Genomic DNA, 262490 nt, shown 5'->3' with positions numbered 1-262490 from the left:
CGTCCTGCCCCCCACCCAGGCATAAAGAGCCGCCCAAGGAACTGGAGTCGTTGTCGTCCGACGAGGAGAACGAAGACGGCGACTTCACGGTGTACGAATGCCCCGGCCTGGCCCCCGTAAGTGCTGGGGCCGGGGGTGTGGGGGGCCACTTACTGCCTCCTGGGCCGCTCCCCCGTGCACCCCGAGCCTGACACTGGCCTTCACAGACCGGAGAAATGGAGGTCCGGAACCCGCTGTTCGATCAGTCGTCGCTGGCCGTGCCCCTGCCGCAGTGACCCGAAGGCCGCCGCCCACCGGCTCCCGGACCGCTCGGCCCACGGGTGGGGAGGGGCAGGGCTTGGAGTTTCCCCCTACAGAGACCGTGTGGAAGGTGGGCGTGCTTGTGGCTGGGCCAGGGCACCAGGGCGGGAACCCCTCATTGAGCAGACTCAGCCCCCGCCTGCCAGGGACCACGTTCCCCTTGCACCTGCCCTCTGGAGTGGGAACCGCAAATGAGGGGATGGGGCGAACCCCCTAAAGACCAGGCGCGGATGAGGCACCCTGGAGACAAAACCATTAAAATACATTTCAAACCCACCATCTTGGCGTGTGCTGGAGACCGGCCTCCGTCCCACCATCTGGGGCTGCGGGGGATGGGGGCGCAGTGGGGACCTGGGGCTCCTCCCACGCTCCGAGGGTGGGGGAGGGGCATCTCTGCCCCCTGCTGGGGAAGAGAGGCTTTATTTTTCCACCAACACGGAGGACCACCCTTATCCGGTTTCCCCCGTGGGCCTCACCCCTACTGAAATTTCTCTCTCAGGTTGGGGAGGGAGGGGTGAAATGTGGGGCCAGGCGGGTCTGGAGTTGGTACCACCCCCTAAAAGAGCCCGTTCCGTGTATGCTAAAAAGGGCAGGGGAGCGGGGGAAGTGGGCGCCCACGCACACCTGGCAGTGGGCACCCGAATGCCATTCTGCAGTTGCCCACCTGGGCCAGAAGGCGGGGAAGAAGCAGGCGCTGAGTGTGGGTTTGTTACAGGGACCACAGAGACACCTGGGCCCCTGCAGCACGTGGGCACGGCAGGCAGAGGGACCTGAGGGCCGCGGGCTGCACGCAGACCAGGGTGGAGCAGGTGAGGGGGGGAGAGGTGGCCGGGGCCCTGAGTGTCAGGAACTGGGTCTTGGCCCACACCAGCCACCCACCCGGGAGCAAGGATGCCGGTGGAGGGGAGAGTGGCCTTCAGGTGAAGGTTCAGAGCGGGGGTGAGGGGGACCGCGCTGTGTCATCAGAGGTGTGGAGGGGTTTCAGGGAACAGGAGGGCCTACTGCAGACGCGGACAGGGTGCAGGGATTGGACCCGTCTGCCCCACTGAGGCTGGGGGCCGGGGGGAGAGGGTTGGGCTCAAGAGAGGAATCTGAATTTCTTTTTTAATGTTTACTCGTGTATTTTGAGAGAGAGAGAGAGAGAGAGCGAGAGCGAGCGGAGGAAGGGCAGAGAAGGAGAGAGAGAATCCCCAGCAGGCTCCGTGCTGTCAGCTCAGAGCCAAACGTGGGGCCCAACTCACGAACCGTGAGGTCCTGACCTGAGTCAAAGTCACGTTGAGCCACCCAGGCACCCTGAGAATTCTGAACTTCAGGGGCGACCCTGAGAGAGGGAGACGGCCGGGTTCCTGAGGAGAGACCGGTGGGCTGGGCTGGGGGAAATGAGGTTGCCCCTGCTCGGAGCACGCGGCCTGTCCTAAAAACGTCTGTCTCTGGGGCTAGTGCCCACAAGGCTGGGAAGTCCTTTCCCCCCACCCTGGCTCCTGGGCTGTGGCCTTGGGCTGGCCCGCAGCTGGGAGCCTCAGTTTTCCTTCTGTGCACTGGTGTGGGAGATGGAAGGAGGCAGGTGCGGGGAGCTGGGAACCTGTGTGGGTGAGGGCAGGGTGACGATCGCATGTTCACTGTTGCTTACTCTGCGCCTTCAGGGGAGATAGCCACGGAGGGAAAGGCGTGGAGGGTCCCAGCCTCTCTCAGGAAGGCCCAGGCGGTCTGCATTGCTGGCTGGCTCCTACATACTGAGGGCCAGGAGGTTCCCCTTGAGCTCTGGGGTCAGGCCCGGTGTCGGGACCCTTGCCTTTCCCGCTTCCTGTGGCCTGACCTGGGCAGGAGTGGCCACCAGGGCTTTGCTAGCTTCTGTCCCCAGCGTCCTTGCTGCCTGCTCCCCAGGGCCTCAGACAGGAGGGTCCTTCTTCCTGGGCAGCTGCAGTGAGACAGGAACCGGTATGTCTGGGCCAGGGAAGCAAGGGCAGGGGCTGGGGTCCTCCAGGCAGTTGGGTCTCCCTTGGCATAGGCCCGAAGCAGCTCAGCAGCCCGCTCCCTACCTGGTTCAGGCCTTCCACTGGCCTCAGGCGACCTCAGGCAGGGCCAGTCCCTGCTTTTGCCTAGACTCCAGCCACCCTTTTTCCCCACAGGCCCAGGATACAGTGGGCTGCCCTGGGGTGGGGGCTCAGGGCCCAGGAAAGCTCTGTCTCCACAGGGACTTTGGAGACCCCGATCCTGGGCGAGGGGCCCATTACCTTCCTCCATACCACCTGTAGCCTCGTATCCCCGCCACTGTGCCTGTTGCCGTCCCAGGGCCCCTGACCACGAACAACCTTCTTGGCACAAGAGGCTGATCCCATCTCTGCCCTCTGGCCCGACCCTGTGCAGAGCCCTCCTGCTTTAGCTCTTTACCAACCTTCCCCAGCTTGACATTCTCCTTGAGCGTAGGTGACGAAAGGTGACGTTCTCACAGCCCAGCAGAGACTCCGAGGTGACACCCATCTGTTGGGGGATACCCCCACCTCTGCCAGACCCTTACCCTGCAAGAGTGTAAGATCACATTTGGCACAGGACGTGGGGTGGTCCCTTAGCCAAGACCCTATGAAGTGGGCACTTGCTATGTGCAGACCCCAGGAGGCGACGCCTTCCTCCTGCAGTTCAGACACACTTCCCTGTCCCCCTGGGTGGCTGGCTGGGCTGGTTCCGGATCCCAGTCCCCCAGCTGCACCCCCACCCCGGGTTTCGTGCAGAACAGAAAGAGACGAGGCAAACGCAGTGCATGGGCATCTGGCGCTGGTCTTGGATGAGGAAGTGAACGTGCTCCCGGCCTGTGTGCCCTGTGGCTGGTCCACGTGGCCTCTGCAGCTCGAGATCAGAGTTGTCTCCCGCGGCAACTGGCTCCCGGCACAGCCCTCGTGCTGCACCCCCAGCCTGGGGGCTCCTTGGCTACCTGCCACTCTCTGCACCCGCCTTCCAAAGGCTGCCCTGAACCCCCAGCATCATCTTGCCTTTGACAATGAAGTGTGTGCTGCCCTTGCTCCCTCCCCTGCGGGAGCAGGTGGCTTTGGAGCACGGCCACCAGGGGGCCTTCTGGGCACAGGCATGGACTCTGCCCTGCTCGGGATAACCCTTGGCCGGCAGGCAGCTAGGCTGTGGCCCCCCCCCCTTCCCTGAGGCAGCCCCCCAGGCTGGAGCTAACGCTGGTCCAGCCCTCCACCGCCCTAGGTGCTGCTGCCCGGCCGCTGTCTGCAAGGGGGAGGTGGCCAGTGGCCCGCCCTCCGTCTGGGGCAGGGCCCCCCACCCCCATCTGTGGTTCCTTCAGTGGGTGCCCACAAGGAGGCCGGCCCCGAAGCAGCCCCGAGGGCTCAGCCGGGGGAGCCACGGTACGCTCCTGCTCCCAAGATGCTCACGGGCTGCAGAGATGGAGTTGGGTGCCCGCCTGCGTCCCAGAGAGTCACAGGGCCTGGGGTGAGGCGGCAGGATGAGGCCCCCGCTTTCCCTTTGACTCACGCTTTCTCACCTTCTTGACTTTCCCCTGAGAGCGTCTCATTCTGACCTGTTTCTAGGCCAAACCTCAGGGCCCCATTTCCCAGCCAGCAGGTTTTCATGACAGGGGGCCGCCAACCCGAGCTGGCAGGTGTGTGACTGGGGAGCAGTGGACCTGCGGCGGAGGGCAGGGAGGGTCCTTTCAATCCACCCAGAAAGGCAGCGGGCCGTGGGTGTGGGTGAGGCCTGCGGTGAGCGCCTTGGCCAGCCTGGCCGTGCAAACAGGAAGGGCACGGGTGCCAGCAGCCAGAAGCCAGGTCCTAGCTGGCTGCTGTGGGATCGGCCCCTGCCCACCTGTCCCCCTGCCCACCTGCTGGGTGCCTGCCGCAAGGAGAGGTGGGCTGAGGCCGGGGTGTGGCTGCTCTGTGGTACCCCCGTCAGTGAAGAGATGCCAGGGTGGGGCCAAAGGCTCAGCGCCACCCGGGGCATCCCCCTAAACGTCGGCGGGGGGGGGGGGGGGGGCTCCGGGCAGGCCCTGGTGACCACCGGCGGGGAGTCAGGCCTGGCTGCGGCACCCACGCCACGGGCTGCCAGATGGTCGCCGCCAGACCCCATAGCCTCCCTCCCCTCCTTCCACGTTGCGCAAAGCCCCGCTGCAGCTCGGAGGTTATGCAGCGGCAGGGGAGCCCCACGGGTGCCACGCTGCCCCCTCTCCTGCACCGCCTCTGTCTCCTCCGTGGATCTCACGCCAGCTCCCGGCTCCACCCTGACAGCAGTCTGGTCCTCACTGGGGGGGGCGGGGGCTGGGAGAGGCCAGCAGCTTCAGGTGCCACAAAGTGAAAAAGGATGGGGACAGCGGGCTCTGCAAGGTCCCCAGAATGGGGTGGGGCAGCAGACCCAGCCAACAGTTCCTGTTTGGCCTTCCTTCCACCACAGCCATCCCGCAGACTCAAGAGCGGGACCGGCCTGAGGCCTCCAGAAGCTGAGCGCGAGGGCCAGTCCTTGCCCTGGCACGTCGGGGACCACGGGAGGGTCCAGCCAGGGTGAAGGAGGCAGACGGGCGCTGGCTGAGCTGAGCACGGGGAGGGGGCCAGAGCTCAGGGGAGGCCGGCCTCGCTGGTTTGCCGTGTCTCCCGCTCAGAGGAACTGGAGAAGAAGGGGAAGGAACTTGACCTCCAGGCCCGGGCCCCCAGAGCTGGCCGGAGGGCAGCGGTGGGGGTGGAGAGGGCCTCTGGACTTCTGCCTTCCTTTTCCTGGAGCAGGCGCCGGCCCCCTACCTGCCAGCGTCAGGGACACAGCGACTCCTTCCCTTTCCACCCTGGAAAGCCCCCTCCCTGTCCCCACCCCCATCCTGGGCTGTGGGGCCCGGAGGAAGAGGCCTGGAGCCCCCAAGGGCAGGCCCCTGCCCATACTCCAGGCTGGCCGGGACCCTGGGACTTCCGTGGACCTGTGTCCTTGGGTGAGGAAAGAAGGCACGTGGCCCTGCAGCCCACCCTGGGGCCAGGCCCAGGCTGGCGCCTGCCCTTTCTAGGCACGTGCTGTGGCCTGGTGTGGATGGAAAGGGCACGTGCTGTGGCCTGGTGTGGACGCTCCCGGGACCCCAGGGCAGTCCCCCTCCCTGGGAACCTGGGTTCTGTGGCGAGGCAGGCGTGCTAGAGGCGGCAGGGGTGAGGAGGGGCGGGGCAGCGCCGTGAGAAGCTGTGGCCGAAGGCTCAGGCTCCTGGCAGGGCGCTGAGCACAGCAGGTCTTTGTGGGGGTCTGGGAGTGGCAGAGCGGGCAGGCGTTGGCAGGGGAAGTGGGTGATGCTACCGCAGGAGGGGCCTCCCAGGGAAGTGCGCCCTGCTTTCCGGGCCTGGGTGGTGGGCAGTGACTGGGTCCTTGCCAGCGGGGCGCTCTTCTGGGAAGGGGGCCCCCCCAGCGGCCCAGGACGGCCCCTCCCCCGCTGGCCCCAGGCCCCTTCAGCAGGGGAGCGGGGCCTGGTGTGGGCTCTGGATGGCGCCCCTCCTAGAACCACCTAGCCCCCCTCCCCCACAGCCAGAGGCTCGGAGGAGAAAGCCAGCGGGCGGGCGGGCAGGCGGGTGAACCAGGATGGTGGCTGTTGCCAAAGGTCACCCCCAGGGCGGGGGCCGGGGCGGAGCGGGAGCAGGAAGATACCCTGGTTTCTGTCATCTTGGGCAGATGAAAGGAGATCGCTTCCAGGTGGGGCCGGGTGCGGGGGCGCAGCTGTGATTTCAGGGCGCCTCTGCCTAGCGGCTGCTGTGATTTGAGATCCTCGGGTGGCTGCAAGCGGGTGCTGTGGATGAGCCATGCTGGTGAGTGCGTGGTCCCCCGGGAGACCTGGGCCGGGAGGAAGGGGCCCGCGGGGCGCCCCGGGAAGACAGCCGCTCTCCCCCCGCGTGTCCCCTGTAGGATGCGGCCCCGCTCAGAGGCGTCGGGCATCTGGGGATGCTGGCCGGAGCCGCCCTGCTCTCCACCCTGTGGCTCCTGTGGCAGCTCGGGTGGGCCCCCGCGAGGGTCCCCGCGGCGCCGCCCACGCTCACCGTCCTCGTCTGGCACTGGCCCTTCGCCGACCAGCCCCCGGAGCTGTCCAGCGACACCTGCGTCCCTTACGGGGTGGCCCGCTGCCGCCTGAGCACCAACCGCAGCCTGCTGGCCAGCGCGGACGTCGTGGTGTTTCACCACCGCGAGCTGCAGAGCCGGCGGGCCCGCCTGCCCCTGGCCGAGCGGCCGCGGGGGCAGCCCTGGGTGTGGGCCTCCATGGAGTCGCCCAGCCACACCCGCGGCCTCGGGCGCCTGGGCGGCATCTTCAACTGGGTGCTTAGCTACCGGCGGGACTCGGACATCTTCGTGCCCTACGGCCAGCTGGAGCCTCACGCGGGGCCCGCCCCGCCGCTGCCGGCCAAGAGCGGGACGGCAGCCTGGGTGGTCAGCAACCTCCAGGAGCGGCAGCGGCGCGTGCAGCTGTACCGGCAGCTGGCGCCCCATCTGCGGGTGGACGTGTTCGGCCGCGCCAGCGGGCGGCCGCTCTGTGCCAGCTGCCTGCTGCCCACCGTGGCCCCGTACCTCTTCTACCTGGCTTTCGAGAACTCGCAGCACCGAGACTACATCACCGAGAAGTTCTGGCGCAACGCTCTGGCCGCCGGCACCGTCCCCGTGGTGCTGGGGCCCCCGAGGGCCACCTACGAGGCCTTCGCGCCCGCCGACGCCTTCGTGCACGTGGACGACTTCGGCACGGCCCGAGAGCTGGCCTCGTTCCTGGTGGGCATGAACGAGAGCCGCTATCGGCGCTACTTTGCCTGGCGGGACCGGCTCCGCGTGCGGCTGTTTGGGGACTGGCGAGAGCGCTTCTGTGCCATCTGCACCCACTACCCCCGCCTGCCGCGAGACCGGGTCTACCGGGACCTCAAGGGCTGGTTCCAGGCCTGAGCCCTGGCCGCAGGAGGAGGCAGAGGGGGGCGGCCGGGCGCTGGCGGTGTGGGTGGAAGGCTGGATGTTGAAATCAAACCACCGGGCATCCGGCCCTGATGCGCAGCCGTGAGGGTAACATGGAGGCTGGGGTCAGAGGCTAGAAAGCAGGGGTGTGGGAGGAGGGGGACGATCTGGGCAAGCTGGGCAAGTCTGGAGGAGGCTGGTGAGCACTGGGGTGAGCGTTTGGCGGGGAAGGTTGAGAGCAGGGAGTTAGTGGGGGGGTGTGTTGCTAATTGATCACAGACACAGGCTCCCACGACCTCTGAGGACCTCCCTCCCCACCTTGGTGACATGCCGGGCGAATCGAGGCTGTGCCAGACACGGCGGCGGGGAGGGGGAGAAGGCCAGAGGCAGGGCGCTGGGCCTGGGGGGCATGCCCTCCTGCAGTCTGTGGGGGGAAAGACCGTGCCCCCCCCCCGACCTCCTCTGTAATGGACTGCTGGCCCGGGTCCTGCGGGCACATCACCCTCGCCCTCCACGGTGCCGGAGCCCCGGTGTGCAGACCTGTGCCAGGCCTGGGGACACCACACAAGCACACCAGTTCGCTGGCCTCTCCCACCCGCGGCCCACTCTAGGGAGGGCAGCCGCCAGTAAAGGCACAACGAGAATGGCATGTGCTGACTCTTTGTCTCTCTGCCCCCACCCCCCGCCGTTTCACCCCTGCCACACAGGCCTCCTTGTCCTGAAGGAATCGGGCCGCTCCTCCTCAAGGCCTCTGAGCTCCCTGTGCTTGAGAGACCCTCCCCCACACCGCTCTGCCCGCGCCTCCCAGCTTCCCTTAGCCACTGCCAGATGAACAGCATGGGATTGGAGCGCCTTCCCTGACCGAGGCGGGTGGAGGGTAGGGGTGCCGAAATCTGACACCTGGCTCCGGGGGGGGGGGGGGGTGTCAGAGATATCCCATCTTAAAGACCCTGGGATTTCATTTTCAGGCTGCAGAGGCGTCTGGGGTGTGGCAGGGCTTGGTCTGTGACACCGGGTTCTCTCTGACAGGTGGTTGGTGGCCGCAAGGGCAGAGGTGGGTACTGACAATGGGGCAGTCAGGGCAGCCCCCGTGGCAGGCTGCGTGTGGGGGAAAGGAGCGGAGAAGCTGGTGGTGCTGACGGGGCCTCCAACAGGCTGAGCCCCTGGGGCAGGGGACAGGATTCGCCCCTGCCCCAGGTGGGGTTGGATGGCATGTGGAGGCAGGAAGCTGCCCTCCCCCTGGCAGTGGCTTGTGGGAAAGGCCTGCCAGTGACTTCCTGCCCTGACCTAGCAGGGAAAAGGAAGCGTCCTCAGGATGTACGGTGGGGTGGGTGGGGGACCGTGCCCCCCACCCCCCCACCCCCCCCCCCCCACCCACCCCCCCCACTGTAAAGAAGGAGCTGGGAAGGGGCAGGTAGCTGTGGTTCCCCCCAAAGCCTGCCATTCAGCTTAGGGTGCACCCTCTATGCGAACCACAGACATGGCCATCTCTCCGCCTGCGCCTCCCGTTGGCAAGTGGGGAGACTGAGGCTGGGGAGGAGCCACCCGAGCCACCCACAGAGGTTCCCTGCCCCCTGCTGGCCTCTGCTGGCCTCCATGGGAAGCGGCAGCCTCACCCCACCAGGCATCAAACTGCCTCTGCGGAAATCACTCCGTTCCAAATTCCGTGTGTGGAGGCCTGGCTCGCTCTGCTCTCCCAAACAGAGCCCCTTACAGTGGGGGCAGCCTCCGTCTCCTCAAGCACCCTGCCCGCCCCAACTGCCGGGAGCCAGAGAGCTGCAGCACCACACCCCCGGCCCAGCCAGGCCCATCCTGACACTTGGTCAGCAAGTGGCTCCTTCACAAGGGACCAAGGGACGAAGTTCTTCCAGCGGTGGGACAGCGCACCTGCAGCGCTTCTCACAAGAGCCGCCCCCCCCCTCCCCCCGCCTTAAGAGGCGCGGGTCGGGAAGCACCTGGTGGGGCCCAGAACGTTGCTTCTGGACGACCTGAAGGCAGACGTTGCCCGCCCTGCACAGGTGGGATCTCCAGCCAGTGCTAAGCTTTCCCCTCCCCACGTGCGGGTGGCCACACCCTTCCAGCCTGGCAGTGACCCTGGGGACCGAGACCTGGCTCTGACATCCAGGTGAAATCCCTGCCTGCAGCACTTGAACGCGGGCGGGTGGAGGTGGTGACACGGTGGGAGCCGAGCTTCCCCTAGCATCCCTTCAGGGCGCCCTGGGGGCCAGTGACCGCCTTGGGGCGCCTCTGCGGGAGCGCGAAGATCCCAACGGGGGCTGCTGTGCGCGGGCCCGATGCCCCCGGGAGAAAAGCGCCCCGGAGGAGCGGGATGAGTCGGTTTAGACGGCGGCTCTGGGGCACGTCACTTCAACGCCTGGCGAGATGGGGGCGACCAAGGAGGCCGCCCGCGGCGGGGCAGAGCTCCAGGAACCCGCGCGGATCGCGGCGGCGGGCGCAGCGCAGCGCGGCGCCTTTAAGCGGGGGCGGTGCGGGCGGGGGGCGGAGCCAGCGCGGAGCCGGTCCCGGACGCCCGAGGCCCCGCCCCGCGCGGGCGATGCCGAGCGGCGCGGCGGGCGGCGGGGCCGGCGGGGCGCGCAGAGGAGCGGGCCGCGGCGCGAAGGCGGCCGGAGCGCGGCCCCGCCATGGGCTTCCTGCACCAGCTGCAGCTGCTGCTCTGGAAGAACGTGACGCTGAAGCGCCGGAGCCCGGTGAGCGACCCCGCGCGCCTCCCGGCCTGCCCCGAGCGAGAGGGCGCGCGCACCGGGGCCGGCGGCGCGCTTGCCGCGCGCACGTGCGGCCGGGCGCGCGCAGACCCCGGGCGGGCTCTGGGGGCGGCGGGCCCGAGACCCCTTCTCGCCGGACCCCGCCCGCCCTGGCCGGCTCCGGCCTCCGGCCTCCGGCCTCTGGGGAGGGGGCTCGGCCGTGCCCAGCCCGCGGCCCGCGCCCGCTGACATTCGCGGTGCTCGGCTGAGTCACGGGATGGGCGCCCTGCGCGGCGCGCTCTTGGGGTCTAGCTGCGCGAGTAGGGGGGCGAGCGGTCCCAGGACCCTGGGGTCGCGGGAGGCCCTGGTTCCCGGGACAGAGGACAGGCATGGGGGGACTCTGTGCAGCCCAGAGGCTCCTTGGCCTCTGGGCCCAGCCCCCCTGGAGTCCCTGCAGGGACCCTGCCCCTTCCCTCCCTGCACCACCCCTCTGCCCTTGGGCAGACACCTCTCTTCCTCCCCCTCCTCCTCCCTTTCACCCTCCTCCTCCTCCTCCTCCTCCTCCTCTTCCTCCTCCTCTTTTTCACCCTTCCCGAAAGTCCCTTAGCCTGTGCTCCTGCCTTCTCACCAATGGGAATGTCCTTGCTGTGGCAGCATCGGCCAGCCTGCAGCCCTGCACCCTTTTGTCCTTTGGGGCAGTCCTCCCTGAGGCCGATCCGCCTTCTGGTCTCCCCAGCCCCAGCTTCCTTTGGGAGCCGGATCCTGCTATTTGGAGATGTGACCTCCAAGCACCCCAGCTGTCCGCCCGTGCCTGGGGCGGCCAGGGGCCTGAGGGTACAGGACACAGCAGCTGTCAGGGGCAGAGGCCCTGGTGAGGAGCCAGCCTGGGGCAGAATGGGTACCATCACGCCCGCCCTCACCGCTCTTGCCCCGGGAAGGGCAGGGCCATCTCCTGTTGTCCTGCCCAGCCGACAGCAGCACATGCACCAGAGAGGCCTGGGCAGCTCCGGTTTCTGAATGGGCCCTGGGGATTTTCCACAGTGAGGCCCAGAGCAGGCTGGGGTCCAGAGTGGGGCCCCGAGGAGGAGGCATCATCCCCTTGCCCACCTGGGGCCCAAGAGGCTCCTCTCCCACCTGACTCTGAGCCCAGTGGGGCTGATGAGCCTCTGCATGGGTGCCTCCTTGAGAAGGGCTCTGGAGTGCATAATCAGAAGCCCAGGGCTGCAGGCAGGGCGGGGTGGCCATCATCACCATGGCTGGCAGGAGTGCCCTGGGCACCTGAGCCTGGCAGGGAGCCGGGGTTGAGTACACTCCCTGCCCACGTGCCTGGGGCTGGCTGGCACCGGGTCCCATGGGTCGGGCCTGCAGCCTCTGGTGCACCTTCCCCTGCTTCCGATTTGGGGTTACTGGGGGCACCAGGGCAGGGCTCAGGGGAGGAAGGGAGACTGGGATGTGGGCATTAGCATTATCCCCAGGGTTCTCAGCAGGAAGGGCCCCCAGGGGCTGGGAACAGAGCCTAGAATGATGGTCCCTGCATCCACTGGAGACCTCAAGGCTCAGGGAAGGGAGCAGCGGCTTGTGGGGCACCTGGCAAGCAGGTGGGAGGTGCCTTCTGCCAGATACCCGGGAGTGGCCCCCATCTGCTAGGTTGGGCTTCCCTAGAGTCTTCCTGTACCCTGCCCAGCTGCACCACCAGGGACTGGTTGGGCCACATGGAGGTCCTCGGCCTGGGGCCACAGCAAATCAGAAATTCCTCCTCCAGGGCGGCTAAGGCCTTGCTGGGCTCGCACCGCGGGGCCGGGGCAGGGTCTGGCCAAGTGCCTGGCCCACTCCCCCTGGCCCCCCACTTTCCTGGGGAGGTCTTGGGCTTTGGAGTTGGACCTGCGGGCTTGGCCAGCAGAGGTTCTGCTCTGCGTTCTATGCGCTTCTCTGGGGGAGGGCTTGGTTCGGAGGGAAGGGACGAAGGCCCTCTGTGCCCTGCTCTTTCACTCTTCACATCTCTGTGCCTTGGTTTCTCCATCTGAGTGTCGCCTATCCCCTCCTAGCTGGGACGGGTCTGCCCTGCTGTAGGGACGGCTGTGGCCTCACCCCTGGGGTCAGGGTCAGGCCGCTCCGTTCAGGTCTCCTCTGTTCTCCCCTTGACACAGCAGGAGGTGGCTCAGGCCCAGAGTGGGCACCCAGGCCCCGGCAACACCATGGGGGCACTGGGCTAGTCTCAAGGGACTGGGGTTTAACCACCTTGCCGGCCGCGGGTGGGGTGCCCAGGTGGGGCTCCCAGGTGGGGCCTAACCTGCACTGCCTGCCTGTAACCAGATGCCCCTCTGGCCGCCCGCCCGCCCGCCCGCCCGCCAAGCAGGCCTCCCTCCTCCCAGCAGCTCCTGCGCGGCTGTTGCTATAGCAATGAGGAGGTAGCCGCGGCCTGTTGCTGCAGTTACGTGGTGGAGGTGCCCGGTGGCAGGGCGGGTGTGGGTGGGGCTGGCACCGCGGCCGCGACCCCGCGCGCCTGCGTCGCCGCTCGCATGCAGCCACCCTCACTCTGTGCCCGTCCCCAGCCCCGTGGCTGCCCGTGGTGCCTCTCCAGCTAGCCCTGGGAGGGGGTGGAGGCTGGCACGGGCTGGGGCGAGTGTGGGGTGCGGACACACAGTGGGGTGTTCCAGGCCACAGAGCACGATTGTCAGAGTGCGGTAAACAGGAGCAGCTGGTCCACCCCAGGGGACCGGGAGCCCGGGCCCTGGGCCAGGCGGAACGCCACCGGGGTGGGGGGCGAGGAGGAAGGAAACCTGCAGCCTCTGAGAAGAGCGAGTGGGGTGGAGGTCGGGGTGTGTCTTTGGGCTGAGCAGGGGGCTGCCCCTCAGGGCAGCTGGCCTGAGGTCCCGTCTCTCCACCTTCCCTCCCTGAGCCGGGAGAGGTGGGGGTGGTCACGGGAGGCCTGGGTCCCTGGGGCTGCTGGCATTTGTCTCCCACACAGAGCAGTTACATCAGGGCTCACCTTGGCGCCCAGGCGGGGGTGGCCGGGGCAGTCCCAGGAATACTGAACAGGGGTGCTGGGGAGGGCAGGCAGGGCTGCTGAGCGCCCCCCACTGCCGTGAACCACGTTGGGGGGGGGGAGGGGAAGGGGCCAGGGCGGAAGAAGGTACCTGTGCCTCAGGGACTCAGGGCTGTCAGACCTCTGACCAGGTTTCTCTGGAGGCTCAGGACCCGGGGCTAGAACCATGCCTCCTCCTGTCCAGGCTTTGGGGTGTGATGACGGCTGTCACAGCCAGGAGGACTCACCCTGGGGGACTGTGGGAGCTGAGATGGGGCCCACGACCACCTCCAAGATCCTAGCCTGGGGAAGGGGAAGCTGAGCTGGGCAGATGCACGGGTCAGAGTAGACCACGAGCTGGCTGTTTTGTCTCTCCTGGCAAGTCAGTGTGGCAAACAGGACCCGGGCCAGGGGGCGGGAGACCTGGTTGGCTTGGGCCAGACACCACTCACAGTTGCGCCCTTCGAGAAGGCCCTTGAAGGAAGGGGGCGGGGCTGCAGACTATGTTGGCCCCCACGGGCCTGTGTTGACCTTTTGTGGCCTCTGTGGGAAAATGTGGGGCCCAGGCTGGCTCTGCCTACCCGGAAGACATCTGTCTGGGGAGCGGGGGGGGGGGGGGGGGGGGGGGCTCAGGCCTGTCCCGTCCAGCCCCCGGCAGGTGGCGTGGGAGGCCAGGCTGCCGGACAGGTACCTAACTCAACCCGCCCTTTCCAGTGGGTCTTGGCCTTTGAGATCTTCATCCCTCTGGTTCTCTTTTTCATCCTGCTGGGGCTTCGGCAGAAGAAACCGACCATCTCCGTGAAGGAAGGTGAGTGTCCTTGCGGGGGGGTGCCCAGGGCACAGCTGGGGGGTCAGGGTGGGGCAGGCGGTCCTCACCGCATTACACATGCCTGTCCTGTGTGCACGCGGCCACATACGTGTCCCAGCTGCCACGCTCCCCCGCGCGGTCCCTGGCCGTGCCTCCTGGCTGGGCTAGGGGCCCGGGCCGGCCGCGGCGGCCATCCCTCACGGTTCTCCTCTGTTCTGTTTTACCCGTCCCCCGCATGGTCTCTTGTCCTCCTCCTGGGCCTGCATGCAGTCTGTAAGTGAGGCCTTCCTGGTGCAGCCTAAGCGTGCCCCGACCCCGCTTGCATTAACAGCCTTTCCAGGCCTGGCTGCGTCCTGCAAAAACCCCTCTCCGCTGTCAGGGACAGCTGGAGCACTGGGGGACGGTGGGCGGTGGGTGCTGAGTGTGCCTGGGCCACGGTGGCTCCCTTCTGGGGGTTTCCATCTCTCTGTGGGGTCGCCCAGGCCTGGGGCCAGGTCACCTGGCTGCTCCCCCAGCAGACCCCTGTGGGTTCCTGCGTTCTCTCTGCTAACCAGCTGGCCAGAGAGGTCAGAGGTCACTTCCCGGTGGGGGGGCCCCCACGTGCTCCCCTGGGCTGTGGCACCCGTGCCACACCTGAATTCTTGGGGAAGGCGTCAGGGCATTTTGGCCTTGGCTGGCTAAGGGAAGAAGGACACCCTGGGAGTTGGGGGCAGGGATGGCGAGATACCCTTTGACCTCTGACCTGCTGGGGTCCTTTGCACCAGAGCTCTTGGCCCTCTGCCCCCTGTCTGCTGCCTGAAGCTGCGTTTCCTCCCTGACTTTCTCTAAACTTCTTTATTCGGCTTCATCTCCCTTCCCTTTCTTGACTCCGTCCCCGTCTCCTGTCCCTCTGTCTCCACCCCTCGGGTCCTCTCACCTGCCCTGACCGCCAACCCCCCCCAGCTTTCTACACGGCAGCGCCGCTCACCTCTGCGGGCATCCTGCCCGTCATGCAGTCCCTGTGCCCGGATGGCCAGCGGGACGAGTTTGGCTTCCTGCAGTATGCCAACTCCACGTGAGTGCCCCCCACCCCGCCGTCCGGGAGCCCACCCCCCTGCGGAGGCCAGTGGGTGACCTCGGATGGTGGTGCAGGGTCACTCAGCTTCTGGAGCGCCTCAACCGCGTGGTGGAGGAGGGCAACCTGTTCGACCCGGCGCGGCCCAGCCTGGGCTCGGAGCTCGAGGCCCTGCGCCAGCACCTGGAGACCCTCCGCTCGGGCCCGGACGCCTGGGAGAGCCTCCCGGACAGACCCGCAGGTGCGCACCGGGCCCTGGGCGGGCTGGGCCGTGCCTGTGCGGCGGGGCGGGGGTGGAGGCTGTTGAGACCTGAGCTCTGGTGTCAGCTGGGTTCAAACCCCGGCTCGGTCACTTCTGACCGTGGGCTCGCGGCTGGGCCTCCGTCTGAACCGTCACTCCGAGTTCCCGGGGCAGACGTGCTCGGGTGGTCCCGGCCGAGCTGACCGCCACAGTGGCCGAGCCTGGTGCGGGGAGCTTGGCGCTGAACCTGTTCTGGGTGCCTAGACCCTGGGCCCAGCTGACCCTCAGCGCCATCCTTCTGCCTGTCCAGTGCCCTCCTTCTCTCTGGGCTCGGTGGCCAGGGACCCACGGGAGCTCTGGCGTTTCCTGATGCAGAATCTGTCGCTGCCTAACAGCACGGCCCAGGCCCTCCTGGCTGCCCGGGTGGACCTGCCTGAGGTGAGGTGGGGCAGGCGGCCTCTGTGAGCGCGTGTCTACTCCTGGGCAGCTGCCAGCCCTGGGCACTGCGTTCCACCCTCCTCCCCTGCTTGTAGGAATGGAGGGCACGCGGGGGGGGGGGGGGATGCAGGGCTCTGAGGCAGCCCCGGGGCCAGGCTCTGGCACCTCCTGGCCTGAGCCATGCCCCCTTTACACCCCAGGTCTATCACCTGCTGTTTGGCCCTTCGCCTGCCCTAGATGTGGGGTCAGGACTCCCCAGGGGTCAGGAGCCCTGGAACAACCCCCTATTCCGGATGGAGGTGAGAGGGCCTCTTAGTGGGATGGGGGTGTGCTGCCTGCTTCTGCCAGAGCGGGTGAAAAAATGGGCCCCCTTGATAATTCCGAGCTTCTCCTGGGAAGTGAGGGAGGTCTCTGGGAGTCTGGCTGGCATGGAGAGGGGGAAGGCGGGACAGTGATGTGTGTCCATCCCTCCTACCCCCCCCCCCCCCCACCCCGTCACAGAACCTGGGCTGTCTCAGACTTGACACAGTGGGTGGCGCAGGGGGCGACCCGAGGCCTTCTTGGCTTAGGGCCTTGGTTTCCTCTGGGCTGAGGCTCCCGCCCAGCGGTTCCCCTGTGCCTCGCCCCCAGGAGATGCTGCTGACGCCTGCCCTCCTGGAGGAACTCACGTGTACTCGGGGATCCGGGGAGCTGGGCCGGATCCTCACCGTGTCCCAGGGTCAGCAGAGGGCGCTGCAGGGCTACCGGGATGCCGTCTGCAATGGGCAGGCTGCAGCCCGCGCCCAGCGCTTTTCTGGGCTGGCTGCTGAGCTCCATAACCAGCTGGATGTGGCCAGGATCGCACAGCAGGTGAGTCCTGCCTGCCAGCTGCCCCACAGGTCCACCGTGCTGGGGCTTCTCGGTGTCCTAGGGACTCCCGGGCCCAAGGCTGTCAGTGGGGCGTGCCCACGGGTGGGTGTCCCGCGCTCCCCCAGTGACAGCCATGCCTCGTGTCCCCTGCCTCACCCCGTGGCCTCACCCCAGTGTGCTTCCTAGCCCCTTGCCAATGCTCACCTTCTCTCGGGATGCCGACCCTCCCGCATCCTCTCATCCCAGCCTGTGCCCTCCCTGACCCACCTCCAGATCGGCCCCCAGCCCCTGCTCCTCCTAGGCCTGCATTTCCCCACATTCTCATTTCTCCTCAGCTGGGCCTGGACACCCCCAACAACGGCTCGGCTCCCCAGCAGCAGCCACCACCCCCACAGCGGCTGCAGGCGCTGCTGGAGGACCTGCTGGACGCCCAGAAAGTTCTGCAGGATGTGGACGTCCTCTCAGCTCTGGCCCTGCTGCTGCCCCAGGGTGCCTGCGCCCGTCGCGCTCCGGGGTCCCCAGCCAGCGGCCCCGGCAGGATGGCCAACGGCACGGGGCCGGCGGCGGTGGGCACAGGCTCCAACTCCACAGCGGAGGAGGGAGCTCCGTCCGCTGCGGCTCCTGCCTCCTCCGACGCGCTGCAGGGCCAGTGCTCTGCCTTCGTGCAGCTCTGGGCCGGCCTGCAGCCCATCCTGTGCGGCAACAACCGGTAGGTGGGCGGCAGGGAGACAGGGGTGGGGGTCTGATCCCAGGCCTGGCTCTGACCCCCGCCCATCTTGACACCGGGGCACCCGGCTCTGTATCCCGGCCCCCATGCCCCACCCCTTCCGATGCACCGCTTCCACGCTGAGGTCCCGCCCCGTTAGTTCTTGAGGCCCCACCTCCACCCACCCACCCCCCATCCAGACCCCCGGGCTCCGCCCCTCACGCCCCACCCCCACCCTAGCACCATCGAGCCCGAGGCACTGCGGCGGGGCAACATGAGCTCCCTGGGCTTCACCAGCAAGGAGCAGCGGAACTTGGGCCTCCTCGTGCACCTTATGACCAGCAATCCCAAGATCTTGTACGCGCCAGCGGGCTCCGAGGCCGACCGCGTCATTCTCAAGGTTGGCAAGTCTGGCGCGCCGTGTGCTTGAGCTGCACGTGTCCCTGGGGCAGGAGCTGAAGGAGCTGCGCACCGGGTTCTGCAGGCCGGGGGACCCTGTGCCGAGTGGGGTTGCTAGAATCGGCATGGGAGGGGCGCAGCTGGCACTTGAGCACGGGCTCGGCTCTGCGGGGGGAGGGCGAGAGCCCACAGGGGGCGTTTAGGGTGCAGAGGCCCTTGGGGGCCAGGCATGGCCAGGGCCCGCAGTGCTGGTTTGGACAGGGGAGAGGCTGCATGTGAGGGTCTCTGCAGCGTCCAGTGGGTGACGATTGGGTGGGGTAGCTAGGCGGTATGGGACCAGCTGAGGGCAAGGTGTCGGTGGCCAATCCGGGGGGGAGTCCTGTCTGGGAGAAGTAGAAGCTAGGGCTGGAAATGGCCCCGGAAAGGGGGGAGCCTCTGGAGGGGTCTTTAGGGTGACCGGGGGCAGGGAGGCAAGGGCCAGGTGTCAGGACCCTGGAAGGGACATGTGGAGAAGGGCCCGACAGAGGAGGCAGGAAGGCACGGCTGGCGACGTAGGGGAACCCCGAAGCCATGTTGCCCCAGGAGCCAGAGCAGAGCCTGTTTTGTGGGGTCACTGCGGAAAGGTTGGGGAGGGGAGGGTTTCGAGCTTCTAGGTGGCAGTCTGGCCAGAGCATCACTGGTTTTGGGGAGGACTGGCCTAGGGGGAGACGAAGGAGTGGGGTCCCCCCTTGCTGGCTGGGGTCCGCCCTGAGCCCCATGACCCGTGCCCTCACCCTCTGCAGGCCAACGAGACCTTTGCCCTTGTAGGCAACGTGACTCACTACGCCCAAGTGTGGCTCAACATCTCTGCCGAGATCCGCAGCTTCCTGGAGGAGGGCAGGCTGCAGCAACACCTCCACTGGCTGCAGCAGGTGCAGGGGTGCTGGGCGGGGGTGGGCTGCAGAAGGTGGGGTGGGGTGGGCGGAGCCCCCTGTGTCAGCCCCGCCCCCCTGAGCCAGGCTTCCACCCCCAGTATGTGGCGGACTTGCGGCTGCACCCCGAGGCATTGAACCTGTCGCTGGAGGAGCTCCCGCCTGCCCTGCGCCAGGACAATTTTTCGCTGCCCAACGGCTCCGCGCTCCTGCAGCAGCTGGACACCATTGACAACGCGGCCTGCGGCTGGATCCAGTTCATGTCCAAGGTGGGGTGCGTGGCCCCTCGGGCTCCGCGGGGGCCGGGGGCCGGCTCCAACAATGCCCCTCCCCTCAGGTGAGTGTGGACATCTTCAAGGGTTTTCCCGACGAGGAGAGCATCGTCAACTATACTCTCAACCAGGCCTACCAGGACAATGTCACCGTGTTCGCCAGTGAGCTGGTCCCCCTTGGGCGGGTCCCTAACTCCTGTTCTTCTGCCTCCCCCCCGCCTCCAGCCCTAGCCTCGCGTCTCTCCATCACAGCCCTCCTGTCCGCTTTACCTGCCCCTGTGCCCCTTTTCCTTCTTCGGCCTTGCCCCACCTTGGTCCCCCTCCTCCCTAGCCCTGCCCTACGACTCCCCTATCTTTTCCCAGCCCCGCCCCTCACCCCCTAGCACTGCCCCAGACCCTGTACCCTGCTTCGCGCCCCGCCCCCATCCCAGCCCTGCCCCTGCAACAGGTACCTTCCCGGCTCCCCGGCCCCGCCTTTTCCCTGGACCTGCCCCCCTCATGCCCCAGTGGTGCTCTGGCTAGACAGTCCCCTTCGTGTCCCCGCCCCTTCCTCCCTTCACACCTTCACCCTGCAGCCAGCCTGGGCTCTGCCCCTCCACCTGCCCCTCGTCCTGTCTCCAGGCGTGATCTTCCAGACCCGCAAGGACGGCTCCCTGCCACCCCACGTGCACTACAAGATCCGCCAAAACTCCAGCTTCACTGAGAAAACCAACGAGATCCGCCGGGCCTACTGGCGGCCGGGGCCCAACACAGGCGGCCGCTTCTACTTTCTGTACGGCTTCGTCTGGATCCAGGGTGAGGGCCGCTCCTGGGGCAGCCGGGGTAGGGCCCGGCCACCCCCCCCTGCCGTGGCTGACCTCTCCCACCTGCAGACATGATGGAGCGTGCCATCATCAACACCTTCGTGGGGCACGACGTGGTGGAGCCTGGCAACTATGTGCAGATGTTCCCCTACCCCTGCTACACGCGAGACGAGTGAGTGTGTGTTGGGGGGGCCGGGGCCTGGGGCTCAGGCTGAGCCCCTCCCCTCACGCCCCGGCCCCGACCCCCCCCCCCCCCCAGCTTCCTGTTTGTCATCGAGCACATGATGCCGCTCTGCATGGTGATCTCCTGGGTCTACTCAGTGGCCATGACCATCCAGCACATCGTAGCAGAGAAGGAGCACCGGCTGAAGGAGGTGGGGGGTGGGGGGGATGGAAGGGGGAGGGGGGGGTGGGAGGGGGGGAGGGGGGAGGGGGCAAGGATAGAGGCAGGGGGACCAGTGAAGGTGGAGGGGAGACTGTGGGCACCTCTCCTTCCCTGGGCCTGGCTGGTAGGGGCAGAGACCCGTCATTCCTTCGTGGCCCCCCATCCCAAGGCCTCCTGCCTGCATCCCCCCCCCCCCCCCCCCCCGGCCACCTGCCCACAGGTGATGAAGACAATGGGCCTGAACAACGCCGTGCACTGGGTGGCCTGGTTCATCACGGGCTTTGTGCAGCTCTCCATCTCTGTGACGGCCCTCACGGCCATCCTCAAGTACGGCCAGGTTCTCATGCACAGTCACGTGCTTATCATCTGGCTCTTCCTGGCGGTCTACGCTGTGGCCACCATCATGTTTTGGTGAGCACCGTGGGGCTGGCAGGGGGCTGGCAGGGAGCCTTGCTGGGCCCTGGCAGAGTGCCTCTTGCATTCACCCAGAAAACGCAGAAACAGCCCTTCTGGAGCTCCTCTGTACCCCGGGAGGTGGCGCCAGGAGGGCTTTGGGCTGTGCCCTAAGGGTCGGGTGTGGCTGATGGCCGTGGCCCCACCCACCCTAGCTTCCTGGTGTCTGTGCTGTACTCCAAGGCCAAGCTGGCCTCGGCCTGCGGTGGCATCATCTACTTCCTGAGCTATGTGCCCTACATGTACGTGGCGATCCGCGAGGAGGTGGCCCACGATAAGATTACCGCCTTTGAGAAGTGCATCGCGGTGAGGATCGGGGATGGTTGGGGGTGGGGCGGGGTCCGTCCTCCCTCCCCCGCTGACACCACTGTGCCCTCAGTCCCTGATGTCCACAACAGCCTTCGGCCTGGGCTCCAAGTACTTTGCCCTGTACGAGGTGGCAGGTGTGGGCATCCAGTGGCACACGTTCAGTCAGTCGCCTGTGGAAGGTGATGACTTCAACCTGCTCCTGGCCGTCACCATGTTGATGGTGGACGCGGCCGTCTACGGGGTGCTCACGTGGTACATCGAGGCGGTGCACCCAGGTACCAGCTGACCCTTTGCAGGGGGAAAGGAGAGGGTGTGTGGCTCCCTAGGGGGTGCACATGGCCTGGGGTGGACCTGACACCAGGCCCTGGGTCAGCCTGCCTTCTGCACCACCCCCCCCCCCCCAACCCCTAGGCATGTACGGGCTACCCCGGCCCTGGTACTTCCCACTGCAGAAGTCCTACTGGCTCGGCAGCGGGCGCACAGAGGCGTGGGAGTGGAGCTGGCCATGGGCTCGCGCCCCCCGGCTCAGCGTCATGGAGGAGGACCAGGCCTGTGCCATGGAGAGCCGGCGCTTGGGTGAGGCGGGCACCCAGGGGGCGGCTGGGGCAGTCACTGGGGTTGGGGGACCCCGGGGCGTCCTCAGCTGACCCGCGGCCCTCGTGCAGAGGAGACGCGGGGCATGGAGGAGGAGCCCACCCACCTGCCGCTGGTGGTCTGTGTGGACAAGCTCACCAAGGTCTACAAGAACGATAAGAAGCTGGCCTTAAACAGGTTGAGCCTGAACCTCTACGAGAACCAGGTGGTGTCCTTCCTGGGACACAACGGGGCTGGCAAGACAACGACCATGTGAGTGTCAGTGCAGGGGGTGGGTCCTCACCAGGTGGGCAGCAGGGTGGGGCTCCCGGCAGGAGGTGGGGGTCGTGACCCTGCCCACCCGCCCAGGTCCATCCTCACGGGCTTGTTCCCGCCGACCTCGGGTTCGGCCACCATCTACGGGCACGACATCCGCACGGAGATGGACGAGATCCGCAAGAACCTGGGCATGTGTCCGCAGCACAACGTGCTCTTTGACCGGCTCACGGTGGAGGAGCATCTCTGGTTCTACTCGAGGCTCAAGAGCAGGGCCCAGGAGGAGATCCGCAAGGAGATGGACAAGTGGGTGGGGTGGGGGCGGGGCTCCGGGGCGGCCCCGGCGCGGTGGCGGGAGCCCGCGTGCGCCCCTACATGCGCGTGCGCCCCTACATGCGCCGCCCTGCCCGCAGGATGATCGAAGACCTGGAGCTGTCCAACAAGCGGCACTCGCTGGTGCAGACGCTGTCGGGCGGCATGAAGCGCAAGCTCTCCGTGGCCATCGCCTTCGTGGGCGGCTCCCGCGCCATCATCCTGGACGAGCCCACCGCCGGCGTGGACCCCTACGCGCGCCGAGCCATCTGGGACCTCATCCTGAAGTACAAGCCGGGTGAGCCGAGCGTGGGGTGGGTACAGGCGGCCCCGGCCGGCCCCACCCAGCCCAGCGCCCTGAGCCTGGTCCCTCACCCCCCTCCAGGCCGCACCATCCTGCTCTCCACCCACCACATGGACGAGGCCGACCTGCTGGGGGACCGCATAGCCATCATCTCCCATGGGAAACTCAAGTGCTGCGGCTCCCCGCTCTTCCTCAAGGGCGCCTATGGGGACGGTTACCGCCTTACTCTGGTCAAGCGGCCTGCTGAGCCTGGGGACCCCCAAGGTCTGTGCTGAGACTGCCTGAGCCGGCCTGGGGTCCCCCTCTCCCAGGACCCCCTTTCCAAGACCAGTGAGCTCGAGGGGCGGGCCCTCAAGGCTTACCTTAGTGAGCCTGGGGTGCCCGGTCCCTCTCCTGGGTCCTCCTCTTGACCTGGCTGGGCTCCCCCGTAGAGGATCCCCCTCCCCCAGCCCCCCACCCCCCTGGTGAAGCTCTTCTCCATTCCCCACCCCTCCTAGAGCCAGGGCTGACGTCCAGCCCCCCAGGCCGCACCCAGCTGAGCAGCTGCTCAGAGCCCCAGGTCTCCCAGTTCATCCGCAAGCACGTGGCCTCCTGCCTGCTAGTCTCCGACACGAGCACCGAGCTCTCCTACATCCTGCCTAGCGAGGCCGCCAAGAAGGGGGCTTTTGAGCGCCTCTTCCAGGTATGGGGTGGAGTGAGTTCCAGGGCGGGGCGCGGAGGGGGCGGGGTCGTGGTGGTGGTGGTGGAGTGGGCTCCAGGGCGGGGCGCGGAAGGGGCGGTCCCTGCCGCATCGCATCGGGTCACGCTGGGCCCTTTCCCAGCATCTGGAGCGCAGTCTGGACACTCTGCACTTGAGTAGCTTCGGGCTGATGGACACGACGCTGGAGGAGGTGTTCCTCAAGGTGTCAGAGGAGGACCAGTCTCTGGAGAACAGTGAGGCAGGTGGGAGCCCCACGCCACCCCACCTGGCCTTGGACCCGCAGCTGTCTGCCCACTCTAGCCTGGTCTCTGGGGACCGAGGATTCTGGGTGGGAATAAGGTGCCAGGGCTCCCTGCCAGGCTGGCTCTGGGGCTGAGGAGCCTGGGTAGGTGGGTGGCCATGGGAATTGGGGCGCCCCAGGGTGAGGTGGGGTGAGGGTCTTGGTGGGTGAGCATGGGGACTGGGGGTGGCACGCTGGTCTGAGTCCCCCTTGTCCCCTCCCTGGCCCCTGTGCTGTGGCAGATGTGAAGGAGTCCAGGAAGGATGTGCTCCCAGTGGCGGAGGGCCCGTCGGGGGAGGTGCACGTCGGCGATCTGGCCCGGAGCACAGAGCTGGCCCAGTCACAGGTGTCACTGCAGTCCGTGTCCTCGGTAGGCTCTACCCGTGGAGACGAGGGGGCCACCTACGCAGACGTCTATGGCGACTACCGACCCCTCTTCGACAACGCGCAGGACCCCGACAACGTCAGCCTGCAAGGTGGGGGGTGCGGCTGGCTGGGGCCGGCAGGGTCCCTGGGGGGTGGTGTCGGGCCGCCTGCTCAGCCCCCCTCCCTGTGCAGAAGCTGAGGCGGAGGCCCTCTCGAGGGTCGGCCAGGGCAGCCGCAAGCTGGAGGGCTGGTGGCTGAAGGTGCGCCAGTTCCACGGACTCTTGGTGAAGCGTTTCCACTGTGCTCGCCGCAACTCCAAGGCCCTGTCTTCCCAGATCCTGCTCCCCGCCTTCTTCGTCTGCGTGGCCATGACTGTGGCCCTCTCCGTCCCTGAGATTGGTATGGCCGTTGGGTCAGGCAGCGTGCTGGGGGGACCAGAGCCCCACTGCAGTGGGGCTGTGGCTCTTCCCCCCTCCTGGACTGCCCGCTCTGGGCCTGGCGGGCACACTTGCGGGCTTTTTGGGGACTGGGGCCTCCTCAGGGCCAGGCCCCCAAGCTCCAGCCCTGTGGGTATTGGGAAGAGGGGACTGAGGCCCGGGGGCCGCCAGCAGGCAGTCAGAACCTGCTCAGGTTTCCTCGTGCATCCTGCCAGGTGACCTGCCCCCTCTGGTCCTGTCACCCTCCCAGTACCACAACTACACCCAGCCCCGTGGCAACTTCATCCCCTATGCCAACGAGGAGCGCCAGGAGGACCGGTGAGGCCATCTGCTGGGCAGCTGTGGTGGCCAGGGCCCGGGTGAGGGAGGGGAAGGTGGGCGGGCACTCATCCCCCTCCCCCCCTGCCCAGGCTAGGCTCACACCGCGGTTCCCACAGATTGCGACTGTCGCCGGATGCCAGCCCCCAGCAGCTTGTGAGCACGTTCCGGCTGCCGTCGGGCGTGGGCGCCACCTGTGTGCTGAAGTCTCCGGCCAATGGCTCGCTGGGGCCCACGCTGAATCTGACCAGTGGCGAGTCACGGCTGCTGGCCGCCAGGTTCTTCGACAGCATGTGCCTGGAGTCCTTCACGCAGGGGCTGCCGCTGTCCAACTTTGTGCCGCCCCCACCCTCACCTGCTCCGTCCGACTCCCCTGTGTCCCCAGAGGAGGATCCCCTGCAGGCCTGGAACGCTTCCCTGCCACCCACCTCTGGGCCAGGTATGGGCCCGCCAGGCTGCCGGGGGGCGTGGGACGGCACGGACCTAAGCTGACTGCCGGCTGTACCCGCAGACAACTGGACGTCAGCACCCTCCCTACCGCGCCTGGTGCGGGAGCCTATCCGCTGTACCTGCTCTGCGCAGGGCACCGGCTTCTCCTGCCCGGGGGGTGTGGGTGGGCGCCCGCCCCAGATGCGGGTGGTCACAGGAGACATCCTGACCGACATCACTGGCCACAACGTCTCCGAGTACCTGCTCTTCACCTCTGACCGCTTCCGGCTGCACCGGTGAGTCAGGTGGGGGTTCGTGCCAACTGTGGGCGAGGGGGCAGACCACCCACTGCACGCCTGGCCTCACGCCGCTCGACCTGCCCGCCCAGGTATGGGGCCATCACCTTTGGCAACGTCCAGAAGTCCATCCCAGCCTCGTTTGGTGCCCGGGCCCCAGTCATGGTGCGGAAGATTGCGGTGCGCAGGGCAGCCCAGGTGAGCGGCACAGCCCCGGGCCCTGCAGCGTCCAGCTGTGGCCGGCATGCTGCAGGGACCCACGGTGCTCTAAGGGTGTTTCTGCGTCCCTCCCAGGTTTTCTACAACAACAAGGGTTATCACAGCATGCCCACCTACCTCAACAGCCTCAATAACGCTATTCTGCGTGCCAACCTGCCCAGGAGCAAGGGCAACCCGGCAGCCTATGGTGAGCCTGGGTGGGCTGGGCTGGGCTGGGGGCCGGGCAGGGTGGGCATGGAGCAGGTCCCTGAGGCTGCCCTCCCCTGTCTGCAGGCATCACCGTCACCAACCACCCCATGAACAAGACAAGTGCCAGCCTCTCCCTGGATTACCTGTATGTATGCAGGCGGGTGGGGGGGGACGAGGTGCGGGTGCTGGGCAGGGCTGATGGCTGCCTTGCCCCCAGGCTGCAGGGCACAGATGTGGTCATCGCCATCTTCATCATCGTGGCCATGTCCTTCGTGCCAGCGAGCTTCGTGGTCTTCCTGGTGGCTGAGAAGTCTACCAAAGCCAAGCACCTACAGTTTGTCAGTGGCTGCAACCCCGTCATCTACTGGCTGGCCAACTACGTGTGGGACATGGTGTGCTCCTCCTGCATGGCTGAGGGGGGGTTCCCTCTACCCCTAGACCCCTGCCGTCCCCTCCCCCTGTCTCCTGCCAGGCCCACTGGTTCTGGCCCCAGCACCCCCCCAGCCCCACTCCTGGACCCCTCACCCCTGCTCCTGGGCCCTCACCTGCCACTCTTGCTCTGGTAGCTTAACTACCTGGTCCCAGCCACCTGCTGCGTCATCATCCTGTTCGTGTTCGACTTACCGGCCTACACGTCACCCACCAACTTCCCCGCCGTGCTCTCTCTCTTCCTGCTCTATGGGTAAGGGGGAGTGGGCCGGGAGGAGGGCCTGGGGTGGGGGCGGGCTCCCCGTGACCGCCTCCTGCCCGCCTGCCCGCAGGTGGTCTATCACCCCCATCATGTACCCGGCCTCCTTCTGGTTCGAGGTGCCCAGCTCCGCCTACGTGTTTCTCATCGTCATCAACCTCTTCATTGGCATCACGGCCACCGTGGCTACTTTCCTGCTGCAGCTCTTTGAGCATGACAAGGTGGGGCAGCGGGGTGGCCGGGCGTGGTGGGCAGCGGGGCCGAGGCTGTGCCCGTGACCCCCCGTCACCCTCCAGGACTTGAAGGTTGTCAACAGTTACCTGAAAAGCTGCTTTCTCATCTTCCCCAACTACAACCTGGGCCACGGGCTCATGGAAATGGCGTATAACGAATACATCAACGAGTACTACGCCAAGATCGGTGAGCGGGGTGGGTGGGCGTGCGGAGGGGGGTCCGGCCTGGCCCAGAGATTGAGGGTTCAGGCGTGAAGGACACGGCTGCCGGGGGCGCAGGCACGGGCCCTGAGCCGGCTGCCCCACAGGCCAGTTTGACAAGATGAAGTCTCCGTTCGAGTGGGACATCGTCACCAGGGGGCTGGTGGCCATGACGGTCGAAGGCTTCGTGGGCTTCTTCCTCACCATCATGTGCCAGTACAACTTCCTGCGGCAGCCACAGTGAGTGGGGGAGTGCAGGGAGATGTGGGGGCCAGTGGCCGGCCGGGCACTGCCCGTCTCCCTGCCGTGGCCACAGAAAGTTGGGGAGCACTGGGTGATGACTCCGCCACCCTGTCCCCACAGGCGAATGCCAGTGTCTACCAAACCTGTGGAGGATGATGTGGACGTGGCCAGCGAGCGGCAGCGAGTGCTGCGGGGGGACGCTGACAATGACATGGTCAAGATTGAGAACCTGACCAAGGTGGGCCCTGGGCTTGTGAGATAGAGGCCAGGTTGGGCGGGGCCCAGGTGGGAGGCGGGGCCCAGGTGGGAGGCGGGGCCCAGGTGGGGTGTGTTTCCGAGCAGGGGCGGGGCCGGGGGGGGGGGGGGGGCGTCGCGGAGGGTGTACCAGGGCCCAGGTGGAGCCTGTTTCCAGACAGGGGCGGGGCCCAGGTGTTCGGGCGGGGCCAGGTAGGGGCTTGTTTCCAGGCAGGGCGGAGCTCAGTGAGGGTGTGTGTTTCCAGACAGGGGTGGGGCCCAGGTGGGTCGTATTTGCAGGCAGGGGCGGGGCCCAGACAGGGGGCGGAGCCCATGTGGGGGCCATGTTTCCAGACAGGGGCAGGGCCCTGGTGGGGCATGTTTGCAGGCAGGGCGGGGCCCAGGCGTGTAGGCGGGCCCAGGCAGGGGGCGGGGCCCAGGTGGGGGGCGTGTTTACAGGCAGGGGCGGGCCCAGGCAGAGGGCGGGGCCCAGGTGGGGGGGGCGTGTTTGCAGACAGGGGCGGAGCCCAGGGGGAGGTGTGGTTCAGGGGCCGGCCCGCCCGACTGGCAGCCCCGATGGGTGGGCTGACCCTTCCCTTCTTCCCTTCCACCAGGTGTACAAGTCCCGGAAGATAGGCCGCATCCTGGCTGTGGATCGCCTGTGCCTCGGCGTGCGTCCTGGCGAGTGCTTTGGCCTCCTGGGCGTGAACGGCGCGGGCAAGACCAGCACCTTCAAGATGCTGACGGGTGACGAGAGCACGACAGGGGGCGAGGCCTTTGTCAACGGGCACAGGTGCGGGCGGGCGGGCGCCTGGGCGGGTGGGGTGACTGCGGCCGCCGGTGCTGATGGCACTGTGTCCCCAGTGTGCTCAAGGAGCTGCTCCAGGTACAGCAGAGTCTGGGGTACTGCCCGCAATTCGACGCCCTGTTCGACGAGCTCACAGCCCGGGAGCACCTGCAGCTGTACACGCGGCTCCGTGGCATTCCCTGGAAGGACGAGGCCCGGGTGAGGGTCGCCCAAGGGGGGCGGGGCGTGGCGGGCAAGAGGGGCAGGCCCTGACGCCAGTCCTCGCCCCCAGGTGGTGAAGTGGGCCCTGGAGAAGCTGGAGCTGAGCAAGTACGCCGACAAGCCGGCCGGCACCTACAGCGGGGGCAACAAACGCAAGCTGTCCACGGCCATTGCGCTCATCGGGTACCCGGCCTTCATCTTCCTGGTGAGCCGGGGCGGGAGGCGGCCGGCGGGGCCAGGCGGGGTGGACGGGCCGCAGCCGCTGAGCCTGGCGCCGCCCGCCCCCAGGATGAGCCCACCACCGGCATGGACCCGAAGGCCCGGCGCTTCCTCTGGAACCTCATCCTCGACCTCATCAAGACGGGGCGCTCGGTGGTGCTGACGTCGCACAGGTGCGCCCCCACCCCGGCGCGCGCGCCCCGCCCCCGCCCCGCGCGCCCCGCCCCAGCCCCGCGCGCCCCGCCCCAGCCCCTGCGTCTTCGCCCCGCAGCATGGAGGAGTGCGAAGCGCTGTGCACGCGGCTCGCCATCATGGTGAACGGGCGCCTGCGCTGTCTGGGCAGCATCCAGCACCTGAAGAACCGGTGAGCGGAGCCGAGGGTGCCGGCGGCAGGGGGGGGGGGGCGGGGGGGGGGACGGGGGGCTCGGGGCTCGGGGCCACAGGCCTGTCCCGCAGGTTCGGAGACGGATACATGATCACCGTGAGGACGAAGAGCAGCCAGAACGTGAAGGACGTGGTGCGGTTCTTCAACCGCAACTTCCCCGAGGCAGTGCTCAAGGTGGGGCGGGGCCCCAGGGGGGTGGGGCGGGGCCCCAGGGGGTGGGGCGGGGCCCCAGGGGGTGGGGCGGGGCCCCAGGGGGTGGGGCGGGGCCCCAGGGGGTGGGGCGGGGCCCCAGGGGGTGGGGCGGGGCCCCAGGGGGTGGGGCCGGGCGGTGAGCCCAGCCGCCTCTGACCTCCCTGCGTCCCCAGGAGCGTCACCACACGAAGGTGCAGTACCAGTTGCAGTCGGAGCACATCTCCCTGGCTCAGGTGTTCAGCAAGATGGAGCAGGTGGCGGGCGTGCTGGGCATCGAGGACTACTCGGTCAGCCAGACCACCCTGGACAACGTGAGTGCCCCAGCTCGGCGCATCGGGCCAGCCTGGGCTGCACCCCGCTCACCCACCCACGCACCCCGCCCGCCAGGTATTTGTGAACTTCGCCAAGAAGCAGAGCGACAACCTGGAGCAGCAGGAGACAGAGCCCCCCTCGGCTCTGCGGTCTCCCCTGGGCCGCCTGCTCAGCCTGTTCCGGGCCCGGCCCGCCCCCACCGAGCTGCGGGCACTCGTGGCTGACGAGCCCGAGGACCTGGACACAGAGGACGAGGGCCTCATCAGCTTCGAGGAGGAGCGGGTGAGCCCGGCCTGTAGGGTCAGGGCAGCCAGGCTGGCCAGAGGGCTCAGGCTCTGCATAAGGAGAGGGCTTGGAGAGGAGTGGCCCCGGGGACTCCTGCCGCCCTGAGGGATCCGTCGGATGCTCAGGACTAGGGTGGACACAGGAGGCTCCGGGCACAGGTGGAAACGGACTGGTTGTAGACCCCGAGACACGTTGGAAACCTTGAGGGGTTCCAGACACGGGCAGAGCAGACGTGGGGTAGGGGGGAGCAGAGCCTGGGGACACAGGAGCCACCAGACTCGGCCACTGAGGGAGAACTCACGGGAGACAGAGGTGGGGGATCCATTCCCAGGCCCGCGGGTGCGTGGGGTAGCGGACGCCTCCCCCAGCGCGGCTCACCTGCCGTCTACCTACCAGGCCCAGCTGTCCTTCAACACGGACACACTCTGCTGACCGTCAGGCGCTGGCTCAAGGACACGCAGTGGGAACAGAAGTCAGGCGGTGGCCGAGGCCCCACCCTGTGCCCCCCAGTGCCCGCCACGAGGCCCTGGAGTGGGGGCCCCCTCCAGCCCCTCACCTGTCCTCAGCACTGCCTGAGGCCACTGCGCTGCCCTCCCCTGATTGTGCCAAAGGTTGGCCTGGCCCTGGGCCGCACACACCCTCACCCTGCTCTGCCTTAAAGCCTTGGGGTCTGGCCGGCCCCTAGCCTCTGCCCCCGTCCAGCTCTGCCCACCACCCCCCAGGGCCACCAGGTGCCACCAGACCCTGTTGGCCGGGCCTGGCTCCTGAACGGGCCAGGGACACCCGAGACTGATGGGCCGGCCTGGGGCTGAGGATGGGGACTAGGTGAGGTCCCGCCCCCGGCCCTTATTTATTTTGCTGTAGGAAGAGGCCCCCTCATCCTGCTCTCATTTGGGGAGGCCCCCACCCGAGGGAAGCCATGGGCACGGGCCAGGGAGGGGCTGCCTCAAGGGGGTGGGCCGGGCAGCAGGAACGGAGAAGCTGCCCCGCTGGCCAGACGAGCAGCCGGATCCCCTCCCCACCCCTGCCCCCTGCCATTGCTCTCTCCCGCCCAGCTTGGCCCCCTGCACACCCACCTGCCCGGGAGCCAGACCTGTACATAGCGCACAGATGTTTGTTTTAAATAAATGAACAAAAAACCAGCGCCAGCCTGCGTGTGTGGAGTGGGGCGTTGGGGTGAAGATGGGCCCGGTTGATGCTGGTATGGCCCCTGCCCCACAGGTGCATCTGCAGCGTCCCGGAGCGGTGGGCCCAGCGTGAGGGGAAGGTGGCTGGGTTAGCCTGGGGGTGGGGGTGGGGGTGGGGGTGGAGGGCCCTCATCCCTGTAAATAGCTGTTGCTACAGATGGGGAGACTGAGGCGGGGGCTGTCCATCACCCCCCTCCCCTGCCCCGTCTACATAGCCCAGACTGCCTGCCGGGAGGCAGGTCCTGAATGGGCTGCTCTGAGCCACGGTTGCCCGCCCTTCGGGCCTGTGCTCCCTGAGGCCTAGACCCTGGGCCCCGTGCCCACTCAGGGCCCATGGGCAGTGTGCGCTGGGCTGTGTCCCTCTCACCCAGGATGTGGGAGGGCTCTCAGGAGGAGGTGGTCTCTGGGCTGAGACCGGCGTCCCGGTGGAGCGTGTGCAAAGGTTGGGGGCAGTGTGGCACTCCCAGGGACTGCAGGGCTCGGTGGCAGTGGAGCCTGGAGACAGTGGGGCCACAAGGAAGGATCCCAGAGCCCGCACCGCTCAAGCTTGGCCGTGGGCAGTCTCCCATCGGAGACCCCTTCTAGGGGGCTGGAAGGGACACAGAAGCTTCCGCGGGAGGACGGAGGGCCATGGGAACAGCTTGTCTCCCAAAACTTTTTACCCCAGGGGGTGGCTGCAAAATGTCAGGTTTCTAACGAGTTCATCTTTTCTGCATTTATTAGCTGGCATTTTGCTTAAAGATTTCCACTTTTAGAAACATATCACTGTGGATTCACGGCTTTTTTAAAAATCACCATGTTACCGTCATTGCTATCCTCTAAATTTTTTCGAGTTCACTTATTTTGAAAGACAGAGTCACACAGGAGAGGGACAGAAGGAGAGAGAGAGGGAGAGAGAGACTCCCAAGCAGGCTCCATGCTGTGAGCACAGAGCCCGACAACGGAGCTCGAACGTCATGACTAGAGCCAAACTCAAGAGTCGGACACTCAACCGACTGAGCCACCCAGGTGCCCCGCTAATATTTTCAATGTACATAGTATTTACTGTCTTAGCCACTTATAAGTGTACGATTCTATTGCCATCTTTCTTATGCTCAAACTGCCCCAGATGTGGCCGGTGGGAACCCCTTCGTGGTGGCTTCTGTGTCCTTTTGACTTGCCCTGGACATTTTTTGGAGCACTTCTTTTCTGTTACAATTTCCAGGCCTGCTCGTTACCTCCCTGACCCATGTCTGGATTCAGCAATTTTCCAAGGAGCCCCGCTTCTTTGGGGGGAAATGGGTTTTGGAACCCCCATCTGGACTCTGGCTGTGCCCCCTGCTCCTTGGCTCTCTCAGGGGGCAGAGCTCCTGCTCAGATCCCAGTGCCCCCCAGTCCTCCCCCCACCCCATAGTGCCCCCAACAAGTCTGTTAAAATGTCACCAGGAAGGGCCCACAGACAGGGCTCAGGAGAGAAATGTTTCTAATGTGTCACGTCCTGGGACTGTGGGCCGAGAACCGTCCCCAGGAAGGATGTGAAAAGATGAGGACAGCAGGCCCCCGGGCCCCTCCAGGGGCTGCTCTGTGGATGTGGCCGGGGCACTGTCAGGGAGGTTTATTCAACGCCCAGTAGGTCATGGGTCAGTTAGGGCTGGTGACCGTGAGCTTCTGGTCTCATTTATTTAAAAACATTTACTAGGAAATCGTGGTAGAAAATTCAAAAGTCGGAGGACGTCCTCGTGGCTTTTTCCGAAAGCTCAGGGCACAGACTCGCAGTGACTGCTATGTAGTGCTTTTCAGTTTGCGGGGCTTCTCTCGCTGGTCTTTGCTAGAGCCGTGAATCACCGCTGGAAGCCACAGAGATCTACCCCCCCACGGTCTGGAGGCCGGAAGTCCAAGATCACTGTGCGGGCAGGGCTGGCTCCTTCTGCGGCTGTGGGCGAGGGTCTGGCCCCAGCTCCCCGGAGCCGCGCCCCAGCTGCCGGTGGTTTTCCGGCAAGGCTCCGTGTTCCTCGGCTTGGAGAAGCACGGCCCTGCCCTCTGCCTCCACCTTCGTTCGTGTGGCGCCCCGTCCATGGGGGTCTGTGTCCAAATCTCCCCCGTGCACAAGGACAGTCGTATTGCGGTAGGACCCCCCCCCCCCCCCCGATGACCTTTACTTTGATCTCTGCAAAAAGTCTGTCTCCTAGTCAGGTCACATTCTGAGGTGCTGGGGGCTAGGACTGCCACCGTGACCCGGGGCCAGTTCAGCCATAAAACCACCAAACCTCCGGGCCCCCCCTCTGTCCTCTCCTGTGAGCAAACCAGGACTCTCCCACGGAAAGGGGGCTTGCATCAGGGGGACGGCCGGGATCTGTCTACACGTCCCTCGTGTGTACCAGGACACCTGTGGGCTGATGCCCCGTTTTGCCGGCCGACAGGGCATCCGGAGCGACGCCGAGAACGTGGTTACCGCGTTTCTGCTCACCGCAGCCGCGGATGTGTGCTTCTTCACAGCAGCGTGAAGTTTCACGCCTCCCCCCACTTCCCGCTGGGGTGCGTGCGTTTCCTTGTTTCTGCACCGCCGGGTCCTTCGTCCAGCTCACCGTTTGTCCTACGGACGTGTGAGGGTATTTTCACAGGCGCGGAAATCCGCACGGGACATCTGGCGAACGGGTGCAGGTGTGGGGGGCCTTTGTGCGGCATCGAGGCAGGAAGTGAGCAGGCCCAGCCCTGCCCCCACCCCCACCACGCGGAGGAGCAGCTGAAACACCGGTGCTCGGACTGGAAGCCCAGCCCCGGCGGGGAGCCAGGGCCCAGCCCCAGTGTCAGGCCCGCACCCGGGCTGCGTCCGGGGGTCCTGGACGGCGTGGGGTCCCAGAAGGGGCCGGCCGGCTGGAGGCCCTGGGGAAGGAGGCCATGGGGGCGCCGGCCACCCTGACGGGGGCGGTGCAGGTCGGGGGGGGGGGGGGTGCTGTATGCACAACGTCCCCTAGTGTTTTTGTTCCAGCCAAGGGCGGGGCGGGCGGCAGCACAGGTCAGGAGGTTGCGGCTTCCCACCCTTCTCCTGGTGCTTCTTTTTAAAGGTTGAGAAGGAAAGAAGCCTGCGTGAAACCGATTGCGAAGCGCAGGGGTGCGGGGTTGGCAGAGAAGAGCTACCTGAGCAGGCGGGCAGCGGTTCTGGAATGTGGGCGGGCCTGGGGGTGGGGCTCTGCCAGACGGAGCACAGTGGTGTCCAGGGCGTCCCTTCCAAGGAGGAGGCTTAATGCTCTGGTAACGCCCTGGTAGGCAGCTAGGGAAACTGAGGCTGGGGCCAGGCTGTTCATTTCTCCTCCCCACCCCCCGGCTTTCTGGGCTGGGGACCCCCGGCAGATAACGGGGTGTGCACTGCAGGGCTGGGGGGTCGGTGGCAGGTCCCGATCTAGAGCTGCCTTCTCCCCGGGCTGGCACCCTTCTCTCCCCGCCTCCACATCCACCATTGTCCGCCCCCATCCCACACCCACCCTGGGGTGCTCAGGTCCCCAGCCCCGCCAGCCCCGAGCACGCAGTGCCCCCACAGTCACACCCTCATGCTTGGACACGGTGCCCCGACAGCCCCGACAGCCTCGTCCACCTGCGTAGGTGGCTTGTCAGGGCGGGCCCTGGGCCCGGGAGGGCGGGGCACCCCGGGAGCCTTAAAGGGCTCTCCAGATCCCCACCCTGCCTCGGCCACCACAGCTCCTCGCCATGGCAGAGACGGCTAAGCTCCAGCTGTTTGTTAAGGTGCCGCTGGGCTGGGAGGGAGGTCTGGGGAGGAGTGTGCTGTGCGGGGCTCCGGGGCTCTCTAGGGCGGGCGGTGGGTCTCCAAGGCAGCATCTGTGTCCTTTCCTCTGGTGGGCTCGGGCAGCCCTGCAGAGGCTGAGCAAAGAGGGAGCAGGACCGGGGAAGGGCCCAGTGAGCTGTCCCCAAGGGCGTGGGGTGCTGACTCCCAGCCCTGGCTCCTGGACCCAGCCCAGCCCTCCTGGGGGAAAAGCCCCTCGGTGGGGACGCGACAAGCAGGCAGCTGGAGGCCAAGGCCTACGTGGAGCTTGAGGTCAGTGAGGCAGGTGGGGGCTGGGCCAGGCAGCCCCGTGGGCGGTCACATCGCTGCCCAGATCTGGGGTCCCTGTGCAGGGCTGCGAGGCCCTGGCCTCCTCCCCACCGTGGGAGGTGGGACAATGAGTGTGCTGGCACCCAGTGTCCAGTCCGGCAGGGTGAATCACTCAGAAAACAGCTCACTCGGCCCACCCCACCCTGTGACCCGCCTGTGGGGCCTGGAGACCAGCAGCCTGGCCTCTGCCCAGGCTCTGAGGATAAGGGTCAAGGGGCCAGGCTCCAGAGCTAGGGTCCCAGCCCCACGTCCCTGTGCCCCTCCCCAGCTCCCAGGGACCACGCCAAGGGCTCTCACGTGTCGAGGTCATACCCAACCAAGCTGGAGCCCGGGATCATTCCAGGCTCTTGGCCCTGGGAGGCAGGGTCCCCTTTGGTGGGATTCTTAGGTCTGCTCTCTTCCCTGGCACCCTCTACTCCATGCGCCCCAGGCAAGCGAGGATGGTGAGAGCGTGGGACACTGCCCTTCCTGTCAGCGGCTCTTCATGGTCCTGCTCCTCAAGGGCGTGCCCTTCACCCTCACCACCGTGGACATCCGCAGGTGAGCCCCTTGCCCCCACGGGACCGCTGCCTGGTCCCTGGCCCTTCTGACCAGCAGCCTCCCCACCTGCCTCATGCCCACAGGTCCCCGGATGTGCTTAAGGACTTCGCTCCCGGCTCGCAGCTGCCCATCCTTCTCCACGATGGCGACACCAAAACAGATACACTGCAGATCGAGGAGTTTCTGGAGGAGACGCTGGGGCCCCCCGAGTGAGGGCCCGGCCTGGAGGGGCGATGATGGGGCGCCCAGGGAGGGTGCTCCCAGGACAGAGCCCGGGAAGGCTGCTGAGGGTCCCCGCAGGGAAGAGGGCCCGGCTCAAGGGTCTGACCACAGATCCCCTGCTTCCCCGCAGATTCCCCAGCCTGGCGCCCCGCTACCGGGAGTCCGCCACGGCGGGCAACGACGTCTTTCACAGGTTCTCCGCGTTCATCAAGAACCCAGTGCCCACGCAGGACGACGGTGAGGAGGGTCAGGAGCGCGGCGAGGGTGGGGGGAGCTGGCCCAGGCCGGGCCTCACCGCGCCCCCCCACCCCCCACCCCAGCCCTGTACCAGCTGCTGCTGCGCGCCCTCACCAGGCTGGACAGCTACCTGCGCGCGCCGCTGGAGCACGAGCTGGTGCGGGAACCGCAGCTTGGCGAGTCGCGCCGCCGCTTCCTGGACGGCGACCAGCTCACGCTGGCTGACTGCAGGCTGCTGCCCAAGTTGCACATCGTGGACGTGAGTGCCGGGCCGGGGCGCGGAGCGCGGGGGGCGCCCCCCACAAGGCCCTGACGGCGCCACGCCCCTCGCCCACAGACGGTGTGCGCGCACTTCCGCGGGGCGCCCATACCCGCCGAGCTGCGCGGCGTCCGCCGCTACCTGGACAGCGCGCTGCAGGTGAAGGAGTTCAAGTACACGTGTCCACACAGCGCGGAGATCCTAGCGGCTTACCGGACGGCGGTGCGCCCCCGCTAGCCGCCGCCCCCTCTACCGCCACCCCCTGCCCCCTCTTCTACAGCCCCATAAACGCATCTCCGCCCCAGCAAGCATGCCCTGACACCCGAGGGACCAGAAGGCCCTTGACTTCTGCCACCCCCAGAACCCCCACCATGGAACACTCCGTCCCCACGACAGCCTGGAATGATGGGCAGAGAACCCAGTGGGTGGCTCTGCTCCACTCACCCTGTCGGGGGTGGGGTGGGGACTAGATCGGGCTCCCAAACCAGTCAGGCCAGGGTGGGGCTGCAGGATGGCCAAGGAGGGTGGGAACCAGAGCCCAGACTGGGCACCTAGAGGCTCCAGGTCGGTGGGTGGGGCCGGCCCACATTCCTCAGCCCAGCCCCAGGCGGCAGGCCACCACCCTCCAGCTTCCACATGACCTACAGTGTCCTCGGTGTGGGACACTGGTGGCTGTGCCTGTTGGGTGAGGTCTGGAAGAGTGAAGTGTGTGGAGTGGAGGGGCCGGCAACAGAGGTCCAACCTTGAGGAGCCCTGACCTGCCTTGCAGCCCCTCTCCGCTCCGTCGAGAACCGGGCAGGGGCAGCTGGGTGAGCCTGTAGAGAGTGGTGCTCCCCCCACCCCCACCCCCCAGGCGGTGCGGAAGCTGGCCCATCTGCTTACACACTGCGGCCCGAGCCAGATCACAGGCCCGGGGAGACCCCTGATCCCTCTCCCCCGGCCAGACCCCAGGAGCCAGAGCATGGCCGTTTCCTCCACCTGAGGAAGCCATTTATTTAATGGGGAAGGGGTCCGAGGAGCAGGTTTGTTCCCCTCTGGCAGCAGGACGGGCTGTGGGGTCTCAGGGGCTGTCCCCACCGCATGAGCAGACTCCCGGCAGGGTCACACTTGGTGCTGCGCCTTCAGGGGCTGTCAAAGTCTACACCACTGGCTGGTTTCTTACTGGGAGAGAAGAGGAAGAGACAGTATGGTTTTACGGAGGGAGGGGCAGGGGTCCAGGGCTGGGCCAGGGGCACAGGAGGGAGGGGCAGGGGGTGAGTACCTCTTGAAGCCAGGGTTGATGAGGGACTCTCCTGGACACCGCCTCCTGACCCCAAGTCCAGGGCCACCTCTCTGAGGGTCCGGGTCTGAGGGCAACAGGACGGGACGGGGCTTCCTGAGTCGGGAGAATTCCAGAGCCACAGCCCCCTCTCCGTGCACATGCTGTCTCTGGGGCCTGACTCTTGTTCTGGGGAAGGGGAGTCACAGAGGGAGGAGGAGCACAGCCCCCACCGAAGTCCCAGGTGACAGGCCTTACCTGGTAAGAAGAACTGAGGCCCTGCCAGACAAGGGCTCTTTTTGGGGCTGGTGGCTGTCACCTGCAGGCCTGGGGAAGAAAGCCAGGAATGGAGGCACGAGCAGGGGGACCCTAGTGAAGATTCGGGGTACCTGCTCCCCACCCCACCTGCCAGCTGCCTCTTCAAGTTGCACACTTGCTCTGCCAGACCCAGTGTCAGTGCCTGCAACCTGGAGGCTGCCTCTGGGCCCGGCACCTTGGAGAGCTCAAAATCCAGGGCCCAGGGCCCCCCGGAAAGGGTTAGGGATGCTCCATCCTCCCGCAGGGCGAAAGTCACAGCTTGCTGCTCACAGGCTGCCCTAGGAAAGGAGGTGTGCTGAGTGCGGTGTCCAGACCCCCAGTTCCACACCCACCCTTCCTTCCCCGCTCAGCGACTCACCTGAACCGGGGGGTGATCTCCTCAGCCGCACTCAGGCCCAAACGGGCTTTCTGCAGGGCACAGGGGCTGGTCACCAGCTGCCCAAGACTCTGGAACCACCCCAAAGCTGCCTGACGGAGGGCCCCCCATGACCCCGGGCCAATCTTAGGGCTACAGTTACAAAGCTGGGGGAAGGGTGTCCAGACCCCCCCAACCCACCCCTACCGCGGGATCCCAGACCGCCCCCTGCGATCCCAGAGGTGGTCCGCACTGCAGGTACGGAGTGCCGGGGGCTTCCAGGCCTGCCCGGGAGCCCCGATACCCACGAGGGCCTCCAGGCTGTCCGCCGTGAAGCAGGTGCTCCAGAGTTCCGCGGCGTCCGTCACACTGTGGGGGGAGGGGCTGTCAGGCGGAACGGCCCGCAGAACTGTCGGTGCCCCCAGCGCCCCGCGCTCCTCGCCAGCCACTTACTAGAGGTTGAAGCCGCCGCGGCCTCCGTCCTCGCTTCCCTCCCCCTCGCAATAGCACACGAAGCGCGGGGGCCCGGGCCCCGGCGGCAGCGTGCAGAGAGGCGGCGACAGAGGCGGCGGCGGCACCATAGCACCGCGGCCGCGGCAGGGACACCACCCGGGAGGCTGCGGGCCCCAGGGCGCCTGCGCGGGAGGACGGCTCCGGAGCCGGGGGCGGGGCTTACGGCCCAGGTCCCGCCCCGAAGACCCAGGCCCTTCGCGCCGGCGGCGGGGCCTGGGGGCGGGCTGGAGGGGCGGGGCTCGGTCTCCGGCGGGCGGGGTCCCCCGGGCGGGCCTGTTCCGGGTGCGGTTCCCGCGTCCGCGCGGAGGTTCCCTCCCCCGCCGCTTCGCCCCCTGCTGGTCCCAGCGGCCTCGTCCTGCCTTCCGCACCTGCCGTCGCCCTTCCCGAGATACTGTCTCACGTGGTCTTTAGACGCGCAAACTTTCCTAACGCCGAACCGCAGCAGGTCGGAATACGACCGTGAATAAAGTGTGGCGGCCAGCGCACGAGGCTCCCGGCACTCATCCATCCATCATCCCCTCCTTTGTGCCTCCCGTTGTCCTAGCCTTGAGCACTTTGCTTCACAGACAAGGTCTCTGGTCGCCTGGAGCTTGTGAGATCTAATGGATTGGACAGATAATAAACGAAACATGAAACTCTCGGGTAGTCCACGTGCGGTCGGAGCTGTGACCCCGGGGAATCGAGGGATGATGGTGACGCGCCAGAATGGGGGATCCCAGGCAGAGGAGCAGCCACTGCAGACGCCAGAGGAAGGCACAGAACGATTCTGCTCAAGGCCTCGCCAGAGGGTCAGGGTGACCACAGGGCAGTCGTGGGGAGGGCTGAGGCCGCGCTGCTGATGTTATCCTGCCCCTCCCCGCCCCCACCCTGTGCCTCCTACGGCCCAGCCTGACCCTCCCTTATGGTCCCCTGGGTGACAGCCTCGGTGACCCTCCCTTACCATCCCCTTGGTCCCCTCAGACTCACATGCTTCCTTTGGGGCTTCGGTGAAGTGCCAGCTTCTCAGTCTTCCTCAGTCACCTGACAAAAAGTGTCACAGCCTGCCCACGACCTCCAGTCCTCTCTCCTGTTTTGTGTACTTGCTTTCCAGCCCTGTCACTAGATAAAGTACCTCTGGCCACTTACTGTGCAGCAGACTGTGAGACGGCCCCAACCGGGCCGGCCTCCTGTGTCTCTGCCCCATCGTGGTCCGGTCGAGTAACTTGCCCCTGGCCAGGAGACTGGAGCGATGGGCTGCCCATTCTTTCTCCTTGACTCGCTCACCACCACACGTGGCACAGGACCAAGGCTTGGCAACAACTAGTGAAGGGCTGGCATGCAGACCCCCTCCTGGCCGAACCTTCTGGGGAGAACGCAGCCCTGGCCTGTGGCTTGACCACGGCCTTGTGGGAACTCTTGTGCCAGAGGCCCTAGATCACCCAGGACCAGATTCCTGACCCTCAGAAATGGGGGGTAATACATGCTTCTTGTTTCCAGCCAGGGAATTGGGGGGTAATCTGTTATCAGCAGGAGGGAACTAATGCATTTTTCATCCTGTTTACGGTGGTTCCCCCAGAGGTCCGAGGAGGGGGAGGACTTCACTTCACGTCTGTTTCACTAGCCTCGTCTTCAGGGCTTAAACACGGCATTCAGTAGGTATTGTGAATGAGAGAATGCAGGGTGGGGGGCTGCTGGAGGGCTTAAGCAGGGGCGGAGTGGGGAGGGGCACAACTGATTTATTTATAGAAGGCCCACATTGAGTGCCAGGAGGAGAAACAGCTGAGGGCTGCACGGTGCAGGGAGAGCAGCAGAGGGCTGCTGAGAATCCCTCAGGGCAGAGCTGACTGAGGCTGGAGGGGGGGAGAGGGGTTGCTCAGAGTGGAGGTGGACAGGGGTGAGGTGAGGGGGTAGAGCTCACAGGTGCCCCTGTCCGTGGGTGATGTGGGCACGCCCTTCCCCAAGGTCGCTGGGCTGAAGCAGGTTTGGAGAGAGCCTGGGGGCCACTCCTTTGCTGTAGGAACTCCGCGACATGTCTGTGTCTGAAGGGGATGCTGAAGTGTACTGTGTACCCAAGACTCCGGAGGAGGGTCAGGTGTGGCAATGGGAGTGTGGGGCCACCAGCCCCCAGGACCCCCTTAAACATTCCTTCCTCTGGGCACAGTGCCGGGGGCCTGGGGGGATGTTTCCAGGGAGAATGCGGCACACTCAACGGAGTCCCCCAAAGTTACTGGCAACGGTCAATGGCAGCTTGTGTGGAAGAGGGTTTTTTGCCAATGTGGTTACGGATCTTGAGATGGGGAGATTTTCCTGGATTATCCAAATGCTGTCATAGATGTCCTTAGAGAGAGGCGGAAAGAGATTTCACTAAGAGGAGACTAAAGCCTCTGGAGGGAACGCGGCCCTGACAACACGGTGATTTCCGCCCAGGGGCACAGATTTTGGACTTTGGGCCTCCAGAACTGTGAGGTGGTAAATGTTACGTTTTAAGCCACCAAGTTTGTGATAATTGGCTACAGCGGCCACAGGAAACCAATACAAGACCTGAGCCGAGGAGTTCAAAACATAGTAAGAAAACCGAAAGATCTGTTTTCATTTTAGACACAAGGGTCTAGAAAATGTAACTTACCAGCCCATCTTCCTGCAGGGAGCAATCTTCTCTAATGTGGGTGCGGGTACGTGTGGATATCTGGGCGCCAGGGCATGCAGGGCTGAAGCCTGAGAGCTGGGAGAGGAGCGTTCCTGGCCGGGGCAGCTGTGCTCTGAGGCAGGCGTGGGGCCAGCATGTTCAGGGTGGTCAGAAGCAAAGATGGGAGGGGATGGGGTCAGAGCTGGGTGGATCGGGAGGGCCTTCTTCTTTTTCAAGTTAAAAAAATTTTTTTTAACTTTTATTTATTTTGAGAGAGAGAGAGAGAGTGAGCAGGGGAGAGACAGAGAGGGAGACAGAATCCCAAGCAGGTTCCGTGCTGCCAGCACAGAACCTGATGCAGGACTCTAACTCAGGGACCATGAGATCATGACCTGAGCTGAAATCAAAAGGCGGATGCCCAACCGTCTGAGCCACCCAGGCGCCCCAGGGAGGGCCTTCTTGGCCAGCTAAGGACTTTGGCTTTTCCTGTTGGGGCGATGAGACCCCCTGGGGGCGGTTGGGAGCCCAGCAGGGAACGAGCTGATCCAGCGGACGAATTCCGTGGCTTCGGGGCGGGGAACTGGCTGAGGACTGCCCCCGTGTGGTCTGAGCGGGTGGTGCAGGACGACATGAGCCCCTAGTTGGTGCAGGGGGCACAGCCCTTCTGGGTTCCTGAGGGGTCCTATGGGGCTGCCCCACCCCAGAAGAGGGCCGCCCTCCCTGGAAAAGGTGTCCATAAGGCCACGGGGGGGGGCAATCTGCATCTCCCCACTCGGGCCCTTCCCAGGGGACCTGGGGGGGGGGGGGTGGGGAACAGCGGGGCAGGGCAGGACCACCGGAGCCTGGTGGCCAGGCTTCCTGCACCGCTTGCCAGGGGAGCGCATCCCCACGTCTCCACCTTAAACCCTTGTTGCTGCCGTGACAACCTTCGTCCTTCTTCTCTGGGTCCATATGGAAGGCGAGTGACAACAGATAAATCAACCCCTCCATCCGCTAACTTATCACCTGGAGCTCAGACAGTATCTCTCAGCAGATGCCTCCCTAGGTGGGCAGACAGCACCTTGCCTGTCAAGAGGGTGGGACGGTGAGCTCACAGGTCACACGTGTGGGAGGGGGCTGGCTCTCTGGGCCTTCCCACACACTCTTCCCCATCCCCAGGGCTCGACTTCCAGACTGGTGTTGTGCTGGGGGCGGGGGGTTGGGGGGGGGGGGAAAGACCATGTCCACAGGTGGGCCAGAGGCTGGCATGTGGGTTGGGGCAGCCAAGGTGCCCAGGTGTTGGGTGCAGGTGTGGAGGGGCTGTCTGGGGCCCCCAGAGGGTGACCTCCTAGCCCAGAAGGGCCCCAATCAAGGCAGCAAATTGGGCAGGACAGGGCTGTGTTCTTAATTAAAAATGTCCGGCCAGGGGCACCTGGGTGGCTCGGGTGGTTAAGCGTCAGACTCTTGGTTTCGATTCAGGTCACGATCTCACAAAACGTGAGATTGGGGCCGAGATGGGCTCTGCGCTGACAGTGTGGAGCCTGTTTGGGACTCTCTCTCTCTGTCTCTCTCTCCCTCCCTCTCTCTGCCCCTCCCCCACTTGCACTCTCTCTCAAAATAAAAAACTGAAGAAAAAAAAAGAGCAGCGATATTATCCTACCCAGACACAATGGCAGGACAGAGTTTTGCGCATACCCTGCTTTCCTCCGGCTCTGGGTCAGGGGAAGTGCGGGACGGAGCGGCCCAGATACCTGCTCTGTGCTGTGGAAGGAAGGGTCCCAAAGGCCCAGGAGGTCCCCTGTGTCCGCGGGAGCTCTGGGTGGCCGCCCCGGGGCTGGGCTGCTGAGGCCGGTGCCCTGGTGCGTGGGGAGGGGGAGCGGGTGGCAGGAAGGCCCCTGCGATGCCCTGGTCAGTCTGGATGAGCTTGCCTCCCTTGGAGCAGAGCCTCGGCTCCTTCCAGGCCAAGCGCCTGCCCAGCCCTGCAGAGCTCTGCTCGGCCTAGCGAGGGGTTCCACCCTGTGCCCGGAAACCACCGTGGAGGGTCAAGAAATGCAGAGCCATGGGCTTTAGGAGAGTATTTATTGTGCGGGGGATGGGTGGCGGACAGAAACGGTGTGCTCCTGGGGGAAGGCCCTGTACAGCATGGCCCCCAACGGGCACTCCCGGGAGGACTCTTTCCTGCAAACAAGGGGGCAGGTGTAGTGGGGTGAGCGCCGTCTTCTCGCCCCCTCCTGCCCTCCCTGGGCCCAGCCCCAGGGCCCCTCTGTCCCTGCCCACTGCTGTCTGCTGTCCCACCTTGATTCTATGGTACCCACCCCCCTGCCACCTGCTCCCGGCAGGAGGGCCCCCACAGTTCAGCCTTCTGGCTAAGAGGGGTCTCCATGGGTGTCAGGGCACCGGGCGCCGCATGCTGTGGGGACTGGCGTCCAGGCCGGCCCGAGCACTCACCTAGGAGAAGGCGCCAGCACACTGGTCTGTGGGAGAGAGTGGGGTCTGAGGAACCAGCCAGAGGCCCCTTCCCCAGGGGGGGAGGCCCCCAACCGCCCCCGAGGAGCCAAGCCTCCCTGCCTGCAATCCCCTTCGGAGAGGCCACTGGCCAGGGCACTGGCCCGCCCTCTTCTGGCCCAGATAGGTCTGGTGCTTGTCCCAGGGGGGAGTGGTGCTCCCAGTCTGAGTCTCCTGCAGCCCTGAGCTGGCTCGGGGACAGCACTCACCGGACTGGGGCAGCAGGGCGCCCTGGCTGGGGTTTAGGCCCACTTGGGGTGCCAGCTGCTGCATTTTCTGGGCACCTTCAGGAAACAGCTCCGGGGCGCGGGCTGAGGGCAGGGAGGGTTGGTGAGCAGAAGAGGGCAGGGTTGGGAGGAGGAGGGTGGTGGAAGGCGGGGTGGGGTGGGGTGGGAGGCAAGGGGAGGAGGCACGGGGGTGGGGGGAGGGGTCCGGACCCCTCTACCACAGACACGGGGGTCCCCAGGAGATCCAGGGACACAGCGGTCCTGCCTGCCATGGACCTGGAACTTGCTGGAATGTGTGCGTGGGCGGCAGTGCAGACGGACCTTGGGCACACGGCTCCCAGAGGAGCGGCCTGCGCCTGGTGACCGGTGGGGGGACGGGGGTGCTGGGAGCCCCTCCCCCCAGGACGCCCACCATAGAGCTGCAGCCAGACGCTCCTGACGCCTGCCTTCTGGGTCTCCACGTAGAGCACGGCGAAGTGCTTGTAGTCGGTGCTCACCACCCGGATGTCAGTCTGCGCCATGGCTGAGGGGGAAGGGCCCGCTGAGCTGCCTCGGCCCGGGGCCGCCCCCTGCCTCCCTCAGGAGCCCCCCGCCCCTGCCCAGCCTCACCCGCGTCGCTGAACTGCCCGTCAGCAGCCCCCTTCGTGAAGGTCGTGAGCATCTCCTGGCACCCGCCGTCGGGCCTGGGGAGGAGGAACCACGGCGTCCCCAAGGCCACCGCTTGGGGACTCTGACCACGTGGGGTGGGCCGGGGCCCAGGCCACCCCAGCACCCCTGTGCCCCCTCCCAGCGCTGCTTAGAGGTGAGGCAGCCCTCTAGGAGACACGGGGCAGGCGTGAAGTACTTGGGGGAGCCCTACAGCCAGGACACGTGGGGTCTCCCCTTCAGACACACACACGCCCCGGGGACGATGCTCCTCCACGGCTGAGGCGTCTGCTGCGGCAGCCTGACCCCACCTGGGGCCTGGGACTAGCTCGCTAGTGTGCCAGGGACACCTGTGTTCTCAGTGGCTCACACTGGCCAGGTCTAAGGCCCAGTCCGAGGTGGGGTTTGTGGGGTCACTTACGTAGGGTACCCGAACTTGAGGGCCAGGTCACCGTTGTCCAAGGGGGTCACCAAGACCACGGGCATCTTTGTGTCGTCCTTGGAGTTCAGGAAGTCCTGGTCGTCTGAGGCCACCCCGACCACGTACCAGGTGCCCTGGAACTGCAGGGAGGGTGCGGGGAGAGCTGGGGCCCTGCGTCCTTATCAACCCTCACCCAGGTGGGGGGCGGGCAGCTGTGACTCCTCCCGGTTCCAGGCTCTGGGGAGCCGTGGTGGCCACAGGCCACAGAGCAGGCCTGCTGTCCTCCCCAGCCCAGTCTGTGCCCAGCTGATGGGGCAGGTGGAGGGGGCTGTCTCCCCCGTCCCCCTGACTTGAGCTGAGCCGGGACCGGAGGATCCCCAGGGGCTCCCCTGGCCCTCCAGCCTCCCTGCGGGTCATGCACCCCCCGAATGGAGAAGCAGAGCAGGTAATTCGCGAGGAGGAGGGGCTGCCGGGGCCCACCTGGCTGGCATCGAAGTTGGCCTGGATGGGGACCTGGCCCTGGCCTAGGGACAGCCTGAGCAGGACAAAGACGGAGCCGATGAGCAGTGCCTGTGGCATCTTGGAGGACGGTTCTCAGCAGGGGACCTGGGGTGGCCTCTCCTGTCCGGCATTTATGACCCCCAAGTGCGCTGGCGTGGCTGTCTGCTGGCCTGGGACCAAGCCCACTGAGCTAGGCTCGGATGGGGTTGTGCCCAGCTGCCCCGCCCATGCCCGGCGGCGTTTCCTGCTGGGGAGGCAGCAGGTACTTGGATGCAGGGGGAGAAGTTCTGGCAGGCTTTCCGCGGTGTCTGCCCCCAGCTCTCTGCTCACACATACCCCCCCGCCCAGTCCCCTCCTCCGGGAAGGCTGCCAAGAAGCTCCCCGTCCCGTCTGAGCCTCACAGCCCTCGGTGCCTCTGTAGGGCCAGGCTGAGGTTTGCCCGTGGGGGGGCGGTGCAGGGGATCCTGCCAGGAGGGCTCCGGACAGGGCCTGAGGGGTGGCAGATGGCAGGAGGTGGGGGCAGGAGGCCGGGCAGGGAGACCGTGCTCCGGGGCCCAGCGCCGGCTGTGGCGCCCGGGGTCTGGCGAACGGGCAGGGCTGTGTACTCTCGACGCCCAGGCCGGAGAACGGGGGACTGGAGGCACTACAGTAGCCAGAGAGGACGTGAGGTTGTCCGGTGGTCAGCCCACTCTCCGGGGCAGCCCAGGGTGGGGGGCATGGACGCCGAAGCCACCTTCCTCTCTGTCCTCTGGTAACACTGGTCCGTACCCCGTGTTCTAATCCCATACCTTCAAAAGCCCATCGGGTACAGAGCTCCCCTGGGCCTCAGGCCTCTCCGGGCTCGGGGTGAGGGGGCCAAGGGCACCTGCCTGGGGAGTAGGCGATGAGGGGGCACCACCCAGAAGCGGCCAGCAGGAGGGGCCATGGTGCAGTCAGAGCCCGGCCTGCGCTGGGTGGGGGACGTGAGGGCACCTCTCCGTAGCGGTCCTGACTCCAGGCCCTCCCACCGGGACCGAACACCAGTGCGCCCTTGCCCAGGGTCCGAGATTTTACAGACAGGAAGGGGAGACTGAGGCCCAAAGTGAGGGGGGTGCGTGCGGTCAAGTCCCCAGGGAGCTGGCCGGAGCCAGGCCCAGGGCCCAGAGCGGCGAGGACTGCAGGAAACACAGGCAACAGCTGGATTGTTGACTTGCTTCTGGAGTTTATTCTCAGAGCCAGGATAAAGTCTGAGGGGGCAGAGGTGGTGGCAGGGAGGAGCCAGGACTGGGGGCTTGGGGATCCCGGAGGAGAGAGCAGAGCAGGGCGCGATGGCCAGGTCCTGGGGGCTGGGGTCGCCTGGCAGAGAGAGCGGCACCCGTGGGTGGGGCGGGCAACACCAGCTCTCCCACCCCCAGGGTCCCCAGGTTCCTCTTTACTCCCGGGAATCTCGCGGAATCCCCGGGGGGAAGCCCCTCCGCCTCGGGCAGCCCCCGGGACCACCCTGCGGTGGTGGGGTGGGTGATGGCAGGTATGAAGCCAGCCCACAGCCCACCACACTCACCTATCTGTGCTCCTCCATGCACCTGTCTGCCAAGAAAGAACCCGGGGCCGTGGTCAGCACCCCAGGCCGGGGCCACTTCCCCACCTGGCCCCCTCCCCGCAGCCCTGGAGAGGAGCCCCCCCAAAACGGCTGAGTCCGTCACACTTCAGCACTCTCTCCCCTCCTCCAAACAAAGAGGGGGTCGTGCCCCCAGCTGGGCCCAGAGCAGGCTGCCTGCCTCAGGGGGGCCGTGGGCGCTCCGCCCAGTGCGGCTGCCCCCCCTGCCCCCCCCCCCCCGCCATGTTCCCATAGCACCACTGCCCTTCACAGGCATCCCAGCCCACTGGTTCTGTTTCTGGGGCCCGTTTCCCACCAGGCTAGGGACCCCTGTGTCCTGAGGGCCGCCCAGGGGCCTAGAACACCGTAGCTGCTTGGTGAAACTGGGCCGGCGGGTGGGGGGGGGGGTGCTGTTCCTGGAGAAGGAGTATCTTCCTGTGCTGCGCCCAGGGCTGCAGGCCAAGGTCACAGGGTGAGGACAGACTGCCCCCACTCTGGAGGCCACAGTGTGCCGGTCCGTGGGCGGTCTGACCGGATGCACTCCACCCCTCAGCCTCCCTTGAATCAGGAGACTTGCCTGCCTCAAATCTGACCTTAATCCTCTTCCCATGAGATTAGCAGCCCCCCTCACCGGTCTTGGGCAGGAAGACAATGGCATCCTCTGTGAAGCCCCGGGTCTTGGCAAAGGTGCTGAATTTCTCCTTTACCTCAGCCCTTGGGGTCTGGGTGCGGCCTGGGGCAGGAAGGAGAAGCCACTGGCCTCAGTCGGGGAAGGTCTCTGCGGCCCCCACCCCTGCAGTTTAGGGACCCGGCCCTTGAGACCCCCATCTGTGGTCGGGTGGGCCTCCGGCCAGAGCGCGGGTCGCTGGCGTGGGGTACGTACTGTAGAGAGTGGCCATGTGGAAGTCCTGGCCCGGGCTTTTTGTGCCCGCCGTGTACAAAAGCGCGTACTCCTCATAGTCCGTCGCCACCACCCACACGTCGTGGGTGCTGCCCCAGTCTGGGAATCCAGGAGAGAATCCCAGTCAGGGACCCTGTCCCCCAGCCTCTGGCCCGCTTCTGCCCGGGCTGGCTGTGGGAGGGAGCCAGGGATGATCCCCTCCCCCACCGGGACAGGCAGCCAGCCCCCAGCCTCCTGTCCGCACAGCCCCTGAACCCTGCGGGGGTCCAGTGCATTCAAACCACAAGTCCTGGGGGGTCAGCAGACAGAAAATTAGGGGCTCATGGCGCAGCCACAAACCTCTGGGCTAGAACGGGTCAGAACTGGGGAGAGACTTCCCAGTGGGAAGGCCTCCCCAAGGAAGGGGGTAGATGGTGGGGTGGGAAATGAAGAGGCCCCTGGCCCTGGTTCTGCAGAACTGTGGAGAGGTGTGAGGGGGGCTGGGGGGCTACCCCAGTGTGCTCTGTCTGGCCAGCAGAGCAGAGGCCGGCAGCAAAGATCTGGGGGAAATTCCATCCTGGGGGCGGGCAGGGAGGGGCCTGGAGGTCGGCTCCAAAGAGGATCCAGTGTCCTAGAGAGAGGGTTCCTGGTCCCCCACCCGGGAGCCTGGGGTCGACCGGGCCAGGCCTTGGGCTAGCTGACCCCGACGAAGGGGCCACCAGCCCACTCCGTGTACTGCTGGGGCAGGAGGGCTGCCCAGAGCCACCGCCTGCAGGTTGCCCAGGGCTGGACCCAGGGGTCCCCAGCAGGGGGGCTCCACTCACGGGGACTCGTGTAGCTGTAGCAGCCTGGGGTTTCCGCCGGCCGCAGCAGCAGGGTCCGGGTCTCACACTGGTCTTTCCTGTGGGCAGGTCACCGAAGGGGTCAGGGGTCAGGCCGGGGGCTGTCCCTAGATCGTGACCGTGGGGCGGAGAGCTCTCGGCCCCCCGAAGCGCGCGCCGCCCCGCCCACCTGAGGAAGGTGGTGGTGAGGTTGAGGCCTCCTTCCGCGCTGGGGGCCACCACTGATATGCACATGGACAGCGCGTTCTTCTTCTCCCGGAACCAGCTCGAGTTGGAGGCGAGGCCCGAGGTGAACCAGCGCCCCAGGAACTGCGGCGAACGGACCCCGCCCGGGTCGGCCAGGACCCTCCTGGACCGACCTGGGTGGGGGCGCCCCTGCCCCTCCCCTCCGGTCTCCAGCCGGGCCCCGCCCCCGGAGGCCCGTCACGCCCCCCGCCGTCCCCTCCGCTCGGCCGGGCTCCGTCGGTCGCGGGAGCGGGCGGCAGAGGGCGCCCCGGCCGTCCCTGGAGGGGTTGGGCGGCCGCGACGCCGGGGGAAGGGGCGCGGGGCGGGGCGCGTGGGCGGGAGGACCGACTGAGCGCGCCCGGGTTCCCGTGGCCCTCCCCGCGTGCCGTCCCCGTCGGCGCGCTCGCGCACGATGTGTCCTGAGACCCGGGTGTGGGACGTGTGCCTGCTTTCCTCCGGGCGTCGTGAGCTTAGAGGGGTGGCCGTGTTTGGACGGCGCACGCCCGCGCTCGGCCCGCGTGTCCGCAGGTGCCGTGTGCGCGCTCACGGACACAGGTCGGCCTCCGTGGCTCAGTTCTCTTGGTCGGCGAATTGCTTTAGGCCCAGGGAGGCGGGTGGTTCTCCCGCTCGGCCTCCTCCTTCGCTCAGCTCCCCTCTTCCCGGGAAGACATCTCGGCCCCCTGCAGAGCGCCCCCCTCCCCTCGCAGCGCCCTGTGCCGCCTTGGGGACTGGGCAGGGGAGCCTCTCACCTTGTCCTGTTGGAAGTTGGGCTGCAGGGAGACCTGGGCCTGGGCCCGCGTCTGCAGGACTCCCAGGACTCCCAGCAGGACCAGCCCCATCCACAGCGTGTGCAGAGCGGCCATTGTCCTGGAGCTGAATAGCCACCCGGGCGGTGGTGCCAGCAGTGCGGGTGGAGCGAGGGAGCCGGCAGGAGGAGCAGAGGCCACTGGAGAGACCCCTATTTATGGGCCTGGCTTGGCCTCCACCCAGGGCCCAGGGACAGCCCACTGCAGGCTCGTGATGCTTGGGGAGGACAGAGCCGGGAGCCCAGCTGCAGGCTTGCCCCCCACACGGCTGCTTATGTAAGAGGCTCTGACCCGGACCCGCCTGGGCCCTGCCACCTGGGGCTGGGTTGGGGGCGGGGGTTGGGGGGGGTTGCAGGCAGAGGCTCCTGCAAACTTCGTCCTCCCTCCAGTCCCCGCAGCCTGGATGGGGGTGGGGGCACGTGCCCCGGGGCCTCCGGCCACTTCTGGGCCCGGGACCCCCTCTCACAAGCCCTACCGTCATTCTGTCTCCAGGTCCAGGGACCCTGGGAGGGGACACTGTTCATACGGTATGAGTTTGGTCCTGGAAGGCCTGGCGGGCTGGGTGGTGACAGGAAACTTGGGCCCAGGTAAAGGAACCCAGTCTGCCCCTCAGTGCGGCCGGAGGGCCAGGTGTGCGGGGCACGGCTTCCCCACGGTCAGCTGTCGGGGCTCTGGCCTGTGGTCCCCTGGGTACCCTTCTCAGCCTGGGCCCCCCTTCGTGCGGGGCCCGCCCACCGGTGTGGCCCAGCAGCACCACGTGAGACTCGGCGCAGTCCCTACCTAGGGCACCCACCGAGACCAGGGCTGCTCACGGCCACGTGTCTCCCCGCCAGCACAGGACTCAGGGACACCCCCACCTTACAGAGAGGACTGCTTCCAGAACTCACACGTGTCGCCTTGCCTCTGCTCCAGCCCAAGGTCACCCCAGGCCAGCGGGGTCTCAGCTCAGGGCCGAGTGGGGTCGACAGCGCTGACCAGCTATGAGTGGGTTGGGTGTGAGTGTTCTGAGGGAGGCGGGGAGCCTGGGCTCTGACCCTGGGAGAGAAGACGAACCAGGGCAGAGTTCCCGTGTGGGTGCAGACACAGAGGGGCTATAGGTGTGGCCTGTGGAGGACAGGAGCCCGTCATCTCCGGGCACAGGCCCAGCCCATTCAGGCCAGGGATGTGAGATTGGCGTGTGCCGCCCTTTGTCCCCCCTCCCCCGTGACCCAGGAGTGCGGGAGCACAGGCTGGGGCTTATTTAGGGGGTACTGTGGAGCTACATCATCACGGCAGCTGGGGGAGCAGCTGGGTGGGCAGAGGCCAATGTGAGGGGGTGAGGTGGCCAGAGACAGGAGATGCCCAAGAGGGTGACTGGCAGTGGTGCAGGGGAGGGGGTGGGGGTGCAGGGGAGGAGGGGGGTGGTGCCAGGGAGGGGGGCAGCAGTGCAGGGGAGGGGGTGGGGGTGCAGGGGAGGAGGGGGGATGTGCCAGGGAGGGGGGCAGCAGTGCAGGGGAGGGGGCAGAGGCAGGCCTGAGACTCCCACCCTTCCACCCTGGCCTCCTGTACCTCGGGAGGGCACAGTCCTTTGCCACAGTCCTGAAGGCTGTGGGATGACAGTCCATCAGAACAGGCAGCCGTTGGGGGGCTGACCCCACAGGACCCTGCACTGGCCCAGGAATAGATCTTGGAGTTCCTTTCAGGCTGGGACGGGGGCAGGAAGAGGAAGGTGGCAGGAAGGCCTGGGGGACACCAGTTGCACCCCGTGTGGGCACCAGGTCTCCTGTCCGTTCGTCGGCCGACAGCCCTTTGGCCTTAGAGAGACCCGCGGCTCTCTGAGTGGCTGGGCTAGAGGTCCCTTTCCAGGCCAGGCCACCCCTGGACAGGAGCACCTCTGTCAGTGGTGAGCACACGCCCCACGGCAAGGCGGCAAGGTGACCCAGGACGCCGGACGAAGGGCGTGGAGGGAGAGGTGATCTAGGGCAGCAGGACCCCGGACATGTGGGCCTCAACAGCTGTCATCTGGGCCAACCTGCCAGGAGGGGCGCTTGCAGCTGGATCCCCAGGGGGGTGTCCCACGGATCCTGGTGGTGGGACAAGGTCCTCCTGAGGACAGAGTGGCTCCTGGAGGCCCCGGGTGTCTGGCCCCCAGACCCAGTGCCAGGGACTGAGTCCCTCTTCCTCCATTTCCCTGGTGGGGGGCAGAAGGCCAGGCAGCCCCCACGCCCCTTCTCCCCCAGTGGCCGTTACCGGTGGGGACGACGTGCTTGTGGGTGAGGACAGAGGCCCAGAGGAGCAGGAACTGCCCCTTGGTCCCCCTGTGGCCCAGGTGGCTTTCTGTGAACATTGTGGAGGACAGGGCCTGACCTCGGTGGGGGGGGCCCTGGGTCCGGGCAGGGCTGGCTGCTCTCATCTCGGGTCCCTGCGTGGTGGGGTGCAGACTTCTAGAAGGGTGTCCGGTGCCCTGCTTGCCAGAAACCTGGAAGGGCACGGCAGAGAACCGGCTGTCTGGGCCCACCCCCCGTGGCGTCGGAGCCCCTCCAGGGGGAAGGGGACCCTGCCCTGCCAGCACAGGCCGCCACCCAGGGAGGCACATGTGTGTGTGTGGTGGGCCGTGTGCGCCCCTTCGGGAGGCCCCGCTGCCCGTGCTGCTCCGGCGGGCGGCATGCTGAGCTCACGCTCTGGGACCCAGAGGGGGGTGACCACCCAGGCAAGATGGGGGCCGGGGCTGCAGCCGGAGGGGCCACGAGCCTCATGCCCCCAGCCCAGCCCGTGGTCAGAGGAGACCCTCCCCTCTCCGGGGGCCTTCCCTGCATAGCCCTCCCCCGGGTGCTGCCTCCGTCTCCTGGGCGACACGCTGAGGCTCCAGTCTCCTCTGCCAGTGGCTCCCCCAGCTCCTGGAATGACCCTCGAGCCCCTTCCCACTGTCCCTGGCCCCCAGAGCAGAGCTCCCGACACCTGCCTTCTCCACTCCCGCCCCCCAAGTGCTCCGGTAACAGGGCTGCCCAGCGGCCAGAGCCGGACACCCTGGGCTGGCCAGTGGGGGGTCCGTAGCCCCTTCCCCAAGTCCTCATCTGCCCCTCCCAGCACCTCCCACCCGTAGTGAGCACCCCGACGCACACTGGTCTCCCAGCCTGCACCCTGCCGTCACGTTCCTGCTGCGGCCCTGAGGACCCCGCCAATGTGGACCAGGGTGACCCTGGTTCGGCAGGGACGGGGTGATGCTGGCTGGCGGCTGGCGGCTCTGAGCCTCAGTTTCCCTATCTGTGCAGAGGGAGTGGGGATGCTCCCACCTCACAGGACTCATGGGAGTTAGGGGGTATGGCTCTCCCAGCTCTTGAGACAGATCTGCTCCCGGGAACCTCTCTGTGGCAAATGGGGAGCTTCTGTCCACCTGTGGGCAGAGCTGGGCTGAGGCCGGGGCCCTGGGCCCTCCCCCCTGCTCCGGGCCCTCTCCCCAATCCTTCTGGAAGGGGACCCTGAGCAGATGTGGGGGAGGAGGGGTGCCTGGGGCACGATTCTGGGGCTCAGTAGGTAGGTGGCCCGCAGCCACTGGGTCCGGCAGGTAGGGGAAGAGGCACCCTGAGAGCTCAGTCACCTTTGCCTGATCCAGGTAGGGTCCTGCTGAGCTGAGCTGCTTGTAAGATGTCGGGCCCCCTTCTCCCCCACCCCCTCGGATGGTGCATGATGGAGGCCTGGGGAGGCGGGCGGGGGCGTCCAGGAGCCCCCCCTCGGTCCCTCCATGCCTCTGCCTCTGCGGTCACGGGACTGCCCCCGCACCCTCTGCTCTGAGCTGCGCCCTGTGTGGCCAGCTGCCCCGGGCTGGGCGGTCTCTGCCCTCCGGGGGCCCCTGCTCAGCTGATGTGGGGACGGGGGATGGGGTGCGAACGTGCTGGATGCTGGGGCCGGTGAGGCCCCTCCTGGCACCCACTGAAAGCAGGCATGCCCGGCCTGGCAAACCAGGCGTCGCTTTGTGGCTCGCAGAGGGCCGGGCGGGGTGGCTGACGGTGCATGTTCCTGACCCGCCAGGGCAGGGTCCCCCTCTGAGCCTGCGGGACAGACGGAGGTGTCTCTGGAGCCCCATGCCAAGACCTGGCGGGGGAGAGATGCCCGGAGGCTGACCTGGGAGCCCCCCCGCCCCCGACCTCAGGTCAGGCCCTCGGCAGCACGCAGACAGCTCTGGACGCAGGGACTTCTGGGGCCCCGTGGCCAGAGACCCAGCCGGGCGCTGCTGAGCTGCCCAGCAGAGACCTGGGGCCCAGGCGGAGGCGGAGGACGGCCATCTGCCTGTGGAGCCGCTCTGGAAGGCAGGGATGCCAGGAGTGGGCCTCATCCTTGAGAGGTCATCGAAGCCACTCCCCTGCCTCTGGCCCACCAGGTCAGACACAAACCCGGGGCCCAGGCCCAGCCTTGAGCTCATCCTCCGGGGCGGTGGGCAGTGTCCCCCACAGATGGTTGGCTCTCCAGGCCCAAGTCTGTCCCGGCGCTGGTGGCTTCTCACTGACCTGCAGCTGACAGTGTCCTCTGGCCTCCGATAGGGACCTTGTGGACCCTCCCACCTTCTACTTGGCAATCAGCCGCCCCCCCCACCCCCACCGACCCCAGCTTGTGGGAAGGGGCCTTGAAGGAACCCTGAGTGGGTGGGCAGAGGCGGCCCCTCTAGACCCCACCCTACCCCCTCAGGCCCTGCCCCCTGCCCTCTGGAGGTGCCTCTCAGCCTGGGGGGCGGGGGGGTTACCCGACCCCAAGATTCTCCTCTCATGGAAGGTGTTGAGGAGACTGGCTGGTGGATCCCCAAGGATCTTAAATAGGGAAGACACCCTGAGTCACAAGAAGCTGCTAGACAGAATATTCTGGAAAATCCCCAAAGGCCTTCCCCCTTTCCCCGCCCCCTCCCCAGGATCTTGGATCAGCCCTATCTCCAGGGCCATATTGGGAAAGACGGCCATTGCCAGGTGCCAGCACCGGCCAGACCTGGAGCAGAGAGTGGGGGGCGGCAAGGTTATGCACCTGCTGGGGCACTGGGACCCACGGAGGGAGTGGGGTGCTGGGTCTGCCGCGTGGCACGAGGGCACGTGCCGCGGGGGCGGCCAGCTCAGACCTCCAAGTACAAGGAACGTTCTGTACCCCTCCCCCGCCCCAGCTCCTAGACTGGCCCAGCCTTCAGGGCCCCGGGAAAGAAGGCCGCCAGGGACAGAGACAGGATGGGCGCAGGGGGACCGGTGGGGTGTGTCTTGCCCGGTCTGGGCAGAAATGCAGAGAAGGCCTTGTGCGGGAACACCCTGAGTCCAGGGGCCTCCTTAGATCCAAGGGCGGCTCTCCAGTGGAGGAACCTGGGTGAGGCTGACCCCTCCTGGTAACCTGAGGCCACTTCGGGCCAGGAGGAACCCAGGGCTGGCAGAGGGAGAGAAGCCTGCCCCCTTCAGTGCTCCTGTAAGCCCACGGCCTTCCATAGCCGTGACAGTCAGCGTCAGGGTGACCCGGACAGATGGCCTCCAGCATCCAACCAGGCAGTGGGTGTGGGGGGTCAAAGCATACCCCCTCACTTGTTTGAGGGCTGGGTGAGAGGTCTTCGGGCTCCTGTGCCCCATGCGCCCTGGGGGCATCGGCAGATGGGCCCTCCCGGGTCACCACCAGCTAGCCCAGGTATCCCTCTCCTCGAAGACCCCAAAGCCAGAGGACAGTTTTGTGCGGAGGCTGGCTCATCCAGGGCTCCCGTGGAGTCTCCCGATTCTGGAAGTTTCCTTGCCTCTATGGCCTGGCCACATCAGGCTGGCCCAGGCGTCTCCGGGACCTCCTGGCCCCAGCAGAGGAAAGCAAGTCTCCCGCTGTGGCCCAGGCCCCTGGTCCTTGGTCGTGGGCCTGACCATGCCCCCGACGTGGGGCTCTCCTGCCTTTCCCTGGGGACTCGGGGTGACTTCAAGGGGATGGGACCACAGCTCTGAGCAGGTCCAGCCCCAGGGTGGGCACCTAGCAGGGCTGCGGGAAGGGTGCTCTGGGCCCTGTGGGCCTGGGCACGTCCTGGCGCCCCAGGAAGCCCTCTGGGGTCCTCGCTCCCCAGGCCCTTGGCTGGCCTCCGATACGTGCCATCAGAGATGGCCCGTGCGTGAGGGCGGCTCTGTGGGTCCTGAGAGCCCAGGACGGTGCCCGGTCCTCAGGCCGAAGGCACCCAAGGGTTAAGTGAGGACGGGGTTGGAGAGGGCATCTCACTGCGGCCTGGGTCGAGAACCTGGGTGCTCTGGGAGCCACCCACAGCCTGGCCTGCAGCCCTCACCCACCCCACGGGTCATCTGGCGGTCATGCCGGCTCCTCCTGGCACCAAGTGTTTATCTCTGATGGGGGAGGAGTACGGGGACAGATGTGGCCTCAGGGGATGGAGCACAGCAAGGCCTTGATGGGCACTGGGAACCGTCTCTCTGGAGGGAAAGGAACCATCCAGTCCGGCAGCCACTGGTCCTGGAACCTGGAAGTCACCCTCTGTCCACTGTCTTCCGCGGCCGCCCTCCCTAGGGGATGACCCTCCCCGACCTCCCACGCACCTGCCCCTCCGAGTGTGCGCCCCGGCCTCTGGCTAGTCCCCGCTGGAGGTCTGGGCCCTGCAGACCCCTGCCCTGTCTGGGGGCTGGCTGGGCTCCCACACGGGGCTGAGGGGGGCGTAGGACTGTGAGCAGCAGTCACGGAGGGCATCCTGGAAGAGATGGCAGCGGGTCCGGGAGACCCAGGTAGGGCCTGCTCCGTAGTAAAGAGACGGGACACTGGGGGGCCGCCCAGGGTTAGAGAGGGACAGTCGGTGGCTCTGGAGGTGTGGGCCGGGGGTCACGGAGCCGCATCTAGAAGAACCAGAGTCTTCTGGGGCTGCAGAGACGGGGAGCTGCAGGGTAACCCCAGAAGAGCCGGGGTCACAGGGCCACAGGGTCAGAGGTCAAGGGAGGTCACGGAAGCCACGGCCTGGAGTGGGGGCTTCCGGACTGGAAGGAAACGGGCCGTGCCCACTCCGGGACAGAGGCTCGTCCTCTCCTGTGTCCGAACGCTGGTCACAGAGCCCAGCTGTCCCAGAGCCATCGGGACAGTTGTGCCTGGGACTTTGCCCAGCCATGGGGGAGGGGCTCTCGGCCCCAGAAGAGGGGTCGGGATGGGTTGGGAGGTGAGCAAGACTAGGGGCCACACTGCCCAGGCTCGCCCCAGGACCTCCCGCCCGCTTGGGTTTGCGTGGCCGACGCTGGGGCCGGGGCCTTTGTCCGGTTCGGCCACAGCTGGCTCCTCGGCCCCGACGTCCCCTGGGCATCAGGCAGGGATGTGTTTGTTGGGGCCACTGACTGGTGGGGCTTCTGGCCGGGAGGATTCGGGAGGAGGCAGCGTGGGTGCCCCGAGTGTGGGGGGCAGCCGTCCTGCCCCGGCCCGGCCAGACCCAGGGGAGTTTGCCAGCTGGGGAGCAGGTGGGCCAGCGGGTCTCTCCCTTGACTGGGCACGGGATGAATCGCCGCATGCTGGCTCGTCGGCAGGGTCTGCAAGGTGGCAGCCTCACGGGCCCCCCCAGGCCAGGGCACGGGCGCCCTGTGAGGGGCTGCCCTCGCTCTGAACACCCAGAGTCCGGCCTGTGCAAAGCCCTGGAACTGCAGCCGGACTTGGGAAGGGACCGGGTAGGCGGGGCCCCGGGGAGGGTCTGCCCCAGACTCCCAGAAGGCCCCCGGGGCTGAGGTGGGGGGACGGCAGTGTTTCTGCAGCTGCGGGGTGGGCTCTCTGACGGGGGCCAGCCACGGCCCCTCACCCAGGCAGCCCCCCACCCCCGGCCTCTGACTCTCCCTGGCATCGTCAGTGCTGCTGGGGAGGGGGCTCCTGGGCACGGGCTCCCCAGGCAGGGCGGGAGGGGCTCTGACCATTCCTAGCCTGTGCTTTAGGCCTGGTGGGCGGCACCCACGGGAAGGCAAGCGGGAAGCCATGACGTCCCTCTAGCACTTACGAACTGAACGCAGAGTGCGGCTTCGGGGTCGCGGCCTCCTGTGGGGGCCGCGGCAGCACTGTCGGGGGCTGGCGTCTCTCTGAGCCTCGGTGGAGGAGAGCCTCATCTCTGCCAAGACAGGGCTGCAGGGCTGTGGGGGGCTGTCCTTCCTTCCCTTCTCCCAGGCTCAGAACCCGGGCCGGTCTCCATCCTCTACCGAGGTGGGGGGCAGTGTGTCCCTGCCTCACCGTGTCCCTCCCCGTCCCCGGACATAAACAGGTGTGCCAGGGGTCAGGCCTCTGAGCATCTGCAAAACCAGCGCCCGAGGGCAGGGGAAAAGGCCGCGTCCCCCCCTACCCATTCCTGTGCCCACACTGCCCGCGCCCTGTCCCGGCCCCTCTCCACCCCTCCCTCCAGCTCAGCCACAGCCCTGAGTGGGCATGAACTTGGCCATCTGCAGGTGGTTCCGGGGTGGGGCAGCTCCCTGCACTTGGAGCAGCACCCCCCCCCCCCGCCCCGCTCAGCCTGGGGGGGGGGGCGAGGCCGGGACAGCGGGGCCCAGGGAGACGTGGATGCCATTCACCAGGTGCCATGGACCTGGGGAGCCTCTTGGGAAGCGAGGCCTAAAGCAGGCCCCAGAGATGCAGGGGAAGGGGTGTGCATGGAGGAGAGAGACCAGGCCGGCTGTGCCTGATCTGCCCCCGCCCCAGCCCCCGCCCCAAGAGTGGAGTCTGCTTCCAGGGACAGCCCCAGGCCTCCCACCAGCTTCTTGGGCCACCAGTCACAGGAGCAGCCTGTGCCCCTCACCCGGGGCCCTCTCCGGTTGGGATGGAGCCAGGGGACCCCGCCGAAGTGCACGGATGCTCCCGGGACATCTGCTGTCCAGGGTCCCGGAGTGCCAGCAACTGACAGCGTGGAAAAAACCCAACCTCCAGTTAATCCGCACAAGCCCAAGAAATAAAATAACTTCCTTCAAAACAAAATAGCTTTCTGCCAGAGCATTCCTGCCTGATGCAGGCCACGCATCCCGTGGAGAGAGCTTTCAGAAGAAACACAAAAGAGACGGTGTGTTTCAGAACAGGCGTGATCGAGCCTACACCTGCGTGTGTGTGTGCCTGTGTGTGCACCCCGTCCGAGTGTGTGCATGCATACAGCAGAGGTCGTGTTTCTGTGTCCCCCCCCGCCCCACAACCTAAAACCTTAGGCTCCTCACCAGAATAGGGAGGTGGACGGTCAGGCCCCCTTAGGGTCCTCGGGTCACGGTGCCCAGGCCCGTGGCCCGTCCGTCCCCAGGCTGGTTGCACAGCCACCGAAACCAACGCCTTCCCTCCCCAAGCCCCACCTCTCGAGCCCACCCCCGTTTCCAGTCTGCCAGGAGGACATCAGAGGTGGTCTCCCGACGGCCACACAGGGAGGAGCCTCTGGGTGAACCCCTCGTCTCCCAGTAGACCACGGGTAGCGGGTGACTCCGGACACGCTGACGTCTGGCCCTGGGGCAGGGCAAACGGAGCTTTAGCCACGGGCACCCTGGCTCTGAAAGCCTCCTGTGAGCCCGGCAGCGAAGCAGGAAGGGGTGAGGTCACTCTGGGGAGTTGGGGCAGGGGAGGCCCAGCCTGCAAGATCCCTGGTGAGGCTCTTCACACCCCCAGGGTCTGTGCCTTCCCCCAGCTCCCAAGGACCAGTCACCTCACATGCAGGTGGACCGGGGAGCCTGGCCTGCCTGCATGGAGTTACCCCTCCATGCCGGGGCCTCACCCCTTCGGCCCCTCTGTCTGGCCCCGATCAGGGCCTTGGGGGGGGCGCAGCTCAGAGCTGTAGGCCTCGCCCAGCCCCCGTTCCTGGGAACTTGCCCCTTCCCAAGCACCCCACACACAAGCCTCACCCCCTCTCTCTACCCAGCAGAGGGGTCTCAGGACACCCCGGGCAGCTTTCTCTGTCCTCCCCACACCCCAGGATGACCAAAGGGACTCCTCCCCAAGACCCCTTCCCCACCGTCCTCCTGCCACGTGTGGAGTGGGTGGCCCCTGGCCACATGCATGGTCCTCAGTTTGGGGCATCGTCCTCCATAGGGTCCCTGTGTGCTGTGTTTGTGTGTGTGTGTGCGTGTGCACGCGTGTGTGCATGTGCATGGCAGTGGGGAGGCATGAGGTGACTCAGGAAATTGGCCACCAGGCCCAAGTTACCCACCATGTGGGGGTGGCTGGGAAAAGATGCTTCTCCAGGGCCCAGAGTGGGCATGGGGCCTCGGGGCTTAGACAGACGGGTACAGGGCAGGGCTCCGGGGCAGGATAAAGATACCTGTCCCGGCCATCACAGGGTCCGGAGTGGGGGTCAGCCGCACGATGGGGCCAGGAACCCTAGCAGGTCCCACAGCCACCCCGGCCTGGGCCAGTACTCCGGGACGAGCCCCGCCTGGTCTTCCCTCCACGCGGCCCCCATCCCTGAGGCATCCGAGGATGTCCTGTCCCTGTTACCCGGCTCCCAGGTCCTCTCCTCAGTGATGCCCCTCCACCCTTGCCCTGCAGCTGGGTCTCTGCTCCCGGCCCCCCTCCACTCCCACGTCCCCAGCGTGTAAGGTTGTTTCCTGAGGGAGGCATATGAAGGTCTCCCTCAGCAACAGCAGATTTGTCTCTCTCCTTGTGGTCCTGTTTTTTGCTTTAGCTATTCTGAGGCCATATTATTAGTCGCATACAAATTTAAACTTCTTAATGGTTCTTCATGGATTGATTCTACCATCGTTATGAAATAACCTAGCATTTCTGTACCCTCATGTCTTAAATGTTTCTCTTCTAAAACAACATATGATAGATGCTTTTAAAAATCCTCCGATCAGCCCTTTCTCTTAAGAAGCGTATTCAGTTAACTTTACTTAATGTAACTATATATTGGGGTTTCAATGCACCATCTTATTTTGTGCTTTTTATTTTTCCCACCTGCTCTCGCCTCCTTGACACTGTGGATTATTTTTCATCCATTCATCATTTCCTTTCTATCAATGTAGGGTAGTGTGTGTGTGTGTGTGTGTGTGTGTAAGCACATGTATATTTTCTTCGTGGTTATGGCCAACATTATGGCATCCAGCTTTACCTTGACAAAGTCACCTCTCCCTCCTTCCAAACAATGCCATTTTCGTCATGTTTTGGAATTCATACACTTAATCTCCAAAACATTATTGCTGCTGTGTTACGTGGCCAAGATTGATTTTCAAATTCTCCACCTGCTTACTGCTTTCTCTGTTCTTTGTTCCCACTGGAGCTCAGGCCTCGTGTCTGGGGTCACTTTTTTCTCCCTGAATCACCTCCTTCAGGGTTTTCTCCATGGAGCACCTTTTGGCGACACACTCTCTGTCCCATCGGAGCAATTCCAGGCTGGAGGCCTTACCGGCAGTGGGACAGTGGGGGTCAAGAAGTAAACACAGCTGTCCCTTGACCTCACAGCGACTTGGGGCGGGGCGGCCCTCGGCCTGCAGAGACACAAGAGGCGACACACTGAGCAATTCCAAATCAATCCGGCCTCCTCCACAGAGGCGGGACTAGATCTGCGGTTGCCCGGGCTGAGGTTGCCGAGGACCAGTCGCAAATGGGCACCAGGGAGCTTCCCGGGATGATGGAATGTTCCGCATCTTGATTTGGGTTGTGTTGACACAGGGCATCAAAGCGTACAATGGAGTCACGTCTATTTTAGTGTATGTCAGATAGGAGTTCATATTTTAGAAATGAAGACCAAGTCAGGACTTTTTCAGACAAATGGAACCCCGGGGAATTCATCACTAACAGATCTGCAATGAAGAAATTCCAAGGGATGCCCTCCAACCGGAAGGAAAGTGCTCCTGTGGGAGCAACCGTGGTCTAGGAGGGTTGAAGAGCAGAGAAAAGGCTGGGCGTGGGCAGCCCTGTGGACCGCCATCTTGGTCACCCTCCATACGTCTTGTGGGGAATGAAATATGTTTAGAATTAAAACTCATGGCAAAAATAGAACAAAATCTCAGAGGGTATGAGTGGAACTAAAGTGTTGTAAATAATCCCACTGCCCAGAAGATGGCGAACGTGTTAATTTATACTCAACATGAGCAACTCAAGGATGAGCTCATAACCCCCCGGCTATCTCAAACAGAAGAGTCAAAAGTTTGAGAGAGCAGGGTCTCCAAGAGCGATCTGAGCGCTCAGGATCCCGGCAGTGTCGTTCACAACAGCCACGGCGCGGAAGCAGCCCACGGGTCTGCTGGCAGGTGAAAGGATAAACAAAACAGGGTCCGGCCAACCACGGAATATTAGCCTTAAAAAGGAGCCAAATCCCGGCACCTGCTACAACTGGGCGAACCCGGAGGGCACCGTGCTGAGTGACGTCAGCCTGTCACGGGGGACACGTCCTGTAGCAGTGGACGCTCTCCGGAGGCCCTGGAGGAGTCGGAGCCACGGACACGGAGAGCGGGAGGGTGGGGCTGGGGGAGGGGAGGGTCCACGTGTAACGGGACCGAGTCCAGTGTGGGAAAATAGTCCTGGACACGGGTGGTGAAGGCCGTACAACCGTGTGAATGTGCCTGATGCCCCAGGAGTGAGTACTTAACGAGGGTTTCAACAACAAAAGGGCGCCTGGGGGGCTCGGTCGGTCGAGCGTCCGACTTCAGCTCGGGTCACGATCTCACGGTTCGTGGGTTCGAGACCCGTGTCGGGCTCTGTGCTGACGGCTCGGAGCCTGGAGCCCACTTCCGATTCTGTGTCTCCCCCTCTCTCTGCCCCTCCTCCACTCGGTCTCTGTCTCAAAAGAAAAAAAAAATAAAACATGAAAAAAACAACCACGACAAAGTAATATTACAAGCTAATAAAGAGAGAAGATGTAATAAAGAAATTATTTAGTCCAACAGGTGGGGGCAAGAGTGCCTGACCTCAGATGAGGGGGCCCAGCACACACTCCTGTGGTCCTGCAGGTGCCCTGGCCGCTCCCACCCCCGGGCCGGTCCCACGGGGGACCTGAGCCACGTCCGCTCCCTCCCAGAGCTCTGCGCCCATCCGTCCTGCCCCTGCTGCCCTGGCTTGTCCCCACCACGCGTGCTGAAGCCCCCAGCAGGCTCAGATGCGGAACCGGGGCCCCAAAGGGTCCCTTGGCTTTGCTGGCCATCCCTCCCGGGGAGCTGCTGTCCCTGGAATGGGCCCCCCAGAGCCGGGGAGGACTCCCCTGCAACAGGCCAGTTTCTCTGGCCACCCAGACAACAGTCCTGTCCTCCCGTCCATCTTACTGCCCTCAGAGACCCCGGCCGCTGGGACACAAACAGAGCGACGCTGGCCCATCAGTTCCTGGACACAGTGTCCCCTCAAACACCACAGCCATAGCTCAGGCTGGGCTCAAGGGTGTCCACCCCAGCCCAGACCCCCACCTTGAGGGGGGGGAACACAATGCATGGCCCTCGCCCATGTCTGCCCTGCCTGTCACACGGCCTCTAGACTCCTGACCTGCAGGAGGGGGCTTGGTGGAGAGAAATGGCCGACCGAGGCTTTCGGAGGGTTGGGACCCAAGCAGGGACAGGGTCTTGGAGGCAGCCTTCCAACCCCTTCCGGCCTCAAAAGTCTCAGGTGCCAGCGACAACAACGTGTAGCGCCTGCCCCAGGGGTCTGAGGAGCCTGGGGACCCGGTGCAGCTGGAGTCTGTGTTCAGGGCTCGGCGGGACCCACCTGTGTCCTTGGCCCCAGGGTCTGAGCCCTTCGCTTTATAGGGTTTCTGCTTGTCAGAGGTTCATGCAACACTGAGCGATCCCAGGGACAGGCCGGGCGCTGTGCCTTCCAGAACGTGGGGAGGGACGTCCGGCCAGAGAGTGCACCTGCTCTCACCAGGCTCAGAGAGAAGCTGCGGGGGGCGTCCTGGGCAGCCAGCCAGGGGACAGCTGTCACAACACTCAGGCCGGCAGGCAGCGGTACTGACTCTGAGGAGCTACGTCAAGCCACCTGGGCCTGCTGGGAGCCACACCGCACCCCTCACTAGAAGCGGCAGGGACCCCTGTCCTCAGATGACAGGGCTGGGAGGAGGGCCGGGGGGAGTCGGGGACATCCTCCAGGGCTCTGAGTGAGTCCTGCCTGGCACTGAGGAATGGGGACCCTCCTCCCTCTGCCCTTGATAGGGACACCACGTCAGAAGACCCAGAGAAGTCGTGCACAGGGGTCCTGTGTAGCTCAAAGTCGTAAACTGCACTTCAGACTAGGAAACAAGGCACATCCGTCCTTTCCTGGAGGTGGAGACTAGGGTCATGTGCAGGGGTCTCCGTCCCTGGCTGCACCCCACTTCTTCCTCTCCTCCCTCTCCCCCCTCTCCAGGCCTGGTCTGCCCAGCCTGCCCACCCAGCTTGGGCTCCTGCCAATGGGTGAGGGTGGGTGGGGCGCCTGCCCAGGAGGAGGGACATCGCTGGGAGGGGTGTGGCTGGAGGAGGGCCACGGGGCCTCTCAACCAGGGGCCAGACCCCAGATCCCTGGGGGACCTCCCTGGCTTTCACGTGTGCGGCTACCTTGGCCTCTGCCCTGGGTTTGTGCACGACAGCTCGCCACCATTTGTGGCCTGGAAGGCTCACCCGAGACACAGCCTCACGTTGGCAGGACCGGGGGAAGCCCCAGGCGGCCCATCGATATCATTGTAACCGCTGCAGGGCTTTGTGGGACCTCGGCCGGCAAGGCCAGGAGGAAGCAACGTCCCCGTCCCAACAATGCTGCAGGGCCAAGGCACGAAGTCTGGCCCAGGGCCACGCACGGTCCACCTGCGTTTATTTCCTTCTGCTGACCCTGGATTGGGGGAGGAGCAGGCCCAGATTGGGGGCATCCACTCGGGCCAAAGAAACTCGAGCTGACACAGAGCAAGAGACCTCTCTAGATGTTGTTTCACCTGTGGTGGGGCCAGCTCCACTTTGGGCCCTGGGCTTGGCCCGCTGCCCCCCTGCTCGGAGCGCTGTGGGGACCAAGATGGGGGGAGACTCGGGAGGGCTGGTCCTGTCTGGGGTCGGGCAGCCGTGAGCTGCCCTCGAGTGTGCACAAGCGTGCCGGAGTCCCGGGCTGGGGCTCTCCGTACCCGAAGGGTCCGTACACCCAGGGGAGGTCAGGCCTAGGGAAGTCGTCCCCACGTGCCCACCGGCGGGAAGCCAATCCCGTCGGCGCCCCCCGCCCCCAAGGCCGGGGCCTCTGTATCGAGATACGAGGAGACGAGGCCTGCTCGTGTTCTGGGGCCCCAGCTGCACCCCTCAAGGCAGCTGCAGCGCTCGGAGGGGGTGTGGGGGTGGAGGTGGGGTCTGTGAACTTGCCCAGTGGGGGGCTGAGTGGGGAAGATGTAGGGGCCTTGTCCCGGGACCAACTTGTGCAATCCACGAGGGCCTGCCAAGCCACATGCGCGTGCACACACACACACACCCCCCAAGAAGCCTGGAGGGCAAGGACAGGCCTGGTGGGCTGGGGTGGGTGAGTATGCTCAGAGGCCCCTACTTCGGGCTCCCCCTACCCACCCGAGGTCACAGTGGGTCGCACGCCTGGATCCCAACACGGGGCATTTATTTCATGCCGAGAGCAGAAGAGGGCAGTGCGGGGCAGTGACACAGGCCTTGGCCGGGGAGGAGCTGCGTCCACCTTCAACGGCTGCTCGGATGGGGGGACCAGTCTGATGGGGGAGACAGAGCCTCGGATGAAGGATGGGGGAGAGACTGGGGGCAGAGCTGGGAGGAGCAAGACGCCCAAGAGAGAGCTGGCAGCTTCCGGGAGGGGAGAGGAATTGGGGCTGAGGGAGAAACGGGCTGGGGTGGGGGAGGCCAGCCAGGGACCGAGGGACGTGCCCTCCAGGGCGCCACCCTGGCCCCACCTGGGCCCCCAGACTCCCCGAAGACACCCAAGGGGGCGCTCAAGCGCTCGTGCTTGTGAGCACGGTGTCCAGTGTGCGTGCACCTCTGTGCACACGTGTGTGTGCGTGGGTGTCTAAGTGGCTACACGTGCACGTGTGTGTGGAGGTCCGCACGTGTTTTATGCACACGTCTGCCAGTACGTGTTCACGTAGCCCCACACCTCTAAAGGGCCAGAGGTGGGAGGGGCGGGGGTGTGGCGAGAAATGCTCCCGGAAGGGGAAGGGGAAGGGTGGAGGGGTGGGGGTGGGACAGGGATCAAATATGGACCCCCCCTCCCCGCCCCACTCTGGGCTCAGGCTGAACCCTCTGGGGCCGCCAGGGCCCCACAGGTCGACCCTGAACACAGTCCACACTCACCCGCCGGGCTCCCACAGGGCTTTTGAGGCCCATGGGCAGCTACCTACGCTGGGTCCGGGCTCCCGCCCCAGCCTGAGAGCCCGGGACCGGCCAAGTCCGGGAAGACGACGTTGTTATCCGAGAGGCCCTGAGCTCTGACCAGGTGGACGAACTTCTCCAGCACCCGGGTCCGTATCACCCACGTCCTGCCTGGGGCCCGATGAGCGCAGCACGGCCCTCAGCGACCGGAGCGAGTGGGGGCGCCCTGCTCCCCCCCCCCCGTCCCTACTTGCGGCCACCGGCCAGGCACTCACACAGCAGGCTGACCGTGAGGACGCTCTGACCGCCCGACCGTCTCCTGGACAGCATCAGAGCAAACACGCTGTAGTCAGTGTCGTGCACCTGGACCTCCTCGGGGCCTTTCCCGGGCGCTGAGGGGTGACGGCGCAGCGTCAGGGGCACGCCCACCAGCGCCTCCCCGCCTCTCCCCTGTCGCCCCCTCACCCGCTGTGTTGTCCACTGAGAAGCCCCCAGGCTGGGCCGCTGCGATCAGCACATAAGACCAGGTGATACAGCGGTGGCCCCTGTGAGAGCAGGGATGGACAGAGGAGGAAGGTTCCAGAAGCTGGCCGGACCGCTGGTTTCCTTCTGCCTTTCTCAGGGGCAGGCCCTGAAGTGGGCCCCTGAGAGAATACAGCTGTCTGTCTGGAGGAGACTTCTGTGTGAAGCCACGGGCACGGCCCAGCACACTGCTGTCCCCAGGGAGGCCTGTGTCCACTCCGTGGCCCCCCCGGGGCTGCCCTGTGTCCCTCCTGGAGGAGCAGCCAGGTGTGGGCGGTGACCTTGAAGCCTCTGCCCAGCCCACCCGCGGACAGCTCCTCCTCAGCCTGGAACAGGACCTAAAACGTGCACGGGTGTGCCATCATGAGGGGTTTTCTAGGCCACGGTGGCCCCTCTGGGAATACGGAGTGGGCCTAGTGGGCACTGCCCGGCGCCCCCCGGCCTCAGCCGTGGACTTCGCGGAGCTGGGCGGGGCGGGGAGGGGTGGGGGCTGCAGGCGGCTGTTGCTGTGTGGGGCCTGGTTCCCCCCCCACCACCCCCGCCCGGGCTCAGTGCTCGGGGAAACGGCCAGCAGTGCGGGGTCCTCTCCAGGTGCCTGCGCTTGTTTAAGCAGCAACCAGGTGCAGCCTGGCCTGCAGGCCGGGGAGAGGCCGCATCTGCACTGGGCTCTCTGTCCCCCACGGTCCCCCCAGTAATCAACCTCTGGCAGGAACCAGGCCAGTCAGATGCCCCCGAGAGTCTGAGCCGCTCCGGTGGGGGATTCTGGGGTGGCTGGTGGTGCAGGTGGCTTCAACGATGGTCGCCGGTAGGCGAGGGCAGGGGCCGAGTGGAGCCCCTCAGAGGCTCTCGGCTTCTAGCGTTAACCCTGGTCTACGTGACAAACCCCCCTCGTTTCGGGCTCCTCATTTATCTAACGTGGAGCCAAAGAGCCCTAGCCAGAGAGGTTTCCGGGCCCTCTGCTCCCCCACAGCCAGGCAGGTGGGCAAGGAGGGGGCAGGGGCAGGACTGCAGGAGATCTGGGGAGGGGAAGGAAACCCTCGCGGCATCGGTGTCCCCCGAAGGGCGGGCTGCGCCCCCCTCCACCTCACTTCAGGCAGCTGTCTGTGAAGACACCCCACTTCTTCCCAGCCAGGGAGCAGGCACTTTACCCAGGCACACCGACCAGACCACCTGTCACCCTGGATGCAGCAACTGACCCAGGGGGAGCACCTGACTCCAGGAGAACCAGTCAGAGGCCGTTGCCAGGCCAACCAGGATGATCTCTTTTCTGGAATTGAAACCCTGAAAAGCACATCAGCCTAGGCTGATGTTTTATCCCTGTGAGGTGAGAACTTCCCTGAACAACAGAAGTCCAGGGCAAGCAGAGCTGAGAGAGAGAGAGAGGGAGGAGGTGATGGGGACTGATCACACTGTTTGAGCTCCTGGATCCAGCTGTACCTGAAATCCATCAGCGCCCAAGGCCCTTCAGAGTCTGTGATCCGGTGAATGCCCCCCACTCTTGTGTGTGTCCCCACAGCTGGCTTAGGTCACTAGCAGCCTGTGCTGAACTTTTGGAAGAGGATCTTGGGAGAACATGGCACGGGGGCCCATGCTGGACCTGAGTCATGAAGCCATGGCTTCTGGAGGTACAGGTCAGGGATCCTCACTCACCGGGTCATGGCATATGACACTTTAAGGCTGCCGTTTTCATTCTTCTCGAACGTCGCAGTGAACGGGCTCAGCAAGGAACTGTCTGTCTTCCTGTGGGTGCTGCCCGCCAGGCCGACAACAAACCATTCCCCCTGGAACTGTGGGGACCCGGAGTCGGCAGAGCCCAGGGCAGCCCTGACACCCTCGCCAGGCAGCCTGTGCCTGCGCCAAGCCGGGGGCTCCCCTGGGTCTGGCAGGGACAGAGTGACCTGGCCCAGTGGCTGGTCTTGTCCAGCCTGTTTCCCCATCTGTGCGGAGGGACTGAGACGTCCCCACCTCACGGGGACTGGCAGGGGCTACAGGAGGGAGCGGCTGCCCAGAAGGTCTGTTCGGGGCCCTTTTCTGCTGGATGCCAGGAATCTCTGGGGAGGACACTGAGACCAGGCTGGCCATGCTGGGTTCCCCGGGTGGTGCCTTCCCCGGCCACCATGGCCCTCCTTTCTCCCTGCACTTGGACCCTGGCTTTCTCCCCCTCCAACCTGGCCCCCAGACCTGGTCTTCCTGGAAACTCTGTAAGACGGAGATCATGCCTGGCTGGGTGTTTGAGGTCTGGCCTTTAAGCAGGATGAGCATCACCCACAGGGCAGGCCAAGGCCCCATGTCAGCGGGGACGGAGAAGTAAATGCTCATTGTCGCTGTGGTCTCAGACACTCACCTCTTTATGGGCCCACCTGGCAGGTGCCCCTCCCCAGGGGTGTGCTCCCCGCACCTTCCTGCTCAGGACTGGCAGAAGAGGTGGGTGCGGAGGGCTTGGGGGTGGGCTGGGCAGGGGCGGGCCCTCTTCAGATCCCGCCCACCAAAGATGGAGGGCATCAGGGTCCCAGCCCAGGAAGGGAGGTGGGCAGAAAATGGAGGTGCTGGGGGTGCTTGCTGGGCCCACTAGCTCCCAGGGATGTCTCTGGACCTTGCTTTCTGATTCCTGAGACCCCCAGCTCCACACCTCCTTGGGACCCCTTCCCAGTGTCCCATGCCAACGAGGGCGTCAGAGGCCCGAGGCGCCTCCCTAGCCTAGCCCTACCCTAGCCCTACCCTAGCGGCATTCCTGCTACCAGGTGGAGGGCAGAATGTTCCATCCCACACAGGGAGCTTGACCTTTTTAGTCCCAAAGGTCAGGGGCACAGTGTTCTGCTGCAGGAACACAGTGTAGAGTCCGGTCTGCCGCCCCCACACCGCTCCACAGTCCCTGAAATCACAGTGTGGGGCAAGAACAGGGCCAAGTGGCCCTACAGTCACGGGGGGGCAGGGGTAGCGGCGGGTCAGAGTGAGGCCAGAGGTGGTGGGGTGGCGGGGCAGGCAGCCAGAATACCCAGATAGAGGTGACTGAGGGGCGGATCACAGGGGCCCCTCTGCCAGCGGGAGGGCAGGGGGCAGGAAGCCCCCGCACACCGGGCCTGGGCGCAAGAGGGCCCAGGCTCTGGGCACCTAGCCCACCTGGCCACCCCTGGAGCAAGGGCCTGGGAAGCAAACAGACATTCCCACGTAGGCAGTCAAGTGCGTCCCCTGTCCTGGGCCACCTCCCCGCCCCCCCCCCCCCCCCAGGGCCTCCAGCAGCCTGTCCTGAGGAGGAGGGCCCCAGCCAGGACACTTGGAAAGCACCCGTCCCCCAAGGCGAGGAGCCTCATGGCTCTGCTCTGTCCTGGCCCTCACTCTGCATGGAAGGGCATGGGCCGCCTGGTCCTTCCTCCTCCAGGAGCGAGTCCCATTGCCAGGTGGAGGTCAAGACCTCTCTGGGCCAGCTGCAGGCCCCAGGACAGGGGGAGGGTCAGGGGTCGGGAGGGCTGCTGCCACCAGCATCTCCTCGAGAACCGAGCCTGCAGGGCAGCACCGCATTCCTTGGGCTCGCTCTGCCCGCTGCTCGGTGTGGCTCTACTACTTGGGGAGAGGGCCCACAAGGAGACAAGGTGCAAGTGACCCGTTTTTGCCCGCAACTTCCCAAAGCGATCACCGTCCCACAGAAGCTGGCGTAGCAGCTCCTACGCCTGACTCCCTGAACGCCTCCCTCCTTGCAGGCGCCGACCTTGCCCTGGGGATCCCGACCCGAGTCTGAGCCCGCCCAACACCCGAAAGCAGCCCCCTTGGCGCCCGCGCTCCGGGGAGCCCGGGGGCGGGGCGGCGGCGGTCCGAACGGGGACCCCAGCCCGGCCTTCTCTGGCCACGACGTGCCGGCCGCAGCGGAGGCCGGGCGGGCCGCTCGGGCCAGCTCTCCCGGACCCCGCCCGCTCCTCCCGGCCTAGGGACCCACGCGACGCCCCGACACCCGTGCGGCGCGTCCCAGGCTGCGCGGAGGACGCCGGGAGCCGCCCCGGCGAGGCTCCTCCCGCCCCCAATTCGATTGGTCGAGGGTGCGCACGTGACGCCGCCGCCCGCCGTTTGGGGGGCTGGGAGTGGCTGCTCGCCCCCGCATGTGACCCGTGGGCCGGGGAACCGACCGCCGTCCCCGCGGCCGGCCCCGAGAGGCGGCAGGGTCCGCGGGTCCCCCTCGCGGCAGCCCCCCCCTCCCCGCCGGCCTCCCAGGAGCCCTCCTGCCGCCCCCCCTCCCCGTCCCGTCCTCTCTTCCACAGCAGGAGCGCCCCCAGCTGCTCCCCGCTTCTTTCCTCTCTCCCCGAAACCTCGGACGTGGTGCTCTGGGCTCGCTCTTCCCGAGGACGCGGTCCCGGGCGACAGGGACACCGGGGAGGGCGCAGTGCTGGGCAGGAGCAGGACGCGCGGAACGACCCCGTGTGACGCCCCCTGCCGTGAGCTGGAGGGAGGTGGACGGTCCCCTCCGCAGCGAGCCATGTCCAGCCGTGTCCCCACAGGCAGGGACCTGGCCCATCTGCGCCCCCCCCCCCCCCCGGAGCTGCCTTGTGAGGCCCGGCGAGCGGAGCCAAGCACAGAGCGTCAACAGTCCCCCCCACAGGGCCAACGGTGTACCTGCCTGTGGGACCGCGGACGCTGGGCCTGGGACACAGCACGCCCCAGCCCCGGCAAGGCCGGTGGGCTCCCAGGACAGTGCTCCTCCTCGAGGCCCCCAACGGTGGCTGCCAATTTAGTTTATATACGTCTTTTAAAGGTATTTTTCTTTCTTCTAAGTTATTAAAAATCCTCTTTTAGAATCAAAAGGCAAAATACAAACTATAATTTACATTATTTTACATAAAAACAATTCACTCAGAACTACAATTATTTCCCGTGCTTTGTGACAATTAGGGTGCATTAAACTTTTCTTTTTTTTTTTTGGAAATAAAATTCATGACAACTGAAATCACCACTCCCCAAACCTCCGCTCCCGCCCCCGCAGACCTGCTGTCGGAGACGCGGAGGGGCAGCCCGGGCTCTGTGGGACCTCAGCCCTGGGGTCACTCGGGAGGGTCTCTGGCGCCGCCCTCTGGACGTGCAGCCCTCCCAGAAACCCTGGAGGGAGATCTGTTTGAACCCTCCCACACCCCAGAGCAGAGCCCCTCATTTTCTGTCCGGGGGACGTGGGGTGAGGCATGCAGGGTACTCTCTGGGGTAAGGCCAGCTCCGAGCTACGGCCCATGTGATACAGGTGCACTGTATCCAGCTCTGCTGTGGATCTCTAGGATGTGGGACATGTGGGGAGGCTACAGTTTCCTTTGCCCTCCTCCCTCAAAATCCTGGGGGCCAGGGCTCCCCGCTTCCCCCTCTTCTCCCAGCCCTATCTATCTGTCTTCCTGGGAGTCTGGCATCAAGACACATTGGGTGGGCAACCCCCAGTCTGCGGAGTCGGGCATGGTCCCCACCCACTGCAGACATGGAGCCCCCAGAGGGTTGCGGCTGGCTCCTCCCAGTAACTGCCCACCCTCCTGGTCTGGACTGGGCCAGTGGACCGAGTGGGCATGTAGAGATGGGACCAGACAGTGGTCCTCCTGCTCTGTGGCCTACAGCTCACCTGGGACGGCCTGGTCCCCAGCCCCAGTTCCCGGCAGCCCAGGGAAGGAGGCCACTGGGGGCGAAGGGAGGAAAGGGGGGCTAGGGTGGGGGGCCCAGCTCCCAGGTGCCCCCTCAGCCTCACCATCAGCCAGTGGCAAGCTCTAGACAGGGCGCCGCCCTGCCTCTGTGCCCGGGGCCGGGCGGGTACTTCAGAAGCACTCATCAGGTGGACGCCTCGAGGGTCCCAAGACGGGGGGGGGGGGGGGGGGGGGGGGGGGGGGGGCTTGGCACTGGTTCCAGGCCCAGCTTTGGCCAAGTTAATGCCCGTTTTCCTGACTTTCCAGCCCCAGCCTGGCTCCAGCCTGGGGCTGCCATTTGCCCTCAGACCCCCCCCCCAAGTGCTGGAGGGGTGCCCCCTCCCACGCTGTCCTTGTTCCCAGGGGACTGTGGGGGGCAGAGGAGTGAGGGGTGCACGTTTCTCCGGGACGGGAAACGTTCAGCCGGAAGCACCCCAGGGTGCTGACTCACAGACACGGGGGCCTGGATCTCGCCCAGTGAAGCTTAGGGAGGCCGCCCACCGAGGGGAGTAGGAGAAAGCCGGCCTCCCACGGAGGAGGTGTCCTCAGAGCCCAGAGACACCATCCCGGAGCAGGACGCCCACAGACCCCTCAGGCACAGGGTAGGCACGTGTGAGGCCACAGCACCCTCCCCCCAAGTCATTTGAGCTGCTGAAATTGGCCAGTGTCCTCCAGCAAAAGGAGAAGACGGTTCAGCAACATGGGGGGAGGGGGGCGCTGAACGCGGCTGTAATAATCCGGACACTGTTCTCACCAGCAGGGGCAGAGCAGAGTCTAGGCCCAGCCCGCTAGGCCCCCGGCACCGGGTGGGATCCACAGCTCCCTCCCTTAGCCGCAGGGCACCTGTCCCCCAGCCCCGTGGGACCTACGCCCCCACCCCCGGGGTCCTGGCCTGGGGGGAGAGCTGCATGTGGGGTGACTCGGCACTTCGTTTTCTTTCGAGTGCCCTGTGGCTTCCCGAACTGACCTCGAGGGTCAGTTTTCCCAGTCCCGATTCTTCTCTTTCAGGGATGTCCTCACTTCTGAGAACCCGCAGTGAGAGACGCCCCGGTGTGTGGAAAGGATGCGCAGTCTACCCTGGGGGGCCGTGAGGAGGCAGACCCTCCTCAGGGCTCGATGTCCCCCCCGACAGTCCGGCATCGCTCGGAAGGGCCCCTGCCGGCAGCCATTGTGTGGGGGACACATCGTTACCCCATTTTCAGCCCCTCCCTCCCCCTGCCTAAATCTCCCACTGGCCTTGGAGTTCCCACATTCCGGAAAGATCTTCCCTACAGAGCAAAGCCCACCCATCCTCCTGGTTCCTGGTGACCGTGCTCAGACCCTGGGTGTGGGCTCCCTCCCTTGTACGCCAAGCTCCCGGGCTCACCCCAATCCTAGCACACGAATCAGGCTGGCCTGCTTCCTCCGTTTCCCACTCCTTATTCTCCCTGCCCGGCCACCCTCGTGATCTCCACCCTCCCCCCCCCGCCCACCCCGGGCGCCTAGCTGCCCGATGCCAGGGCTCGGCCCCAGGTGGTCCGTGCTGTGCCCCATCTACGCTTGCCAGCCCTCCGGGGGCAGCCAGGGGACAGCCCCGGCCTCCCGACTAAGACGGACACCAGCTCATCCCAGTCATCCCAGACCCAGGCACCACATCCAGGAGCCCGGAGGGGGTCTGCCTGCCTGCGCCTCTGCGGTGGCTGTCCTGTCCCAGGAGGGAGCTCCGGGTCAGCACGAGTAGGAGAACCTGTGGACAGAGCTCCTCAGCCCTCTAGAAAAGGCTCCCCAACATCTGAGCAGGGGGCAGGCTCAGGACCTGGGCCCACCCAGGGCAGCCCAGTAAGACCAGCAGGGCACGAGCGCTTAGACACAGGGACCAGGGAAGGGGAGCTGGGACGGCGATGCAGGGGGCCCAACGAAGCAGAGGAGACCAGGGCACAGGGACAGCAGGGCACGGCGCTCTCCTCTCCAGCCCACCCCGGGGAGCAGTGCCACTTGCCCACGAGATGATGGGCAGAGGGAGGCCCGGGTCCAGGTCCGACATGGAAGGGAAGGAAAGGAAGGAATCGGGGGCCAGGACAGACAGCGTTTAATGAAAGCAGTGCCCCTGCGCTCCCGTGGGCGGTGCGCGGCTCCAGCCTCCCCTGGGTGGCCCTGCCCCGCGGGGTGCCGGGGCTCAGTGAACGGGGCAGCGGGGGCCATCACCTTCAGGGTCTTCACTCCTTCCGAGTTCAGGGCTGCCCCCTGGACTCACCTCCTCACTTCTGGGGCACAGAGACGAGACTCAGCCAGAGAGGGAGGGGCGGGGGGCGGGTGCCCTCCCCTCACCACCCACCAGCACTGCCCACTCACCATCCAGGACGTGGAACTGGTCTGCGGCCTCGCAGAAACCTGAGGGCCCAGGCAGGGGTCAGGAGTGGCTGGGGCAGGGCACAAGGCGGGAGGGCGAGGCAGGCCACTGGGGGCCTGGAGGGAGGCTTACCATACTTGGGGAAGAACAACATCTGGTCCTCGGTCAGGTTGACCCTCTGGATCCGCTGCTCGAATGCACTCAGGGCCGCGTCACTCGGGGGGAGTGAGCGGGCTGTGGGGCACACGGGGCTCCTGGGCACGTGGTGAGGGAGCAGGCAGGGCACGCCGGGCCTAGGGTCTGTGTGCTTGGGACGCACCCACCCACCCCTCCTCCCCGTCCCCTCTGTCCCCACACGCGGGCCTATGTGCGGGGGCTCCTCCCTCGACCCCTGCTCAGCCGGAGAGAATCAGAATACAGGGAGGCAGGGAGGGTCTGTGTGTCCATCTGGGCCGCCCCACACGGATGGCCCCGAGTGTGCGCAAAGCTCGGGCTCCCGCGTGGACGCACCGTACAGCTTCACCGACAGCTGCCGCGCCCGCTCCAGGTAGAGGATGGCGAAGCCTCGGTAGTCTGTCTCCCCGACGACCACGTCTACCGGCCCACGGGCACCTCGGGCTGGGCAATGCTGAGTCAGCTGAGGCAGTTTCTGACCCCCAGCCCTGCACCCCCTCCCATGCCCTCCCCTCACCTTGGAGCAGGAAATGCCCCGCGACTCCTGTGTCTCTGTAGAGCTGCCGTACCTGCCAGCAGATCCCATCCCTGGGGAGGGGGGGGGGGGAAGGGGGGCAGTTAGCAGGGCAGGATTAAGGACCCCAACCCGGGCAGCGCCTCACAGGACTCTGGTCCAGGCCAGAGAAAAGCTGGGATCAGGGTCAGGGGTCTGTCCCGGGGACTCACAGCTTCCGGAAGGTGCTGACGGCCATGGCTGCACCCTGGGGAGCCACACGCAGTGCGGTGGCCTCAGCCCGGTGGCCCTGCTCCTGCAGGAAGCGGCACGAGGAGGCCACCGCCACAAGGAGCCACGTCCCTGCAAACTAGGGGCAAGTCACGTGAGAACACAAGGCGATGACCCCTGAAAAGCGAGATGAGTTCCCGCCCACCCACCTGTCCCTCTACCTGCTGAACATCGAAGTTGGCCTTCGGCTGGATAGTGCTGATGGGAGACGCGGGTCGAGGGGGTCTCCGAGCCCTCCTGCTCAGGGAGCCCCCAGCCAGGAGCAGAGTCAAGAGGAGAGCAGTCCTGGGGGTCAGCATGGCAGTGGCAGTGACCAGAGTGGGGGAGGCCCAGGGCAGGACGGCCAAGCCCTGGGTCAGAGTCCACTGACCAGTGTCGCCCGGAAGCCTGTCACAGAAAGTCCGCGTCGGCCCACCTCCAGCCTTACCAAGCACCCTGCCCTCCCTCTCGCCCCCAGCAAGAGTCCATCCCTAGCCTCCTCGACTCTGCACTTCCTGGGAGGGGCCCTGGCTCCATATCCTGCTTACAGAGTCCTAGTTGACCTCTGGTTCTTTGTCCATGACCCCCTAACCCAGGGCCCCAGCCGCTGCCAGCGGCAGCGCCAGGTCTCGAACCCGCGTTCTACAGCGAGCATAGGTCTCAGCCCCGCCCACTGGCTGCCGTGCAAGGCCGCCGCCCCTCCCGGCCGCCTGGGGCGCTGTTTCGAGCGAGCTCGGTGCGCGCAGGCGCAGCAACTGCCGATGCAGGCTGCCGGGTGCTCGGCGTTCGGCGGCTATCGATGCCTCAGGGCTCGAGGCGTCAGCCTGGCGGGCTCCATCATAGAGACGCGGCGGCAGGAGCGGCGGGGCGGAAGCGGGTCCGCCGGCCGAGGCCGGGCGCCGGGCCGGGGGCTGCACAGCCGGGCAGAGGCGGCCGCGGTGAGTGCGCCCGGCCCCGGGGAGCGTCGTCATCCGGCCCCGGCCCCCGAACCCCGTCTCCCCGGCCCCGAGGAGCGTCGCAAACCGGCCGCGTCCGGTCTCCGGCTCCTTGCCCTCCCCCGCCCCCCCACCCCCCAGTCTCCGGCCCCTCGGCCTCGGCCGCGCCCTCCGCCGATGAATGTGTCGCAGAAGCCGCCGCGCCGGGACCGGGGGCCGAGCCGAGGCCCCGCCCCCGGCAGCCCCTCGGAAGGAGGGTGGGAGGGGACGTTGGCAGCCCCCGCCCCGCCCACAGCTCGCCGGGCAGTGGCCGTGCTGGCCCGCTGACCGCCTGGCAGGGCTCCCTTAGACCACAAGGCACAGGCCAAGGGCCGGCTGGTGCCCCTGGCGGCGTCTGGGGCGGGCTGTCTGGTCCTCGTCCCACCGGCCCCAGCTTCTTCTCGGAAGGATCTCTGTCCCAAGCTGACAGCTCTGAAGCCTTGGGTCTACAAGGTCAGAGTGACTGGAGTGCGTGCGGGTCACCGGTTCTTCGTTTCTTGGCCTCTGAACAGTCACCGGCCTAGGCGTCCACATGTCTCTCTGGGCCCATGAGCGGGAGGTCGTCAGAGGGCCCCACCCAGAAGGCCAGTGCCCCAGACCAGGACCCTTCTGGGGTTGAGATCAGATCTGGGGCCCAGAGGGGCCTCCCCATACTCCCACTTCAGGCTGGACCAGGCCAGGAGGTGCTGGGAGGGGTCTGCTGCCCTCCCAGAAGCTGCCTGTTCCAGAGGATCACTAGGACTTGCGGGGGGGGGCCCGTCACGAGTGTGGGGTCAGGGGGCTTGGGGAAGCTGTCGGACCCTTAGCCAGGTGGGCAGTGTCAGCTGGCCCCCTGCACACTGTCAGTGCCGTGGGATTCCCAGCAGGGCAGTCACCCCAGCCCGGGTCCCTTCCCACAGTGCGACTGGCAACTAAGGGGACCGCGTGTGGGTTTCAGGGCTGCCCCGGCAGAATGTCACAATGGACGAGGGGGGTGCGCCCCTGCTCCCTGACAGCCTCGTCTACCAGATCTTCCTGAGCTTGGGCCCAGCCGACGTGCTTGCTGCTGGGCTGGTGTGCCGCCAGTGGCATGCCGTGTCCCGGGATGAGTTCCTGTGGAGGGAGCAGTTCTACCGCTACTACCAGGTGGCCCGCGACGTGCCCCGGCACCCAGGTCAGGGCCTGCACGTGGTCCCATGGTCCACCAGGCTGGCTGGGCGGGAGACAGGGCCATTCACATGCTGCCATCTGGACCACATGCTGCCATGTGGACCATCTGAAGCCACCACGCTGGCCCCCCACCGCCCAGATCTGCACAGCGGTCACCAAGGCACCGTGTGGCCCGCACACGGACGGGGGACAGCCAGTCCATGCCTGAGCACAGGGCCTGGTAGGGGGCTGTGGGGGGGGGGGGACAGCCCTGCAGCTGAGGTGACTAGCGTCCTCCAGGAGCAGGGCTGGCCCCCATGCTGTCTGGGTGGCTGGCCTCTGTGGGAAAGGAGGCTCAGGGCCCCAGCAGTGACTGCCCCCCCCTCCCGCCCCCAGCGGCCACATCCTGGTATGAAGAGTTTCGGCGGCTCTACGACACGGTGCCCTGCGTGGAAGTGCAGACGCTCAAGGAGCACACGGACCAGGTCCTGCACCTCAGCTTCTCACACTCCGGCTACCAGTTTGCTTCCTGCTCCAAGGACTGCACGGTGAAGGTGAGCCCAGCCCGCCAGGGAGCAGCATCTCCGCTAGGACCTGGGGCTCATAGGAAGGAGGCCGGGTGGGGGGCCCTCACTGCTAATGGAGAGTGAGGAGCCCGACCCTGTGGACCCACACACCTCGGGTCTGCTGGCAGCCTGGGGCAAGGAGCAACATCCCAGTGGTGGTTTCTGGGCACGAGCTCAGCTGGGAGAGGGGCCTGCAGCATGGGCCCCCGTGTCACGTGCAGGGTGGGCACAAGAGGCCCCTAGATGACTGAGCCCCCACGCAGATCTGGAACAACGACCTGACGGTCTCGCTGCTGCACAGCGCGGACATGCGGCCCTATAACTGGAGCTACACCCAGTTCTCCCAGTTCAACCAGGACGACTCGCTGCTGCTGGCGTCCGGGGTGTTCCTGGGGCCCCACAACTCCTCGTCTGGTGAGATCGCAGTCATCAGCCTAGGTGAGAGCCGGCCTGGGGTGGGCGGGCTGTCTCGGCCAACCCCGCCCCGCCTCCACGAGGCCCCGCCCCCACGAGGCCCCGCGCCTCACAGCCCCGTCCCGTCCCCGCTTCCGCCCCTCCCAGACAACTTCGCCCTGCTGTCCCGAGTGCGCAACAAGCCATACGACGTGTTTGGCTGCTGGCTCACGGAGACCAGCCTGATCTCGGGGAACCTGCACCGCATCGGAGACATTACCTCCTGCTCAGTGCTCTGGCTCAACAACGCCTTCCAGGTGCGGGCGCGTGTGCCCCCTGCGGCTGTCACCTCCTCGGCCTGCTGCCCACCTGCTGTTTCCCACCCCCAGGACGTGGAGTCCGAGAACGTCAACGTGGTAAAGCGGCTCTTCAAGATCCAGAACCTTAACGCCAGCACCATCCGCACAGTGATGGTGGCCGACTGCAGCCGCTTCGACAGCCCGGACCTCCTGCTGGATGACGGTGCCACCCCCGGCCGCGTCTTCGACCTGGGCGGCGACAGTGAGGACGAGGCGGTGGGCCCAGGGCCGGCTCCGGCCCGCACCAAGGAGGGCTTGCGGCGCTTCCTGGACGGGCTCCTGGACGGGCGGGCGCAGCCCCAGCTGTCAGAGCACGCGCTGGAGACACAGGTGGCCGAGCTGCTGGCCCAGGGCCGCACCAAGCCCCCCGAGCACAGCACAGCCGCTGCCCGCAAGCTCCTCGTCTTCACCACGGGCTGCCTCACCTACTCGCCGCACCAGATCGGTAGTGGGGGCAGGCCCTCCCCAGTCGCTGGAGCCGGGGCGGGGGGAGGGACGGCGAGGCTTCCCTGCAGACTGGGGGAGAGGGGGGAGGCCAGGGTCCCGTGGCCACGCAGGGAGCAAGACTGGGGGGCCCAGCCGCGCTTCAGCCTCCCGGACGGTGTGTTCCGTGGGGGCCTCTGATTCAGATGTGCTCCCGGTGCCGAGGTGACGCTGCTCCCCTCACCCGGCGCCCCCGCAGGCATTAAGCAGATCCTGCCACACCAGATGACCACAGCCGGGCCTGTGCTGGGGGAGGGGCGGGGCTCAGATGCCTTCTTTGATGCCCTGGACCACGTCATCGACGTGCACGGACACATCATCGGCATGGGCTTGTCCCCGGACAACAGGTGGGCCCCCGAGAGTGTCCTGGGGTGAGGGGTGCTCTGCAGGCCCCTGGTAACAAGCAGGGTGCCCCTTGCCCAGGTATCTGTACGTGAACAGCCGAGCCTGGCCGAGCGGTTCTGTGGTGGCCGACCCCATGCAGCCACCGCCCATCGCAGAGGAGATCGACCTGCTGGTGTTTGACCTCAAGACCATGCGGGAGGTGAAGCGGGCTCTGCGGGCCCACCGCGCCTACACACCCAACGACCAGTGCTTCTTCATCTTCCTGGATGTCAGCAGGGACTTCGTGGCCAGGTAGTGGCGCGGGCCGGGGCCGGGGCCGGGCTGGGCCGGGCCGGGTGTGGCGGGCGGGGGGCTCACGCCAGGCTCTCCCGCAGCGGGGCCGAAGACCGGCACGGCTACATCTGGGACCGGCACTACAACATCTGCCTGGCGAAGCTGCGGCACCAGGACGTGGTCAACTCTGTGGTCTTCAGCCCCCAGGAGCAGGAGCTGCTGCTGACGGCCAGCGACGACGCCACCATCAAAGCCTGGCGTTCGCCGCGCACCGTGCGCATCCACCAGGCCCCCCGTCCTCGTCCCCACCCGTTTTTCTCCTGGTTTGCCAGCCAGAAGCGCTGAGGGGGGCGCTGGCCGACCGGAGCGTCCTGGGTGTCCTTGGGCCGCCAGGACCCGCCGAAGACGCCAGAGGCCTACGGCCCCTTCCCAAGGGTCCGGACGCCGCCCAGACCGTGTGGTGGGCAGAGAAGCCGGGAACAGAACTGCCTCAGGGAGGGGGTTCGGCGGGGCTGCAGACCGGGCAGCCTGACCCCCGCCCGCCACGCTCACGCCCCACGCCACCTCCCACGGCCACGACGTCCAGCACCGGGGCAGCCTCCTGGCTGGCGTGGGATGCACCGGACGCTGGGGGCCCCACCCTTCACCCACTCTTTTTCCCCAGGGCCTGGGTCCTGGGGCCATCAGCACCACACGTGACCCGTGGCTCGCCCCGTGCGCCCAGAGCGGTGTTTCCTCAGGGAATCGGTCTGTGCGGCAGCGGGGCCGACAGCACGGGTCAGTCCGCCGTGGGCCCAGGCAAACTGCATGTCACCGATCACCCGTTTGGGGCCCAAATAAACAGCTGGCAACAGCACACCGCCGTCCGATCTCTGTGTGCAGGGAGGGGCCCGGTGGTGTCTACGTGACTCTCGTGCCTGCCTGACGGATAGCAGGACACTCGAGGCTTTGGTGGAGGCAGTGTGGCTCAAGGCTGCCTCCTCGGCGGCCATGCCCCACAACCTCTGAGCAGACGAGGTCACCGGCGTGCAGAAAACGCCAGAGCGCGCCCACCACGTGTGCGTGCCCCCGGCAGGGAGACGTACAGGGGGCGCCCGACCTGTACGCTGGAGAAGCGGGGGGAAGCCCAGGCAGGGCAGGGATGGGGGCGAGTTCTGCGGGCACGGCACGCGGCATGGGGACATTGGGCAGAGCTGGCCCGACGTGGGGGTTCACCAGCGGATGTCCTGGGTGACGGGTGGCAGACGGGTGGGGGCGCCGATGCGGCAGGGGCCTGATTTCTGTGCCTGGCTGCACCTGGAGCTCGTGTTGAGCTGTCGGCCGCTCGGTGCACGGCCACCTCTGCCACCGTTGAGAAGACAAAGCCGGCAGATGCGGACAGGCCCTTGGGAACTGCTGTCCCTCCGGGCCAGAGGTGGTGCCGGCCAGAGGCTGCCGGGGCTGGAGCCACACCGGCCACAGGGAGAGAGCCGGGCAGCGCCCGTGAGGGGCTCGGCTAGGGAGGCGGAGGGCCCAGCGTCCGCCGGTGCGGGCCGCACAGCCAAAGTGGGCGCTCCAGCCCGTGGAAACAACAGGGACCCATCTCAGAACCGCCGGACACAGTACAGGGAGGGAGACCCGGAGGCAAGGGCAGAAGAACAGAACCCGGAACTGCCCACGCGCGCATGCCCGAGACCGAGCAGCCAGAGCCACGAGGCTTCTGCCACGAAGAGTCGCCAGTGAGCCCCACAAGTGCACGGGTGCTCCTGATAAGCCATAAGCGTGGGCGGTTTTCTGAAGAGGACTTAAAATACGTCGAAGTTAAAGTCCTCACGGAAACAGCAAAACCTGTAGAACAAAAGCACAGGGACCGTAAAGGAGCCGGACGGACAAAAGTGGGCGTGAGCCTGAAGCGAGGCCCAGTCCGCCGGCGGGTGCAGAAGGCTGGGCGGGCAGCAGGGGCGCGGGGCGGGCGCGCAGGAAGACGGAAGGCGGCCTGAGAGCGTCCTCGCGCGCGTCCTCGGGACACGCGTGCCGAAGTCTGGCCGGAGGCAGCAGCGGACACACGGGATGCGGGCCGGCGAGGATCCTGAGACCCTACAGCTCTGTGGGGGAGGTCGTGGGTCCCAGCGAGAGGGTACAGGCACGCAGACCCCGGCCCTCCTGTGGCACGGCGCCAGCAGCGGCGGGCGAGGGGAAGTGAGAGCAGAACACGTGCTCGGTGTCCGCGCCGGCCCGGACCCCTAGTGGCCTCAGCCCCTGGTGCTCACGGAGCGGAAATGCCCGGGCCCCTTCTCTTCTCTTCATGCCCCGGGTGACCCCCCGGTGGCACCAAGCAGCGGCAACCAAGCGTGGCAGCTACGGGAGCCCCCGGTGTTGAGCGCGGAGCACAGCCGTGGCTCTGAGAGAACGCCCGTTGCCGTGCCCTTTCTGGCTGCCGCTGGGGGGACCCCGACGTGGACTGACCCAGGAGGGGCACGACAGAGTGGGGCAGCGAGAGCCCCGAGTCTCTGGCTGGAGCAGTGGGCGGCGCTGGCACCCAGGCGAGAGGGAGGTCACGGCCGCTGAGTGGAGGCGGAGGCGGCCGTGACCGCTAAGGCTGACCACCCGGCCGCGCGCCCAGACACAAGAGCTTGTGGGCCCGCCCAAACCCGGCCGAAGGGCAGGTCCAGAGAGCCGGGGCCTGGAAGCTGGGCCGACACCGGCCGGGCCACAGACCGCCGTGGGTGAGGGCCCAAACCTGACGAGAGCTAGTGCCCGTGGAGCAGACGCCCCAGCCGCCCAGGATCCAGACGACACCCAGACCCGCTCAAGTGACGTTCGAAATGTCCATGATGTAACCCACAATTACTTGGTCCGCAGGGAGCCATCGAGATGCCAACTCAGAGGAAAAGACGTTCAGCGGATGCCAAGGGTGAAAAAACATAGGTGTTGAAATTCTCTGAGACTCTAAAGTAAAGGTCAGAAAAACACTCGAAGAAGCAATCACAGACATTTTGCAATAAATGTAAAGATATTAACAGTCTCAGCAAAGAAACAAGACACAAGACGAGTCGTCTGGAAATGTTAGGCCTGAAAGTCAAAATCACCAAACCGTTGAAACTCACTAGACAGACTAGCAGAATGGAGACGACAGAAGAGTCTGTGAACTTGACTGACGACAGGTCAACAGAAGTTAGGCAACCTGATTGGGGCGCCTGGGTGGCGCAGTCGGTTAAGCGTCCGACTTCAGCCAGGTCACGATCTCGCGGTCCGTGGGTTCGAGCCCCGCATCGGGCTCTGGGCTGATGGCCCAGAACCTGGAGCCTGCTTCCGATTCTGTGTCTCCCTCTCTCTCTGCCCCTCCCCCGTTCATGCTCTGTCTCTCTCTGTCCCAAAAATAAATAAAAAACGTTGAAAAAAAAAAATTTAAAAAAAAAAAAAAGAAGTTAGGCAACCTGAACAAAGAAAGAAAATCCGCCAGGAGGAGATTCAGGCCCCAGGGACCCGGGGGACAGAACTAAAGGTCTTGCACTTGTACCGCTGGGGGCCCAAAAGGAAAAGAGCACGGGGGTCCGAAGAAGTGAGGGCTGCACACTTGTCCCATGTGGCGGAAGGCCCACACCCACAGATTTGAGAAGCTGAGTGAGCCCAAAACAGGATAAAGCCAAAGACGTCCCCGCCAGGCACATCTCACCGAGCTTCCGAAAACCGCGGACAGACTAACCCCGACCGGCGGGGAAGGACCGTGCTTGCCCTAGAGGCCCCTCACCGGCAGCCCCGGAGGCCTCGAGGAGCCGCGACACAGTTAAAGACGGAAAGGCTGGCAGCCAGAGTGCCTCCTCTTAAGCTGTTTGTCACTATAAAGACCCTGTTGCCAATTAAGATCACATTCTGAGTTACTGGGGATTCAACGTGTCTTTTTGGGGGAGACGGAAGTGGGCCTGTAAGAACCACCAACTAACTCGATTCACCTGAGCTGCGGAGAACCTTCCACTCAGCAAGAGCAGGACACACATCCTTGGTGGACACGGACGACCCACCAAGACAGACCACAGCCCGAGTCACGAAACAAACCTCAACGTCAATGCTTCCAGACGCCTTCTCCCTAAGACCACCGTCACCCCGACATGGAAACCACAGACTACAAGCAAGACAATTATAGCTCAACATCCTTGGCGAGTGGAGTTGCAAAATCAAGAGATTGTGAAACCAAATCCAGAAACATAAAATGAAGAGTATGCCACAACCAAATGGGGTTTAATCCAGAAACGCAAGGCTGCTTCCACACTCAGAGACCAGTCAACGTCGGCTCCTACAGCAGCAAAACAGAGGAAAACACTTGGGCGGAACCCCTGCCATAGAGAGAGCATCTCACAAAGCACCCAAGTCATGACAAAGTTCTCTGCGAAGCAGGAACAGCGGACGGGAGCTGCGGCAGCCTGACGGAGGCATCGCTCCAGGCTGCAGGTCACATCGTACCGGTGGTGAAAGAGGGAACCTTCCCAAGAGCAGGAACGAGGCCCAGGCAGCCCCTTCTGGTACCCAGGCTCCGTCTCCCAGCGGGGGACTCTGCAGGTGGGCCACGGTGGGCAAGAGGCGTGAAGGACATACCGACTGGAGGACAACACAACTGTCCTTGTTCACAGATGCCATGACTGTTTATGTGAAAAATCCCCCCAAAGCTACAAAAACACACACTTTAACAACCTCCTGGACCAGTAAGTGCATTTATCGAGCTCATGGGACATAAAGACAACACCCAAAAATCAACTGTGTCTAAACACTGGGGACATTCGTTCGGGAACTTCCAAAGTATCTTTTAGGAACAGCCAGGCCGGCCCTCTGGGAAAACGGAAGCGGGCTCCCCGGCAGCCTGTGTGCGAACGTGCGCAGCTCTACGCAGGACGACAGAAATCTGGAAACCACTCGCACGCCCCTCAACACGTGTATGCTCAGACAGACGGGTCGTCTGAGCACTGGAACGCTCCTCAGCAAACAGACAAGACAAATCTCTCTGATCCACACGACATCTGAACCTCCGAGGCATTCATCCTGCTGAGCGGCACCAGCCTCAGAAGGTTCTACACTGTCGGGCCGCACTGACGGCACCCTCGGACAAGCCACGGTGATGAGAGCAGGGCACTGGCTGGGGAGTCACAGGTGCGGGGGCCGCAGCGCAGCGGCGTCTACAGGGACGACGGCGCTATCCCGTATTCTGGCCATCAATCCGTACATGTGGCAAGATGGACGGAACTGCACCCAAAACACACGGTAGATCAACCTTACGCGATGGGTGTAAAAAAGCCGTGAGAGAGAGAGAGTGCTTTACCTGAACCGACCCGCAGCAGACCTCACCTGTGCAGGCCCGGGCCGCGCGCAGGGCTGGCTTCCAGGTGACGGGAACAAGAACCGTCAACCCGATGCTAAACCCAGACAGTCAGCATCAAAATACACCCGGACACGGGAAGCCACAGGCCCTCAGGACGGGACACGGGAGCACACAAGGCACCGGTGAGCCAAAACCACACACGCGGCACAGTGGCCGCTGTTTTTAAATAAATACTTTTTGTATTAAAAACTAGTAAGGGTCCGAGATTCTAGAGACCGTGGGAGGAGCAGGAGGCGAAACGAAGGCGTTACGTGGAAAGTATGCCACGAGGAACGTCGGGCCACCGGGCAGTTCAACACGCAGCCCTCCATTTCCGCCGGCGGGCCGCGTCCACACGCAAACCGCACACGACGCCCATGGCAGCGTGGCTCAAGACGGCCGACGTGGGGACAGCCTGAGGTCCATCAACGGACACGTCAATGAAACGTGGTCTGTCCGTACGTGGAGTCTCTTTCGGCCTCAGAAGAAAAGAAGTCCCGATGCCTGCCGCGGAACCTGGCCAACTTCACACGCGAGCAAGCCCAACGCGAGGGCCGAAGGCCGTGTGCACAGCCGCGAGCGGGTGCGCGTCCAGAACGGGCGGTCCGCAGAGACAGAAAACCGCCTGCCTGCCAGCGGCAGGGCAGGGGAGGGGGCTGCCCCAACAGCAGGCGTGGAAGGCTGCTGCGGGACAAGGGGTGGGGCCAGGCCTCTCACGGTGCCTCTCTAGAGCACGTGCTGCCTCCGGGGGTCCCCGGTCTCCCCGCAGGAGCGTGTCCCCACAGCAGCAGCACCCTGCAAGGGAGAGGGGATGGCGCCCTCGGTCCGGCCAAGACTTGTACCCGCTCCTCCCGGAGCCCCACCCTGCGCCCCGCTCCTGGTCCGGAGCTCGCCCAGCGAGCTCTCCAGACCCACAGCCCGGGGCCCCCGGTGGGTGGGTGAGGTCTGGGCGAGGTCGCAGGGACCGAGCTGCCCTGGAGGGAAGGGAGGACCAGCAGGCGGCTGCGGGCCGGCACCCCGGCAGGGCCCTCGTCTGCTCGGTGGCCACCCCCCAACCCGCCCTCCCCCTTCCAAAACAAGGTCACACCTTCCTTCGGCCGTTCACTTCTCCCTCACCCCGTCCCCGTGGGCAAAAACCTTTCCGAGCCGGCCTAACAGAAAATGAAACGTATGTACACACCCCATAAACAAATTCCCGAGTAAAGCCCAACGTGTTGAAGACGAAACTTTAAAAACCATCAGAAAAAATACCCGAACGTTTCCTTGGGAAGACGGGACTTCTTGAATAAGCTGGTCAGAAGCACGGCTCACCAAGGAAATTCTACACCTCAGGTTCCCGTCGCAAACATGCTCCTGACACGGTTAACGACCGGCCTCCAGGAGCATCGGGCACTCTCGCCAACTGGCAGGAAAACGAGACCGACAGCCCAGTGGACAAGTGGACAAGTGGACAAGGGCAGACGATGCTCTGCGTCCTGCAGGAGCAGAGTAGGCGCGGCCCGCGGCCCACAGGCCTCTTGCCCACGACAGCCTGTGCACCTCGGGGAGCCCGGCACCGGGGGGGTCGGGCCGTGGACGCGGGCGGCCTGCCGGGGAGCTTGGGGGCGGCGGGGGCAAGTGGGGGGCTCACACGGCGAAGACGGCGCTGCGGTCTCGGTTGTGAGAAAACAAAAGACACAAACTCGTGAGGACGCCGCTCCGGAGAGCTCAGCGGGAAGGGCCTCGGAGGACGTCAGCTTCTCCGCCACGTTTCAACACCACCGCCCTCGACGCGGGACGTGTGCACTTCTGTGTCCTCGGAGGTGGCCGCAGGGGCCGGTTTCTTTCCTCTTGGCGCTCGTGTCTCGTCACTTCTCAGGGACGTCAGGGGGAGTCCGACACGTCACATGTTCTCTACAGAGGCCCCCGGGGCAGCCCCCAGCCTGGCCCTCTGGAACCACCCGGGTGGCACACAGCCGGCGGCCAGGACCCCGAGTCTGCCCCAGCGCTGCACCCCGTGGGGCCGAGGCCCCCGCTCGAACTGAGATTCGGGTCTGCGGTTGGGAGCTGGCACCACTGGCTGCCGACTGGAGGAAACCCCTGGTTCTGGAGGAGACCCGGTTCCGGGGAGGCAACACAGCTCGTCGGATCCCCAAATGCAAAAGCTACTGGCCATTCTTCCACGGCCAGAGGTCCCTGCGGGGAGGGGAGGGGAGGGGAGGGGTGGGCCCACATGTGGACCTGCTCTCAAGGCAGCCCCCGGGGAGGCCTGAGGGAGGAGGAGCCGGCCAGCAAAGAAGATTCCAGAAAGGAGAACGGCTGGCTTCTGCAAGGCCTGCAGGAACAAGCATGGAGTGTCAGGGAACCCACGTAACTGCTCAGGGACTTGGTGACCCAGGAAGGGACAGGGCACTTGTAGGGAAGGGACCGAGGGACGGCAGAGAGCCAGGAGGCCCCCGTGAGGGTCAATGCCACCGAGGCCAGAGGCAAACGGATACCACTCACCACAGAGATTCAACAGTTTAATAACGACTCCTCCACAGCCCGACGGGGCAGCTACCGCGACACGTCTCGCAGCAGGGCCCAACGTGCACCCCACGCTTGCCCCGGGGGCGGCTGACGGGAGGCCCTGAGGACACAGAGCGCCCTCCCTGCCCGCTGGCCTGCACAGCAGGACCTCTCCTCAGAGCAGCGGCCAGGCCCGAGCGCGTCCCTTCTCTCCGGGGGCCAAAGGGCAAGACAAGGTGCCGGCCCACCTGGCCCGCTCCGCTCACTCTGCCCCGAGCACCTACACGGACAGCCCTCGGAGGGACCGACGGGCCTGCAGCCCACCCCACGCAGCCTGGGCTGAGCGGCCTCTCCCAGGAGGCGGCCCCGTCCCGGTGGGCCACGGAGGCGGCAGGCGCCCACCCGCGGCGAGGCTCGGGCCCAGCGTGGTGGCTCCTCACCGAGCCGCCGGGCCCGGCTGCTCCCGACCCCTGACCCTGGTGGGAGACGGCTAGAGCCCTGTCAGGTCCACAATGGCCTTGATGAAGATGGCGTCATCGCGCACGTAGGAATTCTTGGCCTCCATCTTGGAAACGGGGCAGAAGAGGGGGCAGCCGCTCGCGATGTTCATGTCACTGACTGGCCTCTGGAAGGAGGACGAGGTCACGTCGGGTCTAAAGGCGTCGATCACATGCTCCCGGTTGTTCTGGTCAAGCAGCATTAAGGTCACCTGGGGGAGAGCGCCCCGCGGAGGGACAACGCTGAGTCACGGCCCCCCCGCTCCACGGCTACCGGGTGTCAACCCCGTCTGGGTGATCTGCGCTCCGGCACTTTCTGGGACCAACCCCTGGGATCCGAGGCTACAGTTCGGGCTACGTGGAGCTGCATCGTGGTGCCTTTTCTTATGTTCACGTGGCAAACGTTTCCTTACCAGAGGGCTCACAGAATACCTGCCGCCCTCCCCGAGGAACAGCACTTTTCAGATGCGCCGCCTCCACCAGGAAGACCACGGGGCTGGCCCGGCACGGCGAAGGGGAAGGACAACGGCACCGGCACCTCCGATCCCTCAGCCCAACTACGACGCGAGAGCCTCAGGTGCGGCCTCCAGCCGTGGCCCTCCCTCTGAAACCGGCCCCGAGGCGGCATCTGCAACCGCTGGCCCTAAGTGGCCGGAAGCCCCGGGGCCGACTGGGTGACGTCCCAGCTCCACTGCAGCGACAGAGCCACGTGGAGGCCCTGGGCCCAGGAGCCTGAGGGCCCATCCTGACAGCCTGCCGCCCACTGGGGCCCCCGGAGCAGCCGCTGGGACAGCCTCGCGTACCTTTTGGTTGAAGGGCCACCGCAGGAGGGCGTCGTTGGGGCCCTTCATCACCACAAAGAAGAGAGACAGGTGCGTCCCGCGCCCGGTGCCATCTCCGTTCAGGTAGATGCGCAGACACATCTTGTAGCCGTACCTGCTCGTGTAGAAGGCTGCAGGGGGGACGGGAGGGAGCGTCAGTGAAGCCAGGCCGAGGGCTCGTGCTCCCCGCAAGGAACAGAAACGCAGGGACAACACCCAGGTTGGGGGCACATACTTCTCCTCTAAGGACGCGGTTAGTTCCTAGCGAGAACAAACGCCCAGAAGAAAAATAGGTGGTTAGAAGAAGCGTTTCTAGGGGCGCCTGGGTGGCTCAGCTGGTCGAGCGTCCAAGTCTTAATTTCAGCTCAGGTCACGATCTCACACTTCGTGCCCAGATCTGAGCCCCGCGTCAGACTCGCGGCTCTCAGCACAGAGCCCGCTTCAGAGCCTCTGTCCACCCTCCCGACTCTGTCTCTCCCCCACTCACACCTGCTCTCAAAAGTAAACATTAAAAAACAGCATTTCTAAAAACCCTAAATGTAACCCCAAAACAGAACCAGCTGTGAAGTTCAGGGCGGCGGGGGGCTTGGCTCTGGTCAAAAGGCCGTGGTCAGACCTAAGCCGGGGCCTGGAAAGGGTACGGTGGGGGAGACCCTGGGACAAGCCAGCGGCGACGTTCCCAACATCCAGCATGGCACCCAGAGACACACAGGAGCCCAGACACGGCACGAGGCCGGGCACCCCCAGGAGCGGCCCTCACGGCCTTCCTGCCCGTGGCCCCGGAAACCACCCTCCCTCGGCTCCCCGGACACCAGCCCGCTCCGGCTGTGCAGCTCTGCCTGAGCACAGACGAGCGTCTCCCGGGGGCGTGTCACGGGGCCACCCCAGCTGGAGCTCACGCTCAGTTCTCTATCAGGTTCCGCCAGAGCTGGACCTGGAGGAAAGCTGATCGGCAGGCACGCTCCCACTCCCGAGGAAACGCGTGAGCAAAAGGAGCTGCCTGCTCGCATCCAGTGCAGAGGGGCCGGCCTCCCGAACACGCCGCTCCCCACGCGGCAGTCGCCTGTCCCAGCCAGGAAGACAGAGCGTGAGCGTCCGGTTCCACACAGGGGACGGCGCGGTCACGGGTGGGCCTGCCTGCGGCCCTGTACCCGCCAGCAGGAGAGGCGCCCTGCCCCTGCCCCCGCTTGCCCGGGCTCCGAACACATAACCACGGCAGCAACTTCACCGAAGTAAACGGTAAAGGGCGCCCGTGGGGTGGGGGGCCGGGCTCAGCAGGAAGGGCTGTGGGCCGCACGTGGCCCTGGCAGAGCAAGGGAGCCCGCCGCGTGGACGAGCACCGCCTCCTCCCCAGCGGTGCCTTCCAGGGAACACCCCTGCGAGTACCCGCCCGAAGTTCCGGGTGTGAGGGGAGTCCCGGCCCAGGCCGCCACCCGCCCACCCAGCGTCCTCCCGCGGAGGCGCTGCCGGCACAGCAGGGGCCTCCAGCCCGAGGGCGCGCGAGTAACTCGGACACCAGCAGCTCTGAGGACAGGTTCCAGAACGGCACCTGGAGAGAAGATGGCGGGCGTGCGGCCAGCCACAGCTTCCTGGCGCTTCCTGGCGAAATCCGAGATCTTCCAGATAAACACGCCGTCGAAGGTGGACGCCTCCATCTCGTGGACCTTCTGCTCCAGCTCGGCCATGGCCAGGTCCTTCAGGCCGATGCTCCTCTCCAGCTGCTGCACCTGGGGGCGCAGGGGGCCCCGTGAGGGTGCTGGCGGGAGGGGCCGCGGGCCTCAGAGGCCACCTTGCATTTCGCAGGACGGCGCTTAGGGCAGTGTCCCCACGCCCACCTTTCCACCGACTTCGAGCAGGACGGCTTCTCCCAGTGCCCGGGGCTTGACTGGGCTCAGCTCGTAGGGGAGCTCCGTCCCCACAACACCCCCGACCCCACCTGCGCCCGAGACTCGAGAGCTCAGTGTCAGGAAACGCACTTGTGGAACCCACAGGCCCGAGAGAAGGGGCCACCTCCCAGAGGCCTCCGGCACCCCCACGTCAGGCCCATCGGTGCACACGGCTCCGAGAGGGACTCCGGCTCAGACACGGAAGCGGAGAGGCAGGAGGAGCGTCACGCTGGAACTCAAGGTGCCATCCCTGAAATCCCAGCTCCGAGGCCCCGTGATGCCCTGAGGCCCGCCCAGACTAGCCCGGGGTGCCCCGGGCCCAGACCTTGTTACTCAGGGCCTCGATCCTGTCCTGGTCCAGTCGGTGCTGCCGGCCACAGGCCTCAGCGGTCATGGCCACCCTCTCCACCTCCCGGTTCAGGACGCAGACGATGTTCTCAAAGGTGGCCGTCTTCCTCTCCAGGGCCTCACACCGCTGCCGGAGCTCCGCGGCCTTGGGGAGCTCGGCCTCGGGGTGCAGCGTGCCGGCTTCCCAGCCCCCGACCTCGCCTTGGCCCAGGAAGCGGCCATCAGCCCCCGACGGGTGCCTGGCCTCCAGGAGGCCGCCCAGCAGCATAGCCAGGTGCTCCCGGAGCCACTGGGCCTCGTGCTGCTGCTGCTTCTCACTCTCCACCTGCAGAGGGAAGACGGGGAGGCTCACGGCGCCGCACCGGCACTCGGCTCGGAGCCAGAGCCCCACGGACGTGCCGCAAGGTGCGGTGACGCCTCCGCGTCATTCACTTGCCGGCACGTCACCTGTCGCTGGTATCACTGTCTCTCCAAAATCCAAACCTTCCCGGTGACTCGTCTGCTTTTATGTGAAGTAACAGGAAAGAAGACACGGTTTAAAACTGCCCGGGGTGGAGGGTGGGGGGGACCAGTAAAGCGAAGCTTCTTCAAATCCTCTTTATCGTACGGTTCTGACCCGACAGCCAATTTCTCCTGAGACTTCACGACAAATTTAAAAAAGCTAAACGCTCCCGAAACACCAAACGAAGGAAAGAACAGAGGCCCCGTGAGGCACAGCGCCCAGGGTGCAGCTCCCCAGCGGGGCTCTGACGGGACGCCCCTGCCAATCCGGAGGGGCGTTTGTGAGGCCTCAGGTCAGGATGAGGTCAACAGACTCAAGACGACACGCGCCCTCAGCGGCAATCGCACTCAGGCCGCGGTGGACTCTGGCCGCTGGCAGGACGGTGGCTGCGGCACCCGGGGCCAGGCCTGGCCTCGGGCGGCATCCAGGGCGGGGGGGCCCAGGGCCTGCGTGGGAACGGACCGCCACCATGTCACCAAACAGTGAGCAACGGTGGGAGGGGACACCAGACACCGGGTGTCAAGGCACCAGGTGACAGCACAGCCGGGGCTACCACCCCTGGAAGTTTCTGAGGAACAGAGCACCGGCCGTTCCCCAGGCCCTCAGAGAGCCCCTTGGGGGACAGACGGTCAGGGAAAACGGTAGAGGCCAAGTGGACGGAGAACCGCCCAGGCCTGAGGGAGCTGCACGGAAGCTGACAGGTCAAGGTCCTGAGGCGGGAACGGGTCAGTGTGCCCAAGGACGGCCAAGCCAGTGACTGGTGCAGAGACGACATCAGAGGCAGCCAGGGCCACACAGGCCACGGAAGTAGGGGAGGCAGGTGGGTCCAGGACCTGTGTGCAGGCAGCACGGATCTCTGGCTGCCCTGGATGTGAGGCCGGTGACACGAGGTGCTCTTTTTGGGAAGGTACAAAAACAGGGCAGGGGGATAGGGGGTGGGGGGGTGGGCACGTGTCACAGTGTGCGGCCGAGGCCAGAAACGCTCACCAGACACCAGGGAGGTACAAGGCCCTGGGCATTTTCAGCAGAGGGACGCGAGCCCTGACTGAGGCTGGGACACCTGACGGCCGAGCAGGTGGACAAGGCAGCAGAAACGGGAGGGAAACCAGGAGGCCAGTCTGAAGGCTCGGCAGATCCGGCATTCGGGGAGAGGGCACGCGGCACGCTTCTGCAGGCTCCGCCCACTCACGAGGATCGACGGGCACCCGCCCAGCCCCCAGCGGACGGACCCAGGGCCCACGGGACTCACCATCTCGGGGCAGCCGACAGCACGGAACCTGCACGGGACTCGGCATCTGCCACACGCCCGGACGTGGTCCTGGAACTGGGAGGACGGACGTCGTCGGTGCCCTTACTCTCTCCTCCCGGCCACCGCCCCCTCCCCGGACCCCACCCCCACCGGCCCGGCCCTGCGGTCTCAGGCTGAACACGTCCCACAACCCACCACAGATGTGCACGTACACGCACACGTGGCCACGTGGCCTGTGCGTGTCAACGAAGGGAGGTGGGTGCAGGCCAAGGGCTTCAGAACACGCGCAGACGCCCAGCCCCGTGCTCGGGCCTCTGCACCCCAGTCTCTCCACCACAGCTCGTAGGACACGTTGTGTCGAGGGCCCCCGGGCCCTTGGGAGGAGGGGCCAGCCTGACCGGGGGTCAGACGCCCACGACGGACCAGCGCGGTGCTGGCACACGACAACGCCGACGCCGACAGGCGCGGAACCCAGAGAGCCCGGCCGTGCACACGCCGGGCACTGACACGGGCGGCACGTTCCGCCAGCAAAGACCAGGGCAGAGGGGGGCACTCGTAAGCGGGCAAGGGCGAGCGGTCCCTCTGCCTCCATCTGCCAGGGCCGTGGAAGAGAGAGACCGTCAAAGCTACGAATGCCAGATAAAAATAAATGAAACGTTAAACTAAGAAAAAGGACAGGGGACCGTGGCCCAAACCACCGCTGACACTTAGGGCGTCAAACACAGAGAAAAGGAGCACGGAGTCTCCCCCTGTTGCAAGAGGCGGGCGGGAGTCCCGATGTTCCCGGTCAGGGATGAGGGCCAGCCTGGAGCGAACAGCTCCCAGCCTGGCTCACGCCGGGAGAGAGGGGAACTGGGAGTCCCGAGAGCCCCTATCTGCCGCCACCGCGGGGGTCTGTCACGGTGCCTGTGGGCGGGGCCTGCGCTCGGCCAGTCAGCACACTTTCTCCGGTTTCCACCAGGCACCCGCACGACCGGTTTACAAAACTCGAAGCCCACTCCGTCTGTAAAGGGCGATCTCAGACTAGAAAGCCGAGGCGGACGGCAGCTCAGCACCGAAACGGCCTCCCGGGGCCGCCGGAGCAGAGGCGTGCGCGTGAGTCCCAGAAATGAGGCCGCCAGCGTGGTCCACGACCGACACCGTGAAAGCAGCCGTAGGCCGGGGCGGCACACGTAAGCCACCAGGCCGAGGGGATCCGGCACCGAGATGCTCCGCAGCAAGAGGGCCGAGATCACATGGAATCAGGCAAAAATCTGAACTGGAAGCGTCAGTATGAACCTGCAGTACATTCTGTCTTTACAGGGAGCTCGGAGCCTGCCCCCAGCCCTGCAGGGTTCTGGATGCAGGTGAGCATGTGCGCAGGGGTGAGACTGAGCGGCAGCCAGGATCTCAGGCGTGTGCGACTTCTCCCAGGCCGGGTCACTTCCATCGTGGGAAGCGTAACAGAACAGCGGCCCACGGGCCACCACTGAGCACGGGGCACAACGTGCACGCCCCCGCCCCGTTGTCACAGGCGCCAGGAAACCACTTACTTTCTCGCGGGAGATCTTCTTCTTGCCACAGCCGTCACAGGTCAGGGGGAACTTGGGGCAGACTTCGTGGTGCGCCTGAAAGACAGCGGTCAGGAGCCGGGGCGTGCGTGAGGTCACCCTTGCCACCTCGTGGCCTCGTTCCGGGGTCGTGGCTCCCGAGACCCCTGACGGGGCAGCTCCCACAGGCACTCGCAAGTGTCACTTGGGAGGGTCAGAGCAGAACCCCCTCTTCTCCATCTGGCAGCTCGGGGCCACATGAGGACAAGCCGTCCACGGCGACCAGGGCAGAGCACCGCTGCTGGTCACCCGAACTGAAACCAGGCCACTGAGGAGCAAGGCCGTGGGACGTCGAGACCCTGGCCCTGTGAGCGGCCAGATGCCCCGCGAGTGGACGCACTCGGGCCTCTGGACCAAATGGTCTACAGAACGGGGGTCTGAGGGGCACAGCAAGGACAGACGTGCAGCCCAGCTTCTTCAAGGAACAGTGGCAAAAAAAAAAAAAAAAAAACCAACAAAAAAAACCCAAGCAGCCCCGCAGAGCACAATTCAAGAGACCTTGCAGACACATCATCAAGATGCAGCGTGGGGACCGTCTGGACCCCGATCCCGACAAATCAGATGTCGGGAGACACGGGCACCAAGTGAGCCGGGGATGGCGGGGAGTCGCCGCTGAGACCCGGAAGGGACGGTGGCATGCGCAGCGGTCTAAGAGCAAACGTGCTCAGAAACACATTCTCAAAGTCTCCAGAAGACACGACACAAAGCCTGGGACCCCCCTAGCAAGCAGGAAGAGCCACGTGGCGCCAGGCGTGTGGGGACACGGGCACGCTCCCGGGAGGGTGGCCCAGGCCTGGCGCTGCGGCTCCCTCCGTGTGAGTTTTTCTAAAATAAAACGGGTTTTTAAAACCACTCGGCTCTGCCTTCAGATCCGCCCGAGTTCCTACCAGGCACCTTCCACCCAGCTGGCTGCGAGCGACGGACTGGTGGGACGGGGCGAAAACGCCACAGCGGCCGCGACAGCGGGCCGCCAGGCTCAGCGTTGGGGCTCGAGGAGCTAGGGGAGCCCTGCCGGACGCCCTCACCTTCAGGTCGGCCCAGCAGCAGGGCGCCCGGCAGTGCCTGCAGCTGAGGCTCCTCTCCGGGCACTCTTGTTCCGAGTGCCGCTCCTTCTCCCCGAGGCGAACCAGGCCTCTGCACGCCGGGCACTCGGTCAGCATGAACGGGCAGTGTCCTTCGTGGCAGCTCTGGCAACAAAGGGAGCACGGCGTCAACAGGGCACGCGGCGGACACGGTGCGCACACAGCCGGCCGTCCGGGCTGAGGCTCCGCTCAGGCTCCGACGCCAGGCGCCGGGCCCCGCCCCGAAGCCACGAGCACCGGCACTCATCCGCTCCGACGCCCGTGCTCCAGGTGAGACCGGAAAGGGGAGGGCGGGGGACTCCACGCTAGCTGGCTGCACCCCACCCTCGTGACACCCCAGGGACATCCCACCCCGTCGAGGCTCCAGACTGACATTCAGGGACAACAGGATCACTGGCCAGAGAGCGAGAAGGGCCACGGAGCCCAGGCCGAGGCGGAGGGCCGGGAGGGCGGAGGGACGAAGCCGGCCTGCTGGGTGCAGGGCGGCCAGGCCCGGAGTGGGGCAGGTTCTCGGTGGACAGGAGGCACAGGAGCGATGAGGGCCGGTGTGCTGGGAGGACGGACCACAGCGGCCAGACCGAGCAGAAGAGGACGGGGAGCCCACCCGCTCATCCCATGCCCGCGCCGACAGCCCACAGGCAGTGGGCCCGGGGAGGGCACGTGCCGACCCAGGGAGGCAGGGCCCGGCCCGGGGTCCCCCAGCGCCTAGGAGGAAGGTGCAGGGAGGAGGGCGGGACGTGCTGTCTCCCGGCTGGAGCCACAGAGCCACGAGCAGGGGAGAGTCGAAACCGGCTGGAACGGCTGGAACCCGGCTGAACCTCAGCTGGAGGACGACGCTGTGGGAGGGGCTTGGGGCAGAGAAGCCGGTGGGTGGGGGGAAGGTGGGAGAGGCAGCAGTGCCCCCGGGGCGCCGGTCCCTGACCAGCCCGGCACTCCCTGCGGGCGGGCCTGGCGCGAGGTTCCCAGCCAGGGGAACAGCAGAGGGGAGCCGGGTGGAGAGACCTCGAGGCTTGTGTGCCGTCCTTTCTGTTGTGGCAAAACACGCACGACACAGATTTATCATCTTAACTGCTTTTAAGGGCATCGAGCACATTCACACTGTTGTGCGTCCGTCCCCAGGACGCATTCATCTTCCCAGACTGGACTCTGTCCTGTGACACACGGCCCCTCCCCTCCCCTCCCCTCCCCCGCCCCCGCGGATCCGCCGCCTCCAGGGCCTCCGGTAAGCGCCCACTCCCACAGAACGTGTCCCCTGCGATGGGCTACTCTCAGCACGGTGCTAAGTTGTAGGTAGGACACACGAGGCCCCATCAGGGACAACGTGGGGCCTGCTGGGCAGGGAGGCAGAGGCGGCTGCGAGAGGAAAGTTCTGGACCAGCTAGAGCAGAAGCAGGCTCAGCCACTCCAGCGAGGCTCAGGCTGGGCAGCTCCGGGCTGCGACGCCCGAGGGGCGTGGTCTTTGGGGTTTCCCTGCAGAATCCCGGTTGTGGGGTACCTGAGGGGAGCAGGGGAGCCTCCGACCTGCTCTTCCCGACTGGGGAACAGGGTGGTCGTGTCTCCATCCCGCACCAGGGGCCTGGCTGTTGGCGCCAAAGCCCAGCGTGTACAGGGCAGAGGCCACGGGTGAGCCCCGGGGAGGCGGAACGCGTGCGGTGTCCTTCCCGCACGGCGTGGAAACTTTGGATGTCACGTCCGGTGGCGCCCACGCCTCCTCGCGGACCCCACGTCACCAGTCTCCCGGGGCAGGCACCCCTGCCCTCTGACTTCTCACGGGGACACATACAGACCAGATGCTACATTCCCAGCCAGCCTCCCTGGTGACCCCGCGGCAGCCCGACAGAGCACCCCATATGCTGCCAGGTGAGGTCCCAGCCTGTCCAAAGAACACGTCGTGGACTGCCCGGCTGCACAAAGCCCGGGTCCTCACAGCCTGCGCCCGGCCTCCCTGAAGCGCCCCCACAGCCCCTGGGCTCCTCCGCTGCCTGCCCACAGCTGCTCGAAGGCTCCCGGCTGGGCACACGGCCCGGTCCCCCACCATCCACCCGCACTTGCCGCAGGGTCCCTGGGGTGCTGGCAGGTGGATGTCACATACCCCACCACGATCCAACAACAGGCAGCGCCCGGGGCCACACCAGGTACACCATAAACACTCGAACCAAGGACAAGTCTCAGAAATGATCACGGCTCAGAGTGGAAAAGATACAGCGGCCACAGCTGAGGTGCTTGGATTTCATTAAAGGAATGTTAACACATAACGTGGGAGTCCCCAAGGGAAGCACAGAGCAAGCGGGCACCCCCGGGAGGGCTGAGGGCATGCAGCCCCCTGCTGACGGCCGCCCCTGGGCCCGGCTGACGGTGGAGGCCTGAGTTCATCATCCCAGGGCCTCTGTGGAGCAGGCACTCAGCACCACCACCCTCGAGGGATCAGAGGGACCACCTTCACGTCCACTCAGGGAGAAGCACACGCCTTGGAGAAATCAGCATTTATTCAACCAGAATTCAAACTAAGTGTCTCGGTGAAAAGAGCTGTGCTGACTCTGAATTCACAGGGATGTGCGGGACATCAAGCAGGCTTGACTCGGTCTCACCTTTCAACTGTGACCACTAGTCACAGTTGTGTGACCACTAGTGTGACCACCAGTGTGACCACTAGTCACCCCTGTCCCCCATCCCGCCTTCAGCGGAGAGCTTTCCCCCTGCCAGCCGGCCCCTCCTCTGCCTCCAGCCGCAGGCTCCTGCACCCGCCCCCAGAGAAACGGCCCTGGGGCTGTGCACACGGGCACCTTTGGCACCTGGCAGGTGCCCCACTAACATCTTTGAACTGGAGTTTTAAGTTATTGGGTTCTTAGAAAATACCAGGCGTTATTGCAAAGGAAAAACATATTCAGAGGCTAACCGGGACTCTCCGAACAGCTCAGCCACAGTGCCAGCATTTCACAACACCACTGGTCCCAGCCCCGCAAAGGGCAGCGAGCTGGCTCAGAGAGGAGGGCGGTGTGCACAGAGGCCTTGATCTCACCCAGGCCCGTGACGTTCACAGCCAGGGACAGGGTTTACCAAAGGCCAGGCCCAGTGTCCCAGAGCAGCGCCCGCCCTCCCACATGACCAAACCCACCCTCTCAGGGACTTTCCGGGGCTCTCCGGGCCAGCCAGGGACTTTCCAGCCTGCATGCCTGCAGGGCCGTGGCCGAGCCCACAGGCTGGCTGCGGTCCCTGGCCCTCAGCCGGAGGCCCACGAAGCCACCGCCCACCCACACCGCGGGCCTGGAGGCAGCAGAAACCGGCCTTCCAGACCGGGAGATGGCGGGGGGAGGTATTCCACCTGTCCCCAGGGGGTCTCTGGGTCCCTGCAGAAGGCAGCACAGCCCACTGTGCCTACTTCCTGGGCCCACGAGCCCCCAGAGCCTGCTCGGGTTTCCCACCTCCCGGGAGAGACCCCAAACCCCAAGGTCTGCTGTCGGGACAGCCCCGGGCAGTAACGGCTGCAGGCCTGTGGTGCTGAGCAGGGCGGCCCCACTGTGCGGGTGCGGCCGGGAGCCTCTGGGTCTCACTCCCAAGAAGGCAGCAGTGAGGGTGCAGGGAGCCGAGAGCTGCTCCACTCGAGGCCCCGGGCGCCTACTGGATGGACAGCACGTCGCACCTTCCCCACCAGAGGCTCCTCCCTGGGCACGGCCAAGCCGCTCCCCTGGCAACACGCGGCTGAGAGCCCGAAGACCAAAAAGGCCAGTGGGTCAAGAGAACGAGGGAAGGACGGCGCACAGGCCGGAGCCCGGGTCCCAGTTTCAGACCCGATGGGCCCTCCCTCACCGTCACGACTCAGTGCCCAGGGCCCACCCCACGATGGGGCTGTCCCGGGGCCCGGGGCAGGCCTAGCTCCTGAGCCTGAGCCTGGGAGAGCCAGGCTTCCGTACCCACAGCCTCTCCAGCCTCGCCTACGGGGCTGCCCATCTGAGAGCCCCACCTGCCGCTCCATGCCAGTCCCAACCTCTTGTCCTGGCGGCGGCCTGGCCGCCTCTTGCCTCTCTGGGTTGCGCTGTTTCAGGGCTGTCACGGGAGTGGATGGCCACAGGACCGGTCCCCTGAGTTGGGCTCCTCTCACTGAACGGAGTACCCTCAAGGTCTGTTCGTACGTGTCACCATTTTGTTCCCTCCCTTCTACGGCTGAATCCTATTCCGTGGCGTGGACTGACCATGTCTCGTCTGTCCCACCGTCAGCTGGCGGACGCTCGGCTGCCATGACATTTGTGCACGAGTAAGTGGGCTGCGCCAGTTAAGAGGACGGCCGAGCGAGCGAGCGAGCGAGCTAGCTGTGGACGCTGCACGAGGGCGGGCAGGTCCGGTCACACAGAGGCCCCGCTGTACCAACGCAGGGACGCACACTAGCCTTGCCTGGCTGGGACAGGCCACGGCAAGATGGGAACAGCGGCCACCGCCCTGTCACTGGCCAGAGGCCTTTCTGTGACCGCAGATCGAACGTGGCTACTCCTGCAATGTCCAACGTCTAGACAGTTCGAGAAAAGAAAGCCCTAGTCTGAAGACTCACGGAAAAACCCCACCGAGCAAGAAAGCTACTTTCCTGCACGTTCAGCCCCGCAGAGCCAACACAAGGTCCTAGCGCACCCGGCCGCCTCGCTGCCACCCGCCACAGCCCTCCACAGCTGAGGACACCGGGCCCGGTCAGGTGCAAGCCCCACCCGAGGCCACAGTCCCCAGGCCCCTGGGTCCACACGCGGGTCGTCAGCAGCCGCCGCCTCCTCTGCAGACGTCAGCCAGGCTTGCGGCCGGCAGGCTCACCGAGGGCTCTGCGGGCTGCTTTGGGGACGGGGTCCAGGCTCGAGGCCGAGCCGGTGCGGGGGCCCCTACCTCATACTCTTTAAGGGTCCCCTTCCAGGTGCAGCCGTCGCTGGGACACACGGCCGGCAGGCTCTCCACCTCCCTGCGCGCAGCGTTGTCCGGGAACGCCTGAGGAGAGCATGCCTAGGTTAGGCCTCCACCCGCTGCCCCCGGCCTGCCCCGCCGCCAGCCTTCCAGAACGAGGCCCAGCGGCAGACGCAGCAGCTCCAAGCTCTAGCGGCCACCGGGGCAGCGAGGGCGGGTCCTAGCTGCCAGAACGCCATGAGGCCATTGGTGTCACTAAAAGAAACATCAAAACGTTTTCTGTGTTTGGACGATTTTTGCCTAAAGACTTTCACTTACCGAACCGCTTTCCAAAATAGAAATGCCCTCTTCGTATATGCCTTCGTGAACGCAGGCGGCACAGTTCTGAGGCCCGGAGCTGGGGGGAGAAGCGAGGGGCCGGCGATCAAACCCGCTGCAAAGAGCAGAGAGCACTAGGCCGCCCGCCCAGCGCCACTCCTCGCCCCCGTTCTGCACTTTCTAGACTGAGACGGAATCAGGGAGGAGCACGCGTCGACGTCCAATGTTTAAGACACTTAGGGGTGCCTGGGTGGCTCAGTGGGTTGTGTCCGACTTTGGCTCAGGTCACAATCTCACAGTTTGTGGGTTCGAGCCCCGCATCAGGCTCTGCGCTGACAGCTCGGAGCCTGGAGCCCGCTTCGGATTCTGGGTCTCCCTCTCTCTCTCTGCCCCTCCCCTGCTCATGCTGTCTCTCAAAAACAAACCTTAAGAAGGAAACAAATAAATAAAAACAAAATGCTTAAAACAGGGGAGAGGATTCCAATCCTCTAACGGTGACCCTCCCGCTGCGAACAAAGGTGCTCTCTGGTGGCTCAGCCGGGCGCCCAGACGTGAGGTGCTGGCTCCCTGGGCCCACCCACCGGCCCTCGACACGCCAGTGGCCCTCAGACCAGACCTCACAAGCTCCTGGGGACATGTGCCTCCAAGGCACACGCAACATGAACCCCAAGTGTGATTTTCAGCTGTCTTGTGCCCACCTGACACGCACGGACACCCACGGAGCAGTGGCAGCAGACGGGCTCTCGTGGTGTTCCTTTCACTCCCTGTGTCCACGCTGCCCCGGCAACCCGCGACTCCTCCTCTTCGGTCGCTAACTTCACTTTCCTATCTGCAGTGCGCCTCTGCCTTCGGGGGGTGTCGCCGGGAGCACGGCCCGACCCGAGGCCAAACCCGCCACCCGCCACCGGCCCCCAGTACCTCAGGATGCTGGTCAGGCAGTAGGAGCAGTAGCGGTGGCCGCACTGTGCCTGGAAGGGCCTGCGCAGGACGTTCCTGCAGGCCGAGCACAGGTACTTGTCCTCTGGCTTGGTCCCCAGCAGGGTCTTTGAGAAGCCGGGCTGCAACACGTCTAGGGAGCCGGGAGGGGTCACGCCGGCCGCAGCCATGGGAGCCGCGAACCGCCACGTCCTAAGGAAGAGCACAGAGCAGGAGAGGGTCACGCAGGGGCCTAAGAGCCGCCTCGACTGCAGAATAACCCCCCGCGGAAAATGGCCCTCGCCCGGCGGTGAGGGGTCGGGGTCGCCAAGCCGAACAGTGGTCTAGAATCGGAGAACCAGGATTTCAGCACCGCGGGGAGCCCTGCAGACAATCTAGTCCCACCTCCCACCACAAACACGGAAATCGAGGCTCGGCCAGGGTGGCGCTCTGCCCACGCCGCACAGCTGCACCAGCACGCCCGCTCCAAAGCCCCCCGGCCAACAGGCCGTCCTCAAGGTCACCTGGCCCGGCTCGCCGACCCGCGGACAGGGCGAGTGCCGGCATCCGGGGAGGCCACCTTCTGGCTGCACAGCCATCGGCAGCCCTTATCCTCGTGCCTTCCTGTCTCCCCCAGACCTCCTACAGATCAGCCTGGCGGGCAGGAAACTCTGACCTGCCTGTGCTCGGGCCCTAGGCAGCCCCCGGGACGCGGCCACCCCACGCGTCGGCCTCTCCAACGTCACCCCTGACAGCAGGCACGCAGCCTGCCGGGCACCACCGCTCTGCTCCCTGGCCACCATCACCAGGGTGCCCCCTCTAGAGAGCTGCCCGCTGCTGTGCACCAGGCCTTGCCAAGGCCCCCAGGACACACGAGCTGGACAGGGGAGAGGCTCCCACAGTGTTCTGACCCCTTGCGTGGGACGCACAGATCAACAACCAGCATCTCAAAAAGCCAGAGGGAACCGTACCTGCTAACCCTCCAAGCTGGACGAGTACCCAGGTGCCACCTGAACACGCAGCACTTTGACCTCAGAGCCACCCTGGCCCGTTTGCAGTCGCTCCAAAGAGCTTTCTTCCCCAAATGCCCCTGGAAACACAACCCCGTGTCTTCTCATGGATGTGCGTGGGGAACACGCCAACTTTCGAACCAGGATGTTCTGAAATGACACCTCTTTCCAACGTTCGTGGGGCTGTCTTCCCTGTCCTAAGCTGGTGTGACACCACAGGAAGCAGCAACAGACGGTGTGCCCCTGCCTCCCATCTGCCGGGCACAGCCACTTTCAACCAAGGCTTCTGGACTCGTAGTCGGCGAGGCCTCGCTTGGGCCGCGTGCCAGAGCACACAGGCATTTGCTCCTCCAACCACAGGACATATGAGGTGTCGTGCCCGAGGCCACTTGGCAGGAGGCCACGGCGCCCTCTCACTGGTCCACACACTCTCAGCACGTGTGGGCGTGTCTGGGCCCCTGCCCCATCCATCTGTCCCTCTGACAAGCGGGGGAATTCACTCTCTCGAGCCCGACGGCACACAGAAGCACTACGAGGCGCCACTTACTAAAGCCTTTCGGTAGACACCGACAGTGCAGGCCAGGGCAGCCGAGGAGGGAGGACCCCTCAGCCCACGCCTCTCAAGGCCACGTCCGGATGTGCTACACAGAAGCACTACCAAGAGCGAAGGGCTCGCGAAAGTCCACTTACTCTCACGAGGTGATTTCACGAGCCATCGACGACGTACAAATCAATGCTCTAAACTACGTTAGAGGGGGCGCGCCTGGGTGGCTCAGTCGGTTAAGTGTCTGACTTCCGCTCAGGTCATGATCTCGCGGTTCGTGGGTTCGAGCCCCGCGTCGGGCTCTGTGCCGACGGCTCGGAGCCTGGAGCCCGCTTCGGATTCTAGGTCTCCCTCTCTCTCTGCCCCTCCCCCGCTCATACACACACGCACACACACACACACACACACACACACACTCACTTTCTCTCTCAAAAATAAACACTAAAAAAATTTTAAAAATCACTGGTAAAAAAAAAAGCCACACTTTAGATCTCTACTCTGTATTTATTACCTTACATGAAATCCAACATCAAAAGTAAAGGAGTGTAAGCACATGACTGTGTTACACGGGGGCAGAGGAGACTAAAGTAAGAAACCAACAGCCCCGTGACAGTACGAGGATTATGGTGATGCTTTCCTTTGAAAACCTCACTGAGCAGCCTCCCCTACCGTCTGTGAGACAGAGCTTTATTCTGGCACCGACATTCTGTCTTCTCGAAACCAGACCCGGCTTCTTGGCCGACTGATCACACCTTCTTCGGCAGGTCCCACTGCCCTAGCCCATCAGCTTATGCTCCCATTAGACGTACAAGACCCACGCGGGTGGTCTCTTTCTGGCCTTGACCTCTGTCAGCTCTGGCCAGGCCTCAATGACCTCGCGAACACAGCCCGGTCAGCAGTCACTACTACCCGACACAGCTGGACGGCGGGGATCGGTATTTCTGTCCTAAATGCGGAGACAGGCCCCGGAGGACCCACGGATTCCACCCAGCGCCACGGCACCAGCCCCCGGGTCCCGCCGCGGCCCATGCCACGCCTGGGGAGTTCTCGGTGCTCACGACCTTAAACGTTGTATTCAAATCTCGTTTATAATGCATTTTAACTTTTACAAACCACAACGAAAGACGTCACAGAGACTCAAAAGCACTGCCCCAAAACGTAACGCTTTGAAGGCCATCAATACATCAGGTCCCGCCGCCGTGGCAGGCTGCCTGCCCCGACCACAGAAGAAAACTTCCCCATCCCCGCGCCTGGACTTCTGACTCCGTGGTGGCCTGCACATGTCCACCCATCTGGGCCTCCCCAGATGACCAGCGCAGTCAGCAGCCCCGACACAGGCACGAAGGATGGTGGGCGGGGCGGCCACCGGAGAACAGGACTCGGGGCTCGTGGGCACCCCGACCCGGAACCTCAACATCCTGCTGGCCCTTCCAAGCTTCCCGCCTATTTCCCAAATACTGACTCTCTCGGGTAAGTTGCTCATAACCAGAGCAACTCCACTGGCAATGAATGTGTGAACGAGGACTCCCATGCAGTCTGCCCCGGATCTCACACTAACTGATTCCCCAAAAACAAGCTCCAGTTAACTTCCGTACAACAGATTCACATTTTGTTAAAAGGGCATCTCTTTCAGAGACGAGACAGTATTTACAGAATAGTTCCAGTTATGTGCCGTTTGAGAACAGGCAAGCCAGCCCACGACAACACAAGCTGGGAAGTGATGACGTCTGGCCGCACGAGCCTGTGGCACACGAGACGTCTGCTCTCCTTCCCGGTTCCTGGCACAGAGCTCCTAAAACCCCTGGGATTTCCAGAGCAACGGGGCCAAGGGAGCATCTTCTGTGACTCATAAGCCCCTTTCACGCCGCCCCCTGTGAGGGAGGAGAGGGGCCGGAGACTGACCTAACCACCCATGACCAATAAGGCAATCGATCGTACTTTCGTGAAGGAGCCCCCGTAACACCCGGACCAGGGAGGTTCAGAGCGCTCCCGGACTGGTGACCCGTCACCGTGCCGAGAGGCTGGCGCGCCGGAGGGCGCGGGGGCCGGGCAGCCCTGCCCCACACCTGCCCTGTGCATCTTCCCACCTGGCTCTGCACGGAATCAGTGTCTCCCTGAGTTCTGTGAGCCACTCTAGACTCAGTGAACCCAAGGAGAGGTCACAGGAATGCCACGTTTGGCGTCAGAAGCGCTGAGTACAGAAACGCAGACGTGCCGGAGAGGCCCGGGTACGCAGACGACCACGCGCCGAGCTGTACCCTCAGGATCTGTATATTTTGCTGTACGTGCGCCTCAACTTCCAAAGAAAAAGATGGAGTTTCGGGAAGCCTGGCTGGCTCAGTCGAGGAGGTGCAACTCAATCTCGAGGTCGTGAGTTCGAGCCCCACACCGGGTGTAGAGACTACTTAAATAAATTCTAAAGATTAAGAAAAAGATGTAGATCTCTAATCACGTATACCCATACACGTTTATCCAAAATAACTCTGTCTCACGATACTAAAAATGGTAGAGCAGGGCGCCTGGGTGGCTCAGTCCGCGAAGCACCCGACTTTGGCTCGGCTCATGATCTCGCGGTCCGTGAGTTCGAGCCCCACGCTGGGCTCTACGTCGTCAGCGTGGATCCCGCTTCGGACCCTCTGGCCCCTCTCTGCCCCTCCCGGGCTCGCGCGCACTCGCACGCTATTTCAAAAATAAATAAATAGTAAAAAAATAGTTTTTAATTGCAGAGAACCCGCAAGTCAGGTTCTGACAGGAAGAAACCCCGAAAGAGCGGTGCATCTGGCGCCGTGTGCTGCCCTGCCGTTTCCTCTGCTGCAGGTGGAGCTGGCGGCAGCCCCTTCACAAGCCCAGGGCCCGGCCTGGGTGCAGAGCACGGGGACACCTTCACATGCGCCGACGCTCTAAACTAAGGCATTATGAGCAGACGTTGCGGGTGGGTGAGTGTGTGTTTAGTATTTACTTTTGAGAGAGAGAGAGAGACAGAGTGCGAGCAGGGGAGGGGCAGAGGGAGAGGGACACACAGAATCCGAAGCAGGCTCCCGGCTCCCGGGTGTCAGGACAGAGCCCGACGCGGGGCTCGAACTCATGAACAGTGAGTTTGTGACCTGAGCCACCCAGGCGCTCCTACGTGTTTCTGGTCCTAGGTGCTGGCGCGCGCGAGCCTTCGTACCCCCTCAATGTTGATCTTGAGTCTCTCTGATTAAAACCCAGGGCCCTCGGCAGGGACAAGGTGATCAGTCATGATGCAGCGACCGTCCCTTCGTTCCACCTGACCCAGCTGACCACCCCGCTCCCCTTCCCTCTCCCTGACCTCTGAGTGTGAGTGCCTGCACATCCGCAGCCCCCTGGAGAGCTGGGCCCCCCTTCGGTCGCTCCAGTGGAATCCTCAGAGACCACTCTCTCTCCCTCTCATCCACCGTCTCCAATGCATCAGTAGATCCATTGGCTCTGCCCTCCCCAGACCCCTGGAATCTGAGCACATTGCTGCAGTCAGGCCTTGGCCACCACCCACTGTGTCCTGAGCCTCCACCCTTCCTCCACCCTGCCCGTCCGAGCATCTCTTTCTCAGCAAGGCCTTCCCTGTCACCTGTCACCGACACTGCACCGTGCTGGCCTCCTCGTGTGGGCCTGTCCCTCTGGAATGAAAGCTAAGCGCCAGGAGGCAGGGACTGGGAGGGCAGGAGGAGGGGCCCGGGCCTGGGCACGGGGTGCAGGAGCGCCCTCCGGGCTTTCCAGGCTTCCGCTCATCCACGGACTCCGGTACCCGTGAAGCCAGCCCTTCCTCCACGCCATTCCAAAGTGGGGCACGCCGAGCCCGGAAGCGGGATGAAGTGTCCCTTCAGAGTCATGCCCCTATTCTCCTCCTGCCCCCCACCCACTGAGTCCTCACCTCCCTAAACCGCAACCAGGTCACCTGCTCCGCTGCCCACTGGGCCCCGCAGGGGACGCGGCCTCGATGCCGCTCCCACTCAGAGCTCGCACATCGCAGCTCAGACCCCGGACGGCTGCCGCTGAGCCTGCCTCCTGCACCCTCCTCCCAGGCTCAGCACCCTCTGTGCAGGGGTGAGGCCCTGTGGCGGGACAGGGACATGTCCTCCCTGTGGACACAAGAACCAGGCCTTGAGAGTGGTCCTCACGCATCCCCATGAAGGAGCGGGCCCAGAGCAAGGAGAATGGCACACCGCCCACGGGCCTGGACTCCAGAACACGACGAAGCTGTGCTCCCCGTTCTGGGCAGCGTCTGCGGGGTGTGTGGGTAATTTCTTCCGGGTTGTCTTCTCTGGACCTTCCCGCCCTGGCCTCTGGGCATGTTCGTGATGTCCCGCCGTGGAAACCCACCTGGCAACTGCCCACCGCCAGAGAGGGACCCAGATGCGGCCCTCAAAACACAAAGTGAAAAGGCCTTTATCCTCCCGGAGAAAACGCGTTCTCCAGCGACCAGCGAGTACGGCACATCCTGTGCTCCAGCACCCAGAGCATGACCAATACTGCAGGACGAACGTGGTCCCCGAGTGACATTCGCATTTATTTCCCTGGGAAGTTTAGAAACCGCTCGAGAGAGAGAATCCCTGGCTGAAAGCCCCCTCCCCTCGGAGCCCCCTCCGAGGGAGCCAGCAAGGCTCTCTCCATCACATGGCACGGGTGGTTACAGCCTGCCCTCCCCCCTCCCAGGACACTGAGGCAGGTAACAGGACGGGACCACAGGATGCAGAGATCTGTGACACAACACAGCAGGGCACCGGAGGCACAGGACCAGCAAAGAGGCCCGAGGTCACAGTGCATGCCTTTGGGGACTGCGGCCACGGGGATTGGGCTCTATTCGGAGAACCAGGTGTCCGGGGAGAGGGGAGAGATCTGCGTCTGCTCAGATGCGTGGAGACGCCACTTCTAGAAGCACTGAGGGGCTCTGTGGCTTCCAAAGGCTTTAAACAAATCAACTCTTAGCATTTTTGTTTTTTTTAAGATTTTTGAGAGAGAGAGAGAGAGACAGTGTGTGAGCAGGGGAGAGACAGAGACAGAGGAGACACAGAATCCGAAGCAGGCTCCAGGCTCTGAGCTGTCAGCACAGAGCCCGACGCGGGGCTCGAACCCACGAACCGCGAGATCATGACCTGGACCGAAGTCGGACGCTCAACCGACCGAGCCACCCAGGCGCCCCTTGTTTCTCGCTTCAAGCATTAGCGAATACCGTGGTGCGTAAATCACACTGCAATTAAGCTGTTCAAGAAAAATAAAACTCGAGCAACAATCTCGGGTTGACTGAGACCTGCACCTAAAACCAGCAACCGAGTCGACAGACGCCACTGCCCTCCAGATGCCCCCTCTGCTGAGAGCTGCTGCTGCGCTGGCCCAGCACGCCCCCCCTGTGCTCTGCCCCACACTCGCTGGCTTGCTCGCTCGCTGGCGTGCACTCTCTCTCTCACACACACTCTCTCTGTCCCGGGCTCCTCCACGGACAGTTCCGAGCGGCCCCACTCCAGGATCTGGGCCTCACCTTCATCACGGGGACGCTCACCGGGCTGCTGCCCACACACGGGACACCCCACCTCTACTCACAGGCTGCACGACGCGACAGTGCTGTGACTGGCACCCTAGTGTGCCAGCTGATCTCTGAACGTGGGTCCGAACCACTCGCATCCGCTTCTGCACAGACTGTTTACAGCCCGTCACAGTAAACGTGCTTCCTCCTCCCTACGAGTTTACCATCTTCCTCCAACGCACGCACGGTCAGAATCCGGCACACCACACACAAGGAGGTCTGGGGCAGCCGGCTCTTCGCACGATGGCCAGGGCTTCTGCCCAACCGCAGGCTGCTAGCTAAGTGAAGGCGGGAGTCACAGGCGTGCTCACTCTGCAGCACACGTCCGAAAACCGGAACGAGACAGCATTTAGTGTGGCCTCTGCACGATGACCCGAAAATTTGGGAAGCGTTCCCATTTCAAAAAAAAGAAAGGAAGAAAAAAACGTTACACGCAGACTTTCAACTGCGCAGGGAGGGGGTTGGCGCCCCAACCCCCTTGTATGTTCAAGGGTCAAGTGTGAAGGCTCCGGAGCCACAGGAGGTGGGGGGGCTGAGGGCAGGGAACCGAGAGGGCAGGTGAGGAAGACAGGCGGCAGGAGACACTGATACTACCGGGACAAGTCGCAGGGGCGAGGGCGCAACAGGGTGAGAAAAGGTGCCCCCAGAGGTCCACCCACCACCCTGAAGTTCAGGGAGCTCGTCCAGATCTGAAACAGGTGAGAACTCGCCTCTCGGAGGAAGAAGGGAGCACCAGGTAGGCGCAGGGGAGCCCACAGCTGGGGTCAAGGCCAGGGGTACGCGGCGCACAGGCCAGCAACCAAAGTTCAAGGCAGCCAGGCTGGTGGGTGGAACGCTGTGACCCCGGGTCGTGGCCCCCCGGCCGTGACCTCGCACAGTGGGCCGGGGCGTTGCGGACCGCATGTCACCGCGTGGGGACCCCGCGCCACGGCCCCCGGCCGGAGCCGCCGTGGACGCCCGCGGGCGTTCGCGAACTTTCCTGTGCCGGCCCCGCTCCGACTTTCAGTTTCCGGCTGCCCGGCTCCGAAAAATCCCCTCAGGCCCGCGGGGCGGCGATCCTGCCGCCGGGGCCCTGACTCCCCGGAGCCGCCCGCCGCCGCCCTGGCCACCGCCGCCGCCCCCCGACCCCAACCGCCACCGCGACCCCCACCGCGACCCCGACCCCGACCCCACCAGCTGGACTCACCAACGGTCGCCGCGCGCCCGGAACTGCACGCCCGCCCAGCCGCCGCCGCCGCCGCCGCCGCCGCCGCCGCGGACCCGCCCCCGAGCCCGCCTGACTGACTGACGCGGGGCCCTACCAGGAGCGCTCAGCCAGCCGCAGCTGGCTCCGATTGGCCAGTTATCTCCCCCCCGCCCTCCGCGTTGGCCCGCCCCCCTGACAGACTGACACGGGACCCAACCAGGAGCGCGCCGGAGCCGCAGCGGGCGCCGATTGGTCAGAGCCGCCGCTGCGTGGGTACTTAAGTTGAGCCCAGCCCGGGCTCTGTCCGAGCAGAGCTGGTGGGTGCCGGGCGTCGTGCCGTCGTTGTGCGGTGCGGGGCCGGCCTGCGCGAAGGTCTTCCGTGCTTCTAACCTCCTGAGAGCCTGGCCGATGCCCGCGAAGGGTCAGCCCGGGCCGCGGGCACGGCGGCGGCACTTCCCCCCTCCCCGGAGTCCTGCTCACAGCTGGGCCCCGGTTTGGGTCACAACTCTGAAAAAAAAAAAAAAAATACAAAAACACCCTGCTCACTTAAAGAGTATGAAGCACATAAGGTCGGCTGTCGGGGTTGTGAAATGTTCTACAACCACATGGCGGCGATGGTTGCCCAACATTATGAATGTACAAATGCCACTGAATCGTACCCTTTAAAATGATTTCAATGGTGAATTTTATGTTGTGTGAATTTCACCAGCAAACAAAGCCAAAAACGGAGGGCCTCCTGACACATGGAAATGTGGAACACGCAGCATCTAGAAACAAGGCGGTGGCCTTAGCAGAAAAGGGGGGCAGCGCCGGGGGAGGGGGGGTACGAATGTTGACCCCATCGCTTCCTCCACGTGTGTGACCTGAGGCCAGTCTGTTTCTTGATCTGCCAAAGGACAGTTGGGATAGAGCAGATTATCTCTCACCAAACACAGCTTTTGCCAAATATGTGACGAACATCTCGTTTTGTCTCATGCCAGTGTTCAGAGGTGGCAACTGCTTGCTCCATTTTGCAGAAAAAGAAATAGAGACTCAGAGAGGTGAGATTCCTTCCCCCAAGTCACACAGCGCATTCAGTACCCCCACTCTGAGGGGGTCATCTGAGCAATGGGAACAGTCCAAACCGAAAAACAGGCTGGCTTTGAAGTTACTCGATTTAAGTGCTCTACGCTCTGTGCGGTCTGGAGTCCCCTTTCTAAAGTGCCACGTCCTCGGATACGGCAGCAAGGCTGTCCTGCCTCTGATAGAGCTCGGATAGCGGCCGGGTTCCATGAATTTCCGGGCTGAGTTTGCCACAGGCAACTCCCCGTCCAAACTACAGGTTCAGTGGAGGGTTCATTCAAGTCCCATCACCGTCACCTAGTGAGCTCCTCCTGGCGTCTGGGAGGCCAAGGCCGAGCTGTGTACCCACCAGCTGCCCGGCAGGAAATGGCTCTTGTTGTAGGGAGGAGGTTCACCTGCAGCGGTCTACCCCCACCCCCTTCCTTAAGGGTAAGATCAGGAAGCTGTCCTAATTGGCTACCTTTTGCAGCAGGTTCCAGAGACTGTCAGACCTCACTCCTGCAGGATCGGGGACAGCGCAGAAGCCTGAGAGAGGCCCCAGAGTCCAGGAGAGACTTCCCCGGCCAAGCTCTTGCCTTCTGGGCAGGCAACCCCCTGCAGACCTTGGTGCCCAAAGGGCTGAGCAATCTTAAAGTACCTTCCAGTGGTTTTAGCCTGAAGGTGCTTTTAGACTTTGCTGTTTCCAAGGATTTTCACACACACGTTTTGAAAACCTTGGATTCTGATGAAAGCAGGCCTTTGGGGCTTGCAGTGCTAAGAACAGGGGGAGGAAGCCCTGGCCCAGCCCCGACTGGGAAGTGGCCGACCCGCCCCCACCGGACTGGGAAGGGGCTGACCCACCCCCACCGGCCTGCTCGGTCTGGGGACACCTCAGTCCCGGCTTGCTGGAAAGGGGTGAGTCACTTTGGTCATCGGGCGGCTCAGGGGATTCCCACTCAGGTTCCTTCCTGCCAAAAAGAAAGCAAAACTCCACCCGAGGCAGCCACAGTGGGAGGGCCCAGGGAGGGCCCGGGACAGCCCCAAGCAGCCCCAGGAAGGCCCGCACCGTGCTCGCCCTGCTCCCTGAAGGCTGGGGTCTGGGAGGCCGCAGAAGGCCACCGTCATGGACCTCAGCGCCCCCCAGAGAGAGGCATGGGCCGGCTGCAGATTGCGGTTCGTGCTGCGGTGTGAACACTGGCTGCTCCGGGGCAGGAGGGTCCATCGGCTGCCAGGGAGTCTCTGGACTCCCGCGCTCACTCCACTCGATGGCCCGAGCTCCAGAGGGCAGGCAGCCCCTCTGTTCTCCTTTCCCACGGGGTCATCTGTGCCCAGGGACACCTCTGAATGCGGCACCTCCTCTCCCAACAGGCTGCTCCTCTCAGAGGCCTCATGTCCTTTACTCGGGCTTGTGCGCGTGGAGCCTGAGGCAGGAGGGCTGACCCAGGCCCCCGCTCGGGATCCGGACACGGGAGGTCCCTGCTGTGCCCAGCACTGTCCCCAGAGGAAAGGCCCCCCACTAAGGAGGGGCTCCCTTACCAAACACAACCCAGTTTCTGTCCTGTCTCGTTTCTCAGACAGGAGAAGGCTCCCCCTGGGCAGCAGCTTCCGAAAGACACCGGCTTTGCTCTCACTGTACCGTCATCTGACAGAACCTTTCTAGAAAGGCCGGCCGGGAGGGGTGCCCCCCGCCCCCCCCCCAACAAAGTGCACACCTGCCGCAGTCCCTCTCCCAGGGCAACCCCCTCAGAAAGGAGAAACGCACGGGTGGCGAGGCTCGTGCTAACCTAGCAGCAGGGCGGGGGCGTCCCAGAGCTGCAGAGAGGAGGAGGAGAAGCCGGCATCCTGAAGGGTCAGCCCAGGGCTGGCCCCCAGCAGTGACCCCGTGCCGAAGTCGCTCGTGGTGACCCACATGTGCAGAACACAGCGTCCTCTGGGAGCAGAGGCGGGCGACAGCTTCCACGCCCACCTCAGTTCCCTGTAGACTTGGAAAGAGACACAGAAAGTCGTAAGAGTGGTGAGGGGGGAAGAGGAGGGGACACATTCACTCTACACCACCCCACGTTTTAAAACCCACCCGATGGTATTACCAGTTGAAAACCGTGTGTGTTTTAAGCAACAGAAGGTCACTTCAGAAGCTCTGGAAAACACAGACAAGTACCAGGGAGAAAACAAAGATCACCCCCGATTCTCCCACCCGGAAGCACACTCCGCAGAGGTTCCCTAGTCTGTTTAGCACCCACCTCCCTCCAGCCAACCTCAGAACAGAAATGCCACACCATACCCCAGAGCCAAAGGCCCGGGCCACAACCTCACGGGCAGAATTTAAAATGCCCAGTCTGGGCGCACCTGGCTGGTTCATCCAGGAGAGCATGCAACTCTTGATCTCAGGGTTGTGAGTTTGAGCATAGAGATTACCTTAAAACAAAAAACAAAAAACAAAAAACAAAAAACAAAAAACAGCCCAGGCTGCCCGGGGCATCTCTAGCCTCTGCTCACTGGGCAGGTCTAGCCCCAGGGCATTTGCACCAGCCAGGCCCTTACCGGGACCAGCTCCCTTCCTCTCCCAGGCACTTGGCAACCCCCTGAGCCCTCTGCAGGCCTTAGAAGGTCTCCAGATAGAGGAGTCTCTCTCCTGGTGGCCTTGAGTTAAGAGGGATCCTCCTCCCCACATCCCATGTAACTCAAATCAGGTCGTATGTCTCTTCCCCAGATATGGGTCCCTGTTTGGCAGTGGTCCCTTTGGCCACATTCGGGGCTCAGTTCCTGGCTCGTTTTTGTTGGATAGATGAAGGCACGATCCGGTAACGAATGGCTGGACAGAGTTCGGGTCCCCAGGGCCGTCTTTGGAGCCCGATGCCACCGCCCTCCTCCTGGCCCACCTCGCCCCTCCCCAACGGGCACAGCAGCAGGTCCGCAGCCGCCCTCTGCCGGGCCCAGCCGGAACTGCAGCCCGGGCCCTGAGGGCGCCGCGAGCACCTGCTCTCTCCAGGGACCTTGCTCTGATTGCCTCATTTCAAACGTGCAGACCGTGAGGTGGCTTTGCTCACACTCGCACCCACCAAGTTGATCACCCGGCCAAGGTCCACAGCCCCGTCTCTGGGAGGCTCCAAGTGGCCCTCCCAGGGTCTCTCCACCCCGCCACAGCGGGCTCTCCTGGGCCCACCGCTGCTGCCCTCTGCAGTGGGGCCCCCCCTGTTCAGCTGTAACCCTGAACCCCAGCATTCTTCAGCCCGAATGGGACCTCCAACCCTGGTCCTCCCACCCGCCCACCGTCCTTCCTTGCTTCCCCAGACCCCAGGCCACACCTGTCAGCCCCCACCCTCTCCAGCCAGCTGGCATCTCTCTCTCCCAGTGACCATCTGCCGATGCCCTGTCCCCGCTTGGTCTAGGTGGTCCTACCCTCTGACGCTGACCGGGGCTGAAGGGAGTCGCTCCCCGGTGCCCGTGCTCCCTCACGGGGTGACCTCCCTGCCTTGTCCTCCTGCACACGGGGCCTTTCCAGTCCTCCCGGCCTGCTGGGGAACCGGACACTGGTTGGATCCTTTTTAATCTCCCTCCTGCACAGAACCGAAGAATGTTCAGTGATGGCAAGCAGTACAAATGCTCCTTGGCTGAACCTCACGTAAACAATCATGCTGGTAAGAAAGGGAAATGCGTTCGACAGAAAATACGAACAAGGATAGGGGCGCCCGGGTGGCTCAGTCGGCTAAGCGTCCGACTTCGGCTCAGGTCGTGATCTCGTGGCTCGTGGGTTTGAGCCCCGTGTCGGGCTCTGTGCTGACAGCTTGGAGCCTGGAGCCTGCTTTGGATTCTGCGTCTCCCTCGCTCTTTGCCCCTCCCCCACTCACGCTCTGTCTCACAAATAAATAAACATTAAAAAAATACAAACGAGGAAAAAATGATGGATTAGAAGTTTCTTTCCATTGTTGTATTTTTTTCATGAGCAAGGGAATACTTACGCCAACGTACAAGTTTTTTGCTGTAGCGATTGATGTTATAACCCAGTCCATTTTTCTGCCTCAATATCTGCAAATTTGATGATAAACTTGTCACGACTGATCTGCCTTTTCTTCTCACGTTCAAGAGACAGCCCGGCCGTATTTGTCTATTTTTGCTCACAGTTGGCCCAACTTTTTACTAACCTTAATTTGGGTAATTTTCTTTCGCTCGAAGCCACAGATTAGGGGGAACTTGAAACAGGATACATTTGGCAAAGAGTCACAAAAATCCCACTTCACGCCACCTTCTGGAAACTGTGACTCGAACGCAAGCAATCCTAGTGGCTTTCGGACATCTCTGCTGCTGAAAAACTGAATTCAAATGAAAACTCCAAGTGGCCACCCGGAATGACAGGACTCAAATAACTCAAGCGCATTAGTGGCGGCACCGATGTGCTCTGGTTTTCTATTTAAACACAGGACAACAAAATCCCATCGGGGCTGGAAACACGGTGCACCCAAGGTTTAGGAGCTCCCCCTAGAAACAAAGTTGTAGCTGATTTGCACGCACGCAGCGCGTGTCCAAAGATAGGTCTCCATCAGTGTGCTGATGCGAAGTCTACCCACTTGTGCTGAAGTCAAGAGGTATCTGGAGCGGTATTTTATCACTGACGTTATCCGGAATTGGTTACGATCTAGCCTTTGGGCCGCAGGACGAGGTGGTGTCAGCGGAGGCGGGCCTGCGGGCAGGGGCTGCACGCTGCAGGACTGGCCGGAAATCTGTGCAAGGACAGCTGGACCCCCGATCTCCTCCCCAGCCAGCACATCCGGGTGACTTTCCCTTCCTCACTGGCGGGCAGTGGGCGGTGAATCCGGTGGCTCCCCGGCCTCAGGGCCGCCGGGCTCCCTTGAAGCTGGCAGTAAGGCTAAGCAGGAGACAGTGGGTCAGCGAGATACTGCTCTTTGGGACCCTCGGAAGAAAGCGCCGCATCCCAGCCCGATCACCCTGAACGGGAGCCCACCCTGGAAGACCCCGGCACGCCACAAGGCTCCCAGCTGCTCCTCGGCAGTGTGACAGACAGCTGAGGGTTGTCGCACACTTGAGTGAGACACAGACACCAGACCTGATGGGAGGAGAGCAGGGGCGCTGCGGGCGCCACAGGAAAACGTGAACAGAGCTGAAATCAGCACCCGCACAGGAGAAGAGCGAAAGCCCTGTGAGACAGGGGGCCCCACCGGGGCACACGGAACATAACAGGGAGCACTTAGAAATGCAAGATGTGCCATCGGGTTGGAGGAAAATGTCTGTAGAACAATTATAAATTTCGAAACTCTCCCAAAAGTAGAGCAGAAAGAAAAGGAATTTAAATGTTTTTTAACATTGATTTAGTTTTGAGAGACAGAGTGAGACAGAGAGTGAGGGGAGGAGGGGCAGACACAGAATCTGGAGCAGGCTCCAGGCTCTGAGCTGTCAGCACAGGGCCCGATGCGGGGCTCCAACCCATGAACCGTGAGATCATGACCTGAGCCCAAGTCAGACGCTCAACCGACTGAGCCACCCAGGCACCCCGAGCGTTAGACGCTTAATGCCAGACTCTAACATCTTAGTAACAGTGGTTTCAGAGAGTGGAAACAGACAATAGAGAGGAAGAAGTTATGAAAGGAATAGCACAAGAGGGCACCGGGGGGCTCAGTCGGTTAAGCCTCCGACTTCCGCTCAGGTCATGATCTCACGGTTCGTGAGTTCGAGCCCCACGTCGGGCTCTGCGCTGACAACTCAGAGCCTGGAGCCTGCTTCCGATTCTGTGTTTCACTCTCTCTCTACCTCTTCCCTGCTTGTGCTCTGTGTGTGTGTGTGTGTGTGTGTGTGTGTGTGTGTGCTCTCTCTCTCTCAAAAATAAACATTGAGAAAAATGGAAAAAAAGAAAAAAAGCAAGAAAGCCACATCATGAAATTGCAGGAAAAAGGAGGGAGGATAAAAGATTCTGAAAACTTTCAGAGATTGAGAGCGAGAGCAAGAGAGGATGCACCCACACAAAGCAGATCATTCAGAAAGGACTGACAGGCAGGAAAGCATGGGACATCTCAACAGAAAGGTGGACACTAGAAGACAAGGGAACACGCTTTTGAAATCCAAGACAAAACATATTCCAATCTATAATTCATGTAATAAAGACACTTTCAAACGTGCTGTGTCTCAAAACATGTGCCTCCCACGTACTCCTGGTCTGAAAGCTACTGGAGCTTTCCTGGGAAAGGAAATACAATCATAGTGTATTACGGGGATCTGCTATTAACAATATCCATCGAAATGCTGACAAAGGAAATAACCAGTAACTTTTAAGTCAACCATCAGCAAGAGGCACGTTGGTGTGTGGATCCAACCTGACATCATTGGCTTCCATAGGGTGTTCCGCCCCTTCCAGGCACCTGTCCACTCCTCAGGCCCTGGCCAGTCCAAAGCACTGCCCACACTCCCCTGGACACCGCCCCAGCCCCACGTACAGGCCCCCGCTCTCCACACTGTGGGCACAGTGCTCTTTGCCAAAGGCAAACTCAGTGGGTCATCCGTGTTCAAATCTCGAAAAGGCCTCTTCTTTGCAGGCGTCTGTCTGGAACCGTCAGACCCACGACACCTTGTGCACTGGAGGTGAAGCCCAGATATCACCTCCTGTGACGCCTACAGTGGAGACAGCCTGGATATAGCAGCTGGAGGGAAAATTTCTCTGGGCTAAATACCATATCAGAGAAGCAGAAAATAGGCTGAGGGCCCCTGAAAATAGCCGGAGATATTATCCAATCTGAAGAGCAGAGCAAATAAAGGTTGAAAAAGGAACGGTGGGACAGACAGAACTACCAGGATCACATCCCAGAGAAAGACAAGACAAAGAGAGGGACAGAAAAATTAAAATATCTAAACACTAGTAAAAGTCGTCCCTTTTTTTTTTAATACTTACTCATTTTTGAGAGACAGAGACGGAGTGCAAGTGGGGGAGGGGCAGAGAGAGAGGGAGACGCAGAATCCGAAGCAGCTCCAGGCTCCCAGAGCCCGACGTGGGGCTCGAACCCACAAACCATGAGATCATGACTTGAGCTGAAGTCTGGCGCTTAACCGCCTGAGCCACCCAGGTGCCCCCAAATCATCCCAATGTGATGAACAACATTAACGTATGTATCCAAGAAGCTCAGGAAACCGGAGTAGGGTAAATAAAAACCAAAGTGAGGTGCCTGGGGGGCTCAGCCGGCTAAGCCTCTGACTTTGGCTCAGGTCTTGATCTCTTAGTTCACAAGTTCGAGCCCCGTGTCAAGCTTGAAGCTGTCAGCGCAGAGCCTGCTTAGGACCCTGTCTCCCTCCTCTCCTTCTGCCCCTCCTCCACTGCCTTGCGCGTGCACACTCTTGTCTCTCCCCCAAATAGAAAACCTAATGTGTACCTGAGCACTTGAAAGGAAAATCCAAAAATCAAGAGAAAATCTTGAAAGTGGAGAACCTGTCACATGACTTGCAGAGGACGATGTTACCAACGACGGTACCCACCGCTGAGTTCTCATTTGGAAGCAAGGGAAGTCCGAAGATGGTGGGACTCGAAAACAGAAATACCATACGACCCAACAATTCCACTTCCTTATGTCTAAAGGATTGAAAGCAGGGTGACAAAAAGCTACGTGTACATCTGTGTTCATAGCAGGATTACCCATGACATCATTCACGACGGCTAATGGCGGAAGCAGCCCATGTCCGCAGCTGGCTGGCTGGCTGGCTGGCTGAATGGCCAATTTTGGTAGGGGCACACGACAGAATAGTATTCAACCTTAAAAAGGAAGGAACTTCGGACACACGCCGTGCGATGAGTGAGCCTTGAGGGCACTCTGAGAGCCAGTCACTGCTGACGCACTGCTCACCAGGCCTCCTAAAGCTGGTTGTGTGACACCCGCTCCGGCTCCGTCCCCAAGGCTACTCTTCCCTGGACCCTGAGTCAACTGGAAGCACCCAGAGCCCGGAGGGGCTGTGCGCCGGCGAGCGGGAGGAGGCACAGACACCTGCACCTCCCGTGTCCTTGTAGGAGGGCACGCCACAAGGACAGGGGCACCGGAAGTCTTTGTGGCTTCAGGCCTGGACTCCTGACCAAAGGCCGGATGGGGGCTATGCGGATACCGGCAGATGCCCGCGCGGACGGAGGACACCTAGGTCTGGATGGCCGTCCTCTGGGCCTGAGCCACCCAGGGCAGTTGCAACGCCGCGGAGCTGATGCAACTTCTCTTGCCGGGATCCCAGCCACGACTCTCGAGGGCCCTGTAGTGGGTTCACGTGGTCAAATGTTGGCGAAATCCACGGACCTCATGTTAACGATCGGTTAAGGCCGCTGCCTCTTTCCAGGTAGGCTGTTCTTCATCACACTCTTTCTGGGGCCCACTGGGGAGACCACGGCATTTTTGGGACCCCGCTATGGCGATCTCGAGTTGGGATGCATTTAGTTGGGGTTTATGGGAGATTTTTATGATGTTGTTTTGCTTGCCTTCCCCGGGTGGGTACGTCTTCTATGGCTACGAATTGCCCACCCCCACAGTCCAGGCACGGGGAAGTGAGGAAGAAAACAAGATTTGTGCTCTGAACCAGAAGGGAGTCTGCAAATTGGGAGCAGAGGACCTGGTTCTCCCCAACATCTGGATAAAGGGCGTGAGTGGGGAAGGTGCCGGGGCGCGCACCTGATACGTTTATCTTCTCCGATAAATGTATTCCATAACACAGTAGACACAATTTTACGTACTGTGTATCTTTTTTCTTTTCGATGGGGACTGCATTTGTCAGAATTCCCGTCTGTGGAGCAGGGAGCCATAGCAATGCCACCAAGGGTGAGCGCATCTATGCAAAGCCCCAAGTGTTACCCAAACCAATGTCAATACCAAAGATGAGGTACAAATTCTGTCAAACGGCCTAGGGAAATGTCTGAGGAGTCTTTCTGCTGTTTTCATAAAACCATTCTGCAAAGTCATGAGGTGGCCAAGAGAATACGGCCAAAAATGTAAGCAAAAGCATTCAAGAGATGCATTTGATACTTCGTACAAATGTTACTTTTCCAAACTTTGTGATGCTTGAGGAGTCTGTCGGCTTTTGAAAACGTACTGACTTCTCATTATGTAAGTTATCTGTAAGCTAGTAATTACTGTAAAATAAAGCATCCATTTTTAACATTATACAAAATTAACTTTTGTAACTAAGCTTATTTTATCATTTTACTTTTTTTTTTTTTTTTTTTTTAAGGAGAGACCCTCCCCAAATTGCATATGCTTTAGGCCCCACCAAACCCGGATCCACCCTTGTCCCCCACATCTTCGCAACACGTGACCGCAACTCCGGGGAAACTGAACTTCAAACTGCGTGCAGGGTGACGAAGTAAAAAGCACGAAACAGAAACTGAGCTCAAATACAGAAAAGCTGAGGAGGCAACGTGTCCCTTGGCATCCAGTTTTCCGCATCCCCACCGCGCACGTGACCGGGAAGGGGGTGGTCCCTCCCCGTGCCCAAAGGTGGACCAGAGGGCTAGGTGTGGGCCCACCGAGCGCCTGCGGCGCCGCCGGTCCCCCACTGGGGTCGGGGCTCCGCGGTCCTGTCCTCTCGGCGCGCCCCGGCACCCACCCCACTCACGCCCTCCCTCCTATTGGCGCCCTCGCCCCCACCGCACCCCTGCTCTTCCTGCGCATCGCCCCACCGCACCCCTCCGCCTCCTAGGGGCCCTGGTCTCCCCCGCACACCGGTGCCCCCTCTCCTCCCCGAGTCGCCCCTCCCCACTTTCCCCCCCAGCGGGGATCCGCTGTCCCCACCGCGCGTCCCCTCGCCCGGCCGCCAGCGTCCCCGGGCCTAGCCCAGGGCGCCGTCAGAGCACCCTCCGCGCCCGGGCCGCGCACGGCCCCGACGCCTCCCTCCCCACGTCGCGCGCCGCCCGCCGATCCCTCGGCCGAGCCGGGCGCGGATTGGCCTTGAGAAGAGGGAAGTGCCCGCCCCCCGAGCCGCCGGCCAATGGGGAGGCGGGGGCGGGCCGGCGGCGGGCGCCGGAAGCGGCCGAGCGACGAGGGGACGTCGCGTCGCCGGGTCTCGAGCAGCTGCCGCGGAGCCGCCGGACGGACCGCCGGACCTGCTTGCCCGCCATGGCCGAGAGCGACTGGGACACGGTGACGGTGCTGCGCAAGAAGGGCCCCACGGCCGCCCAGGCCAAGTCCAAGCAGGTGCGGCGCCGTGTGGGCCTCGGGACTCAGGGGCGGCCGCGCGGGCGGGGCGGCCGCGGGGCGGGGAGCCCGGGGATGGGGGACCCGGTGGGGACGGGGACTAGGGGCAGGGAGGGGACCGGGGCTGGGTGGGCCAGGGGGCGGCGGATCAGCAAGGGGCCTGCGTGAGGGGATGGCACCGGGGCTAGGAGACAGGAGACCGGCGTGAGGAAAATGGCCGGGCTCGGACAGTTACGACAGAGGCGGGGTGCGGGCAAGGGCCAGGGCCCGGCCGCAGGGTATGGGACGACAGGTCGGCGTGGTGGGAGGACGGAGGGGTGAGGGAGATGGTGGGGGCGTGGACCGGCTGCGCTGGGGTGGGTGCGGAAGGGCCCAGCAGTCTTTGGAGCCAGGGACACAGGTCCGGGGGTGAGGCTGTAAATAGGGACAGGGACAGGGTGGACTTGCGGCCTCTGACAGCCGGGATGGGGGGGATGGGGGACCAGGTGAGGTTGAAGAGGTGGACCTGGGGGCGGGGACTGGGGACCGCGGTGCAGATAGGGGGCGGAGGCGGTCCGGACGCCCCCAGGGTCTCTCCCGCAGATGCCTGGGCAGCCTGACGCTGCCTGTGGAGCATCGCGGAGGCGCGTTTCAGGCCATCGGGGGTCCCTGTGACTGGGCTGAGGTGGCCTAGAGACCCAGTGCCTCTGGGTCTTTCAAGTGTAGATGACACGCCCTGGGAGGTACTTGGTAACCGGTCTCTAGCTTGGTTAATCTATGCGGAATTCACCTGTGAGCTTCAGTGACCACCTCTGCCGGGCCTGGGGCCTGCACCCCGGTGCCCGGTCTGGGCCGGGACTGGGTGCAGCCCTAGCACCTGGCAGTCGCTGACCTGCCCTGACCTTATCATTTGCGTGGTCAAAACCAAATTCCCTGTTCCTTTTTTTTTTCCCCAGAGGAAATTTCATAGCCATAAGCTAGGAGTCACCCGAACATGTCTAGAAAGCATCTCTGAACGTATCACACTCAGAAGGGCCCCGGTCACTTCTCCGAAGCGTCAGAATTGTCAAGAAATGCGTTGCGTTAACTTTTGGCAAACGTAGACAGAAGGGTATTGCTCTCGTTGGTGATGTCTGGGGGCTGGGCTCTCCTCTCAGGAGTCAGGTCCACGGAGGAAGGTTGCACCAGGCCAGCGCTTGACCTTCCTTCCTTCCTGGTTTTGCAGGAGAGCCTAGTGGAGGAGTAGGTCCGCCGTGAGCACGGATTTCTCAGAGGAACCCGTCAGCCTGTGCTTGTCTGCAGTGAGGAAGCGAGGGGTGGGGGTGGTGGGCGCGGGGGTACCTCGTACCTGATAGCAGAGGGAGGGTTTTGCGAGGTGAGCTTGGGTTTCGCACCAGCCGAGCTTGTCAGTCTGGAAGCGCAGCAGTGCCCGGGGCCGTGAGGTCCGGTCGGGCTTCCCCGGGCTCCAGAGGCACCTGCCGTGGGCACGCGTGCTGTCCGGCTAATAGCGGCCTCAGCTGCTGTTTGCCAGACCCTGCCAAAGCCGATTTTGACCAGAACCCTTTTCTGAACGTTCTAGGCTATCCTAGCAGCTCAGAGACGGGGAGAAGATGTGGAGACTTCCAAGAAGTGTGAGTACTTGTGCTTCCTCACAAAACAAGGGTGCGCTGTCGGGGCATCTCTGTGACAGGCGCCCGCCTCGCCTGTGCTGCCCCCAGGGGTGTCGGGGTGGCTGCCGGCAGCTGGGGCCGCTGCGGGGCTGAGGGACGCCTGGGGTCTTAGCTGAGCAGCTGTGCTCACTTCCTGTAGTGAGGACAGAATTCTGGACTCCGTGCTCTTAAGCCTGTGACTTCCCCGTGTTTGGATACCTGGCTTCCTGTGTCTCCCTGGCACAGGTCGCTCGTCATGCCTGGTTCCCGTCTTGAAACGGCTTTGTTTTGGGTTTGTTGCAAACCCTGTCCTCTGTTTTTGTCGCATGCTGGTCCAGGGGCCGCCGGCCAGAACAAACAGCATTCGATCACCAAGAACACGGCCAAGCTGGACCGGGAGACTGAGGAGCTGCACCACGACCGGGTGACCCTGGAGGTGGGCAAGGTGATCCAGCAAGGCCGGCAGAGCAAGGGGCTGACTCAGAAGGACTTGGCCACGGTGAGCGCGGCAGGGTCGTCCTCCCAGGCTTGGCGGGGGGGGGGGGGGGGGGGGGGGGGGGGAGGGTTGTCGGGACTCAAGGCCTTGTTTGCCCTTGGCCCTGGGATTCTCTCTGGAAGCCGGGTCAGGGCGGATGTAAGTTCCTTTCCGGCATGAGGTGGCTTCCAGCGCGTGTAGCCCCAGCTGCTCAGTAAGACCCTCGGCCGCGTGCTGCCTGGAAGGTGGCGCTTTGGCCGCTCCCTTGGCTGTGTGCTAGCTTCGTGGCCTCTTCTTACCGAACCGCTATGTGTATGATACGTTTCTTTAGAAAATCAACGAAAAGCCACAGGTCATCGCGGACTATGAAAGCGGACGGGCCATTCCTAATAACCAGGTTCTGGGCAAGATCGAGAGAGCTATCGGTGAGTATCTTTAGGTCCCTTATTGGGTCTCCACTGCTGCCCTCTGACCAGGTGCCCTCACTGAGCACAGGATGGCCCCTGAGGCCGTGGAATTCTCCAGACCCCTAAGAAGCTCTTGAGGGCACCGTCTTGGGCGCCTTCCCCTGCTTTCACCTTTCACATCCTGTCTACCCCTCCCTCTGCTGCTGGCCAGCGCCCTCTGGGCCCGTGGACAGAGGGCTCAGTGGCCCTCCCGTTCAGGCACTTGTGTGCCCCCCTCCCCTGCCGCCATGGGCATTGACTTCCTCTCTGGTGTCAGCATGGCCCCCAGCACGGGGAGCTCCCAGAATGCTGGAGTCCCAGTTCTGGTTCTGGGAGGGGCGTCGGCCCTGTCCGCTGGGGGGCTGGCAGGTGCACGTGGGGAGCTGAGCCCAGCCAGGACTGCTGGTGATCCTCCGCCTCCCTGCTCTCTCCTGCCTCCTTCCCTCCTTCCCTCCTTCCCTCCTTCCCTCCTTCCCTCCTTCCCATGGAGAAGGTCGTGCGGGCAGTGCTGCCGTGTCAGGGCGGATGGGTGGGGACGCTGTGGCGCCGCCCCGCCTCTTGGGTCCCAGACGGGGCGCCGTGGCGGTGAGCGGGCCAATGGCTCTTTCAGGCCTGAAGCTCCGGGGGAAGGATATCGGGAAGCCGATTGAGAAGGGGCCCAGGGCGAAATGAACACAAAGCCTCGAAATCAGTGCGTTCCGGCTGATCTCGCCTGGCTGGTTCCCCTTGACCACCGGTGCCAGCGTGGTCTCTTCACGTGGCCGAGCGGAACGCGGGGCGTCAGCCCTGCCCGGGAACCCCCTCTACCCTGCTGTCAAACAAAACCTTGCAAAGTATTGCTTCTCCTGATTTTTTTTCCTTCCCATCCCTGGTGTCTGCCCAGCCTCGGGGCGGCTCCCCGGGGAGCTCTGAGCGGGACCACCTCACGCTGGCAGGGCTGTGGGGTGGGGTGGCCTGACCCAGAAGAGAAGATGTCTTCTCCAGTCGGCTTTTAGAGAAGCTAATAAACGTGTTGCCCTTCCTGCTGGTGTCCGGTCTGATCTGCCGGGTCCCCGCGTATGTCTTTCTCTGGCCCACGATGTAGGAAGAAAGGGTTCTCCTGACATGCCCTGGGGAGTACTTGAGGGACCCTGAAGGTCACCCTCTGCGGTGCCGCTTCCTCGTCACCGTCTGCTGGGACAGGCCACAGGCTTTAGTCAGCCCCTTGATCCCGGACCCGTGCCCTCCCCTGGCGTGGAGTCTCCAGTGGGCTGGACGGCAATGTGGTCTCACCCCAGGCAGGAGGGGGCACTTGGCTGTGCAGGTGTGGCTGTCTCCCCTTCCCCAGGACGGCCGTGCCCAGTGGGACCTTCCAGGCCCAGGTAGGGCCGTGTCAAAACTTCCTGTGGGGGTGCCTGGCTGGCTCGGTCAGCGGAGCATGTGATTTTTTTTAAAGTTTATTTATTAATTTTGAGAGAGAATGAAGCGGGGAGGGAGGATCCCAAGGAGGCTCCACGCTGTCAGCACAGAGCCTGACCCAGAGCTCGAACTCATGAGGCCATGGCAGATCGTGACCCGAGCAGAAACCAAGAGTTGGATGCTTAACCGACTGAGCCACCCAGGTGCCCCAGAGCGTGAGGCTCTTGGTCTCAGGGGTCGTGGGTTCAGGCCCCACGTTGGGTTTGGTTGGAGCTTACTTAATGAATAAGTAACTTTAAAAAAAAATTTCCCTTGTGGAAGAGCAGAGCCGGGGACCCTCCCTGGGTTAGGAAGATTCGACTCCGTTGTACTAGGCAAGGAGGGAATGCAGGCACACCACGGGCCTTGACACTTCCGAGAGACGGGGGTTGCCTTCATCCTTGGACCCCGTGAGGTCGGGAGGGCGGGAGCCTTGGGTTTGCCTTCCAGTGACCTCAGCAGCATCCCCAGGGCACCGAGTGACCTCTGAGACACATCATTCCGGGGACCACTTGGATTTGCTCACGGGATGGTGAGCTCGGGGACACTTACGGCACGGACCCTTTACCATGGGACAGTGGACGTGGGACCTTTATGTGGAATCACGGACAAAGCAGGGCGTTTCCTCACCAGACCAGCTTTATGTCCCTGACAGCCGCTTCAGCGTTTGCTAGTCAGTCCGTGTCCGGGGTTTCTCCCTGTCCTGAATTAGAATCACCCAGCGAGGCAGGGGCTGGACAGGGCCTGGGTCAGATTCCCACAGGCTGGGCTGGACGGCCTGAGTGCTGGGGTGCCCGCCCGGCCAGAGGCAGGGGTTTCTCAGGGTCCCGCTGTATCTGCCTCTGGTGCCTCTAGCCCTCGGCCCCGTCCCGTGTGGCCTGCCTGTTACCTGTCAGCTGAGTCACTGAGACCTGTGGGAGGTGCCCCCAAGCACATCCTTTCAGGCAGGTTGGGTCAGTTCTGGGGATCCCCAAGAGCCCACCTTCCCGCTGACAGAGCAGGGTGCACAGACCTCAGCCAATAAGTCGGGGCTGCCCTCGGGGGCCAGGGCGTTTATTGTTGGGGTGAGGACCGTACCCAGGTACGTGGGTGACAGTCTCGGTGCTGGGTGACCGCGTGGGGGCTCAGTGCGTCCTGGGGGAGGAGCAGGGGTTGTTCCTTGGGCTCTGTCTGCCAGGGATTGGGGGAAGGGGGCGGGGGGGCGACCCTCTTGTGAGGAGCCAGGGTCTTCTCTGCGTCATCTACTGGCTGTCGGTGAGCGAGGCCGGCAGGGTGACACCGTCCTAGGAGGAAGGAGAGGGGCCTCTGACTGCCGGGTGGCCGCTGCGCGTGTGGACGGCCCTGGCCAGGGAGAGCGGACCAGAGGGCTTCTCCCCAGTCAGCCCTGCCCACCTGTCCCTACCCAGGGGCTCCTACCGCATTGAAGACGATGTTGTCAAAGCCGGGGGCCACAGCCGCTGTCTCGCCCCGCGACGGGCAGCCCCCCTTCTGCAGCCAGCGTCGTCCTGCCAGTCCTAGCAGGACGAGGAGGACAAGGACGACGAGGGCACCGCCGACCGCAGCTGGCACCGATGTGGCCACTACCGTGTCCCCTGTGGTCCGAGGGCCGCGTGAGCCCGAGGACTCAAGCCCTGCCTGTCGGCCCTGTCCCCTGAGGCGGCACTTGGGACGGCCCATCCTTGAAACCCCGGCGGGTCGTGCCAGCACGAGGCTCCAGACCTGGCGGGGGTCACAGCCTCAAGCTAGAGCCGCCCCTCCATCACAAAGAGACAGTGGGCCGCGTGGGCTCCACGGGCAGGCTGGCCACGGCTGCCGGCCCGCCGGGCGCCTCCTCCAGGGTCTGGGAGTGAGGGTGCGGAGTGCAGAGGCCGGCTGAGAGCCGATTCAGCTCCTGAGGGACCAAGAGCAGGGGTGGCCCAGCCCAGAAAGGGAGGGGACAGTGGGCAGGGGGAGGGGCGGGGCAGGTCCTGCCTCGGTGGCTCTCCTGGCTCCTTGGGCAGCCGTGCAAACCACAGGCTGCCAAGCCTGACGGAGTCCCGGATCTGGGGCGGGGCTGGGTGACCTGGGCAGCGCTTACCCCGGCCGGGTGCAGGCAGCTGGCAGTGCCGTCCGTCCAGATACTCGACGTCGTCCAGGGCGATGGGCCCCACGGCTGGCTGGCCGCTTAGAGTGGCTTCAAACACGATCTGACCAGAGGGAGAGGGGGCTGGCTGCGCGGGCTGGAGGAGGAGGGCGGGGCCTGGGGCCTCCGCAACCGCCAGGCTCCGGGCAGCCCGGCCTCACCTGGAACTCCTCTGCGCTGGCCACCTCCACCTGGCCCAGCAGCCACTGGTGCCGCAGGCGCCCGCCCATGCTCCACACGGCCAGCTGGCCCCGGGCGCTGTTCAGGAGCACCCGCAGCTGGCCCTTGTCTGCAAGAAGGGGGCCGGGGCGGCTCAGGTCCCCAGCCCGGTGGGGCAGGGCTGCCCCCATCCGCCCTCGCTGCTTCCAGCACCCGTCGCTACCGGCCCGGCCCCACTCACGGAAGTGCTCCGGGAAGCCCATGTGGTACCAGAAGCGGAGGCAGGAGGCCTCGGTGGCGGGCAGAGGCTGGCTGTGCAGCCAGGCCGCCTGGCCCCCCGGGCCCAGCATGTGGGTTTCAAAGAGCACGAAGTGTCCTGGAGGTGAGAGGGACAGGGTGCCTGGCTCGCTGGCCGTGGCCCTTGATTCTGATGGGAGCCCCCACGGGCTGGGCCGGTTGGCCTGGGGCGGGGTGGGGTGCGTGCGCCCCCGGTGTGTGTGTGTGTGCGGCCCCGGGGCCCCTTGCCCACCTCGGACCCACCTGCCTCTGTGCCCAGAGTGTGATCCACCAGGGGCTGGGGGTAGCGGGAAGGTGCGGCCCCACTGCTCCAGTCCCAGCTGTACCCTCCCAGGCCAGGCCAGGCCAGATGACTCCAGCCACACAGGCCAGCCTCAAAGTCACAGGAAGCTGCGGGAGACCTGGGCAGTGAGCAGGGGTGCCCCCCACGCCCCCGGGGAGCCCGGCCAGTGAGCGCTGCTGCCTCCCCTCTGTGTCCTGCTGGGGCCAGGGGGCCAGGGGGCCAGGCCAGGCATCTGCCGGTCCGCACTGGAGCTGGTACCAGCCGCGGGTCAGTCACAAGGGGGCCCGGGGCCCGGCCGCGGGGCTCCCACCTGGCCGAGGGCAGGGCCCGTCCTGGAGGAGCAGGTCGTCCAGCGCGATATAGGAGTGCTCCACGCCGGCGGCTACCGCCTGGAACACCACCTGGGCAGGGACAGGGCAGGGCAGCCTCGCGCGTGGTCCGGGCGGGCCCCGGAAGCGAGAGGTCACCTGCCCCCAGCACTCACCCTCCAGGCCCTCTCGGCCTGCACGTCCACACTCCCCAGGCGCCAGGCGGACCCTCCGTGGGCACTGATGCTGAGCACCTGCTGCCTCTCGGCCTCCCCCACGTGGACCTGCAGGGCGCCTGCCACGCCGAGTGACCAGCCCAGGTCAGCAGCAGCGGGGGGGGGGGGGGGGGGATGGGGGGGGGATGATGGCCGCTCGGGGGCCCCGGGCTGCAGACCCCTCACCTGGGTTTCTGAGGCTCAGGTGGTACCAGAAGGTCAGGCAGGCAGGCCGGGCCAGAGGCTGGTGCTCCTCTGAGGTCAGGGAGGCCACGTGGCCGGGGGGCAGGGCCTGGGGGCTCGTGTCCACCACCATGTAGTGCCCTGGGAGGCGCCAGCGTCAGCCCCCACGTGGCCCCCTCTGCCCACCCCTCCGTCACCCCCGATGCGAACCTTGAGCCGTCCCCGTGGTGTGGTCAGCGCGGGGGCCCCAGGCGGCGTGGCCCGTGGCATCGGGCTGGCGCGTCCAGAGGCCTTGGCCCCCGCTGGAGAAGCCACAGGCTGAGTCCTCAAAGGAGCACCGCCTGGGGGCCCAGCAGGGCCCGGGCCGCAGGGCCACGTCGTCCAGGCCCATCGTGCCGTGGTAGCCGTCCCGGGAGCCCTCGAACAGCAGCTGGGGGCAGAGGGGGTGAGCGGCTGTGGGCTGGCCCTGCCCCCCACCGCCCTGGCGCGGGGCCTCACTTGGTACTTGGTGCCAGAGCCCGGCTGGTGGTGGAGGGTGGCCCAGGCCTCGTGCCAGTGGTTGCCGTGGGTGCCGGTCCGTGACCACAGGAGCGTGTCTGCCTCTCCTTCCCGCCTCAGCACCAGGCGCAGTGTCCCTAGACAGGGGGGCGGGGGTTGGAGGGGACCAGAGCCCGACTCTTGAAGGCTTCCGCCCCTGCAGAGCCCCGGACCCGGGAGGCCCTGCCCAGCACCGGGGTCGCTCACCGATCTGGGGCCCGTGGAGGTGATACCAGAAAGAGAGGCACTCCTGAGGAGCTGTGGCCACCTGGGGCTGGGTGAGCAGGTGGGCACCAGGGCCCCGGGCTGGGGGGTCCGTGGGGTCCAGGAGCAAGAAGTAGCCTGCGGCAGGGACACCGGGCTGAGCTGCAGAGACCCCGGGTTCCAGGAGGGGCTTGGCCCAGACCGAGAGCCGCCCCCCGGGCTTGGGTGCCCCTGCCCTACCTCGGCCTGTGGTGTGGTCGTACCCGGGGCCGTGGCTCTGGATCCGGCGCCAGTGGGCATCTGTGAGGTGGCCGGTGTACCAGCCGCACGTGTCCCGCTCGAAGTTACAGGAGACCTCTGAGGGCGGGGCCGCGGCGGGGTCAGCACGCCCCGAGCACCCTCACACCCGCCCTGTGTCCCTAGAGGATGTGAGAATTTCTCTCTGGGGTGGGGGCTCCCGGGGTCCCTCAAGGTGGTGGTGGGAGGCGGGGGGGAGAAGGCCCCTGGGTAGGGGCTGGGAGCGGGCAGAAGGACCTGAGTCCTTCTCAGTGGCTGTCACGGGGCTGCAGTCCTCCAAGGTCACATCGTCCACTCCAGCGCCCTGCCGGCCAGGGCCGTCCAAGTCCACCAGGCCGACAAACTCCAGCTTCGTGAGGAGCACAAGGGAGGGGGCTGTCGAGTCAGCGCTGGCTCTGTGACCCCCCCCGCCCCCCCCCCCGCCCCCCAGGCGGCCCTCCTTACGCGGAAAGGCCGGCGGCGTGCCCCAAGAAGGACTCTGTCCATCCTCCAGCCCTGGCTGCTGCCCGGGGCCTGCCACACCAGCTCACGGTTGCTGTCCTCCACCACGACCAGGGCCAGGAAGCCTGGCCGAGGGGGTCACTGTGGGTCTGCCCAGCCCTCCTCCCCCACCCTCCCGCAGGGTGCCTCGGGGCGGGGTGGGCCAGAGGGACGGGGCGGGGGGGGGGGGGGGTACCTTGGGGGTGACTCTGGAAATAGTAAGCCATGTGGAGCTCACAGCGGGGGCCCGAGGGACCCAGGGGAGGTGTGAGGACCCGGGCCTCTGCCGCGAGCTGTCCCCAGGCCCTCTGCAAGGCCAGGAAGTGCCCTGAGGAAGAGCAAGGCCTCTCAGAGCCAATTCCTGCCAGGGCCCCCCCGCCCCCCTCACCCCGCCGCCCCGGGCAGGCACACTCCCTGGTGAGAGGAGGCACAGCGAGGTCCCCTCTGGGGGTGCAGTTCGCAGATGGGGGACTTGGGCCTCACCAGCAGCGGTCCTGCCAGCGCCTGCGCCAGGGCCCCGGCTCTCCTGGGCCAGGAGACGCCCCCACTGCAGCCGCCCCACGCTGGCATCCTCCCAGCCCCCGGCTGTGAGGGGCTCGAAGTCCGTGGTGCCTGGACCGGCAGTAGCAGGGAGGGTCAGGGAGGGTCTGGAGGAAGAGAGGGCCCCTCCGCCTCCCGCCAGCTCCGGCCGCCCCTCACCACAGTCCTGCTCATCCTCGCCCCCCTCGCACTGTTGCTGGAAGTCACAGAGCTGCTCTGGGGGGACGCACAGGTCCCCGCAGGAAAGATGTCCCGGCTCGCAGAAGTCCCGGGGCCGCAGGCTGGACGGCTGGCGCCAGGGGGCTGCGGCCCAGGGCCCAAGAGGTGATCCAGACACCTCTGTGGGGACAGAACAGGGGTCAGGGGGGTGGGTTGTGCTTCTCCTGGAGAGGGAGGGGCTCAGCGGGCCCACCTGGGACTGGCTGGCAGTGGTCCGACAGGATGAGGTCATCCAAACTCACGACACCGCCTGGGCCTGTGTGCCCAGTGAGCAGAATCTGAGGGCACAGGGGACTCAGGGTGTGCCCCCCCACCCCCCGCACCCTTCTGTCATCCCCAGGTCGGCTCCGCCAGCCCTCCCCCTGCCTGGCCTCGCCTCGTGTCACCGGATACCCTCCCCTGTCACCACCCCCACGCAGGCCTTGAAAGCGACCCCTCCTTCCCTGGGCCTGCTCCCAGAGCTTCCTGCTGACACAGCCTGGGGCGGGGGGGGGGGGGGGGGGGGGGGCCCTGATCTCCCCTGCCCAGCTTTCCAGGGGGCGGGGGGCCCTCTGGGACCTCCCGCTCGCCCACCCCTCCCTGGCCGCCGCCCTCTCGGGCCTCACCCGGAAGGGGTGCTCGCTCTGGATGTCGACCCGGTCTCGGACCCAGGCGGCCCCCAGGTCCCCGTGGCGCCTGCGCAGCAGGACGGGGCCCTGAGGGGAGCCTGGGCTCTGAATCTGCAGGAACAGCTGGAGGCAGCCACCCTCAGACCCGTGCAGGTAGTGGTAGAAGATAAGCTGAGAAGAGGCCAGGGAAGGTCAGGGAGACCCCGGGCCTGGGCAGCCAGGTCGGGCGGCCCCGTGTCCCCCACCCCCCTCACCGAGCAGTTGTGGGGGCCTGAGGCTTGGAACTCGGGGCTGGAGAGGACAGCGGGGGCGCTGGGCTCGGCCTCGGAGACCAGGAAGGAGCCTGGGGAGACACCAGACGTGGGCCGGGGTGGCCGGGCGGGGCCCCGGTGGGCACTCCCCGGCGGTCCCCCGCGGGCCTCACCCTGCGCGCTATTGCGGCTGTGGTCCCGGCGCGGCCAGGCTGGCGGCCTGGGGCCGGCGCTGTGGTTCCGGGCCCAGCCCTCCGAGTGGTTCCACGGGCCCAGGCCCGTCTCGAAGTCGGTGGCCGTGTGGCGGCCTGTGGGGGAAGCAGGGTCAGGCTGCCGGCAGGGCCCGTACCCCGCCTCTCCCGCTCCGGCAGGCTCTCTGGTGACTCCCAGCAGCCCCTCCAGCTCACGGCAGGCGGGCGTGTCCTCATCTGAGCCGTCCCCACAGTTGTCCTCTCCGTCGCACAGCTGGTGGGGCTCCACGCAGGCCATGTTCCCACAGTGGTGGTACCCCAGGGGGCAGCGTGCCTGGGGGGCTGACATGGGGGAGGGGCAGCCCGTCACCATGACCCCAAGACCCCAGGGGCCGGGGCAGCTGGGGGAGAGGCTCAAGGCCATCTGAGTCCTGCTAACCCACTGCCCCCCAGGTGTGGGTCCGCGGCACGGGGGCCTTACTGGGCAGCCCACAGCCCCGGAAGACCACGTCGTCCAAGGCCACGGTGCCCCTGTGGGTGGCATTTCGGGTGGCAGAGAAGGTCACCTGAAAAGAGTGGGGTCCTCAGGACTTAAGTCAGGGCTCAGACCCTCCCTGCTCCCTCCACATCCAGACCACCCCCAGCTCACCCAGAAGTCGCCCCGGATGCGGCCAGTGGCCACCACCAGCTCCTGCCAGCCTGGGCCCCAGGGCCCAGAGCTCTGCCACAGGGTCAGCGTCTCGGCCCTGTGGGTCAGCTCTAGCCGCAGCTCAGCCACATCTGTAAGTGGGGGGCGGGGGGTCCTGGGGCGGCTTGGGCCCCGCTGCTTCCCGCAGCCTGCTGGCTGTGCCCTGCCCTGGGACCCTTGTCCCTCCCTTGAGGTACCTTCCCGGTCTCTGCGGCGGCCCTCCGTCCTTTCCCAGTCCCTCCCCTCGGGGCGCCCCACCCTGGCGGAGGAGTCCTGGGCACCCACCTCCGGTGGCCGTGTGGTGCCAGAGCCTCAGCTCACAGGTGGGGGCGGCGTCGTGCAGGACAGGGGAGCGCAGGGCTGCCGTGGACGCCTCTTTCCCGCGGTGCGTGCCAACAGCCGTGTACCAGCCTGGCCGGCAGAGAGGTCAGGAAATGGGGCTGGAAGTGAAGGGGGGAGGGGGCATCACGGACACCCGCCGGGGCCTCACCGAGGTCTGTGCCGAGAGTGTGGTCTGAGCGCGGCCCCAGAGGCTCCAGTGTGGCTCCTGCCCGGTCTCGCAGCCACCTGTAGCCTGAGGTGCTGATGTCCCGCCAGCCGCAGGAGTCTCGCTCGAAGTCACAGGCGAAGGGGGCGCCCGGGGCGGGCGAGACCCCGTGGTAACCTGGAAAGTGGGGGGCTCAGGGCTGTCTGCAGAGGGCTGGCCTGCCCGCCCCCTGCCCGCCCCACCGGGCCCCACTCACCGCACTGGGCCTCGTCGGAGCAGTCTGGGCAGTCACACACAAAGTTGCATGCGGCCTCGCTGGGGGCCCTGCAGTCGTTGGGGACCCAGGCCCGGCCTGGGGGCCCTGCTGCTAGGAGAGAGACAGGCGGGTGGCCTGGGGCGGGGTGACCCCCCCCCCCCCCCAATCCCAGGCGGCCCAGGATACTGTTCACCTGCTCTGAGGCCTAGGCCGAGAGGTCAGGGAGGGAGGGGGCTGGGTCCTACCAGCTGGGGGCTCCCGGTCAGGGCCAGGCAGGGCACACCTGGCCCGGGAGAGGCGGGCTGCACGTCAGGATGGGGGCGGGGGGGTTGTGAGCATGGGACCAACGGTCCCCGACATGGGATGCCCCCCGAGGAAGGGAGCAGGAACCCAACAAGGAAATGCCCCCGGCCCCCTCAGGCTCCATTTGGTCCAAGAGTGGCAGACTAGGCTCTGCTTCCAGGGCCCTCTTGCCCTGGGACCCGGGTGGACACTGGGGCCAGGTAAAGCTGAATTCGTGCCCCTTCCCCGATGGGGCAACCCCCAGGCCCCCAAAGGCTTGTCCTGGGCACCCCCCGAAGGCCACCCAGGACCTTGCCCCTCTCCTGGGGAGCTGACCTGACACTCACCCAGGAGCAAGGCCAGCAGGAGGTGGCGGGGCAGACGCATGGTTGGGCCGGGGGAGTGAGGCCGAGGGACCGCGCACTCCAGGCGGCCTCGCGGGGATTTCGCCCGGTTATCTGCCTGTGGCCCCGCAGGCTGAGTCTGCTCTGCTTGGAGGGGGGACCTGGCCCCTTCTGTACCCGCTGCCCGTCAGCAGGCCCCGCCCTGTGTTGATGAGGACGAACGTCCGACTGTAAAAGCGTCCAGGAGAGGGGCCCCTGGGCCAGGTAGGCTCCCACCCGCCCGGATCCTTCTGACCAAAGGTCAGGCCTCAGTCATCACGCCCACCGCCCAGCCCTGCCTGGCGGAGGTCCCACCAGAGGAAGCACCCACTCGGGCTTTGTCTCCCAGAGCTGGGGGCAGGAGCCCAGCACGCACCCCCCACCTGTGCCCCCAGCCCCATGCTCTGTGCCTCCCTGCCCCAAGTGACCAGGGACTTCGTCCTTCCCCACCACAGTCCGTGGCTGCTTGTTCGCTTATTCCTTTGTAAGGGACGATCATTTATTCATCAACAACTGTTCTGATTAGTGTGGCTGGGTGCTGCCGGGCACAGGGCATTTACCACCATGTGTCCTCGGTCTTACCAGATCCTGTCTCCTCATCACTAAGATGTGGTCACAACAGCCTGGAGAGGCCACCGTGAGCTCACGGAAGGCCTGCGCCAAGATGGCACCCGTGCTCACGGGGAGCCACAGAGACAGCTGTGCTCGGCTGTCCCCTCATCCACACATCCACTTGCCACAGCTCGTCCCCTCTCAGCCCTGCACTGGGAGGAGAGGAGGGGGTCCTGGAGGGGGGCTCCCGGCTCCAAGCCTGAACCCTCAGAGCCTGTGGCTGCAGGGCGGGTGGCATGGGACCCGGTCTTACAAGGGGTCTGGGAAACTTCACGTGACTTCAAACGGCAGATCACGAGGGGACACTGATGTCAGCTGGCCCTGGGGGACCTGGTGCTAACTCCTTGCGCAAGGGCTCATCAAAGAGTTTCCTCCCAGATGTCCTTGGACACAGGAGGGGTGGAGGGGAGCAATCAGGCCATAAATGGGGGCAGCAGCCCAGGGGCCCCTTCTCAGAGCACAAAGGGCTGAGTGTGCATGCCACCCCCCCACCCCCCGGGGCCCCCAGATGTGGAGCCAGGTGAGGGACAGCCAGTAGGGGCCCTGCGGCTACCAGGGCCGCCTCCAGCTCTCTGTCACCCACACCCTCCGGCCAGGGGTCCCCAGGGGTGACCGGGAAGCAGACAGATCAAGACACACACACATCTGAGGAAGAGCAGGGGTGATAACGTTTTTAATTCCTGCAGGTGAGGTAAACCTGGGCGCTCGGCCCGGCTGCTGTTGGTCTCCAAGGCCTGGCCCGGGGTGCATAGCGCCAGGGGGGTATAGTGGGTCGCTCGGGCAGGCCTCAGTAACCGTCGTCGGCCCAGGTGACCTCGTAGTCCGGGTACACGGCTTTGATCTTCTCAGTGGAGACTGAGTGCTGGGCACGACCATAACCCTGAAGACAGAAGCCGACGCTCACAGCCCCATCCTGGCTCTGGGCGTCCATCGGCAGCAGCACCCAGGAGGCGGCTATGGAGGGGGCCCGCTGGAGCCGGACGTGGCCAGCCCTCCCCGACCGCCCAGGGTAAGCTGGCCGCCAAGGTGAGCAGTCCTTGCGCGTGGGCCCTCCAGCCCAGGGCGCAGCCTATCCTAGGTGCCGAGAGAGGCTGTGTGAATGCCCCTGGGTCTCCACTGTGGCCTGGTGACGGGACGGGGGGATGGCCCAGCCAGGCCTCGTGGAGGACCGGGACGAGGCCCACTGTGGCTGAGGGGCAGGCAGTGGCCTCCCTCCCACTGCTCGTGGCAGATGGGGAAGCCACTGGCGGGAGGGGTCCGCGGCCCAGACAGCCAGAGAACCCCCAGTGCCGCAGGTGTCCTCAGCGCAGGGCAGTGAGGGCTTGTGAGAGCTGGTCCCTCCCCCCGCCCCCCTCCGCGGGCCGGGGGCTCACCATGGAGTAGCCATACACGTGGATCTTCTTGTCCTGGCTCTGGTGGGAGATGCGCCCGCCTCCCAGGCACTCACAGCTATAGCCCTTCTTCTGCAAATCGCCCGATACCTTGTCATAGATGTCGGCTGGGACAGGGAAGGCGGCTCAGCACGTGCCACGGCCCGCGGAGGCCCGGGGGATCTGGAGCTCCGGCTCTGGGCAGCTCCTTCCCCGGGAGAGGAGCCCCTCCAGGCTGGGACGCCATGAAAGGAGGAAGGCGTGCACCCGGGCAGGAGTCCTGGGACTAGGAGACACGGGTCGCGCCATGGCGGCCCCTCGCCCTCCAGGACCCTTGCCCTCAGACCGGGTACAGGACCGCCTCTCTCGACGCCGCCTCACTCCCCGCCCAGGGCCCTCAGCCCCGCCCCCGGACGCCCTCAGCCCCGCCCCGAAAACGCCGGCCGGCCCCGCCCTCACCGTGGTACTCGGCCCACTTATAGCCCCGCACGATCTCCTTGCTCTTCCCGGCCGGGGCCTCGGAGGGCGGCGCCGCGTGAACTCGGATTAGCACGTACTTGAAGACGCCGTCGGGATCGATGTCCACATCGGCTATCTGGGCGAGGTCCGCCGCCGCCATGTTTCCCACAGCCCGCCCGCCCCGGCAGCCCGCGGCCCTTCCCGCAGCGACCCTGGGTCGAGTCGACCGTGCGGGAGGCGGGCCCTGGGAGCCCGGGCCCAATCCCGCGGGGCCTTGCTGCCCGGGCCCGGAGCTTCAGCCAATCGTGTCGCCGACCCACAACACAGACTGGCCAATGGCAACCTAGCTCCTTGCCACTCTGAGGCCACGCCGGTCCCGCTTAAAGGGGAACAGGGACCCGGGAGTGGGCGGTGATTAAATCAAGCTAACTTAGCAGTTCTTTTTTAGTGGGGACTGGGAGGCGGAGTGGGTAGCGGGAACGGTGGCAGGCTCCTTTAGAGGGGCTGGGCGGCTCATGAGGCCCAAGCGACAGGCGCCCGTCCCGACCCCTCCCCCACCGCGTCCCAAGACCTCCCCCTCCGTCTTCCCAACGCGCGTTCCAAGGCCTCCCTCTCCCTCCCAAGGCGTCCCAAGGCCTCCCTCCTTGTCCCCCACCGCGTCCCAAGGCCTCCCTCTCCCTCCTCTCACCTCGTCCCAAGGCCTCCCTCCCTGTCCCCCACCGCGTCCCAAGGCCTCCCCCTCCCTCCCAAGGCGTCCCAAGGCCTCCCTCCCTGTCCCCCACCGCGTCCCAAGGCCTCCCCCTCCCTCCCAAGGCGTCCCAAGGCCTCAAGGCCCTCTTCCCTTCCCTCCCGGCGCCAGCTCAGCGTGGTCAAGGGCCTTTCTCCCAGTCCCACCAGTCCCACCCACGGACCGCCCCCGCCCCGCCATCAAGGAGGAAGCAATGGCTACATTCGAGTTGTTTTACTTGGTTCGAAAGCATTCGCCCCCTGGAAATAATCCCAGTCCAGCCAGGATCATTCCTGGCCAGCCGGCCCTCAGGCGTGGGGCTGAAAGCTGAGGCCCTAGGGCAGGGGGCATGGCGGCTGGACTTGGGAGGCCACGAAGGCGGGTAGGGCAAGCGGGGCGCGTGGCCGATGCAAACGCGCTAGGCTGATAGGCCAAGGTTGGCGCGCAGACGTTGTGGGATGGGCTAGGGTGCATGGCACGGAAGGAGAGCAGAGCCGGGAACAGAGGTGTGGGGGACGTTCACAATTCAATTGATGTCCTCTCCTGGCCCCGTTAGGGAGTGCTGGGAGCCCCAGGAGGAGCTTGTCAGGCCGGCCTAGTCCCCTCTCACTTTGTCCCTATGGAGCTAGGGCCGTGGGCCAATGAGTGTGCGCTCCCGGGAACAGAGCCCAGTCCCCTGCCTCGGGTCTCTAGGCCTCAGCACAGGGCAAGGCCAGAGTGAGCACACGCGGGATGTTCGTGTAGTCAAGCCCCCACACCTCCAGTCGTCCCCTGCCCTGGTCAACTGGCTCGCTCCGGCACCCTTTCCCTGCGGTCCAATCTTTTTGTCCTCCCTACGTTAGTGGGTAGGAGCCCCTGGGCATGTGTGGCTCCTCCTGTTCATCCGCCCTCTGCATTTGCTTCCCTCCTCCCTGTGAGGTTAGGGCCTGCGCTGCCGGTTTCACCCCCGCCCGCTCTGTTCTGGCACCCACCTAGGGGCCTCCTGTCCGTGTGGGCCGGCAGCCGACTCACACCCAGCCAGGACTCCTCACCTCTCAGCTCTGGGCCGGATCCTGCCAGCGCCCCCACCCACATCCTCTCGCCCACCCCACCCAGGCCCCTCTCTCTGTCTGGGTGTGTTGTGCCTTGGTTGAAGACCTCCGACTATCCCCCTCCACTGCTGCTTGTTCCAAACCCTCCTGTAGGACCCATGTTAGGGCGGCTGGAGGTGAGAGGACCGGAGGGCGGGTAGCGTCGCCAATGTGTGGACTCCGTCGCCAGTGTGCGGGCTCAGGGTCCAGCCGTGCTCTTATCTTGCTGGGGCCCCCTCCAGCCTTGTCATCTCGGGACACGAACACACTGGGACTAATCAGGGTGTCCGCCAGAGAGGAAAGGCCTCTGAGCAGGATGCACCCTAAGCCACAGAAGGCGGGTGGGGGGACCGTTGAAGCGACGGGACGAGGCTTTGGGCAACCGGGGCTCCTGGATCAGGGCGAACCAGGGTTGGGGAGGTTGCAGGGAGGCTCTGCGGACGTCAGGAAATGGACTGACCGGATCTTCGCGGTGGGGTCTGCAGTAGTGACCCCTCCGCGTGAAGGCAGGGTCGGGCGGTCCTCAGGCCCACCCCGCCTCCCAGCGGGGAGCACCAAGCGGCTGAGGACCGACCTCCGGGGAGGCCCCAGGGCTGGCTGGGAGCTGGGAGCCGGAGGAGGGGGAATGAAAGGCGGGGCCTGTGGAGAACTCATTGGGGCAGGACCTGGGCAGAGCTTGTGGCGAACAGAAGAAAGACGAGAGGAGCACGGCCTGGCCTGAGGGGTTCGGCTGGGCTCCCGGTGGGCTGGGCGGGGTCTGGGTGGGCAGGCAAAGCTTAGGGGTGGGCCCTAGGTGGACTGCGCAGGCCCAGAGAGGGCTGTGTGGGGCTCCGGGTGGGCCTTGGGTGGACTGGTCGGTGTCTGAGTAGGCGGAGCAGAGCTCGGGGGTGGGCCCTAGGCGGACTGGGCGGAGCCCGGGGAGGCCCCAATGTGGAATGGGCTGGGCGGAGCCCAGGGGTGGGCCCAGTGTGGACTGGGCGGAGCCGGGGGGGGGTGGGCCCAATGTGGGCTGGGCGGGGCCTGAGCGGGCTGGGTGGGGCCGGGGGTGGGCCCAATGTGGACTGGGCGGGGCCTGAGCGGAGCCCGGGGGTGGGCCCAATGTGGACTGGGCGGGGGCCTGAGCGGGCTGGGCGGAACCCGAAGGTGGACCCAACGTGGACTGGGCGGGGCCTGAGCGGGCTGGGTGGAGCCCGGGGGGTGGGCCCAATGTGGACTGGGCGGGGGCCTGAGCGGGCTGGGCGGAGCCCGGAGGTGGACCCAACGTGGACTGGGCGGGGCCTGAGCGGGCTGGGTGGAGCCCGGGGGTGGGCCCAATGTGGACTGGGCGGGGTTTGAGCGGGCTGGGCGGAGGCCGGGGGTGACCCCACCGCTCACATGATGTCGTCCAGCAGGTTGGCGCTGGCCACCCAGTCGAGTGCGCGCGGCTCGGAGGCAGCCATGATCATGCACATGAACGGGCGGCCGGTGCGCCGGTCCGTGGGGTAGATGGTGGTGGGCGTGAAGCGCCGGTTGGCCTCGACGAACTCGCAGAGCTGTTCGTAGACGCGCGGGAACTCGTGGCGCAGGAAGACGCCGCGCAGCCGCAGCTCGCGCTGGATGTGGATGAAGGCCACCTCGCGCGCGCGCCGGCCTGCCTCGCCTTCTTGGTCCAGGCCTGCGGTGCCTGGCGGCGGAGTCAGGATCAGCGTCTCCATGTCGGCCTCGCGACCTCGAGCCGGGGGCGGTCGAGCCGGGCTGCCGGCCGCCAACGCCACCTTGGCGAACTTACGCACCGTGGGCCCAGGGCTGCGCGGTGCGGGGACGGGCCGGGCGGAGGTGCCGGGGGGCGTGGCGCCGGGGCCCACGGCCACCGACACACTGAGCAAGAAGCACTCGGCCGGCTCGTAGAGGCGCCCGGCGGCGGCCAGCTCGCGCGCGTAGCTGCCCAGGGGCGCCGCGTGCGTGGCCAGCTCGCGCAGCGACAGGTAGGTGGGCGACAGCAGCAACCCCTCGAGGCCGAAGCGCAGGAAGTTGTCTGCAGAGCCAGGGCTCGGGAAGCCCAGGAAGAGCACGCCGCGACCGCGCGACAAGAAGCCGACACGCGCGATGCGCGAGAAGGCGCGGTGAACGGGGCCGCTGTCGCGACAGAACTGCAGCACGTGGCGGCACACGCTGCCCACGCGGCCGTACACGCAGCGTGCCTTGTGCGCGTCCCAGTCTTCGCGGCGACACAGGCGCGAGCAGTAGTAGGTGTAGCAGCTGTGGCAGGACTTGAAGTAGAGGCAGGCGTTGAACATGGTCTCGGTGCGCCGGCAGCGTGCGTTGGAGCACGTCATCAGGTCGTCCTCGTCGGCGCTGGGCTCCGGGGACGCGTCGGCAGCCTGCCCCTGGCCGGCCGGCTCCTCGGCGCTGCCGGCGGACGCGGGTGGCGAGCGCGGCGCCAGCGCGGGTGCCCCGGAGCCCGCGGGCCTGGAGTCCAGCAGGCGGCGCAGCTGGCGGCCCAGTGCATCGGCCGCGGGCTCCGGGGCTTGGCCCGCGGGGGGCCGAGAGTCGATGACCAGGTCGGTGATGAGCTCGTCCAGTTGCTCGAGGCTGCGCTGGCGGCCACCAGTGGGCCCATCTGGGGCGGCGGGCGGAGACGGCCGGGGTCGCCCTCCGGGCAGCTCCCAGGCCCTGGCTGGCGGTCGCTCCCCGGCTCGAAGGTCGTTGTCGGTGATGGTGATCTCAGGCGTGACATACCAGTTGCGGCCCGGGCCCTCGCCCGCGCAGCCCTTCTCCGACAGCGACGTCTCGGACAGAGACAGCGCCGCATAGCGTCTGGGCGAGGTGGAGAGGTTCACGACGACGGGCGGACGCCGGCCTTCGGGGGATGCGCCTCGCGGCTCCCGCGCCTCTCGCCCCAGCAGGTTTTCGTAGCTGCGGCCGCGGCCCAGGGGGTCCTCCCGGCGCGGCCCCGGCGCCAGGATGTTGTCCCAGGAGCGCGAGTAGTGGCGGCTGTCAGTGACCAACCGGGGCGGGCTGGTGCCGGTGCCGCCGTGCCAAGAGGCGAGCAATGGGCCAGGGTCCGGGGGAGGCACCACCTGCAGGGTGCGGTAAGGCCGCAGGCCCCAGTCACCCCAGGCGGGGCTGCCTCGTGGGTGTGGGTAAGTCCGAGCTAGAACGTCGCGATCGCGGTACCGCCCGAAGTCCTCTGTGTAAAAGGGGCGGAGAGCGGGGTGAGGCCGCGGCTCCTCGGGAACATAGCGGGGGCCACAGGGCGGGCCGTAGGGCGGGCCGTAGGCTCGAGCGGCCTCCCCATAGTAGGAACGGGAGGGCGGCTCCTGGACCGGGAAGGTGCGCACTTCGCCTGCGTAGTAGCCGCCGCCGCCGCGCCTTGGGCTGGGCACAGGGGGCTCCTCCGACGGGAAGGGCCTGGCATAGTAGCCGTCGAAGGGCAGCCCAGGGCTGGCCGTAAAGCCACCAGCGTGGCCCTCGGGCTCCTCGGTGTAGAAGAATTGGGTGGGACCCGGCGGCGTGGTGAAGGGCAGACTTCGGCGCTCCGTATAGTCCCGGGGCCCAGGCAGGGGACCGTCGCAGTACAGCGCTCGCGGATCCGCGCAGTACGTGTCACTGGGGGTGGGGGTGCGCGACAGCGCCACGTGGCGAGGTCCGGGCACCGTGAGGCCGTGGAGCTGCGGGGCAGGGCGTGCCCAGGGCATGGTCTCCGCGGGCCCGCAGGACCGCGAGCCCCGGGCGGTGTGTTGCAGCACCGCGTCGTCCGGCTTGATGTCCAGGCGGCAGCGGACGTGGGGTGCAGGCCCGGCGGGCGGCTCGGGGGGCGCGCAGCGGCCGGTGGTGGCGCAGAGGGGCGCGATGCGGCCGGGGCCGCCTCGCTGCGGCTGCAGCTTGATGGGGTGCAATTCATTGGCGAGCGCGCGCAGTGCCGGGTACGCGGGCTCCCGATGCGGCGATGCCTCGCCCCGCGCTGTCCGTTGGGCCTCCCGGCCTCGGCGCGGCAGCACCGGCGGCGAGGCGGGCGCGGGCGCCAGGCCCGGGGTCGCGCGGGGCGCGCTCTTGGAGCGGGCGCGGCGCCGGGGCTCGCCATCGCGGGGTCGGGCGCGCGGCGCGGCCGGCTCCGGGGGCGGCGGCTCGGGGCGGGCCTCCATGGCCTCCCCGTCCAGCGCCTCCAGGAAGTCGAAGCTGCGACAGTGGCGCTTGTTGAAAGGCGCGGGCGCAGCTGGCGGGGGCACGGGGCGCTCACATGGCGGGCGCCGCGACGCGGGCCCGGGGGCCGCCACCTTGATGTCCTGGTACACGGTCGACACCAACAGGTCCGGCGGGTCCGTGCGGGTCATTTTAAAAGAGGTCCCCAGGCTGGCGGTCGCAGCTCACTCTGCCTTTCCGGGCTTTTGCCCTGGTGGGAGATGCGGGTCAGGGTGACCCCTCTGCAACCCAGAGCTGGCTACACCCCTACGCTGGCCTGACTTACCTGGGACCCAGTGGGCGGAGCAGTCCTGGCTGCCCGCGGTGGCCGAGGCCCCAGGCACTTGCTCCATGCTGGCGTCAGAAGCACCTGCGGGAGGAACCCAGCCGTCCAGCTACTCAGGGTCTGTCCCCTGCCCCGGGCCACCCTTTCTGGGCCACTTTCTGCTGGGATGTAGCCAATCAGGCAGAAAGGCAATGGCCGTCGCTGTGGTTCCCGAGCTCCTGCGGCCAGGCCCGTGCCCCGGGGGCCTCCCCCTCCCCCCACTACCATCGGCAGGTTTGGGTAGAAGCCGTGTCCTGGGGCAGGAAGAACGGGGGTGTGTTCCCAGCTGGGATGACGGTAGGCTCCTGCGAAACCTTATTTGCAAATATCTTTATGGGTGTTTGCCTCACAACACTCATGGGTGACTTAAGCCCCGTCCTCACGCCCAGTGCAGAGCAAGCCCTCTGATGGTGTGGTCTGAGGGGGGTTGTCCCTAGACCGTGACAAAGTTGCTGAGTCTCCCTGGCCACCTGCCGCCCTGGTGGGACATGGAGACCCTCCCCCAGAATGGCAGGGATGGCTGTCCTGGGAACAGTCCCCGGAACCAAGCCCCAGCCCTGAGGCCCCAGCAGACATGGAGATGGCCCCATCAGGTCCAGGCACCGCCCCTAGGCTGACGGACTGGCCTGCCCCACCCTCGCCCTTCTGTGTGGCCCAGGCCAGCACACGCCACAAAGAACATCCCTTGGCCCTAGAGCCCCCTTTCCCTTGCAGAAACCTCTTTTGATCCCTGGTGTCTTAGGGTGGTTGGAACCCATTAAGCTTGTTGGGGCCGTCGTGACAAGGCCCGGGGAGCAGCCTCCCCAGCTTTGAGGCCTGTGCTCTGCAGCTCAGAAACCGGTGCCGGCCGCAGGACCATGTGGGGGCGGGAGCCACCAGCTCAGGGCCGCCCCTCTTCCCCAGAGCAGCATGGGGCCAGGAGGCCGCAAGCAGGGGAGGCAGGGTGGTGGGCGGGTAAAGCCCCCCCCCCCCCCCCACTGCTTCTCCTCAGGAGAGAGCCCTCTCCACAGCAGCTCAGGAAGGCTCCATGGCAACCTGAGGTTCTGCTGCCCCCGCAATGGGGGCTGGGCGGGGGTCCACCCCTCTGCACTGGGCTCATGCTGAGACTTGGGCCACCGGCCCCTCTGTGGTACCCGGGGCCTGGACAGGTTGTGTAGGGTCTCAGACGGTGCTGACAGGGCCCCCACCTCACACAGGCTGGGGAAGCGTGCTCCTGACCGAGCTGGGGGAAGCCCGGGGCGGGGGACGGGGGGCGGGAGGGGGGGGGGCCTCACCTGCCAGGGTCTCTGGTCAGGCCGACCCTGTGTCCCAGGTGTGCCAGGGGCTTTCTGCCGGCAGGGCTGCCCTTCTGGGTCAGGGCCATGAAGTCCCAGCGGCCCGTCCCATCGCAGCCTTGCGCCCGCCCCAATTCTGTCCCTGCTCATAGGACTGTCCCCTTCCCACTCCCTTCCATCTTAAGCTCAAAGCCAGGCTGGAATTGGGGGTCCGATGACAGGGCATGAAGCTCCGCCCCAGGGAGGTGACAGCTCCGCTTCGCCTCTGCAGCGGTAAGGATGGAGCTGGGCTGGGTGACATCCCTCCCCGTGGGCACGGGGGCGGTCGGCCCTTGCAGGGGCCCCAGGCCTAACGCGCCCCTCCCGCGGGTCTCCCCGCGGCCCAGCCCTGCCCCCGCCCCGAGCGCCCGGAGTGAGGACCCGCCGGTGTAGCTCTGAAGTAGGACCCCCTCCTTGCGGATGCCCCCCCTCCCCCCATGACAGGGCCCGTGGGGCAGCGGCCCCCGATCCCTTACCTGGGCGCTGCTTCCCCGCCGCGCGCGCCCGGTGGGCTGCGCAGGCCTGCGCCCGCTCCGCCTTCTCCGCTCCGCGGCGTCCCCGGCACCGGCAGAAGCTTCGAGGCAGCGGCGCGGAGGCCGCCGGCTGCTCAGTGCTGCCCCTGGCGGCGGCCGGCGGGGCCGCATTTAAAGGGGCCGTGCGGTGGGCCTGGGACCCGTGTGGCCTGCTGGCAGTTGGTTGGGCTGTGCCGAGCGCCAGCTGACAAGCGCTCCCTCGTTCTCAGGGTGCGGGCCTGGGCTCCAACCGGGGTACCCACACCCAGGGAGCAGCCTGCCGGTCCCGCCAGCCCCCACCCCGGGGGCAGCTGGTGGCTTGGCCGTGGCCTCGGAGCAGGACCCTGGAGGAGCCCCAAGCTCCGGAATTCACACGTCCGCTGAGGCCTCGCAGGAGCAGATGGGCTGCTCCCAGCCCCGCTGGGCCCTGCTCCGCTCTGCCAGGCTGGAGGTGCCAAGCTCTGAAGGTTCCTGGGGCCAGATGGGCACGGCTGAGCGGGGCATGCAGCCCTCCTGTCCCCAGGCTGCCGGGGCTCTACAGGGCAAGGGCACGCTCCTAGGCTCCCTGGGATCAGAGTCGAGGTGCGTGGAGGACTGTCACTGCCCTGGGCAGGTTTGCACGTGGGCCACTTACAAACCACATGGTGATCTCCATTCTCCAGTCCCACCAGCCCCTCCCAAACCAGATGCTGAGCTGGGGAACCGTCTAACTGCGGAGGGTTGAGTCATGGATGCCCTTGGCTCCAAAGGCCAACACCTGCCCCACGTAGGTCCATTAGATCCAGGGCCCTGGGCAAGTTCATTTCGTGTCGGCCTGATCCGCACATTTACCGGGCTCCACGAGGACAGATCTTGTAGGCTGTGGGCTGAAGGAAGTCCCTACCACGTCAGCTTGGTGCCTGGTCCCCAGCCCCTGCCCGCAGCCTCCAGGGTGAGAAACCGACTAGTCTAGGCACAGGAACTGGGGAAGGGGAGGCTTTCCAGACCGAAAGGGGGATGGCCCGGCTACCACCCCCGCCCCCTGCCGTGTGCCCGGTTCTCATGGCAACCGTGGGGTGGGGGGTGGGCGCTGGTCGCAGCTAGAGGGGCCGGGGTATGCAGGGAGCAGCAGGGCTAGAGGCAGAACGGTGGCTGGGACAGGACAGCGCCTTCCAGAGGCCGGCAGAGCAGATGCACGCTTGCCCTCGGCAGGCCAGAGGCCCGCGGGTGTTCCTGGGTGCAGCCGCCCAGCCCTGGCCTGGGGGGGCTGGGACCGGCGTGAAGGACAATGGCTGTACTGGCCAGCCTGCACAAGACCGGGCACACGTGGGGCCGGGCCTGCCGGGAAGTCTCCTGCAGGTCAGCTCCCGGGGCCACGTGGTGCCAGAAGGCCTCCCATGGGTTGGGGGCGGGGCGGGGGGGTGGGCAGCTGCCTCTCCGGGAGAAGGGCAGGGAGCTTAGGACCTGCCCACCAACCCAGGGCCACCCGGGACAGGCGGGGCGGCTCACAGGGAGAAGCACACACAGACGCGGTAAAACAGGAGAGCTTTATGGTCAGAGTGGAGTGGTGGAGGAACACGAGAGAAACAGTGTCTGACGACCTCCCGGCCTGGCCGGCAGCGAGCCCGAGCGCAGGTGCGAAGCTGGACCCTGGGCCCGGGAAAAGGCGCCAGTGCCGCCTGGCGTCTGCCCCCCATGCCGAAAGGGGCAGGAAGCGGAGCCCGCCCGCGCGTGGGGGGCCCAGGAGAGCGAGCGCGGCGGGCCAGGGGCAAGCAGGAGCCGGCCGGTGACGAGGACGCGCCCCGCCCTGTAAACAGCCTTGCGGCCTCCTCGGCCTCCTCGGCCTCAGTCCCATCCCTGAGAAGCGCTGGGGGCCGGCTCCCCGCACGGCCCAGCCCGCTGCCCGCTGCCCGCTGCCCGGCTCGGTGCAGGGCGGGCCCAGCCTCCCCAGCGAGTGTGGAGCAGGCCCGCGGCCATCCCCGCGCCGGGCCGCCGTCGGCGGAGCCAGGCCTAGAGCTCCTCGTAGTCCCCGCCCCCGCGGAGGTGGCCGCTCGGGGCCGCACCCCCCAGGAAGGCTTCCAGCTCGTCGGCCGCGGTCCTCTCGGTGGTGCCCCTGGGCCGCCGCCGCCGCTCCTGCCTGCCCTCCTCCTTGTCCCTGGTCTTCTTATGCTTGCTTTTCTTCCTCGCGGCCTTTTCTTCCTCCTGGGAAGAGGGGTGGCTCAGGCCGTGTGGACGCCGGGACCCCACACTGCCCAGCGGGCGCCCGGAGGTGGGAGGCAGGGCTCCTACCTCTTTGCTTTTCTTCTTTTTCTTCTTCTTCTCCTTCGAGGGAGGCTTGCCCTCTTTCTCTGCACAGAGGAGACACCGCGTGGGCCCCGCAGCCTCCCCAGTGCTGGAGAGCACACAGGGGGCACTACCGGGCTATGCGGGCGGCCGGGGCGCTCTCTCGCCGTGGGGCCGACCCACCACAAGCCCCACTCCTCCGCTTTGGGGGACAAGGAACTTCCGGGACGTGTCCCAGGTGACACTGCAGGTCGGGGCCCAGGATGGAGGGCAGGGCCAGGGCCACAGGGAGCCATGGGTGCTCCAGGGGCTTACACAGCAGGCCAACTCTCCCGGCCGCCAGGTACCTCCCGGGCAAGCACTCGGCAGGTGGCGGTGGGACCCCCAGCCCCTCAACTACCTTCGTCACTGATCTCCTTGTGGCCCGTCTCCTCCAGTCCCAGGCCAAAGAGGTCCGAGTCATCCTTCAGTCTGAAGGAGGACACGGGGGGCTTGGAGGGCGGGGGTGGCTGGGCAGGGCGGGCGTCCTCATCCGTGTCGTCAGAGAGGTCCTCTCGCACCGGGAACTCCTCCTGGAGTGGGGGGCAGGTTGGGTGGCCACCTGTCACGTGACCCTTGTGGGATGGCTCCTCGCTTCTCGGGCAGGTGACAGCCACCTCAGGGGCCCCCACGCCCAGCCTGGACTCGGGGTGGCCAGCGGGGCCCGGGTGTGGCAGCCGGGACACCGCAGCCCTTCTGTGGGTGCTGTCATGGGATTGGGCCCCAGCACTCCGCCCTGGGGTCACATGCTGGTCTGGGGCTCTCAACCCAGGATGTCGTCACCTGGCCCTCTCTGCTCCATCCTGCCATTCCCATCGAGACCGTCCCCTCCTCACCGCTTTCCGCTGAGTGTCTGAGTCGCTCTCGAAGTCAGGGTCGTCCATGACGAAGGACAGCATCTGGGCGGCGATGGGCCCCTCGGGGTCACTTGATGACGATGATGACACCACCTGCTCACCCCTCTTCTCCTCGCGGCCTCCTGAGGGGTCCTGGCGGTGGGACTTGCGGACACCTGGCCGGCGGGACTCCACGGCCCTAGGTGGCCTCGAGGCCTGCGTGGATGGCCTTCGGGACAAGGGCGAGGTCAGGGGGCTCTCGGCCGCCCCCACCCCAGGGCGCATCCCCTCCACGTACCGTTTGGTCTCTGGCTCAGCGCACTTTTGGGGGGTCGCGGCAGTGGCCTTGGTGTGCCCCGCCATCCCCGCTGCTTCCTCCTCGCTGGCAGTGGTGTCTCTCCTGGGGACAGGGCCCGCGGGCGGCCTGTCTTCAAGGCCCACGTCATCCTGGAAGCCTGCCACCAGTGGGTTCCCTCCCGGGGCCTCCCCATCGCTGCAGAGGAGGGGCAGGGCGGTCAGAGGACACAAGGCGGGTACGGAGAGTCCGGCTTCCCACCCTGCGCCCCGGACACCTCTGGATGTCCTCTCTGCCGGGTGTGGGCACCGGGCCGGGAGCCACTCTACCGCTGGTGCTTGGCACTTGCGTGAGGACGCGGGACACGGAGGGGACCCACCGGTGTGGCAGGAAAGTGGCACAAGCTGGCGGAAGGGGGGGAGTGAGGTGGGGGCCTGGGGGAGGGGCAGGGATACCACCACACACTGGAAAGCCGTCGGGGGGGGGGGGGCTTCTCCGTTTACATGCAGTGTGGGTGCCCTCCTGCACGAAGGCCGGGTGAAGGGTGTGGGTGTGGAGGGGCTCGGCTGCCGGCTCAGTTCTGTTACTCTCACTCCCGGAGGGACCGGCGGGTCTGACCTGGGGTCAGTGTGGCGTGGGGGAGCTCGCGCAGGACAGGCCCAGAACCCGTGACAAGGGTGAGCGGCAGGGGTGGGGCGGCCAAGCCTGAACTGCTCTCTCTCTCTCCCCACCCTGCCAGGCCCAACCTCCCAGGGAGCCCTCACAGGCTGCCCCTCCGCCAGCGCTCTCAAATGGCATCAGCCCAAGAACGTGTGGACAGGCAGGTCACGGGGCACCACAGATATGCCAGGTCGGGCCACCTGTGTTACGGGCCAGCCTCGCTGCCCCTGCTCCCTCCGTGTGGCAGGGGGACGAGCCCCAGGTCCAGCCGCCAGTCAGCAGCCCGATGGCTGGTCTGAGCGGGCTTCCTCCTGGAGCGTGGAAGCTTCCCTGAGCCCTTCCCTCGAGGTCCTGCTGGACTGGTGAGGCCTGTCCTCTTTGCTCACCCAGGGGTATAGAAGGCAGAGGGGAGGCTGAGGGCCCTGACCTGCCTGGCCCCTGCTCTCACCTGTCACTGTCCTGTGAGACCTTGGCTTCGACTTTCTTCTCCTCCTTCCGGGGGGCCGTGTCATCCAGGAAGCTGCGGTCAAGGCCATCTTCGGGAACAAAATCCTCCACGTTCTGGACTTTTGCCGGGGCCTCTGAGGCCGGGGCTGGCTCTGTGGACAGCACAGGCCGGTTCCTGCTTGTCCGATGCCTGCCCCTGCCGGGCCCGTCCCAGGCTGTATGTAGGTGACCGGCCACGGGGCTGCCTGGCCAGAAGGAAGGACGGGGACCCCCTCCCGGTCTCCAAGCTCACGGGGCCAGGGGGGCCGGGCGCCCCGCCACATCGCCCGTCAGGCCCACCCCGAAGAGCTGCTCCCGGGCTTACCTGGGGATGAAGGGGCCGCCTCGGCAGCTGGCGACGTCCCGAACAGCCTCGAGATGATGCTGCGCCGCGGGGCGGGGGCTGCGGGAGGCGGTGGGGCCTCCGCAGGGGGTGGGGGGCAGGGGCAGGCCGAGGGGGGTTGGAGGGGCAGCTGTGGGGCCGGCTGGGGCGTGCTAGGGCTGGAGCTGCCCGTGGACACGGTGCTCGGAGGCACCACCGGAGACTGGGAGCCCGAGGACGGGCTCTGCCCGTTGGCGGCCAGTGGGGACGCGTGGCCACGGCTGCGTGCCTCCATCATCTCGAGGAAGCTGGGGGGACACAGGGCAGGCAGTGAGCAACCTGCCTTCCCCTGGGGCTCTTCCTCTGAGCTGCGGGTGACAGCAGAGTCCTCACCCTCGGGCTTATCAGCCCTCCTGCCCCCCAGGCCTCAAGCAGAGCACCACAGGGAAGGTGCCGGCGGGTGCTGACAGGCGGGCGTGGCAGTCCCCTGGCTCATGCCCTGAGCTCTCCACCCGTGACACAGGACCTGCGGTGGGGAGGCCCCCAACCCCCGAGACAGGCAGCAGCCAAGACCAGGGGCTCCGAGTCCCCCTGGAGGTCAGTGACGAGCCCCACCGCTCGTGGGCCACCGTGGGGAGTGCCACCAGCCCGTGGCAACGCCTTCCCCGTGGAGGCTTCCCCACAGGAGGTCTGCAGTGAAGAGCTGGCCCGTTTGCCGGCTGAGCTCCCTGGGCACCGGCACCTCCGACTTAGGATTTCCGGGGCAGGCGAGAAAGAAGGGCAGGGTGAGGGCGGAACCCGGCTGCCCGCCTACGTCTGCGGCGGCCTAGCCCCCATGTTCCAGGAAGCGTCGTGGAGACGTCTCTGCCAGGCCCCTGGCAGTGCTGCCTGATGTCGGGGCTGGCTGTGGGGTGAGCGCAGGGGACTCTCCGGCTGCCATCACCCCAGGGGGCAGGGGGCCGGGTGGTGCCGGGTGCCCGCGCTCTCAGCCAGAGGAGCTGACGGAAGCGGGTCAACCCCGGGACGGGCTCCACGGTGCGGGCAGTTGCTCGCCAGGGTGGGGCTCCCACCGGGACCGGCCAAGCAGCCCCAGTGTGTGAAAACTCACTCCCCCAGAACCGCTGGAGCCGGTTCCAGAACCAACGAACGGATCTGGCTCCAGGGAGACCCTAAGGCCCTTCGGAGTTCCCGGGGGGACAGGCGCCTACTGGGGTGCCGGCGCTCCCAGGACAGGAGCCCAGGCCGGGAAGCAGCGTGCCCCGCCTCAGCTCCGACGTTTACGTGCCTTCTCTGCGCACCAAACAAAACGCGGGCACCGGTCTGTTCGGGGGCAGCTCGGGTCACACCTGCCCGAGAGAGCGCGTGCCTCCCTGGGGAACTGTGGAGGGCGGACGGGATCCCAAGCATGCAGCGGACAGGGGCGCTCGGCACCACTCAGCCGTGCCGCTGGCAGGGCACACGCTCTGCTCCGAACCGCTCTCCCTCCGCTGCCGAGGACCGAGCTCCCACTCCTGCCCCACAAGCCTCCCCGAGGTCAGGCCTCCGAGAGCCCTACTCTACATCACCATTGATCTGGGAAACCGAACTCAAACCCATGGCAGCCCCAGCGAAAGATATCGGGGATGGCCGGTCTCGCCAGGGGCTCAGGTGGACACTCGGCCCGGGGTAGTGGGAACCGTGGCCCAGAACGGCAACCGTGTCTGGCAAACAGACGGTCAGCTGTACCCCGGTTACCCCTGTCAGCTTGGGGCCCCCTGGGGGCCCGTCAGGTCAATTAAGGCCTGGCCCCAATCTGCAGGGTGGACATGGGGAGGGGACAGGGCCTCAGGGTGTCCGTCCCCAGGGAGCGTCTGCTTCCCGAGGTGAGGTGGGCTCCACCTGACACGTAAGCTGCCTGTTCTAGAAAGCAAGGGTGTCGCTGCGCGTTAACGATGAAGAACCCCGATACAGGGAACGGGGAGGGCTGCGGGGCTGATCTCACCGCGAGGGCCGCCCTCCTCTCCCTCCCCTCGGGGGCCTGGACTCCCCCTGCCTTGCTCCAGCCTGTGCACGGCCACATCCGAGGAGGAAGTGACTCGGGTTTTTTGAGCAACACGACCGGCCCAAGCTGCCGGGTCTACCCGGGTGGGGGCTCTCCTTGCTGCCGTCTCCTAGGCAGACCCCCGCTCAGAGGCGTGCGTGGCGGGCCCGCCCTCGGTGCTCCCGCAGAGCCTGCCCGCAGGTCTGACCCGAGGCGGCCCCCGGGCTGACGTACATGTCGTAGTTCTGGTCCTCTGTCTCCTGCTGCACCGACAGTTCCTCCAGCGTGGCGTCCACGTCCAGCTGGTTCGTCTCCAGCTGCCGGAGCAGCGTCTCTCTCTACGGGGGAAGCAGACCCCTTCAGCCTCGTGTCCCTGCTCGGCCAGCCCTCGAGGAATTAAGCAGCAGCTGAGCACGGGGCATGGCGCCCAAGGCCTCGTCCGACACCCAGGCGGTTCGCCGTGGCTCCGAGGACGAGGTCATTGATGTTAGCATCCCCCCCACCCACTGGAAGACGGCGCCCCGCCCACACGCGGCCCCAGAGGTCCACGCGGCCCCGACGTGCGAATGTGGCTGTGGGGCCGGAGCTCAGCGCCTCAGCGCCTCCGTGCATCAGCCGCACAACCTTCTGCCGCTTGCTCCAGCGACACGACACGCGGTGTGGCCCGCCAGGTACAAGGGACACCTCCGCATGGGTGTGCGGGTCGTAGCTACAGGGATCTATGACAACGATGCGGATTCCCCGAAGGAAGGGCAGGGTGCAGTGACCGCGGACACTGCCTTGAAATGGGCCCACGCCAGCCTTCCCTCCAGCCGCAAATGGCAACCACCCTGTCTGCAGGGCCCTGGTTTCCTTCCAAAGACAGAAGGACAGGAGAGGAAAGACCACCACCTCCCCGGGCAAGCCCACGCCTTTCTGGACAAAGAATGGAAACCACTGTGGCTGCACAGGGGCCCCGGGCCAGCATCCCAGGGACAAGAGGTCACGAGTCCTGCCGTGATGTGCCCAGAAGGGCAGTCACCTCTGCGGGCTTCTCCCCGAAAGCCCAGAGCCTCGACCCTGAACGGGGCTCATGGCGATCGCACAGCCCAGAGCAGGCTCAGGACGACGTGGGAGGTGGGGCCGGGCCCGAGCGGGACACCTCGGGGGGCAGCGGGTGGCAGTCGGCGGACCCTCGCTGCCTGTGGTTTGGAGAGAGGTACCGAAGAAACTGAGCGGGCGGTGTGAGAGCCCTCTGCACCGTCCCTGTCCCTTGTGTGTAAACCTAACATTGCTCCAGAGTAAAACGTTTATTAAGAAAACAGAGGGACGCCTGGGTGCCTCAGTTGGTTGAGTGTCCCTCTCTCTTTCATCTACTTATTTTTAATTTTTAAAAAACGTTGTTTTACTTTTGAAAGAGAGACAGAGAGATAACCAGAAGCAGGCCCCAGGCTCTGAGCTGTCCACACAGAGTCCAACGCGGGGCTCGAACTCACAAACCGCGAGATCACGACCTGAGCTGAAGTTGGACGCTTAACCGACTGAGCCCCCCCAGGGGCCCCAAGGGTCTGACTCTTGATTTCAGCTCAGGTCATGATCCCAGGGTCGTAGATCGAGCTCCATGTCAGGCTCTGTGCTCAGTGTGGAGCCTGCTTGGGATTCTCTCTCCCTCTCCCCCACTCGCTCTCAGTCTGGGAAGGAAGGAAGGAAGGAAGGAAGGAAGGAAGGAAGGAAGGAGGAAGGAAGGAAGAAGGAAGGAAGGGAGGGAGGAGAGGAAGGGAGGGAGGGAGGGAGGGAGGGGGGAAGGAGGGAAGGAAGGAAGGAAGGAAGGAAGGAAGGAAGGAGGAAGGAGGGAAGGAAGAAGGAAGGAAGGGAGGGAGGAGAGGAAGGAAGGAAGGAGGAAGGAAGGGAGAAGAGGGAGGGAGGAGAGGAAGGAAGGGAGGGGGAGAGGAAGGGAGGGAGGGAGGGGGGGAGGGAGGGAGGGGGGAAGGAGGGAAGGAAGGAAGGAAGGAAGGAAGGAAGGAAAGAAGGAAGGAAGGAAGGAGGAAGGAGGGAAGGAAGAAGGAAGGAAGGGAGGGAGGAGAGGAAGGAAGGAAGGAGGAAGGAAGGGAGAAGAGGGAGGGAGGAGAGGAAGGAAGGGAGGGGGAGAGGAAGGGAGGGAGGGAGGGGGGGAGGGAGGGAGGGAGGGAGGGGGGAAGGAGGGAAGGAAGGAAGGAAGGAAGGAAGGAAGGAAGGAGGAAGGAAGGAAGGAAGGAGGAAGGGAGGAAGAAGGAAGGGAGGAAGAGAGGAAGGGAACGAGACAGGGCAGGCGTGCTACCTGGACTCAGCAGGCCGCATACCAGGCACTGTGCCTGCACAGTGTGTGTGGGGGTGAGACATGGCGGGGCTCTCCCCGCAGCTACGCACCAGCGGGGGCCACCCCTGCCACGAGGCGGGGGTCAGAGGAGCTGGGGAGCAGAGCCCTCCTGTGGGCCTTTGGGGGCAGGCTGTGCCCACACGGGGAAGAGGCACCCGAGCAGGCCTGGTGAAGCCCATGGCCGGGTTCAGGGTGGGTCCAGGGGGAGAGGGGCTGGGGCACCCGCCGGCCCACACGTCTAGTTCCTGGCTTGTCGGTCAGAGACGGCCTGACACATCTTAAGGATCCCTGCATTCTCCTGCAGCCACATCCATGAAAATTCTAGAAAGGCCTGGGTCTCAGGCTAGCAGCAGAGCAGAGGAAGGGGACGGAGGGGGACGGAGGGGGAGGGAGTGGGCGTCACGGGGCCGCCGGCACCTGCACAGTGAGCCCTCACGGCGGCCGCATTCCAGGCAGACGGCTCTGGCTCTGCTCGGGAGGGGGCCCCGCCCCTGCACTGGGACGGCACCTGCGGGCAGCAGCGCTGCCGCTCTGCCCCCGGGGATGGGCTCACCTGGAGCTGCAGGAACGGGATGTTGAAGAATTTGTGAAGGTATTTCAGGCCAAAGCTGTTTTTCATGGAGGACTCGGCGTAGCGGAAGTAGGAGGAGCCCGGGGGCCTGTGTGCAGGAGGAACAGAAGGTTCTAGAGGCTTGGGGGGGGGGGGGGTGGTTCAGCCCCTCTGGAACGCGGACCACACCCGGGCCAGCCGGCCCTCCACGCCCCCGAGGGGGGCCTCACTGCATCACCCCGACACCCAGCCCCGGCCCGGCCTGCCTGGTGCCAGGAAGCCACTCTGCCCTCTGCAGACCCTCTGCCAGTCACTCTCTGACCCTCGCTGCCCGCAGCAGGGCCCCTGCTGGAGCAGGGGGGAGGAGTCTGAGCCCCTTGGGATGCGGCTGGGCCTCGAGTCCGAGGAGCAGGAGGGAGGGCAGGAGGGCGTCCCAGGTGCCAGGTCTCCCGGCCACCCACCCACCTGTCCAGGTTGTCGATGAAGTCACGCACGTCGTCGGGCAGGACGACTCGGTGCTCGCCCATGTCGCGGTAGTTCCCCAGCACGCACACCGGCACGTGGGCCGGCACCTTGGGAAGCTCCCGGAGAATGTAGTTGAAGGTCCTGAGGGGGTACAGGTGAGGAGAGACGTCCTCAGGGTCAGCTGTGACACCCCCACCCGCCACTTCACCCGGAGCGCACGGAGCCGGGAGGGCCGAGCCCTCGGTTCCGCTGGTTCCCGCCTCTCTCGACCTCCTTTCCTGGGAGTCCCTTGGGTGAGGTGTCTCTGCACCCCCTGTGGGGCACGGCTGCCCCGTGGGGCCAACACGTGGTGCGAAGCGCGTCCCGACCCAGAGACCGCCACCGGGCACGATGCGGACACGCACGCCCGTGCTGACAGACTGGACTTCATTTTCCCGGGAGGCACAGTAACTGAAACTGTTATCAAAGGACCAAAAGGTCCGCCTCCCGCCCTGGGGCCCGTCTCCAGCATTCTGTCCGAGGCCGCGGGGCCCAGTGACTCAGGCCTGGCTCCGGCCCACGCGGTCCACGGAAAACGCCGCCGCCCCACGAGGGCTCAGAGGAGCCATTCTCGTTCGCCGTGGGAAGGCTCCAGACAGAGTGGCACCACCGGCAGGGTGCCGCGGCTGCTCCCGTCCGGGCTGACCTGCCCCTGCCGTCCCTGCCCCAGGCCCGCGGGCGGGCTCCTGCTGCCCCTCGCACACAGCACCTCCCCCCTCCCCCCTTGCTCCCGCCAGTGGTCCTTCCTGGCCTTGGGCAAAGGCCGCGGGGAGCTTCGGGGATGCCGAGGGCCTACGCAGAGCTGCGCCCTCGCAGATTCTAGGCGGGGAAACCACCTCTAGGTGCCTTGGCGGCAGGGACCACTGCAGCTCATTCGGGAGACACGCCGGCCTTCCCTGGCGCCGACCCCGGGAGAGCAGGGTGGCCGCCTCTCGCACAGGCACGTCTGTCCGTGGGGGCCACCGCCCTGCTCTGCACGCTTCCGAGGTGCGCCTGCTGCCACCCAGGGGCCTCCCGCGCACGTGCTAGTGATGGGTCCCCGGCGGGAGGGACCGCATCCCTGCGGGCCGGGAGGGCTGACGGGAGGCCCCGTCAGATCCCTTGGGCCTGAACCCTCCGGGTTCCCGAGAGTGAAAGCTTGACCTGCGCAAGGCCGGCACCTCCGACCGTGCGCGAACGTGCCCTCAGATAAACGCAGCGTCTGCGGATGCGTGTATAAGAGCCTGTGTCCCGAAGACGGAATCTGTGTGTGCGGCGCCCTGAGGAAAACCTGGCCGGCACCAAGTGACGCCTGGGCCAGCCTCTCACGGCGGGATTACGTATGCGGTGATGAGAATTTCAAGGCGGAGCTAGACCCCACAGGCCATTTTCGCCAGCCGCCACCTCGGGCTGATGCAGAGGCGGGACCGGGGAGTCCGCTCGCTCGCGTCGCCCGTGTGGCCCCCTCCCACGCTCCTCCCCGCAGCCTGCTCTGTAGCGTTTCGCTGGGATTCTAGCTACGCGCCCCCTCGTGATCAAAGGATGTGGGGCGTGTCCTCGGGGAGCCCCAAACAAGCGGTCGCTCGATCCCGCCAGACGCCGCGTGGTCCTTTCAGGGAAGGCCGTGGGCTGTGGGAGGTGCGCCTCCCCCGGGGCCGTGCCCCCCGCCCGCCCGCCACACAGAGACGTCCAGAGACGGCTGGGCCTCCGCTTCCCGGCGGCTGAACTGCTGGAGCGCACGACGCCCACGGACAGGCTCCCGTGGTCTGGCACCAGCCGCGATGCCGGCGTAACCACCGCCCGCTGGGCTGCAGAGGGAGCCCTCCGGGTGGCGAGGCCCTAGGAGCCTCGACGGCCGCTGCCGGCCAGTGCCCCCTTACCACTGCTTGGTGATGTCGAACATCATGACCACCCCGTTACAGTTCTTGTACACGTCCAGGAACTCGGCGTCCAGGGCCATCTCGGACTCCGCCTAGGGACAGGAGAGAACTGGGCATAAGAGAGGGTGCTCCGGGCAGAGTCCCAGGGGCGAGAACCCGGTCTCCTCCTGGAAATGGCTGAACAGGACTTTCACAATCTGAAAAGACAACAGCTATTTTCGTTTTGGGAAAAAAAAAAACCACGTAGACGAGATTATCCAGGGTGGGGGTCAGAAAACTTTGCGTCAAAAGGTCTAGTAGTGAACAGTTCAGGCCCCGGGGCCACGTCAGCTCTGCCCCTGATCAGGGCCTTCTCCACCGGCCAACAGCATCCCACCCGCAGGCCTCACAGACTTCACGCCACACAGAGGGACGAGCGGGCTGGAGCAGCCGGCGCCCCATCGCAAGGTGTACATTCCAGAACTGAGGAAGACACTTGCAAAGAACCTTCTAGAGCACACAGACAGGGCCGCGGGCTGCACGCACACAGGCTGCGGTGCTGGGGCCAGGGGCAAAGTGTCACGCAAAGGGCCAGACCTGGACCTGGACCAGGTGGTCACTTAACCCTCCTGCCCTAGAGGGGATCAAGGAGGCTGCCTGCCAATCGTGAGACCATCTACGGGCAGGAGGACACAGAGAGCAGGGCCCTTGGGAACAACGTGAAGGCCTCCCTCGAAGGGAAGGGGTGCCGGTTTGCCCGACTTCTTTGTGTCAAGAGTGGTGGCCACAGCGAGAGCCCATTCAGAGCCACACTCGTGCCCACGTGTGCGTGGGGCCACACGGTTTGACCAGTGCACCTCGACAGCCCTCAGCTCAAGCTCCCTGCAGGCCAGCAGCTTAGGCAGGCCCGGCCATCCCAAAATACAGCCGTGGGCGGTGCAGGCTCGCACGAGGAGTGGGGCCGACTGGTGCCACTGGAGTCCCGGGGAGGGTCCCAACCCCCATCTGAGTGGTGTGGGCCCCGTGGCCGGACACGGCCTACCCACCTCCTGGGGGTCGTTCTCCACCTTCAGGCCGTCACCTCGCCGCCTGCACTTCCCTGGTCAGAAGACAGACAAGTCACAGAGGAAACTGTGGCTCCAGGGAGGGACGCGGCTCCCCACATCCCACCCTGTGCCCGGCCCCCACCTCCAGCAGGCGCCGTACTCTACTGAGGAGGAGGCCCGGGGAGCCGCGGCCCCCAAAGCGGGCACTGGAGCAAACCCACCAGCGCCAGAAAGCGGCCGCAACCCTACCGAGACCTTCCTGGCAGCTGTAGCCGCCGACCTCACCAGGAGAGGCCCTGAGGGGCTCCAAGAGCTTGGCCTAGACTGGAGGGACGTCCGGCAGGGCTCGGGGCCGCTCAGCAAGATCGCCCTAACGCCCCCACCCGGGCTCTGGTTCGAACTCGGGCACTTCCTTCCCGGATCGACAGAGGTCCCAGCCCTGAAAGGGCGCTGCCGGCTGGCACAGGCTGGCACGGCCCGGCCTGTGAGGTGCTGCACTGGAGGCCAGAGAGGCTCCCCGAGCTGGTGCTGGTGCCGGCCGAGCTGGGCCCGGCCCTGAGCGGCGCCAAGGAGCTAAAGCCAACTCCAGCGGGTCCTGAGGAATAAAGAGTTCCACACCATCACCGTTACAGATGGGCGCGTTCACACCAGCTGCTGCCTGTCCCCACAGCTTCTTTTTGACCCTCTAACTGCCTTTGGGGCCCATGGGGCACGGCGGGCGGTCCCTGTCTGACGGCAGCTGGCCACGTTGCGCCCTCCTGGTGGCCGCTCCCGGGCCACAGGGCCGCATCCCAGCACCACCGACACTCTCGGTGAGCTTCCGCTGCCCTGGGGTACAAGGCTGCTCCCGGGTGCCCTCCCTTCTCGGGGCGCTCCAAGACTCGCCGGGCCTCGCCTCCTTGCCACTCTGCATTTCCCACCAGGCTCTCAAACCCGACGCCCTCTGCTGCTGTGCACGCTCACACCCTGTCCCACAAGCAACGGGCTGGGGTGGTGGAGGGGACCAGGCGACACGGAGCTGCAGGGATGCTGAGCACTCACCAGGGGCCCCGCGGCTTAAGCCTCCTGGCCTGCCTGGAGCTCCCGCTCACCCTCAGGCTGTCCTACGGCAGCCGAGTCGGGCCTGGGAACCTACACCCACCCAACCCCGAAGACGATGGTGAGGGGACAGGGGTTGCACTTTCGGCACCAGAACCCAGCCCGTCCTTTCTTGCTGAGGACACCTGTGGCTACGGCAAGCCTCCCAGGCCAGGGGTGACACCGTGCTCGGGAGCACAGGGCACACATGGGGCACCGGCACCGGCTCCTCTGTGTTGCCCAGAAACACAGAGGAGGGAAGGAGAGGGCTCCGAAGGGGGAGCATGCCTGCCCCCCTCACCAGGCGCACTGGGGTGTGGTCCTGACAGCTGGAGCACTTCCCTGTGAGAGCACAGAGACACCACCGCCGTCAGCGACCGTGGGGCAGCAGTCACGTGGGCGCATGCCCCTGGAGGCTGGCAGCTTCAGAAGCCCAGGAGCTGGTCCTCAGCTCCGGGCCCAGGGCACTACATGAGGGGCACTGCTGCAGGAAGGGCTTCTAGAACAGCCTCGTGCAGGTCTCTGGCTTTGGGGCCCAGCCGCTGCCGGTCCGTGTCTGCCCCACGGCCACGTGCTCTGTCCCAGCGCGTGAAACGTGCATTTAAGCAGCAGAGGCCGAGGTCCCTACAGGTCACTGCTGTGCGTCCGCCCCGCCACCTGGACGCAGGAGGGAGCGGCCTCAGATGCAGAAACTCAGGGAAGCAGCACAAGCCCAGACCTGCTACAGCCCCTGGCTGTTCCTGGGGGCAGACCTTCTGGTCACACACTCCTGTGTCCACCCTGTGGCTGTGGAGAACCCAGAGGTTCCCGTGACTCACACAAGGACATGCCCAAAGCGTGAGCGTGGGGGAGGGGGGACATCTGCTCCGCAGAATGGACGAAGCATCAGGAAAATGTACTTGTAATAAAGAGACAGGACTTACCTTTGTCGACTACGTCCCAGACCTCAACCTTCACAATGTCGTCAGTGGCTACAACAGGGGGATACAGAGATTAGTGCCCGACGTAACCGTCGACCTTCTGGGCAGAGGGGCTTTTAGGGGCTGCCCAGGTGTCCAGGTTTGTTCCCACTCTTCAAGGGTGGGTCCCCCGCCAGGAGACACTGCGCTCCTCCCTCAGCACCTTCTCCAAGGACAGCCCCCCCCCCCCCCCCCCCCCCCCCCGGGCCTCTGTAGGAGCCACGGCTCCTCCCCCCTCCCCGGACGGCAGGGAGACTCATCGCTCCTTCAGGCTCCTGCTTAAGGCGCAGCGAGCCATCCTGGCCTGTCTTCAGCTGACATGCCACCCCTTTCCGGCAGGTGTCCCTGGGGCGGGCTTGTCCCTGCCCCGGGTCCACATGGCCAGGTGCTCTTTGCAGGTGCACCTGGGGAGCAGGCTCTGGGTGCTGGGTCAGGCCTCGGTGGGCCTGATGGTGCTCAGGCCCGACGCTCACCCGGCAACCGGCCTCAACTTCACTCCCCGGGACGCGGGCCCACTCTAGCTGCCCCCCCCGCATCAAGTTTCCACCCAACCCGTGGGTGGAGCTGGTCCAGGACAGGCCCCTGAGGGGAGGGGCCCTCGTGCAGGCCGTCGGGACGCCTCTGCCAGGCTTGCTCAGAACTACTGGCCTTTCTGTGCTCTGCCTTTTCCTCACAGGGAAGAGACCCTCAGACCCTCCTTGCCGGTGCTCGACCTGGAAGGGGTGCGGGGGACCCAGGGGGCCGACCCCGCGAATGGCCAGTCCGGGCCCAGGGCCAAGGGCAGGACGGTGGCTCGCCGCTCCACCCCGGGTCCCGAGGGGAAAAGGGAGGGGTGGGGAATTGCCACACACCTGCCCCAGGCTGAGGGGCACGGCCAGCTTCACCCCCGCTGGGGAGGGGTGCCGTGGGTGGCTGCCCTCAGGCCCCGCCAGCCCCAGCTGATGACTGGGGTGGCGCCGATCCACGCAGCCGTCCTGGGATGTGGCGGGAAGCGGGGACTTCCACAAAGACCCCGTGTGCTGACAACTACATTTTTTTTTTTTCAATAAAAACGGATGTTTAAAATGGTTCAAAGGACTTTGGTTTCATGATTTCTGAACCCGCAAAGCCACTGCCCTGCCGCCCACGGGGCCGCCGTACTGTCCTGGGGGCAACAGCGCCTGCAGCTCGGCTGCAACCAGGGGCCTCGAGGTGCCCTGTGCTCTGTCCGTCGCGTGACCTTGACCTTGCAAAGGTGAAGGGGCGGGGTTCAAAGGGACAGAGGGGTCCTTCCTGCTGGTGGAGCATATGTGGGCGCAGTGCCGGCTGTAACGGGAGCAGCAGCCCCCCCCCCCCCCCCCCGGCACTCCCTGATGCGTCACATGTGGTAAACCTGGAACTTGAGCCCTCTGGTGGTCTCTAGGGTCTCAGAACCGAGGGGGTCTTGGCACAGCCCCCCACGAGGCGCCCCCACCGCTGCCTCGTCTGTGTCTCTGGAGCAGCTTCCCGCGGGAGGGGATTTCAGGACAACCCAAGCACGGCTTTAACGGGTGCCCCCACTGCGGCCCTCTGCGTTCAAGGTCTACAGGGTTTCTGTGAGGACACCACAGTCGGGGAGGCGTCTCCGAGGGACCGAGGCCTAGGGAGCCTCAATAGAAGCCCCGACCGCACAAAGGGTGCGGTACCTGGCCCCCAACTCAGGAGGGCGGACCCTCGACCCGCCCCCCTGCCCCCAGCCTGCCCTCACTTTTGTAGTTCCAGTGGATGCTGGTGACCCGGATCTCCTGCGTGGGGATGTACTCCTCCACGAACTGCTTGCCCTGCAGCCGGTGCCACAGCGCGGTCTTGCCCGTGTTCCTGTCTCCTCGGATCACAATCTTCACTGGGGGTGGGGGGGGGGGGGGAGGACAGATCGGGTAAACAAATCAAACCAACGGCAGACTTTAACTTCACCGACAGGAGCCCACTTGCCACCCACGTTCCTTCCACACAGAGCGTGGCCTGCGTGGCTGGCGAGCAGGGAGGAGCCCAGCGCCGGGGAGCGGCCTGGCTGGGAGACCCCCCGCAAGGGGTCGGGCCCCTGCTCGGCCCGTGGACGAGACCACACCGTCCGTGTCCCGGCAGCCCGGCCCCTCTGCTCTCCCTCCCTGTCCACAACCCCTAAACATCCCCCCCCCCCCCCCGGCGCTGATGGAGTCAAACCGGGCTCGGACTTTACACCTGCCGGAGAGCCGTGTTGCCTACAGCCAGATGTCCTGGGGACTCCTGACTCCCTGAGTCAGGGCCAGGGTCAGGCTGCCGGAGGGGTTGGGCGGCAGCTGATGTTCTTAGGAGGCTCCCTAGGTTTTGGGAGTTTGCTCTTAACCCACTTTCTCACAGCCCTGGTATTTTTAGCACACGATTTTGTAGAGCGCCAGCACTTTCCAGGCCGCACACGTGGGGTTACGGCAGCAAGCCCGTGTTCTGTGCCGTACCGGTCCGACGTGGATTTACGTGGCGGCCCGTGTGCCAGGAGTGCGCACGCGGCAGCGAGCGAGCCCGCAGGCAGCGAGTGCGGGGACACGAGGGGCAGGCGGGGCAGCCGTGGATGAGATGGGCAGCCCGCGCCAGGACCCCGCGATGCTCCTGGGCCCCGCGCAGGTGCCCGGCGCAGCAGTGTGGACGGCGGTTGGTGCTTCACAGCCCGGGGCTGGGTGAGGCCAGCAGCAGCTTGTCCAGAGCCCTGGCCTGGCCCCCCAGCCGCCCGGCTTTTTTCTCCTGCAACCCGTCCTGCTCCAAGGCCCCTGTTCTCGGACACTCGCTACTCATCCCGCGAAGCGTGGTCACCACGTCAGCTCCCCCGCCCCGCCACCCTCCCCAGCTTCCGCCATCAGGACATCAACTCCCCCCCACCCCCCACCCCACCCCACCCCCGCCACCCTCCCCAGCTTCCGCCATCAGGACGTGGTAGTTGTTTTCAACTTGAAGCACCTCCAGTCAGACCAGGGGCGTTCCTCTTGCTCCCACTTTATCCCATCACCAGATGGGACACAACAAGCCACTCACTGCCCTCAAGGCCGTGGGCAGTCTAGACGCGATTCCAGCCAGAAGCCAAACACCCGGCAGAACCGGGGAGAGCCGCCAGGACGTGTCTGTGCTGTCAGCGCAGCCCTGGGGATGCCCTGGGTCCCTGTCACGAGCCTGAACACCCTGCAGGAAGCGTGTCGCTTTAGGAGAGCACCCCCCACGTTAAGGACCCACACGAGACACGCGTTCGGTGAGGGTGGGTGGACAGAGGCCACGCGCAGCTCACCCCGAGGGCGGGAGCACGAGCGCGGAGCCCCCAGCGCGTCCCGGCGGCGGGCCAGGAGCTGGCTGTCCTTCACTCTCCGGATGTTGCTTTTTTTTTTTTTTTTTCCCAAGGTTTATTTATTTTTGGGACAGAGAGAGACAGAGCATGAACGGGGGAGGGGCAGAGAGAGAGGGAGACACAGAACTGGAAGCAGGCTCCAGGCTCTGAGCCATCAGCCCAGAGCCCGACGCGGGGCTCGAACTCACGGACCGCGAGATCGTGACCTGGCTGAAGTCGGACGCCCAACCGACTGCGCCACCCAGGCGCCCCTCTCCGGATGTTGCTTTTGATGGCGTCAGACTCTCACTTCATGGTCGCGCTTTCCCTGGTCCTAGCTTCCCCGGGCAGGCTCCTTTTCAAACCTACTTGGCCTTTTTCTATGCTCTTCGGATTCCGCTCACTTCCCGAAACCTCTTCCACTTCTTTAAACACACTCTATGTACTGACTTTGTCACTGAGGGGCAGTCGGCACACAACACGTCGTTAGTTTCAGGCGTGCAGCGGACCCGACGCCGTATACACCACAGAACGCTCCCGCGCTCCGCGTCGCGACCTCACCACTCAGCGCCGTTACGGTGCTAGTGACGTGCACGACCGGATCCCCTGAAGCCCGAGCCCCGAAGCCGCCAGGGCCTGCTGTCAGCCTGCCCTGCTCCCACCGCTGTCTGCCGGTTTCCTGATCTTCCACCAGCAGCTCCAGTTTCTTGGAACTTTATCCCCGGAGCCTCTCCAAGGTCCGGGCTGGAGCCGCCGTCGGAAGGCACCTGTGGTATTTCTGCCCGTTGTTCGGAACGCTAACAACCTGGGAAGACCTTGAGTAAATCCTCCATTTCAGACTTTGGGACCACACTGATGATGCAGAGGCAAACCCTCTCGGAGGTCACCCGCTGGGCTCGCACAGACCTGGCTTTGGGCGGGGCTCTCCTGGGAGAGGCCCCTTCTAGAATGGGTTCAGGCTTTTCCCTCCTGCCCCATGGGGACCAGCACCCAGCCAGGGTCAGGCAGGGGCCTCAGGGAGAAGGCGGCTGCAGAGCTGGCTTCCCTCCCAACATCACCCCCTTTGCTTTTAAGAAACGTGCACTAGACAGCTGCACAACCCTTATCTGAGTTCAGAACTGAGTGATGCGTCGACGTTTTCCTGAATGTTTTATTCAAACTTTTAAAATGCTTTCTGGGGAGCCTGGGTGGCTCAGTCGGTTGAGCATCCGATTTCAGCTCAGGTCATGATCTCGCATTCGTGGGTTCGAGCCCCACATCGGGCTCTGTGCTGATGGCTCAGAGCCTGGGGCCTGCTTCGGATTCTGTGTCTCCCTGTCTCTCTGCCCGTCCCCCACTCACACTCTGTCTCTCTCCTTCAAAAACAAACATTAAAAAAAAAATTTTTTTTTTTTAAGTTTTTTAAGGGAAGGGCTGTTCAGCTCACTAACTTTATCACGCTGCCAGAAACAGAGGTTGGGCGCTGTGGTAAAGAAGGCGTGAGAAGTCCATTTCCTAAACAGAACAGTGTCCCAACAAAGGGAGACTTCCCACCCACACCCACACCCACACCCACACCTTTTTAAAGTAGGCTCCACGCCCAGCGCAGAGCCCAACGTGGGGCTTGAATTCATGACCCTGAGATCAAGACCCGAGCTGAGATCAAGAGTCAACGCTTAATTGACCGAGCCATCCAGGCACCCTGGGAAAATTCATTATTTTTATGTTAATTTTTTTCCCTTTAGAAGGGCACGTATCTGCCCCTGCTCCACACTTGTATTTTTTCTTGTGCTGGGTGGAATTCTATGTCCTAGTGGAAAGCTCAGTGAAAGAGGGGAGTCCTTGCCTTGGTCCTGATTTGAAAAGAAACGCTTCCTATGTCTCATTAGTATATACGGACGCAGGTTTTGGTAAATACTCTTGAACAGGTAGAAGAAGTTCCTTCTGTTCCTAGTTTGCTTCTTAAGAAGTGGGTTTTCTCAGGGTACCCAGCTGGCTCACATGGTGGAGCATGTGACTCTTGATCTTGGGGTTGTGGGGTCGAGTTCTATGTTGGTGTAGAGATTACTAAAAAATAAAAATCTTTAAAAAAAAAAGTGGGTTTTCTCTTTTTATTTTCTGTAAATCCCGAATGGGCGTTGAATTTTATCAGATCTTGCACCTACTGAGATCGTGATGCTTTTTCTCCTTTAACCCGCTGGTAAAGCGTAGAATGTATCTTTTCTATTAATCTGTGCACTCCTGGGCAGTCCTACTTGGTCTCGATACAATGGTTTGTTATGAATATTTTGATGACTTTCTAGATCCGATTTCCCGGCTTCTCACTGGGTTATTCCCTCTGTGCTCATGGACAGGACCGGACGGTTACCCTTTTGGTACTGTCCTCCTCTGTCCTGGCAGCAGGATTTACCAAGTGCAGGAAGCAGGCTGAGTGCCCCTGCCCTCTGTGTCTTCTCCATCAGTGTGATGCTCGGCTCTCTGATCTCAGATTTTGTATTTCTCAGGGTCGGCTTTAGGGGCCATTCTCTAGGACACTGCCCACTCTAAGTTTTCCGTTCTACTGGCCCAAAATTATTCAGAACATTTTGCATTTTAAAACCTTGTAGTTATAGTTGCGGACTCTTGATCACTCGTGACATTTGTCTTTTTTCTTTATCAATCTCTCCAGAATCTGCTTTACCAGACACACACCATGTCCCATTCTGGTGAACATTTCAATTGATTCTTTTAAAAAAGAGTCACGGGTTTTTGCTTTTTTCTTGGTCATTTCCTTCCTTCTCCTTTCTTGGGGTTTATTCTTTGTGTTTTGCCTAAATTTCCAAACTGTATTCCTAAGTCAGTGACCACAAGTACGTGGGGTGTTGATGATCACTGAATTGTATTGTTTTAAATTTAGTTTTATTCACTCATTCATTCATCGAGAGACAGGGAGAGCGAGCGAGCAGGCACCGGGGAGAGGGGCAGAGGGAGAGAGAATCTTCAGCAGGCCCCATGCCCAGTGCGGAGCCTGACACGGAGCTTGATCCCACAACCCTGGCATCGTGATCTGAGCCGAAATCAAGAGTGGAACGCTCAACGGACTGAGCCATCCAGGCGCTCCCGCCCAGTAACTTAAATTTTTAACACTCATCCACATTTGCTGTGATACATCTCAAGTTAATTAATCTCTTTATCTTCCTTGTAAACAGCACAAGGCCTTTCCAATGCCTTAACTCGGATCGGCTCGGTCCCGGGCTCCGTGAGTCTCTCCAGGGGATCAGTCCCTCCTTCCACCTGGACCATGTTAGTCACCATCGCGGTGATGGCCACGACCAGCGCTTGCTTGGATCTCGCCCCACATATTCACCGGTCTCGGCGCTCACCTTAGCCTTCTGAACCCCACCCCCGTGTCCCGAGCGCCGTTTCCATCGGCCCGGCGCACAACCTTGGCATTATTTCAGTGGGCGCCTGTGCACAGCAAACGGTCCGGCTCAGACTGCAAACGAGCTGAAGCACACACACTCGCGAGTAACTGCTTCCTCGGGTGAGGACCTCCCTCAGGCTGCAAACGGGACTGCTGCTTCGGTGGCGTGTGGGCTGCTCCTCTGAAGGCGGGCTGGGCTCTGGCTGCTTCGTGGACTTCGATGTTGAAACGCTCGCAGGATGTTTTTAAAACCCTGGACTGGGACTTCTTGGGAGTTTCACGTACTTCACGGATTCTGGAAGAAAACCCTGCCTTCGTTCCCTCAAATATTGCTTCTTCCCCGTTCGTGCTAATCTTGTGTGAAACTCGTACCCCATGGGTGCTCCATTCCTGTGCCACACAACTCCCTTCCAGGCGTGAATTCTCTCCTTAGTGTGGTTGTTACGCTGATTCACCTGACTGCTGGCTTCTTGCTTTTAACGGCCGTGTTTCTCATTCCTAGCTGTTCTTTTTGGTTCTTTTTCAAACATGACTTGTCTGTTCATACAGTCTTGATATGATTTCAAAGCCGTTTCCTCCTTACCCTGGAAAAGCTCTCACCCTGCAATCAGCCTTTCAGGAGGTTTTTCAGTGAGAAAGTGTTTAAGTCCATTTCCAAATTCTAGCACTGAGATCCAACTGGCCAGGACTCTGGCTGTCCCAGTGTCTGGACGCTGTCTTTGTGAGGAGTGCAGTCCTGACAAGTTCCATTACGAATGGCGTTTCCTGACCTGGGAAGGTGCCCCAGTTCAAGCTTCTTCACTAAACACGGTCAGTAAATCGTGTCCAGAGTAGAAAGGATAGACCAAGTCAGGTAACATCCTTTCTTCCACTTTGAATGCAATTAACTTTCAAAGTATAATTATGGTCCAATGTCTCATTCGGGTTTGATTCTAAGTTTGATGTGTGTGCTGGGGCTCTTGCATATATGACATGAATCACCTCTATTATCACAGCAATTTAAAAGAAAACTTTGCCCTAGGAGGACAAGGTTCCGTAAGAGGCAACAGATACACTTGGAAACCATCAACCCTTGCGTGTAAATATCTTGAACCTATATTCATCAGATTGCTGGCTGGTTTCCCCTAAATAAGGTATTTTGGAAAATAAATAAATGAAGGAAATCAAAGTTTCCAAGTTGCACACTGTTCACCTACTGGGCCAGTCTCCCTCTAAATGAGATTTCTCTCCATCTCTCCACCTTTGCTGCAGTTGTAGGGAGTCACAGCCTGTCCCTCAACCACCCGAGGCTGGGTTCACCTCTCTGGAACAACTCTATGGCACCTCCCCCTTTTTCCTAACCACCCTCGCCAGGGGATGTGCCCGTCAGGGAGTGCTTTTCAGAAGGTGAAAAGTTTACAGTTTCCAGCTCTGATTTCCACACAACTAGAATTAAGCTTAAAATAATACTCTAAGTAATAAAAGTAAATAAGGGAGCCAAATGGAAATTCTAAAGCTTTGTACAAATGAGTAACTCGACTTACCTACCATTCTCTTCTCTGAATGTGATAAATGCATACAAAATTGAGAGTTGAATACACCTACATCTAAAATACCTCTCTTTAAAACCTGCCCGGGGGTCTTTAGGGGCCCTGGTTGGCTCAGTTGGTGAAGCATCCTACTTTGGCTCAGGTCATGATCTCGTGGTTCACAGGTTCGAGCCCTGCGTCGGGCTCTGTGCTGACAGCTCGGAGCCTGGAGCCTGTTTCAGATTCTGTGTCTCCCTCGCTCTCTCTGCCCCTCCCCCACTCGTGCACCGTCTCTCAAAAATAAATAAATGTAAAGAAATCAAACCTGCACAAAGGTCTTTCTAATTAGTTTAATATTGCATGGTACCACCTCAATATGTCATCATAGGGACCAGAAAGTTCCCCTGAAAGTGGCAAAGGGGGCGGGGGTAGGGAGGAACCCAAAATCTTGTAGCAATATATGCAAACACTTGAAAGGAAAACAATTTAAAACCAGATAACATAGAAGTCCTTTAAGTAATGCTAGGAAAAGGCCAGCCAGATGGAAAACCTTAAAAGAGGCCAAGAGGACCATCAGCCTCAGGAGCTATACATTTTACATAATTTATGACAGGACTGGAAACGTCCTGGGCTCCGAGGGCGTCTGAAAATAACTCCTCCTTCCCTCGGGGGAAGAGAAGTCTCCTACAATAAGAGTCTCTGTGCCTTCTGGAGCTTTTTCCAAATATATCCCTTACAAATGCTTCTTAAAAAAAAAAGAGAAGAGGGGGGCAGGAACGCGTGGCGTAGATGATATTCTCTTCAAACTGAATGCGAAGTCTACAAAGAAAAATCCCAAAGCTCAAACCACCACATCCAGCTGGATCTCACCGCCCCTGGGCAGGTTGTCACGTGGTTCATTGACGGGGAGCCCATCACCCCTTCAAGCGTCACAGACCACAGAGCTCTCCCCACGTTATATAAGAATCACTCTTGGACGAGGTTATCCGGGCCAATCAGGGCACCGCAGAACGCACCAGGAACCGCCTGGACGAATTTTACCGTGCAAACTAAACGCACAGGTTTCTTAACGTGCCCGTATTCCTCGGGAATGACCCACCGGTCAGAGGGGAACGCCACGGGCCCAGGCGCCCCCCACTCCGGCCCTGGGGTCCTCCAGGACCTCGCCTCCAGCCTGGCATCACCTCCCGACATCACCTCCTGAGCCCAAGTGAACACCCCTAGGGTACCTGCCACAGGTAAGGGCTCAGCACATCTCACACGGAGCAACAGGACCTGCCACGTCTCCCCGCAGACCGCCAGGCCCCGGGGGCGCGACAGGGCCCTGGTGTCTGCCAAGTCCCAGTCGCCAAAGCCCGGGCCTGCGGACCCTGCGGGGCAGCGCCCTCCTCCACCCGTGCCCTCGGAGCCCCCTTTCCACGTCCCCCGGCAGGGACCCAGCGCGCCCGGCCTGCACTCACTGTTGTACTGCACCCCTTTGGCGAAGCGCCTCTGCAGCGCCTGGTTCATGGATTGCAGCCCGGCGGGGATATTCTTGTCGCGGCCGGGAGCCTGCTCCGACCCCACCAGCTTCTTGAGCGCGGAAAACATCTTCCCGCTCCCACGTCCGAGCCCGGCGCGGCCCGCGAGCTCAGCGGCGGCGGCGACGACGGCGACCCGGCGCGGATCGCACCATGTCCCGGGTCCCGGCGGCCGGGCGCCTGCTTCGAGGGCAGCTCAGGGGCTCAGCCGCGGCGGTTCCGCTCCAGCCCCGGGGACCCCCGGCGCGGCCGCCCTCCGTCTGTCAGAACCGCCATCTTGGCGTCGGCTCGGCTGGGCGCGCGGCTACGGGGTGCCGCGAGGGCCAAGAGGGTGCGCGCATGCGCGGCGGAACGCGAGCGGAAGCGGACTTGGCCGGGCGCGCCTCTGAGTGCCCCGGCTGTGCGGCGGCCTGGGGCTGTGCGCATGCGCGGGGCAGTGGGCCGGCGGTGCGCGCGGAGCCACGTCAGCCGGCCGGCCGGCCGGCCGGCCGGCCTTCGGGGCGGTCCCCGGGCTCGCAGAAGGCGCTTGACACCTGTCCGCTTCCTCGCCGGACCCCTCCCCCCCGCCGCCGTTCACCCCCTAACCCTGGCCCCTCACCCAGCACCACAAGTTTCCGCAGACTTCCCAACGTGATCCCCCCACGTCTGCGTCCCCGCAGGGTTCATTTCCGAGACTCCTCTCCCGCGGTCCCCCCGGCAGTCCTGGAAAAATGTTTATTTGTGTAACAAAGCGCCGGCTGGGGGGCGGGGGCTGCGGGGCGGGGCAGGGGCTCCTCCTCCGGGTTACTTCTTCTTTTTCTTGGCCACCTTGAGCCTCCCCTCGATCAGCCGCCGGGCCTGCCTCTTGATCTCGGCCCGCGAGGGGACGTAGCTGTGGTCCACGTCTGCGAACTGGAAGGTTTCTAGAAAGGAGGTCCAGGAGGAGGGCAGCTGCACTCTGCAGCCCCTCTGCTCCAGCGAACTCGCTTACAGTGCGGGCTTTGTTGGCCTGCATCCATCACCCGGCCAGCTATTAGCAATTTTTTCTTATTTTCTATCTTCCTGATGCCCTGGCATGTGGGGTCTTACAGACCCGGGGAGAGGCTGTCCCCTCGCAGGGCTAGCCAATCCTTAGAGACAGCAGAAGCCTCGCCCGCTGGGAGCGTCTCTCCTGCAAACCGAGCGATCCAGAGCACACACGCCTCAGCCCCCTATGTCACACTCTCACACCAGGTCAATAATCCTCCGCCTGAATCAACCCAGGCCCAGGCACCAGACAACTGGGGACGGCCCCTACACATCAAGCCCACTGGAATTATTCCAAAAGCCCATCCGAAGCTGTTTACCCTGCCCTCCCCTGCCTTTCCCACAGAAACCCCCATAAAGGCTCTGGCCTCGGCCTTCCCCCTGCTCCTCTCCGCTGCCTCGCGGGCAGTGATGCTCCCATGTGTCAGGAAAGTTAGTAAATTCTCCTTTTGACAGCAGCAGCCTCTCCATGTCCTCACTAAGTCCCTTCCGTGAATTAAAATGCCATGGGTACGAGAGACACACCTGTCTGTCCTCATAGCCCCCCTGTGCCTCTAGGCTGTCCTGGCCAGAAAGAACCATCTGCCACACGCCCCCTCCCCAGTGCCGGGCGGCCTGGCCCCCAGCCCCGAGCCTGTACCTATCACATCGTCCTCCAGGTCTTCAAAGCTGATCCTCTGGTTCTCCTTCTCCTTCAGAGTTGAGGACTCCAGGGTATCCCTCACCTTTGCGTTGACCTGCAGGGCACAGGGCACTGTCAGCTCCAAGGGTACATGGGACGAATAGGCACCCCCAGCCTCGGGCTACCTCCTCGGTCCTGGACAGCGCCTGCAGTCTGTCGGCCAGGTACAGGAGCTTTCCCTCACAGTATGCCAGCTTGCTGGACACGTCGAGGGTGTTGGAGAGCACTTCTTTCTGTAGGCCCGGAGAAGCGTCTCATCTCTACCCTGGCTTCTCCCAGGGACCCTCCGTGCAGACGGCTCCGCCCCACTGCGGCTGGTACCTGGGCTGTGGGCAGCGTGATGCCGATCAGCCGGGCGTAGAGGTTGTCAATGCCCATCTGGATGGTCAGCAGCAGCTTCTGGCTCTTGGTCATGTTGGAGTAGGCCAGCTGGAGCCTTTCTTCCTCCTCTCTCAGCATGTCCTTCATTTTCTTCTCGACAGACTTAAAGCTGTTGAGGACAGTGGGGAGCGAGGTGGCACAGAGTCGAGGGCAGGCGGCCACAGACCTGCGTCGGGTGTCGTGCTAAACTCGGGGGCTCAAGAGCTCAGCTGTGGGCACGTGGCATCGCCCGGCTGGGCCTTCGCCGCCCACCTGCCAGGCTACCCACAGGCCCGTTGGCAGCCGACACACTGGGCTCTGAGCCGGGCCCCGCCCACAGGGGCTGTTCACGAGGGCCCCACTGGGTGGCCCCGGGGGAAGGCAGGGGCCTCCTGGGGTACCTGGCGGAGCTGGGCGGCTGGCGGAACTTGAGCGCGGTCTCCTCCGCTTCCAGCTTCTTCATCAGGGCCTCCAGCTGCACCCGCCGCCGCTCGCAGCCCTCCACCTGCAGCCCGAGGTTCTCTTCCGTGGTCCTCTGAGCCAGGAAGCGGCCGGCGATGTCCTGGCCGGGCCCGTGGGGAGAGAAGCGGGTGTGGGCTGGGCAGGCATGGGCCCCCCCAGAACCGGTTTCTTCCGGGGTCCCCCCCAGCGGTCAGGAACGATGCTGACCGCGGCCAGGCACTGGGTGAAGCGCTTTATGTGAGGCCCCGCGTGTCGCTCACAGCACGAGCAGAGAGGGCAGACACCCCAAGGCAGAGGCAAGGAGATCACCCCTGAGAGACTGCCGGGGGCTCTGAGCCACTCGTCCAAAGTCAGGGCCGTGGATGGGAGCTAAGCTTACTAATAATAAAGCCAGATCGGATTAAACGGAAGGGCCAGGCAGTGTCAGCCTCTCATTGTGGTCCTGGCAGTTTAGGAAGGGACAGGATCGTAGGTGAAGGTCTCGGCATTTGGATCCTCCCTCCAGTCCCAGCGGGCCCTGTGTGGCCCTTGGAGTGTGGCTCGGATGTGCCAACCCTGTCCCGGCGTGCTCTCTACTCTCAGCCGTGAAGCCACGGCTCTGTGCCCACGTTCATTCAAGAGGTACCCGCGGCAGGCTTTGGGCTGGGGCGGGGGCCCCCTGCCTTCCACTCACACCCCAGAAGTGCCAGGGGGCAGTACCCAGAGGTGGGAGCATTGCACGGCCATCTTCACTTTCTCCACCAAAGCAGTCACGTCTGTCTGGTATTGGATATCAGCCTGGGAGGTCTCTCTTTTCCTCACTGGGCAGAGCAGAGGGGAAGGGTGGCCAGCATGCAGGAGGGTCACGGGAGCTTTGCCCGAGGCCATCAGACATCTCCTTGCGTGCCCAGCTGAGCGGGTGGCTGTCGGAGTTCCCTGCATTTTGCCCTGCTCCCCCCGCCCCCTCAGCTGGCCCTTCAGGGACGCCCCAGGGCAGCTCCATCCGGCGGGTGCCTGGCACGGGTGCTTCCTGGCACTTCTCAGAGGCAGCACGGGGACCCGGGGGGCTTGACACGACCCTTCTGAGGAATCACTGGGTGGTCGAGCCTTGGGAAGCCAGGGGACCGCACCGTTAAGTGCATTTCACAGCTGAGAAAACTGGGGGCTCGAGCACACTCAGCAGCAAGCCCAAGGTTGGGAGCAGTGCCTTGCAGAGTGGGCTGTGGCTGCTGGCACTCAGCCTCTGCGGGTTAGTGGGGACAGGCAGGGGCCCGTCTGTCTCCCTCGCCCCGGCAGCCCTCGCAGAGACCTGAGTCCCTGCCAGCCTTTTGGGACCCTGGCTGGGGGCGGGCAGAGAGCTGAGCGGTTACCTTTCAGGTTACCTTTCACGGTTTCTGCACCCATGAGGCTGGAGGGGAAGTCCAAGTCCCGCCGGCCCTGGGAGGAGGGGGAGGAGGGGATGAGCGACGTCTTCTGCGGGGGCGGGGCCTCCCGCCGCCGGGCGGTCCCAGCGTCCTGCAGGGACTCACCCTGCGGAACTTCTCGGTGGCCTCCTTCGTGTGGATCTTGTCGATCAGCTTCTTCTGCTGGTTGAGCCGGTTCTCCCGTGCCCTGCGTTCCTCGATGAAAGTCGCCTCCGCTTGCCTCATGTTCATCTGGGGACGCAGGCGGTGGGGCAGGGGTCCGTCTCACCACGGCTTCCGTGGTGCTAAGTCCGGCCGGCCGGCGGTTTCAGTCCCCATCTTCTAGGTTTGGGACTAGTGTTGGAAGCTCTTGGCTGTCCCCTTCGTTCTAACGCGCCCAGGCCCGCGGCTCTCGTAGTCCTTCCGGCCCTCCGTTCTCCTCTCTGGACGCTCTCCCACCTGGCCCCTGGGGGTGCTGCCTTCTGCAACTGCAGCCTCGGCTCAGGGACCCCGTTTCTCTCTGTAGCCTGGGCCCCCCCGCTGCCTCAGCCGGTTCCACTGACAACTCACTGGAGTGATGCCCCAGTCTAAAAAGGAAGTCAGCATCTTCCCCCAGGCCCCGTCTCTTCCCGAGTGTCCTGCTTTGGCGGCTAAATCTATCATCCCTCCACACCTGCCCTTGCGTCCTGCACGCTGCCCTCCCCACCCCCGTCCACATCTGACTTGGCCCCACACGTCATCGGGTGACCTTTAGAGGCTTTGGGGCCCCAGTGATGACCAGGCACCCAGCTCTACCGCTGGTCTGTTCCATGCAACCAGGATCTGGACTCTGCTCACCCTTAGCCTCTGCAGCCAGAGCATGGCCGTTTTTGAAACGCAAATTTCTCCTCCCAGAGCTCCAGGTTGGGTGGGGGGCCAGCACCTAAACCCCCCCCCCCCACCCCGCCCCACTGCCTCCACTGGTTCAAAGGCTCCCTTCCTCTGCACCTGCTCTGTTCCAGCCAGCCGTGCCTCCTTTGGCCCCGTTATGCCCCAGGACCTTGGTTGTCCTTCGTCCTCTAGGGTTGGGACCACTCGGTTATATGCAGAGCCCTACTTGAGCACTGCCTCCCTTAGCAGCTAAGGGCCCCCCAGTGGCCCCACATCACGCACATGTCTCTGCAGCACGGCCCAGTGGTTGTGTGACATTTCTTCATGGACCGCTGACGGTTCCATCAGGAGGAGGATGCACGCCTGACTTACAAGGGCTTTGAGGAGGCCTTGGTGCAGACCTGGTGAATGGATGGCCTCTGCCTGCACCGGGCTAACTCTCTCCCTCCTGTGTCTACCTCTTGGCTTCCATGTCCAGGGGCCTAGTGTGTGAGCAGAGCAGGCCAGCGAGGTGGCTGCTGGGTCCCTCCGGTGATGGTGGGTAGCGCAGGCTGTGAGTGTCCCTGCAGACCCTGGGCCAGACGGGTCAGAGACAGGGACCTGTGGGATCCCCAGGCTTGGGACTTGAGCTCACCTTGACCTCATCTGTAATCATCATGGCATCCTGGGACATGATGGTCATGTCTGACAGTTCTGAGCAGTAGTCACCCACGAGATTCTGCAGCTTGTCCAGCCCTGTGGGGTAGCTGGCCAGCTCCTGCATCGAAAGGGGCGGGAGCAGGTGGGCACAGAAACCGATGGCCCCGGGGCTCCAGGCCAAGCAGATGCTGCCCCTCACCCCTTACCCCAGACAGTGTGGGCCCTGAGGACACTGGAGGGTCCGGCCTGGGGCCCCAGCCCCCACCAGGCACAGAGCAGGGAAAGCCCCGTTTCAGGAGGGCAGACAGCATTTCCCTGGTGGGCCTTCCCGCTGCCCAGGACACTCAGACACACTTCCAAGGAGGCTGTGATGGGGGTGTGGCACCGGGTGAGCAGTGACTGTGCCCCACCCCGGGGGAGCCTGCGGCTGGGGAGTGGCTGCTGTCTGAAGCATAGCAGCGGGGCTCGAAATTCGGACGTGGGGTCAGAGACTAGGGCTCAAGGCCAAGGCTGCCCTGACCAGCGGGCTAGGGGGACTTGGGAAAGCCACTTCACTTCTGAGCGTGCCTACCTATTGATAATTGGTTCTTTCACAAGGCTGCTGTCAGAATCTATATGTAACGAAGTATTAAGCTCAGAGCCAGGCTCGTATATATCTAATATATCTTAAAAAAAATTTTTTTTAATGTTTATTTATTTTTGATGCAGACAGAGACAGAATGTGAGTGGGTTGGGGCAGAGAGAGAGGGAGGCACAGAATCTGAAGCAGGCTCCAGGCTCCAGGCTCCGAGCTGTCAGCACAGAGCCTGACGCGGGGCTCAAACTCATGAGCTGTGAGATCATGACCTGAGCTGAAGTCGGACGCTCAACCGACTGAGCCACCCAGGCGCCCCAATATCTAATATATCTTGACCCTTAGTCGTCTGTTGTTAATAACTACATAATGTAGAATTTCCCTAGTTTTTAAAAAAAATACAGATGACCCCAGGAGTTATTTTTAAAAACTGCGTATGTTCTGAAAAGAACATGCCCCCCGGGGTACATAATTGGTCACATGAAGGAGGTCTGGACCCCAGGTAACAGCCGGAGTGGGGTGGTGGGCCCAGGAAGGTGAGGTGTGCAGGGCCTCGGCTGAGTCTAGGAACAGGGGGCTGAGGCAAGAGGGACAGGCAGGAGGACCGTGACACCTGCCTGTGCAGCTTGGGCAGAGCCTGGGGGGCTGCGACCCCAGCCAGGAAGAGTGCCGGTGTCTGCCCATCCCACCACATCTCCACCTGTCACCTGGCTCGCTGCGCTGCCCTCCAGGACTCCCCCTGCCCCAGCCTTGGGGTGAGGGAGTGTGGACAACTTCCTCCTTCTCCCTGTGCCCCTCCTCCTCTCGGCACCAGGGCCCCCACCGTCCAGCCCTCCCATCTTCTGGTCCTCTTCCTCCCCATGAAGAGGCCTTCCCTCCCGGTGGGACTTGTGGCCCCTGGGGGCCTCCTCCAGGCCTCCTCTGCTGGGGGCAGGGCGGCTGGCTTAAAAGAGCTGGGCAGCAAGCTCCAGGTTACTGGCCTGCCGTCTATGAAGTCCCTCTGGGATGAGGGACCTTCTGAAGGCTCAGGGCCCATCTTTTGCCCTCGGAGGCCAGGCAACGATAAAGGATGGGGCAATATAAAAACCGAACCATCAAGTACGTGCAAGAAAACCCAAACAATTCTGATGTGTCCCATAATATGCCTTTTTGAAACAGCAAATTACACGTTCTTGATGGAATGTTTTCCACCTACAGGTGCAGGGTGTCCCTGCTCAGCTGGGGCCTAAAGCAGGGCTCTGTCCCAGAGGCAAACGGGCCTGGAGGAGAGTTGCAGCCCCCTCCCCACGGGAGGGGGTGGTGGTGGCAGGGGTGGCCCTGCCCCGGAGGCTGAGGTCCCCACTGAGATCCTAGCCCTGCGTGCAGGCTGGGGCCTGACACTCCCGCCCCCCGGGCCGGATGACCTCCCTGGGCTGAGGTGTGGGGCGAGGGGGCTCACTTTCTTCAGATAATCCAGCAGGTCCACGTACAGCAGGTAGATGTTCTGGCTTGCCGTGATCTTGATCACGGTCTTTTCAATGTTGTTCTCCAGCTGGCGGATGACCTGGGGGTCGCCCGAGGGCACACAGTGCTTTGGGACAGACCGCGTGGATGCCCACCTGGAGGCCGACCGGGGAGGCTGCGCTTTCTTCCAGGGAGGGTTTGCCCGTGTGGCTTTCTCCCAGCCCCGCTGCCCAACCGAGTCCCATCCCTCCCTCCCGGGGCCCCGCCTCCCGGAGGAGCTTCGCCCCTCCCACCGGAGGCCCCGCCCCGCCCGCCACCTGCCGCAGGCGCTGCTCCTCCTTGGTGTTGTCGGGCTGCCTCCGCAAACTAGCCAGCTCCAGCTTCATGCTCTCCAGCTTCTGCTCCCGCCGTCGCACCAGGTGGATCAGTACGTTGTGCACGTTCACGCGGTCGAAGACGTACTTTCGCAGCTTCTCCCGCGCCACCTGGGTCGGGGAGGGCACGGCCCGCGCGTGGGTGCGCAAGGGGCCGCGGGGACCGCGCACAGCGGGGCTGGCGGGGCGGGACGGGACCCCTGGGATTGGGAACTCGCTCTGCCCGCCACCGGCTCCGCAACGTGGTTTAGTGGTGGTGGTCGGGGTGGGGGTGGGGGGTTGGTGCGCTGGCCGGGCGAGGCCGAGGGATCCCTCCTGCCACCTTACCTCCATGGAGCAGCGGCAGTGTGCCAACCTCATGGGCACGTCCTTCCCGCAGGCCTTGGAGATGGTCTGCTGGTCATACTGCAGAGCGGTGGTGGCTGAGCTGGGACCCCCGTCTCCCTGTGTACCCCCAGCCACCAGTCCCTCCTTCCAGGCATTCTCCCCGGGCCTCTCTAGCCTGTGCTAGCCCAGCAGCGAGGGCCCATCCAGGCTATCCCAGCTCAGAAGTGATGGGAGTCAGGAGAAGAGGACCCAGGTCTCCCCTACATGGCCAGAGAGCCAGAGGGGCCCCTGCTGTAGGGGGAGCCCAGGAAAAGCTCCCCATCAGGCCCACCCTGCCATCTGGGGTGGGCGGTGGGGAACCTGCCCATCGGGCTTGCTGGAGTGACAGGTCCTGGGGAGCCCCTCCCCAAGATGCCCCCTGGCTCCCTAGAGATAAGAGCGCGAAAAGGGGGAGGTCCTTGTTGTCCCCTTGTGTGGGGGCCTGTTTCAGCATGTGCCCACCCCCAGCCCGTGGTCAGCAGGGAGGGGGGGCAGGGCTGCTCACCTTCTTGGCCAAAGCCCAGTCCTGGGCCCCACGGCGGATGGTGCTGTGCAGGAGAGCCAGCGTGGCTCTGTTCTTGACCGTCTTCTCCTTTACCGCCTGGATCTGCAGTGCCCGGCATTGCTCTGGTGGGGGGAGGGGGGGCACGGAGATGCTCCTTCCTGCCCCCACTCGAGGGCCACAGGCTTCACTGCCCAGCAGTGCTTGTCTGGATGGCTCTTTGTGATGGCTGTGCTGCGCAGTGGGGGACGTGAGGTGGCAGCCAGAGGTGGGCGCGTCCTGTGATCCCTTCCAGACCCAGTGGCCAGAGAACGTCCCCTCTGGCTTTGGGGCTCACTGTGCTCACAAATCTCCGTGAAGCCCCCTGCATGGCAGACCCTTTTGATCCCTCCTCTCAGGTCCGTTTTGGGGGGGGGTGGTGGCCGCTAGCCCTTGTTTGCCCTGGACTGGCCCTGTGTTAGATCTGAAAGCCCCTGGGCCCTGCATGGGGCCAGGCAGGCTGGTCCGGCTGGGTGGGGAGTGGGGGGGTGGAGGGCTCACCCTGGAGCCGAGTGATTGTCTTCAGCTCCTGGATCTGCCCCTCCACATCTGCCTCGCTGCATGCCTTCATGGTGGCCGTCAGGGTCCTCCAGGCCCCCGTGCAGCTCCCGCCCTCCCTGTCCTGGGCCTGTTCAACAGAGCCGCAAGCAGTTCACGTCCCCGGAATCTCAGCCCATTGTGATGGGGGCCGAGATTCTCAACCTCGGGGCCCTGGAGATCCCGGCCCACCCTGCCCCCTTTCTGTGCCCCCCGCCAGCCTTGGGGTTGCCCCCTGCATGCTCGGGTCAGCTGCTGTCTGCTCAGGAGCGCTGCCGGGGTCAAGGCACTTTCCATAGGGAAGTGATTTGTGGTGATTTGACACGGCACCCCGCGCCAGCCCCGTGTACCCTCCCCATCCCCTCCATACCCCAAGGCTGTCCTCCGCTGAGCCTCCTAAAACCTCTAATCTCTGCCTTATGGGATCTCCATTTCTTCACCCCACCCCAAGCTCACATTCCACACCCGGGGCGACCTGGCTCACGAGACCTCAGCTGTCAGCCCGGACGACCTCACCCCGCCCTGACCTCCACCTGCCGCCTGGAGCCCGCCCTGCTCCACCTCCACGTTCCTGGGGGCAATCCCCGGGTCTAGTTTCGATGCCGCTTACTTCAGGCGGGGTCGTGTGCAGCCCAAGCTTCCCGTGGGGTTAAGCGCTCCGAACACCTGCCAGCCTGGGACCCTGAGGGAGGCACACCGGATGGGTTGCTTTTTCCAGCGGCGCCGCATGGATTTGCAGGGGCCGCCACAGCCAGGTGGCAGGTGGCTGAAACAATGGCAATTGCTCGTCTCGCATCCTGGAGGCCAGGTGTTAGCAGAGCTGGCTCCTCCTCAGCTTGTAGGTGGTCATCTTCTCGCCGTGTCCCCACATGGCCGTCCCTCCGTGCGTGTCTGTGACCTCCTCTCCTAACAGGCACACAGGCCGGAGTGGATCAGGGCCCACTTCGTTTCAACACAACCATTTCTTTAAAGGCCTGATCTCCAAGTGCAGTCATGTTCTGAGGTCCTGGGGGTTAGGGGTCCAACATGTAAAGCTGGGGACCCCACTCATGACCATGGCCTTCACTCAGATATTGTCATGTGCAGGTCCTCCACGACCTCACACAGACCTTTTCGGCTTTCTGGTCATTGCCAGTTTTTTTTTTTTTTTTACAATTTATTTTTGAGAAACAGAGTGAGACAGTGTGAGTGGGGGAGGGGCAGAGAGAGAAGGAGACACAGAATCTGAAAGAGGCTCCAGGCTCTGAGCAAGCGGTCAGCACAGAGCCTGATGTGGGGCTCAAACCCATCAACCGCGAGATCATGACCTGAGCCGAAGTCGGACGCTCAACCGATGGAGCCACCCAGGCGCCCCAAGTCATTGCCAGTTTTTAAAAGGGGATTCCAGGGGCGCCTGGGTGGCGCAGTCGGTTAAGCGTCCGACTTCAGCCAGGTCACGATCTCGCGGTCCGTGAGTTCGAGCCCCGCGTCGGGCTCTGGGCTGATGGCTCGGAGCCTGGAGCCTGTTTCCGATTCTGTGTCTCCCTGTCTCTCTGCCCCTCCCCCGTTCATGCTCTGTCTCTCTCTGTCCCAAAAATAAATAAACATTGAAAAAAAAATTAAAAAAAAAAATAAAAGGGGAGTCCAGACCCATTTAAAACTCCAAGCTCAGCTTCTGCCCTCCCTCTGAGACCTCAGGGGGTTGGAAGGACCCGTCAAGGGCCTGGTCTGCTCCCTACAGTGCCAATTCTGCCCCCTGTCCTCCCAGGCCCTGAGGCCAGGCTGCTCACTGTCCCTCAATATTGCTTCTCCCTTCTTCCGCAGATGTACACCCTCTGAATTTTAGTGGGGCACAAGGTGGCCCAGAGCAAGGCTGTCCCCCTAGGCCCCTTGGCACCAGGGATATCATGGGACTCTGTTTTGGCCAATGGAGTGTAAGCACAAGTGGGAGGGAGCTGTCCTCCTCCCCAGGGACTGGCACTAGCACCGCTGTCCCCGTCTCGGACCACGAGGTGGGTCTGGAATAGAGGCCGTCACAGCAGGGAGCGGGCCAAACGGAGCCCGGGCCCCTGACGGCCTGTGGGTCCCGGACCACGCACTGGGACGCGAAAGAAAACTCAACCCCGGCCTGCTCCCCCCGGGGTTATCCCGGGCTTCCTGTCATTGTGCCTTCCCGCTAACAGGTCCCCTGCTGCACAGTAGGCGCACGATATTCTTTCGAACGACTGGCTAGGCCGAGAGGTACGGAAGCTGAGCCGGGGCTGGGGCGGCGTGGCCCTGTGCCTGTGTGTCCTCAGCGTTACTGGGAAGGTGGACTTGCCCAGGTTTTATGTGGTCTCTGCCTCTTCCTCTGCTGGGGGTGGGGTGGGGTGTGTGTCATCTTACCCACTCCAGAACTTGCCTGCCAAGCGGACGGAGCTTCTGCAGGCTAGCTCTGGCCTGCCCCCACCCCTCGCTTCCTCCTCCCCTGGAGAGAAGGACGGAGTCTGATAGGTGGGTTTGGAATGGCAGGCAGGCAGGCACAGCCGCTTCCTGCCCCTCGTCTCTTGGGAGCCAGGCGCTGATTGGCCCAACACCTTCTGCTCTGCCCCTCCGGGACTGGTTGTGTGAAAGTGGGTCCCATAGGACAAGGCCGTGGTGGTGGCCTTCCAGTGCCCGCAGGGCCTGATTCTGGGGCTCAGTGTTAGGAACTGCCCTGGCAGGTCCTCCCGTGTATGATGCTAAGGTGACATCTGTCTCTCATCTTGCTGCTTTCACGTGCTTCCCGAGGGCTGCAGAACTCAGGCTGGAGAAGGGCAAGGCATTTATTTGTCCAGCGACCCCCAGCAGCAGCTGTCACCTCTGACTGTGGGGGACGCCGGGGCCAGACAGGGAGTGTCAGAGCACCAGAGCATGCAGATGGCCCTCCCGCCAAGTGCCCAGAGCCTCTTTGACCCTCTGCAGCTCTCGGTGGCCACCGTGTTTCTCACTGCCCTATGGGAGCCAACCACCATGGGGACAGCCCCTCTGGTCTGACCTCCTGGGCCGGCGTGGAAGCAGTTTGCACAGGTTTGGCAGATCTGGCCACGCCTGTGTGCAGGGGACACCCGCTGGGTCACCTTAGGGTGTGGGGAGGGTCTTTGTGGGGGGAGAGGGCCAGTTTGGGGTGCAGACGCCCTGAGGGCTGTGTTCCGGAAGTCTTTGGCCCAGGTCTTCTGCGCCCCAGCTGGAGCTTTCCTAGCTGCGCCGATCTGTAAGAGACAAAGGGAGCCGACTAGAACCGCACCCGAAGCTGCTGACCAGGCCTGAGATCGGTCAGCTTGGCGTCTGGCCACTCTTCTCGGGGTGCCCACACTCCTCATTCTGCACTCCCCGCACCTCAGGGCCCCCGACCCCTCCTGCACGAAGGGCTCAGGAAGGTCTGGCGTGCCTCCCACTCCCGCCCTTGCAGGAGGGACAGGCCAGCAGGGAGAGGCCCTGTCCAGCCGGCACGTTGGACCCTGGGCTTGCCTGCCTCAGCCCCTGGCACTGGGCCCTCAGGTTCTGCTTCCCACTGCCCCCAGCCTCTCCCTTGTGCCCGGGGTCTTTGGGGAGCCGCCTGTCTCTAGAAGCCTCTCACCTGTGCCCAGGTCTTTGGGGAGCCGCCCCGTCTCCAGGAAGAGCCAGAGGTTGCTGCATCTACGCGACTCCACTCGGGTCACCCAATAGCTGGCCACTGAGCCTGTGACTGGGGACAGGGGCAGGGGCCAGTGGGCTGTGGGCCTGGGTCTCTGCACTTCTCAGGGAAAGGGGACCTGGGCAGATGGTGGCGGTGGACTCGGCAGGACGCCCACTGAGAACTGGGACCCCATCCCAGGAGGCAGGCCTCCCACCCCTGCCGAAGAGCCAGCATCCCCTCTGGCAATCAGGTGCATTTCCAAGGCCGTAGGCACAGGCCCCGGAGTACCCACCTACGGCCACCAGCACCTTCCACTGGAAGGGGTATGGGAACTTCCTCTGAAGGAACATCTGCAGGCCGAAGGTTGCACCGGTGCCTGCCAAGAGCCAAGGTCTCCGTCAGCCAGCCTGTCCACGAGGTGCTGAGCGCCCCCGGCACCTGTCAGGCTCCCGGCACCTGACGCCACCTGCCGGGGAGTCAGGGTGAGACAGGAGGGCGAGGTCTCTCCATACCCCAGGACACGGGGACCCAGCCTACCTGTGACAAAGGTGAAAATGCCCTTCACGAAGGCGCTCGACTGGCACGCGGCATACTCCCGGAGTCCCTGGGATGAGGGAGGGGGTTGAGGGCTCAGTTCCCCTCCCGCTTCCTTTACCGTCCCTCCCGTCCCTCCTTCGGGCCGTAAGGAAGGAGACCTCATCGTGAGGCCCTGAGGGCTTGGACACATCCCACCTGCCTGCATGTCCACCCAGGATGCCCCGGTCCCCACAGCAGGAGGCTCCCCCCCCTCTGTCCCTGTCCCTCTTCCCTGACGAGGACCCCTCCCCCCCCCCCCCCCCCCCCCCACGGATCCTCTACCCGCTCCGCTCAGGTCAGCTGCTGAGGTCGGGGGCCCGCGTTCCAGGCGGCCTTCTCACCGGGTGCTTGGCGGCCACAGCGTCGTCCACCCGGGACAGGCCCAGGTTCACCATGTCTGGCGGGTCACCGGGAGCCTGCGCGCGAGCCTGCGCAGGACCCGGCGGAGAGGGCGGGGCCGAACGGAAGGGCGGGGCCTGCGCAGGACCCGGCGGAGAGGGCGGGGCCGAACAGAGGGGCGGGGCCTGCTCAGGACAGGGCGGAGGGGGCGGGGCCGAACAGAGGGGCGGGCCTGCGCAGGATACGCGGAGGGGGCGGGAGCGAGAAGAGGGGCGGAGCCTGTGTCGGAAGGGGGAGGCGGGGGTGGGGGGGGCTAGGGTGCTGTGAGAAAGTGGGAAAGGGTGGGGGGTGATGGTGGATAGTCTGGGCGATGGGACTCAGGTGGCCTTTGAAGTAGAAGGGGAGTGAGGCTGGGTCCTGGCCAGGTCTTCTGGGGGAGATTGACCATCAGTTTAGGTCGCTGGTCAGAACGTTGAAGTCCCAGCTGGCACAGGGACCTGGGAATGGACAGATTCCCTGGGCTATTGGGTCCTGTGTGACATGTGGGCAGGTCTAGCTTACCTGTATGCCCCAGCCACGGTGGAGAAGCAAAGCTACCGCCTGGCCTGAGGAGGAGGCCAGGCCTGGGCTGTTTTCCTGACTCGGGGGCAGTGCCTGTCCAGTGGCCAAGGCTGGGCATTCTGGGTGAGGCAAGACCCCTCCTTTGAGGCTCCGGCCCTTTACTAAATGGTCATGTTGACCTTAAGAATGAAAGTTATTTTACCAGCAGATATGGGTCGATTGGGGAATAGCACAGAATTGCAATTTGGGATATGCAAGCGAGCGGCAAAACCACAGACAAGTCCAACAAAGGAGAGAAACATTATTTTATGGAGAAGAAGGAAATGGGAGGGGTCCTGAACCAAAGCCCACTGGAGAAAAGCAAGGGTTCAGGGTGGTGGAGACTTTTCACAGGCTGAGTTGCAGGGGCCTGGATTTCTTGTAGGAGGGGTGGTGTAGGTCTTTGCCCGTGGGGCCTGTAACTCGTGATTTCCCCCGATTGACACTGTATGGCGTGGCTCCTCTGTGGGCCGGGAGAGGCAGGGCTGACTCGGAGGATGGTAACCCTGTCCTCACCCCCGGACCCACTACCTTCACTTGCGTACACAACAGGGGAGGGTGGGCTGCAGGCTGGTGCCCCCGCCCCCTCCCCGGCACCCCAAGGAGGCCGTCCTGTGCCGTCCACACTCCCTTTGCCAGGATGGGCTTCTCCTGGTCTTCCTACCCCCTGCCTCCCACATGCCCACTCCTTAGAGTGTGTGCGTGTGCCTGTGCACGTGTGTGTGTGTGTGTGTGTGTGTGCGCGCGCTGACATGTCTGCGCGAGCCCCTCTTACCTGGACAGGGGCCTCCCTCCTGGCCCGGGGCCCTGGAGGGGAAGAGACGGAGGAGAGACACAAGGGTCCAGAGAGCAGGCCACCCCGTTTCTCTGCGCGTGCTGCTCCCTGGTTCCAGGTCGGGTACCCCACAGTGGCCTCTCACTAACGAGGTGGGGTCAGCCCCTCTCCTGCCGGGCTGTGCCCTCTTCTGGCCTGGAGGACACCATCCCCTTCCTCCTCCCCTCTGCTTCCTCCCCTCCTCACCTCCCTCTCCTCCCCCCTCTCCCCTCGTCCTCTCCTTTTCCCCATTTCTCTCCCCCTCCCCTCTTCCCTCCCCTCTCCTGCTCCCTCCTCCCCTCCCCTCCCCTCCTTCTCTCCTTCCTTCTCTCCTCCCACCCCTCCCCTCCTCCTCCTCCTTCTCCGATCCCCCCTCCCCTCTTCCCTCCCTCTTTCTCTCCTCTTCCTCCTTCTCTTCTCATTCCCATACTTAGTGTGGCTGCCCCAACAAAACCGGAGGCCCGGCACATGGGAGGATCTCCAGACCCCAGGTGGGGCAGCTGCCAGTGGGCCAGAGGCTGACTTGAGGCAACCTGGTGGTTGAGGTCGCCACCTGGCCCCACAGGTGCTCTCATGGGTGCGAGCTCTCGGGCCTGCCATCAGGTGCATGACACGTCACCCAGGTTTGGCAAGAGGAGGAGGCACGGGGGCCTGGCTGCTGAACAGTGGGGGCTGGGACGACCCAGGCCCGCAGAGCCCACGTCCTGACTGCCCTGCACACTGAAGCTGGGGCAGGTTCACGGTGGCCTGCAGCCTGTGGTCGGGGTGCTGAAGGTACCTGAGGGACAGGAGCATTGGAGGCAGCTGCCTGGTTTGGATTCCAGGTGAGGGTGGGGGCAGGGGCCCCTCCTGAAGCCCCAGGCAGAGATGCCCAGCCCTGACCCATTTCCTGGAGGGACACAGAGGGCACCCACAGATTAGGAGAAAGTGGGTCGTGTGTTTACACAGAAACTATGCGCACGTGGGTGGGGTGCAGGGGACCCTGAGAGTCCGTGCAGGAACCTAGAGCTGGGAGCAGCAGAGCTGACCCACCCAGGTCAAAGGGTGGAGGGGAGGACCGGTTCTAGAAGGTCGAGGTGAACTGTGTAGGTGAGGCCCCCAGTGACCATAGGGAGGATCTGGCCTCCGCCCTCCCAGCTCCTGCAAGGGCTCCCTGGGGTGGAGTCTGACTAGGCAGGGGGCCAGGGGGCCCTTGACATCATCAGCACAGTTCGGGCTCCCTCTGTGGTCAGCAGGGTGGAGGCACGGAGACCTGGAGACTGCTTCTCCCCCGAGGGCAGAGGTCTGGGGGCAGAGAGCAGTGCCAGGAACCTGACGGCTGGGCCTGGGGGAGACGGTCAGCAGCCCTGAGCCACCGAAACCAGTGAGAAGTGACTGGAAGGATCCTGGGGCTCCTGGATCGTCAGGAAGCTGGAGAACCAAGCCCGTAGGGTCTGGGACAGCTCTGGTGAGCGGAGATGGACAGAACAAGAACCTCCAAGGAAAGTGTTGGGTCTGAGCCACGCTGGGGGTGCCGGCTCCAACCAACCCCTGAGTCCCAGGGCTCCTCCCCGCAAGGCTCAGACCCCAGGGTGGGGGCAAAGGCGCTGCTGGGCAAGGTGGCAACCCCCACACCTGTCCCCTTGGCCTTCACAGCATGACGCTGGGAGGGGCCGAGGCAGGGAAGCCAGATGGCCCCTGGCCCACCAATTCTGTCCTCAGTGGCTGCTGGCTCGAGCTTGGCACAAGGGCAGGAGCAGGTGAAGGGTGCTCGGGGGAGCCCCGGTTCCTGCCTCCTGGGTGGTTGTGTTGCAGTTGGGCGGGGCCCAGGGCCCACCCCTCCACACAGCCTGCAGGGGAGGGGCTCCCCCCACCCTCACCCCTCCCTACCTCTCACCAGGAGCTGCTGGAAGTCCCTGCTTCCCTTTGAGAGGGGAGGAGATGGCCTCTTCATGGCCAGAGCCTTCCTTGACCCACAGTGGGGCCTCCTCCTCAGCCCGCAGGGCATCTCTGTCTGACTTGGCCCCAGGAGGCACACGGAAGAAAGGCCAGGGTGTGGTCCGGGTTTCGGAGAGCTCGCCTTCCCTGCATCTTTTCACATCTGGAGCTGGACCAGCCCTGGCAGAGTGGGCAGGGCATAGGGGCTCAGCTTGTCTGGGGCAGCCCTGGAGGGCAGACTGGCCCTTCCTGGATGGCACCCACCCCCGCAACACTGGGGCTGGGGCCCCGCTCCTCTGTGCCCCTGGTCTCCCCCGGGGGGATGAGAGGGCGATGCCACCTGCTCAGTGCCCACCCATCGTCAAGAAAGAGCCCCCCCCCCCCCCCCCCGCCCCAGCCCTGGGGCCAGGGTGTCTCTGCAGGTGAGGGGAGAGGGGGCTGCAGAAGCCATAGCCGGATGCACCCCTGCCTCCAGGGAGGCCACCCTTCAGTGCCTTGGGCCTTGTCTGTGCATGCCCACCCCCAGTGGGCTGTCTGTGCCCGGCTGGAGTTGGGGTGGGGCAAGAGGCAGGCTTCACGTGTACATTTTCTTTTTCCTGGAATTAAGTCTATGGCTCTGTCTGTGTCATAACCTGTGTTGTCTGTGAAAGCCAGGATGGCCTCCGGCAGCATGTGTCACTTCTGACAGTGTGGGGTTTACTTTGCGACCCCACAGCTCAGCCATAAGTGTGCGCGGGGGTCGGGCAGCCCCAGCTGGGGGAGACCCAGACCCGTTGACCAGTCACTTGGGACCCCCAGCCCCGGCAGCCACCGATGGCCTTTCTGTGGGTCCACAGAACAGGGTGGCTCGGGTCTCTGTGTCTCTGCACGACGTGCTCGAGGCTCATCAGCGACGCGGCCGGTCGGTCCTCGGTCCTCCCTGTTCTGGGCGCCGTCCCCAGCTCTGTGTTTGTCGTTCACTGCCGCCGAGCCCGCCTGCGGTTTGAAGCGGGTTTCCAGTCCCAGGACGACCACGCTCCCGGCGGGCCGGATGCCCCACCCGAGCCCCTCCTCAGCTCAGGGTCCAGCCAGCGGGGAGCACCCCCCCCATCTCCCCACGCACAGAGCCTGCTGTGTGTGGCTGTGGAGCACTGCCCTCCAGGGCGCTGGGCGGGCAGGACGGGGGAGGCCCGGCAGCTGCCCCCTGCGTGCACTCTGGGGGGCTCGGGTGACGAGGCTGCGGCCTCGAGGGCCTGCTGCGGCCACGGACAAGGCAGGCTGAAGCCACCCACACAGCCCGTGCCCCGGCCGCGAGTGCTGCGGTGTCTCCGGAGGCCACGGTGTGTAGCGCCCCCCGCTGGCCGACGTGACTTTCCTCCCTCGTTCATCCGCAACTGTGAACAGAGAACCCCCTGTGGGGCCTCAGAAGCCAACGGGCCACCAAGAGCTCCCGCTGTCACCGAGTTTATAGCATGTGCAGCAGGAGGAGAGTAAATAAACACGGAGGAAAACGTTAAGCTCAAAGCCCGGAGGAAACAGACCAGGGGTGGGGTGCACGCTGGGGTGGGAGGAGGGCTGCTTGGAGGAGGCAGAGGCCGGAAGCCGCCCCGGGAGCAGCAGGCTCCCGCAGGTGCTGGAAGGGCCACAGGGCCAGGGGGCCGATGCCGCCGGAGGCTGGGTTTCATCCCAGGTGCCCCGGCGGACGACTCGGGGGCGGACGACTCGGGAGGGTCGTAAGCAGGGATGCGCCAGATCTGTGCCCCTCAGGGTTCGCTCCTGCCACCACGGTGTGGAGAGCACGTCCCGGGGGGCGAGGAGCAGGGGGGCCGGCGGGTGGCCGAATGGCACTCAAGACCCCGGTCAGGGGCACGCCGGTGGCAGGTGTGTCTTCTGTGGGTTGGGGCGCTGTCTCACACCGCTGAGGCTCCTCAGGGGGGTCTGTCCCTCGGTCCTCGCTGGCTGGAGGAAGGACTGATGCACTACCCTGGCATAGCAGTCCTGTGGCTGGAGGTCACGTCTGTCCTGCCCCCACCCTTTCCTTGGAGCTCTGGACTTGGGGCCTGGGGACTTGGGGACGTGGGGACTTGGAGCTCTGGACTTGGGGCGTGGGGACTTGGGGTGTGGGGATTTGGGGCCTGGGACTTGGGGGCTTGGGGACTTGGGAGCATGGGGACTTGGGGCTTGGGGACTTGGAGCTCTGGAGTTGGGGCCTGGGGACTTGGGGGCTTGGGGGCTTGGGAGCATGGGGACTTGGGGCTTGGGGACTTGGAGCTCTGGAGTTGGGGCCTGGGGACTTGGGGGCTTGGGGACTTGGGAGCATGGGGACTTGGGGCCTGGGGACTTGGAGCTCTGGAATTGGGGCCTGGGGACTTGGGGGCATGTGGACTTGGGAGCATGGGGACTTGGGGCATGGGGACTTGGGGTGTGGGGACTTGGGGGCCTGGGGACTTGGAGCTCTGGAGTTGGGGCGTGGGGACTTGGGGACTTGGCACTCCTTTGGCCTTCCTGTTCCCCAACCCAAGGGGAGTGTTTTTGGGGAAGATCTTGGAGCTTGTGCGTGTGTGTTTTAAACAAGGTATGATTTACGTACGGTAGGACTCACTTTCTGGGGACAGATCTGCGGGTTTTGATAGATGCAGGCACGTGGCCACCAGGGTCCGGGCTCCAAAAGTGTCCGCGTGCCCCTCTGCCCTCCGCCGCCCCGCCACCCCTGTTCTTGCCACCAGAGCAGCTTCTGTCCCCAGGGATGTGCCTGTTCCGGAGAGGCTTCTGTCACTCAGCCAACGCATCTGGGATTTGTCTAAGCTCTTTGCCCGAGCGGATGGTTTGGGCTTTTCACTCGCTCCCGGCACGGAGGGACCCCACCCGTCCACTTACCCGCTGAAGACGTTTGCTTGTCTCCGCTTTTTACTGGTTGTGAACAGAGCCCTCCGAACATCCGCGTGCGGGTTCATTTCTCTTGCGTCAGTGCCGAGGTGCGCGACTGCCTGGCACAGGACCGTCTCCCTTTGTGAGAATCTGCCACACCGTTTTCCAGGGTGGCGCCTGGCGTTTCCCGCCCAGCGGCCGCAGGAGGGTGGATTTGCAGGCGGCCCTGCCACCTGAGGGCCGCGCAGCGCGTCTCGCGTCTCCGAGCGGCTCCCCCTTCCTGTCCCCTGACTGGTGGGCGTGTTTTCACGTGCTGACTTTCCTCCTGATGTTTTCTTTGGTGAAGCGGTTTTTGAAATCTTTTGCCTGTTTTTTTTTTTTTTTTCTAACTTGGATTGTTTGTTTTTCTTATCATTGCGTCTGTCTCGAGTTCTTTATACATTCAGGATTTAAGCCCTTTATCAGATGTGTGTTTTGAAAATATTTTCATGGGAAGGCTTTTCCTGTGTTGTGCCCAGTGACTCTGGGGCCTGGCCGCACTCGAAAGCACCCCCCCTCCCACCCTCCACCCACCCCAGCAGGGGGACCCTTCCACTCTGAAGCACTCAGTAGTGTCGGCCCTCCCTGGGACCCCTGCCCCCGATCAGAGGTGTCGGGGCGCTGTGACCCCAAGGACACAGGGTGATCGCAAGTAGTGTCTCTGGGTGCTCTGCGTGTGTGCACACAAGAGGTCACTGGGGAGCCCCCACCAGCCCATGGCGCCTCCTTGGCGATGCTGACGCCTACAGGCTTATGCAACCCTTGATAAGGTGGTTGTGATACCATAATCCACCCAGACTGGCGGCTCAGCTCCACCCTCCAGACGGGCTGCTGGAGGCCCAGTTGGTGGCTGGGTAGGGGGCGGTGGGGTCCAGAGTGAGGGGCACCCAGGCCTCCGACGTCCCCTCTGTCACAGCTGGCCCGGGCAGGCTCTGCTCCTAGGTGAGGCCCTGAGGCCTGGCCGATGGCGACTCCGTTGCAGTGTGGGGAGGAGGGACTGAGGACTTTCGGGGCCCAGACCTTGAGTGGGACCCTCTGGCTGGAGCATCCCCAAGAGGGTCCCGAGCCCCAGTCAGGCTGGAGGTGGATGGAGGCCAGGATGATGTCTCTGCTTCGTCCTCGGCCACTGCCTGGCAGGCCTGGGGCACAAATCAGGGTCAGAAGAGGGGAGAGCTCACCTCTCTGGGGCCCTCCAGGAAATGACCCCTGGGGCGGGGGCGGGGGCGGGGGGGGGCGCTCTTGAGTGATCGTGCCAGACAATGGACAAAGGGGACTGGGGTTTCCAGAGCCAAGTGCCTTCTGAGCCCAGCTGGTGGGCCGGGCTATAAAGCCTGGCCTCCTGGGGCTCCGACCGAGCCCGAGGGCAGACATGGCGGCCAAGTGCGTCCTCCTGGGCCGCGTCCTGGTGCTGCTCTGGGTGTCCGTGGCTTGGGCCGAGGTCCTGGTGCAGCCCGATTTTGATGCCAAGAAGGTAACAGAGGCCGCTGCACTGTGCCATAGGTGGGGTGGGGGCTGAGCCCACGGCAACGCTCCACCACGGGGTGACGGCTGCCGCTGCTGGCCACGGGCGCCTGCTCTGTGCCTTGGGCCTGCAAACCTGGGGGTCGTCTCTCCATTTCATCCTGAAACGACCCCGTGGGGATAATTACTGAGCCATTTCACAGCCGGGGGAAGTGAGGCCACGCGACCCGCCCAGGTAGGTGGCAGAACAGGGGCTCGGACCAAGAGACAGGTGCTCAGAGACCCCTGGCCGTGTAGTTCCCGACAAGCCCGTGTGGCCACGTGGCTTTGGGGCCCTGGGGCCCAGGGCAAGGGGGTCTGGCCTGGCGGCCACCGAGCTTCCTTACAGTTCTCAGGCCGCTGGTACGTGGTGTCCATGGTCTCCGACTGCAAGGTCTTCCTGGGCAAGAAGGGCCATCTGCTGATGTCCTCCAGGGTCGTCAAGGCCACGGCAGGCGGCAACCTCAGCGTCCACATGGAGATCCCCCGGTGAGTGTGGTGGGCCGGGGTGGGGGGCGGGGTGGGGGCGAGCCGGGCCGGCGGCCGGGAGTGAACACCGGGCCTGCACCCCCAGGGCTGACGGCTGCAACCAGGCGGACGCCGAGTACCTGAGGGTGGGCTCCCAGGGCCACTTCAGAGTCCCAGGTGGGTCCTGCCCCGCCCGCCTTCAGGGGCCCCTGACGCGGCTTCTCCGTGGGGTGACCCGGACCACCCCCCGGCGCCATCTCCTGACCGCGCCCTCGCCCTCCGCTCTCTGCCCCTCCCTGGGGCCCAGACGCGGAGGCCGGTGGGGGTGGGGGTCGGCGCCCGGGCCCCGAGCACTTGGCCACGGCTGGCCGGCTTACCTCCTCTGCAGCCCTGGGCTACCTGGATGTGCGTGTCGTGGACACCGACTACAGCTCCTTCGCCGTGGTCTACATCTACAAGGAGCTGGAGGGGGCGCTCAGCACCATGGTGCAGCTGTACAGTGAGGCCCCCCCCCCCCCCCCCGCCTCTCCTCCCCACCCAGGCCCTGCCCCTTCGGGACCGGCCTCCCCTCAGCCATCTCCCCCAAGTCCAAGCCGAGAAGGACCGGGGGTGGGGTGGTGGGCCCCCACAGCTCTTCGGATGGGTCGAGGTTGGCTCGAGGGGCCTCTGGGGCCCAGGCACCCGGGCGGAAGCTCGGGTACCTCTCTGGCCCCCTGTGGGTGGGGACCCCCCCTCCCCCTCCCCCTCCCCCTCCCCTGCCCGGCCCCACTGCCTGAGAGCTAAGTGGGGGCTGAGATCCTGCTTCGCTTTAATTTCTGAGGGCCTTGGCAGAGCGGGCCAGGGGCTCCCCAAGGTGCAGAGGTTGGGGTGAGGGCTGGAAGCTGGTTTCGGGAGCCCGAGGGATGTGGGGCCCAGGGGGATGTGGCCCTGGGAAACAGCCAGGCCATCCCAGTCTCCCAGACGCTCTTGTGTGAATTAGGAAAGGACACCCCTCTGGGTGGCTTCCAGTCCCCACTGGGCTCTCAGCCAGGCAGGCACTTTTGTGCAGTGCACAACCTGCGCAATCTTGGGTGGCGAACCTGCTCCCAACTCTCAAGGAAGGGACCTCTGTCTCCCCTGCCCCCCACCTCCGTGAGCCACAGAGCTCACAGTGGCCCTGCTCTGCCCCAGGCCGGACCCAGGAGGCAAGTCCCCAAGCTGTGAAGGCCTTCAAGGACTTCTACCCCACGGTGGGGCTCCCTGACGACATGGTGGTCATGCTGCCCAAGTCAGGTACACGGGCCAGGGTCTACGCAGTCCCCAGCCCCCAGCCCCCTTCCCGGCTAGGTTGGCAGGCCCTCGCCCTCCTGCCCGCAGCCCCTCTTTCCCCACAACACACACTGCAGAAGAGGTTTCAGGCAGCTGGGAAGGGAGAGTTTTTCAGAGGGTGGGGCTGTTTGGGGGCCCGGGGCCCCCAGGGGTTAGGGGCTGCAGGAGGCTGTGGGCAGTCCCGGCCGGCCCAGCCTCACCACTATCTTCCTTCCCACAGACACATGCTCCTCTGGGGACAAAGAGGCTCCCTGACTCCTCGGGAGACCCACCGTGGCCCTTCCCAGGTAGGATGGAGATGGGGTACGTCCTCTGTCCTGTTGTCCGGCACCTGTCCGGGCAGCTCCTGGCCACCCCTCTGTCTGCCTGTCACCCTGCCTCCTGCTCTGCACGTGCCGACCCCACCCCCCACTCCCTCCTACCCCCTGTTCGGCCTGGCCGTCCACTCTTGTGATTCAGGCCTCAGCTCACATGTTACCTCCTCCAGGAAGCTTCCTCTGACTTCCTACGGCTGCCATAACAAATCACCACATACCGGTGGCTTCAAAGGACAGAAATGTATCCCCTCTGCCATTCTGAGGCCGCAGGTCCAAAGTCAAGGAGGGGGCAGGCCTGGCCCCTTCTGGAGGCTCCAGGGGAGAACCTGGCCTCTCCCGGCGTCTGGTGGTGTCGGAGGTCCTTGGCGTCCCTTGGCTTGTGGACCCGTCCCTGCCACCTCTGCCTCGGCTGTCACATGGCCGCCCTCCCTCTCTGTGTCCGTGTTCGAATTTCCCTCTTCTTACGAGGACACCCGTCACGGGATGTGGGGCCCGCCCTCAACCCAGGGTGGTCTCGTCTCGGTCCTTAACCGATCACATCTGCAAAGACCCAGACTCCAAGTAAGGTCCCGTTCTGAGGTCCTGGGTGGACGTGAATCTGGGGGGACGCTGTCCGGTGTGCTGTGTGTCCCCACAGTGTGTGGCTCCTTCCCTGGGGTGCTGGGCCTGGGATCTCAGTCTCTCCGGGAGAGTCTCATGAGGTGGGCGCTGCCCGCCATCTTCTCGTTCACTGCCGTCACGGGGCTGGGTCCCAGGAGCCCTTGGGACATGGACGCGGGTGGACTCTTGGGGACACCCTCCCCCAAAGGGGTCACCAGGAACCCGTGCCGCCCCTTACCAAGTTCGTAGTGCAAAACTTGGGAACCTACGTTAGACGATAGATGACAGGTGAGACGTGACAGTCCTGCAGCGTGGGAGGCCACCCTGCGGCCGCCCTGGCAGGAGAGGGTGGTGGGGGGTGCTTCTTCCTCAGCCTGCGTGCCCGTCGTCCCGCTCTCCCTGGCCGTCCTGGCTATGCACCCAGGGGGGCGTTCGGGCTGTTTTAACTCCCCGTGGCTCTGCAATACGCCTGCCCAGCCTCCCGGCTTTGCCCCTACCACGGGCGCAGCTGTTTTAGGCGGGAGGAGAGGAGGGAGGGAATTGTGCCAAATCATGCACCTTCTGGAAGGCTCTGCCTTTGGAGCGTGGGAGCTCCATCTTCCTGCTGCGTGCCATACCCTGACTTTCAAGGTAAAGTGCCCCAAGTGGGCCACTCCGGTGCTGAATATGGGGTGTCGTTGCGGCTTAGTGGCCGTTCTGGGGCTTTCTTGCCACGCCAGCCCCTTATCTCTTGACAGCGAGCAAGTGAGGCTCCGGGAGTGTGGCAGGTGCCCAGGCCACGGCAAGGTGCTGGACTCGGCCTGGGGTCTCCGGGGCAGCAGCGGTGGAATTGGCTTGCCCTGGCCAGGCAGGCGACGTGTGACGGGGGCCGCGAGAGGGGCCCGAGTGTTTGCTGAGTGACTGGGTGCATGCGGTGACGGTGTCTTTCCTGTCCCTGCAGGGTGAGCTGGGGCAGCCGGCCTTGTCGTCCTGAGCTGTCTGGACCCACCCCCCCAGGCCCCCCTGCCTTTGGGTGGCTGCCTCCTCGCCATCTCTGGGCCTCCCTCTTCTGCTCAATAAACGTATTCTGCAGTCTGGCGGGTCCTCACCTCTTTGCAGAGGCCCCTGGGGAGGGCGCAGTGAGCCCCGACTTGACCCAGAACTCCTGGGGAAACTGAGGCAGGGAGGCGGGCATGCAGGAGCCACTGGCCACTGGGCACCTCCTGGCTTGAGGGGACAGGAGGCTCCAGCCCGTCTGGCACCTGTGAGGGGCTGCACCGTAGGCGGTCAGCGTCTAACACCACTGGCCTGGCCCCCTCGTGTTCACGGCGCCTGTAGCCGGGGCTCCGCGGTGCACACACACTCTTGGAGGCATAGCGCCCTCCTGCCGCTGGGGTGACCTTGACCTTGGGCGTGTCATACAAACCTCAGTAAGGCCTGGAGACGGGTCATGGTCATGGCTGGTGCCCTCGGGGCCCTCGCCGCTGGCCCGGCCCAGATGCTCCACAGTGGATCCCTGGACACACGGTGAGCTTGTTTCGCTCCTTGTTTGGGAAACTGAGGCACAGAGAGCTCGGTGACTTACCCGGCAAGGAGCCAGGCTGAGGTTCGGGCCCCGGGGTCGGGCTCCAGGGCCTGGGCTCCATGCTGAGCCTCCATGAGACGTAGGGGGCAGGAGAGGCCTCCCTGGGGCCCTGGCCGCTGCCGTCCCCCCCGCTAGGAGCTGCATCCAATGAACACACGTCAAAGGGGTGGGGGCGGGGGTGGGGCAGGAAAGTAGTGGCGGTCCTGCTTCATGGCTCACGGGCTGGAGCTGGAGGCCATCGGCCACATCAGATGAGGGACATCCGTCCTAGCCCTGCTCCTGCTTATCCACAGACAGTGTCCCCCGCACTTCCTGTCCTCCCTCTCCTGCCTGGCCAAGCATGTCCTGGGGGGGCCTCTCCTGTTAGTCTGGGCCGGGAGCAGCCTGGGGCTCAGATCGGCCGGTCCTCAGCCTCCTCGGGGCCCCGGCGCCCCCGCTGTGTCGATGCCCCCCACCCCCCTCCCCGTCTCAGGCGTGCGGGCCAGCCCTGGGCCGCCCCGTCCTAGCTTGACCTTTCCACACCTGCCTGATCCTAAACTGACAGCCTCTGTGGGAGGGCAGCGTCCAGGGTCCAAGGTGGCCGGTCCCCCTGGTGGGTGGGACCTCCCCTTCAGCTGACCGAGCCTGGGGCCATCCCAGGGTGGGCTTTTCTGGCCCCGAAGCTGGGAAGGATCCCTCCTACCGGTCAAGAACCAGGATGTAGCCTCAGACCCCTCCTGGCCACGTGGCACTGTCCCTCTGCTTTGTCGCCAGTACACATGGGGAAACTGAGGCAGCGCAACTTGCCCCGAGTCACACAGCTGGTGGGGCCCGGGCTGCTGTTCATGAAGCCATCAACCGGGATAAACCGAAGTTGGGGGGGTCCAGATGGGGAGGAGGTGGGGCTGGGTCCCACCACCCTGGCTCGTGTCCTGGCTCGTGTCCTGGTCAGCGTCAGCAAGACAGGGCCGCTCTCGGGCCGGCCTTCTGGGCTCCGGGTCTTACCTGGCTGTGCACCGAGGCCTGGGTGAGTCCGGTGGGGGACGGGCACGGGGCCTGGCCTGGTTCCTGTCACGGTGGCAGAGGACACAAGCCATAAGAAGGTGTCTGCAGAGGTCCCCAAGCCTCGGCCCCCCCCCCCCAATCTCCCATGAGTCCTCCCCCTCACCGGGGCTCTGTGCCTCCTCCCTGGAGACCTCCGCAGGGAGAGGGACCCCTTATTCATTTCCCCACCTGGAGGGCAGGGCCCCCATGGGCTCGGTGCTGCACCGGCCGGATGTACCCGGCCGTCAGGACGTTTCCTCACTGTCCCAAGGCTGATCTGAAAGAGCCAGAAAGAGAAAGGTATTCTGAGCCCGTGGGGCCTGGGCCCGGCATGCCCCTCGGGCTTGGGGCTGTGGTCCCGAGCCGCCCCATGGGGGTGGGGGGCCTCCTCCCTCCTCCTCTCGGGGACCCCAGGCGGGCCCACCGTGGGGCCGTAGGTGTCACCGGGCCTGGACCGCGCTCCAGGTGCATGGTGTCCCCGGGAGTTTGCGCAACACCCTCCCGATATAAACCCAGGTGCTGGGGCAGCAGAGGCTCCGTGAGCGGCGATGGACGCGGGGCCGCTGAGTGTCATCCTGGGCACTGTCCTAGTGCGGGTGGAGACGTCCACGCAGGACCTCAATCTACACAAGGTGGCTCTTCTGTCTTACGTGGACAGGTCGGGCAGGGAGGGGCCTGCGTGTCCACTCCGCCGGCCCCGCCTCCGTCCCTCCAGCCCCCAGCCGACGCCACAGCAGCCACCCCGGGGGCCCCGGGGCCCACCCAGGTTGCTGAGGGCATGAGCCTCTCCTGGAGACGGGGTGTGAGAGCAAGGACCCAGGGACCGGCAGGGCCAGAGCCCTCCCTGAGCGTTTCCTGTGGGCAGGCCGGCTGGCCCTGCGGGGTCTCCAGGGACCGGGGCTCAGCGTGGTCACCTCCTGCTCCTGGATCGGTGGGGTCGCCCCCACCCTCCATGGCGCCACACCCCGTGGCGCCCGGAAGAGGCTTTCCCAGCGTGGGGCCTTTGGTTCCCGTCTAGATGCTTCTTCGCCAGTCTGTGTTGGCTGCTGAGTCAGGAGCACACCAGAAGGCACAGAGATGATAGACGTTGGGGACACGAATTCTTTTCTCTTGCAAAACGATCAGTTTCTGAGTTTCAGATGGAAGTTCTGGGCTCGGGCAGGTGTCCGAAGTCAGAAGTCCCCTCCCCCGGCTGTGCCCTTCCTGTGGGGGACTGTTGCTGGCTGCCCCCTCCTGTCTTTCGGGCTCCAGCCACCGCTGCCCCTGGTGTCCTGGCCCCAAGGACAGGGGGTCCCCGCTGTGTCCAAAACAACAGACCTTGACCCGCTTCCCCAGCCCCGCACCCCCAGGCTCCCACCGCTGCCACACGTCGATCTGCTCCTAGACCTGAAGATAAGCGTAGAGTTTTGAAAAAACCCCATTAACTGAAAAGAGAGAAAACAGTGCTGGGGCCCCTGGGGGTCACAGACCCAGGGGGGCAGAGGCCGGCGGGGCCCCGGCCCCGCCCCTCCGCCACCCTCAGCCTGCCCCAGGCCCTCCTGGGTATGGATCCGCTGCTGGAGCCCTTTGTGAAGACGCCTTCCCCTCTCCGCACCCCTGTGATGGGGCCCGGCACAAGGAACGCCGGCCGGCCATTCCCTAACGAGCCCTTTGCTCCCTTCCAGCTCAGGAAGTTGTGAGACAGAAAACATAGTGGGCTCAGAAACCGATGTTTTGGGGAGATCCTGCTTTTCCTGGTAAGAACCGCTGCCCTGTTGTCACAGTTACCACCCCCTGGCCCCGCACGCCAGCTCTCCTCGGCTCTGCCGTTCCCTGTGCTGTTCCTCATGCTGTTCCCTGTGCTCCTCCTCATGCCCCAGACCCTCCCATTCTCTCAGCACAAACTGGGCCATCGTTCAAGGCCTGGATCCCCCCGGCCCTCTGCCTGGTGTTACTGGAGGGTCTGGTGCTGGGCGGGGACAGGATGGAGTCAGACTCTGCCCAGCCCGGTGCACGCGGGCTCTCCTCCCCCCGCCCCCCAGGCCACAGGGAGACCCACGTGATAGACACGGACTATGAGCAGGACGCCCTTCGGAGGGTGTCCCTGCACTGGCAGGGCCAGGATTTCCACGTGCTCAAATACTTTAGTAAGCGCACCCCGCGGTGGGGGCTGGGCTCGCTCCCGTGTCCCAGGGATGGCCCAGCCCAGCCCCTTGGTGTCCCCACAGCTCGGAGCCTCGAGGACGAATACAGACCCGGCTTCTGGAGGTTCCGGGAGCTGACAGCTGATGTAGGGCTGTACCTGGTGGCCCTGCACGGTGAGCCCCAGGCCTTCTGGGCGGGGGTTGGGCTGGGGACCCCGAGGGTGGGATCCGGGGGCCAGTCCCACAGCACCTCACGTTCCCCTGTCCCGCAGGGAGGTGTGCCAAGCTCCTGAAGGAGGTGAGCCTCGCCCCCCGCTGCGCCGAGCCCCCAGGCTGAGTCTCCCGGCCCGACAGGGGCCCTGGGTCACTCTGGATCCACGCTGCCAGATGGGGACCCTGGAGGCTGGGGGCCGGAGGACAGGGCTGGGAGAGGGAAGGGGAGAGGCGGAGCCCGTACGTCCCACCCGGGTGGGGACAGAGACCCCGTGTCTCAGGTTCCCACTGTGCTGGCCCATCCCCTGCCTGAGCCCCGAGAGGTGGGGGACTATCACCCTGCTTTGCAGGTAGAGAAACTGAGGCCCAGGGAGGCTGCTCACAGTCATGCAGCTAAGACACGGGCTCCCACCTGTGGCCCCAACCACTGCCCTGAGGCCCTGCCCTTCTGTGTCTCAGGAGCTGATCTAGAGGATCCCCTGACCCCAGGCCAGCATGGTCCGAGCCCCCACCCGCCTGGCCTGCCCTGGCCCCAGGGGGCGGCTCGCACCCGCTCCGAATAAACCCCATGCCAAGCCCACTGCCCTGAGTGTCTTTCTTGGGGAGGCGGGCCCGGGGGGTGACAGGTGGGTGCAGTGGGTGTGTGTCCCATGACTTCCCTGAAGCAGCAGCAAAGCTAAGGGTTGCGTGTTTGTTCACCGTGAACGGTGGCGCATGTGAACCACTCAGGTCCCGTCCCTGGCTGGACCTTTGCCCAGACAGGGCTGGGCTGGGGGGCCGCCTCTGGGCAGGCTGGCCTCCCGTCTGTCCCGTGTTTCCTTCCCTGTGGGGCCTGGGGCCCACACAGCTCAGACGCAGGGTGACAGCCCCCGGAACCTCCCCCCTTCCCGCCCTGAGGGTCTCACCCGGCCCTGCCCTGCTCGGGGCCCACGAGCCAGGCTGCCTGGGTACGTGGGCCCCGTAACCATCCTCCCACCACCGTCCCGCTCCCAGAGAGCCTGAGCGGCCCCGAGCCGGGCATCCTTGAGCTGAGCTGCTGGTTAAGTCCCTCAGATGAAAGGGGACCACACTGCGTTTCTGCTTACATTCTCCCATGGCTCCCTCTCGCCCCAAAGTCAGATCCCACAGGCATGCAGTCCAAAGTCCTCCAGTCAAGGCCGCTCTTCTGTCCACCCGCTGGCTTCCTCCCACCCTCCCCTGCGTGGTCAGCTCAGCCCTTTCAGTGTCCGGGTCCCCTCACGCACGCTGTCACCCCATGTCTTACACTGACTGATCGCCCCACTTCCTTTCCACCGGCGGGGGCTGAGACCACAGGGCAGACAGGGTGTCCTGGTCAGGGCAGAGAAAGTGGGGAAGGTCTCAGCCCAGGATGACCAGGCTCACAGGGAGCAGCTGCCTCACGGGTGAGGCCAAGCGGTGCTGGGGGGCTGGTGGGGACCGGCCCAGCCCCAGCAGAAACCGCCCCCGCTCAGACGTCCAGCACCCTCCACCACGGCCTGCCTGGAGGGAGGCCGGCCCGAGGCGGGGGGGCCTGCCCGGGACCTGCCGGACCGAATCCCGAGCCAGGCTCCTGACAGACCCATGTTGCTCGAAGCTGCCCCTGACAGGTTAGAGGGGACAACTGGGACTTTCCACGCATCTGTCCGCTGGAAGCTCGCAGTGCTGGGTGGTCCGCGTGCCGGTGGGCTCACCGGCTCGGGCAGCCGCCACAAGCTCCACGGGCCTGGAGGGGGGGCGGCGGGGCTCGGGGAGCAATGCGGCACCAAGAGTTTATGTCTCACGCATCTGGAAGTTGGAAGCCCGAGACCCGGGTGCTGATGGGTCGGTCTCTGCTGAGAGCCCTCTTCCGGCCTGGAGCCCGTGGGCTTCCGGCTGTGCCCTCGCCAGGCCCCTGCCCCACACACCCCGGAGAGACCTCTGCGTCTTGCCTCCCTCCTCTCAGAAGGGCGCCAGTTCTACCCTCACGACCTCCCTCCACCCCGTCACCCCCTCAGCGGCCCCGTCTCCAGGCACAGCCACAGTGAGGATTAAGGCTTCAACAGTTGCATTTCTGGGGACACGATTCAGTCCCTAACGAAAGCCAGCGGGATTCAGAGGCTGACTCTGGGCCCAGGGCCTCCGCACTGCGTCCTAAGTGCACGCGCTGCTGGACGTACGAGGAAACAGAAAAGGGCAGCTGAGCTGCACACAACGAACAGGAGCGCTGCTGAATGTGACCCGGGGGCGCCTGGGCGGCTCGGTTGGTTGAGCATCTGACCGGCTCAGGTCATGATCTCACAGTTCATGAGTTCAAGCCCCGCATCGGGCTCTGTGCTTCAGATTCTGTGTCTCCCTCTCTCCCTGCCCCTCCCCTGTTCACGCTCTGTCTTTCATTAAAAAAAAATAAAAACAAAAGTGAGCCGGAGAAGATCCGTGGGCGGAGCGAGAAGACAGGTGGAGAGCGGCCCGGTGTGGACACAAAGGGACGAAAGGAAGGCAGGCTCAAGGGACTAACTCGCTGACGAGACGGCAGAATTAAACAGCTGGCTAACGAACCCAGAACGAGCGAGCCAACGGGGCCGGGGGGCCGCGCGACGGAGGCCGTCAGGAGAGCCAGGCGGGGACGCCAGGGCCGCGTGGCACAGCAGCCGAGACGAAAGCTTGCCCGGACGGGCGTAGCGGACCGCAGGGGGCACGAGCCAGTGGCCGTGAGCCCGGGACACACCGGCACAGGCTGTCCAAGCTGAGGAGCAGAGAATGACCACCAGCGGCCGGGGTCGGGAGTGTGAAGTACTCCCAGGAAGAGAAGGGAGCGAAAATTGGGCAGAAAAAGATTTGAAGAAATAGAGGCGAAGCCATGCCCACTTGACCGAACACGTCCCGGACGCAGGGAAGCCAGAGCAGGGTGAAAGAAACCACCCCCAGGGACATCGTGCTCAAGTGGACGCAGCGGCTTGGGGACGACGTTCACGGAGCCGCAGAGAAAAGGCGCTTCGCAGCCAGAGGCCGTGACAGCTGGCTTCTCGTGGCACAGGACGCAGGCACATCTCTGAAACCAACTCGGAGTTCTGGGAAAGAAAGCTATGCTTTTTAAATGTATTTTTAAAATGTATTCATTTATTCTTGGGGTGGGGGGCACGAGCAGGGGAGGGGCGGAAACAGAGGGAGGGAGAGAACCCCAAGCTGACTCAGCGCAGAGCCCGACACGGGGTGCAAACCCACGAACTGTGACATCCTGACCTGAGCCGAAATCACGAGTCGGATGCTTAGCCGACTGAGCCCCCGGGGACCCCAATAAAGCTATGCTTCGAGAAATCAACGTGGAGGGAATTTGTCCCTCGTTCACCTGCAGTACAATAAATTACTGCTAGCGTGTTCCTCAGGCAGAGGGAAATTGCAGGCGACGCCCCCCGAGGTCCGCGGGGAGGACGGTGGCGCAGGGGATGCCGGGAGAGCGCGCTCAGCAGGAACAGAGAGTCAGTGACCTCCCGTGATCGCAAGACTTCGCTTCTCCGCCACGTGTTTCTTGCCTGTCAGTACGGACCCAGGAACGCTCCCTTCTTTCCTCTAGAGGCGCAAACCCGTCCAGATCTGTCCAGTGGGGACTCCCCCCGGACAGCCGCTGAGTCCTCTTGACACACTTCCCTGATTCCTCAAACACGTGTTTACTGGAAACACTCCGAGTCCTTTCCTGTTGTCCGTGACCCCACCCTGGAGTCATCCCCCCACGGAGCCGGCTCCTTCTTGCAGAGAACGGTGTTGAGAAAGCAAGATCCGAGAGCCAGGTGCCCCCGCTCCCTCCTCACTGGGCTGGCATGGGCTTGGCCTCGGCAGAGAGACGCCCCCCACTTTCCAACCCTGAGAAGACCGCCACCCGCTGACGCATCCCGGAGCGCACAGAAAGCCGTTTCGGGCTCGCTCCCCCAAACCGCCGCGAAGGACGAGCCTCAGAAAATCCAGAACTCAGGGTTTGTTTGGGGTTCCTTTACTCTTTAGCCTGAGAATATACAGAAAAAATCAGGGCTGATTCCGCTGACCCCGTTCGGGTGTTACGTCATTCGTCTATTATACAGTTGGACTCCTTTTAAAAAGTTTTAAATGTTTGTTTATTTTTGACAGAGAGAGACAGATGGAGTACGAGATGGGGAGGGGCAGAGAGAGAGAGGGAGACACGGAATCTGCAGCCGGCTCCGGGATCCGAGCTGTCAGCACAGAGTCCCACGCGGGACTCGAACCCACGAACCGCGAGATCATGACCTGAGCCGACGTCGGACGCTCAACTGACAGAGCCTCCCAGGCACCCCTGTGCAGTTGAATCCCACTCGTTTGCTTTTGATGTAACAGGTTACCCAGATCCCAAAGTCAAAGCGACACCAAGGAGGCATGCAGGGGGGAGGGGGGTCTAACTTCCTCCCCGGCCCTACCTACCCTACCTGCCCCTGGGGGGCACCGCACTCCTTAGACTCCGATTTCTCCGTTCTGGGTTTCTTCTGGCAGAAGGAGGCAGACACACACGTTCTGAGTCTCACTCGCCCGCTTCGTGTGCCCTTCGGCACTTTGTTCTTTCACTTGACGGTACACCCGCGCGTCATGTCACCCGACACCAGTTCACGGAGACTTCCCACTGCGTGCGTCACCGCGTAGGGCTCCGCTGCGGGCACACCGTCTTTGGGCCAACCAAGCTCCCGTGCGTGGCCATTTAGGTGGCTTCCAACAGCTTTCCGTTAGAAACAGTGCTTCGGAGAGTGAGCACCGCGTACATCCATTTTTGGTGTCCTGGCAGGTGATTCTTTAGGGTAAGTTCCTGAGCGCGGTTCTAGATCAGAAGATAAATGGGTTTTGTTAGATGTTGCCAGGTTTCCCTGTATAGGAATCGTACCCTTTTGCGGTCTGAAGAGCCAAACGTGGCACGCTCAGGGCCCCACGGCCTGGCCAGGGAGCGTGTGGTGGGGCCAAGCTCTTCGACTTTTCGCCAGGTGATAGGTGATAAACAGTTATCGATGTTGTTTTAATTTGCGTGTCTCCCATGGTGAATGAGAATGGAGACCGTCTCCATTCACCGGGGCTGCCCTTACGAAGGACCACAGCCCTAAACATCAGAGGTGGATTCTGTCCCAGCTCTGGAGGCTGGAGTCTGAGATGCAGCTCTGGAGGCTGGAGTTTGGAACCCAGATGGCTGGGTTGTGTCCTCCTGAGGCCTCTCTCACGGCCATCTCCTCCCCGTGTCCCCACACGGTCTCCCCTGTGTGGTGTCTGTGTCTTAATCTCTTCTCATAAGGACCCCAGTTACGTTTAACCTGTATGACCTCGTTTTGATTTAATCCCTCGTCAAAGGCTCCATCTCTAAATAGTGCTGCATGCTGAGGTGCTGGGGTCAGGACTTAAGCAGAGAAATGGGCGGGGGGGACACAATTCATAGCAAACATCTTTTTGTATGTTTAGGCATCGCTTTAATTTTTTTTGCGTGAATTATCTGGGTATGTCCTTTGTCCATTTTTCTGATGAGTTTTTGGCCCTTTTTTCTTTAATTTTTAACTATTTATTTTTGAGAGAGAGAAACAGCGAGTGGGGAGTGGCAGAGAGAGAGAGAGAGAGAGGGAGAGAGAGAGTCCCAAGCAGGCTCCATGCTGCCAGTGCAGAGCCCAATGTGGGGCTTGAACTCAGGAACTGTGAGATCCTGACCTGAGCTGAAGTCAGACACCTAACTGACTGAGCCACTCAGGTGCCCTTTTTCTTTAATTTTTAAAAGTTCCTTATAGAGCATGGCTATTAGCTCTTGCATGTGATATATGTTGGACATACTTTCTCCAGATCTGTCATTCATCTTTTGACTTTGTTTGTGGCTTATTTTTACTATAAAAAAGTTTAAAAAATACAGACAGGTTATTTATCAATACTTTTTTTTAAAATTACATCTGGATTTTGATGCAAGTTAGTGTGGCCTATGGGTTTGTAATGGCTTGATTTGCCTCAGCTGCACGGCGTTTCCCAGAATTCCCAGAAGGCGACAACCTTACAAGGCTTATGGAATGGGCTCCCACAGCACCATGGGGTCAAACTCCTGCCCTAAATCCCTTATTTGTGAATTCATATGCCTCCTGGTGGTTCTGCTTTCAGGAGTGAACTGATGCAATTAGAAAGCCTTTTCCTACATCCATGTGATAGGGAAATTCACCAATGATTTCATTCATTACTCGTGTGGTTCTATTTCCACATTTAGTGTCAGATCTCTGATCCATTTGGTGTTTACTCTCGCGCATGAGGCGAATATGTTTCATTTTAATCTTCTTCCAGATGGATATTCAGTTGCCCTGACAGCATTTATTTACAAAAACCGATTTTTTCCTGGGATTTGAGACATCTCCTTTGCAGCACAACGTGTCCAATCTGGCTCAGGAGAGCCTACTGTATAATATTTTTTCCCTAAATCTGCATTCCGTAAGATCATTTCGGGCTACCCAGATGTCTTTTCATCTCTACCATGTTTTATGGTTTCCAGCCACATTATGAGAATTTAAAGAACATGGTGTAATTTCAGATGTGGCTCTTATCTTGTTAAGCCAGGTGTTCGTAGCCGTTCTCACAATCTGTGTGGTTCCAACGTGTGTGTCGGCCCCCAGCATTCCTGTCGGCATCCTGACCCCCAACATGATGGCGCTGGGAGGTGGGGTTTTGGAAGGTGACAAGGTCATGGGGGTGGAGTGCCCATGAGGGGAATCGGTGCAGCCGGAGCCCCCCACGTCCCCCCGCCGTGAGGACACCGAGACGCCCTTGTCCATCCTGCAGGCACAGCTGACTGGAACACCCGGCGTCCAGAACTGGGAGAAATCAGTGTCTGTTGCGCGTAAGCCGTCCGGTGTGCGCTTTTGTGATGCCAGCCCCGGGGCACTAAGGGAGGCCGCCTGGGGTCCCAGTGCAGGAAGCGTCCGTGGGGCTTCTGTTACCTTTCTTCTGCTGTGTTTCTCTCCGTTCACCTTAGTCTCCCCGAATGTTTTGTCAGGAATCTCTATGTGAAAAAACAGCAAATAGGATTACTCTGAAGCTTAGGGTGATATTTTTGTCCTTGTGAGTCATCTCCAGCTGCGAGGCGTCAGAGAAGCTGGCAGTCAGGGGCCATCCTAATCCACGTTCGAGGCCCGACACCCCCCGGGCTCCGGGGCAGTGGGAGCTTAGCTGCACGTTTGTGCCGGGGCTGGCTGGTTTACCTGTGTCCAACTTCCCCACGGGGCTCACCAAGGGCCGGGTGGTGGCTCCTCAGGGGTCAGTCCTTAGACCTGGCAAGACACGTGGCTTTATCTTTCCTTCACCTTCCGCATCTCGCTTGTTTTTGTGTTGTTAGAACCCTTGGAAGCCGACTGGCGAAGCCATTGGAAATGTAGTCTGACCATTCCACCCCCACCCCCCGGGGAAGGATCCTGGCGGCCGCCTCCCCTTGGATTTCGGGGGCTCAGACGGATCCCGCCAAGCCCTCTTTCCTCTGCTCCCAGGTAGGGGCTCAGATGACCCAGAGGTGAGAAACCCAGGCCCACAGAGAACTCTCACGGAAACTTGGGGATGTGCAGCTCCTGGCCCGGGTCATGGAGTACAGAGGTGGGGGGGCAGCAGGCCAAGCCTGGCTGGAGAGTGGGCGAGTCCAGACAGGTGGAGCGGAGGGACAGAAGGAACAGGACATTCCGGGCTGGCTGCTGACTGTGTGTGGGGGCAGGAGGCCAAGGCCAGGAGAGCAGAGTAATGGGTGGGCCAGGAGGGAGTGGGAGCTTTTTTTTTTTTTTTCCTATTTTTAATGATTGAGACAAAAGATCTGAAGTGCAGCTTCTAGAACTGTTTGTGCCTTCCCTTGGTCTTGACTTTGGCCTGCTGCCAGCCACGGTCAAAGACCAGGGTCTCTGGCCTTCCCAGACTGAGCAAGGGAGAGTGTTGAATCCCCAGTGGTGTCAGTGGTTTGACCGGGGTTAGGATGCCCATTCTGGAATCGCCCAACAGAAGGAAGCAGACAGAAGCAGGGGTCGGCACGGCAGTGTTGACGCTCCCCGGGGCCCAATCCCCATTCTCCAGCGCATCGGGGCAGGGCACAGGGGCCACCACTGAATAATAATGCCACCCCCTCGGGAAATGTCACCACCTTGCAAGGAGACAGGCCAGCGTGGTGTCTTGGTGGTCAGTGGCCGCCCACAGTGACCCACGCAGAGACATTTGAACGGGTTTACATGGGCCGGAGGGACTGCGCAGACCCGGGCCCCGCGGCAGGTGTGCTGGTGCACAGACTTCCGGAAGACGGGGAGCGTCCTGCTCACTGCTCTTCTGACGTCGGTCTGAGCGCCTTGCGCCCAGGCTATGTGGCTGGGAAGGCTGGACCCGAGGCAGGTAATGGCCCGTCCGTTGGTGCCAGCGCTGGCCTCGAGCCCCGTCGGTCCTAGGGGCCCAGGCCCCTCCTGTGGGGCCACAGTCTCTGGGTTACCCTCCCGGTGCCAGCCCAGACCGGCAGCGGCTACGGGGGGACGGGTCAGCCTGAGTCAGCGGCCCTGGACTCCCAGACAGAGAGGACGCCTCAAGGGGCTGGGGGACCCGGCCCCCTTCACCTGCTCCTCTCCTCCCAGCTTCTGGGGTCCTGGTACGTTCTCGCCGTGGCCTCCGGTGAGAAGGGCTTTGCGGTGGAGAAGGCCACGAAGGACATCGAGGGTGTCGTGGTGACCCTTACTGCAGAAAACAGTCTGAAAATGCTGTCCCCCGGGCACAGGTGAGCGAGCTGTGCGCTGTGGGCCTGTGTCCCCGGAGAGCAGGTCTGGCGGGCCTCTGGGTGGGATCATGGTGGATGCGGGAGGCCTCTCGGGGCAAGGCCCCCCCTCAGCTGCCGCCTAAACTGGGCTCGCGCATCAAGTCTCGGAGCCTCCGGTAAACTTCCTCCCACACCCGCGTCTGCCTTCGGGAGCCGTGGGGCCCTGGGTCCCGCTGGGACGGGCCTGGCCGTGGGACGAGCAAGGACAGAGGAGGTCTGGGGTCCGATGGCGGTCCCGCTGTGTTGGGTGAGCACACACGGTCACACGCGCCACAGTGTGGGCCATGAAGCCACGTGGCTGGCTGTGTCCCGGTGAGGCTGGCGGAATCAGACATCCAAATTCAGAAGCTAGGCGTCTGGAGAGCCTCAGGCTCTGTGAAAAGCCACCGGTGACGTAAGGGCCACGGGGGTGGACGTAAGGGCCACGGGGGTGGCCGCGGGGCTGGGACGCCATTCCGGTGTCCGCTGTCTGGTGTGACTGGTTAGCAGCGCCCCCTGGTGCTGTGTCACCTGCACCTCTGGGGACCGCAGCCAGACGCTGGTTTGGAAAGACGGATGGTGCCGAGCCCCCCTCCCCACCAGGACTGCAAGTGGGTCCTCTTACATTGAATGGAATGGAATGGAATGGAATGGAATTGAATTCATCTGTTGGCCTTCGGATAGGAAGTGCATTTGCATGGCTCAGAAATCAGAGTCCCCAAAGGTACTCAGAGCGGGTCCTTCCCACCTGCCCAGCCAGCCCGTCCCCTCCCTGCAGGTGACCCATGCTTGTGATTCGTGGCGGCTCCTCAGACACGGGCGGCCACACGCCAGCACATGTGTGTCACCGAGCCACGCACGCCGGGAACCTCTCCGTATCCGTCCACACAGCCTCTGCTCTCTTTTATTTTATTTTTAATTTTTATTTTTTTTAAGTTTATTTCTCTCTGAGACAGATAGAGACAGGGAGAGACAGAGCATGAATGAGGGAGGGGCAGAAGGAGAGAGACACAGAATCCGAAACAGGCTCCAGGCTCCGAGCCGTCAGCACAGAGCCCGACGCGGGGCTCGAGCCCACGAACCGCGAGATCATGACCTGGGCCGAAGTTGGACGCTTCACCGACCGAGCCACCCAGGCGCCCCACCTCTGCTCTCTTTTAGAACATTTCACCTTTTATTCTCTTCTGTCTTTACTGAATTTTTAAAAATTGTGGTAAGATAAATGCGGCCGTCGTAACCACTTTCAAGGACGCAGTTCGGGGGTGTCGGGCGCACTCACACTGTCGTGCAGCCGTCCCCCCCCCCGCCCCCCGCCCCGTCCGTCCCCAGAACGCGTTCGTCTTCCCAGACTGGACTCGGTCCCGTTACCCGTGGACCCTCCCCTCCCCAGCCCCACCCCCCCGCCCTCCGTGTCCGTGGCTCCGACTCCTCCAGGGCCTCCGGTGAGCGTCCACTGCTACAGGACGTGTCCCCCTGTGACGGGCTGACGTCACTCAGCACGGTGTCCTCCGGGTTTGCCCACGTGCTAGCAGGTGCGGGATTCCCCTCCTTTTTGAGGCTGACGTTCCGTGGTGCGGCCGGAGCACGTGGCAGCTTCCGCCTCTTGGTTTTGTAAATCACGCTGCCGTGAACGTGGGTGTGTAAGTCTCCCTTCAGATCCTGCTTTCGGTTCTGGGCGCGCACAGCGGCGGGACCGCGGGGTCACTCGGCGATTCCATGTCACATTTTCGGAGGCGCTCTGCTCTGTTTTTTTTTTAAATATATGAAATTTATTGTCAAATTGGTTTCCATACAACACCCAGTGCTCATCCCAGCAGGTGCCCTCCTCGATACCCCTCACCCACCCTCCCCTCCCTCCCACCCCCCATCAGCCCTCAGTTTGTTCTCAGTTTTTGAGAGTCTCTTAGGCTTTGGCCCTCTCCCACTCTAACCTCTCTTTTTTTCTCCTTCCCCTCCCCCATGGGTTCCTGTTAAGGTTCTGCTCTGTTTTACAGCTGCGTATTGGTCCAGCAGGCTTTCTGCCAGCGCCCTGCTGCTGGGCAGACGGGGGTCTCCAATCTTCTGCAATTGGAAACACACTTTGGGGAGTGGGCCCAGGGGTCTACCCGAAGGATACATCTCTCAGAGTCCCCGTGTCTCCACATCACACGTGGCCGGTCCCCTGGACTGGCGCCTGTCCCAGGCATTCCCTCACTCTTTGTTCTTTGCCGTCTGATGGGCAGCAGATGGCCCTGTGTCAGCTTTTATGCATCTTCTGTAAGGACAAAGGCCAGGGGCATCCTGGGACATGTCAACGTGCCTTTTGTGCTTCCTCCCCAACACGGGGCTCAAACTCACAACCCTGAGATCAAGACCTGAGCCGAGATCAAGAGTCAGACGCTTAACCAACTGAGTCACCCAGGCGCCCCTGCCTGTTCGTATCTTTGGCATATTTTTCCGTTAGGTGTGTTTTTACCGGTTTGTAAGAACCCTTGAGTGTTTGGGATATTAGCCTCTCATCTGTGATAAAAGTTAGTTGCAAATATATTTCCCAGTTTGTAATTTTTCTTATAACATTGAGACGGGTTGTTTCTGTTTGTTTTATTTTTTTAATTTTAATTTTTTAAAGTTTATTTACTTATTTTGAGAGGGAGAGAAATTGTGAGTGGAGAGGGCCAGAGAGAGAGAGAGATGGAGAGAGAGAGAATCCCAAGTAGGTTCCACGCTGTCAGCACAGAGCCTGACACGGGACTCGATCCCACAAACCATGAGATCATGACCCGAGCTGAAATCTGGAGTGGACCCTTAACCGCCTGAGCCCCCTGGCCGCCCCAAGACCCACTGCCTGTCTGTTGTGTCCGTTCACTTTAGGGACTGAGTGGTCCCTTGTGATGCTGGGGCTCCTCACCCAAAATTGCAGAGGGCCCAGCATTGGCCCTCTGAGTCTGAGGCTCATTTTGCGCCCTTCGCGCCCCCACCACCCTGGGGAGGGAGCTGATCTGCACTTGGCTCTCTTGTGGCTCATTCCTGAGCCAGGCTGGATTCGCTGGAGAGCGAGGTTTCTGGGTAACGGGGGCCGTCAGAGGAAGCCAGGATCCCCTCTGTGACATGCTGGCGGCAGGCCGGGCCCCGGCGGCAGGACCCTTGTGTCCTCTGGTCCTGACTCTGGACCCTGAGCTGAGGACGGACGGTCTCTTTTCCGGGCTGGAGAAGTGTGACGTGGGCACGGTGTTGCTGCGGAGACAGAACTCTGGATGGGTGTTTGAGAACCCCTGTAAGGCGACAGCCTCCGCGGTGTCCCTCGGGGTACGGGGCAGCGTGGGGATGGGCTCGCTCGCCTGGCCAGCACTGCGGGAAGGGGAGGGGATCAGTCACCCCCAGACTCCCTCTGTGGTGTGCAGGGGGGTGGCCTTCTGCCCCCGTGGGGACAGGACTGGGGCAGTGTGACCCCGGATGAGCTGGGACAGGCCCTCGCCAGCTGGCCATCCGTCACCGGGGACCCGGGGACCACGGGGCTCTGGGGCTCTGAGCTTGCCGGGGGGCCTCTCGTGTCTCCCAGCCCTGGGCGTGTCAGACTACCGGGTGCTGGGCACCGACTTCAGGGACTACGCCATCGTCTTCACCTAGCTGGAGTTCAAGGACGAGGCCTTCAGCACCGGGAGCTATACAGTAAGTGGAGGAGACCCCGGGCCCGCCCACAAACTCCCTGCCGGCCGCAGGGAAGCACATCGTCCCAGGGTCCGGGGCCAGAGAGAGGGGCCCGCCGCCTGGGCTGGCCCCTGTGCCCCCAGGGACCTGGCGCCTCGCCATGGCCCTCTCTGCCTGGGGCCTCATCCCTGCACTCCCCCTGCTGCAAGAGGGGCAGCCGGGGGGGGGGGCACAGGTGTGAGGGTCCCCTCCTGCCCCGCAGGTCGCACGGAGCTGGCCAGCCAGGAGGCCGTGCGCCTCTTCACCAGGTGGAGCAGGGGCCTGGGCTTCCTGTCCCAGCAGCAGGCCGCGCTGCAGCGGGACCGTGAGTGTCCCCCGGGGCCGCCCCCATGCCCAAGAGCCGGCTCACTTCCGCTGGTCTCGGGGAGCCTCCCGGCCTCAGTGAGTCAGGCAGGACTAGGGAGGGTGGGTTCTTCAAGGAGTCACCTGCTCCCTGCCCGAAGTCAGGCCGACAGGGGAGGCCCCGTCTCGGGTGAGGCTGTGGGCCCGGCCTCACGGCTCCCCTTGTCCCCCCAGTCACCTGTGCGCACAAGGCCTTCCAGGTAAGCTGGCTTCCCGAGCATCACCCCGCGTCCTACACCCCAGTGCTCTGCAGCCGTGAGGGGCCGGGGACCCGGGTGGAGGCAGACGCCCCTCGAACCTGGGGTCCCCCAGTGTTCTTCCTGGTTTTCAGTGAATGCTTCGCCTCCAGCGGGGACAGTGCCCACCGTGTCCGGGCGAGGCCGGCCAGGCGCTGGCAACCTGCTCAGCCCCCCGGGTGCTGGGTGCTGGGTGCTGGGTGCTGGGTGCTGGGCAGGTGCTCCCAGGGACTCTTGCTGCGTTTCCAAATAAAGCGATTCCACAAACCGCTGTAGTTACCTCTCACTCGTGTGCTGGGCTGGGCTCGGTGTCGAGGGCTGACAGAGATGGACGGGGCGCCGCTCTCGTGGGGCTCGGGCCACACAGGGAGAGGATAGGGTGCGGTGGGCACACCCCGGCTGAACCACACGGCACAGAGAGCCAGCTCGGGGGCGAGAGGGCCGGCCTGCACTTGTGTCCCTCGGCAGAGTCCCTCTGGGTGGGGGGACCCTCACACACGGGTCTTGGCTGGGGAGTAGGGGCTGGGCCGGAGGCAGTCGCTCCCCAGGGAGGGATCACACAGCCCCGGGCCGATGGGAGGGTCGTCTGCCCGAGTGAGAGCATGCCTGCGGTTCGAGTTCGGACAGGGTGCTGGGCCGACGAGGTGGGCACTGGTGCCCACCGGGGTGCCGGGCTGGGGCACCTCGGTGTCCGGGGCAGGGCTCTGGGGCAAGGCCAGGGGCCCAGGATTGCAGAGGCCTGGCCTGTGGGTCCTCCTGTGGTCTGGTGGGGCCCTGCCAGAGGTCCTGGCAGAAGCTGGGGTGGGGGCTGCCCACCTCACGGCGAGGTGGGGTGCACGCCAGGAAGGCGGCAGGCGGGCACATACAGGAGAGCTGCACGCACATGCACACACACCCCATGTGCCTGTGCACACACACCGGCTGCCCCCTCTGTCAGCACCTGCTCAGGACAGAACCCCCGTCAGCACCTGCTCAGGGCAGACCCCCATCAGCACCTGCTCAGGGCAGACCCCCCTTCAGCACCTGCTCAGGGCAGACCCCCCTTCAGCACCTGCTCAGGACAGACCCTCCGTCAGCATCTGCTCAGGGCAGACCCCCCCTCAGCACCTGCTCAGGACAGACCCCCCATCAGCACCTGCTCCCGGCGACCCTGCGGTCAGGTCCTCCTTCTCACACGCAGATAACCTTGTGAAGTGACTCATAGTGACACTAGCTGGCTGTTGTCTCTCTTCTGGGGGTGGGGAGCTAGTGTGAGAGGCCCAGGGCTCCCACTGTGAGGAGGGACGGCTCCAGGGGACACGTGGTGACCTGAGGTCTGGGAGGAGTGACCTCGGGAACACGATGGTTTTGTCTGACGCCTCCCAGGCAGGCGGCACCGACCAGGCTGAGCACCTGGGCCGGCCCTCTGTGCCCGGGGCAGGAGAGGGCCCGCAGCCCCCCGGCCTCCCCATCGGCCCACCCCAGGCCGGCTCAAGGCTCCGGGTTGGTTGGACGGCCACAGCAGGGTCGGTGGGTGGGGAGATTTAAACTCAGTGCCCTGGTGGCCGAAGAAGGAGGCTGAAGATGGGACCGGGGAGGCTGGTGCCCACGCTGGTCCTGGCGCTTGTGCTGGCCATGGGGTCCCAGCCACAGGAACAGCTGCCCAGGGAGGCCCACAGCCTCAACTGGAACAAGGTAAAGCCATAGGCTTGCTGTCCCCCGAGCCAGGCACCCAGTCCGTGGGGGCCAGGGATCGTCCGAGTGTGGGCAGCTGGAAGATTGCTCCCTAAAAATCTTCCAAGGGCCTTCGCGGGGCCCTGGGCAGTGCCCCGAGGCTGGCAGGAGTCTCCAGCACAAGCCCCTGCCAGCCCAGTGGGACTGCCCCCCTGGCCTCTCCCAGAGCAGCTGCCGGCCATGGGGGTGGGTAGGGCGCAGGGCCCCAGGCAGGTGCACCCAGAGATGCTAGGTGGGCAGAGGTGGAATCAGCAGGACATGTTCTGGAACGAGGAGATCGCTGGCAGGTGGAACCCTCCAGCGGGGGTGGCTGTGGGCACAGGCTGAGCGGGCCGTGGCGGTGTCTGGGACGGTGGGTTTGTGGCAGGAAATCAGAGGGATGGGCCCCCCAGGAGGCCCTGCACGGGAAGGAAGTTACAGCACACGGTTCCCAGTGCCCAGCCCCCGCACCCCCGGACAGTCTGACGTCTGCCCACCAGGGCCCCTAACCAGGGGCCGTGCAGATCTGTGGGTGCTGGACGCGGGCTGGGTGTCTGGGAGGCATCCCTTGTCCGGTGGGTTCCGGGAGCCTGGCTGGGAGCCTGGGAGAGAGCGCCTTCCTCAGCACTTCTGCACAGTTTTCAGGGTTCTGGTACATTCTGGCTGTTGCCTCCGATGGCCAGGGGTTCTTGCCTGGCAGACACAGGAGGAAGCTGGGGGCATCCACGGTGAAGGTTCACAAAGTGGGCCAGCTGAAGGTGGTCCTGGCCTTTAGCCGGTGAGTGGAGCAGGGCGGGGGGCCCAGCACAGCCTCCCCAGAGCCCTAGCCACGCAGCCTGGGGCATCTTCCCGTCCGGGTGGGGGTGCCGGAGCCGGATCACCGGGAAAGCTGCGGTCCCTGCAGCCCTGAAACCCGTCACTTCCTGCCCCTAAAATTCAAAAGCTTGATTTTGGGAGAAGCCCCCATGCTACACGGGGTCACTCAGCAGGCACTGGGTGTTCGAAGTGTTTCCCTTAAGCTGTGGGACCGGTCCCGGTGCAAATTGGAAAATTCCAGAAATGGGCGTCCCGCCTTGTCCCCCTAGGTCACAGGGGTGCCAGTCACACACGTTAATTCTGCGGAAAGATGGGAAGAAGGCGGTGTTCAGGAACACACGTGCGTATGATAGCCCGGGGCCGGGAGAGGGAGGCTGGGGGTGGCAGTGCCCCCTGGCTTCGTCACCCAGACGCGGGACAGGGTGCCTCTGCCGGCGCCATCCCCGGCTGCCCCTCCGTCCTGGGGAACGTTGGGGGGGCCCCGGGAGGAGCAGGGGGCTCTCGACCCCTCCCTCACGCCCCTGCCTTGCTTCTCTCCCGCCCAGTGAAGGGGGTGGAGGGTTTCCACGTGCTGTCCACGGACTACAGCTTCGGCGTGGTCTACCTGCGCCTGGGCCGCGCCGGCCGGACCGCCAAGATGCTACTGTTCTTAAGTGAGTGACATCTGGGGGAGGGGGTGTGCGGGGGCAGGTAAGGAGGGGGGCGCAGGGGCACAGGCTCAGAGGGAGGTCTCTGCCGCAGCTCGGGCTCCGCGACAGGGCGCCCGCGACCGTCACCGATCCTCACAGCTCAGGGCGCGGACCCGATGGAGGGCCGGGGTCTGCAGGCGGCCGCCGTCTCGCCGCGTCAGGTGCTGGGGAGGGGGCTCTGGTCCCTTCCTCTATTACCGGGGCACCGATCCTGTCGCGAGGACCCCAGCTAACCCTGCGCACCCCCGGAGGCCCCGACCCCTCTCACCGTCGCGCTGGGGCTTTGGTGTATGAGTCTGGGAGGACACGGGCAGTCCACACCGTGGGTCGCAGCCCTTGCAGGGCAGGCTGGCGGCAGGTGGCAGGGGGCAGGTGGGTGGGCGGAGCCTGGAGACCACGTGGGCAGGTCTCTGAGGTGGCTGCTGCAGGGGTGAGTGGGGGAGGCCAGTGGAGGGGGGAGCCCAGAGGAGGAGAGGCCAGGAGTGGGGCTGGCCATCCACGGGAGGCTCAGGCCCTGGCGCTGAGGGCAGGATGGGGGGAGTTGGGGGCAGGGCAGGTGGAGGTGGTGAAGGGAAGGCAGATGGGGAGAGGTTCTGTGCCCGGCGGGGGCGGTACGGAAGGGAGTGGGGTCGGGAAAGGACCCCTCCAGGCACGGAGCACGCGGGACATGCAGGGCACGCACAGTGGGGGGGAAGGGCTGCAGCCAGAGGGGTTGGGTGAGCAGACGGGGCTACCCGAGCCGGTCTCCAGGGCCTCGCTGGGGACACCCGCCCGCCTCGGGGCACAGAAGGGACAGAAGGACATTTCCCCATCACCTGTCTGCTGTGCCTCCCGTGGCAGCGCCCTCGCGTCTCTGTCCTGCGAGGGCCTGAAGGTGTCCGTGGGGGTCGGGGTGCAGCCCACGCGGCCAGAACTGGTAACTGACGTGACTGTGCTTCCGGCCGCAGGCAGACAGAACACGTCCGGCTTCCCGAACATGAAAAGATTCGTAGACATATGTGAGACCTTGGAGCTCGCCGACGGTGTGACCGTTCTTCCGAAAGATGGTAACACGTGGTCGAGAGCCCTCCCCCCAACCCCCCACTGTCCAGGTCCGCGCCACGCCTGGCCCCGTCCGCCCTGTTAGGGTCGGCTCACCGGGGGCAGAGAGAGGAGGGGTGACAGCGGTCTCTTCCAAGCCCCGTGGGAGGTGCTCCCCTTCCACGGCCCTGTCCTGCATCAGCACCAGGCTCGTCCTGCCGACGGGCATGGGCAGGGGGCACCGGGCAGCCCGTCTGGTCTGGCCTCTGTGGCCGTGGCTGGAAGACCAGGGCAGTGTCCCACACCAGCACACGAGAAACCGGGGAGAGAAAGGGAACGCTCGTGGGCAGACCGGCCCCCACCGGGCAGTGCCCCCTCAGTGCCCCTCTCCCTCCACAGCCTCCTGTGCGCACACCATCCTGCCCTGAGGGCCACCACCTTTACTTTGGGGCCCTGCTCGTGGTCCTCCGAGACCCCAGGAGCGTTCTTCGCGATCCCGGGAGTTCTCATCCCGCAGCTTGCTGAGAGGTGTTTGGTGACCCCAGGCCGCTGATGGGGTGAAGTCCGAGGGCCGTGGCTCTAGCCCAAGAGGGATCCTTGATGATCCTCAGGAGCTGGGGATAGGAGGGCACGTGCTGGCTGGCAGGGAGAGTCCAGTCTTGGCCCGTCAGCTCGTGCCCTCCAGGTTCCACGGCCGAGAGGGGCTGTCACCTCCTGTCTGCTGGGAAATAGACCTCGGACCGGTCCAGTGTAATCCTTGCCGCGTGTCTTCTCTGCAGTGAGTCTGTGCACTGCTCCCTGGGCTCCCCGACATGCCACACTTCCCCAGAAAGCAGCTCACTCCTTCAGGAAACACATATAAGCACCCGTGACACGCCAGGCACGTGCTCGCTGCTGGCGAGAGGGCAGTGAGCAAAATAGGCAATAGCTTATTAGAATTTGGGGACTGTCAGCCTCTGAGAGAGAGGGCTGCGAGCGTCCTAGATGCCTTCTGTACAGCTGCACAAGGACTATGCACACCATAATTCTTCCAGAGTCTCCACAAAGACATTACCCTAATGAGGTGCCTGCAGGAAGAGCTCTTGAGCACCTCACACTTTCTGTGCCAGTCTCCCGGCTCGGCTCGCCTGGGAGCCTCAGCCCCACGGTCACCCAGGAGGCCAGGGCTGCAGTTCAGCTGAGGCTCGACTGGGGCAGGGTCCGCCTCCAAGACCGCGACCGTGCCCGTGCTCTTGGCAGGATTCGGCTGGGACTGGGGGGTCTCAGGACGTCTGTGTCTCAGCCCGGAGCCTCTGCAGGTTCTTGGCACTGGGTCTCCTGGGGCAGCTCATGTTATCTGCTCTTGCTTCGTCAGAGAGAGACACACACACAGACACACACACTGACACAGAGCCAGAGAATGGACCCGGGAGAAAAGGAACCCGGAGAAACCACAGGCTTTCATGAACCACCTTGGAAGCGACACCCATCATTATATTCTCATGCTCAGAACCGGTCACACGGGCCTTCCACCGGGGAGGGGAGGGGATGTCACGAGGATACAAGAGTCTGTGTCAGTGAAAGAAGGCACGTGTCAGAGATAGAGACCCCTGTGCATGCTGTGACGCCACAGTCTGACGCCAGCCAGGACAAGGCTGGTCCTCCCGTGGCCCAATCACAAACTGGGAGATGCAGAAGGCTGGACGGTCACACCACAGAGGGGAGAGCATCCCTCACGACCCAGGGCCAGAAAGGTTCACAGGCCTCTGGGCCAAATAATGCACCACAGCCAGTGCGTTCCCCGGGATGGAGGCCAGACCCGTCCCACTCCAAGATGTGGCGACCCCCCATGGGAGCAGGCGTCAGAGATGCGGGGCGTCCCGGGGAGGGACTCGGGCAAGTGAGACCCAAGGGAGGCAGCGGTGGTCTCTTCAGACAGGCAGGTTTCTGGTCTAGGGACCAGCAGCCCAGGTGACAACGTGAGGAAGCAGAGGCCCCAGCCGATCCCCAGCGAGAAGTCCTCGTCCTGCAGGGGACCGGCTGGCCCAGTACTGGGAGAGCCCACAGAGCCCGGAGTCGGCCCTTCCCCAGCCCCATGTGGGGCCCCAGGCAGGTTGGTCAGCTCTGCTCCCCTGAGATCAGTGTGGGGGGGCCCTCGGCGGGTGGTGAGATCCCCCAGGAGGAGACACCCCGAGCCCCAGGACGCCAAGATGCACGCCTGCGGGTAGGACAATCCAAAGTCAAGGAGATGGGCTTCCTGACCCAGCTCGTCTTACTAGTGACCCAGGCTGTGCTATTAGCCTCGGTGTCCCCATCTGTGACATGGGGACGTAACGGGCCTTCAGATGGGTTGGCGCATTCCCTGAGACATGAGGTGGAATCGTGGCCTGGTGCCTGGAGGACATAAAGGGCCACCTGGAAGGCTGTCCCAGAGTCCCCCAGGGCACAAGATTCTGGAAGTCCCTCTTTGGCCCCTGCCCGCTGTCCCCTTACTGGGAACACTCAGCGTTGTTTGCGGAGGAGGTGGAGACGATCCAGGAGGTCAACAGGTCCCACGTGGAGGCAGGTCAGCGCTGGAGGGACAGAAGGACGTGTCCCGTGCCCCCTTCCAGGGCCCGAGCTGTGATGCCCTCTGACTGGACCTGGTGTGGACCCCACTTCTGTGGGGCTGGCAGGGGACGAATGGGGAGTGAGGGCTCCGGGTACACGGTGACCCTTGGGGACCGAGATATTCTGCAGCAAAATTCTGTGCCATGGTTCACAGCGTCGTGAGCATACCCCGTGCTCAGGAATTGCACAACGTAAATTAAATAAATTTTTATTGAAGATTAATGTGGATTTTAAACATACCATGAACAAATAATGTAACACCTAAAAGGTAGAGGAGAGAAAGGATAAGGGAGAAGAGGAAGAGTCATTCTGGTGGAGGGGTCGGGGACTGGGACTGGAGCAACAATTAGAAACACAATAAACACCCCTCGAAGGCCTTTGGGCCCTTGATTTGTGGCCGGAATCCATAGGGGAACAAGGGCGGTGGCAGGAACGGTGTCGGGAGCAGAAGCAGGAACCAGCTGACTCTGCTCAGGTGCCCGCTGTCCCAGCACAGGTACCAGGTCACCTGCTGGCTCTCCGGCCCCTGCAGGAGTCGCCCCAGACTCCACCCCTGCCTGCAGAGACGCCGAGGACCTAGATGCCCTTGGGTCGGGCTCTGGAGCCGCACCGGCTTCTGCTCCTGCCCCGGACTCTTGAGAAGAAAACAGAATGATGGTTGCAGCGGCTCCAAGGCCTCAGGTTGAGAGGAGGGACGGTCCCCCACCCACCCAGCGCCGGCCTCTCCAGGGGCCTTTGCAGAGACACTATTCACCCCAGAGCCTCCCCGAGAAGCCACGGCCAGGAACCCACACCAGGACCTCTGCCCCCTGCAGGCCACAGCCCGGGGCTCTCAGTCTCTGCTCCTGGCCCCACACCAGCCCCCGGGGACTCCTCCCTGGGTGGCCCAGCACCGCCCGGGCCCCGTGAACACACATCTCCCACCCCAGCCTTCTCACCCTCGGGCTCTGGCTCCAGGGGCTCTGGGTCCTCATCCCAGGACCGGTGAACCAGGACCCTGTGGAGGGGCCAGGGCGGTGAAGGAGGCCTTCCCAGGCCATCTCCAGGCTCTGCTTCACATGAACTCTGTGCGGCCACTCTCTCCCTGGGTCCAGGGTGGCCCTCCTGGGTGACGGGGCACACGCACAACTCTGTAGGGCAGGTGTATCGGGATTCGGCCAATCGTTTCCCGATTTCATCGGTTGATTTCTGTAAAGACAGTGACCCGCGGCCGTCCCAGAGACATCACAGCCATGCCCGGCCATCCTCAGTGTCCTTCCTCCCTTTCCCCCTGCGGCTCCCGGATCGGACACAGACCTGAGTGTGCACAGCCCTGCGCCTGGGACACAGTGACATCCACCTACAGGCTCGGGATGAACATCGGGGACAAGAGGGCCACCCCAGCAGACCCTGTCCCTCCCATCCAGCCTTGACCGGGGTGTGAGCCTGCCCCTGCTCAGGTGGGCCCTCCACACACGACCCCTCTTTCCACACAGACACACACAGACACACACACACACGTACAACACACACACACACACACACACACACACACAGGGGAGGGGACCTGGGGCCACACAAGTCAGATCAGAGTGGTGTCAGGCTGGACCGGCTGTCTCTGGGTCTCCCTGTGTTACCTTTGGGTCCCTGCGAGCTAGAGACCTGAGGCGTCCTGTGCACGACCTGACCCAATGTCTCCAGGGTCTGGAAGGGTCACGGCCACGGGCTCCCCTGAGCCGGCAGCTGCGGGACACGGGCACACAACAGGAGAACATGTTCATCAGGCAAAGGTGTCCCAACGAATGAGCCCAGTTGGGCGTTGTCCCCACAACGTGGGTGCCTGGTGACCCAGGTTCCGAGTCTCTTGGTCTCTGTGACCAGATAGGTGAGGTCACTTCCTGGGGTCCCCTTACCCGGCTTCCTGCTCCTACAAGAGCCCCTCCCAGGCTGCAAAGGGGCTCCCCTCCACCCCATGCCCTGTCCCTACAGTGACACCAACACAGCCCAGACACGTCCCCGCGAGGCCTGGTGCAGCCGGGGCCGCAGCTTTGGGGCCACAGAGCTGGTTCAGACCTGGGTTTTCCCCCTGACCAGTGCTGGGACCCCGCACAGACCCTGTGCCTCCCGGGGCCCCCCGGTCTCCCTGCCTGCACAGTGGGGTCCTTGTGGCATCTACTTGTAGGGGCGCCATCAGGGAGCCACCTGTAGACACGTCCCGTGCCTGCTATCCCATGAGGCTCGTGGGCACACGTGGGCGTGGAAGGACGAGGAAGGGGTGGGCCTGGCAAGGAACACACTCACGCGGGCCTGGGTCTGCTCCGGGTCCAGGCACGGCCCCCCCTCCTGCCTGGGTCCCAGGCCCAGGGAAGGTGGAGGTGAACTCGTTCAGACCCTGTGCCCTCTGGACGCGCACTCCAGGGGCCCCACTGCATTTGGGCTCGGGCCCCACTGCCTCCAGCCTTTCTCTTCTTTCCCCCTATTACCCACGCCCTCCCAGTGTGGACTCCTCTCTGATCCCCAGTTGGACAGTCAGAGTGTGTGTGTGTGTGCGCGCGCCTTTCTGGAGATGCCCAGAGGTCACAGCCTCACACGGATGGAGTGGATAGGGAAGCCTGAGCCTCTCAGGGGCTCTCGTTCCCAGGGAGAACCCCATGGGAGGGTAGAGGCTGGCCTAGGACCGGAGACCAGCCCTGCTCCCTGGACTCTGCACACCTCATTTGTCCTGGGCCAGTCCTTGCCTTTCCTAACCTCAGGATCCCCACTGTCCCTGAGGGTCAGACGGCGACGTGCATCAGTGTGGCCACGGCCCAGGCTCGCCCCGGGGGTAGGTGGAGGGGAGATGCCCTGGGTACACAGGTTTCCCTCCCCGGGGCCGGCTGGGTGGTGGGGTGGCCACGTGTGCCCAGGGACCTGCACCCAGCACCTGTGGATGATCCAGAGGTGACGCTGACGTGCATGAATCCGATCGCTCCCCACCTGGCTGGTCCCCCATGATCCCACCTCCGCCAACTGCTCTGGGAACCAAACCTCTCCTGAGCCTCAGAACCACGCCCGCCCTTGCCAGGCAGGCCTCAGGGTGTGAGGCAAGGTGGGTTGGGTTGGACATCTGGGGACACGATGGCCAGTGACTACACCCACCCCACCCAGCTGGCCTGGACCGCAGACTCCACCCCGGGGTCCAGGTGCATGGACCCTGGGGCATGGCTGGGCCAGGCCTCCTGGAGGCAGCAGTGGAGGCCGACTCAGGGCCGGGAGAAGTCGGTCCGCCCCTTGCCTTTCTCCTTTCCTCCTTCCGCCTTGTCTTCCTTGTAGGACGTTGGACACGGTTCCAGCCTGTGCCTGGCTGCAGCCCTGTGAGGAGTCACAAGGTGGCAAGCTGCCCGGGGAGGCCGGGGACCAACTCCAGGATGACCAAGTGTCAGGGAGCTACTGTAACTGGGCATCCCCCAGGCACTCAGTGATTTCAGCCCTTTGTATACATGAGCCGTGACCCCGGCACCGGGTATCAGCCCATTCCTCACCCCAAGAGGCACGTGTCCTCCCCAGCCGAGGCCCCGTCGGTGGCCAGTCCTCCCTTCAGCCCCAAGAGGTCCAGCTGCTCCACAGGGTCTACATCTTCCCCGGCTGGAGCCCGAGCAGCCATCAGGGGCCTGGATCCGGGCCCTGGAGCCCCTCAGGGAGGACAGGTGAGACCGGGCAGGAGCCAGGAGAGGGCCAAGTGGAGGCTCCTTGAGGTCATGGCCTCCTGCTCAGCCCAGACCCTGGTGTGTGCCGACCCCTAGGGCATCTGGGCCCCAGCTGCCGGGCAGGTTCGGGGACAGAGACCACAATGTGGCTCCTGGTAGCTCACAGGTGTCCCTGTGCCCTGTAGCTACACCTGTCCTACCAGCTGGACTCCCTCCTGGTCGGCAGGCAATACCCATGGCCAAAAGGAGCAGGCCACTGTCAAGGTCTGGGAAGAATGAGTGGCCAGGCAGAAGGGGAAGGCTCGCCCTCGGCTCGGGGGGTCCCTGCCCGGGCTGGCGGGGGCTCCAGAGGTGGTATTCCAGCTCTCTGCTGACCAGCCCTGTGCCCAGAAACATCTGCCTCCCTTCTCTGGGCCTCGCTCTCCTGCTCCGTGAAATGGGTGATGCAGGGGCGCCTGGGTGGCGCAGTCGGTTGAGCGTCCAACTTCAGCCAGGTCACGATCTCGCGGTCCGTGAGTTCGAGCCCCGCGTCAGGCTCTGGGCTGATGGCTCAGAGCCTGGAGCCTGTTTCCGATTCTATGTCTCCCTCTCTCTCTGCCCCTCCCCCGTTCATGCTCTGTCTCTCTCTGTCCCAAAAATAAATAAACGTTGAAAAAAAATTAAAAAAAAAAAAAAAAAGAAATGGGTGATGCAGAGCGGTCATTCCCGTGGCAGGAACAAGGCAGGTACCGGTGACGGATGGAGCACCCGTACAGGACCCGGATCGCAGACCGCAGTGGGGAAGGGGGGAGGGGACGCCAGTGAGGCCCCGCCCCAAAGCCATCCAGCCTTTCCATGCAGCCACCAGGGCCTGGCATGGCCCCAGGAGCGGTGGCCGACCAGACTGCTGACACAGGTCCCTGTGGCCTCTTTCTCAGCAGTGGGGACCCGGGGGCGGGGACACCCAGGGTGCAGGGGTGCTCGGGGCAGCTCCTCCCTTGGAGGGAAAGAGAACAATGGAGACAGAGAACAATGGAGACGTTCTCTGGGGTCCCCCCAGGCCAGGAGAAATGGGAGGAGCGCTCCCCCAGCCCAGAGAGCTCTTCCCCGTGACGATTTCCCTGGCGGGGCTAGGGGGTCAGCGGGTTATACTGGCTGTAGACAGAGACTCTACACTTGACTGTTAGGTGGAAATTCTGCTTCTACTAGAACCTGAGCTTTGTGGCTTGGATCTTTCACTTGCCAGGCTGAGGGGACACACGTGCTCTCAAGGACTCCTTGAACAGAGAGCTCTCGCAGGGTCCTGAGCCTACTGGACTTGGGGGGGGGGCCGGTCCCCTCCCTGGTCCTGATGGAGACCCGTCCTCCCAAAGACAGGGTCATTCCCGGGCGGGATCCTGGGCCAGGGCTGGAGACAGCCCCTCACTCCCAGGGGGCTCTGGGGGCTGAGGGGCTTTCAGAGACAGGGCAGCGCCCACCGAACACGGGGGTTTGGAAAGAACACACGCCCGGGCCAGGTCCTGCCCCGGGACGGTGTCTGCCTTGGACAGCTTGGGGGAGAAGGTGACTCCTGCCCTTCTCCCCGACAGCCCCTCCCAGTGCCGTGTTCTCCAGCCCACACCCACGAGGGCGCCGGGGCCCAGGAGCTGGAGCCCAGCCTGGGGTGCCCTGCAGGGTCCGGTCATCTGCCGGACGCGCCCGCCCCACCGCGCCGAGCGCCTGCCTCCGTCCCTGGTGGTTTCTGGCACCGTCAGCCTCAAGCAGCCCTTCGTCTTCAGCTGCCGCCAAGGCCCTGCCTGCCACACGCACCCACAAGCGCTGTGTCGGGGGTCTGCAGCCACAAGTCCGCGTTGCAGCTCTGCTTCCAGCCCGGAGACAACAAGGGGTCACCCGCGTCACCCCGGATGTGGACAATGGCCACCTGCACGAGAGCAGCCCGGGGCGCCCCCGGGCGGGGAGGCCTGTCGGTGCCCTCCTCCCTCCGTCCGGTCCTCTTTTGTAAGGGCTCCTCGTGACCGAGCCCAGTCGGTTCTTCCTGGCAGCATGCCCGACCCCGGGAGGAGGGACGCCTTAGCCCCACCCTGGACACAGTAGGAAACTGAGGCGGGACTGCCCTAGAGCCAGAACCAGCTCCGCAACGACTCCTCAGAGCCAGGCTCAGAGGACGGGCGGCCACAGCACGGGCTCCAGCAGGAGCTCCAACATCGCCACCTGTGCCGGCACCGGTCCCGGCCCCGACGTCCGAGGATGGGGGTCTCCGGTGCCAGCTCCAGAGCGAGACGCAGTTCCCGCGTCAGCTCTGACGCCAAAGCTGGAGGCAGAAGGCACCAGCATCAGTTCGAGCGCCAATGCCAGAAACAGAGGCAGGTGTATGGCCAGGCCCCGGGAGCGCTCCAGCCGTCGTTCCAACCCCAGGTCTGGAGCCAGGGCCGGGTCCGGAACCAGCTCGGGCCCAGTTCCAAGCTGGAGCCCGGCCAGTTCCAGGGCCAACACCAGCCCCCAGAGCAGCTCTAGGTCCAACACAGAAGCTCCCAGAAGCCCGAGCATCCCCATGCCCGGAGACATCAGAGACAGAGACGCTCTGTCACCCGCCCCGGTGTCGGCTGGGCTCTCGGCTCCAGGGCCGTGACCCGCTCCGACACGTTCGCGGAGACAGAGCCGGCGCAAGGCCCAGACTACAGCTGGCCCAGCATTCGCTCTCGCGAGCCGATGTCCTCGACACGGGCGAGACCCCCGCCAGCACAAGCTCCAGAGCCAGACCCGGCTCCCGCCTGCCTCAGCATCGCTTACCAGACACGGCCAGTGCCAGCTCCAGACCGGAGTCTTCCCGTCCTCACTCGGGAAGGCATTCTTTCTCCTTTCTTGGTTTGTTGCTTTTCACGAGTACGTGTATTTATGTCTTAAATGTAACATAAAATCGACTTTCTCGCTTTAATTTTTTGAGACCGAGAGAGACACAGAGTGTGAGCGGGGGAGGGGCAGAGAGGGAGGGAGACACAGAATCTGAAACAGGCTCCAGGCTCCACGCTGTCAGCACAGAGCCCGACCCGGGGCTCGAACTCACGAACCGTGAGATCGTGATCTGAGCCAAGGTCGGACGTTTCACTGACTGAGCCACCCAGGTGCCCCTCGACTTTCTCCTTTAAACATTTAACATGGTACAAGTCCCTGACCTTAACTACGCTTCCTCTGCCGGGCGCCATCACCACTATCTAGTTCCAGAACATCCGCATCACCCCAAGCAAAAACCAGTCCCCGCCGAGGGGTCAGGCGCTCGCTCTTGCTGACCCCCCGTGCTCCCCGACAACCAGCGACGTGGCTCCCGTCACTATTTCTTGACTTATCATTATGAGTTTTTCACACGGGTGGGATCCTACAGCGTGTGGTATTTTCTGCCTGGTTTCTGCCACTGAGTATAACGCCTTCTAGTTCACCTACGTCGGGGGCGCCTGGGAGGCTCAGTTGCTTACACATCAGACTCTTGACTGCCGCTCAGGTCATGATCTCAGGGTCACGAGGTGGAACCCAGAGACGGGCTCTGTGCTGGGCGTGGACCCCGCTTCAGATTCTCTCTCCCTCTCCCTCTGCCCCTCACACTGTGTGTACGTTCTCTCTCTCTGAAGAAACAAACACCGAGTTCCTCACACTGTAGCCCGTATCCACACTTCAGTCCTTTGTGCCCGAACGAATAAAGGGTTGTTGTGAATGGGGCTGCTATGAATATTTACGTACAGGCTTTCGTTAGAGCACCTGAACTCGATTCTTCTGGTTATACCATAGAGAACTTGGGTGAAATGTTACCCGTACGCCTAACTCTTCGAGAACGTGCCAAACGTTCTGCTACAGAGGCTCCACCATGTTTCATCTCCCAGCTACGTAAGCGGGTTCCGAGTTCTCGAAATCCTCCCCAACAGGTGTGTTGTCGGTGTATTCAGTAGAGCCCCTCCTTGTGGGTGTGGGAAGGCGTGTTACTGTGGTGGTGCGGTGTCGGGGTGCATTTCCCTTTCTTTGTATATTCCAGATGCAATACCCTTATCAGATTTATGGTGCGCCAATATTTCCTACCATTCTTTGGGTTTTCTTTACATTCGTTTGAGATTGTCAGTCGCTCACAAGACGTTTTGGCAATGATGAAGTCCCGTGTGTCTCTTTTCTCCTTGGTTGCCTTGCCTCTGGTGCTACATTAGAGACACGACTGCCAAACCCAAGGGAATGAAGATCCCCCTCTAAGTGCTCTTTATTGATTTCTGGGGCGTTAACATTTTTGCCCTTGAGAAAATGTCTTCCTTATATTTGAGAGAGAGAGAGCATGAGTGGGCAAGCGGCGGTGGGGGGGAGGACAGAGGCTCCGAAGCGGGGTCCACGATGATGGCAACGAGCCAGCTACAAGGCTCAAACTCCTGAACTGTGAGGTATGACCTGGGCTGACGTTGGATGACCCACTCACTGACTGAACCACCCAGGTGCCCCTGGAGATCATTGTTTTCCGTGGTGTCGGGTAATGTTCTGACTTCACGCTTTTCTGTGTGGAATCTGGTTTCCCAACACCGTTTGCGAATACTCCGTTTTTACCGCACGGAACGGTCTTGGTACCCGTGTTCATAAACAAGTGACCGTACCCGTACGGATTTATTCATTGATTCCCAGTTGGATTCCATTGATCCATAGGTGTTGGACTTCTGTGCCCATAGCTTGGTGAAAGTATTATAATCTCACACAGAATGTTTTTATTCCATGATATTGTGCCCGTGAGGTCATGGAATATATACACGTATTCTCCTTCTTCTTGTCCATTCGAGAACTTTTAAATTATCCATCTTGTGTAGTAGCTCTGACCAAACTTCCATCAAGCTGTTGAAATGAGGTGTTGGAAGAGGGCATCCTTCCCTTATTCACCATCATAAGGGGGAAACGGTCAGTGTTTAACCACTGAGAATGACACACATGTGAGTTTTTCCTCAATACCCTTTGTCATAATGCAATCTCCTATTTCTATTTCATTGGCAGCACTTGTCATGAAAGGTTGTAGATTTTGTCAAAGCTCATCCTGCAACAATGGATCCTTCTTGAACCGTGTGGGACAAACCACCAGTGAGAGCGTCAGGCTCTGGGGTTGGCTTTGTTGGAAAGCTCTTGGTACCGCCTCAGTCTCTGCACTTATTCCAGGTCTGCTCACGGTTTCCATTTCTTCTGGAGTCAGTTCTGGTAGTTTGTGTGTGTCTCAGAATTGAGACGTTTCGTCTCAGCCAAATTCTTGCTACGAAATTGTTCAGTTTTTGTCTATTCTGTCAATTTTGTAAATCTCTAGAAGAAAGAATGTTGTTTTCACCGATTTTCTCGAGGGCTCCTCTGTTTCCTTTATCGTTATAATTTCTTTCGATCTAATATTTTTAGGTTGCCTGATCTCTTTTTCTAGTTACCCAGAGGAACCTTCAAACTGTTGTGGACACCAGCCATCCACAGGGCCACTGTCCAGGTCTGGGTTGTTGGGTAGATAAGCAACTACAGACAGGAGTGGATGAGGCTTCCAGGGAATTTCTACCTCAGCTGGCATCCCAGGCCACCCCCACACTGCAGCTGTGTCCAGGACTCCTCCTTTTGCCAGGCCGGGTGCCCGGCATCATGCTGACCTGGCTTCCCTGGACCACTCACAGCCTTAGGTCCCTTCTGCGCTCGGGGAACAAGAAGAGCCATGAAGTGAGGCAATGGTAGCAGGGGTCTCTGAGGGGCCAGGGCTGGTGGGCTCCCTGGGGGAGGAAAACACTAGGGAGGGGGGAGGGGAACACCCTGGGGAGGGCATCTGGACCAGTTCTCATGGGGCTCGGATGTCAGGTAAGGAGTCGGAGTCACCGCAGCTTGCCAGGTGCAGGTGTATGCTGATGCACTTCCCCATCTGATCCTCAGGGACAGTGGGGACACTGGGGTTAGGAGAGGCAAGGACTGGCCTAGGACATGTGAGGTGTTCAGGGTCCAAAGAGCAGGGCTGGTCTCCAGTCCTAGGCCAGCATCTACCCCCACATGGGGTTCTCCCTGGGAATGAGAGCCCCTGAGAGGCTCGGGCTTCCCTATCCACCCCGTCCGTGTGAGGCTGTGACCTCTGGGCATGTCCAGAAAGGCTCACACGCACAGAAACACACACACACACGCTGACACTGACTGCCCAGGGGAGTCCACACTGGGAGGGGGTGGGTAACATGGGGGAAAGAAGAGAAAGGCTGGAGGCAGTGGGGCCATGGGGCAGGGACATCAGGATTCCTGGCAATAGCCCGGGACCCACCACATAGGGAGGGGATATGTGCCGGCTGAGGGTCAGGGGGTCCACAAGTGTCCGGGGGGATTGACAGGAACTAGGGTAGAACAGGGTCTGGGGTCCTGTGTCCACGACGCTGAGCCCATGGAACTAGGAAGTGGGGACGGGGCTACGGCACAGAAGGACTCAGCTTCCTCCTCCTAAACTGGGCTGTGTCGACAGTGTCCCAAGGGTCCCACAGGCTCATAGATGAGTCTGTGTCCTGGGATCTTCATCCCTGGCCCTCTGTTCTCCCCTCCTGGGAAAATGCTTCCTACTCCCTCAAGGTCCTTCTGAGCAGAGGGCAGTCTGGGGGCCTGGAGGACCGAGGACCTGGGTTTGCAGCACGTGGCCAAGCAGCGGACCCTGGTGTGGGGACCGAGGTCAAGACCCTCCTTGTTGGAGCCTCGGGTCCTCAACAGGAAGTGGTTCCCTAGGCAGTGCCCTGGCTGGGTGAGAAGACCTCATTAGTGAGCTGAGCACTGGGCCGGGGGAGGGACACGGGCCACAAAGGAGGCTTCTGAGGGTTGTCACCTGGACCCTGGAGCCCACAGGCCCTGCTCCCGCGAGACACACAGAGACAGACAGAGTCCGAGGCAGAGACAGAGAATGGACCCAGGAGAGAGGAAACCAGAAATTCCATGAATCGGCCAGGAAATGACACCCGGTCATCATGTTCTAGCCCTTAGAACCCGGTCACACGGGCCGTCCACCCAGGAGGGGAGGGGGTGACAGAGGCATGTAGGACCAGGAATTGGGAAGGCTGGGAGCCACAGTGGGGACCGCCCAGCACGTAGGCCCAGACCAGGCGCTGAGACCCGAGCCCAAATGTAATGGGGCCCCTGGAGTGCATGTGCGGAGGGCACAGGCTGTGAACGAGTTCACCTCCACCTTCCCCTGGGCCTGGGACCCAGGCAGGAGGGGTGGCTGTACCTGGACCCAGAGAAGACCCAGGCCCGCATGAGTGTGTTCCGTGCCAGGCCCACCCCTTCCTCGTCCTTCCATGGCCACGTGTGCCCACGAGCCTCATGGGATAGCAGGCACGGGACGTGTCTACAGGTGGCTCCCTGATGGCGCCCCTACAAGTAGATGCCACAAGGACCCCACTGTGCAGACGGGGAGACCGGGGTGCCCCGGGAGGCACAGGGTCTGTGCGGGGTCCCAGCACTGGTCAGGAGGAAAACCCAGGTCTGAACCAGCTCTGTGGCCCCAAAGCCGCGGCCCCGGCTGCACCAGGCCTCGCGGGGACGTGTCTGGGCTGTGTTGGTGTCACTGTAGGGACAGGGCATGGGGTGGAGGGGAGCCCCTTTGCAGCCTGGGAGGGGCTCTTGTAGGAGCAGGAAGCCGGGTAAGGGGACCCCAGGAAGTGACCTCACCTCTCTGGTCACAGCGCCCAAGAGACTCGGAACCCGGGTCACCAGGCACCCACGTTGTGGGGACAACGCCCAACTGGGCTCATTCGTTGGGACACCTTTGCCTGACGAACATGTTCTCCTGTTGTGTGCCCGTGTCCCGCGGCTGCCGGCTCAGGGGAGCCAGCGGCCGTGACCCTTCCCGACCCTGGAGACAGTGGGTCAGGTCGTGCACAGGACGCCTCAGGTCTCTAGCACGCAGGGACCCAAAGGTAACACAGGAGACCCAGAGACATCCAGTCCAGCCCGACACCGCTCTGATCTGACCTGTGCGGCCCCAGGTCCTCTCCCGTGTGTGTGTGTGTGTGTGTGTGTTGTACGTGTGTGTGTGTCTGTGTGTGTCTGTGTGGAAAGAGGGGTCGTGTGTGGAGGGCCCACCTGAGCAGGGGCAGGCTGATGAAGGGGTCAGATGCCTGGTCGGCAGGTCAGGCTCACACCCCGGTCAAGGCTGGATGGGAGGGACAGGGTGTGCTGGGGTGGACCTCTCGTCCCCAAGGTTCATCCCGAGCCCTGCTGGTGGATGTCACTGTGTCCCAGGGGCAGGGCTGTGCACATTCAGGTCTGTGTCCGATCTGGGAGCCACAGGTAGAAAGGGTGGAAGGACTCTGAGGATGACTGGGCGGGGCTGTGATGTCTCCGGGCCGTCCGTGCGTCACTGTCTTTACAGAAATCAACCGATGAAATCGGGAGGCGACTCTCGGAATCCCGCTTCACCTGTCCTACAGAGTTGTGCGAGTGCCCCGTCGCCCAGGAGGGCCACCCTGGACCCAGGGAGAGAGTGGCCGCACGGAGGTCTCGGGAAGCAGGGCCTGGAGTTGGCCTGGGAAGGCCTCCTTCACCGCCCTGGCCCCTCCACAGGGTCCTGGTTCACAGGTCCTGGGATGAGGACCCAGAGCCCCTGGAGCCAGAGCCCGAGGGTGAGAAGGCTGGGGTGGGAGATGTGTGTTCACGGGGCCCGGGCGGTGCTGGGCCACCCAGGGAGGAGTCCCCGGGGGCTGGTGTGGGGCCAGGAGCAGAGACTGAGAGCCCCGGGCTGTGGCCTGCAGGGGGCAGAGGTCCTGGTGTGGGTTCCTGGCCGTGGCTTCTCGGGGAGGCTCTGGGGTGAATAGTGTCTCTGCAAAGGCCCCTGGAGAGGCCGGCGCTGGGTGGGTGGGGGACCGTCCCTCCTCTCACCCTGAGGCCTTGGAGCTGCTGCAACCATCACTCTGTTTCTTTCTCAAGAGTCCGGGGCAGGAGCAGAAGCCGGTGCGGCTCCAGAGCCCGACCCAAGGGCATCAGGGTCCTCGGCGTCTCTGCAGGCAGGGGTGGAGTCTGGTGCGACTCCTGCAGGGGCCGGAGAGCCAGCAGGTGACCTGGGACCTGTGCTGGGACAGCGGGCACCTGAACAGAGTCAGCTGGTTCCTGCTTCTGCTCCCGACACCGTTCCTGCCACCGCCCTTGTTCCCCTATGGATTCCGGCCACAAATCAAGGGCCCAAAGGCCTTCGAGGGGTGTTTATTGTGTTTCTAATTGTTGCTCCAGTCCCAGTCCCCGACCCCCCCACCGGAATGACTCTTCCTCTTCTCCCTTATCCTTTCTCTCCTCTACCTTTTAGGTGGTACTTTATTGGTTCATGGTATGTTTAAAATCCACATTAATCTTCAATAAAAATTTATTTATTTTACGTTGTGCAATTCCTGAGCACGGGGTATGCTCACGACGCTGTGAACCATGGCACAGAATTTTGCTGCAGAATATCTCGGTCCCCAAGGGTCACTGTGTACCCGGAGCCCTCACTCCCCATTCGTGCCCCCGCCAGCCCCTGGGAACCCCCAGTCTGCTTTCTCTCCGTGTTCCGTTACCTACTCTGGAGGTTTCCTTCAAGTGGAATCTCTCCAGAGATACCTTTGGGTCTGCACCGACTTTTCATATGGGACAGATTCATTTTTGTACTTTGTGGTCGTTTGAAATAGACTTTTTCTCGTTTGATATTGAAATCACAATGGATTAAAGATTAGGGGGGAAAAGGAGGCCCCTTCGGTGACAATGGTCTCGGGGTGGAGACCCCTGTTTGTGCCGTGACACCACAGCCTGAAGCCAGACAGGACACGGCTGGTCCTCCCGTGGCCCAAACAGAAACCGGGAGATGCCGAAGGCCGGACGGTCACATCACAGAGGGGAGAGCATCCCTCACGACCCAGGGCCAGAACGGTTCACAGGCCTGTGGGCCAAATAATGCTCCAAATTAGTGTGTTCCCCGGGATGGAGGCCAGACCCGTCCTAGTCCAAGGGGAGGCAGCCCCCATGGGAGCAGGCGTCAGAGATGCGGGGCGTCCCGGGGAGGGACTCGGGCAAGTGAGACCCAAGGGACGCAGCGCTGGTCACCTTCAGACGGGCAGGTTTCTGGTCTGGGGACCCGCAGCCCAGGTGGCAATGTGACGAAGCACAGGCCCCAGCCAATCCACAGCGAGAAGTGTGACGGCCTCCCCTCTCTGGGACAACAGAGCGCAGCCCCCATCCACCGCTGCAGGCGCGGATCCTCCCCAGCAGGCTCGTCCCAGGACCAGCGGAGAAACTGTGGTGCAGCGTGTGGGGTGAGGCGGGCACGGGGTGTGTGCTCTTCCTGAACCAGCTTTCCCCGGGGCTGGGTGCTGGCCACTCAAGTCTCTTCCTCTGCATTCTGTGTCCCCACATCAGAATTTCCAAAGCGCCCCGGCCCTGGAACGTGGGCCGTTTCTGAGTTTTCACTCCCAGCTTCCTCAAGGGATCAACCGTGTCCATAAATCTCTCCTTTTTCAGGACACAAGCCATCAAGTGGAGTTTCTGGGTCAAATTTTATATCATTTGTCAGGTACAAGCCTCGGCTTTCAGCCTCCACGGTCTCCTGGTCCACTGAGAGCCTTGCTTGGGAAAACGGGGGTGCAGAGCCCCCGGAACCATGATCTCCAGGAGGGATCGGGCAGGCGAGCTCTGAGTGGAGTGACCAGGGTACCTGGGGTGGCCGGCCCAGCAAGGACCGTCCTGACCCCGGCCCCATACCGGCCCCCACGACGGTGGCGGTCGAGGAAGGAGCGGACATTCGTATGGGTAGTTCCACAGCTGGTGCTGGAGCTGCTCCGGCTCGAACGGGGGCTCTAATCCCGGAAGTGGCCCCAGGGCTGAAGCTGGAGCTGGCCCCATGTCTGCAGCTGGGGCAAGAGGCGGTGCTGGACCTGGCTCCAGCTCTAGGGAAGGTGCTAGAGCGGCAGGCACCTCCAGAGAGGACCCAGACCTGCTTCTGCAGCCGGATATAGCTCTGGAGCTGAAGCTAGAGCTTCTGCTGTAGACTCTGGCTCTGGCTCTGGCTCCCGAGTGGGTGCTGAAGCGGCTTCAGCTTCGGCCCTGGAACTGCAGCTGGCTGTGCAGCCAGTGTGAGCTACACAGCTGGTGCCAGAGTCCCGGGGGATCCAATTCCTGAACCGCTGCGGGAGCTGTCCATGGTGCTGGAGCTGCTCTGGTTCGGAGCTGGCTCTCGTCGCGGCTGCTATGCTGGACCCGGTGCCGGGCGCCCTGCTTGCATCGCCGGTCCTGGATCTGGCCCTCCGGCTGGTGGGGAAACCGGCGGGGGAGCCGGTCAGAGCCCCGGCGTTGGCTCCACCTGCGGAACCGGTGTCCGGGCGGATGCCGACTCCAGACCCGGTGCTGGATCGGACACGGGCTCCGGACAGGAGGCGGTGATGGAGCCGGTGCCAGAGCAGGACGTGGCTGGGATGTCGGTGCCGGAGCTGGTTCTTTGTCCGGAGGTGGCATCGGCTCTGCGTCTACCACTGGTGCCCAAGGCAGCTTTCGCTCTGGAGCTGGCGCAGCAGCCGGCACTTGCGGGGGCTTCTGCTCCGGACCCGGTATGAGAACTGTTGCTGTCGGAGGCTCTGACCCTGAACTCGGCCCTGACTCTAGTTCTGGAGCCGATGCTGGAGCCGATGCTGGAGCTGGCTCTTCCTTGCAACCTGGCACCGACGCTACATGGGGCTCGAGCAGCTTCTCACTCTAACGTGGGCACTGGAGCGACCACCGGGGCTGACACAGGAGTTGGCGAGAGAGCGGCCGCCGTCTCTGGAGGCAGTGCTACAGCAGGCATCGAGCCAGGGCTGGCTGGTGGGAGAGCACCGACCCTGACCTTGGACCTGGCACCGGAGCCAAAGCTGGAGCGGCCTCGATCTCGGCAGTTGAATCAGTGCCGGACCTGGAGTTGACTTGAGCTGGGAAGGGGCTTGACCTCTGGCTCTGGAGCCGGTTCTGGCTCTAGTTCTGAGCTGGTGACAGAACCGGCTGTGGCAGTGGCTCAGACGCAGAGGCTGGGGCTCAGACTGGCTCTGGGTCTGGAGCTTCGGCGGGCGTTGGCTGGCTCTGCAGGTCTCTCAAGCTCTTGAGCCGCTGCCGGAGCTGGCTCTAGGGCGGGATCTGGCGCTGAGGCCACTTCCGGTGCTGACGCTGGCTCTGGAGACAGTTCCAGCCCCAGAGATGCCTGTAGCTCTAGTCGTGCTGCCGGAAGCGATGAGGACCAGGTCTAGTTCACTCCTGCCTTGTCCGTTGCTCTGGAATGTACGTCGGTCCGACCCAGACTCCAGAGCTGGCTGGTGCCGGACCTGGCAAGTCGGTTGACGACAGAGCTGCCTCTGTCTCTGCAGCCGGTGATACCGCGGGTACCTGTGCTGGTTCCAGGCCTTCCTCTGGTCCTGGAGCCGGTGCTGGAGCTGGCTGTGGTTCCAGGGCTCTCATGTGAGCTGATGTTAGAACAACACCCCAGGGCGTCTTCCTCACCTGTAGACCGTACGCCTGAGTATCAAATACCTCTCTTTTCTTCCCTTCCTTGTCTTCTTATCGTGTAACATAAGATGCATTAATAACGGCTCACTTCACATCATAGGATGTAAGTCACAGGCTATCAAAGACAAGCGTGGACGTCCCCTGAGAGCTCAGCATCCTCCTCGGGAAGAGGATTCGTATGGTTTGAACCGTACGTGGGACAGCTGTGCTACGTGAGGAGGGAGGATGACTCTCTCACTCTCTTTATTTGGAGCTTAACCTGGAGAACCTCAACTACCACAGCGCTAAACTGCCTTCCCGTTCCCACTTTAAGAGTCTCTGTCACTTGCGGGCCTTAGAGACCGAGCGCCACGTAGCGTGCAAAGTGCCTCCCCGGTCCAGGCCTCGCGCTGCGTACTGGGCTCTGCGGGCACCTCCTGGGAATGCCGAGAAGTGCGTGGCTGATGCTTTCCTGGCTGAGGACACAGGTGACCCCCCAAGCCCTCTTACCTGCAAGAGGCCACATTGTGGGCTCAAGCTGCCGCTCGTGAGACCGGCCAGAAACACCGTCAGCACCCAGACTCCCGGAAGACAAAAGCGGGCCTCTCGACGCGAGGCCTCAGAAAACAAGCCAGAAACGGTCTTTTCGGAACGTGGACTTCCACAAAGGAAGTCAGTACAGAAGATGCTGTATTCCCTCTGACATGCGTCTCGGGTGAGCAGGGGATTTTGCCTCCTGGTCATTACCCGTTAGGACACATGCTTGATATGCTCTGTTTCCCGTACAGTCGTCTCCATTAGTGGTAAAAATTCTCACTCTACAGTCGGGACAGAGAAGAGGAAATCATGGCATACGCATGCCAGAGGCAGCCACCACCTGGAAGATTATCATTACTATTTTGATTTCTAGTTGTCCCTTGTGGGGCGTGTCCTCTGAACGGGCCCACCCCCAGGCACACAGCGGCCCGAACGAGGCTAACCAGGACCCAAGAGCTCCCATCCAGTTCTGATGAGCTTCCAGAGAAGTTCTGTGTGTTTGTGTGAGGGAGAAAGACAGAAGAAGAGGGAAAGCGACACAACTTTGTGGCTTTCAATCTGCTGTATAATCTGATCGGCAGTTAGTACAGAAAACCCTTGACAGAATCCAAGACCATTTCGTGATACGAACGCTCAAAGCGGAAACAGAAGGGAACTTCCTGAGCCCTCCTACAGGCCACCTGCGAACAAGCCACAGCTCCCGTCACCCGGAAAGGAGGAAAGACTGGAAGCCTTGGACCTGAAGTCACGGACGAGGCCCAAGCCCCGGCTGCAGCCCACCCTGTCCTGGAGGTCTCAGCCGTGTCGACGAGGCAAGAAAGGGGGATAACAGACATCTAGGTCGGAGGGAATGAAGGAAAGCCGTCTCTACTTGCAAACAGCATGACTGGGTATACAGGAAATCGTACAGAATACACAGAAAATCTTCCGGAAGTAATAAAATAGTTCAGCAAGGCTGCAGGATACAAGCACAGTACCAAGAAAGAAATTGTACGAGACAGTAAACTGGTGCAGCCAATGCGGAAAGCAGCATGGAAGCTCCTCAGGACATCGAAAATAGAAACACCATGTAATCCTGCCATTCCACTTTCGGGTATTTATAGGAAGAAAACGAAACACTCACGCCAAAAGATATCTTACCCCCGCTCCCCAGCATTCCTTACAGAGTCAAGACGTGGAAGGTACCCAAGCATCCACGATGGATGGACGGACAAAGAGGATGTGGGAATGTGCGCACACAGAAACGTACATATCATAGAATACTAGTCAGTCATAAACAAGGAGGAAACCCGTTTGTGACAACACAGACGAGGATATTATGCTAAGTGAAATAAGTCCGACACGACAGAGAAAAACAAATATCATATCTCCTTTGTAAGTGGGATCTTAAAAACAGAGCTCAAAGAACTCACAGATCGAGCGATCACACCGGTGGTTGCCAGAGGCAGGGGCTAAGGGATGAGCGAACCGGGGAAGCTGGTCGAAAGGTACAATCTGCTGTGATAAAAGAAATAAGTCTAGGGACGTGATGTGCAGCGTGGTCACTATAGTTAATACTGCATTGCACGTGTGGAAACTGCCAAGGGGTAAATCTGAAAAGTCTCTGTAACAAGAAAACATGGGCAACTACGTGTGCAGATGGACGTTAACGGGACCTGCTGTGTGATCACGGCCATACGCACAGCTACCCAATCATCGAAGTATATACGGAACTGACTGAATGCCACGCGTCAGTGAAACAAAATCAGGGGCGCCCGGGGGGCCCAGTCGATTAAGTGGCCGAATTGAGCTCAGCTCATGATCTCACAGTTCGTGGGTTCAAGCCCCGCATCGGGCTCTGCGCTGATGGCTCAGAGCTGGAGCTGCTTCGGACTCTGTGTCTCCCTCTCTCTCTGCCCCTCCCCCACTTGCACTCTGTCTTTCTCTCTCTCTCTCAAAAAGAAACACTACAAGTAGGTGAACTGAAAGACAGCATCACTAAGGCTAGAAGGCACCTTACTGAATGGAACAATGAATCGGCTAAGGACATATATCCTAAGAGACTTGCATGTGGAGTGCATATTAAATCTTACAACTCAATAGGAAGAAACTGCGCATCCAATTTAAAAATGGGAAATGCAGGGGCGCCTGGGTAGCTCAGTCGGTTGAGCATCTGACTTTGGCTCAGGTCATGATCTCACAGCTCGTGAGTTTGAGCCCCGCGTCGGGCTCTGTGCTGACCGCTCAGAGCCTGGAGCCTGCTTCTGCTTCTGTGTCTCCCTCTCTCTCTGCCCCTGACCCACTCACATTCTGTCTCTGTCTCTCTCAAAAATAAATAAACATTAAAAAAAATTAAGAAAAAATGGGAAATGCAGCTGAGGAGACATTTCTCGACAAACGATAAACAAGTGACCAACAATGTTCCACAATCATTCTTTAGGATGGAAATCCAATCAAAGCCACAATGAGATACAAGTTCACATCCACCAGGACGGCTGTCATTAAAAGATAGATATTAAGAAGTGTTGGCAAGGATCCGTAGACGTTGGGGTCCTCCTCCTTTGCTGGCAGAAATATAAAGTGATGTAACCCTTTGGGAGACGGTCTGGCCATTTTTCAAAACGTAAACACGGAGTATCCGTATGATCCAGGGATGAAAACCTGTGAAAAGCCTGACCGTGAACATTCACAGCATTGCCACTCACAGTTGCCCAAAGGTAGAAACACCCCCAATGTCCATTGACTGCTGAGTGGATACAGAACACGGCCTATCTACACAATAACAATGATTTGAAGAACATTATGAGGCTTGAGACCGACTGAACTCCCGGTCCATGCCGCACTCATGGTGAACCTTGACAACATCAGCTGCATTAAAGGAGCCTTCGGAAACAAGCACATCTGCATTATTCTGTGTACAGAAAAGGCCCAACACAGCCTCCCTAGCTACAGCTGGGCACCTGCTACCAGGTCATTACAGGAAAAATGACCTCAGGTGTGCCCCTGCCCCAGGCGCCCCGAGGGGGTCGAGGGCAGTGGTGGTGGACGGTGCTCCCCTTGGTGCCGAGGATCCGCCCTCTCACCTGCTGGATGACGGGGGTCCCCGATCCTCCGTGGAGGGATGGAGGTCTCCAGCCGGTCCCTTCATACACAAACAAGGACAGTGCAAGACAAAGGCCCGGGGACAGGCAAAGGATCCCTGGGCCCCCGGGGCAGCTGGGCAGTCGAAGGGCACCCAGACCTGCCCCGGCACCGGAAAGTCCTAAGTGGACTCTGGGCACCGGCTGAGCCGCGTGCAAGGGCTGCAAACTGTGGGCGGGCACGGGTCGCCCTGCAACAGGTTGCGCACACCCAGTGCCCACGACGAGCCCCACAGCGGCTGGAGGAACCCTTCCAACACCCCCACGGATGTGCGCCATGCGGGACGAGGAGGGGCGGAGTCTCCGGGGCAGGGTGCACGCCCTCACGTCTGGGTCTCGGGACCCGGCTAAGTGAGGACTGAGGCCCGTGACCTGAGCCCGAGCCTCTCTTCCCCTGCCCCAGGTGTGCGTCTCCTCCCCTGCCCTGGCTGGAGGGCCCCAGTCCTGCCCCAGTGTCCCCACCCCTGCCACCGGCGTCCCCACCCCCTGCCTCCTGCTACCCTCCAGCCCTGCTGAGAGCCCACACTGCCCCCAGGCTCGGTGAGCGATGTGGTTCCACCTCAGGCCCTCAGGGACAGTTGGGAAACAAGCCAGGAAAGGCGGGCACTGGCCCAGGGCAGCTGTAGGAAACACCTGTGCACTCACTCCTCTGTCCCGGCTGTTACTGTGCGTGTGAAATTCTGGAACGAAAGGCTGGGCCAGTTTCAGGTGGAATACAAAATGTAGACACTGCAGGGAGGGCTGAGACCCTAGTAACACAGCAGGTTTCCGGGGGAGATGTGCGTCCCCCAACATCCCCGCCCCTGCCAGGCGGCCCTGCCGCCCCAGACCCTGCACGCCAGCCATGGTGTCGCCCGCCAGGGTGCTGGCCGGGGTCCAGCGTCTGCCATGACCCTAATTGTAGAGGACCTTGTTTCAGAATATCTAGAACAGGGTGTTATGCAGACATCGTGTGTGATACCTTGTTCCAGTTACTGGCATATTTCCTACAGGATGTGAGAAATGAAGAAAAGAACAATGATGGGCCCGGAGACACCCCATAATCCCACCGCTGACCTCCACCTCCCTTGGCTCGCAGGTGAGTCCTGGGAGTTTGAGTCTGCATCAAACTGGGAAAAGGGTGCTTGGCTTTCCGCGGCATCCCCCTCGGACGCCCCAGTGTCGTGGCTCCAGGGACTGACCGGCTAGAGGTCACCTGCTTAGCCCACACGCGTGTCCAGACGGGCAGGCTGCAGACCCCGGGCGCTTCTCCCTGCCCCTCCGCGTCAGCTCTGTGCTGCCCCTGCCCCTCGCCCTGGGGGCCGTGTGGACTCCGCTCCCTCCCGCTACTCCCTCTGCCGCAGGCCGGCGGCCACCACGTCCCCAGCCGGAGAGGGAGGGCCGACGAGAACACCCGCAAGCGATGTATTTCTGGCGTCTGTGCCCAGCTCGAGCGGCACCCACTCCGGTCAGCTCCATGCGCACACACCCCGTCCCGTTCCCTGCTGGATTCTCAGCCCTCAAACTGTGCCGGGTGAGGAATAACACTTCACATCTCGGTGACTCACTGGGACCGTCCCAGAGCCGCATGACGCGGACCCTGCTGTTTACAGCGACAGATGGGAGCCGCAGCCTCGTGTCCATTCATTCATCCCCGCACGCATCAGCATCCGTGTCTGTCTGCTGCTGTGTGCAGGCACCCGCACACTATGGTGAAGCCCAGACACCGCCCGGCCCTCGAGCTCACAGCCTAAGCGGTGGGACGGCGTCTCCCCCACGGTCAGCAGCTGGGGGCCACAGAGGCAGAACATCCCCACCCTCCCCAACCTGCAGTGACTCCCGACTCCTGGCCCGACATCCGGCGCCCTGCGTGAGCTGGTCCAGACGCCCTCCCCCGTGGGCACCCCTCACCCCACCCCGGCCTCCCTAGGGCCTTCCTCCCCCAGGGAGCCCATGGAGCCCCGGCCCCTCAGAGGCCCCTGCCGCCACCGCCCCTCCCATGGCCCCCACCCAGGACGTCCCCATCTCCAGGGTTGGAGCCTCCTCAGGCTCCCGTGCGAGCTCAGGCTTTGGGTCGGATTGTCCGGGGGACAAACACACAATAGGTCCATGTCCCAGCCCTGTGACCCACAAGCTCACGTGGTGGGTGTCAGAGCCTCATTTTCTTCATTGAAAATGGGGTCTGTGACTCCCATCTCAGGAAGGTGAGCAGGAGGCACAGGGATCACCTGGCTGGGGGAACCCCAACCCAGGACAAGACCTGTGATGGTCAGGGCAGGGCTCCATGAGGGTGAAGACTGAGTCCCTCGTTCCCGTTCACGGCTGGACTTGGTCACTCAGAGCTGAGTGCCCTTGATCCCGGGGCCGCAGTTCATGTATAAGAAGGGGTGAAGTCAGTGAGCACCCCGGGGGTCCCTAGCAACTCTAACCACCCCCAACACTCAGATATCCCCACGATGTGCCCCCTCCTTCCTGGGCTCCCTCCCACCCCTCTGACCCGGCCAGGGCTGCAGCCAGGGACAGGCTGCCCCGTGTGTCCCGGATCCTGGCAGGAAGAAAGTGGGAGAAGGTGGAGAGAAGGAGGGGGAGGCGGGAGGGGACAGGCCGATCCTCTCCTTGCCCGTACTTGGTGTCCACCGTCTCCTCCAGGCCCCCTGCCCCGGCCGTGCACCCAGCTGGACCCTGGGGCGGGGAGCGTGAGGTCTGTGACAGCTGGGACGGTATAGGTACATTTGGCGACCCTCGTGTACCCGCGTGTCCAACCCACCCGGCCCTCAAGTCTGCAGCCCACTGGCTGGGGTGAGGCTGATCCGAGGGCTCACAGGATTTGGGGTACAGGGCAGCGGTCTGGAGGCAGGGCGCACACGGGACCAGCGGCACGGAGCCCCCCGGGGAGGGCACACAGCCCTGCCAGGCCGAGGACACGAGACCCAGCTGCCCTTTGCCAGGGAGGCCTTTGTGCCTGGCACATCTCTCCATCCACCCAGGAGGAGAGCCTGGGCCCTGTCCACGCTGACGTCACTCCACGCCCAACCTCAGGGCCAGGTGGAAGACTGAGGCCAGGGACCGGCCCAGGTTACGTGAGGTGGGCAGAGTCCAAGCAGTGGGGGTCTCCGTCCTAGGCCAAACTCAGTCCTGCCCTGGGGTTCGCCCTGGGAATGAGACCCCTGAGATCCCGTCGGATCCCTATCAACGCCATACGAGGTGGGGCTGTTATATCTGGATGTCCCCAGACCGTACAGGCAAGCACACGCACACACAGACAGACACACACACACACAGACACACACACACACACAGACACACACACACACACACTGACCACCCGGCCGCGGCTCAAGGGGAGTACACCCTGGAGGGGGGAGGTGACACGGGGCAAGGAGAAGGGGACTGGAGGCAGCTGTGCCACGGGGCAGGGGTCCCCAGTGGGCTGGCAGCATGACCAGGGCTCATACGTGTGGTGGGGAGAGGTACCACCCTGATGGCCAGCGGGGTCTCCAGGGTACCCAGGGGGCTGCCTGGGCTGGGCACTCCCCGGGGCAACCAGAGAAGAAGGGGTCTGGGGTCCTGTGTCCACCACCAGCCTGGAGCTAGAAGGAGACACCCCCCTACTGGGAGGGGGCTACGGGACAGGCCTCAGCTTACTCCTGTGTCAATTGGGCTGCATAGACGTGGTGTCCCAAGGGTCCCACAGGCTTGTCTGCTGGCCCTGGACCTCCACCCCTGCCCCAAGATGCTCCTGGTCCTGGGAAAATGCTTTCTCCTCCCTCAAGGTCCTTCTGAGCGGAGGGCAGCCTGGGGGCTTGGAGGACCGAGGACCTGGGTGGGCAGCACGTGGCCGAGCAGCGGACCCTGGTGTGGGGACCGAGGTCAAGACCCTCCTTGTCGGAGCCCCGGGGCCTCATTAGGAAGGGCTTCCAGAGGTAGTGCCCTGACTGGGGTGAGGAAGCCATAGGAATGAACGGGGCACCGGGACGGGAGAGGTGGAACGGGGGACAAGGGAGGCTTCTGAAGTCCTCACATCGCCCCTGGAGCCCGCAGGTCTTGCCCCTGTGCCCCCCTAGGGCCAGGGAGGGCTGCTGCCTTGACTACATCCAAACAAAGGTGTGTGTTTTGTTTTCTGGTTTCCAAGCCTGGGACTGTCATGCTGGTGCTGACCACCAGGCGGCAGGCTGTGTCCACTGTGCTCAGTGAAGCCTCTGGAGCGGGAAGGGACGCTCAGGGGTCATGCTGGGCGTCCCCTGCCCCCAACCCAACATGTACCTCTTACTATTAGTCTGCATGTCCACAGCATGAGTTGCTCAGAGGCAGGTAGGGACTCTGAGATCCTCTCTGGACGCATTCAGCTCCTGCGCCTCTCACCCTGAGCAGGGGCTGTGTTGGGCCCGGGGGCCGGCGTCAAAGGTCCCGTGAGGTCCCAGCCTTCCAGGAGCTCACAGCCCAGAGGGGGAGTTGGGTCAAAGCACAAGAGTGAATCTGTGTGAAAGGAAAGACAAAAGACTGTCGGGAAATGAAGCAGGGTGAAGGAGGGCGGCCAGGGGCCCATGGGTGGGGGGGGGGGCGTCTCACAGGCCTCCAGGGTGGCCCTGATGCTGGGACCCAGATGGACAAGAGGAGCCAGTCCCGCACACGTCTGCAAGCAGTGTGCTGCGGGGACGAGCAAAGCTGCAGAGACTCGGAGACACAGAGGGTTTGTCCAGAGAGGAGCTGAGGAGGGGCCAGTGTGGCCGGAGAGAGCTCGGGAGGGAGGAGGGCAGGCCCAGCCCCCAGCCTGGAGGATGGACTGTTGTCTGTGCTGGGGGACACATTCACCTTACTTGGACCACCTCACACTTTCTGTACCAGTCTCCCGGCTTGGCTCGGCTGGGAGCCTCAGCCCCACGGTCACCCAGGAGGCCAGGGCTGCAGCCTCAGCTGAGGCTCGAGTGGGGCAGGGTCCGCCTCCAAGACCGCGACCGGGCACGTGCTCTTGGCAGGATTCGGCTCGGACTGGGGGGGTCTCAGGACTTCTGTGTCTCAGCCCGGACCCTCTGCAGGTTCTTGGCACTGGGCCTCCTGGGGTAGCTCATGTTATCTGCTCTTGCTTCATCAGAGACAGACACACACACAGACACACACACTGACACAGAGACAGGGAATGGACCCGGGAGAAAAGGAATCCGGAGACACCAAAGGCTTTCATGAACCACCTTGGAAGCGACACCCATCATTATGTTCTCTCCCTCAGAACTGCTCACACGGTCCTTCCACCGGGGAGGGGAGGGGATGTCACGAGGATACAAGAGGCTGTGTCAGTGAAAGAGGGCACGTGTCAGAGATAGAGACCCTTGTGCGTGCTGTGACGCCACAGTCTGACGCCAGCCAGGACACAGCCGGTCCTCCCATGGCCCAATGGGAAACCGGGAGATGCAGAAGGCCGGACGGTCACAACACAGAGGGGAGAGCATCCCTCACGACCCAGGGCCAGAAAGGTTCACAGGCCTCTGGGCCAAATAATGCACCAAAGCCAGTGCATTCCCTGGGATGGAGGCCAGACCCGTCGCAGTCCAAGGGAGGCGGCCCCCACAGGAGCAGGCGTCAGAGATGCGGGACGTCCCGGGGAGGGACTCGGGCAAGAGAGACCCGAGGGAGGCAGCGGTGGTCGCCTTCAGAGGGGCAGGTTTCTACTCTGGGGACCAGCCGCCCGGGTGACAACGTGAGGAAGCAGAGGTCCCAGAGACAGCTGTGACGGGCTCCCGTCTCTGGGAGAGAGTCCTCAGGCAGAGAGGAGGGACCGGGGCTCCAAGGGGACGCGGCCAGCCTGCCGGGAACCAGCCCCTCCGGCTGCAGGTGCACTCAGGTGGCAGAGGGACCTGAATGGGACAGCAGTGCGTGGCCGGCCTCGCTTTCCCCATTCAAGGCCAACGTCTTCTGCAGCCCTTGTACACACCGCCCCTCGTCTCAAAGCCAAGTGGTCTCTTCACTCAGGTTCCTTGGTGCCCGTTCAGGACAAGGATGCCTCCCGGGAAGAAAGAGGAGAACCGGCGGGGCTCACCCAGCCCGGGGGCCCTGGCAGACAAGCCGGCACTCGGCCTGTGGGCCACGGCCCTCTCCTGCCCCCACCGGCACCGTCTGCCCTCTGTCCCCTGACCCCCACCTCCCAGGAGACAAACCAGCCCGAGGACAGCCTCAGGGCCACCTGGGAAGAGCTGGGTGGAAGGACAGGTGAGGGAAGACACAAGGGGTGTTCTCGACCCCAAATCTGACGACCGAAGTCTGGGAGGCGAGAGGAAGATGGGAGGAAATGCAGGGTGTGCATTTGCACGTCTTCCTAAGAGGAGAGGTGGGTGGGTGACCCAGGGACTTGGGCGGAGACCTGACCCTTCAAGGGAGCCGGGAGGAGGATCGAGAGAACCAGAGCAAACCCACAAAAGCACAGGGGCGGCAGGAGGTGCAGGAGACATACGTGTGCGGGTCCTCCAGGGCCCCCACCCTTGGTCTATGTGTGTGTGTGTGTGTGTGTGTGTGTGTGTGTCTGTGTCTGTGTGCGTGTGTGTGTGTGTTAGTGTGTACAATGGTTAAAAACCTTGGTGAATATGGCTTACGTGTCTTCTTAGGGGGAGGAGGGCCATGGGGACAGCGCACCCCCTTGCTGGCTGCGGGTGAGAGGCCGTACCACCTCCTGGGTGGGGTCCGGGGCTCGCTTTTGGGATCCAGGTGCGTGCACACAGCGGGGAGCAGACAGGGTGCTGAGGGCAGGCATGGACGCATCCACAGAGGAACAAGGACAGAAGCGGTTTCTGTCAATGACAGCACCTTACGCATGTCAATTCACCTGGGTATTTGAGAGAAGGTAAACGTCCACTACATTGTGGGAAGGTTCTGGGGACTTGGACTTAGAGCAATGAGCCAACCTGGTTCCTGCTCGCATGGAGCTGACTGGAGCAGGGAGGGGTTCACTGAGGACTTCTGGTGACAGCCGTGCGGTCTCGCTGGGATCAGGGGGCTCGTCCAGCAGCTTAGGACCAAGCCAAGTGAGGCCCGCGGTGAAGGGGCTATGCCCGAGCTACCCCGAGAAGCAAGCCTCCGTTCCCTTGGCCTGTCCTTAGATTTCCCATCTGTCAAATGGGTGTGTAGGGAAACAGGCCCCTCGATTTGTCCGTGAACGTGGTCTCGACTCTTCCGGGCAGATGAGGAAGAACTTCCTGGTGGTCGGTCTCCCCACTGGTAACTCCAGGAGAGGGGTTGACGTCACCAAGGGGATGGGGCGGCACCCCCGGGGGAATGGCTAGGGATCCTTTTCTGGTTAGCGGCCAAGCTGGACCGGGAGCCCTGGCCTCCAAACTCCGTCCGCAACCTCCCTTCCACCCACATCCTCCCGCTCGATCTCTTGCTGTGACCTCTGCCTGAGAACACGGAGGAGGCCCGGGAATGTCTCCCAGGAAGGAGGGGCTACGTGGTCGAGCATGTCTTAGAACCCTGGAAGGAGCAGGAAGACAGGGCTCCCCAGACCTTAATCTCCAAGGGCAGGTGGGGGCAGGGCCTCTACCCCAGTGAGTGCATGCACCTCCCTTTTCTTACCGGAGGGCAGAACCTTCTGTCTGGAGCAACGGCCAGCGTTTTCCCGGGAGCCCAGCAGACGGCTCTGGAAAGCTCAGGGTGGACCCAGACATCCATGTCAGCCCCCGCGGGGCCTCGGTACCGGGACCGGGCGACAACAGGAGACGTGTCTCTGTGGACAGATGCCAGGTCTCAGGCCACCTGCCACGGGCTCTGCCCTCGAAGTTCTGGGTGACCTTGGACAAAACCTCAGTGTTGACTGCTATAAAAAGAAGCGATGGGTTCCTCATGGGCTCGTCAAGCTGTGCTTCTGGGATTGGGGGTCGGGCCTCTAGGGGGCCGTGGACGTTCGGGGAGTCCACGCCTCATCCCGGTGTCACCTTGAGCAGCTCTGTCCTGTGTTTGCCACACAGGGCTTCTGCCTCAGGTACCGTCGGGACAGCATACGCCCGCCCCCATATAGGTGAGGTTTGAAACCGTAAGGGCAGGTGAGCGCTGGGCCAAGCCTGTCCCTCCGGGTCTCTGCTCCTCTGTTCCGTGTTGTCCTGTGTGCTCAGGGGGCACCAGTGGGTATGCAGTCTGGTGGCTCAGTCTACGGGAGTCCAGCTGAACCTGCGGGTCATTCTTTTTCCAAATCCCATCGTCCCGCACTCGCTAAGGCCTGGCCTCGACCCACAGACCCCATCCTGTCCCTGACCCCACGCTGGTCACGGGGAGCAAATCTGCAAGCTCTTCTGAGACCAGCAGGCCGGGACCCCAGGAGCAGACCCAGGGAGAGGAGAGGGCTCCCCTTCCTTCCGGCAGAGGAGCTGAGGGTGGGGCAAGGGGCCCAGACCCACATGTGAACGAGGGCATGTTCGGAGGGGCCTGTGTGCCCAGCAGGCTCACCCTGGGCTGGAGAGAAGGCCTTGCACTTTGGAGAGGGCTGGGAGGGACGAAGGTCCAGCCTCCCTCATCCACTGTGGGGGTTGGGGCCGCCTTGCCGTTCAGGCTCCACAGGCTGGGACCTGGGCCAGGTGGTCTGGACCTTCTGGACTCGTGCTTCCTTGCAGGGACATGTGCAGAGGCCTCCCTCCCAGACTCACCAGAGGGGACACAGCGCAGGAAGATTCAGACCCTGCAAAGGAAGATGCCACCCGGGGGACGCCGGAGGGTTGTGCTCACTGAAGAGGTCATGGTGCTCAGCACACAGCAGGGACCTGAGTTCCCCAGCTGAATTAGGGAAGGAGGAACGGAAGGAGGGAGGGAGGGGAACCATAGAAGCGGGGTCCACACCAGGTCGGGTCAGAGGTCCGGTCAGAGGGCGTCACAACTCGGGCCCTGGAAGGGGGCACGGGACACGTCCTTCTGTCCCTCCAGCGCTGACCTTCCTCCACGTGGGACCTGTTGACCTCCTGGATCGTCTCCACCTCCTCCGCAAACAACGCTGAGTGTTCCCAAAAGGGGGACAGCGGGTAGGGGCCAAAGAGGGGCTACCGGAATCCTGTGCCCTGGGGGACTCTGGGACAGCCTTCCAGGTGGCCCTTTTATGTCCTCCAGGCACCAGGCCACGATTCCACCTCATCTCTCAGGGAATGCGACAACCCATCTGCCTGGGTCACTAGTAAGACGAGCTGGGTCAGGAAGCCCATCTCCTTGACTTTGGATTGTCTTACCCGCGGGCCTGCACCTTGGCGTCCTGGGGCTCGGGGTCCCTCTTCCTGGGAAACCCCACCACCTGCCGAGGGCCCCCCCTGAACTCAGGGGAGCAGAGCGACCAGCCTGCCTGGGGCCCCACATGGGGCTGGGGAAGGGCCGACTCTGGGCTCTGGGGGCTCTACCAGTATTGGGCCAGCCGGTCCCCTGCAGGACGAGGACTTCTCGCTGGGGATAGGCTGGGGCCTCTGCTTCCTCACATTGTCACCTGGGCTGCCAGTCCACAGACCAGAAACCTGTCCGTCTGAAGGTGACCAGCGCTGCGTCCCTCGGGTCTCACTTGCCCGAGTCCCTCCCCGGGACGTCCCGCATCTCTGACGCCTGCTCCCTTGGGGGTCGCCTCCCCTTGGACTGGGACGGGTCTGGCCTCCATCCCGGGGAACGCACTGATTTGGAGCATTATTTGGCCCAGAGGCCTGTGAACCTTCTGGCCCTGGGTCGTGAGGGATGCTCTCCCCTCTGTGGTGTGACCGTCCGGCCTTCTGCATCTCCCGGTTTCTGTTTGGGCCACGGGAGGACCAGCCGTGTCCTGTCTGGCTTCAGGCTGTGGTGTCAGAGCACACACAGGGGTCTCCACCCCGAGACCGTGCCCATTGTCACCGAAGGGGCCTCTTTTTTCCCACCTAATCTTTAATCCATTGTGATTTCAATATCAAACGAGAAAAAGTCTCTTTCAAACGGCCACAAAGTACGAAAATGAATCTGTCCCGTCTGAAAAGTTGGTGCAGACCCAAAGGTATCTCTGGCGAGATTCCACTTGAAGGAAACCTCCAGACTAGGTAACAGAACACGGAGAGAAAGCAGACTGGGGGTTCCCAGGGGCTGGCGGGGGCACGAATGGGGAGTGAGGGCTCCGGGTACACAGTGACCTTGTGGACCGAATTACTCTGCAACAATATTCTGGGGCGTGGTTCACAGAATCGTGAGCATGCCCAGCGCTCAGGAATTGCACAACAGAAAATAAACAAAATTTTTATTGAAGATTAATGTGGATTTTAAACAAACCGTAAGCAAATAAAGTAACAGCTAAAAAGTAGAGGAGAGAAAAGATAAGGGAGAAGAGGAAGAGTCATTCTGGTGGGGGGTCGGAGACTGGGCCTGGAGCAACAATTAGAAATACAATAAACACCTCTCGAAGGCCTTCGGGCCCTTGAATTGTGGCCCGCATCCATGCGGGAACAAGGGCGGTGGCAGGAACAGTGTCGGGAACAGAAGCAGGAACCAGCTGACTCTGCTCAGGTGCCTGCTGTCCCAGCACAGGTCCCAGGTCACCTGCTGGCTCTCCGGCCCCTGCAGGAGTCGCCCCAGACTCCACCCCTGCCTGCAGAGACTCCGAGGACCCCGATGCCCTTGGGTCGGGCTCTGGAGCCGCACCGGTTTCCGCTCCTGCCCCGGACTCTTGAGAAGGAAACAGAGTGATGGTTACAGTGGCTCCAAGGCCTCAGGGTGAGAGGAGGGACGGTCCCCCCGCCCCCCACCCAGCGCTGGCCTCTCCAGGGGCCTTTGCAGACACACAACTCACCCCAGGCCTCCCTGAGAAGCCACGGCCAGGAACCCACACCAGGACCTCTGCCCCCTGCAGGCCACAGCCCGGGGATCTCAGTCTCTGCGCCTGGCCCCACACCAGCCCCCAGGGGCTCCTCCCTGGGTGGCCCAGCACCGCCCGGGCCCCGTGAACACACATCTCCCACCCCAGCCTTCTCACCCTCGGGCTCTGGCTCCAGGGGCTCTGGGTCCTCATCCCAGGACCTGTGAACCAGGACTCTGTGGAGGGGCCAGGGCGGTGAAGGAGGCCTTCCCAGGTCATCTCCAGGCTCTCCTTCCCAAGACCTCCCTGCAGACACTCTCTCCCTCGGTCCAGGGTGGCCCTCCTGGGCGACGGGGCACACGCACAACTCTGTAGGGTAGGTGATTCGGGATTCCGCCAATCGTTTCCCGATTTCATCGGTTGATTTCTGTAAAGACAGTGACCCGCGGACGGGTCAGAGACATCACAGCCCCGCCCAGTCATCCTCAGAGTCCTTCCACCCTCTCCACCTGTGGCTCCCAGATCGGACACAGACCTGAATGTGCACAGACCTGCCCCTGGGACACAGTGACATCCACCAGCAGGGCTCGGGATGAACCTCGAGGACAAAAGGGCCACCCCAGCAGACCCTGTCCCTCCGATCCAGCCTTGACGGGGATGTGAGCCTGACCCGCCCACCAGGGATCTGACCCCTTCATCAGTCTGCCCCTGCTCAGGTGGGCCCTCCACACACGACCCCTCCTTCCACACAGGCACGCAGACACAGACACACACAGACACACACAGACACACACAGACACACACACACACACACACACACACACACACACGGGAGGGGACCTGGCGCCGCACAGGTCAGATCAGAGTGGTGTTGGGCTGGACTGGATGTCTCTGGGTCTCCCTGTGTTACCTTTGGGTCCCTGCGTGCTAGAGACCTGAGGCGTCCTGTGCACGACCTGACCCGCTGTCTCCAGGGTCGGGAAGCGTCCCGGCCACGGGCTCCCCCGAGCCGGCAGCCGCGGGACACGGGCACACAACAGGAGAACATGTTCGTCAGGCGAAGTTATCCCAACGAATGAGCCCAGTCGGGCACTGTCTCCAGAATGTGGGTGCCTGGTGTCCCGGGTTCCGAGTTCTGTTGGGGTCTGTTACCAGGGAGGTGAGGTCACTTCCTGGGGTCCCCTTACCCGGCTTCCTGCTCCTACAAGAGCCCCTCCCAGGCTGCAAAGGGCTCCCCTCCACCCCATGCCCTGTCCCTACAATGACACCAACACAGCCCAGACACGTCCCCGCGAGGCCTGGTGTGGCCGGTGCCACGGCTTTGGGGACACGGAGCTGGGTTCAGACCTGGGTTTTCCCCCTGACCAGTGCTGGGACCCTGCACAGACCCCATGCCTTCTGGGGCCCCCCAGTCTCCCCATCTGCACAGTGGGGTCCTTGTGGCATCTCCTTGTAGGGGCACCATGAGGGAGCCACCTGTAGACACGTCCGGTGCCTGCTATCCCGTGAGGCTCGTGGGCACACGTGGCCGTGGAAGGATGAGGAAGGGGTGCGCCTGGCACGGAACACAGGAGAGGGCAGAGTGGAGTCTCTTTGAGGTCATGGCCTCCTGCTCAGCCCAGACCCTGGTGTGTGCCGACCACTAGGACACCTGGACCCCTGCTGCCGGCCGGGCTCGGGGACGGACACCAGAATGTGTCCCTGTGTCCTATAGCTCTACACAACTCACCCTGTCCCTCCCAGTCACCCTTGACCTGGGGTGTGACATGACTCTCCCATCAGCCTGCTCCTGCTCTGGGTGGCTTCCCCCCCACGTCCCATCCTTACAAGCACACACAGCCTCACACACACTCACAGACACAGGGAGGCTCGTGCGACTCACAAGTCAGATCAGGGCCGTGTCAGGCTAGACCGGCCAGGCCTTGGCCTTCCGGTGTCACCTTTGCGTCCCTCCGGGCACGTGATCAGGGGCTTTGGGGTTGAGACCGGACCCACCGTCTGCAAGTGGGAAAAGGCTCTCCCTGTGGGCTTTCCTGAGACCACAGCCTCGATTTATCAGGACACAGCATGAGAACACGTTGCGCATTCGAAGGTCTCCAACCACAGGGGCTGAGTGGGGTGCTTCTCTAGAATGGGGGTGCCTGTGATACACACGGGGGCATTTGGGATCCCCTGGCCATCGGCCTGGCATGGCTCCCCTCATGGGCATGTTCCCTGGAGACAATGTCCCCGCCCCACACCTCTTTTCTCCCCCACCCCCTGTCACCTCCAGGGTCCACTCATCCTTTGACCCCCACGCGGGTGGTTAGTTACTGGGGGGCGGGGGACTGTGTTTCCGTGCAATTGCGTGGACCTGTGCCCACTCAGAGATGCCCAGAGGGAAGGACCCCACACGGGATGGGTTCAGTGGTCCTCCAGGATCTTAGAGGCTCTCATTCCCTGGAAAACCCCCTGGGAAAGTGAAGCCCTGGCCTAGGAGCCCGAAACCTCCCCCAGCCCCCTAGGCTCTGCTCACCTGGTGGGTCCCCGGCCAGTCCCTGCCTCTCCTGGCCTCAGGTTCCCGACTGTTCCATGAGGGCTTGGAGGAGGAGCTTCACCAGTGGGGCTAGCGTGGCCCCTGGCTCCCACCTTCGGGCAGGATGAGGCGCGGGAGCCTTGTGGGCGGGGAGGTGCTCCCAGCAAAGGTCGAGGCAGGTGGAGCCTGCACAGGTGCACCGGGACCATGGGACTGCGCGCACGGGACCACCTCGCGGCAGGAGCCCACGACACCTGGGGTCGCACGTATCCGATCTCCACCGCCCACTCAGTGACCCTCATATCTTCTTAGGCCTGGGGCCACGGCCACTCCACCCAGGCAGGGCGGCTGGACGCAGCGGGTATGGAGACCCGGGTCAAGAGGGAAACGAGACAGACCCCCACCCTGCTGACCTGGCCCCCACACTCCACTCCACTGTTCATCCGGGCGCCTGGCTGAGCAGGGGGAGGGGGAGGGGGACACGAGTCTGGGCAGGGAGAGGTCAGGCCGCCTTTCCCTCCTCCCCATCTCCTCCCCCTGCCTTCCCGAGAGCCCCCTCCCCCCACAAGCTCCCCCACTTCGGACACCTTCACCTCCCTGCTTTCATCCCCCACACACCCACCCGAGGTGGGAGCCGCCGACCCCATCTTCAAAAAAGAGCACCGAGGTCCCAGAAGCTGGCATAGAGCTCGCGTGTCACAGGACTCTGACGTGGCCCCGCTGTGGGTGTGAGCCCGGGTCGCTCTGACCCGAAGCGTGGGCTTTCTCAGGACCCCGAGGAGGTGACCTCTGAAGCCAGCCTTAGAGATGAGGGTGCTCTGGATGGGAGCCATGGAGCGGGGCGGTGGTAGCAGGGGGCTCGAGGGGCAGGGATGGTGGGCTCCCTGGGGGAGGAAAACACTAGGGAGGGGGGAGGGGAACACCCTGGGGAGGGCATCTGGCCCAGTTCACTCGGGGCTCGGACGTCAGGTAAGGAGTCGGGGGTCACCACAGCTTGCCAGGCGCAGGGGACGTGACCAGTCAGTGTCGTCAGAGCCACGGCATCCTAGATCTGGAGGGAGCTCGCGGGCTTGGTATCTGTCCCCAGATAAGCATGGATTCCCAGGCACCGGCCTGGGAGGATGACGTTGCCTCAGTCTCCTCCTCTGTAGAGCAGAGCAGGTCGTCCCCACCTCCCGGGGCTGGATTCCCCGGCATGTCCAGAGATGATCTCCTGTCAGAGGAGTTGTTCAAGTGAGGTCTGTACCTCGGTGGTCTCGGAGAGGGGACCAAGGGACGTGCCCCCTGCCAGCTCGGCGGATGCTCTCGTCCAAGCTGCTGATCCTCACGTCCAGGCCGGCACCGGTGATGTGGTCTCGTCCGCCAGTTGGGGGGACAGGGGTAGTGAGGAGCTGTGCTTGCGGACCCTGAGAGACAGAGCTCGTGAGCGCCCAAGGCTGCCCCGGGGCGTGTGGAGGCTGAGGCTAAGCTGACGCCTGATGTCTCTGGGAAGGACTAGGAGGAGAGCCCGGGCCCTGGGGTCTCCGGGAGGGACCGGGAGGACAGCCAGGGCCCTGGGGTCTCCGGGAGGGACCGGGAGGACAGCCAGGGCCCTGGGGTCTCCGGGAGGAACGGGGAGGACAGCCAGGGCCCTGGGGTCTCTGGGGGTGAATGGGAGGACAGCCAGGGCCCTGGGGTCTCCGGGAGGGACCGGGAGGACAGCCAGGGCCCTGGTGTCTTCGGGAGGGACCGGGAGGACATCCTGGGCCCTGGGGTCTCTGGGGGTGAATGGGAGGACAGCACGGGCCCTGGGGTCTCTGAGAGGGACTGGGAGGACAGAACGGCCCTGGGGACTCTGGCAGGGACGGGGCTCCAAATTGAGACTCACAAGTTGCCGAAGCAAGTTCCTGCCGAGTTTTCAATGAAACCGCCTTTCAGTGTATATGGTGAATTTGGGGGCTCACACATTCAAGTGCAGAGTCACAGCCAGTATAACCCGCTGACCCCCTACCATCGCCAGGGAAATAGTCACGGGGAAGAGCTCTCTGGGCTGGGGAAGCGCTCCTCCCATTTCTCCTGGCCTGGGGGGACCCCAGAGAACGTCTCCATTGTTCTCTGTCTCCATTGTTCTCTTCCCTCCAAGGGAGGAGCTGCCCCGAGCACCCCTGCACCCTGGGTGTCCCCGCCCCCGGGTCCCCACTGCTGAGAAAGAGGCCACAGGGACCTGTGTCAGGAGTCTGGTCGGCCACCGCTCCTGGGGCCATGCCAGGCCCTGGTGGCTGCATGGAAAGGCTGGATGGCTTTGGGGCGGGACCTCACTGGCGTCCCCTCCCCCCTTCCCCACTGCGGTCTGCGATCCGGGTCCTGTACGGGTGCTCCATCCGTCACCAGTACCCGCCTTGTTCCTGCCATGGGAGTGATCGCTCTGTATCACCCATTTCACAGAGCAGGAGAGTGAGGCCCAGAGAAGGGAGGCAGGTGTTTCTGGGCACAGGGCTGGTCAGCAGAGAGCTGGAATACCACCTCCGGAGCCCCCGCCAGCCCGGGCAGGGGCCCCCCGAGTCGAGGGTGATCCTTCCCCTTGTGCCTGGCCACTCATTCTTCCCAGACCTTGACAGTGGCCTGTTCCTTTTTGCCATGGGTATTGCCTGCCGACCAGGAGGGAGTCCAGCTGGTAGGACAGGTCTAGCTATAGGACACAGGGACACCTGTGAGCTACCAGGAGCCACAATGTGGTCTCTGTCCCCGAACCTGCCCGGCAGCTGGGGCCCAGATGCCCTAGGGGTCGGCACACACCTGGGTCTGGGCTGAGCAGGAGGCCATGACCTCAAGGAGACTCCACTCGGCCTTCTCCTGGCTCCTGCCCAGTCTCACCCGTCCTCCCTGGGGGGCTCCAGGGCCCGGATCCAGGCCCCTGATGGCTGCTCGGGCTCCAGCCGGGAAAGATGTAGAGCCTGTGGAGCAGCTGGACCTCTTGGGGCTGAAGGGAGGACTGGCCACCGACGGGGCCTCGGCTGGGGAGGATACGTGCCTCTTGGGGTGAGGAATGGGCTGATACCCGGTGCCGGGGTCACGGCTCATGTATACAAAGGGCTGAAATCACTGAGTGCCCGGGGGATGCCCAGTTACAGTAGCTCCCTGACACTTGGTCATCCTGGAGTTGGTCCCCGGCCTCCGCGGGCAGCTTGCCACCCTCTGACTCCTCACAGGGCTGCAGCCAGGCACAGGCTGGAACCGTGTCCAACGTCCTGCAAGGAAGACAAGGCGGAAGGAGGAAAGGAGAGGGCAAGGGGCGGACCGACTTCTCCCGGCCCTGAGTCGGCCTCCACTGCTGCCTCCAGGAGTCCTGGCCCAGCCATGCCCCAGGGTCCATGCACCTGGACCCCGGGGTGGAGTCTGCGGTCCAGGCCAGCTGGGTGGGGTGGGTATAGTCACTGGCCATCTTGTCCCCAGATGTCCAACCCAACCCACCTTGCCTCGCACCCTGAGGCCTGCCTGGCAAGGGCGGGCGTGGTTCTGAGGCTCAGGAGAGGTTTGGTTCCCAGAGCAGTTGGCAGAGGTGGGAACGTGGGTGACCAGCCAGGTGGGGAACGGTTCGATTCATGCACATCACCGGTCCGTCTGGATCATCTACAGGTGCTGAGTGCGGGTCCCTGGCCACACCTGGCCTCCGCACAACCCATCCTGCCCTGTGGAGGGAGGCGTGGGTACCCGGGGCACCTCCCCTCCACCACCCCTGGGGCGAGCCTGGGCCGTGGCCACACTGATGCACTTCCCCGTCTGACCCCCAGGGACAGAGGGACCCTGAGGAATGGCAGGTCTGGCCCGGGACAAGGGAGGTGTGCAGGGTCCAAGGAGCAGGTCTGGTCTCCAGTCCTAGTCCAGCCTCTACCCCCCATGGGGTTCCCCCTGGGAATGAGAGCCCCTGAGATGATCAGGGGTCCCTATCCACCCCGTCCCTGTGAGGCTGTGACCTCTGGGCATCTCCAGAAAGGCGCGTGTACACACACACACACACACACACACACACACACACACACATATTCTGACTGTCCCACTGGAGATCAGAGGGGAGTCCACACTGGGAGGGCGTGGGTAATAGGGGGAAAGAAGAGAAAGGCTGGAGGCAGTGGGGCCATGGGGCAGGGACATCAGGATTCCTGGCAATAGCCCGGGACCCACCACATAGGGAGGGGATATGTGCCGGCTGAGGGTCAGGGGGTCCACAAGTGTCCGGGGGGATTGACAGGAACTAGGGTAGAACAGGGTCTGGGGTCCTGTGTCCACGACGCTGAGCCCATGGAACTAGGAAGTGGGGACGGGGCTACGGCACAGAAGGACTCAGCTTCCTCCTCCTAAACTGGGCTGCGTCGACAGTGTCCCAAGGGTCCCACAGGCTCATAGATGAGTCTGTGTCCTGGGATCTTCATCCCTGGCCCTCTGTTCTCCCCTCCTGGGAAAATGCTTCCTACTCCCTCAAGGTCCTTCTGAGCAGAGGGCAGTCTGGGGGCCTGGAGGACCGAGGACCTGGGTTTGCAGCACGTGGCCAAGCAGCGGACCCTGGTGTGGGGACCGAGGTCAAGACCCTCCTTGTTGGAGCCTCGGGTCCTCAACAGGAAGTGGTTCCCTAGGCAGTGCCCTGGCTGGGTGAGAAGGCCTCATTAGTGAGCTGAGCACTGGGCCGGGGGAGGGACACGGGCCACAAAGGAGGCTTCTGAGGGTTGTCACCTGGACCCTGGAGCCCACAGGCCCTGCTCCCGCGAGACACACAGAGACAGACAGAGTCCGAGGCAGAGACAGAGAATGGACCCAGGAGAGAGGAAACCAGAAATTCCATGAATCGGCCAGGAAATGACACCCGGTCATCATGTTCTAGCCCTTAGAACCCGGTCACACGGGCCGTCCACCCGGGAGGGGAGGGGGTGACAGAGGCATGTAGGACCAGGAATTGGGAAGGCTGGGAGCCACAGTGGGGACCGCCCAGCACGTAGGCCCAGACCAGGCGCTGAGACCCGAGCCCAAATGTAATGGGGCCCCTGGAGTGCATGTGCGGAGGGCACAGGCTGTGAACGAGTTCACCTCCACCTTCCCCTGGGCCTGGGACCCAGGCAGGAGGGGTGGCTGTACCTGGACCCAGAGAAGACCCAGGCCCGCGTGAGTGTGTTCCGTGCCAGGCCCACCCCTTCCTCGTCCTTCCATGGCCACGTGTGCCCACGAGCCTCATGGGATAGCAGGCACGGGACGTGTCTACAGGTGGCTCCCTGATGGCGCCCCTACAAGTAGATGCCACAAGGACCCCACTGTGCAGACGGGGAGACCGGGGTGCCCCGGGAGGCACAGGGTCTGTGCGGGGTCCCAGCACTGGTCAGGAGGAAAACCCAGGTCTGAACCAGCTCTGTGGCCCCAAAGCCGCGGCCCCGGCTGCACCAGGCCTCGCGGGGACGTGTCTGGGCTGTGTTGGTGTCACTGTAGGGACAGGGCATGGGGTGGAGGGGAGCCCCTTTGCAGCCTGGGAGGGGCTCTTGTAGGAGCAGGAAGCCGGGTAAGGGGACCCCAGGAAGTGACCTCACCTCTCTGGTCACAGCGCCCAAGAGACTCAGAACCCGGGTCACCAGGCACCCACGTTGTGGGGACAACGCCCAACTGGGCTCATTCGTTGGGACACCTTTGCCTGACGAACATGTTCTCCTGTTGTGTGCCCGTGTCCCGCGGCTGCCGGCTCAGGGGAGCCAGCGGCCGTGACCCTTCCCGACCCTGGAGACAGTGGGTCAGGTCGTGCACAGGACGCCTCAGGTCTCTAGCACGCAGGGACCCAAAGGTAACACAGGAGACCCAGAGACATCCAGTCCAGCCCGACACCGCTCTGATCTGACCTGTGCGGCCCCAGGTCCCCTCCCGTGTGTGTGTGTGTGTGTGTTGTACGTGTGTGTGTGTCTGTGTGTGTCTGTGTGGAAAGAGGGGTCGTGTGTGGAGGGCCCACCTGAGCAGGGGCAGGCTGATGAAGGGGTCAGATGCCTGGTCGGCAGGTCAGGCTCACACCCCGGTCAAGGCTGGATGGGAGGGACAGGGTGTGCTGGGGTGGACCTCTCGTCCCCAAGGTTCATCCCGAGCCCTGCTGGTGGATGTCACTGTGTCCCAGGGGCAGGTCTGTGCACATTCAGGTCTGTGTCCGATCTGGGAGCCACAGGTGGAAAGGGTGGAAGGACTCTGAGGATGACTGGGCGGGGCTGTGATGTCTCCGGGCCGTCCGTGCGTCACTGTCTTTACAGAAATCAACCGATGAAATCGGGAGGCGACTCTCGGAATCCCGCTTCACCTGTCCTACAGAGTTGTGCGAGTGCCCCGTCGCCCAGGAGGGCCACCCTGGACCCAGGGAGAGAGTGGCCGCACGGAGGTCTCGGGAAGCAGGGCCTGGAGTTGGCCTGGGAAGGCCTCCTTCACCGCCCTGGCCCCTCCACAGGGTCCTGGTTCACCGGTCCTGGGATGAGGACCCAGAGCCCCTGGAGCCAGAGCCCGAGGGTGAGAAGGCTGGGGTGGGAGATGTGTGTTCACGGGGCCCGGGCGGTGCTGGGCCACCCAGGGAGGAGCCCCCGGGGGCTGGTGTGGAGCCAGGAGCAGAGACTGAGAGCCCCGGGCTGTGGCCTGCAGGGGGCAGAGGTCCTGGTGTGGGTTCCTGGCCGTGGCTTCTCGGGGAGGCTCTGGGGTGAGTAGTGTCTCTGCAAAGGCCCCTGGAGAGGCCGGCGCTGGGTGGGTGGGGGACCGTCCCTCCTCTCACCCTGAGGCCTTGGAGCTGCTGCAACCATCACTCTGTTTCTTTCTCAAGAGTCCGGGGCAGGAGCAGAAGCCGGTGCGGCTCCAGAGCCCGACCCAAGGGCATCGGGGTCCTCGGCGTCTCTGCAGGCAGGGGTGGAGTCTGGTGCGACTCCTGCAGGGGCCGGAGAGCCAGCAGGTGACCTGGGACCTGTGCTGGGACAGCGGGCACCTGAACAGAGTCAGCTGGTTCCTGCTTCTGCTCCCGACACCGTTCCTGCCACCGCCCTTGTTCCCCTATGGATTCCGGCCACAAATCAAGGGCCCAAAGGCCTTCGAGGGGTGTTTATTGTGTTTCTAATTGTTGCTCCAGTCCCAGTCCCCGACCCCCCCACCGGAATGACTCTTCCTCTTCTCCCTTATCCTTTCTCTCCTCTACCTTTTAGGTGGTACTTTATTGGTTCATGGTATGTTTAAAATCCACATTAATCTTCAATAAAAATTTATTTATTTTACGTTGTGCAATTCCTGAGCACGGGGTATGCTCACGACGCTGTGAACCATGGCACAGAATTTTGCTGCAGAATATCTCGGTCCCCAAGGGTCACTGTGTACCCGGAGCCCTCACTCCCCATTCGTGCCCCCGCCAGCCCCTGGGAACCCCCAGTCTGCTTTCTCTCCGTGTTCCGTTACCTACTCTGGAGGTTTCCTTCAAGTGGAATCTCTCCAGAGATACCTTTGGGTCTGCACCGACTTTTCATATGGGACAGATTCATTTTTGTACTTTGTGGTCGTTTGAAATAGACTTTTTCTCGTTTGATATTGAAATCACAATGGATTAAAGATTAGGGGGGAAAAGGAGGCCCCTTCGGTGACAATGGTCTCGGGGTGGAGACCCCTGTTTGTGCCGTGACACCACAGCCTGAAGCCAGACAGGACACGGCTGGTCCTCCCGTGGCCCAAACAGAAACCGGGAGATGCCGAAGGCCGGACGGTCACATCACAGAGGGGAGAGCATCCCTCACGACCCAGGGCCAGAACGGTTCACAGGCCTGTGGGCCAAATAATGCTCCAAATTAGTGTGTTCCCCGGGATGGAGGCCAGACCCGTCCTAGTCCAAGGGGAGGCAGCCCCCATGGGAGCAGGCGTCAGAGATGCGGGGCGTCCCGGGGAGGGACTCGGGCAAGTGAGACCCAAGGGACGCAGCGCTGGTCACCTTCAGACGGGCACGTTTCTGGTCTGGGGACCCGCAGCCCAGGTGGCAATGTGACGAAGCACAGGCCCCAGCCAATCCACAGCGAGAAGTGTGACGGCCTCCCCTCTCTGGGACAACAGAGCGCAGCCCCCATCCACCGCTGCAGGCGCGGATCCTCCCCAGCAGGGCTCGTCCCAGGACCAGCGGAGAAACTGTGGTGCAGCGTGTGGGGTGAGGCGGGCACGGGGTGTGTGCTCTTCCTGAACCAGCTTTCCCCGGGGCTGGGTGCTGGCCACTCAAGTCTCTTCCTCTGCATTCTGTGTCCCCACATCAGAATTTCCAAAGCGCCCCGGCCCTGGAACGTGGGCCGTTTCTGAGTTTTCACTCCCAGCTTCCTCAAGGGATCAACCGTGTCCATAAATCTCTCCTTTTTCAGGACACAAGCCATCAAGTGGAGTTTCTGGGTCAAATTTTATATCATTTGTCAGGTACAAGCCTCGGCTTTCAGCCTCCACGGTCTCCTGGTCCACTGAGAGCCTTGCTTGGGAAAACGGGGGTGCAGAGCCCCCGGAACCATGATCTCCAGGAGGGATCGGGCAGGCGAGCTCTGAGTGGAGTGACCAGGGTACCTGGGGTGGCCGGCCCAGCAAGGACCGTCCTGACCCCGGCCCCATACCGGCCCCCACGACGGTGGCGGTCGAGGAAGGAGCGGACATTCGTATGGGTAGTTCCACAGCTGGTGCTGGAGCTGCTCCGGCTCGAACGGGGGCTCTAATCCCGGAAGTGGCCCCAGGGCTGAAGCTGGAGCTGGCCCCATGTCTGCAGCTGGGGCAAGAGGCGGTGCTGGACCTGGCTCCAGCTCTAGGGAAGGTGCTAGAGCGGCAGGCACCTCCAGAGAGGACCCAGACCTGCTTCTGCAGCCGGATATAGCTCTGGAGCTGAAGCTAGAGCTTCTGCTGTAGACTCTGGCTCTGGCTCTGGCTCCCGAGTGGGTGCTGAAGCGGCTTCAGCTTCGGCCCTGGAACTGCAGCTGGCTGTGCAGCCAGTGTGAGCTACACAGCTGGTGCCAGAGTCCCGGGGGATCCAATTCCTGAACCGCTGCGGGAGCTGTCCATGGTGCTGGAGCTGCTCTGGTTCGGAGCTGGCTCTCGTCGCGGCTGCTATGCTGGACCCGGTGCCGGGCGCCCTGCTTGCATCGCCGGTCCTGGATCTGGCCCTCCGGCTGGTGGGGAAACCGGCGGGGGAGCCGGTCAGAGCCCCGGCGTTGGCTCCACCTGCGGAACCGGTGTCCGGGCGGATGCCGACTCCAGACCCGGTGCTGGATCGGACACGGGCTCCGGACAGGAGGCGGTGATGGAGCCGGTGCCAGAGCAGGACGTGGCTGGGATGTCGGTGCCGGAGCTGGTTCTTTGTCCGGAGGTGGCATCGGCTCTGCGTCTACCACTGGTGCCCAAGGCAGCTTTCGCTCTGGAGCTGGCGCAGCAGCCGGCACTTGCGGGGGCTTCTGCTCCGGACCCGGTATGAGAACTGTTGCTGTCGGAGGCTCTGACCCTGAACTCGGCCCTGACTCTAGTTCTGGAGCCGATGCTGGAGCCGATGCTGGAGCTGGCTCTTCCTTGCAACCTGGCACCGACGCTACATGGGGCTCGAGCAGCTTCTCACTCTAACGTGGGCACTGGAGCGACCACCGGGGCTGACACAGGAGTTGGCGAGAGAGCGGCCGCCGTCTCTGGAGGCAGTGCTACAGCAGGCATCGAGCCAGGGCTGGCTGGTGGGAGAGCACCGACCCTGACCTTGGACCTGGCACCGGAGCCAAAGCTGGAGCGGCCTCGATCTCGGCAGTTGAATCAGTGCCGGACCTGGAGTTGACTTGAGCTGGGAAGGGGCTTGACCTCTGGCTCTGGAGCCGGTTCTGGCTCTAGTTCTGAGCTGGTGACAGAACCGGCTGTGGCAGTGGCTCAGACGCAGAGGCTGGGGCTCAGACTGGCTCTGGGTCTGGAGCTTCGGCGGGCGTTGGCTGGCTCTGCAGGTCTCTCAAGCTCTTGAGCCGCTGCCGGAGCTGGCTCTAGGGCGGGATCTGGCGCTGAGGCCACTTCCGGTGCTGACGCTGGCTCTGGAGACAGTTCCAGCCCCAGAGATGCCTGTAGCTCTAGTCGTGCTGCCGGAAGCGATGAGGACCAGGTCTAGTTCACTCCTGCCTTGTCCGTTGCTCTGGAATGTACGTCGGTCCGACCCAGACTCCAGAGCTGGCTGGTGCCGGACCTGGCAAGTCGGTTGACGACAGAGCTGCCTCTGTCTCTGCAGCCGGTGATACCGCGGGTACCTGTGCTGGTTCCAGGCCTTCCTCTGGTCCTGGAGCCGGTGCTGGAGCTGGCTGTGGTTCCAGGGCTCTCATGTGAGCTGATGTTAGAACAACACCCCAGGGCGTCTTCCTCACCTGTAGACCGTACGCCTGAGTATCAAATACCTCTCTTTTCTTCCCTTCCTTGTCTTCTTATCGTGTAACATAAGATGCATTAATAACGGCTCACTTCACATCATAGGATGTAAGTCACAGGATATCAATGACAAGCGTGGACGTCCCCTGAGAGCTCAGCATCCTCCTCGGGAAGAGGATTCGTATGGTTTGAACCGTACGTGGGACAGCTGTGCTACGTGAGGAGGGAGGATGACTCTCTCACTCTCTTTATTTGGAGCTTAACCTGGAGAACCTCAACTACCACAGCGCTAAACTGCCTTCCCGTTCCCACTTTAAGAGTCTCTGTCACTTGCGGGCCTTAGAGACCGAGCGCCACGTAGCGTGCAAAGTGCCTCCCCGGTCCAGGCCTCGCGCTGCGTACTGGGCTCTGCGGGCACCTCCTGGGAATGCCGAGAAGTGCGTGGCTGATGCTTTCCTGGCTGAGGACACAGGTGACCCCCCAAGCCCTCTTACCTGCAAGAGGCCACATTGTGGGCTCAAGCTGCCGCTCGTGAGACCGGCCAGAAACACCGTCAGCACCCAGACTCCCGGAAGACAAAAGCGGGCCTCTCGACGCGAGGCCTCAGAAAACAAGCCAGAAACGGTCTTTTCGGAACGTGGACTTCCACAAAGGAAGTCAGTACAGAAGATGCTGTATTCCCTCTGACATGCGTCTCGGGTGAGCAGGGGATTTTGCCTCCTGGTCATTACCCGTTAGGACACATGCTTGATATGCTCTGTTTCCCGTACAGTCGTCTCCATTAGTGGTAAAAATTCTCACTCTAC

General features: G+C 63.8%; 22 protein-coding genes and 1 long non-coding RNA gene across 48 annotated transcripts in view; 10 read left to right on the top strand and 13 right to left on the bottom strand.

Moving 5' to 3' along the window:
- The window catches only part of NPDC1 (neural proliferation, differentiation and control 1), a 5867-nt gene extending 5291 nt beyond the window's left edge, over nucleotides 1-576 (top strand). The window contains exons 8-9 of the mRNA XM_047831278.1: nucleotides 20-116; nucleotides 207-576. Coding sequence (XP_047687234.1) covers nucleotides 20-116; nucleotides 207-275 — 166 coding nt within the window. The 3' untranslated portion in view covers nucleotides 276-576. The remainder of the gene's footprint in view (nucleotides 1-19; nucleotides 117-206) is intronic.
- Nucleotides 577-4161: 3585 nt separating this feature from the next.
- On the top strand, nucleotides 4162-7841 carry FUT7 (fucosyltransferase 7). Its single transcript, XM_047828909.1, has 3 exons — nucleotides 4162-5224; nucleotides 5944-6077; nucleotides 6175-7841. The coding sequence occupies exons 2-3, from the start codon at nucleotides 6072-6074 to the stop codon at nucleotides 7189-7191; spliced, it is 1023 nt and encodes a 340-aa protein (XP_047684865.1). The 5' UTR covers nucleotides 4162-5224; nucleotides 5944-6071; the 3' UTR covers nucleotides 7192-7841.
- Nucleotides 7842-9754: 1913 nt separating this feature from the next.
- Nucleotides 9755-30394, top strand: ABCA2 (ATP binding cassette subfamily A member 2). Of its 5 annotated transcripts, none has more exons than XM_047830747.1 (49): nucleotides 9755-9905; nucleotides 13639-13732; nucleotides 14003-14005; nucleotides 14675-14786; nucleotides 14864-15027; nucleotides 15338-15465; nucleotides 15666-15764; nucleotides 16096-16314; nucleotides 16650-17023; nucleotides 17261-17420; nucleotides 18202-18330; nucleotides 18432-18599; nucleotides 18668-18764; nucleotides 19224-19397; nucleotides 19475-19577; nucleotides 19665-19779; nucleotides 20011-20201; nucleotides 20399-20549; nucleotides 20623-20827; nucleotides 20964-21128; nucleotides 21218-21398; nucleotides 21495-21707; nucleotides 21815-22011; nucleotides 22099-22281; nucleotides 22515-22699; nucleotides 22839-22959; nucleotides 23240-23473; nucleotides 23556-23762; nucleotides 24016-24118; nucleotides 24238-24557; nucleotides 24630-24843; nucleotides 24936-25041; nucleotides 25138-25249; nucleotides 25336-25396; nucleotides 25469-25643; nucleotides 25818-25933; nucleotides 26013-26160; nucleotides 26236-26359; nucleotides 26481-26613; nucleotides 26737-26854; nucleotides 27465-27643; nucleotides 27715-27856; nucleotides 27930-28064; nucleotides 28148-28251; nucleotides 28350-28442; nucleotides 28535-28637; nucleotides 28829-28966; nucleotides 29043-29249; nucleotides 29649-30394. In XM_047830747.1, exons 1-49 carry the CDS (start codon nucleotides 9840-9842, stop codon nucleotides 29682-29684), a joined length of 7305 nt encoding a protein of 2434 aa, XP_047686703.1. In that variant the 5' UTR covers nucleotides 9755-9839; the 3' UTR covers nucleotides 29685-30394. The 5 variants fall into 5 exon arrangements, with proteins under 5 accessions (XP_047686703.1, XP_047686701.1, XP_047686704.1 ...); XM_047830745.1 differs by having other exon boundaries at nucleotides 24211-24557; XM_047830748.1 differs by lacking the exon at nucleotides 14003-14005.
- Nucleotides 30395-34109: 3715 nt separating this feature from the next.
- On the top strand, nucleotides 34110-38866 carry CLIC3 (chloride intracellular channel 3). 4 transcript variants are annotated; one of them, XM_047831260.1, is made up of 6 exons: nucleotides 34111-34159; nucleotides 34957-35066; nucleotides 35150-35275; nucleotides 35419-35525; nucleotides 35643-35784; nucleotides 35863-38866. In XM_047831260.1, exons 1-6 carry the CDS (start codon nucleotides 34124-34126, stop codon nucleotides 35945-35947), a joined length of 606 nt encoding a protein of 201 aa, XP_047687216.1. In that variant the 5' UTR covers nucleotides 34111-34123; the 3' UTR covers nucleotides 35948-38866. The 4 variants fall into 4 exon arrangements, with proteins under 4 accessions (XP_047687215.1, XP_047687216.1, XP_047687214.1 ...); XM_047831258.1 differs by having other exon boundaries at nucleotides 35609-35784; XM_047831259.1 differs by lacking the exon at nucleotides 34957-35066 and having other exon boundaries at nucleotides 34110-34159; nucleotides 35150-35525.
- On the bottom strand, nucleotides 36749-38304 carry PAXX (PAXX non-homologous end joining factor). Its single transcript, XM_047831261.1, has 7 exons — nucleotides 38169-38304; nucleotides 38024-38084; nucleotides 37719-37768; nucleotides 37448-37638; nucleotides 37301-37369; nucleotides 37046-37130; nucleotides 36749-36945 (listed from the first exon to the last, which is right to left on the bottom strand). Exons 1-7 carry the CDS (start codon nucleotides 38294-38296, stop codon nucleotides 36906-36908), a joined length of 624 nt encoding a protein of 207 aa, XP_047687217.1. The 5' UTR covers nucleotides 38297-38304; the 3' UTR covers nucleotides 36749-36905.
- A 4008-nt stretch (nucleotides 38867-42874) lies between the features above and the next one.
- Nucleotides 42875-46149, bottom strand: LCNL1 (lipocalin like 1). Of its 3 annotated transcripts, XM_047831401.1 has the most exons (7): nucleotides 45091-46149; nucleotides 44611-44750; nucleotides 44154-44227; nucleotides 43957-44067; nucleotides 43527-43628; nucleotides 43261-43286; nucleotides 42875-42990 (listed from the first exon to the last, which is right to left on the bottom strand). In XM_047831401.1, the coding sequence occupies exons 1-6, from the start codon at nucleotides 45187-45189 to the stop codon at nucleotides 43261-43263; spliced, it is 552 nt and encodes a 183-aa protein (XP_047687357.1). In that variant the 5' UTR covers nucleotides 45190-46149; the 3' UTR covers nucleotides 42875-42990. The 3 variants fall into 3 exon arrangements, with proteins under 3 accessions (XP_047687357.1, XP_047687356.1, XP_047687358.1); XM_047831400.1 differs by having other exon boundaries at nucleotides 43261-43628; XM_047831402.1 differs by lacking the exon at nucleotides 43527-43628.
- Nucleotides 46150-46290: 141 nt separating this feature from the next.
- Nucleotides 46291-49591, bottom strand: PTGDS (prostaglandin D2 synthase). The gene is made up of 7 exons (XM_047831403.1): nucleotides 49384-49591; nucleotides 48579-48718; nucleotides 48392-48468; nucleotides 47571-47687; nucleotides 47319-47420; nucleotides 46652-46677; nucleotides 46291-46446 (listed from the first exon to the last, which is right to left on the bottom strand). Exons 1-6 carry the CDS (start codon nucleotides 49495-49497, stop codon nucleotides 46652-46654), a joined length of 576 nt encoding a protein of 191 aa, XP_047687359.1. The 5' UTR covers nucleotides 49498-49591; the 3' UTR covers nucleotides 46291-46446.
- A 16031-nt stretch (nucleotides 49592-65622) lies between these two features.
- LCN12 (lipocalin 12) lies at nucleotides 65623-68438 on the bottom strand. The gene is made up of 5 exons (XM_047829040.1): nucleotides 68301-68438; nucleotides 67770-67906; nucleotides 66063-66142; nucleotides 65873-65989; nucleotides 65623-65768 (listed from the first exon to the last, which is right to left on the bottom strand). Exons 1-5 carry the CDS (start codon nucleotides 68436-68438, stop codon nucleotides 65623-65625), a joined length of 618 nt encoding a protein of 205 aa, XP_047684996.1.
- Nucleotides 68439-73809: 5371 nt separating this feature from the next.
- C8G (complement C8 gamma chain) lies at nucleotides 73810-75805 on the bottom strand. Its single transcript, XM_047829377.1, has 8 exons — nucleotides 75573-75805; nucleotides 75207-75432; nucleotides 74988-75124; nucleotides 74779-74849; nucleotides 74598-74705; nucleotides 74220-74321; nucleotides 74090-74128; nucleotides 73810-74001 (listed from the first exon to the last, which is right to left on the bottom strand). The coding sequence occupies exons 1-8, from the start codon at nucleotides 75677-75679 to the stop codon at nucleotides 73988-73990; spliced, it is 804 nt and encodes a 267-aa protein (XP_047685333.1). The 5' UTR covers nucleotides 75680-75805; the 3' UTR covers nucleotides 73810-73987.
- A 1-nt stretch (nucleotide 75806) lies between these two features.
- Nucleotides 75807-80422, top strand: FBXW5 (F-box and WD repeat domain containing 5). Of its 3 annotated transcripts, XM_047829370.1 has the most exons (9): nucleotides 75809-76451; nucleotides 76936-77151; nucleotides 77523-77680; nucleotides 77956-78130; nucleotides 78254-78402; nucleotides 78475-78889; nucleotides 79127-79274; nucleotides 79351-79563; nucleotides 79647-80421. In XM_047829370.1, the coding sequence occupies exons 1-9, from the start codon at nucleotides 75824-75826 to the stop codon at nucleotides 79888-79890; spliced, it is 2346 nt and encodes a 781-aa protein (XP_047685326.1). In that variant the 5' UTR covers nucleotides 75809-75823; the 3' UTR covers nucleotides 79891-80421. The 3 variants fall into 3 exon arrangements, with proteins under 3 accessions (XP_047685325.1, XP_047685326.1, XP_047685327.1); XM_047829369.1 differs by having other exon boundaries at nucleotides 75807-76451; nucleotides 78254-78889; nucleotides 79647-80422; XM_047829371.1 differs by having other exon boundaries at nucleotides 75811-75962; nucleotides 78254-78889; nucleotides 79647-80422.
- Nucleotides 80423-87362: 6940 nt separating this feature from the next.
- On the bottom strand, nucleotides 87363-109773 carry TRAF2 (TNF receptor associated factor 2). 4 transcript variants are annotated; one of them, XM_047829373.1, is made up of 11 exons: nucleotides 109726-109773; nucleotides 101450-101659; nucleotides 100532-100610; nucleotides 100199-100297; nucleotides 95279-95440; nucleotides 94197-94271; nucleotides 92665-92739; nucleotides 90891-91238; nucleotides 90229-90406; nucleotides 88662-88810; nucleotides 87363-88070 (listed from the first exon to the last, which is right to left on the bottom strand). In XM_047829373.1, exons 2-11 carry the CDS (start codon nucleotides 101635-101637, stop codon nucleotides 87852-87854), a joined length of 1572 nt encoding a protein of 523 aa, XP_047685329.1. In that variant the 5' UTR covers nucleotides 101638-101659; nucleotides 109726-109773; the 3' UTR covers nucleotides 87363-87851. The 4 variants fall into 4 exon arrangements, with proteins under 4 accessions (XP_047685329.1, XP_047685330.1, XP_047685331.1 ...); XM_047829374.1 differs by lacking the exon at nucleotides 109726-109773 and adding an exon at nucleotides 109250-109615; XM_047829375.1 differs by lacking the exon at nucleotides 109726-109773 and adding an exon at nucleotides 108557-108676.
- Nucleotides 109774-120738: 10965 nt separating this feature from the next.
- EDF1 (endothelial differentiation related factor 1) lies at nucleotides 120739-124497 on the top strand. The gene is made up of 5 exons (XM_047831514.1): nucleotides 120739-120926; nucleotides 122485-122536; nucleotides 122893-123053; nucleotides 123361-123454; nucleotides 124086-124497. The coding sequence occupies exons 1-5, from the start codon at nucleotides 120849-120851 to the stop codon at nucleotides 124145-124147; spliced, it is 447 nt and encodes a 148-aa protein (XP_047687470.1). The 5' UTR covers nucleotides 120739-120848; the 3' UTR covers nucleotides 124148-124497.
- Nucleotides 124498-125065: 568 nt separating this feature from the next.
- Nucleotides 125066-135017, bottom strand: MAMDC4 (MAM domain containing 4). The gene is given in 27 exon segments (XM_047831385.1): nucleotides 125066-126195; nucleotides 126329-126504; nucleotides 126990-127098; nucleotides 127196-127323; nucleotides 127435-127569; nucleotides 127734-127880; nucleotides 128084-128174; nucleotides 128258-128376; nucleotides 128483-128620; nucleotides 128690-128909; nucleotides 128978-129114; nucleotides 129224-129358; nucleotides 129461-129577; nucleotides 129755-129941; nucleotides 129944-130083; nucleotides 130194-130325; nucleotides 130481-130609; nucleotides 130697-130876; nucleotides 130950-131034; nucleotides 131362-131535; nucleotides 131619-132148; nucleotides 132288-132372; nucleotides 132456-132586; nucleotides 132780-132905; nucleotides 132985-133158; nucleotides 133238-133345; nucleotides 133867-135017. Coding segments are annotated over 27 exon segments (3915 nt in total). The 5' UTR covers nucleotides 133907-135017; the 3' UTR covers nucleotides 125066-126153.
- Nucleotides 135018-135160: 143 nt separating this feature from the next.
- On the bottom strand, nucleotides 135161-136838 carry PHPT1 (phosphohistidine phosphatase 1). Its single transcript, XM_047831382.1, has 3 exons — nucleotides 136344-136838; nucleotides 135888-136012; nucleotides 135161-135394 (listed from the first exon to the last, which is right to left on the bottom strand). The coding sequence occupies exons 1-3, from the start codon at nucleotides 136501-136503 to the stop codon at nucleotides 135302-135304; spliced, it is 378 nt and encodes a 125-aa protein (XP_047687338.1). The 5' UTR covers nucleotides 136504-136838; the 3' UTR covers nucleotides 135161-135301.
- A 453-nt stretch (nucleotides 136839-137291) lies between these two features.
- AJM1 (apical junction component 1 homolog) lies at nucleotides 137292-144784 on the bottom strand. 2 transcript variants are annotated; one of them, XM_047831366.1, is made up of 2 exons: nucleotides 144416-144784; nucleotides 137292-142671 (listed from the first exon to the last, which is right to left on the bottom strand). In XM_047831366.1, the coding sequence occupies exon 2, from the start codon at nucleotides 142451-142453 to the stop codon at nucleotides 139511-139513; it is 2943 nt and encodes a 980-aa protein (XP_047687322.1). In that variant the 5' UTR covers nucleotides 142454-142671; nucleotides 144416-144784; the 3' UTR covers nucleotides 137292-139510. The 2 variants fall into 2 exon arrangements, with proteins under 2 accessions (XP_047687322.1, XP_047687323.1); XM_047831367.1 differs by having other exon boundaries at nucleotides 137292-142512.
- A 1174-nt stretch (nucleotides 144785-145958) lies between these two features.
- On the bottom strand, nucleotides 145959-169873 carry RABL6 (RAB, member RAS oncogene family like 6). 3 transcript variants are annotated; one of them, XM_047831369.1, is made up of 15 exons: nucleotides 169338-169865; nucleotides 161407-161541; nucleotides 159645-159692; nucleotides 157645-157697; nucleotides 156620-156711; nucleotides 154722-154862; nucleotides 154260-154365; nucleotides 151606-151709; nucleotides 149355-149659; nucleotides 148992-149142; nucleotides 147887-148081; nucleotides 147589-147817; nucleotides 147114-147285; nucleotides 146720-146778; nucleotides 145959-146632 (listed from the first exon to the last, which is right to left on the bottom strand). In XM_047831369.1, the coding sequence occupies exons 1-15, from the start codon at nucleotides 169465-169467 to the stop codon at nucleotides 146441-146443; spliced, it is 2112 nt and encodes a 703-aa protein (XP_047687325.1). In that variant the 5' UTR covers nucleotides 169468-169865; the 3' UTR covers nucleotides 145959-146440. The 3 variants fall into 3 exon arrangements, with proteins under 3 accessions (XP_047687325.1, XP_047687324.1, XP_047687326.1); XM_047831368.1 differs by having other exon boundaries at nucleotides 147589-148081; nucleotides 169338-169873; XM_047831370.1 differs by lacking the exon at nucleotides 161407-161541 and having other exon boundaries at nucleotides 169338-169868.
- LCN15 (lipocalin 15) lies at nucleotides 168967-197877 on the top strand. Of its 6 annotated transcripts, none has more exons than XM_047831380.1 (7): nucleotides 190238-190322; nucleotides 191230-191369; nucleotides 191455-191525; nucleotides 191737-191847; nucleotides 192519-192620; nucleotides 192877-192943; nucleotides 197825-197877. In XM_047831380.1, exons 2-6 carry the CDS (start codon nucleotides 191257-191259, stop codon nucleotides 192909-192911), a joined length of 432 nt encoding a protein of 143 aa, XP_047687336.1. In that variant the 5' UTR covers nucleotides 190238-190322; nucleotides 191230-191256; the 3' UTR covers nucleotides 192912-192943; nucleotides 197825-197877. The 6 variants fall into 6 exon arrangements, with proteins under 6 accessions (XP_047687333.1, XP_047687335.1, XP_047687337.1 ...); XM_047831378.1 differs by lacking the exon at nucleotides 197825-197877 and adding an exon at nucleotides 194514-194625; XM_047831377.1 differs by lacking the exons at nucleotides 190238-190322; nucleotides 197825-197877 and adding an exon at nucleotides 168967-169115 and having other exon boundaries at nucleotides 192877-193128.
- CCDC183 (coiled-coil domain containing 183) lies at nucleotides 170097-179844 on the bottom strand. Of its 4 annotated transcripts, none has more exons than XM_047831371.1 (15): nucleotides 179243-179844; nucleotides 178597-178723; nucleotides 178060-178181; nucleotides 177516-177593; nucleotides 177132-177299; nucleotides 176810-176914; nucleotides 174793-174915; nucleotides 173415-173540; nucleotides 173256-173322; nucleotides 172606-172706; nucleotides 171846-172006; nucleotides 171406-171574; nucleotides 171210-171317; nucleotides 171043-171139; nucleotides 170097-170299 (listed from the first exon to the last, which is right to left on the bottom strand). In XM_047831371.1, the coding sequence occupies exons 2-15, from the start codon at nucleotides 178664-178666 to the stop codon at nucleotides 170181-170183; spliced, it is 1614 nt and encodes a 537-aa protein (XP_047687327.1). In that variant the 5' UTR covers nucleotides 178667-178723; nucleotides 179243-179844; the 3' UTR covers nucleotides 170097-170180. The 4 variants fall into 4 exon arrangements, with proteins under 4 accessions (XP_047687327.1, XP_047687328.1, XP_047687329.1 ...); XM_047831372.1 differs by having other exon boundaries at nucleotides 173268-173322; XM_047831373.1 differs by lacking the exon at nucleotides 171210-171317.
- On the bottom strand, nucleotides 181398-183322 carry TMEM141 (transmembrane protein 141). Its single transcript, XM_047831383.1, has 5 exons — nucleotides 183166-183322; nucleotides 182786-182852; nucleotides 182541-182624; nucleotides 182210-182317; nucleotides 181398-181841 (listed from the first exon to the last, which is right to left on the bottom strand). The coding sequence occupies exons 1-5, from the start codon at nucleotides 183217-183219 to the stop codon at nucleotides 181828-181830; spliced, it is 327 nt and encodes a 108-aa protein (XP_047687339.1). The 5' UTR covers nucleotides 183220-183322; the 3' UTR covers nucleotides 181398-181827.
- LCN8 (lipocalin 8) lies at nucleotides 196709-198620 on the top strand. The gene is made up of 5 exons (XM_047829039.1): nucleotides 196709-196818; nucleotides 197825-197890; nucleotides 198177-198286; nucleotides 198368-198457; nucleotides 198556-198620. The coding sequence occupies exons 1-5, from the start codon at nucleotides 196709-196711 to the stop codon at nucleotides 198618-198620; spliced, it is 441 nt and encodes a 146-aa protein (XP_047684995.1).
- A 6506-nt stretch (nucleotides 198621-205126) lies between these two features.
- On the top strand, nucleotides 205127-213022 carry LCN6 (lipocalin 6). Its single transcript, XM_053447893.1, is given in 10 exon segments — nucleotides 205127-205162; nucleotides 205262-205319; nucleotides 206739-206839; nucleotides 207073-207212; nucleotides 210392-210483; nucleotides 210769-210864; nucleotides 210867-210878; nucleotides 211120-211221; nucleotides 211434-211459; nucleotides 212861-213022. Coding segments are annotated over 10 exon segments (825 nt in total).
- Nucleotides 213023-213058: 36 nt separating this feature from the next.
- LCN10 (lipocalin 10) lies at nucleotides 213059-216140 on the top strand. Its single transcript, XM_047829038.1, has 6 exons — nucleotides 213059-213169; nucleotides 213826-213965; nucleotides 214273-214383; nucleotides 214547-214656; nucleotides 215640-215738; nucleotides 216112-216140. Exons 1-6 carry the CDS (start codon nucleotides 213059-213061, stop codon nucleotides 216138-216140), a joined length of 600 nt encoding a protein of 199 aa, XP_047684994.1.
- Nucleotides 216141-218493: 2353 nt separating this feature from the next.
- Nucleotides 218494-219458, bottom strand: LOC125150879 (uncharacterized). Its single transcript, XR_007146515.1, has 2 exons — nucleotides 219240-219458; nucleotides 218494-218935 (listed from the first exon to the last, which is right to left on the bottom strand). It is a non-coding gene; the product is annotated as an uncharacterized LOC125150879 (long non-coding RNA).
- Between the last annotated feature and the right edge of the window lie 43032 nt (nucleotides 219459-262490).

This window comes from Prionailurus viverrinus, chromosome D4 (genome assembly GCF_022837055.1).
Source record: "Prionailurus viverrinus isolate Anna chromosome D4, UM_Priviv_1.0, whole genome shotgun sequence".
NCBI lineage: Eukaryota > Metazoa > Chordata > Mammalia > Carnivora > Felidae > Prionailurus > Prionailurus viverrinus.
This window is presented reverse-complemented; position numbering and strand designations above follow the sequence as displayed.

What these genes read in the sequence shown, in the direction of transcription:
- ABCA2 (XM_047830745.1), top strand. Translation starts at nt 9,840, where the DNA reads ATGGGCTTCCTGCACCAGCTGCAGCTGCTGCTCTGGAAGAACGTGACG. An exon ending in TGAGCCTGGGGACCCCCAAG is followed by an intron (nt 22,282 to 22,514) that starts GTCTGTGCTGAG and finishes CACCCCTCCTAG; the next exon opens with AGCCAGGGCTGACGTCCAGC. An exon ending in TCAGCTTCGAGGAGGAGCGG is followed by an intron (nt 29,250 to 29,648) that starts GTGAGCCCGGCC and finishes TCTACCTACCAG; the next exon opens with GCCCAGCTGTCCTTCAACAC.
- CLIC3 (XM_047831257.1), top strand. Translation starts at nt 34,946, where the DNA reads ATGCGCCCCAGGCAAGCGAGGATGGTGAGAGCGTGGGACACTGCCCTT. An exon ending in AGTGCCCACGCAGGACGACG is followed by an intron (nt 35,526 to 35,642) that starts GTGAGGAGGGTC and finishes CGCCCTCACCAG; the next exon opens with GCTGGACAGCTACCTGCGCG. An exon ending in CCAAGTTGCACATCGTGGAC is followed by an intron (nt 35,785 to 35,862) that starts GTGAGTGCCGGG and finishes CCTCGCCCACAG; the next exon opens with ACGGTGTGCGCGCACTTCCG.
- PAXX (XM_047831261.1), bottom strand. Translation starts at nt 38,296, where the DNA reads ATGGTGCCGCCGCCGCCTCTGTCGCCGCCTCTCTGCACGCTGCCGCCG. An exon ending in CGCGGCGGCTTCAACCTCTA is followed by an intron (nt 38,085 to 38,168) that starts GTAAGTGGCTGG and finishes CTCCCCCCACAG; the next exon opens with TGTGACGGACGCCGCGGAAC. An exon ending in GCCTCAGTTCTTCTTACCAG is followed by an intron (nt 37,131 to 37,300) that starts GTAAGGCCTGTC and finishes TGTTGCCCTCAG; the next exon opens with ACCCGGACCCTCAGAGAGGT.
- LCNL1 (XM_047831400.1), bottom strand. Translation starts at nt 45,189, where the DNA reads ATGCCACAGGCACTGCTCATCGGCTCCGTCTTTGTCCTGCTCAGGCTG. An exon ending in CGGGCAGTTCAGCGACGCGG is followed by an intron (nt 44,068 to 44,153) that starts GTGAGGCTGGGC and finishes CTTCCCCCTCAG; the next exon opens with CCATGGCGCAGACTGACATC. An exon ending in CGTCTGGCTGCAGCTCTATG is followed by an intron (nt 43,629 to 43,956) that starts GTGGGCGTCCTG and finishes CCCTGCCCTCAG; the next exon opens with CCCGCGCCCCGGAGCTGTTT.
- PTGDS (XM_047831403.1), bottom strand. Translation starts at nt 49,497, where the DNA reads ATGGCCGCTCTGCACACGCTGTGGATGGGGCTGGTCCTGCTGGGAGTC. An exon ending in CTCACCACCACCTTCCTCAG is followed by an intron (nt 48,469 to 48,578) that starts GTGGGCGGGGCG and finishes ACCTGCCCACAG; the next exon opens with GAAAGACCAGTGTGAGACCC. An exon ending in CTACAGCTACACGAGTCCCC is followed by an intron (nt 47,688 to 48,391) that starts GTGAGTGGAGCC and finishes CTGGATTCCCAG; the next exon opens with ACTGGGGCAGCACCCACGAC.
- LCN12 (XM_047829040.1), bottom strand. Translation starts at nt 68,438, where the DNA reads ATGAGCATTTACTTCTCCGTCCCCGCTGACATGGGGCCTTGGCCTGCC. An exon ending in GTGTCATATGCCATGACCCG is followed by an intron (nt 66,143 to 67,769) that starts GTGAGTGAGGAT and finishes CTGCTCTCACAG; the next exon opens with GGGCCACCGCTGTATCACCT. An exon ending in CTCAGTGGACAACACAGCGG is followed by an intron (nt 65,990 to 66,062) that starts GTGAGGGGGCGA and finishes GTCACCCCTCAG; the next exon opens with CGCCCGGGAAAGGCCCCGAG.
- C8G (XM_047829377.1), bottom strand. Translation starts at nt 75,679, where the DNA reads ATGCTCGCTGTAGAACGCGGGTTCGAGACCTGGCGCTGCCGCTGGCAG. An exon ending in CAGAGGTCAACTAGGACTCT is followed by an intron (nt 75,433 to 75,572) that starts GTAAGCAGGATA and finishes TTTCTGTGACAG; the next exon opens with GCTTCCGGGCGACACTGGTC. An exon ending in CCAACTTCGATGTTCAGCAG is followed by an intron (nt 75,125 to 75,206) that starts GTAGAGGGACAG and finishes ACTTGCCCCTAG; the next exon opens with TTTGCAGGGACGTGGCTCCT.
- FBXW5 (XM_047829369.1), top strand. Translation starts at nt 75,824, where the DNA reads ATGCCTCAGGGCTCGAGGCGTCAGCCTGGCGGGCTCCATCATAGAGAC. An exon ending in CGACGTGCCCCGGCACCCAG is followed by an intron (nt 77,152 to 77,522) that starts GTCAGGGCCTGC and finishes TCCCGCCCCCAG; the next exon opens with CGGCCACATCCTGGTATGAA. An exon ending in CTACTCGCCGCACCAGATCG is followed by an intron (nt 78,890 to 79,126) that starts GTAGTGGGGGCA and finishes GCGCCCCCGCAG; the next exon opens with GCATTAAGCAGATCCTGCCA.
- TRAF2 (XM_047829373.1), bottom strand. Translation starts at nt 101,637, where the DNA reads ATGGCTGCGGCCGGCGTGACCCCTCCCGGCTCCCTAGACGTGTTGCAG. An exon ending in GCTGCTGGGCCGACCTGAAG is followed by an intron (nt 94,272 to 95,278) that starts GTGAGGGCGTCC and finishes GCTGTCTTTCAG; the next exon opens with GCGCACCACGAAGTCTGCCC. An exon ending in GGTGGCCCTTCAACCAAAAG is followed by an intron (nt 88,071 to 88,661) that starts GTACGCGAGGCT and finishes GCTCTCCCCCAG; the next exon opens with GTGACCTTAATGCTGCTTGA.
- EDF1 (XM_047831514.1), top strand. Translation starts at nt 120,849, where the DNA reads ATGGCCGAGAGCGACTGGGACACGGTGACGGTGCTGCGCAAGAAGGGC. An exon ending in CCCAGGCCAAGTCCAAGCAG is followed by an intron (nt 120,927 to 122,484) that starts GTGCGGCGCCGT and finishes TGAACGTTCTAG; the next exon opens with GCTATCCTAGCAGCTCAGAG. An exon ending in TGTGGAGACTTCCAAGAAGT is followed by an intron (nt 122,537 to 122,892) that starts GTGAGTACTTGT and finishes ATGCTGGTCCAG; the next exon opens with GGGCCGCCGGCCAGAACAAA.
- PHPT1 (XM_047831382.1), bottom strand. Translation starts at nt 136,503, where the DNA reads ATGGCGGCGGCGGACCTCGCCCAGATAGCCGATGTGGACATCGATCCC. An exon ending in TAAGTGGGCCGAGTACCACG is followed by an intron (nt 136,013 to 136,343) that starts GTGAGGGCGGGG and finishes TCCCTGTCCCAG; the next exon opens with CCGACATCTATGACAAGGTA. An exon ending in ACGTGTATGGCTACTCCATG is followed by an intron (nt 135,395 to 135,887) that starts GTGAGCCCCCGG and finishes TTCTGTCTTCAG; the next exon opens with GGTTATGGTCGTGCCCAGCA.
- AJM1 (XM_047831366.1), bottom strand. Translation starts at nt 142,453, where the DNA reads ATGACCCGCACGGACCCGCCGGACCTGTTGGTGTCGACCGTGTACCAG.
- RABL6 (XM_047831368.1), bottom strand. Translation starts at nt 169,467, where the DNA reads ATGTTTTCCGCGCTCAAGAAGCTGGTGGGGTCGGAGCAGGCTCCCGGC. An exon ending in CAAAGGGGTGCAGTACAACA is followed by an intron (nt 161,542 to 169,337) that starts GTGAGTGCAGGC and finishes CCCCACCCCCAG; the next exon opens with TGAAGATTGTGATCCGAGGA. An exon ending in TTCGACATCACCAAGCAGTG is followed by an intron (nt 154,863 to 156,619) that starts GTAAGGGGGCAC and finishes GTACCCCCTCAG; the next exon opens with GACCTTCAACTACATTCTCC.
- CCDC183 (XM_047831371.1), bottom strand. Translation starts at nt 178,666, where the DNA reads ATGAAGGCATGCAGCGAGGCAGATGTGGAGGGGCAGATCCAGGAGCTG. An exon ending in CCACCGAGAAGTTCCGCAGG is followed by an intron (nt 173,323 to 173,414) that starts GTGAGTCCCTGC and finishes CCCTCCTCCCAG; the next exon opens with GGCCGGCGGGACTTGGACTT. An exon ending in CAGCCGCCCAGCTCCGCCAG is followed by an intron (nt 171,575 to 171,845) that starts GTACCCCAGGAG and finishes TGTCCTCAACAG; the next exon opens with CTTTAAGTCTGTCGAGAAGA.
- TMEM141 (XM_047831383.1), bottom strand. Translation starts at nt 183,219, where the DNA reads ATGGTGAACCTGGGCCTGTCCCGGGTGGACGACGCTGTGGCCGCCAAG. An exon ending in CTGTGGCCGCCAAGCACCCG is followed by an intron (nt 182,853 to 183,165) that starts GTGAGAAGGCCG and finishes CCCTCATCCCAG; the next exon opens with GGACTCCGGGAGTATGCCGC. An exon ending in CATTTTCACCTTTGTCACAG is followed by an intron (nt 182,625 to 182,785) that starts GTAGGCTGGGTC and finishes GGCTCTTGGCAG; the next exon opens with GCACCGGTGCAACCTTCGGC.
- LCN15 (XM_047831380.1), top strand. Translation starts at nt 191,257, where the DNA reads ATGGTCTCCGACTGCAAGGTCTTCCTGGGCAAGAAGGGCCATCTGCTG. An exon ending in GTCCACATGGAGATCCCCCG is followed by an intron (nt 191,370 to 191,454) that starts GTGAGTGTGGTG and finishes CTGCACCCCCAG; the next exon opens with GGCTGACGGCTGCAACCAGG. An exon ending in GGGCCACTTCAGAGTCCCAG is followed by an intron (nt 191,526 to 191,736) that starts GTGGGTCCTGCC and finishes CCTCCTCTGCAG; the next exon opens with CCCTGGGCTACCTGGATGTG.
- LCN8 (XM_047829039.1), top strand. Translation starts at nt 196,709, where the DNA reads ATGGACGCGGGGCCGCTGAGTGTCATCCTGGGCACTGTCCTAGTGCGG. An exon ending in GTTTTGGGGAGATCCTGCTT is followed by an intron (nt 197,891 to 198,176) that starts TTCCTGGTAAGA and finishes CTCCCCCCGCCC; the next exon opens with CCCAGGCCACAGGGAGACCC. An exon ending in GTACCTGGTGGCCCTGCACG is followed by an intron (nt 198,458 to 198,555) that starts GTGAGCCCCAGG and finishes CCTGTCCCGCAG; the next exon opens with GGAGGTGTGCCAAGCTCCTG.
- LCN10 (XM_047829038.1), top strand. Translation starts at nt 213,059, where the DNA reads ATGGGACCGGGGAGGCTGGTGCCCACGCTGGTCCTGGCGCTTGTGCTG. An exon ending in CCGGGAGAGGGAGGCTGGGG is followed by an intron (nt 214,384 to 214,546) that starts GTGGCAGTGCCC and finishes TCTCTCCCGCCC; the next exon opens with AGTGAAGGGGGTGGAGGGTT. An exon ending in GACCGTTCTTCCGAAAGATG is followed by an intron (nt 215,739 to 216,111) that starts GTAACACGTGGT and finishes CTCCCTCCACAG; the next exon opens with CCTCCTGTGCGCACACCATC.